We start from the raw sequence: 281,135 nt of genomic DNA, 5'->3' as shown, positions 1-281,135 counted from the left end.
TCTGTTGGGTAAGCATTTCATCCGACCAAGTGCTTCTCCATGGGGAGCGCCGGTATTACTGGTAAAGAAGAAGGATGGGAGTATGCGGTTATGTGTCGATTATCGGTAATTGAATAAGATCAGTGTGAAGAATAATTATCCGTTGCCTAGAATCGATGATCTAATGGATCAGTTACAGGGTGCCGGTGTGTTTTCTAAGATTGATCTGCGATCCGGTTATCATCAGATAAGGGTTAGAGATGAGAATATACCGAAGACTGCTTTCAAAATCCATTATGGTCATTATGAGTATACAGTGATGTCTTTCGGGTTAACCAATGTCCCGACAGTATTTTTGGATTATATGAACAGGATTTTCCGACCGTATATGGACAAGTTTGTTATTGTCTTCATTGATGACATTCTTGTTTACTCTAAGACTGAAGAGGAGCATGTTGATCACTTGCGAATTGTGCTACAAATTTTGAGAGACAGGAAGTTATATGCTAAGTTATCTAAATGCGAGTTCTGGAATAATAAGGTGAAGTTTCTCAGCCACGTGGTGAGTAAGCAGGGAATAGCTGTGGATCCTGCTAAGGTAAAAGCAGTGATGAATTGGGAGCAACCAACTTCAGTGACAGAGATCAGGAGTTTCCTAGGTTTGGCGGGGTATTATCGTAGATTCATTAAGGGATTTTCACAACTCGCCTTACCTTTAACTAAATTGACTAGGAAGGATACGTCTTTTCTCTAGACTCCGAAGTGTGAAGAAAGTTTCCAAGCATTGAAGCACAGGTTGACTACTGCACTTGTATTGGTAATACCTGAACCAAGTGAACCATTTGAAGTGTACTGTGATGCATCACTGAAGGGTTTAGGGTGCGTACTAATGCAACACCAAAATGTCGTAGCGTATGCCTCACGGCAGTTAAGGCCGCATGAAATGAACTATCCAACCCACGATTTAGAACTTGCTACTGTTGTGTTTGCTTTAAAGATTTGGAGGCATTATCTTTATGGCGTTAAGTTTCATGTTTTCTCAGACCATAAGAGTTTGAAGTATCTTTTTGAGCAGAAAGAGTTGAATATGCATCAGAGGAGGTGGATGGAGCTTCTGAAAGATTATGATTTTAAATTGAATTATCATCCAAGAAAAGCGAATATTGTGGCAGATGCCTTGAGTTGGAAGTCTTTATATGCAGCTTGGATGATGCTACGGGAAGAAGAGTTACTAAGGACATTTCAAGGTTTGAATTCGAGAGTTAGAGAAGAATCTGGAATTTTGTGTTTGAGTCAGTTGCAAATTTCAAGTGATTTTAAATCAGAACTTCTGCAGGCTCATCGAGACAGTGAAGCATTACGTAAGGTATTACCAGCAATTGAACAGGAAAAATAGTGGAGAGTGTCAAAAGGACAGGATGGTTTGTCGAGGTTCAAGAACCGGATTGTTGTGCCAGATATTGGAAACCTGCGACAAAGTATCTTGAAGGAAGCTCATAAGAGTGGATTCTCAATTCATCCAGAGAGTACCAAAATGTATCAGGATCTGAAAGCGATGTTCTGGTGGCCAGGTATCAAGAATGATGTGGCATTGTATGTATCTAAATGTTTAACGTGTCAGAAAGTTAAGATTGAGTATCAGAGACCATCAGGGACCTTTTAGCCTTTGGAGATTCCACAATGGAAATGGGAGAGTATTGCCATGGATTTTGTGATAGGTTTGCCTAAAACCCGATCTGGTTGTGACGCTATTTGGGTGGTTGTGGATCGACTGACAAAATCAACTCACTTTCTTCCTATCCGAATAAGTTGCACAATGGAGGAATTGGCTCGAATGTATATCAAAGAGATTTTCAGATTACATGGCGTGCCTTCTACCACTATATCTGACAGAGTTCCCCGTTTTACATCAAGGTTTTGGGGAGCTTTTCAGCATGCATTTGGGACTCAGTTAAGCTTGAGTACTACGTATCACCCTCAGACAGATGGTCAGTCAGAGAGAACTATTCAGACCTTGGAAGATATGCTAAGGGCTTGTGTATTGGACCAGCCGGCGAGCTGGGATCAATATATGCCATTAGTAGAGTTTGCTTATAACAATAGCTATCATGCGAGCATTGGTATGGCTCCATATGAGGCTTTGTATGGCAGAAAATGTCAGTCTCCACTATGTTGGCATAAAACTGGAGAAAGAAGTTTGTTAGGACCTGAAATGATAGCTGAAACCACTGAATAGATAAAGAAGATTCGTAGTCGAATGCTTATAGCCCAAAGCCATCAGAAGAGCTATGCAGACCAAAGGCGGAAGCTTTTGGAGTTTGAAGAAGGAGAACATGTCTTTCTGAAGGTAACACCAACCACTGGAGTGGGAAGAGCTATTAAGACTAAGAAACTGAATTCCTATTATATTGGACCGTTTGAGATCCTGAAGAGAATTGGGCCAGTGGCTTATAGAATTGCCTTACTGCCGTATCTTTCGAATTCGCACGATGTGTTTCATGTGTCATAGCTTCGGAAGTATACTCTTGACGCAAGTCATTTTCTAGAACCAGAACCAATCCAAATAAGGGAAGATCTAACACTTCCAGTAATTCCAGTGAGAATTGATGATAATAGTATTAAATGATTACACGGGAAGGAAGTATCATTGATAAAAGTAGCTTGGAGTCGAGCTGGTATCGAAGAACATACCTGGGAACTCGAATCAGATATGCGAAAGGACTACCCACTTCTCTTTTTAGGTAATTGAATTTGAATTTTGAGGGCAAAATTCTTTATTAGATGGGTAAGATGTAAAACCCGGTTAAATTAGTAGATAATTAGTCAATAAATTAGTTTTTAATAAGGAAGATTAGAAACGCGAATATTATATCAAATTAGGATAGTACTCATCGAAACGAGAATTTTGACACTAATTTCGAAGAAATCGGTCTAAGATTGGACCGAACAGACAAAACCGATTGAACCAGGCTGTCGGTCCAACCGGACCAACCCATTAAATGAAGCCAAACCCCTTTCTCTCCCTCATTCGGCTAAAGCAATGTGAAATGCTTCCAGGGAAGAGAGAAAGCTTCCAAAACCCTTACGGTAAACTCCGGATGCGGTAACTTCTCTATCCAAGCTCCAATCGTCGTACCATTTGCCGGCACGCATTCACCGCGTCGAGCTCTACGTTTCTACTAGAACAATTTTATAGGTAACTTTTTATTTCACCTCAACCTCTTCTTTCCCCCAATTTTCAAAATTTGAGAAGGAATGTTGAATTTCTTTGATTTTTGATGTTTTAGGATCCAATTAGCTTGAGGGAAATATTCACTCTTGCTTATGTGAAGCTTGGGTAAGGTGAGGATACGATAATTTTATTTTAATTTCATTAAATTTGAGCTTTGAGTATTAAATTGGATATGTATGTGTTATGAATGTTTATTAGGTTGTGAATAAATAATTGGAGCTTGAGATTGTGAATACTAGAACTTAGAGGAAGTGGGTTAGTTAAGGTTTTGAGGGATGTGTTCTTTTAGGAAAATTGTCTTGGAATAATACTTGGGAATCGGCTAAGGTATGGTTTAGCTTTCTTGCATTTAATATATAATGTTCTGTGAAAACTTAAGCTAGATGACCATAGGATAAGTTGGATTGCATGTGTATATTTAATACTTAGTATCCTGTTAATAAACATGGTTGGTTTGGTGCTTGTTGATTAACTAGTGATTTGGTGAATTATTGATTTGAGGTATAACTATTGTGGAGGTTGTTGTGATAATGAGGTATTTTGTGTTAAAAGCCTAGGATTTGTGAACTATGATTCTTAGTTGAATTTTGATTGTTGGATTTGAATATTGTATGAGTTTAATTGTTGATCTGAGGTAGATTTATTGTGGTGATTGTTATGATAATGAGGAAGGGTATGTTGAATTGAAAAAAATGCAGGTTTGGACCCGAAAAGGGTAGAAAAGTCTGAGTTTTAGAGGAGATGCTGCTGAAATTTTATAAAAATTAGAGATTTTGTTTATATGATTATTTAAAAAGATTTAGATTCAAAGGTTATATGGTTTGATTTTGAGTTATTAAGAAAATGAGCATGTTTTAAGTTTGATTCATTTAGAAAAGAATGAATTATGTTTTGAATTGGAACTATTGATGGAAGGAATGGAAGGTGTGATAATGAAGGATAAGGATTGAATATGATTGATGTATAATGATGAATGAGATGCGATTGAGAATGATGTGGATGTTGATGAATTATAATTGAATTATTTATATGGCTTATGAATTTGAATAATCTGAGATACGAGATTCCCTGGATAAAGTGTTGTGGCTTGCCACCACGTGTACCAGGTAGAAAACTCGATACTCTGTTGACCCTACGACGTAAGTGTGACCGGGCACTATATAAATTCTCGGGAATGTAACCCCCATTGAGCAATATTGATTATTTGAGAACAAACTATGCATAGACTCTTGGGGATGCACGTCGGGAGACAGTCTAAGTATTTTCAGACTTATCGGGTTGGCTGGATAACCAACAGATGAGCCTCATCTGTCATAGGACAGGCATGCATCATATGCATATTACTTGAATTACTTGCTTGTGCTTTAATTGGGTGTGCCTAAATGTACTTGCCATGTTAAATGTATATTTGTTACCTACAGTATTTGTAACCTTCTTGTGCTTGCCTTTATCTGTTTAAATGTTTGTGAAATACATGATGGAGTTGGAGGTATAGAGAAATGGCAGTATGAGACTTAAATGTAAGATTAAGCTATGTTAGGTTTAGGTACTCTTAGAAAACCACCTTTTATGGCTTCTGTTTAATACTTTAAGCTCTATAATCTGAGTGTCTGCATTCTAGGATTGCATCTGGCATTTCCAAGACCTTATATATTATGTGTGTGGCACTTTTACCATACTGAGAACCTCCGGTTCTCATTCTATACTGTGTTGTTGTTTTTCAGATGCAGGTCAAGAGGCATCTCGTTAGGCATCTGGACTCTTGAAACTGAGTGGTTACTAGGTTATTTTGTTATGCTATATATATATATATATATATATATATATATATATATATATATATATATATATATATATGTACTTGGCTTTCTCTCCGCATAACTTGTTATTTTGTATCTTTGACACTCTATTCCTACTTCTGTCATCTTATGTTTAGTAATTATGATTTTCTTAGCACGCAAGTTAACTCGTTCTTTGAGCGTTGCGCTTTTATTTTGCAATTTTTATTTTCTCTATTCTTCAAGGCTCCTAGCATATTATAATTCTTCTGCTATGATATGTACTCATGTTATTTTAGAGGTCGTAATACCACACCACCTTTGTTTTACAACTTTAGTGTAAAGTTTTGTGTGGTAGGGTGTTACATCATTTTGAAAATTACTATAAAATCTTTCATTATAATATCTTTTTAAATGTCTTTGATTTTTCGTATCTCAAATATAATATACTAAAATATTTATATAGTATTACTTCAATAATCATATTTTGATAAGGTAACCAATATTTTATTTTTAAGAATCTGATTATTTTGTCATCACACCCAAAAAGACAAATTAATTGGAGTTTTTTTGTTTTAAGTCATACAATGATTCGAATGTAAAACATGAGTACTAATCTCTAGAAAAATCAAATAATCACTAGATAATTCTTTCAAAAATGATAGTTTTCATATTAGAGACATTCGTATGAAATATTCCTTTATAACACCTCATCAAATATCTTCAAGTATTCAGCTATCAAATATCTTGCTAAAATATCTAAGAGTATTTTTCTAGTGACATAAGAAGCTTTAAGGTCCAAACAAAAACACTAATTACACATTATACCCCTATCAGCATCATTCATCAATAGATTTTGAAGCACTAATGACGGAAAGTCTAAAAACTCGAACAAAAGCTTGCTGCGAAAGCTTCTCTTGGCCAAGAGATTTGCGCTCTTGTTTACTTTTTTCTTTGTATTTTGGTAAGTCACCTCCCAAGATTTATTAATCATATCTCCAATCTCACAACAATATTATGACACATGATTCCTTTTTGGTTCTTCTTGATAGTTTCAATGGCTTCTTCCAAATCTGCTTTAACAATGAATTTTCTCATTCCCAACTCTCAAGCAACTCGAAGTCCATAGAGAATACCCCATAGCTCTACCTGCACTAATGATCATATACCTAAGTTAGTCATAAAACCCCCAACCCATTCTCCTTTATCTATTTTGATAAGACCACCACATGCTGTTTTATTGTTGTTATTATGTATTGCCCCATTAGTGTTAAGTTTCACCCAACCTTGTGGTAGAGACTTCCAGTGGTTGTTGTTGTTTTTAGTGTTAATTTTTTTTCTTGTGATATTTATTTATTTTATATTTTATGAAAGCTTTTTTTTATGCTTTTTGTATAATCCATTATAAAATGGTTTACATTGTGAGACTTGTCGAAATGAGAATTAAATTTTTTTTTGCTTCTCCATTTCCAGTTCCACCAACATATTGTCCTAAAAAGATCAATCTATTTCATGGAGGAGTCATTTGCTATCTCATTTAGTAAATTTAGATCTAACCATGCATTTAATTACATAGAAAAGAACATGAGAATCACACTAGGTTGTAGCAATTTATTCCAGTCCTGAGCAACTCTTGGTAGCTGATGAGCGGATAATTTATACGCTTTTTGGCATTGTTTTTAGGTAGTTTTTAGTAAGTTCAAGCTACTTTTAGGGATGTTTTCATTAGTTTTTATGTTAAATTCACATTTCTGGACTTTACTATGAGTTTGTATGTTTTTCTGTGATTTCAGGTTATTTCTGGCTGAAATTGAGGGATTTTAGCAAAACTCTGAAAAAGGCTGACAAAAGGACTGCTGATGCTGTTGGATTCTGACCTCCCTGCACTCGAAATGGATTTTCTGGAGCTATAGAACTCCAATTGGCGCGCTCTCAACGGCGTTGGAAAGTAGACATCCAGGGCTTTCCAGCAATATATAATAGTCCATACTTTATTCGGAAATTGATGACGTAACTTGGCGTTGAACGCCAAGTACATGCTGCTGTCTGGAGTTAAACGCCAGAAAAACGTCATGATCCGGAGTTGAACGCCCAAAACACGTCATAACTCGGAGTTCAACTCCAAGAGAAGCCTCAGCTCGTGGATTGATCAAGCTCAGCCCAAGCATACACCAAGTGGGCCCCGGAAGTGGATTTATGCATCAATTACTTACTCATGTAAACCCTAGTAGCTAGTCTAGTATATATAGGACCTCTTACTATTGTATTAGACATCTTTGGTCTCAGTTTTGTTTTATTCTTCATCCTAAGAGGCTATTGATCACGTTTTAGGGGGGCTGGCCATTCGGCCATGCCTGAACCTTTTACTTATGTATTTTCAACGGTGGAGTTTCTGCACACCATAGATTAAGGGTGTGGAGCTCTGCTGTACCTCAAGTATTAATGCAGTTCTATTTTCTTTTATTCAATTCTCTTTTATTCTTATTCCAAGATATTCATTCGCACCCAAGAACATGATGAATGTGATGATTAGATAACCCTCATTATCATTCTCACTTATGAACGCACGTGATTGACAACCACTTCCGTTCTACATGCAACAGAGCTTGAATGCGTATCTCTTAGATTCCCCAACAGAATCTTCGTGGTATAAGCTAGATAGATGGCGGCATTTATGAGGATCCGGAAAGTCTCACCTTGTCTGTGGTATTCCGAGTAGGATCCTGGGAATCCGGAAAGTCTCACCTTGTCTGTGGTATTCCGAGTAGGATTCCGGTAATGAATGACTGTGACGTGCTTCAAACTCGCAAGTGCTGGGCGTTAGTGACAAACGCAAAAGAATCAAGGGATTCTATTCCAGTAGGAGCGGGAACCAACCAGTGATTAGCCGTGCTGTGACAGAGTGCGTGAGCGTAGTTTTCACTGCGAGGATGGGATGTAGCCATCAACCATGGGTGATGCCTCCAGACGATTAGCCATGCGAGTGACAGCCGCAGAGGACCATTTTCCCGAGAGGATTGAAAGTAGCCACCGCTGATGGTGAACCCCTATACACAGCTTGCCATGGAAAAGAGTAAGAAGGATTGAGTTGAAGCAGTAGGAAAGTAGGCGTCCCTGAGCCACACAGTATCTCCATATGCTTATCTGAAATTCCCACCAATGAATCTGCATAAGTATTCTATCCCTTTTATTATTTCATTTATTTTCTTATTTCTATTTTCGAAATCATAAACAATTTTAATCTGCCTAACTGAGATTTACAAGGTGACCATAGCTTGCTTCATACCAACAATCTCTGTGGGATCGACCCTTACTCACGTAAGGTTTATTACTTGGACGACCCAGTACACTTGCTGGTTAGTTGAACGGAGTTGTGGATTCAACCAGTGCCATAATAAAAGACTTCATCTCAAAATAGTTAGAACATGGATCACAATTTCGTCCACCAAGTTTTTGGCGCCGTTGCCGGGGATTGTTCGAGTATGGACAACTGACGGTTCATCTTGTTGCTCAGATTAGGTAATTTTCTTTTCAAAAATATTTTTCAAAATTTTTCTTTTATTTTTCGTTTTTCTAAACTTTATTTTCGAAAAAATTAATAAAAATTCAAAATAAATTAGAAAATCATAAAAATCAAAAATATTTTGTGTTTCTTGTTTGAGTCTTGAGTCAATTTTTAAGTTTGGTGTCAATTGCATACTTTAAAAATCGTTTCTTGCATTTTTCGAAAAAAATCCATGCATTCATAGTGTTCTTCATGATCTTCAAGTTGTTCTTGATAAGTCCTCTTGTTTGATCTTGATGATTTCTTGTTTTGTGTCTTATGTTGTTTTTCATGTGCATCTTGGCATTCATATTTTCCATGCATTAAAGATTTCTAAGTTTGGTGTCTTGCATGTTTTCTTTGCATCAAAAATTTTTTCAAAATTATGTTCTTGATGTTCATCATGATCTTCAAAGTGTTCTTGGTGTTCATCTTGACATTCATAGCATTCTTGCATGCATTCATTGTTTTGATCTAAAAATTTCATGCATTGAGTATTTTTGTTGTTTTTCTCTCTCATAATTAAAAATTTAAAAATAAAAAAATATCTTTTCCTTATTTCCCTCCAAATTTTCGAAAATTTGAGTTGACTTAGTCAAAAAATTTTTAAAATTAGTTGTTTCTTACAAGTCAAGTCAAAATTTCAATTTTAAAAATCTTATCTTTTTAAAATCTTTTTCAAAAATCATATTTTTTTTTCATTTTTCTATATAATTTTCGAAAATTTCAAATTATTTTTAAAATCTTTTTCTTATCTTTACATCTAATTTTCGAAAATTCACTAATAATTAATGTGATTGGTTCAAAAATTTGAAGTTTGTTACTTTCTTGTTAAGAAAGGTTCAATCTTTAAAAGTTCTAGAATCTTATCTTGTAGTTTCTTGTTAGTGAAGTAAATAATTTTAAAATTTTTAAATTAAATATTTTTATCTTTTATTTTATCTTTTTCAAAAATTTTATATTTTTCAAAATTTGATTTCAAAATATCTTATCTAACTTCTTATTTTCTTATCTTTTTAAATTTTGATTTCAAATCTTTTTCAATCAACTAACTAACTTTTTGTTTGTTTCTTATCTTTTTCAAAACCACCTAACTACTTCTCTCTCTTCTATTTTCGAAAATATCTCTCTCTTTTTCAAAAATTCTTTTTAATTAACTAATTGTTTCAAATTTTAATTTCAATTACATTTATCTTTAATTTTCGAAAATCACTAACTCTTTTTCAAAATTATTTTCGAATTCTCCCTCCTCTTTTCTTCTTCTATTTAATTATTTTTTTACTAACACTTCTCTTCACCTCTCTTCATCCAAAAATCCGGACCCTCTTCTTCATTCTTCAACCCCTTTCTTTTTCTACTGACATAAAGGGATCTCTATACTGTGACATAGAGGATTCCTCTTTCTTTTCTTGTTTTCTCCTCTTTCATATGAGCAGGAACAAGGATAAAGGCACTCTTGTTGAAATTGATCCAGAACCTGAAAGGACTCTGAAGAGAAAATTAAGAGAAGCTAAATTACAACAATCCAGAAACAACCTTTCAGAAATTTTCGAACAAGAGAAGGAGATGGCAGCCGAAAATAATAATAATGCAAGGAGAATGCTTGGTGACTTCACAAAGCCAACGTCCAAGTTTGATGGAAGAAGCATCTCCATTCCTGCCATTGGAGCCAATAACTTTGAGCTGAAACCTCAGCTAGTTGCCTTGATGCAACAAAACTGCAAGTTTTATGGACTTCCATCTGAAGATCCTTATCAGTTTTTAACTGAGTTCTTGCAGATCTGTGAGACTGTAAAGACGAATGGGGTTGATCCTGAAGTCTACAGACTCATGCTTTTCCCTTTTGCTGTAAGAGACAGAGCTAGAGTATGGTTGGATTCACAACCTAAGGATAGCCTGGACTCATGGGATAAGCTGGTCACTGCCTTCTTGGACAAATTCTTTCCTCCTCAAAAGCTGAGCAAGCTAAGAGTGGATGTTCAAACATTCAAACAAAAAGATGGTGAATCCCTCTATGAAGCTTGGGAAAGATACAAGCAGCTGACCAAAAGATGTCCATCTGACATGTTTTCAGAATGGACCATATTAGATATATTCTATTATGGTCTCTCTGAATTTTCGAAAATGTCATTGGACCATTCTGCAGGTGGATCTATTCACCTGAAGAAAACGCCTGAAGAGGCTCAAGAACTCATTGACATGGTTGCAAATAACCAGTTCATGTACACTTCTGAGAGGAATTCTGTGAACAATGGGATACCTCAGAAGAAGGGAGTTCTTGAAATTGATGCTCTGAATGCCATATTGGCTCAGAACAAAGTGTTGACTCAACAGGTCAACATGATCTCTCAAAATCTGAATGGATTGCAACATGCATCCAACAGTACTAGAGAGGCAACTTCTGAAGAAGCTTATGATCCTGAGAACCCTGCCATGGCAGAGGTTAATTACATGGGTGAACCTTATGGAAACACCTATAACTCATCATGAAGAAATCATCCAAATTTCTCATGGAAGGATCAACAAAAGCCTCAACAAGGCTTTAACAATGGTGGACGTAATAGGCTAGGCAATAGCAAGCCATATCCATCATCTTCTCAGCAACAGACAGAGAATTCTGAACAAAACACTTCTAATTTAGCCAATGTAGTCTCTGATCTGTCAAAGGCCACTTTCAGTTTCATGAGTGAAACAAGATCCTCCATTAGAAATCTGGAAGCACAAGTGGGCCAGCTGAGTAAGAAAGTCATTGAAACTCCTCCCAGTATTCTCCCAAGCAATACAGAAGAGAATCCAAAAGGAGAGTGCAAAGCCATTGACATAGTCAATATGGCCGAATGCACAAGGGAGGAGAAGGACGAAAATCCTAGTGAGGAAGACCTCCTGGGACGTCCCTCAAGCAAGAAGGAGTTTCCTATTAAGGATCCAGAGAAATCTGAGGCTCATACAAAGACCATAGAGATTCCATTGAATCTCCTTCTGCCATTCATGAGCTCTGAAGACTATTCATCCTCTGAAGAGGATGGAGATGTAACTGGAGAGCAAGTTGCTCAATATTTAGGAGCTATCATGAAGCTGAATGCCAAGTTGTTTAGTAATGAGACTTGGAAAAGTGAACCTCCCTTGCTCATTAATAAACTGGATACTTGGATTCAGAAAATCCTACCTCAAAAGAAACAAGATCCTGGCAAGTTCTTAATACCTTGTACCATAGGCACCATGATCTTTGAAAAAGCTCTGTGTGATCTGGGGTCAGGGATAAATCTTATGCCACTCTCTGTAATGGAGAAGCTGGGGATCATTGAGGTACAACCTGCCTTATTCTCATTACAATTGGCAGACAAGTCATTGAGACAAGCTTATGGGTTAGTAGAGGACGTTCTAGTAAAGGTTGAAGGCCTTTACATCCCTGCTGATTTCATAATCTTAGACACTAGGAAGGAAGAGGATGATTGCATCATCCTTGGAAGACCTTTCTTAGCCACAGCAGAAGCTGTGATAGATGTCAACAGAGGCGAACTAGTCCTTCAATTGAATGGGGAATACTTTGTGTTTAAGGCACATAGCCATCCCTCTGTGACAAAAGAGAGTAAGCATGAAGAGCTTCTCTCAGTTCAGAGTCAAGAAGAGCCCCCACAGTCAAACTCTAAGTTTGGTGTTGGGAGGCCACAACCAAACTCTAAGTTTGGTGTTGAGATCCCATATCCAAACTCTAAGTTTGGTGTTGGGACCACACTAAAATTGACCTGATCACCTTGTGGCTCCATGAGAGCCACTGTCAAGCTATTGACATTAAAGAAGTGCTTGTTGGGAGGCAACCCAATTTTATTTATCTAATTTTATTTTATTTAGTTTTATTGTTATTTTGTGTTTTATTAGGTACATGATCATGAGGAGTCACGAAAAAAATCAAAAAAATTAAAAACAGAGTCAAAAACAGCAGAAAAAAATTTTCACCCTGGAGGACGCACAGGCTGGCGTTCAACGCCAGTAAGATGCATCTGGCTGGCGTTCAACGCCAGAACAGAGCACCATTCTGGCGCTGAACGCTAGAAACAAGCAACATCCTGGCGTTGAACGCCAGGAATGTGCCTAGAGGAGAAAAGCTGGCGCTGAACGCCAGTAACAAGCATGAAACTGGCGTTCAACGCCAGAAACATGCATTACATGGGTGTTGAACGCCCAGAACATGCATCAATTGGCGTTTGAACGCCAGAATGATGCATGAAGGCATTTTACATGCCTATATGGTGAAGGAATGGTATTTGTTTACACCTCAGGATCTGTGGACCCCACAGGATCACCCCACAGGATCTGTGGACCCCACAGGATCCCCACCTACCATATTCCCACCTTACCTTTTAATTCTAATCACACTCTCCTAATCCTAAATCTCATTCTCTCTACTCCCCATGTCACACTTTCCAACACCCATCACCAATCACCTCAATTCCTCTTCCCAATTACCCCATTCACCACTCACATCCATCCACTCTTCCCCATAAACCTCACCTACCTTTAAAAATTCAAACAAATTTCCCTCCCATTCCCACCCAAATGGCCGAACATACCTTCCCCCCTTTCCCTATAAATACCCTTCCATTCTACTTCATTTTCACACAACACTACACCTTCTTCTCCCACATAGCCGAACCTACCTCTCTCCCTCTCTACCATATTTTCTTCTTCTTCTTCTACTCTTCTTTTCTTTTTTTTGCTCGAGGACGAGCAATATTTAAGTTTGGTGTGGTAAAAAGCATAAGCTTTTTGTTTTTCCATTACCAATGGCACCTAAGGCCGGAGTTTCCTCAAGAAAAGGAAAAGGGAAGACAAAAGCTTCCACCTCCGAGTCATGGGAGATGGAAAGATTCATCTCCAAGAGCCATCAAGACCACTTCTATGATGTTGTGGCAAAGAAGAAGGTGATCCCTGAGGTCCCTTTCAAGCTCAAGAAAAATGAGTATCCGGAGATCCGACATGAAGTTCGAAGAAGAGGTTGGGAAGTCTTAACCAACCCCATGCAACAAGTCGGGATCTTAATGGTTCAAGAGTTCTATGCCAATGCATGGATCACTAGGAACCATGACCAAGGTATGAACCCGAGTCCAAAGAATTATCTCATGATGGTTAGGGGGAAATACTTGGATTTCAGTCCGGAAAATGTGAGGTTGGCGTTTCACTTGCCTATGATGCAAGGTGATGAACGCCCCTACACTAGGAGGGTCAACTTTAATCAAAGGTTGGACCAAGTCCTTATGGACATTTGTGTGGAAGGAGCTCAGTGGAGAATAGATTCCAAGGGCAAGCCAGTCCAACTAAGAAGACTGGACCTCAAGCCTATAGCTAGAGGATGGTTGGAGTTCATTCAACGCTCTATCATTCCTACTAGCAACCGATCTGAAGTTACTGTGAATCGGGCCATCATGATCCATAGCATCATGATTGGAGAGGAAGTAGAAGTTCATGAGGTCATCTCCAATGAAATCTACAAAATAGCCGACAAGCCCTCACCTATGGCACGGCTAGCTTTTCCTCACCTTATTTGCCATCTATGTTACTCAGCTGGAGTTATCATAGAAGGAGATGTCTCTATTGAAAAAGACAAGCCCATCACCAAGAAAAGGATGGAGCAAGCAAGAGAAGCTTCTCACGGCCCTCAAGAAGTGCATGAGGAAGCTCATCATCAACAAATTCCTGAGATGCCCCAAGGGATGCACTTTCCCCCAAACAACTATTGGGAGCAACTCAACACCTCCTTAGAAGATTTAAGCCACAATGTGGAACAATTAAGGGTGGAACATCATGAGCACTCCATCATTCTCCAAGAAATAAGAGAAGATCAAAGAGCAATGAGGGAGGAGCAACAAAGGCAAGGAAGGGACATAGAAGAGCTTAAGAACATCATTGGTCCTTCAAGAAGAAGACGCCACTAAAGGTGGATTCATTCCTTGTTCTTTATTTCTTTATGTTTTCGGTTTTTAATATTATGTTTATCTATGTTTTGTGTCTTTATTTCATTATCATTAGTATGTAACCATGCGTTAAAGCTATGAATAAATTCCATTAATCCTTCACCTCTCTTAAAAGAAAAATGTTTTAATTCAAAAGAACAAGAAGTACATGAATTTCGAATTTATCCTTGAATTTAATTTAATTATATTGATGTGGTGACAATACTTTTTGTTTTCTGAATGAATGCTTGAACATTGCATATGTCTTTTGATCTTGTTGTTTATGAATGTTAAAATTATTGGCTCTTGAAAGAATGATGAACAAAGAGAAATGTTATTGATGATCTGAAAAATCATGAAATTGATTCTTGAAGCAAGAAAAAGCAGTGAAAAAAAAAGAGGGCTAAAAAGAGTATATAGAAAAAGAAGGAGCAGTAGAAAAAGCCAATAACCCTTAAAACCAAAAGGCAAGGGTAAAAAGGATCCAAGGCTTTGAGCATCAATGGATAGGAGGGCCTAAGGAAATTAAATCCAGGCCTAAGCGGCTAAATCAAGCTGTCCCTAACCATGTGCTTGTGTCATGAAGGTCCAAGTGAAAAGCTTGAGACTAAGTGGTTAAAGTCGTGATCCAAGGCAAAAGAGTGTGCTTAAGAGCTCTGGACACCACTAACTGGGGACTCTAGCAAAGCTAAGTCATAATCTGAAAAGGTTCACCCAGTTATGTGTCTGTGGCATTTATGTATCCGGTGGTAATACTGGAAAACAAAGTGCTTAGGGCCACAGCCAAGACTCATAAGTAGCTGTGTTCAAGAATCAACATGCTTAACTAGGAAAGTCAATAACACTATCCGAAATTCTAAGTTCCTAGAGAAGCCAATCATTCAAAACTTCAAAGGAAAAAGTGAGATGCCAAAACTGTTCAGAAGCAAAAAGCTACAAGTCCCGCTCATCTAATTCTAATTAATATTCATTGATATTCTGGAATTTATAGTATATTCTCTTCTTTTTATCCTATTTGATTTTCAGTTGCTTGGGGACAAGCAACAATTTAAGTTTGGTGTTGTGATGAACGGATAATTTATACGCTTTTTGGCATTGTTTTTAGGTAGTTTTTAGTAAGTTCAAGCTACTTTTAGGGATGTTTTCATTAGTTTTTATGTTAAATTCACATTTCTGGACTTTACTATGAGTTTGTATGTTTTTCTGTGATTTCAGGTTATTTCTGGCTGAAATTGAGGGATTTGAGCAAAACTCTGAAAAAGGCTGACAAAAGGACTGCTGATGCTGTTGGATTCTGACCTCTCTGCACTCGAAATGGATTTTCTGGAGCTACAGAACTCCAATTGGCGCGCTCTCAACGGCGTTGGAAAGTAGACATCCAGGGATTTCCAGCAATATATAATAGTCCATACTTTATTCGGAAATTGACGACGTAACTTGGCGTTGAACGCCAAGTACATGCTGCTGTCTGGAGTTAAATGCCAGAAAAACGTCATGATCCGGAGTTGAACGCCCAAAACACGTCATAACTCGGAGTTCAACTCCAAGAGAAGCCTCAGCTCGTGGATTGATCAAGCTCAGCCCAAGCATACACCAAGTGGGCCCCGGAAGTGGATTTATGCATCAATTACTTACTCATGTAAACCCTAGTAGCTAGTCTAGTATATATAGGACCTCTTACTATTGTATTAGACATCTTTGGTCTCAGTTTTGTTTTATTCTTCATCCTAAGAGGCTATTGATCACGTTTTAGGGGGGCTGGCCATTCGGCCATGCCTGAACCTTTTACTTATGTATTTTCAACGGTGGAGTTTCTGCACACCATAGATTAAGGGTGTGGAGCTCTGCTGTACCTCAAGTATTAATGCAGTTCTATTTTTTTTTATTCAATTCTCTTTTATTCTTATTCCAAGATATTCATTCGCACCCAAGAACATGATGAATGTGATGATTAGATAACCCTCATTATCATTCTCACTTATGAACGCACGTGATTGACAACCACTTCCGTTCTACATGCAACAGAGCTTGAATGCGTATCTCTTAGATTCCCCAACAGAATCTTCGTGGTATAAGCTAGATAGATGGCGGCATTTATGAGGATCCGGAAAGTCTCACCTTGTCTGTGGTATTCCGAGTAGGATCCTGGGAATCCGGAAAGTCTCACCTTGTCTGTGGTATTCCGAGTAGGATTCCGGTAATGAATGACTGTGACGTGCTTCAAACTCGCAAGTGCTGGGCGTTAGTGACAAACGCAAAAAAATCAAGGGATTCTATTCCAGTAGGAGCGGGAACCAACCAGTGATTAGCCGTGCTGTGACAGAGTGCGTGAGCGTAGTTTTCACTGCGAGGATGGGATGTAGCCATCAACCATGGGTGATGCCTCCAGACGATTAGCCATGCGAGTGACAGCCGCAGAGGACCATTTTCCCGAGAGGATTGAAAGTAGCCACCGCTGATGGTGAACCCCTATACACAGCTTGCCATGGAAAAGAGTAAGAAGGATTGAGTTGAAGCAGTAGGAAAGTAGGCGTCCCTGAGCCACACAGTATCTCCATATGCTTATCTGAAATTCCCACCAATGAATCTGCATAAGTATTCTATCCCTTTTATTATTTCATTTATTTTCTTATTTCTATTTTCGAAATCATAAACAATTTTAATCTGCCTAACTGAGATTTACAAGGTGACCATAGCTTGCTTCATACCAACAATCTCTGTGGGATCGACCCTTACTCACGTAAGGTTTATTACTTGGACGACCCAGTACACTTGCTGGTTAGTTGAACGGAGTTGTGGATTCAACCAGTGCCATAATAAAAGACTTCATCTCAAAATAGTTAGAACATGGATCACAATTTCGTCCACCACTTACAAAATTCCAAGTCCATTGAGCTTCCCAAATGCATCATCGAGAAGCAGACCGAGCCCAAGGTCGACGAGGCAAGAAGAAGGTCAGCATCTTCTTCGGCACATAAACCGGTACTAGCTACCGCTGACGGATTCTCCAAAGTCATTGCCAAAGAGGCTAATGCTAGATATGATGAGCCAAAAACTTGATACGACCGAATATTAACAAGTATACCAAATCACTCCAAGAAATACCACGGTGAGTAGATATCATTTCCACGAGGATTAAATAATTGAACAAGCAACTTCTAATTGAATCTTCTAATTAGATTGATCGAACCTTTGTAAGACAAAGAATTTGAATCTTGGAAAAATAAAGAACAATAAAGAAGAGTGTTTGGTGTGAATGAGTGAATCCTTATGAATTTGAAGAAAGAAATAGTGAATAAGGACGTTAAAAGCTTCGGAGACATTTAATTTTCAAAAAAGGAAATTTGTCCTCATGTTTATTTACTTTGATTCATACAAGATACTTTCACGACAAATCATATATAATCAAATTCCAATTCCTTAGCAATTTAATTTCCCTTTAACTTATTAATCGCCAATTTCTTGGTCAACTAATTAAGAAAAGAGGCTAAGCACAATTCCGATTTAATATTGCACAACTTTCAAAATACTATTCCTAGCCAAGTTGAAAAACTATAAGAAAGAGTTTCAATCTAATCCCGATATTAAATTTTCTAAAGTAACAAGATCTAAGATAGAATTAGAATATTTTTCAATATTTTTAACCATTAAAGATGAAGAATAAGACTTAATCTTGAAAACGTATCAATGCATAAGTCAAAAATAAAAGAAACAATCACATTACCAATCCATGAAAATCAAGCAGAGCTCTTAATCCTAAATAGAGGAGAGTTAGTTACTCATGATAAACAAAAAAAACAAAGCCAATGAATGAGATGCTGGATGAATAATTATCCAGTGATGAGTTGATGATGATGTGTTTCTCTATGAACCATCGTTCACTTATTTATATCCTAAATCCTATCTAAAATTCAAATATAAAAACTAAATCTAATATTATCTTTGGAAGAATAAGATAAATAATTTAAATCTAAACTAAAACTAAATCTTATCTTTCTAGAAGAAACTAATCAATAACTAATAATTCAAATTTTGAGTCTTTGGACTGAACTAGAGCTTCCTGAGAGAGAATCATGGGCCTGGCACTGGGCTTGAAACTTTAGTGCTAGACTTGAATGAAATTTGGACCCTTGAGAGTGAAAATTCACTTGAAGGTGGGCGCCCAAGTATGTTGAACTTCACTGAAGTTGGGCGCCTATTCCTGACACTCGGCTTGAGCCTTTCAATCTTCATCGAAGGCGGTGGTAGGGCACTAGGCTTGGTGAACCTAGCTCTGGGCACCCATTTTTGTATTTTTTGGGCGTCCAGTGCCCTTTTTCTGGTAGTTTAATATTATGTCTTCCTTATCTGTTTATATTCTCCTAGTTATTTTAAAAGCTAAACCTAAAAATACAATAATTCTAAAACAATTCCAAATATCTAATTAGGTATGAAAACTTCATAAAAAAATATAAGAACTTTAGATTAATCCTAATAAAACTACTAAAAAGATATGAAAAAATCACTAAATATGGCAAGGCATCACAACACCAAACTTAAAACTTTGCTTGTCCTCAAGCAAAAAAGAATAAACAGGGGTGATCTTAATGTTAAGAATTGAAGAGTTTATTAATTAAATTTTGATTTAAAGTAAAAGTGAGGTTTATAATAATCTCTATGATCACATGTGGACTTTTCTTATCTTGATGAATCTTACATACTTAAGAATTATGAATATTCAAAAACTTTAATCCAGATTATATTATGAGAATCTTTTATCTTATGACCTTAGAAGCAATTTACTTTTCAAAAGGGCTTAACAATTTCTCTTAACTGGGGAAGATCCTTGAATTTTTTTTTCTTTAAGTGTTTTATCTCAAGATAGCTCTTAATATAGATTTTCAATCGATAATCCCAAACCAGTTGGCTCAAGTTATTGGGTGATAAAGCACCCTTCGAATTTAATCACCAAAACCTCTCCTAGACACAATTAACACCACAAACACATAACTAAGAAATATTTTCATTCATCTTGACATAGGTGCTCAGAGCCTCTTTGGACTCTAAATGCTTTATCTCAAGGCAACTCTTAATGTAGGTTTTGAATTGATAATCCCGAGCCAGTTGGCTCAAGTTATCGGATGATAAATCACCTCTCACATTTAATTACCCAAGTCTCTCCATGACATAAAAGCACCACGGATACATAACTGTGCTCTAGTCATTGGTGCTCAGAGTTGTATTGTGTTTCTATTTTTGATCTTCTCCTCTCTCTCTCTCTCTCTCTCTCTCTCTCTCTCTCTCTCTCTCTCTCTCTCTCTCTTTTTTGAAATAGGTACCACTGCTTTAAGGGTTGGACGTTGAATTCTCATGATATTTCTCTAGAATTTTGTTTTTGGAGATTCTATCTCCTTCTCTGCAAGATTCATTCATATATCTTGGGTCCATTAATGTAATCACATACTTATATGTGTCACCCACTTTTATTTTAATCTCCTTTTTTATTCATCAATTCCAAATATATAATGTTGCATGAAAACTTAGGCTAGTTGACCATAGGTTAAATTGAATTAAATGAAATTGCTAAGGTTTAGTAAGTCTTGTGTAAATTGTTGAGTTTGTGATAAGGGTGTGTTGAGTATTGATATTGATGAGGGTTGATGAGAATTGTAGATGATTGTGGTGGTTGATGATGATAGTAACTTATGATGATGAAATTGATGAATAATGTCTGTACATTAGATTGAAAATTTTTGAGTATATTGATGAGATTATAGGTATGGATGATGAAAAATTATTGAAAAATAGGTGAATTATGATTTTGGTTATAAACTTATGCTATAGGATTTAGAGTTTGGAAAGCTTAGGGGTTGTGGTATTTTTAGCAAAAACTTGATTTTTAACCAACTTTGGTGAGTCATAACTCGGCTTTTGTACCCTTAAATTTTGTCAAAAATAAAAATTAGGTCCGTGAAGTTTATACCATTCGAAGAACGGATGAAATCAATTAAAACAAAAAAGTTATGCGCGTTTGAAGTTTGGTGCAAAAATATGATTTTTCTGCAAATTAGCCATTTTGATGAAAAAGGCACGCGATACAGGAATTGGGCACTACCGAGACATCCCGCATATGTGGAGCAAGGCCTGCATACGCGGGACCCAATTTTAAAATCTTACGTATGCAAGAACGAGCACGGAATGTGAAAAAGCTTTGCTATTTTCCTGACTCGCGTATGCGAGATGGCTAACTTTCACATTCTCGTGTACGCAGACATAGTCTCACGTATGCGGAACCCCTGTTTGGACAAAATGTGATTTTTTCAAAGTTTAACCAATGCTCTAACTTTTCAAACCTAAGTAGCTATATGATTCGATACCTAGTGTTTAAGCCTAGGAAAAAGAGTGAACCTATAGGGGACGTTAAGTGGTAGTGGATGGAGTTATGGAGGATGGAGTTTTAATTGAGAAAATATGGACGTGCTGATTATGATATGGATGAGAACTAAAATGATATTGATTAATTGAGAATGATGAAGTATTGATGAAATATGATTAATGATTGAGATCATGTGGATTGTTTGGGGAAGTGCAAAAATGTTATGAATGTATGAATGACGAATGAAACACAATTGATGATGACAAAATGTTATGAATGCATGAATGACGAATGGAACACAATTGATGATGACAATGATAATAGATTAATGATGAATTGAAAGTTTATTTGGCTTGCATATTTGAGATAGTTGTTGACCCTCTGTATGTAAGACGTGACCGGGCACTTTAACTCCCCGAGTTCCCCCTTGGTCATGCATATATATATGAATTTGAGCTTGGGATAATTTTCCACGGATAAATTTGATCTTGGAATTTTGTCTCCCCCATGGATGAGCTTAGGATTTCTCCCATGGTTATTTTGAGTTTGGAGATGCGCGTACAGAGGTATTGTCCTTGGTTAGCTACCAGGACATATCGGGCTGGCTATGTAACTGATCGAAGATATCATCAACCATAGAACAGGCATGCATCATATGTATTTGAATGATTTTCTTGAGTGTCCATTATCTTAGCTTGCCTAATTTCTTAACTATGTTCATATGTTAATTGCCTATTTGCTGTATTTGCATTTTATTTGTGTTTTCCTTGCTTGAATTATATGTCTGTGCAACTGAGAGACCCCTCGTATGGCAGAGGCATGACGAGGGTGGTTCCAGTGATCTTTCGGAGGGTTGGAGGAGATAAAAGTGAAGTGTTGAGTTAGGATTAGATTCAAAACTTGAAAACCATAGACAATTTACCTAATTTGTGGTTTAGTTTATTCCTTAAGTTTAATTCTGAGTGTCAGAGTTCTAGGATTGCCTCTAGCTTTTCCAAAACCTTATATATTATGTACGTTGGCACCTTTACCATTCTGAGAACCTCCGGTTCTCATTCCATACACATGTTGTTGTTTTTAGATGCAGGTCGAGATGCACCTCGGTGAGCATCTGGAGGTTCATATAGTAAGGAAAGTGGAGATGTTATATTTTGTCATATATATATATATATATATATATATATATATATATATATATATATATATATATAGACTCTTCTCCACTTGTACTTTATGTTTAATCCTCCTAAAGGCGTTTTGAAGAACTAGGGGCTTATTTTTGTCTTTTGGGATACTTTGGGATATGATTATATGCATGTATGTTTGTAATTAGCCTCCGGCCGGCCTTGGCTTCATAGGTCGAGTCTGAAGCCTTGATATTCTGTATTCTTGGTATCCTACTCCTTATATTTATGGTTTATTGATGAGCGGATAATTTATACGCTTTTTGGCATTGTTTTCATATAGTTATTAGTATGATTTAGTTAGTTTTTAGTATATTTTTATTATTTTTTAAGCAAAATTCACATTTCTAGACTTTACTATGAGTTTTTGTATTTTTCTGTGATTTCAGGTATTTTCTGGCTGAAATTGAGGGACCTGAGCAAAAATCTGATTCAGAGGCTGAAGAAGGACTGCTGATGCTGTTGGATTCTGACCTCCCTGCACTAGAAATGGAATTTTTGGAGCTACAAGAGTCCAAAATGCACACTCTCAATTGCGTTGGAAATTAGACATTCAGGGCTTTCCAGCAATATATAATAGTTCATACTTTGCCCGAGTTTAGATGACACAAACTGGCATTCAACGCCAGCTTTCTGCCCTATTCTTGCATTAAACGCCAGAAACAAGCTGCAAGCTAGAGTCAAACGCCAGAAACAAGTTACAAACTGGCGTTTAACTCCAAGGAAGACCTCTATATGTGAAAGCTTTAATGCTCAGCCCAAGCACACACTAAGTGGGCCCGAAAGTAGATTTCTGCATCATTTACGTGTTTCTGTAACCCTAGTAACTAGTTTAGTATAAATAGAACTTTTTACTATTGTATTAGGGATCTTTGGACGAGCTTTTGGAACATCTTTGATCATCATTAGTCCTTAGACATTGGAGGCTGGCCTCACGGCCATGCCTACCTTATTTTCACTTATGTATTTTCAACGGTGGAGTTTCTACACACCATAGGTTAAGGTGTGGAGCTCTGCTGTTCCTCGAGTATTAATGCAAAGTACTTCTGTTTTCTATTCAATTCATACTTATTCTTATTCTAAGATATCTATTCGCACACAAGAACATGATGAATGTGATGATTATGTGACACTCATCACCATTCTCACTTATGAACGCGTGATTGACAACCACTTCCGTTCTACATGAAGACAAGCTTGAATGTATATCTCTTGGGTTTCTAATCAACGATTCACATCGACTCCCTTTGACAATGGGGCATCTGAATCTGAGATTAGAGTCTTCGTGGTATAAGCTAGAATCCATTGGCAGCATTCTTGATATCCAGAAAGTCTAAACCTTGTCTGTGGTATTTCGAGTTGGATCTGGGATGGGATGACTGTGACGCGCTTCAAACTCGCGACTGTAGGGCGTGGTGACAGACGCAAAAGGATAGTAAATCCTATTCCTACACGATCGACAACTAACAGCTGATTAGCCACACGGTATCTATGCATGGTATTTTTCATCCGAGATGAACAATCCGACAGTTGATTAGCCGTACAGAAATCGTAGAGGACAATTTTCACTGAGAGGACGGGAAGAAGCCATTAACAACGGTGACACCCAACATACAACTTGTCATGGAAAGGAGTATGAAGGAATGGATGAAGGCAATAGGAAAGTAGAGATTCAGAAGGAACAATGCATCTCCATACACTTATCTGAAATTTCCACCAATGAATTGCATAAGTATCTCTATCTTTATTTTATGTTTATTTATTTTTTAAATTATTAAAACTCCATAACCATTTGAATCCGCCTGACTGAGATTTATAAGATGACCATAGCTTGCTTCAAGCCGACAATCTCCGTGGGATCGACCCTTACTCACGTAAGGTTTATTACTTGGACGACCCAGTGCACTTGCTGGTTAGTTATGCGAAGTTGTGAAGAAGAGTTGAAATTACAATTGTGCGTACCAAGTTGTTGGCGCCATTGAGATCACAATTTCGTGCACCAAATTTTGGGCGCCGTTGCCGGGAATTGTTCGAGTTTGGACAACTGATAGTTCATCTTGTTGCTCAGATTAGGTAATTTTCTTCTTGTTTTAATCCTTATTTTATTTTCAAAATGTTTTCAAAAATCTTTCAAAATTTTTTTTCTCTTTTTCGTTTTTTCTAAAGATAATTTTCGAAAAATCCAAAAAATTTTATAAAATCAAAAATAATTTTGTATTTCTTGTTTGAGTCTAGTGTCAATTTTTAAGTTTGGTGTTAATTGCATGTTTTGAAAATTTGTGCATTTTTCGAGAATTTCATGCATTGCATTCTTCATGTTCTTCAAGTTGTTCTTGACAAGTCTTCTTGTTTGATCTTTACATTTTATTGTTTTTGTGTCTTTTGTTGTTTTTCATATGCATTTTTGCATTCATAGTGTCTAAACATGAAAAATCTCTAAGTTTGGTGTCTTGCATGTTTTTCTTTTCTTGAAAATTTTTCAAAAATAAGTTCTTGATGTTCATCATGATCTTCAAAATGTTCTTGGTGTTCATCTTGACATTCATAGTATTCTTGCATGCATCATTTGTTTTGATCCAAAATTTTCATGTGTTGAGTCATTTTGTACTTTTTCTCTTTCCTCATTTAATTCAAAAAAATAAAAATATCTTTTTATTATTTTTCTCATAAATTTTCAAAATTTTGGATTGACTTAGTCAAAAATTTTTAAAATTTTGTTGTTTCTTATAAGTCAAGTCAAAATTTCAAATTTAAAAATCCTATCTTTTCAAATCTTTTTCAAAAATCAAATATTTTTCATTTTTTCTTAATATTTTTGAAAATTTTAAAAATTGTTTTTCAAAATCTTTTTCTTATCTTTACCTCATATTTTCAAAAATCTTTACTAAAATTAATGTTTTGATTCAAAAATTTCAAGTTTGTGACTTGCCTATTAAGAAAGGTTCAATCTTTAAATTCTAGAATCATATCTTTTAGTTTCTTGTTAGTCAAGTCATTAACTTTAATTTTCAAAATCAAATCTTTCTAAATTTCTTTTTCAAATATTTTTCAAAATAAATTTCAATCATCTCTTTTCAATCATATCTTTTAAAACATATCTTTTTCAAATCATATCTTTTTCAATCAAATCTTTTTCAATCATATCTTTTTCAAAATTTTGATTTCAAAAATCTTTTCTAACTTCTTATCTTTTCAAAATTTATTTTCAAATCTTTTTCAAAATCACCTAACTAGTTTTCTCTCTCTAATTTTTGAAAACTCCTCACCCTTTTTTCAAAAATTCTTTTAATTAATTGTTTCAAATTTTAATTTTAATTTTATTTCTTCTCTTAATTTTCAATTTTTAACTAAATTTTAAAATAAAAACAAAAATATTTTCCTTTTCCTTTTAATTATTTTCGAAAACTCACCTCTCTCTCCTTCTATTTATTTTATTTATTTACTAACACTTCTTCTCCACTCATCAAAAATTCGAACCCTCTCTCTCTTTGAGTTCAAATTTTTCTCTTTCTTTCCTCATTCTTATTCTTCTTCTCTTATACTCACATAAAGGAATCTCTATACTGTGATATAGAGGATTCTATGCTTTCTTTGTTTTCTTCTCTCTCATATGAGCAAGAACAAGGAAAAAGACATTCTTGTTGAAGCTGATCCTGAACCTGAAAGGACCTTGAAGAGGAAGCTAAGAGCAGCTCAAGCATAGTACTCTAAAGAAGACCTAACTGAAGTTTTCGAACAGGAAAAGGATATGGCAGCCGAACCCAACAACAATAATGCAAGGAAGATGCTTGGTGACTTTACTGCACCAAATTCCAACTTCCATGGAAGAAGCATCTCAATCCCTGCCATTGGAGCAAACAACTTTGAGCTAAAGCCTCAATTAGTTTCTCTGATGCAACAGAATTACAAGTTTTATGGACTTCCATCAGAAGATCCTTTTCAGTTCTTAACTGAATTCTTGCAGATCTGTGATACTGTTAAGACCAATGGAGTTGATCTCGAGGTCTACAAGCTTATGCTTTTCCCTTTTGCTGTAAGAGACAGAGCTAGAATATGGTTGGACTCTCAACCTAGAGATAGCTTAAACTCTTAGGATAAGCTGGTCACGGCTTTCTTAGCCAAGTTCTTTCCTCCTCAAAAGCTGAGTAAGCTTAGAGTGGATGTTCAAACTTTCAGACAGTAAGAAAGTGAATCCCTCTATGAAGCTTGGAAAAGATACAAGCAATTGACCAAAAAGTGTCCTTCTGACATGCTTTCAGAATGGACCATCCTGGATATATTCTATGATGGTCTGTCTGAATTGTCTAAGATGTCATTGGACCATTCTGAAGGTGGATCCATTCACCTAAAGAAAATGCCTGCAGAAGCTCAGGAACTCATTGGAATGGTTGCAAATAACCAGTTCATGTACACTTCTGAAAGGAATCCTGTGAGTAATGGGACACCTCAGAGGAAGGGAGTTCTTGAAATTGATACTCTGAATGCCATTGGTGCACGAAATTGCAATAACACTTTTGCAACTCCGCACAACTAACCAGCAAGTGCACTGGGTCGTCCAAGTAATACCTTGTGTGAGCAAGGGTCGATCCCACGGAGATTGTCGGCTTGAAGCAAGCTATGGTTATCTTGTAAATCTTAGTCAGGAGATCAGAAATTATCAGGATTGATTGTGAAAAGCAAAAGAACATGAGATGGTTACTTGTTTTGCAGTAATGGAGAATAGGTTGGGGTTTTGGAGATGCTCCATCTTCTGAATCTCTGCTTTCCTACTGTCTTCTTCACCAAACACGCAAGTCTCCTTCCATGGCAAGCTCGTGTAGGGTTTCACCGTTGTCAATGGCTACCTCCCATCCTCGCAGTGAAAGCTAATGCACGCACTCTGTCACAGTACTGCCAATCACCGGTTTGGTTCCCTCCCCTACCGAAATAGAATCCCTCTTTTGCGTCTGTCACTAACGCCCAGTAGGTTACAGGTTTGAAGCACGTCACAGTCATTCAATCATTGAATCCTACTCAGAATACCACAGACAAGGTTTAGACCTTCCGGATTCTCTTGAATGCTGCCATCAGGTCCTGCCTATACCACGAAGATTCCGATTAAAGAACCCAAGAGATAACTACTCAATCTAAGATAGAACAGAGGTGGTTGTCAGGCACATATTCATGGTTGAGAATTATGATGATTGTCACGGATCATCACATTCATCCGGATTAAGAACAAGTGTTATCTTAGAATCGAAGCAAGCATGATTGAATAAGAAACAGTAGTAATTGCATTAATCCATCAAGACACAGTAGAGCTCCTCACCCCCAACCATGGGGTTTAGAGGCTCATACTGTGGAAAGAAACGTGTACAAAATGTTATGGGGTCATAAGGTACGGATACAATGTCAAAAGATCCTATAAGTAGTAAACTAGTGTCCTAAGGTTTACAGAAATGAGTAAATGACAGAAAAATCCACTTCCGGGCCCACTTGGTGTGTGCTTGGGCTGAGCAATGAAGGAATTTCGTGTAGAGACCTTTTCTGGAGTTAAACGCCAGCTTTCATGCCAGTTTGGGCGTTTAACTCCAAATTTTATTCCAGTTCCGGCGTTTAACGCTGGAATTTCTGTAGGTGACTTTGAGCGCCGGTTTGGGCCATCAAATCTTGGGCAAAGTATGGACTATTATATACTGCTGGAAAGCCCAGGATGTCTACTTTCCAATTCCGTTGAGAGCGCGCCAATTGGGCTTCTGTAGCTCCAGAAAATCCACTTCGAGTGCAGGGAGGTCAGAATCCAACAGCATCTGCAGTCCTTTTCAGTCTCTGGATCAGATTTTTGCTCAGGACCCTCAATTTCAGTCAGAAAATACCTGAAATCACAGAAAAACACACAAACTCATAGTAAAGTCCAGAAAAGTGAATTTTAATTAAAAACTAATAAAAATATACTAAAAACTAACTAAAAGATACCAAAAACATACTAAAAATAATGCCAAAAAGCGTACAAATTATCCGCTCATCACAACACCAAACTTAAATTGTTGCTTGTCCCCAAGCAACTGAAAATCAAAATAGGATAAAAAGAAGAGAATATACTATAGACTCCAAAATATCAAAGAAACATAGCTCCAATTAGATGAGCGGGACTAGTAGCTTTTTTTGCCTCCGAACAGTTTTGGCATCTCACTCTATCCTTTGAAGTTCAGAATGATTAGCATCTATAAGAACTCAGAACTCAGATAGTGTTATTGATTCTCCTAGTTAAGTATATTGATTCTTGAACATGGCCAGTGTATGAGTCTTGGCTGTGGCCCAAAGCACTCTGTCTTCCAGTATTACCACCGGATACATACATGCCACAGACACATAATTGGGTGAACCTTTTTAGATTGTGACTCAGCTTTGCTAAAGTCCCCAATTAGAGGTGTCCAGGGTTCTTAAGCACACTCTTTTGCCTTGGATCACAACTTTATTTCTTTCTTTTTTTCTTCTTCTTTCTTTCTCTTTTTTTTTCTTTTTTTTTCGAATTTTTTTTTTCACTGCTTTTCTTGCTTCAAGAATCAATTTGATGATTTTTCAGATCCTCAATAACAGTTCTCTTTCTCCTCATTCTTTCAAGAGCCAACAATTTTAACATTCTCAAAGCAACAAATTCAAAAGACATATGCACTGTTCAAGCATTCATTCAGAAAACAAAAAGTATTGTGACCACATCAAACTAATTCAACTAGTTTCAGAGATAAATTTCGAAACCCTGTACTTCTTGTTCTTTTGTGATTAAAGCATTTTTCTTTTAAGAGAGGTGATGGATTCATAGGACATTCATAACTTTAAGGCATAAATTTTATTAATTATGAACTAAGAACAAGACTCAACTATAGATATAAGATGAGACTAAAAATAAAAATAGAAAACAAAACAAGAAAAACGAAAAAAATAGGCTCCTAATGATAAAGGTTTTCACAGAGTTAGGACTCAACAACCTTGATTTTGAGAAGTGGATGCTCCCTCAGCTTGAGAGGAGAACTTTTGGCGTTTCATCTCTTGAATTTCACGCCCCTGCTTCTCTTGTTCCTTCCATTGTCTTCTTGGTGATTGGATGTTCAATGGGTATGAATTCATCTTCTTCTATCTTCACCCCAGCCTCTTTACAGAGCAAGGAGATCAAGCTTGGGTAAGCTAATTTGGTTACAGTGGAATTCCTATTTGCAATTGTGTAGATCTCACAGGCAATCATATGATGAACCTCCACTTCTTTTCCAAGTATAATGCAATGAATCATTACTGCTCTCTTGATGGTGACCTCAGAACGGTTGCTAGTGGGCAATATGGAACGCCCAATGAAGTCTAGCCAACCTCTTGCAATTGGTTTGAGGTCTCCCCTCTTGAGTTGGTTTGGGACACCCTTAGAATTGGTTATCCACTTAGTTCCAGGGAGGCATATGTCCTCTAGAACTTGATCCAACCCCTTATCTACTCTCACCATCCTCCTATTAAAGGAATCAGGATCATCTTGCAGTTGAGGCAACTTGAAGATTTCTCTTATTTTGTCCAGATGGAAGTATATAACTTTCCCTCTGACCATGGTTCTGTAGGTATGGTAAGCAGTTCCAGTCATTCTCTGCTTATCTGTTAGCCACAGATTTGAGTAGAATTTCTGAACCATGTTCCTTCCAACCTTTGTTTCAGGATTGGTTAGAACTTCCCATCCTCTGTTTCGAATTTGCTCTTGGATCCCCGGATATTCATCTTCTTTCAGATCAAATTTAACTTCCGGGATCACTGACCTCAGACCCATTATTTTATGATAATGGTCTTCATGTTCTTTGGTTAAGAACTTCTCTTCATTCCAAAGATTCTTTGGATTATTCTCTTTCTTGCCTCTTAAATTGGTTTGTTTTCCCTTAGGAGCCATGATGTTGATGAATTTTGGCTTAGTGATCACGGAAAAGCACACCAAACTTAGAGGTTTGCTTGTCCTCAAGCAAAATAAAAGAGAAAAGAGAGGGGGAGGAAGAGGAAATTCGAATGGTGTGGTGGAATGAGGGAGCCAAACGTGTATTTATAAGGTGGGGAGGGGAGTTTTCGAAAAACAAGAGAGGGGTTTGAAAAGATATGGAAAGAAATTGAGAAAAGGGTGAGTTTTTGAAGAAGATTTGAGATTAATTTGAAATAGATTTGAAGAATGGTTTTGATTTGTGAAGATTTGAAAGTGAATGATGGAAGGTTGAAGTGCATTTATGTAGAAGAGTATGGTTAAAAAGAGGAAAGTTTGAAAAAAAATTGAGTTGAAAACAAAAATGTGGTCCCCCCCACCTTTCTGGCGTTAAACGCCCAGAATGGCACCCATTCTGGCGTTTAACGCCCATTTGCTACCCTTTTTGGGCGTTTAATGCCCAGCCAGGTGCCCTGGCTGGCGTTAAACGCCAGAAATCCTTTATCACTGGGCGTTTTTCCAAAACGCCCAGGATGCTGCACACCTGGCGTTAAACGCCCAGAATGGTGCCCATTCTGGCGTTTAACGCCCAAAATGGTACCATTACTGGCGTTAAACGCCCAGAATGGTACCCATTCTGGCGTTTAACGCCCAAAATGCCCCTTACTGGCATTTTTTCGCCAGTAAGCTCATTTTCTCTGCTTTTTGAGCTGAATCCTTCTGTAACTCTGTGAATTCCTTCATTTTTGATGCTTGCCTTTGTAAGAACAATTCATACAACCTTCTAATGACTGGGTTGCCTCCCAGCAAGCGCTTCTTTACTGTCTTTAGCTGGACTTTCACTGAGAATCACTCAAGTCTCAGTTTTGAGCATTCCTGCTCAAAATTTCCTTCAAGATAGTGCTTGATTCTCTGTCCATTAACAATGAACTTCTTGTCAGAATCAATATCCTGAAGCTCAACATATCCATATGGTGATACTCCTGTAATCACATACGGACCCTCCACCGGGATTTGAGTTTTCCTGGAAACAATTTGAGCCTGGAGTTGAAGAGCAGAACTTTTGTCCTGGCTCAAAGACTCTGGTTGACAATCTCTTGTCATGCCACTTCTTTGCCTTTTCCTTATAAATTTTTGCATTTTCAAAGGCATTGAGTCTGAACTCCTCTAGCTCATTTAGCTGGAGCAGTCTTTTCTCACCAGCTAACTGTGCATCCATGTTTAGGAATCTGGTTGCCCAGTAGGCTTTGTGTTCCAGTTCCACAGGCAAATGACAGGCCTTCCCATACACCAATTGGTATGGAGAGGTTCCTATAGGAGTCTTGAATGCTGTTCTGTATGCCCACAGAGCATCATCCAAGCTCTTTGCCCAATCCTTTCTTCGGGTTATCACAGTCCGTTCTAGGATTCTTTTTAGCTCTCTGTTAGAGACTTCAGCTTGCCCATTTGTCTGTGGATGATACGGAGTTGCCACTTTATGGCTGATTCCATATCTAACCATAGCAGAGTATAGCTGTTTATTGTAGAAATGAGTGCCCCCATCATTGATTAGCACTCTGGGGACGCCAAACCTGCTGAAAATGTTTTTCTAGAGGAATTTCAGCACGGTCTTGGTATCATTAGTGGGTGTAGCAATTGCTTCTACCCACTTAGATACATAGTCCACTGCCACCAGAATGTAAGTGTTTGAGTATGATGGTGGGAATGGCCCCATGAAATCAATTCCCCATACATCAAACAATTCTATCTCTAATATCCCTTGTTGAGGCATGGCATATCCGTGAGGCAGATTACCAGCTCTTTGGCAACTGTCACAGTTACGCACAAACTCTCGGGAATCTTTGTAGAGAGTAGGCCAGTAGAAGCCGCACTGGAGGACTTTAGTGGCTGTTCGCTCACTTCCAAAATGTCCTCCATAATGTGATCCATGGCAGTGCCATAAGATCCTTCGTGCTTCTTCTCTGGGTACACATCTGCGGATCACTCCGTCAGCACATCTCTTAAAGAGATATGGTTCATCCCAAAGGTAATACTTGGCATCTGAAATTAATTTCTTTCTTTGCATATTACTGTACTCCTTGGGTATGAACCTTACAGCTTTATAATTTGCAATGTCTGCAAACCATGGAGCTTCCTGGATGGCAAAGAGTTGCTCATCTGGGAAAGTCTCAGAGATCTCAGTAGAAGGGAGGGACGCCCCAGCCACTGGTTCTATCCGGGACAGATGATCAGCCACTTGGTTCTCTGTCCCTTTTCTGTCTCTTATTTCTATATCAAACTCTTGCAGAAGCAACACCCATCTTATAAGCCTGGGTTTTGAATCCTGCTTTGTGAGTAAGTATTTAAGAGCAGCATGGTCAGTGTACACAATCACCTTTGATCCCACTAAGTAGGATCTAAACTTGTCAATGGCATAGACCACTGCAAGTAACTCTTTTTCTGTGGTTGTGTAGTTCTTCTGTGCATCATTTAGAACACGGCTAGCATAATAAATGACATGCAGAAGTTTGTTATGCCTCTGTCCCAACACTGCACCAATGGCATGATCACTGGCATCACACATTAATTCAAATGGTAATGCCCAATCTGGTGCAGAGATAACTGGTGCTGTGACCAGCTTAGCTTTCAGGGTCTCAAATGCCTGCAAACACTGTGTGTCAAACACAAATGGCGTGTCAGCAGCTAGCAGGTCACTTAGAGGTTTTGCAATTTTCGAAAAATCCTTGATAAACCTTCTATAGAATCCTGCATGCCCCAGAAAGCTTCTGATTGCCTTAACATTGGCAGGTGGTGGTAATTTTTCAATTACCTCTACCTTTGCCTTATCCACCTCTATTCCCCTGCTTGAAATTTTGTGCCCAAGGACAATTCCTTCAGTCACCATAAAGTGACATTTCTCCCAGTTTAAAACTAGGTTAGTCTCTTGGCATCTTTTCAGGACAAGTGATAGGTGGTTAAGACAGGAGCTGAATGAGTCTCCATATACTGAAAAGTCATCCATGAAGACTTCCAGAAATTTCTCTACCATATCTGAGAAGATAGAGAGCATGCACCTCTGAAAGGTTGCAGGTGCATTGCACAGACCAAAAGGCATCCTCCTGTAGGCAAACACGCCAGAAGGGCAGGTGAATGCTGTTTTCTCTTGGTCCTGAGGATCTACTGCAATTTGGTTATAGCCTGAATAGCCATCCAAGAAGCAGTAATAATCATGACCAGCTAATCTTTCTAGCATTTGGTCTATGAATGGTAAAGGAAAATGATCCTTTCTGGTGGCTGTATTGAGCCTTCTGTAGTCAATACACATGCGCCACCCTGTGACTGTCCTTGTAGGGACTAGTTCATTTTTTTCATTATGAACCACTGTCATGCCTCCCTTTTTAGGAACAACTTGGACAGGGCTCACCCAGGGGCTATCAGAAATAGGATAAATAATCCCAGCCTCTAGTAATTTAGTGACCTCTTTCTGCACCACCTCCTTCATGGCAGGATTTAGCCTCCTCTGTGGTTGGACCACTGGTTTGGCATTATCCTCCAACAGGATCTTGTGCATGCATCTAGCTGGACTAATGCCCTTGAGATCACTTATGGACCACCCAAGAGCTGTCTTGTGTGTCCTTAGCACTTTAATCAGTGCTTCCTCTTCCTGTGGATTTAAAGCAGAGCTTATAATCACTGGAAAAGTGTCACCCTCTCCCAGAAATGCATATTTCAGGGATGATGGTAGTGGTTTGAGTTCAGGCTTAGGAGGCTTATCCTCTTCCTGAGGAATTTTCGAAAATTCCCTTGCCTCCTCTGGCTCTTCCTGGTCAGTTTGAGCATCTTTGAAGATGTCCTCAAGTTCTGATTCTAGGCTTTCAGCCATATTGATCTCTTCTACCAGAGAGTCAATAATGTCAGCGCCCATGCAGTCCTCTAGTGTGTCTGGATGCTGCATTGCTTTTACAGCATTCAACTTGAACTCATCCTCATTGACTCTCAAGGTTACTTCCCCCTTTTGTACATCAATGAGAGTTCGTCCAGTTGCTAGGAATGGTCTTCCTAGAATGAGGGTTGCACTCTTGTGCTCCTCCATTTCCAGCACCACAAAGTCAGTTGGAAAGGCAAATGGCCCAACCTTGACAATCATGTCCTCTATTATGCCTGATGGGTGTTTAATGGAGCCATCAGCAAGTTGGAGGCATATCCTGGTTGGTTTGACTTCTCCAATCAACCCAAGCTTTCTGATAGTGGATGCAGGTATTAAATTGATGCTTGCTCCAAGATCACATAAAGCTGTCTTGGTGCAAGTGCCTTCCAATGTGCATGGTATCAGAAAGCTTCCAGGATCTTGAAGCTTTTCTGGTAAGCTTTTTAGAATGACTGCACTGCATTCTTCAGTGAGAAACACTTTTTCAGTTTCTCTCCAGTCCTTCTTATGACTTAAGATCTCTTTCATGAACTTAGCATAAGAAGGTATTTGCTCAAGTGCCTCTGCAAAAGGAATCTTTATTTCAAGAGTCCTTAAATAGTCTGCAAAGCGGGCAAATTGCTTATCCTGTTCCGCTTTGCGGAGTTTCTGAGGATAAGGCATCTTGGCTTGATATTCTTCAACCTTAGATGCTGCAGGTTTATTCCGTACAGAAGTGGTTGAAGAAGCCTTGTTAGAGGGATTACTGTCAGCACTCTCAGGTGTCTGATCTTCCCTTGGCGTTTGAACGCCAGGAATGGGTGGAAATGGGCGTTTAACGCCAACTTTTCCCCTTTTCTGGCGTTTGAACGCCAGAACTGGGCAAGGAATGGGCGTTTAACGCCAGCTTTCCTTCCCTTTCTGGCGTTTGAACGCCAATATTCCTCTCTGGGCTCTTACTGTCCTCAGAGGGATTTTGAACAGTGGTTTGGTTGTCCTCTGTCAATTGTTCCTTGTTTGGCTTTTTGCTCTTTTGAGCAGTGTTATTCAAGGTCTTCCCACTCCTTAATTGAACTGCTTGACACTCCTCTGTTATCTGTTTAGATATTTGCTGTTTTGCTTGATTCAACTGTAGTTCTATGCTTTTATTAGCAACTTTAGTTTCATGGAGCATCTCTTTAAATTCTGCTAACTGTTCTGTCATCAAGAGTAGTTGTTGATTAAGCTCCATTATCTGTTCTTGAGGATTAGAGTCAGTGACTACTGTCATGACTTCCTCTTCTGGAGAGAACTCATTGCTAGAGTACAGATATTGGTTTCTAGCAACAGTGTCTATAAGCTCTTGAGCTTCTTCAATTGTCTTCCTCATGTGTATAGATCCACCAGCTGAGTGGTCTAAAGACATCTGAGCTTTTTCTGTAAGCCCATAGTAGAAAATGTCTAACTGTACCCACTCTGAAAACATTTCAGAGGGACATTTTCTTAGCATACCTCTATACCTCTCCCAGGCATTATAAAGGGATTCATTATCCTCTTGTTTAAAGCCTTGGATGTCCAGCCTTAGCTGTGTCATCCTTTTTGGAGGGTAAAAATGATTCAGGAATTTGTCTGATAACTGTTTCCATGTCTTTATGCTTGCTGTAGGTTGGTTATTTAACCACCTTTTAGCTTGATCTTTTACAGCAAATGGAAACAGTAATAGTCTGTAGACATCCTGATCTACCTCTTTATCATGTACTGTGTCAGCAATTTGTAAGAACTGTGCCAGAAACTCAGTAGGTTCTTCCTGTGGAAGACCGGAATACTGGCAATTTTGCTGCACTATGATAATGAGTTGAGGATTTAGCTCAAAGCTGCTTGCTTTGATGGGAGGTATACAGATGCTACTCCCATATGCAGCTGTAATGGGGTTAGCATATGACCCCAGAGTCTTTTTGGACTGATTAATTCTACTTAAGTCCATGATGGACAAAAGGGAAATGATAATAATTGCAAAGAGATAAATTTTGTTTATTTTTTTTTTTGAAATAACCGAAAAAAAATAAAATAAAAAGAAATTTAAATAAAAAATTCGAAAATCAAAAGGGAAAATGAGATCAAAGCAATTTGAGAACTGAATCAATTAGTAAAAAAAGATTTTGAAAACAGCAATTAAGAAGATATGATTGAAAAATTTTTTTATGAAAAAGATTTGATTCTTAAAAAGAGGAAAGAGAAAAACACAAAAAGACACCAAACTTAAAATTTTAGAAAATCAAACACTAATTTTTTCGAAAATTTTAAAGGAAAAACACAAAGAGGACACCAAACTTAGAACTTTTATGAATCAAAACGGGACTAGGGACAAGAAAAATTCGAAAGTTAAAAGAAGAAAAACAAAAAGCATGCAATTGACACCAAACTTAGAATATGAAACTAGACTCAACTAAAAGACTCTAAACCAACAAAAATAAAACAGTCCTAATCTAAGCAATAAGATAAGCCGTCAGTTGTCCAAACTCGAACAATCCCCCGCAACGGCGCCAAAAACTTGGTGCACGAAATTGCAATAACACTTTTGCAACTCCGCACAACTAACCAGCAAGTGCACTGGGTCGTCCAAGTAATACCTTGTGTGAGCAAGGGTCGATCCCACGGAGATTGTCGGCTTGAAGCAAGCTATGGTTATCTTGTAAATCTTAGTCAGGAGATCAGAAATTATCAGGATTGATTGTAAAAAGCAAAAGAACATGAGATGGTTACTTGTTTTGCAGTAATGGAGAATAGGTTGGGGTTTTGGAGATGCTCCATCTTCTGAATCTCTGCTTTCCTACTGTCTTCTTCACCAAACACGCAAGTCTCCTTCCATGGCAAGCTCGTGTAGGGTTTCACCGTTGTCAATGGCTACCTCCCATCCTCGCAGTGAAAGCTAATGCACGCACTCTGTCACAGTACTGCCAATCACCGGTTTGGTTCCCTCCCCTACCGGAATAGAATCTCTCTTTTGCGTCTGTCACTAACGCCCAGTAGGTTACAGGTTTGAAGCACGTCACAGTCATTCAATCATTGAATCCTACTCAGAATACCACAGACAAGGTTTAGACCTTCCGGATTCTCTTGAATGCTGCCATCAGGTCCTGCCTATACCACGAAGATTCCGATTAAAGAACCCAAGAGATAACTACTCAATCTAAGATAGAACAGAGGTGGTTGTCAGGCACATATTCATGGTTGAGAATTATGATGATTGTCACGGATCATCACATTCATCCGGATTAAGAACAAGTGTTATCTTAGAATCGAAGCAAGCATGATTGAATAAGAAACAGTAGTAATTGCATTAATCCATCAAGACACAGCAGAGCTCCTCACCCCCAACCATGGGGTTTAGAGGCTCATACTGTGGAAAGAAACGTGTACAAAATGTTATGGGGTCATAAGGTACGGATACAATGTCAAAAGATCCTATAAGTAGTAAACTAGTGTCCTAAGGTTTACAGAAATGAGTAAATGACAGAAAAATCCACTTCCGGGCCCACTTGGTGTGTGCTTGGGCTGAGCAATGAAGGAATTTCGTGTAGAGACCTTTTCTGGAGTTAAACGCCAGCTTTCATGCCAGTTTGGGCGTTTAACTCCAAATTTTATTCCAGTTCCGGCGTTTAACGCTGGAATTTCTGTAGGTGACTTTGAGCGCCGGTTTGGGCCATCAAATCTTGGGCAAAGTATGGACTATTATATACTGCTGGAAAGCCCAGGATGTCTACTTTCCAATGCCGTTGAGAGCGCGCCAATTGGGCTTCTGTAGCTCCAGAAAATCCACTTCGAGTGCAGGGAGGTCAGAATCCAACAGCATCTGCAGTCCTTTTCAGTCTCTGGATCAGATTTTTGCTCAGGACCCTCAATTTCAGTCAGAAAATACCTGAAATCACAGAAAAACACACAAACTCATAGTAAAGTCCAGAAAAGTGAATTTTAATTAAAAACTAATAAAAATATACTAAAAACTAACTAAAAGATACCAAAAACATACTAAAAACAATGCCAAAAAGCGTACAAATTATCCGCTCATCAGCCATATTAGCTCAGAACAAAATGTTGACTCAACAAGTCAATATGATTTTTCAGAGTCTGAATGGTTTGCAAAATGCATCCAACAGTACTAAAGAAGCATCTTCTGAAGAAGAAGCTTATGATCCTAAGAACCCTGCAATGGCAGAGGTGAATTACATGGGTGAAGCCTATGGAAACACCTATAATCCCTCATGGAGAAATCATCCAAATCTCTCATGGAAGGATCATCCAAATCTCTCATGGAAGGATCAACAAAAGCCTCAACAAGGCTTTAATAATGGTGGAAGAAATAGGTTTAGCAATAGCAAGCCTTTTCCATCATCCTCTCAGCAACAGATAGAAAATTCTGAGCAGAGCCCCTCTAGCTTAGCAAACATAGTCTCTGATCTATCTAAGGCCACTCTAAGTTTCATGAATGAAACAAGGTCCTCCATTAGAAATTTGGAGGCACAAGTAGGCCAGCTGAGTAAAAGAGTCACTGAAACTCCTCCTAGTACTCTCCCAAGCAATACAGAAGAGAATCCAAAAAGAGAGTGCAAGGCCATAACCTTACTTGGTGTGGCCGAACCTAGAGAGGAGGAGGAGGACGTGAATCCTAGTGAGAAAGACCTCATGGGACGTCTTCTGGACAAAAAAGAGGTTCCCATTTGAGGAACCTAAGGAATCTGAGGCTCATCTAGAGACCATAGAGATTCCATTGAACCTACTTCTGCCATTCATGAGCTCTGATGACTATTCCTCCTCTGAAGAGGATAAAGATATTACTGAAGAGCAAATTACTAAGTACCTTGGAGCAATCATGAAGCTGAATGCCAAGTTATTTAGTAATGAGACTTGGGTGGATGAACCCCCTTGCTCACCAATGAACTGAATGACTTAGGTAGGCAAACATTACCTCAAAAGAAACAGGATCCTGGTAAATTCTTAATTCCCTGTATCATAGGCACCATGACCTTTGAGAAGGCTCTGTGTGACCTGGGGTCAGGCATAAACTTCATGCCACTCTCTGTAATGGAGAAATTAGAAATCTTTGAGGTGCAGACTGCCAAATTCTCATTAAAGATGGCAGACAAATCCATGAAAAAGGCTCATGGACAAGTAGAGGACGTGCTAGTAAAGGTCAAAGGCCTCTACATCCCTGCTGATTTCATAATCCTAGACACTGGGAATGATGAGAATGAATCCATCATCCTTGGAAGACCCTTCTTAGCCACAACAAAAGCTGTGATTGATGTGGACAGAGGAGAGTTGATCCTTTAATTGAATGAGGACTACCTTGTGTTTAAAACTCAAGGATCTCCCTCTGTAACCATGGAGAGGAAGCAAGAAAAGCTTTTCTCAATGTAGAGTCAAACAAAGCCCCCACAGTCAAACTCTAAGTTTAGTGTTGGGAGGCCACAACCAAACTCTAAGTTTGGTGTTGAACCCCCACATCCAAACTCTAAGTTTGGTGTTGGGAGGTCCCAACATGTTCTGAATATCTGTGAGGCTCCATGAGAGCTCACTGTCATGCTATTGACATTAAAGAAGCGCTTATTGGGAGGCAACCCAATTTTATTTATCTATGTTATTTTCTTTTTTTAGGTTGAATGATCATGTGGAGTCACAAAAACAATTGCAAAAATTCAAGAAAAATAAAAATAGCATTAAAAATAGCATACCCTAGAGGAGGAACTTACTAACGTTTAAACGCCAGTAAAGGTAGCAGAATGGGCATTTAACGCCCAGTCTGGCACCATTCTGGGTGTTAAATGCCAGAAACAAGCACCAGACTGGCATTAAACGCCAAAAAGAAGCAACAAACTGGCATTAAACGCCAGAAATAGGTTGCATCCTGGTGTTTAACGCCATGAAAGGAATAAAAGCTGGTGTTTAACGCCAGAAACAAGTAGCAGTCTGGCGTTAAAATGCCAGGATTGCACACTAAGGGCGTTTACACGCCTAATTGGAGTAGGGATGAGAAATCCTTGACCCCTCAGAATCTATGGACCCCACAGGATCCCCACCTACCCCCCTCTCTCTCCTACCATTCCACAACACTCTTCCTCAAATACCCCTCACCAATCAACTCATTCACTCTTCCCCATCACCTCTTCACCACTCACATCCATCCCTTCTTCCCCAAAAGCCCCACCTACCTCACTTTAAAAATTCAAAATCTTTTCCCTCCCAAACCCAACCCTAATGGCCGAAACCTAACCCCCTCACTCCTATATAAACCCCTTTTCACTCCTTCATTTTCACACATCACCACCAATATTCTACCCCTTGGCCGAACCACTATCTCCCTCCATCTCCTCCATTTTCTTCTTCTCCCCCTTCTTTCTTTCTTCTTTTGCTTGAGGACGAGCAAATATTTTAAGTTTGGTGTGGTAAAAGCATTACTTTTTATTTTTCCATAACCATTTATGGCACCTAAGGCCAGAGAAACCTCTAGAAAGAGGAAAGGAAAGACAAAAGCTTCCACCTCTGAGTCATGGGAGATGGAGAGATTCATCTCAAAGGTCCATCAAGACCACTTCTATGAAGTTGTGGCCAAGAAGAAAGTGATCCCTGAGGTCCCTTTCGTGCTCAAGAAAAATGAGTATCCGGAGATCCGATATGAGATCCGAAGAAGAAGTTGGGAAGCTATTACCAACCCCATTCAACAAGTCAGAATCTTAATGGTTCAAGAGTTCTATGCCAATTCATAGATCACTAGGAACCATGATCAAAGTATGAACCCAAACCCAAAGAATTGGCTTACAATAGTTTGGGGAAAATACTTAGATTTCAGTTCGAAAAATGTATGGTTGGCATTCCACTTGCCAATGATGCAAGAAAACGCACGCCCCTACACTAGAAGGGTCAACTTTGATCAAAGGTTGGACCAAGTCCTCATGGACATATGTGTAGAAGGAGCTCAATGGAAAAGAGACTCAAGAGGCAATCCGGTTCAATTGAGAAGACCGGACCTTAAGCCTATGGCTAGAGGATGGTTGGAGTTCATCCAACGCTCCATCATTCCTACTAGCAACCGATCTGAAGTGACTGTGGATCGGGCCATCATGATCCATAGTATCATGATTGGGGAGGACATGGAAATTCATGAGATCATACCTTTAGAACTCTACAAGGTGGCTGATAAGTCCTCCACTTTGGCAAGGTTAGCCTTTCCTCATCTTATTTGTCACCTATGCAATTTGGCTGGAATTGACATAGAAGAAGACACCCTCATTGAAGAGGACAAGCCCATCACTAAGAAAATGATGGAGCAAACAAGAGGGCCCACTCATGGACCTCAACAAGAGCATGAGGAAATTCCTCATGAAATCCCTGAGATGCCTCAAGGGATGCAATTTCCTCCACACAACTATTGGGAACAACTCAACACCTCCTTGGAAGGCTTGAGTTACAACATGGACCAACTAAGGGTGGAGCACCAAGAGCACTCTATCATTCTCCATGAAATTAGAGAAGATCAAAGAGCTATGAGGGAGGAGCAACAAAGGCAAGGAAGAGACATAGAGGAGCTCAAGAGCACCATTAGTTCTTCAAGACAAAGACGCCACCCTCACTAAGGTGGACTCATTCCTTAATCTCCTTGTCTATTTATTTTTCAGTTTTCAGTTTTGAGCTTTATGTTTGGCTATGTTTTGTGTCTTTATTACATGATCATTAGTGTCTAGTGTCTATGTCTTAAAGCTATGAATAATTCCATGAATCATTCACCTCTCTTAAATGAAAAATGTGCCTAATTACAAAAGAACAAGAAGTACTTAGATTTCAAATTTTATCTTGAAATTAGTTTAATTATTTTGATGTGGTGGCAATACTTTTTGTTTTCTGAATGAATGAGTGAACAGTGCATATTTTATATCTTGTTGTTTATGAATGTTAAATTTGTTGGCTCTTGAAAGAATGATGAACAAAGAGAAATGTTATTGATAATCTGAAAAATCATGAAATTGATTCTTGAAGCAAGAAAAAGCAGTGAATAAGAAAGCTTGCAAAAAAAAAAGGCGAAAATTAAAAGAAAGAAAAAGAAAAAGCAAGTAGAAAAAGCCAATAGCCCTTTAAACTAAAAGGCAAGGGTAAAAAGGATCCAAGGCTTTGAGCATCAGTGGATAGGAGGGCCCAAGGAAATAAAATCCAGGCCTAAGCGGCTAAATCAAGTTGTCCCTAACCATGTGCTTGTGGCATGAAGGTCCAAGTGAAAAGCTTGAGACTGAGTGGTTAAAGTCGTGATCCAAAGCAAAAAGAGTGTGCTTAAGAACTCTGGACACCTCTAACTGGAGACTTTAGCAAAGCTGAGTCACAATCTGAAAAGGTTCACCCAGTTATGTGTCTGTGGCATTTATGTATCCGGTGGTAATACTGAAAAACAAAGTGCTTAGGGCCACGGCCAAGACTCATAAAGTAGCTGTGTTCAAGAATCAACATACTGAACTAGGGGAATCAATAACACTATCTAAAATTCTGAGTTCCTATAGATGCCAATCATTCTGAATTTCAAAAGATAAAGTGAGATGCCAAAACTGTTTAGAAGCAAAAAGCTACTAGTCCCGCTTATCTAATTGGGACTAAGTTTCATTGATATTATGATATTCATTGTATATTCTCTTCTTTTTATCCTATTTTGTTTTCAGTTGCTTGGGGACAAGCAATAATTTAAGTTTGGTGTTGTGATGAGCGGATAATTTATACGCTTTTCGGCATTATTTTTATATAGTTTTTAGTATGATTTAGTTAGTTTTTAGTATATTTTTATTAGTTTTTAAGAAAAATTCACATTTCTAGACTTTATTATGAGTTTGTGTGTTTTTCTGTGATTTCAGGTATTTTCTGGCTGAAATTGAGGGACCTGAGCAAAAATCTAATTCAGAGGCTGAAGAAGGACTACTGATGCTGTTGGATTCTGACCTCCCTGCACTTGAAATAGAATTTTTGGATCTACAGAGGTCCAAATGGCGCGCTCTCAATTGCTTTGGAAAGTAGACATTCAGGGCTTTCCAGCAATATATGATAGTCTATACTTTGCCCGAGTTTAGACAACGCAATTTGGCGTTCAACGCCAGCTTTCCGCCCTATTCTGGCGTTAAACGCCGGAAACAAGCTGCAAGCTAGAGTCAAATGCCAAAAACAAGTTACAAACTGGTGATTAACTCCAAGAAAGACCTCTACACGTGAAAGCTTCAATGCTCAGTCCAAGCACATACCAAGTGGGACCGGAAGCGGATTTCTACATCATTTACTTGTTTCTGTAACCCTAGTAACTAGTTTAGTATAAATAGAACTTTTTACTATTGTATTAGGGATCTTTGGATGAGCTTTTGCAACATCTTTGATCATCGTTAGTCCTTAGACATTGGAGGCTGGCCTCACGGCCATGCCTACCTTATTTTCACTTATGTATTTTCAACGATGGAGTTTTTACACACCATAGGTTAAGGTGTGGAGCTCTGCTGTTCCTCGAGTATTAATGCAAAGTACTTCTATTTTCTATTCAATTCATGCTTATTATTATTCTAAGATATCCATTCGCACATAAGAACATGATGAATGTGATGATTATGTGACACTCATCACCATTCTCACTTATGAACGCGTGATTGACAACCACTTCCGTTCTACATGAAGACAAGCTTGAATGTATATCTCTTGAATTTCTAATCAATGATTCACATCGACTCCCCTCTAACAATGGAGCATCTGAATCTGAGATTAGAGTCTTCGTGGTATAAGCTAGAATCCATTGGCAGCATTCCTGAGATTTGGAAAGTCTAAACCTTGTCTGTGGTATTCCGAGTAGGATTTGGGATGGGATGACTGTGACGAGCTTCAAACTCACGACTGTAGGGTGTGGTGACAGGCGCAAAAGGATAGTAAATCCTATTCCTACACGATCGAGAACCAATAGCTGATTAGCCACACGGTATCTGTGCATGGTATTTTTCATCCGAGACAAGCAATCCGACAGTTGATTAGCCGTACAGAAATCGTAGAGGACCATTTTCACTGAGAGGCCGGGAAGTAGCCATTGACAACGGTGACACCTGGTGCACGAAATTGTGATCACTACAACTTTGCACAACTAACCAGCAAGTGCACTGGGTCGTCCAAGTAATACCTTACGTGAGTAAGGGTCGATCCCACGGAGATTGTTGGTATGAAGCAAGCTATGGTCATCTTGTAAATCTTAGTCAGGCAGACTCTAATGGGTATAGTGATATACGAATAAAACATAAAGATAAAGATAGAGGTACTTATGTAATTCATTGGTAGGAACTTCAGATAAGCGTATGAAGATGCCTTCCCTTCCGTCTCTCTGCTTTCCTACTGTCTTCATCCAATCCTTCTTACTCCTTTCCATGGCAAGCTTATGCAAGGGTTTCACCGTTGTCAGTGGCTACCTCCCATCCTCTCAGTGGAAATGTTCAACGCACCCTGTCACGGCACGGCTATCCATCTGTCGGTTCTCGATCAGGCCGGAATAGAATCCAGTGATTCTTTTGCGTCTGTCACTAACGCCCCGCCCTCAGGAGTTTGAAGCACGTCACAGTCATTCAATCATTGAATCCTACTCAGAATATCACAGACAAGGTTAGACCTTCCGGATTCTCTTGAATGCCGCCATCAGTTCTAGCCTATACCACGAAGACTCTGATCTCACGGAATGGCTGGCTCGTTTGTCAGGCGAGCACTCGGTTGTCAGGCGATCAACCATGCATCGTGTATCAGGAATCCAAGAGATATTCACCCAATCTAAGGTAGAACGGAGGTGGTTGTCAGTCACACGTTCATAGGAGAGAATGATAATGAGTGTCACGGATCACCACATTCATCAAGTTGAAGAACAAGTGATATCTTGGACAAAGAACAAGCGGAATTGAATAGAAGAACAATAGTAATTGCATTAATACTCGAGGTACAGCAGAGCTCCACACCTTAATCTATGGTGTGTAGAAACTCCACCGTTGAAAATACATAAGAACAAGGTCTAGGCATGGCCGTGAGGCCAGCCTCCCAATGATCTAAGAACTAGGTGTCCAAAGATTAAAATACAATAGTAAAAGGTCCTACTTATAGAGAACTAGTAGCCTAAGGTTTACAGAGATGAGTAAATGACATAAAAATCCACTTCCGGGCCCACTTGGTGTGTGCTTGGGCTGAGCAATGAAGCATTTTCGTGTAGAGACTCCTCTTGGAGTTAAACGCCAGCTTTAGTGCCAGTTTGGGCGTTTAACTCCCATTTTGGTGCCAGTTCCGGCGTTTAACGCTGGAATTCCTGAGGGTGACTTTGTACGCCGGTTTGGGCCATCAAATCTTGGGCAAAGTATGGACTATCATATATTGCTGGAAAGCCCAAGATGTCTACTTTCCAACGCCGTTGAGAGCGCGCCAATTGGGCTTCTGTATCTCCAGAAAATCCACTTCGAGTGCAGGGAGGTCAGAATCCAACAGCATCTGCAGTCCTTTTTAGTCTCTGAATCAGATTTTTGCTCAGGTCCCTCAATTTTAGCCAGAAAATACCTGAAATCACAGAAAAACACACAAACTCATAGTAAAGTCTAGAAAAGTGAATTTTAACTAAAAACTAATAAAAATATACTAAAAACTAACTAGATCATACTAAAAACATACTAAAAACAATGCCAAAAAGCGTACAAATTATCCGCTCATCACAACACCAAACTTAAATTGTTGCTTGTCCTCAAGCAACTGTAAATCAAATAAGATAAAAAGAAGAGAATATACAATGAATTCCAAAAAACATCTATGAAGATCAGTATTAATTAGATGAGCGGGGCTTTTAGCTTTTTGCCTCTGAATAGTTTTGGCATCTCACTCTATCCTTTGAAATTCAGAATGATTGGCTTCTTTAGGAACTTAGAATCCAGATAGTGTTATTGATTCTCCTAGTAAAGTATGATTATTCTTGAACATAGCTACTTATTGAGTCTTGGCCGTGGCCCAAAGCACTCTGTCTTCCAGTATTACCACCGGATACATACATGCCACAGACACATAATTGGGTGAACCTTTTCAGATTGTGACTCAGCTTTGCTAGAGTCCCCAATTAGAGGTGTCCAGGGTTCTTAAGCACACTCTTTTTGCCTTGGATCACAACTTTATTTCTTTCTTTCTTCTCTCTTTTTTTCGTTTTCTTTTTCTCTTTTTTTTTCGAAATTTTTCTCTTTTTTTTTTCATTGCTTTTTCTTGCTTCAAGAATCATTTTAATGATTTTTCAGATCCTCAGTAACATGTCTCCTTTTTCATCATTCTTTCAAGAGCCAACATTCATGAACCACAAATTCAAAAGACATATGCACTGTTTAAGCATACATTCAGAAAACAAAAATATTGCCACCACATCAAAATAATTAAACTGTTATAAAATTCAAAATTCATGCAATTCTTTTTCTTTTTCAATTAAGCACTTTTTTTTTTCATTCAAGAAAGGTGATGGATTCATAGGACATTCATAACTTTAAGGCATAGACACTAAGACACTAATGATCACAAGATACAAACATAGATAAACATAAGCGTAGAAATTCGAAAAACAGAAAATAAAGAACAAGGAGATTAAAGAACGGGTCCACCTTAGTGATGGCGGCTCTTTCTTCCTCTTGAAGATCCTATGGAGTGCTTGAGCTCCTCAATGTCTCTTCCTTGTCTTTGTTGCTCCTCTCTCATGATCCTTTGATCTTCTCTAATTTCATGGAGGATGATGGAGTGTTCTTGATACTCCACCCTTAGTTGTCCCATGTTGGAACTCAATTCTCCTAGGGAGGTGTTGATTTGCTCCCAATAGTTTTGTGGAGGAAAGTGCATCCCTTGATGTATCTCAGGGATTTCATGATGAGTGGGATCTCTTGTTTGCTCCATCCTTTTCTTAGTGATGGGCTTGAGGTCATGCCTTCTCATTTGAACCGGCTTTCCTCTTGAATCTCTCTTCCATTGAGCGCCCTCTTCACAAATGTCTGTGAGGACTTGGTCCAACCTTTGATCAAAGTTGACCCTTCTTCATGGCCACAACTTCATAGAAGTGGTCTTGATGCACCCTTGAGATGAATCTCTCCATCTCCCATGACTCGGAGGTGGAAGCTTTTGCCTTCCCTTTCCTCTTTCTAGAGGTTTCTCCGGCCTTGGATGCCATAAATGGTTATGGAAAAACGAAAAAGCAACGCTTTTACCACACCAAACTTAAAAGGTTTGCTCGTCCTCGAGCAAAAGAAGAAAGAAGAGAGTAGAAGAAGAAGAAATGAGGAAGAAGGGAATGGCTTTTGTGTTCCGCCAAAGAAGGAGAAGTGGTGTTTAGGTTGTGTGAAAATGAAGGGGTGAAGAAGGGTATATATAGGGGAGGGGGAAGGGTAAGGTTCGGTCAAGTGAGGGTGGGTTTGGGAGGGAAAGTGGTTTGAATTTGAATGGTGAGGTAGGTAGGGTTTTATGAAGGATGGATGTGAGTGGTGAAGAGGAAGATGAGATTTGATAGGTGAAGGGTTTTTGGGGAAGAGGTGTTGAGGTGATTGGTGAATGGGTGAAGAAGAGAGAGAGTGGTGGGGTTGGTGGGGATCCTGTGGGGTCCACAGATCCTGTGGTGTCAAGGAAAAGTCATCCCTGCACCAAATGGCATGCAAAATCACGTTTTGAGCCAATTCTGGTGTTAAACGCCGGGCTGGTGCCCATTTCTGGCGTTTAACACCAGGTTCTTGCCCTTTTCTGGCGTTTAACGCCAGTCTGGTGCCCCTTTCTGGCGTTAAACGCCCAGAATGGTGCCAGACTGGGCGTTAAACACCCACCTGCTAGCCTTACTGGCGTTTAAACGCCAGTAAGTTCTTCCTCCAGGGTGTGCTGTTTTTCTTCCTTTTTTCATTCTGTTTTTGCTTTTTCAATTGATTTTGTGACTTCTCATGATCATCAACCTACAAAAAAAAATAAAATAACAAAAGAAAATAGATAAAATATAACATTGGGTTGCCTCCCAACAAGCGCTTCTTTAATGTCAGTAGCTTGACAGATGGCTCTCATGGAGCCTCACAAATGATCAGAGCAATGTGGGAACCTCCCAACACCAAACTTAGAGTTTGAATGTGGGGGTTCAACACCAAACTTAGAGTTTGGTTGTGGCCTCCCAACACCAAACTTAGAGTTTGACTGTGGGGGCTTTGTTTGACTCTGATTTGAGAGAAGCTCTTCATGCTTCCTCTCCATGGTGACAGAGGGATATCCTTGAGCCTTAAACACAAACGATTCTTCATTCATTTGAATGATCAGTTCGCCTCTATCAACATCAATCACAGCCTTTGCTGTGGCTAGGAAGGGTCTGCCAAGGATGATGGTTTCATCCATGCACTTCCCAGTCTCTAGGACTATGAAATCAGCAGGGATGTAATGGTTTTCAATCTTCACCAAAACATCCTCTACAAGTCCATGAGCTTGTTTTCTTGAGTTGTCTACCATCTCTAATGAGATTCTTGTAGCTTGCACCTCAAAGATCCCTAGCTTCTCCATTACAGAGAGAGGCATGAGGTTTACACTTGACCCTAAGTCACACAGAGCCTTCTTGAAGGTCATGGTGCCTATGGTACAAGGTATTGAAAACTTTCCAGGATCTTGTCTCTTTTGAGGTAATTTCTGCCTAGACAAGTCATCCAGTTCTTTGGTGAGCAAAGGAGGTTCATTCTCCCAAGTCTCATTTCCAAATAACTTGTCATTTAGCTTCATGATTGCTCCAAGGTATTTAGCAACTTGCTCTTCAGTGACATACTCATCCTCTTCAGAGGAAGAATACTCATCAGAGCTTATGAAAGGCAGAAGTAAGTCCAATGGAATCTCTATGGTCTCATTTTGAGCCTCAGATTCCCATGGTTCCTCATTGGGGAACTCAGTGGAGGCCAGTGCACGCCCATTGAGGTCTTCCTCAGTGGCGTTCACTTCCTCTCCTTCCTCTCCAAATTCGGCCATGTTGATGGCCTTGCACTCTCCTTTTGGATTTTCTTCTGTATTGCTTGGAAGAGTACTAGGAGGGAGTTCAGTAATTTTCTTGCTCAGCTGTCCCACTTGTGCCTCCAAGTTCCTAATGGAGGACCTTGTTTCAGTCATGAAACTTTGAGTGGTTTTGATTAGATCAGAGACCATAGTTGCTAAGTCAGAGGGGTTCTGCTTAGAATTCTCTGTCTGTTGCTGAGAAGATGATGGAAAAGGCTTGCCATTGCTAAACCTGTTTCTTCCACCATTATTGTTGTTGAAACCTTGTTGAGGTCTCTGTTGATCCTTCCATGAGAAATTTGAATGATTTCTCCATGAAGAATTATAGGTGTTTCCATAGGGTTCTCCTAGGTAATTCACTTCTTCCATTGAAGGGTTCTCAGGATCATAAGCTTCTTCTTCAGATGAAGCATCCTTAGTACTGCTTGGTGCATTTTGCATTCCAGACAGACTTTGAGAAATCAAATTGACTTGTTGAGTCAATATCTTGTTCTGAGCCAGAATGGCATTCAGAGTATCAATCTCAAGAACTCCTTTCTTCTTATTTGTCCCATTGTTCACAGGATTCCTTTCAGAAGTGTACATGAATTGGTTATTTGCAACCATTTCAATTAGTTCATGAGCTTCTGTAGGCGTCTTCTTCAGATGAAGAGATCCTCCAGCAGAGCTATCCAAAGACATCTTGGATAGTTCAGAGAGACCATCATAGAAAATACCTATGATGCTCCATTCAGAAAGCATGTCAGAAGGACATTTTCTGATCAATTGCTTGTATCTTTTCCAAGCTTCATAGAGGGATTCTCCATCCTTCTGTCTGAAGGTTTGGACTTCCACTCTAAGCTTACTCAATTTTTGAGGTGGAAAGAACTTTGCCAAGAAGGCATTGACTAGCTTTTCCCATGAGTCCAGGCTTTCTTTAGGTTGTGAGTCCAACCATGTCCTAGCTCTGTCTCTTACAGCAAAAGGGAAGAGCATAAGTCTGTAGACCTCAGGGTCAACCCCATTAGTCTTGACAGTGTCACAGATTTGCAAGAACTCAGCCAAAAACTGATGAGGATCTTCCAATGGAAGTCCATGGAACTTGCAATTCTGTTGCATTAGAGAAACTAATTGAGGCTTAAGCTCAAAGTTGTTTGCTCCAATGGCAGGGATAGAGATGCTTCTCCCATAAAAGTCGGGAGTAGGTGCAGTAAAGTCACCCAGCACCTTCCTTGCATTGTTTGCATTATTGTTGTTTTCGGCTGCCATGTCTTCTTCTTTGAAGATTTCTGTTAGGTCCTCTGTAGAGAGTTGTGCCTTAGCTTCTTTTAGCTTTCGCTTCAAGGTCCTTTCAGGTTCAGGGTCAGCTTCAACAAGAATGCCTTTGTCTCTGCTCCTGCTCATATGAAAGAGAAGAGAACAAGAAAATATGGAATCCTCTATGTCACAGTATAGAGATTCCTTGAGGTGTCAGAGGAACAGAAAAATAGAAGAAAGAGGTAGAAGAATTCGAACTTAGTGAGATAGAGTTTGAATTGTGCATTGAGGAGGAGTGATACTCCATAAATAGAAGGATGTGAGAAGAGGGGAAGAGAATTTTCGAAAATTAATTAAGAAGTTTTTAAAATCATTTTGAAAAATTGATTGATAATTTTCGAAAACTCAAAGTGTAAAAAGAATCAAGTGAGTTTTGAAAAAAAAGATTTTGAAATTAGAAGTCAAAAAGATTTGATTGAAAACTTTTTTTGAAAAAGATGAGGTTAAGAAGATATGATTGGTTTTAAAAAAAATATGTGATTGAGAAGATATGATTTGAAAACAAATTTAAAAAGATTTGATTTTAAAAATTAATAACTTGCCTAACAAGAAAAGATATGATTCAAACATTAAACCTTTCTCAACAGAAAAGGCAACATACTTGAAATGTTGAATCAAATCATTAATTGATAGCAAGTATCTTTGAAAAAGGAAAGAAATTGATTTTGAAAACATTTGATTGAAAGGATATGATTTGAAAAAGATTTGATTTTGAAAAAACTTTGAAAACTTGAAAAAAAATTGATTTGAAAACAAAATCCTCCCCCTTGTGCCATCCTGGCGTTAAACGCCCAGAATGGTGCACATTCTGGCGTTTAACGCCCAATGCACTACCTTTTTGGGCGTTAAACGCCCAACCAGGCACCCTGGCTGGCGTTTAAACGCCAGTCTGTCCTTCTTCACTGGGCGTTTTGAACGCCCAGCTTTTTCTGTATAATTCCTCTGTTGCATGTTCTGAATCTTCAGTTCCCTGTACTATTGACTTGAAAATAGAACCAAGATCAAATAAACAATGCATGCAAGACACCAAACTTAAATTTAGACACTAGACTCAAACAAGAAACATAAAATATTTTTGGTTTTTATGATTTTGAAATTTTTTTGTGTTTTTTCGAAAATTATATGGAAATAGAAAATAAAAGTTTCAGAATTCTTAATTTGGATTCCAGGAATCATTGCAATGCTAGTCTAAGACTCCGGTCCGAGAATTAGACATGGCTTCACAGCCAGCCAAGCTTTCAAAGAAAGCTTCGGTCCAAAACACTAGACATGGCCAATGGCCAGCCAAGCCTTAGCAGATCATTGCTCCAATAGCAAGATTGATAGAGATCAACAAGCTCTTGTGATGATCAGTTGAAACCTCGGTCCAATAAGATTAGACATGGCTTCTCAGCCAGCCAGACTTCAACAGATCATCATGAAACACTAGAATTCATTCTTAAGAACTCTGAAGAAAAATACCTAATCTAAGCAACAAGATGAACCGTCAGTTGTCCATACACGAAACAATCCCCGGCAACGGCGCCAAAAACTTGGTGCACGAAATTGTGATCACTACAACTTCGCACAACTAACCAGCAAGTGCACTGGGTCGTCCAAGTAATACCTTACGTGAGTAAGGGTCGATCCCACGGAGATTGTTGGTATGAAGCAAGCTATGGTCATCTTGTAAATCTTAGTCAGGCAGACTCTAATGGGTATAGTGATATACGAATAAAACATAAAGATAAAGATAGAGGTACTTATGTAATTCATTGGTAGGAACTTCAGATAAGCGTATGAAGATGCCTTCCCTTCCGTCTCTCTGCTTTCCTACTGTCTTCATCCAATCCTTCTTACTCCTTTCCATGGCAAGCTTATGCAAGGGTTTCACCGTTGTCAGTGGCTACCTCCCATCCTCTCAGTGGAAATGTTCAACGCACCCTGTCACGGCACGGCTATCCATCTGTCGGTTCTCGATCAGGCCGGAATAGAATCCAGTGATTCTTTTGCGTCTGTCACTAACGCCCCGCCCTCAGGAGTTTGAAGCACGTCACAGTCATTCAATCATTGAATCCTACTCAGAATATCACAGACAAGGTTAGACCTTCCGGATTCTCTTGAATGCCGCCATCAGTTCTAGCCTATACCACGAAGACTCTGATCTCACGGAATGGCTGGCTCGTTTGTCAGGCGAGCACTCGGTTGTCAGGCGATCAACCATGCATCGTGTATCAGGAATCCAAGAGATATTCACCCAATCTAAGGTAGAACGGAGGTGGTTGTCAGTCACACGTTCATAGGAGAGAATGATAATGAGTGTCACGGATCACCACATTCATCAAGTTGAAGAACAAGTGATATCTTGGACAAAGAACAAGCGGAATTGAATAGAAGAACAATAGTAATTGCATTAATACTCGAGGTACAGCAGAGCTCCACACCTTAATCTATGGTGTGTAGAAACTCCACCGTTGAAAATACATAAGAACAAGGTCTAGGCATGGCCGTGAGGCCAGCCTCCCAATGATCTAAGAACTAGGTGTCCAAAGATTAAAATACAATAGTAAAAGGTCCTACTTATAGAGAACTAGTAGCCTAAGGTTTACAGAGATGAGTAAATGACATAAAAATCCACTTCCGGGCCCACTTGGTGTGTGCTTGGGCTGAGCAATGAAGCATTTTCGTGTAGAGACTCCTCTTGGAGTTAAACGCCAGCTTTAGTGCCAGTTTGGGCGTTTAACTCCCATTTTGGTGCCAGTTCCGGCGTTTAACGCTGGAATTTCTGAGGGTGACTTTGTACGCCGGTTTGGGCCATCAAATCTTGGGCAAAGTATGGACTATCATATATTGCTGGAAAGCCCAGGATGTCTACTTTCCAACGCCATTGAAAGCGCGCCAATTGGGCTTCTGTAGCTCCAGAAAATCCACTTCGAGTGCAGGGAGGTCAGAATCCAACAGCATCTGCAGTCCTTTTTAGTCTCTGAATCAGATTTTTGCTCAGGTCCCTCAATTTCAGCCAGAAAATACCTGAAATCACAGAAAAACACACAAACTCATAGTAAAGTCCAGAAAAGTGAATTTTAACTAAAAACTAATAAAAATATACTAAAAACTAACTAGATCATACTAAAAACATACTAAAAACAATGCCAAAAAACGTACAAATTATCCGCTCATCAACACCCAACATACAGCTTGCCATGGAAAGGAGTATGAAGGATTGGATGAAGGTAATAGGAAAGCAAAGATTCAGAAGGAACAACACATCTCCATACACTTATCTAAAATTCCCACCAATGAATTGCATAAGTATCTCTATCTTTATTTTATGTTTATTTATCTTTTAAATTATTAAAACTCCATAACCATTTGAATTTGCCTGACTAAGATTTATAAGATGACCATAGCTTGCTTCAAGCCAACAATCTACGTGGGATCGACCCTTACTCACGTAAGGTTTATTACTTGGACGACCCAGTGCACTTGCTGGTTAGTTGTGCGAGTTGTGAAGAAGAGTTGAAATTACAATTGTGCGTACCAAGTTGTTGGCGCCATTGAGATCACAATTTCGTGCACCATTTATCCTTTTTGTTTACCCGATTTTACATTTCCGAGTGTGTTGCGCTTTTCTTTTTACGGTTTTGCTTCAACTTTCCTTCAAGGCTCCTTGTTACGAATTCTTCAAGTATATATATATATATAATATATATATATATATATATATATATATATATATATATATATATATATATATGTCGTAATACCTCACCACTTCTGTTTTACAACTTAAGCGTAAAGCTCTGCATGGTAGGATGTTACAGGCTGCAGGCTGATTAGCGGGAAGGAGATGTTGGGGATGTCGTTGTTGCTATGTTGAAAGTTGCTGGGGTGGTGGTGATCACTCTTGTCGAAGCATGTTTGCCACTTGCAAAGGGTGGTTATAGCTCCAATCCTATGGGAGATTATCTTGCCCTTTAAGCTCAGAAAACAGGTGAGCCGACCTGTTTCCCTCTCTTAGTCTCTTCATATCCATTTGAAACAACAACGAGGTATTTTAGTCTTTAATTTCCGGATGTCTTTTAGGATTGGACCAATTTTCCAGAGATTCCCTTCTGATTTCAAGTCTTCCACTAAAAGTTGGCAATCCGATTATATGATAACGTTGCTGATTTCCAGGTTCTTGGCTAGAATCATTGCTTCCCTCAGTGCTATGGCTTCAGCTACTATACTTGAAACTGCTTTCATTTTTGTTGTAGATCTTCCTCTGAAATTGCCTCTGCTGTCCTTGATTATAGACGTTGTGGCCCCAGAGTTTGGTCCTGACATGAAAGACACATCCACATTAATTTTGAGCCAATCTTCTGGTGGAGCCCTGTACTTTATAGGTTTGATCCTAGTTGTTCTCTAAATTGGGTTGTGTGATGTTGGTGTTTCTTAAATTTTGTTGAATTCTAACTTTTGGTATGTTGCATTACTGATTGTTATGTATGGGTTTGGAGGAATCTATTTGAATATTGCTGCATTTCTAGATTTTCTAAACAATATGTTTAATTTTGCTCCAGCTTGCTTTCCTACCTTTTTTTTGGCATTTGAGAACAGAACCATACTGCTCTAGTCCATTTGCACAATAAAATACATGTTTTGTAATCTTTACCTCCTGTAAACAAATAGGATAAATATAGTCATGTACAATTCTTTTTTTTTTTTTTGCATAAATTAGCTCTTACCAAGATAATATTTTGAGATGCTTTTCAAAGTAAAATTTAAATCTTTTGAGGGACACGCATTCTCCAAATTCCTTTTCAGAGCTCCTTGAAATTTGCATTAGTGGACGAGCTAGCTTCCGATTCCTTGATTTCCTTTCCTTTTGTAATATAGTGTCCTATTTTGACCGAATATATTCTATCCTTCTTATATGGCCACAACAAGGAGTTTTTTCTTTCTATGATGCTAAGGAAAATTTGCATGATCAGGTTTCTTATAGGCATGGAGAAGTTAGCTTCTATTAATTCTTAGCTCTGTTCTTTATCTGTGGTGATAAAGTCTGAAACTTTATTAGGCAGTTAAAATTCTTTCTTTAATAGTTTGACATTTTTTGTATCCAATTGTCTTTTTAAATGTCTACTTGATTTTCTTTGCTTATGCTTTATTTGCCATTCCTTCTGAAAAAATTTCTTCCCTGTATTAAGTTGTTACAAATCCACGAGGCATGCGTCTTTTTTGGGGCTTCCTAGTAGTCATCATTTGAAAAGTAGATTGCTTTGAGAACTTTGATCCAAAGTGCTTTTGGGTTGTTGATAACTCCCTATGCTGACTAATGAAGTCTTTAAAACTCAGTCTCTTGTTTACTTTGTTCATGCTCAAATTTTTCTAACTCTTCCAATGTATTCTTTTGTCTTTTTCAAATGATCTCCACCAAAATTTTGCTATTCTCACACTCAGATCCTGCATATTGAAATTACAATTTTACCAAAATTTATTAAAAAAATATTTTATTAAATAAAAAATTAAATTATTTCTAACTCATTACTCTCACCAAATTAAAATAATATTTTGCATAAAAAAGTTTTTGATTAAAAGAAAATTATAAAATTTTAAATGGCACCCGTCACTCTTCTAAAATTATATTTTGACCAAAAGTCATATAACAAATAATTTTTATTAAAATTAAAATATTTCTAACCCTTTTTCCTGGCCTGATTGAATCATACCTAGCACCAAATAAATTTAAAAAATATATTTTTACTAAAGAAAATATTATAAATTTATAATGACAACTAACACTCTTCTTAAATTATATTTTGACCAAAATTTATTTAAAAATAGTTTTTATTAAAAAAATAATTAATTCTCTCATCAAATTAAATTAAAATTTTACTACAAAATCAATATACAAACTTTTTTATTAAAAGAAAATGTTATATTTCTTGAACAAATCCATCACTCTCCTAAAATTATATTTTTTATCTATAATTCAAATAAATAATAATTTTAATTAAACATAAATTAAAAAAATTTCTCACGCATACCTTTCACCCGATTAAAATTTTATTTTGTACCAAAATCAGTTAAAAGAATAATATTTTATTATAGAATAATGTTGTCTATAATGTTATAAATTCTTAAATGACTCCCATCGCTCTCTTGAAATTATAGTTTTACAAAAAATCATAAAAAAAATTTTATTAAATAATAATTAAATTATTTCTAATTCATTCCTCTCAGCAGACTAAAATAATATTTTACACAAAAAATTCTTTTTAGAAGAAGCTAATCAACAACTAATCATTCAAATTTTGAATCTTTTGGCCGAATTAGAGTTTCCTAGGAAAGGATAACGGGTCTAATGCTGGATTTGGGATATTGGCGCTAGACTTAGATGAAATTTAGACCCATGGGAGTGAAAGTTCACTTGATGTTGGGCGCCGGTTTTGGGCGCCCACTCCTAGCGCAGGACTTGAGCCTTTCAATCTTCATTGAAAGCAGTGGTTGGGCGCTGGTCTTGGTGAACCTGGCGTTGGGCGCCACCTTTGGGTGCTGGACTTTATTCTCTTGGGCGCTAGGTGTTTGTTTTAGTATTTCTTGAGCGTCCAGTGTCCGTTTTTTTGGTAATTTAATATTGTGTCTTTCTTGTTCGTTTATCTTCTTCTAGTTATTTTAAAAACTAAATCTAAAAATACGGTAATTCTAAAACAACTCCAAATATATAATTAACTATAAAAACTTCATAAAAACATAAAAATTTTAAATTAAATGTAAAAAATCTATTAAAAACGATATGAAAAAAATCACTAAAAATGCCAAGGTATCAAGATACGACAAAGCCACCTTCAAAGTCCTTGACCAATTCAATTGTATTTTCTTTTTGTGATTTCAATTGGTTATTACTTTGTTAAGCAAGTTTGATGCTTATGTTTTGATAAATGATGATTATGATAACCGATGACAATGAATACGAAGAGAAGTTCCAAAAGAAAACTAGGAAACTGTTTATTAGGGTTAGCAAAAGAGTAGTTTGAGATTTTTTTATTATTTTTTATAAATTGGATAGTTTGGTTAAGTGACATCCATTTTTTTATAGGTACAACTCTAATTTTCTTTTTTATGAGTAAATTTGTCGGTGTTCAGAATATTTATAAATAGAAATGATAGTTTATTTTTCATTTTATTTATTTGTTGTCATCACAATCCTAAAAAATAAATATTTTTTATTAGGGTATGGGCCAGACAAGCCCGACCTACATTGAAAATAGAAACCGACTGACCCAACAAAACACCCCGCTCGTACACACTCTCAACTTCAAAACAATCCTTGAAACTACCCCAAGCTTTGCGCCTGGTTAGTCTTCCTTCCTATTTTTCACTCTATGCTTCATGGTCTTCGATAGTAAGCTCAAAATTTTAGCATCTCTAACAAAAAGTTGACCGGTGATGCACTCCTTAGAATTGTCTGGGAAGGAGCTTGACATATTCATAAGTTGAGGTTTCAAGGAATTTCTGACCTAAGAGTTTCTGATTTAATCTAATTTCTTGGCTCTCCCCTCTCTAACTGATGAATTAGCTAAAGTAAAAGCAAGTTCACTCAAGTTAGCTAAAGATTGACCGTTGAGATAGTGTTGGCTATGTAAAATTCACAAAATTAATAAATAATTATTCAATAAATTATTATTTAAAAAATTAGAAGGTTAAATTTTATATTTTAAAGAAGTAGAAATAATTAAAATATAAATTTTAACACAAATTTTAAAGATTTTAGCCTAAAATTGGCTGTCGGGTCAAACAGGTTGAATTGGACCCACAATTGGGCCAAAGGCCCAACTCAAACCCCATTTAAATGAAGAGCTCAGCTCTTCCTTCCACAACCACAAGGGAATCATGTTGAAACTTTGGGAAGAAGGGGAAGAAGAACCAAAAACCCCTAAACCCTTGTCAAATTTCATATCCACATATATTTCAATTTGGAGTTTCAATTGACGAGCCGTTGGCGGCAATACGTTCGTCTCAAAACTCTCTACAAAATCCATTGAATAATTTAGTAAGAACCTTGTAATTTCTTACTCAGCCACTCTCTCCTTAATTTAAAAAATTTGAGATTTTGATGTTAGAGATATTATGTAATTTTGATGTTTAGGATCAAATTAGCCTTGAAAACTTGGTGGGTCTTATCCCAAACTTGCATTGGTAAGATGAGAAATCTCTAACTCTTATGAAATCATTAGTATAGCAAATTCTATGTTAATTTAGTGATATTTGTATGGTGTTAGATTGAATTATAAGTTTTTTGGAGATAAATTGATGGAAGTGAAAGCTTGAATTTGGACCTTGGAGGCTGGATTTTCTGTTTGCTGTATATTTGGAGCTTTGGACATTTATGGAACGGTATATTTTGTGATGTTCCGAACTTAGGGAGGAATCGGCCAACATATAATATTGGTTTTTCGTAGATAATATATAATGTTACATGAAAATTTAGGCTAGTTGACCATAGGTTAAGTTGAATTAAATGGAATTGCTAAGGTATAGTAAGTCTTGTGTAAATTGTTGAGTTTGTGATAAGGGTGTGTTGAGTATTGATATTGATAAGGGTTGATAAGAATTGTTAATGATTGTGGTGGGTTGATGATGATAGTAACTTATGATGATGAAATTGATGAATAATGTCTGTACATTAGATTAAAAATTGTTGAATATATTGATGAGATTATAGGTATGCATGATGAAAAATGATTGGAAAATAGGTGAATTATGATTGTGTGGTTATTTTGGTTATAAACTTATGCTATACGATTTAGAGTTTGGAAAACTTAGGGGTTGTAGTGCTTTTTGCAAAAACTTAATTTTTAACCAATTTTGGTGAGTCATAACTCGGCTTTCGAACCCTTAAATTTTGTTAAACTTGTTTCAAATAAAAATTAGGTCCGTGAAGTTTATACCGTTCAAAGAATGGATGAAAAAACATTTAAAACAAAAAAGTTATGTGCGTTTGAAGTTTAGTACAAAAATCTGATTTTTCTACAACTTAGCCATTTTGATGAAAAAAAGGGGACATGCGTACGCAAGAACCTGCACACGACGCAGGAATTGGGCACTGCCCAGACATCCCGCATACGCAGATCAAGGTTTGCATACGCGAGAACGAGCACGTGACATGAAGAAGCTTTGCTGTTTTCCTGACTCGCGTATGCGAGATGGCCAACTTTCGCATTCCCACGTACGCGGACATAGTGTCGCATACGCGGAATCTCTGTTTTGTAGAAATGTGATTTTTTCAAAGTTTAGTCAATCCTCTAACTTTCCAAACCTACGTAACTATCCTCTATGATCTAATACCTAGTGTTTAAGCCTAGGTAAAAGAGTGAACCTATAGAGAAAGTTAAGTGGTAGTGGATGAGATTATGGAGGATGGAGTTCTAATTGAGAAAATGTGGACGTGCTGATTATGATATGGATGAGGACTAAAATGATATTGATTAATTGAGAATGATGAAGTATTGATGAAATATGATTAATGATTGAGATAATGTGAATTATTTGCGGAAGTGCGAAAATGTTATGAATGTATAAATGATGAATGAGACACAATTGATGATGACAATGATAATAGATAAATGATGAATTAAAAGTTTATTTGGCTTGCATATTTGAGACAATTGTTGATCCTCTGTATGTAAGATGTGACTGGATACTTTAACTTCTCGGGTTCTCCCATGGGCATACATATATATATATATATATATATATATATATATATATGAATTTAAACTTGGGGTAATTTTTCATGGATAAATTTGAGCTTGAATTTTGTCTCCCCCATGGATGAGTTTAGGATTTTTTTCCATGGTTATTTTGAGTTTGGGGATGCGCGTATAGAAGGACTGTCCACGGTTAGCTACCAGGACATGTTGGGTTAGTTATGTAACCGACAGATAATATTATCAGCCATAGAACAAACATGCATCATATTCATTTGAATAATTTGCTTGAGTGTGCATTATCTTAGCTTGCCTATATTATTAACTATGTTCATCTGTTAATTGTTTATTTGCTGTATTTGCATTTTATTTGTATTTTCCTTACTTGAATTGTATGTCTGTGCAATTGAGAGAACCCTTGTATGGTGGAGACATGATAAAGGTAGTTCTACCAGTGTTTCAGAGGGTTGGAGGAGGTAATTGAAACTATATTTTCTCATGCAAAAATTAAATTTTCTTAAAGCACAAATTAAAAACGTACTAGCCCCATTAGCCTTACTCGATTAAAATAATATTTTGCACCAAAATTAATTTAAAAATTAATTTTTGATTAAATCAAAAGTTATAAATTTTTAAATGACTCACATCGCTCTTTTGGAATTATAATTTTACCAAAATTCATGAAACATAATATTTTATTAAATAAAAAAATTAAATTATTTTTAACCCATTTCTCTCACCAAATTAAAATAATATTTTGCATCACTCTTCTAAAATTATATTTTAACCAAAAATCATATAAAAAAATCATTTTCAACCAAAACAAAAATAAAAAATTTCTAACCATTTTGTCTCAGCTAGTTAAATAAATATTTTACATCGAAATTAATATAAAATATAATGTTGGATTAAAGAAAAAAATTATAATTTTCTTGAATAGAACCATACTCTTTTGAAATTATATTTTAAATGAAATTAATAAAAAAAAGTTTTTATAAAAGCAAAAATTAGAATATTTCTAACCCAATCATCTTATAGGATTAGAATAATATTTTACACCAAAATTAATTTAAAAATAATTTTTGATTAAATCTAAAGTTAAAAAATTTCAAATGACTCTTATCACTTTCTTGATACCAAAATTCATAAAACATTATATTTTATTAAATAAAAAATTAAATTATTTTTAACTCATTTTTTTCATTGGATTAAAATAATATTTTATATAAAAAGATTACAAAATTTGTTTTTGATTAAAACAAAAAATTATAAATTTCTAAATGACACCCGTCACTCTTCTAAAATTATATTTTGACCAAAATTCATATAAAAATAAATTTTATTAAAGTAAAAATTCAAATATTTTTAACTTTTTCGTTGGCTAATTGAAATCATATTGGGCACCAAATAAATTTAAAAAATGACTTTTTATTAAAAAATATTATAAATTTATAAATAACAACCAACACTCTTCTTAAATTTAACCGAAATTTGTCCAAAAAATAGTTTTTATCAAAGAAATAATTAAACATTTTCACCCATTCTCTCATCGGATTAAATTAAAGTTTTACTAAAATTTTAGTATACAAACCTTTTTGTTAAAAGAAATCGTTATAAATTTCTTAAACATATCCATCACTCTCTGAAATTATATTTTTTGCCATAATTCAAATAAATAATCATTTTAATTAAATAAAAATTAAAATTATTTGTCACGCATACCCTTCACCCGATTAAAATTTTATGTTGCACCAAAATCAATTAAAAAATAATATTTATTATTATAGAATAGAATTATAAATTTCTCAAAGATGGCGTCACACTCTTGAAATTATATTTTCTTAAACAAAAATCAAATTTTTTTAAAGCACAAATTAAAAAATTTCTATCCCCATTACCCTTACCCGATCAAAAGAATATTTTATACCAAAATTAATTTAAAAAATAATTTTTGGTTAAATCAAAGTTATAAATTTTTAAATGACTCCCATCACTCTCTTGAAATTATAGTTTTACTAAAATTTATAAAACATAAAATTTTATCAAATAAAAAATTAAACTATTTCTAACTCACTCTTCTTGTTACCTTATGGTATTAGAGCAGTTCGTTCTTATAGAGCCTGAGAGACGGACTGACTATGCTTCTGTGCATTCTCTGTATATGTGTCTATGTGCTATTAGGATATCTAACTGATATATGTGGCATAAACGTTCATGAGCATGCATTTGGAACTTAAAGCATTAGACTTACGATATTGAGATTGATTAACTTGATATCACTTGTTTGGTGTGTATAGGGATCAGATGTCGACTCGCGGATGTAGTCGCGAGCGAGGTAGAGGCAGAATAAGAAATGCTATTCCTGAAGCAACAGGGAATAATCCTAACCCTGTAGACTTTATGGCTGCCCTGGGAAATATGGCTGCGGCTATGCAGGCGACAACCAAAGCTCTGGGAAACCAAATGAACAATGGGAATCATGGGAATAACAATGAAGATGGCCCTATCTATGACGCTTTCCTCTTTCCTGAAGGTTCATCCTCCGACCTTTAGAGGGACCTCAAACCCCACCGATGCGGACAATTGGATACATGCTATGGACAGGGCACTGTAGGCGCAACAGGTTCCTGAAGAGCAGTGGGTTGAGTTTGGAACTTGTCAGCTGCAAGGTGAGGCTCAGCATTGGTGGCAGGGCACGCGGTGTACTCTGCAGCCTGATGGGGTTGTAATTTCTTGGGAATTATTTCGAATAGAGTTCTATAAGAAGTACTTTCCCATTTCAGTCAGAAACGCCAAAGAAATTGCATTGATGCAATTAAAACAAGGCCAGATGACTGTCACTGAGTATACTAGTAAGTTCAAAAAGCTGTGTCGATTCTCTCGTATTTGTCAAGGTGCCCCAGAGGATTTTACTGAGTGAAAGTGCATCAAGTATGAGGGAGGTCTTTGGAGTGATATTCTGAGCTCCGTTGCACCAATAGAGATCAGAGTGTTCTTTGAATTTGTAAACAAGAGTAGGGTGGCAGAAGAATATGTGAGGAAGGTGGCAGCAGAGAAAGGAAGCATGAGAATGCCTTTTCAGAGGAATCAGGGGAGAAACTTTGCATCGAGGGGCAGAAATTTCAAACGTGGAGGCTTTGTCCCTCAAAACAATCGGGGCAAGGCAACTTCAGGAGGCTGACTCACAATACTAATAAGGGGAGAAGATTTGGGAAACAGCCACAACAAGACTTGAACTGTTAGAGGTGCGGGAAGCATCATCCAAGAGTTCCATGCAGATTGGGTATGGGAGTGTGCTATTTCTGCGGACAACCCGGGCACCTAGCTTGGAGCTGCCCAGAAAAGAAGAAGTATGAGACTGGTAGAGTGCAAAAGCTAGGAGAATATATACTACTTTTACTGCAGGTGATGAGGGGTCAGAGACACTAATTAGAGGTAACTGTGAGATAGCCGGTAAAGTTTTAAGTGCATTGTTTGATTCTAGAGCAACCCATTCATTCATTGCATCTGAAAAGGCTGATGGGTTAGGATTGAAAACAGTGGTCTTGGGTTATGATTTAAAGGTGTATAATGCTACGCATGAAGCTATGGTGACTAGGTTAGGATGTCAACAAGTTTTGTTTTGAGTACAACAACGTCAATTTGTGCATGATTTGATTTGTCTGCTGATAATTGGTCTTGATCTCATTCTGGGGTTGGACTGGTTATCTAAGAACCATGTTCTACTTGACTGTTATGAGAAATCAGTGTGCTTCATGCCGGAAGACACGGAGGGCCGGTTGTGGCGAATAGCTATTACTTGAACTCTATGATGGTGAATTGTTCTGGGGCTGAATGTTAGGGTATTATGTTATTAACTGCAGGGGTTTCGGGTGATGACCAAAGCTTGGAGCAGATTCTGGTTGTTTGTGAGTTCCCAGAGGTGTTTCTGGACGATATTGACAAATTTTCACCTAACCGGGAGGTTGAATTAGCTATTGAGTTGGTGCCTGGAGCCGGTCCAATCTCGAGTACTCCTTATACGGTCCAATCTCGAGTACTCCTTATAGGATGTCACCTCTAGAAATGGCCGAGCTGAAGGCTCAGCTAGAAGATTTGTTAGGTAAACACTTTATTCGGCCGAGTGTTTCTCTGTGGGGAGTGCCAATGCTACTAGTAAAGAAGAAAGACGGAAGTATGCACCTGTGTGTTGATTATCGGCAGCTGAATAAGATTACTGTAAAGAATAAATATCTGTTGCCAAGAATTGATGACCTAATGGACTAGTGACAAGGATTCGTTGTGTTTTGTAAGATTGATTTGCAATCCGGATACCACCAGATAAGGGTTAGGAATGAAGATATTCCCAAAACTGCCTTTAGGACGTGTTATGGTCATCATGAGTACACAGTAATGTCTTTCGGATTGACTAATACTCCAGCAATATTCATGGATTACATGAATAGAATTTTCCATCGGTATATGGATAAGTTTGTTGTCGTATTCATCGATGACATTCTTATTTACTCTAAGGCAGAAGATGAGCATGCGGATCATTTACAGACTATGCTACAGATCTTAAAAAATAGGAAGTTCTATGCTAAGCTATCTAATTGTGAGTTCTGGAAAACTGAAGTGAACTTTTCTTGGCCACGTGGTGAATAAGCAGGGAATAGCAGTAGATCTTGCTAAGGTTGAAGCAGTGATGAATTGGGAGTGACCAACTTCAGTGATGGAGATCAGGAGTTTCCTAGGTTTGGCGGGTTATTATCGGAGATTTATTAAGGGATTTTCACAGCTCGCCTTACCTTTAACCAAGCTGACTAGGAAGGATGTACCTTTTGTTTGGACTCCTAAGTACGAGGAGAGTTTTCTTGCATTGAAGCAAAGATTGACTACTGCACCCGTGTTAGTGTTTCTTGAGCCGAGTGAACCATTCGAAGTGTACTGCGATGCATCACTAAAGAATTTAGGGTGCGTGCTGATACAGCACCGTAAGGTCGTGGCATATGCCTCACGGCAGTTAAGACCGCATGAAATGAATTATCCAACTCATGATTTGGAGCTTACTGCTGTTGTTTTTGCTCTGAAGATATGTAGACACTATCTCTATGGTGTTAAGTTTCAAGTTTTCTCAGATCACAAGAGCTTAGAGTACCTCTTTGAGCAGAAAGAGTTAAATATGCGCAAAGGAGGTGGATGGAGCTTCTGAAAGACTATGACTTCGAGTTGAGCTACCATCTTGGAAAGGCAAATATTGTGGCAGATGCCTTGAGTCGGAAGTCTCTATGTGCTTCTTGGATGATGTTATGAGAGAAAGAATAAATAAAAGCATTCCAAGGGTTAAAACTGGGAATCAGAGAAGAGTTTGGGACTCTATGCTAAAGTCAACTACAGATTTCAAGTGATTTCAAAGTTGAACTCTTAAAGGCTCATCAGAATGACAAAGAATTGTATAAGGTTTTACCGGCGATTGAGCAAGACAAATGTCAGAAGATAAGGATGGTTTATGGAGGTTCAAGGACCAGATTATTGTGTCAGATGTCGGAGGTATGCGACAAAGCATCTTGAAGGAAGCTCATCAGAGCGGATTCTCAATCCATCCGGGAAGACGATGTTTTGGTGGCCGGAATAAAAAATGGTGTAGCGTTTCACGTTTCCAAGTGTTTAACTTGCCAGAAAGTTAAAATTGACCACCAGAGACCATCTAGAACACTTCAGCCTTTGGAGATTCCACAATGAAAGTGGGAGAGTATTGTAATGAACTTCCTGTTGGGCTTAGCTAGAACTCGGACTGGTTATGATGCTATTTGGGTGATTGTGGATTGGCTGACCAAGTCGGCTCACTTCCTTCCCATTCGGATAAGTTGCACAATGGAGGACAGATGGCCAATCAGAGAGAACCATCCAAACTTTTGAGGATATATTGAGAGCTTGTGTTTTAAACCAGCCGGCGAGCTGGGATTGATATATGCCCCTAGTGGAGTTTGCTTATAACAATAGCTACCATGCGAGCATCGGAATGGCTCCGTATGAGGCTCTATATGGTAGGAAATGTCAATCTCCGCTATGCTGGTATGAAGCGGGAGAAAGAGGCTTGCTAGGGCCTGAAATGATAGCTGAAACTACTGAGCAGATAAAGAAGATCCGAAGCCGAATGCTTGTAGCTTAGAGCTGTTAGAAGAGCTATGCTGATCAAAGGCGGAAGCCTTTGGAGTTTGAGGAAGGAGAGCATGTCTTTCTGAAAGTTACTCCAACCACCGGAGTGGAAAAAGCCATTAAGACTAAGAAACTGAATCCCCGTTACATTGGACCGTTTGAGATCCTGAAGAGAACTGGACCAATGACTTATAGGATCGCCTTACCACCGCATCTTTCAAACCTACACGACGTGTTTCACGTGTCACATCTTCGTAAATACACTCATGATGCAAGTCACATTCTGGAACCAGAATCGTTTCAAGTGAGGAAAGATTTGACACTACCAGTAACTCCAGTTAGAATTGATGACACCAGTATCAAGAGGTTACGCGGAAAGGAGGTCTCTTTAGTGAAAGTAGCTTGGAGTCGGGCTGGTATTGAAGAGCATGCTTGGGAGCTTGAGTCAGATATGTGGAAGGACTACCCACACCTCTTTTCAGGTATCTGATTCTGAAATTTGAGGACAAATTCTTAATTAGGTGGGTAGGATATAAACCCCGCTAAAATTAGTAAATAATTAGTCAATAAATTGAATTTTAACAAGGAAAATTAGAATGAAAATATTATATTAAAATAGGATAGAGCTCTTTAAAATGAGAATTTTGACACTAATTTTGAAAAATTTAGCCCGAGATTGGACCGAACGGACCAAACCGGTTGAACCGGGCCCATAGGCCCAATAGGACCCATCACTTAAATGGGCAGAAGCTCATCTCCTTCCCCATTCAGCAAAGAAGCATGCTGAACAGCCAAGGGGAGAGGAGAGCTTCCAAACCCTCACCATAATGTTAATCCACCAAAACTTCTTCATCCGAGCTCCGATTGCCGCACCGTTTGTGGCCACGCGTCCACAGCATCGAGCTCGACGATTCTATTAGATCAAATTCATAGGTAAGCTTCAATCTCACCCCAGCCTCTCCATTCCTCAATTTTTTATATTAAAGAAAACCCATGTTGAGATTTTATTTAAATTGGTACTCTAGGTTCAATTTAGCTTGTGGAGTTTGACGAATTTGGTTCGTTTAGTCCATGGGCACGGTGAGAGTCCTAAACCCTAGCTATTTCTTGTTTGGATTATGTTGGATATTGAATTCTTGGGTATATGGATGTATATATATGTGTAAGATGTATGAATGCATGATATGGAGATCCTTGGAATCATTGGAAGCTTGATTTGAGAGCTTGGTGGAGTTAGAGTTGAATTTTGGTGATTGAAGCCTTGCCCTTTTTGCATAAGTGGGTTGCCTTGGTTAGTACATGGAAATCAGCCAAGGTATGGTTTAGCTTTTGTGTATATAATATATAATGTCTGTGAAAACTTAGGCTAGAGAACCATAGGATAAGCTGGAATGATTATGTGTATTGGATGTTTTGTAATATTGATATGGTCTGAGCATGTGTGGTGTTCACTTGGTTTTGTTGGTATTGGAATGATGAATGATGATGTGATGATGTTTGAAGAACTTGTGATCATGGCAATATGTATATATAGGTTGATATGTTGATGTTTGTTGATAAACTTGTGAAGTTTAGGTTGAAGTGAGATGTTATTGAATTGAGAAACGGTAGGATTGTAGAGATTATTGTGATATTGTCAAAAGTGTGTTATATTGATGATTATAGGTATGATAAATTAGGTTGGAAAGAGTTTTAAAGAGAAAATGAGGTTTTGAGGTTTTTGCAAAATTTGGTTTTTGGCCAAACTTCGGCGACCCATAACTTGGCTTCCGGACCTCCAAATGATTTCTGGTGCACGAATTTGTGATTCGCACAACTAACCAGCAAGTGCACTGGGTCGTCCAAGTAATACCTTACGTGAGTAAGGGTCGATCCCACGGAGATTATTGGTTTGAATCAAGCTATGTTTATCTTATTATTCTTAGTCAGGATATTAATTAAAATTATCAGTTGGAATTATTAGATTGGAAAAATAAAATAGAATAAAAGCGCTACTTGTTGTGCAGTAATGAGAAATATGTTGGAGTTTTGGAGATGCTTTGTCCTCTGAACTTCAACTCTTCTTTGAAATCCTTTTCCACGCGCAAAGTCCCTTCCATGGCAAGCTCTATGTAGGGTGTCACTGTTGTCAGTGGCTACTTCCCATCCTCTCAGTGAAAACGTTCCTATGCTCTGTCACAGCACGGCTAATCATCTGTCGGTTCTCAATCAGGTTGGAATAGAATCCATTGATTCTTTTGCGTTTGTCACTAACGCCCAGCCTTCAGGAGTTTGAAGCTCGTCACAGTCATTCAATCCCAGAATCCTACTCAGAATACCACAGACAAGGTTTAGACTTTCCGGATTCTCATGAATGCCGCCATCAATCTGGCTTATACCACGAAGATTCTGAGTAATGAATCTAAGAGATACTCATTCAATCTGATGTAGAACGGAGGTGGTTGTCAGGCACACGTTCATGGATTGAGGAAGGTGATGAGTGTCACGGATCATCACCTTCTCCATAATTAAGCGCGAATGAACATCTTAGATAAGAACAAGCGTGTTTGAATGGAAAACAAAGTAATTGTATTAATTCATCGAGACGCTGCAGAGCTCCTCACCCCCAACAATGGAGTTTAGAGACTCATGCCGTCAAAAAGTATGTAATTCAGATCTGAAAATGTCATGAGATACAAAATAAGTCTCTAAAAGTTGTTTAAATAGTAAACTAGTAACCTAGGTTTACAGAAAATGAGTAAACTAAGATAATTGGTGCAGAAATCCACTTTTGGGGCCCACTTGGTGTGTGCTGGGGCTGAAACTAAAGCTATCCACGAACTGAGGCTTTTCTTGGAGTTGAACTCCAAGTTATGACGTGTTTTGGGCGTTCAACTCCGGATCATGACGTGTTTCTGGCGTTTAACTCCAGACAACAGCATGTACTTGGCGTTCAACGCCAAGTTACGTCGTCTATCTTCGCGTAAAGTATGGACTATTATATATTGTTGGAAAGCCCTGGATGTCTACTTTCCAAAGCAGTTGAGAGCGTGCCAATTGAACTCCTGTAGCTCCAGAAAATCTATTTCAAGTGCAGGGAGGTCAGAATCCAACAGCATCAGCAGCCCTTTTTCAGCCTAACTCAGATTTTTGCTCAGCTCCCTCAATTTCAGCCAGAAAATACCTGAAATCACAGAAAAACACACAAACTCATAGTAAAGTCCAGAAATATGATTTTTGCCTAAAAACTAATAATATTCTACTAAAAACCAATTAAAACATGCTAAAATCTACATGAAATTACCCCCAAAAAGCGTATAAAATATCCGCTCATCACAACACCAAACTTAAACTGTTGCTTGTCCTCAAGCAACTAGATAGATAAAATAGGATGAAAAGAAATTAAGAAACAATAATATCTCAGAGTTTCAAGTGAAGCTCAGATTCTAATTAGATGAGCGGGACTAGTAGCTTTTTGCTTCTGAACAGTTTTGGCATCTCACTTTATCCTTTGAAATTCAGAATGGTTGGCATCCATAGGAACTCAGAATTCAGATAGCATTATTTATTCTCCTAGTTTAGTATGTTGATTCTCGAACACAGCTACTTTATGAGTCTTGGCCGTGGCCCTAAGCACTTTGTTTTCCAGTATTACCACCGGATACATAAATGCCACAGACACATAATTGGGTGAATCTTTTCAGATTGTGACTCAGCTTTGCTAGAGTCTCTAATTAGAGGTGTCCAGAGTTCTTAAGCACACTCTTTTGCTTTGGATCACGACTTTAACCACTCAGTCTCAAGCTTTTCACTTGGACCTGTGGTGGACGAAATTGTGATTCAATATTCTTAATATATTATTCTATCTTTTGAGCTTTGGCATGTACCCTTAGGGCACTGTTTATTTTCTTCACAATTCCGTTCAACTAACCAGCAAGTGTACTGGGTCGTCCAAGTAATACCTTACGTGAGTAAGGGTCGAATCCACAGAGATTATTGGTTTGAAGCAATCAATATTTATTTTATTAATCTTAGTCAGGATGTCAATAGGATTATTTGGATTAAAAGTGAAATTACTAGATTTGATTACAAAAATAAAAGAGGGAACAATGTTACTTTGTTTTGCAGTACTGGGGAATATGTTGGAGTTTTGGAGATGCTTTGTCCTCTGACTTCAACTCTTCCTTGAAATCCTCTTCTCACACGCAGGTTCCTTCCATGGCAAGCTCTATGTAGGGAGTCACCGTTGTCAATGGCTACCTCCCATCCTCGCAGTGAAAACTATGCTCACGCACTCTGTCACAGTACGGCTAATCACCAGTTGGTTCCCGCTCCTACTGGAATAGAATCCCTCTTTTGCGTCTGTCACTAACGCCCAGCAGGTTAAAGTTTGAAGCACGTCACAGTCATTCAATCCCGGAATCCTACTCGGAATACCACAGACAAGGTTTAGACTTTCCGGATTCTCATGAATGCCGCCATCCATCCAGCTTATACCACGAAGATTCTGATTAGGGAAGCTAAGAGACATTCATTCAATCTGATGTAGAATGGAGGTGGTTGTCAGGCACACGTTCATGGGTTGAGGAAGGTGATGAGTGTCACGGATCATCACCTTCTCCACAGTTAGGCGCGAATAAACATCTTAGATAAGAACAAGCGTGTTTGAATGGAAAACAAAGGAATTGTATTAAATCATCGAGACGCTACAGAGCTCCTCACCCCCCAACAATGGAGTTTAGAGACTCATGCCGTCACAAAGTATGTAATTCAGATCTGAAAATGTCATGAGGTGCAAGATATGTCTGTAAAAGTTGTTTAAATAGTAAACTAGTAACCTAGGTTTACAGAAAGTGAATAAACTAAGATAATTGGTGTAGAAATCCACTTCTGGGGCCCACTTGGTGTGTGCTGGGGCTGAGACTAATGCTTTCCACGTGTGGAGGCCTTTCTTGGCGTCAAACTCCAGGTTTTGACGTGTTTTGGGCGTTCAACTCCGGATCATGACGTTTTTCTGGCGTTTAACTCCAGACAGCAGCATGTACTTGGCGTTCAACGCCAAGTTACGTCATCTATCCTTGCGCAAAGTATGAACTATTATATATTGCTGAAAAGCCCTGGATGTCTACTTTCCAACGCCGTTGAGAGCGCGCCAATTGGACTCCTGTAGCTCCAGAAAATCCATTTCGAGTGCAGGGAGGTCAGGATCCAACAGCATCAGCAGTCCTTTTTCAGCCTAAGTCAGATTTTTGCTCAGCTCCCTCAATTTCAGCCAGAAAATACCTGAAATCACAGAAAAACACACAAACTCATAGTAAAGTCCAGAAATATGATTTTTGCCTAAAAACTAATATTATTTTACTAAAAACTAACTGAAACATGCTAAAATCTACATGAAATTACCCCCAAAAAGTGTACAAAATATCCGCTCATCACAACACCAAACTTAAACTGTTGCTTGTCCTCAAGCAACTAGATAAATAAAATAGGATTTAGCAGAAATTAAGAAGTAATAATATTTTAGAGTTTTAAATGAAGCTCATATTCTTATTAGATGAGCGGGGCTTGTAGCTTTTTGTTTCTGAACAGTTTTGGCATCCCCCTGTATCTTTAAATTTTTAGGATAATTGGCATCCTTAGGAACTCAGAATTCAGATAGTATTATTGACTCTCCTAGTGTAGTATGTTGATTCTTGAACACAGTTGTTTTATGAGTCTTGGCTGTGGCCCTAAGCACTTTGTTTTCCAGTATTACCACCGGATACATAAATGCCACAAACACATAACTGGGTGAACCTTTTCAGATTGTGACTTAGCTTTGCTAAAGTCCCCAGTTAGAGGTGTCCAGAGCTCTTAAGCACACTCTTTTGCTTTGGATCACGACTTTAACCACTCAGTCTCAAGCTTGTAACTTGGACCTACATGCCACAAGCATATGGTTAGGGACAGCTTGGTTTAGCCGCTTAGGCCTGGATTTTATTTCCTTGGGCCCTCCTATCCATTTGATGCTCAAAGCCTTGGATCCTTTTTACTCTTGGCTAGTGCCCATGGCTTGTGAATATTGTGTTTTTTTTTTTTTTTTGAACTGCTTTTTCTTGCTTCAAGAATCAATTCATGATTTTTCAGATCATCAATGATATTTTTCGTGTTCCTCATCCCTTCAGGAGCCAATATTCATCAAATTCAAAGTACATATTATGCACTGTTCAAGCATTCATTCAGAGAACAAAAAGTATTGCCACCACATATAATTAATTATAAATTTTATTATTAAGAACTCGAAAAATATAGATTACTTCTTTATTCTAAAAATCTACTACTTTATTCATGCCTGATGATGATGAGAAAAATAAACTATAGCTTAATTGGAAATAAAATCAAAATAGACATACTAATTACTACTAAATATCTCCTAAGGTGAAATTAAAAAAAAACGCTATCACTAAGTTAAAGCAGGAAAAATTGGAACTCAGCAACCTGTTATTTTGAGGAGTAGATGCTCCTCTAATTATTCTGGGTGTGGTTCAAGGATTAATTTTTGGCGCTTCAGCTCCCTTAGATCACGCCCTTGCTCCTCCTGTTCCTTGAGCAGTTTGCAAATCATGCTACCTTGATTATTCTGTTCTTCCTTTATTTGATCCATAGCTTCTTGCAATCTGGAAATAGAAGCCTCAAGATGTTCCCAATATTCGAATTGGGGCAGTTCTGGGAGGGCCTCTTGTGCTCTCCTCTTGGTTGAATCATCTTGTTGCTGTTGTCTGACCATTGATATTCCAGTAATGGGCTTTTCAATTAGGATATATTCAGTTATTCCCATCTTTACTCCAGCATCTTTGCAAAGCATAGACATTAGGCTTGGATAAGCCAATTTGGCGTCCTTAGAATTCTTGTTTGCAATTTTATATAGCTCACATGAGATCAGCTGATGGACTTCCACTTCTTTTCCCAGCATGATGCAGTGAATCATGACAGCTCTTTTGATGGTAACTTCAGAACGGTTGCTAGTGGGCAATATGGAACGACTAATAAAATCCAGCCAGCCTCTAGCTACTGGTTTTAGATCTTCTCTTTTGAGTTGAACTGGGGTGCCAGTTGTACTGGTAGTCCACTTGGCTCCAGGAACGCATATATCTTCCAAGATCCTGTCCAATCCTTTATTGACCCTCATCATTCTCCTATTAAAGGAGTCTGGATCATCCTTCAGTTGAGGAATCTTGAATATCTCCCTGATCTTATCAGCATTGGTATGAATGATCTTTCCTCTGACTACGGTCTTATGGTCAAAGAGAGCCGCTCCAATGATTCTTTGCCTTTCTGTCTGCCATAGATTAGCATAGAATTCCTGAACCATGTTCCTTCCCACTTTCGTTTCAGGATTGGCCAGAATTTCCCAATTCCTGTTTCGAATCTGCTCTTGGATCTCCGGATATTCATCTTCTTTCAGATCAAATCTGACTTCCGGGATCACTGATCTGTGACTCATTATCTTGTAGTAATGGTCTGAATGTTCTTTAGTTAAGAACTTCCCTTGATTCCAGAGGGGCTTTGGATTGCTCTTTTCCTTGCCCTTTTGGGTGGTTTGCTTTCCTCTAGGGGCCATGATCAAGAGACACAATAGTTTTTGTGATCACGGGTAAAACACACCAAACTTAGAGCTTTGCTTGTCCTCAAGCAAAAGAGAAGAAAGAAGAGGGATAAGAGGAGAGCAATGTGGAATGGTGATGATGAGGAGGGCGCCGAATACAATATATAGGGAGGGGGTGGGTGATTTTCGAAAAATAAGAAAGAGATAGATAAAAGATATGATTTTAAAAGATATGATAAGAAAAAGATATAATTTAAAATAAAAGATATGAATATAATTTAAAGATAAAATTTTAAATTTACTTTTGAAAAAGATTTTAAAAGAAATAATTAAGTTTTGAAAACAAATTTGAAAAGATGATGGATTGGATTTGAAAGCCATTTGTTTTTTTGGGTTAAGATGTATCTAAAACATTTGCAAAATTGGATTTTAGAAATTAGGATAAAAACTTTTGGAATTGAAAGTGATAATTTAAAATATGTATATGCAAGAAATCATGAATTAAAACATAAAAATTTTGAAAAATTATAAAAAAATGAAAATGTACCTCCTCCCATCATCCTGGCGTTGAACGCCCATGTGGTGCATGTTTTGGGCGTTCAACGCCCACATGGTGCTTCTCCTGGGCGTTCAACGTCCAATTGGAGCTTCTTTCTGGCGTTGAACGCCAGGAAGTCCTTCTTCACTGGGCGTTTTTCTAAACGCCCAGGATGCTAGCAGACTGGCGTTAAACGCCCAGAAGGTGCATCTTTCTGGCGTTTAACGCCCAGAAGATGCTCCTTTCTGGCGTTTAACGCCCAGATGGCTACCCTTACTGGCGTTAAACGCCCAGTGGGAGCTTCTTTTGGGCGTTTAACGCCCAAAGTATTTCTCACTGGCTTTTTTATGCCAGTGAGCTTCCAAATTTCCCTGTAACTTTGTGACTTCAACTATTTGATATTTCACCTTTGAAGATACTTGATATATACCTGAAACAAAATAAATTTAATTAATGAATACGAATAAAATTAAATTTTGTGATTGGCTGGGTTGCCTCCCAGCAAGCGCTTCTTTAATGTCATTAGCTGGACTATCACTGATTCTTCAATTAAGTCTCAGTCTTGAGCATTCTTGCTCAAAATTGCCTTCAAGATAATGTTTGACTCTTTGTCCATTAACAATGAATTTTTTATTAGAGTCATTATCCTGAAGCTCTATGTATCCATATGGTGATACGTTTGTAATGACATATGGACCTCTCCACCGGGATTTTAATTTCCCAGGGAATAATTTGAGCCTTGAATTAAATAACAGAACTTTCTGTCCTGGCTCAAAGACTCTGGATGACAATTTCTTATCATGCCATCTTTTTGCTTTCTCTTTGTAAATTTTTGCATTTTCGAAAGCATTGAGTCTAAATTCCTCTAGCTCATTTAACTGGAGCAATCGTCTTTCTCCAGCTAACTTGGCATCAAGATTCAGGAATCTGGTTGCCCAGTAGGCCTTGTGTTCCAGTTCCACTGGCAAGTGACACGCCTTTCCATACACAAGCTGGTACAGAGAGGTCCCTATAGGGGTCTTAAATGCTGTTCTGTATGCCCACAGAGCATCATCCAAGCTTCTTGCCCAATCCTTTCTACGGTTAATTACAGTCCGTTCCAGGATTCTTTTGAGTTCTCTATTTGAGACTTCAGCTTGCCCATTAGTTTGTGGATGATATGGAGTAGCTACCCTGTGGTTGACTCCATAACGTACCAGAGCAGCATAAAGTTGTTTATTACAGAAATGAGTGCCCCCATCACTGATTAACACTCTAGGGATACCAAATCTGCTGAAGATATGTTTCTGGAGGAATTTCAACACTGTTTTAGTGTCATTAGTGGGTGTTGCAATAGCCTCCACCCATTTGGATATATAATCCACTGCCACCAGAATATAAGTGTTTGAGTATGATGGTGGGAAAGGTCCCATGAAGTCAATGCCCCATACATCAAACAACTCAATTTCCAAGATTCCTTATTGAGGCATAGCATAACTGTGGGGCAGGTTGCCTGATCTCTGGCAACTATCACAGTTAAGCACAAATGCTCGGGAATCTTTATAGAGAGTAGGCCAGTAGAAGCCACTCTGGAGGACTCTTGTGGCTGTTCGTTCACTTCCAAAATGTCCTCCATACTGTGATCCATGGCAATGCCAAAGGATCTTCTGCGCTTCTTCTTTAGGCACACATCTACGGATTACTCCGTCTGCACATCTCTTAAAGAGATATGGTTCATCCCAAAGATAGTATTTTGCATCTGTGATTAATTTCTTTGATTGCACCTTACTGTACTCTTTGGGTATGAATCTCACTGCCTTGTAGTTTGCAATGTCTGCAAACCATGGCACTTCCTGGACGGCTAGTAATTGCTCATCCGAAAAGGTTTCAGAAATTTCAGTGAGAGGGAGGGACGCCCCTCCCACTGGTTCTATTCGGGACAGGTGATCTGCTACTTGATTTTCTATCCCTTTTTCTGTCTCTTATTTCTATATCAAACTCTTGCAGAAGCAGCACCCACCTAATAAGTCTGGGTTTTGAATCCTGCTTTGTGAGTAGATATTTAAGAGCAGCATGATCAGTGTACACAATCACTTTTGATCCTACTAGGTAGGATCTGAATTTGTCAATAGCGTAAACTACTACATGTAGCTCTTTTTCTGTGGTTGTGTAATTCTTCTGTGCATCATTTAATACGCGGCTGGCATAGTAAATGACATGCAGAAGCTTGTCATGCCTTTGTCCCAACACTGCACCAATGGCATGGTCACTGGCATCACACATTAACTCGAATGGTAATGTCCAGTCTGGTGCAGAGATGATTGGTGCTGTAACCAATTTAGCTTTCAGAGTTTCAAATGCTTGCAGACACTCCTTGTCAAAGATAAATGGCGTGTCTGCAGCTAGCAGGTTGCTCAGAGGTTTGGCAATTTTTGAAAAATCCTTTATAAACCTCCTATAGAACCCTGCATGTCCCAGAAAGCTTCTGATTGCCTTAACATTAGCAGGTGGTGGTAATTTTTCAATTACTTCTACCTTAGCTTGGTCCACCTCTATCCCCTTGTTCGAAATTTTGTGCCCAAGGACAATTCCTTCAGTCACCATAAAGTGACATTTTTCCCAGTTTAAAACCAGGTTAGTCTCTTGGCATCTTTTTAGAACAAGTGCTAAATGGTTAAGGCAGGAGCTGAATGAGTCTCCAAATACTGAGAAGTCATCCATGAAGACTTCCAGAAATTTTTCCACCATATCAGAGAAAATTGAGAGCATGCACCTCTGAAAGGTTGCAGGTGCATTGCACAGGCCAAATGGCATCCTTCTGTATCCAAATACTCCAGATGGGCATGTGAACGCCGTTTTCTCCTGATCCTGGGGATCTACTGCAATTTGATTATAACCTGAATATCCATCCAGGAAGCAGTAGTATTCATGACCTGCTAGTCTTTCTAGCATCTGGTCTATGAATGGTAAAGGAAAATGATCCTTTCTGGTGGCTGTATTGAGTCTTCTGTAATCAATGCACATACGCCACCCTGTAACTGTCCTTGTAGGAACCAGTTCATTTTTTTCATTATGAACCACTGTCATGCCACCCTTCTTAGGGACAACTTGGACAGGGCTCACCCAGGGGCTGTCAGAAATAGGATAAATAATCCCAGCCTCTAGTAATTTAGTGACCTCTTTCTGTACCACTTCTTTCATAGCTGGATTCAGCCGCCTTTGTGGTTGAACCACTGGTTTGGCGTCATCTTCCAACAAGATTTTGTGCATGCACCTGGCTGGGCTAATGCCCTTAAGATCACTAATGGACCACCCAAGAGCTGTCTTGTGCGTCCTTAGCACTTGAATTAGTGCTTCCTCTTCCTGTGGCTCTAAGGTAGAGCTTATAATTACAGGAAAGGTTTCACCTTCTCCCAGAAATGCATATTTCAGGGATGGTGGTAATGGTTTGAGCTCGGGTTTTGGAGGTTTCTCCTCTTCCTGAGGGATTTTCAGAGGTTCTATTATCTTCTCCGACTCCTCCAAATCAAGCTGAACATCTTTAAAGATGTCCTCTAGCTCTGATTCGAGACTCTCAGCCATATTGACCTCTCTTACCAGAGAATCAATCATGTCAACACTCATGCAGTCATTTGGGGTGTCTGGATGTTGCATGGCTTTGACCACATTCAACTTAAATTCCTCCTCATTGACTCTCAAGGTTACTTCCCCTTTTTGGACATCAATGAGGGTTCGGCCAGTTGCTAGGAAAGGTCTTCCTAGAATGAGAGTTGCACTCTTGTGCTCCTCCATTTCCAGCACCACAAAGTCAGTAGGAAAGGCAAATGGCCCAACCTTGACAATCATGTCTTCAATCACGCCTGATGGGTATTTAATGGAGCCATCAGCAAGTTGAAGACATATCCTGGTTGGTTTAATTTCTTCAGTTAAACCAAGCTTTCTGATAGTAGATGCAGGTATTAGGTTAATACTTGCCCCAAGATCGCATAAAGCTTGCTTGGTACAATTACCCTCTAATGTGCATGGTATCATAAAGCTCCCAGGATCTTTAAGCTTCTCAGGTAAGCTTTTCAGAATGACTGCACTGCATTCTTCAGTGAGGTAGACTTTTTCAGTTTCCCTCCAATCCTTCTTATGACTTAAGATTTCTTTCATGAACTTAGCATAAGAGGGTATTTGCTCAAGTGCTTCTGCAAACGGAATCTTTATTTCAAGAGTCCTGAGATAGTCTGCAAAGCGAGCAAATTGCTTATCCTGTTCCGCTTGGCGGAGTTTTTGAGGATAAGGCATTTTGGCTTTGTATTCCTCAACCTTAGTTGCTGCAGGTTTATTACCTACAGAAGTGGGTTGGGAAGCCTTGTTATCAGCACTTGTATGTGACTGATTCCCTACTGGCATCTGAATGCCAGAGGTAGGAGCTGGAGTGGCGTTAGACGCCACTTCCTTGCTTGTTACTGGCGTTTGAACGCCAGAACCATGCTCCTTTTGGGCGTTCAACGCCAGATTCAAGCTTGTTTCTGGCGTTGAACGCCAAGAATCAGCATGGTCTGAGCGTTCAGCACCAGCTTTATCCCTTTCTGGGCTCTGCTTGTCCTCAGAGGGATTTTGATTAGCTATTCGTTCATGTCCTTGCTTCTTGCTGCCTTGAAGTGAGGTATTTAATGTTTTCCCACTTCTTAATTGAACTGCTTGGCATTCTTCTGCTATTTGTTTTGACAGTTGTTTTTCTGTTTGCTTTAATTGCACTTCCATGTTCCTGTTAGCCATTCTTGTTTTCTGTAATATCTCCTTGAATTCGGCTAGCTGCTGAGTTAGAAAGTCTAATTGCTGATTAAATTCATTAGCCTGATCCACCGGACTGAGTTCTGCAGTTACTGTTTTAGCTTCTCCTTTCATGGAAGATTCACTGCTTAGATACAGATGCTGATTTCTGGCAACTGTATCAATAAGCTCTTGAGCTTCTTCAATTGTTTTTCTCATGTGTATAGATCCACCAGCTGAGTGGTCTAGAGAAATCTGAGCTTTTTCTGTAAGCCCATAGTAGAAGATGTCTAATTGCACCCATTCTGAAAATATTTCAGAGGGGCATTTTCTTAGCATCTCTCTGTATCTCTCCCAAGCATCATAAAGGGATTCATTATCTCCTTGTTTGAAGCCTTGGATGTTTAGCCTTAGCTGTGTCATCCGTTTGGGAGGGAAATAGTGATTCAGGAATTTTTCTGACAGCTGTTTCCATGTTTTTATGCTGTTCTTAGGCTGGTTATTTAACCACCTTTTAGCTTGATCTTTTACAGCAAATGGAAACAGTAGTAATCTGTAGACATCCTGATCCACTTCCTTATCATGTACTGTATCAGCAATTTGCAGAAATTGTGCCAGAAACTCTGTAGGTTCTTCATGTGGAAGACCAGAATACTGGCAGTTTTGCTGCACCATGATAATGAGCTGAGGATTCAGCTCAAAGCTACTAACTCCAATGGAGGGTATACAGATACTACTCCCATATGAAGCAGTAGTGGGGTTGGCATATGACCCCAGAGTCCTCTTGGACTGTTCATTCCCACTTGCTTCCATATTGAATACAAGTTGAGAATTTATAGTTATGGAATAAATAAAAGTGGAATATATAAAAATATTTTTTGAAAATATTTTGTGAAAATATTTTTTTTTTAAGTAAAATAAAAACGAAATAAATAAAAGAAAGTGGAAATATTTTTGAAATTGAAAATTGAATTTTTATGTGAGATTTTTCGAAAAAAAATAGTTCAAAATTAGTTAGAAAAGATATTTTTATTATTTTTTTTTTGAATTTTGAATTTTATGATGAAAGAGAAAAACACACAAAAGACACAAGATTTAAGATTTTTAGATCTAATGCTCCTTATTTTCGAAAATTTTTGGAGGGAAAACACCAAGGAACACCAAACTTAAAAATTTTAAGATCAAGACACAAGAAAAACTCAAGAACACTTTGAAGATTCACAAGAACACCAAGAACAAAAGAAAGAACACCAAACTTAAAATTTTTAGAAAATCAAAGTAAATTTTCGAAAATTATAAAAAGATTAACAATAAAACACCAAACTTAGAGTTTGGCACAAGATTAAATCAAGAAAAATTATTTTTGAAAAAGATTCTCAAAGTATTGGTGCTCCCTTATCAAGAATATGACCCTTCTATTCTAGCCAAATGGCCAAAAAAGGTAACAAATTGTTATGAATGGGTATATTCCTCTTAGAAGACTAATACTTTGGATTAGTATAAGAAAAACAAGAAAAGCCACAAAACAAGAAAAATTAAAGATCAAACAAGAAAAATAGACAAGAACAACTTGAAGATTAAGGAAAAACAAAGAACAATAACACGAAAATTTCAAAGAAAAATATAAAATATGCAAGTGACACCAAACTTAGAACAAGACACTAGACTCACGAAAAACTAACAGTTAATAAGGAAAAAGTAATATTTTCGAAAAATATTTTTGAAAAGGGAATAAAAGACTCAAATTTAATGACTCTGTAACATCAATACTATATTCCTAATCTAAGAAATAAGATAAGCCTTCAATTGTCCAAACTCAATAATCCCCGGCAACGGCGCCAAAAACTTGGTGGACGAAATTGTGATTCAATATTCTTAATATATTATTCTATCTTTTGAGCTTTGGCATGTACCCTTAGGGCACTATTTATTTTCTTCACAATTCCGTTCAACTAACCAGCAAGTGTACTGGGTCGTCCAAGTAATACCTTACGTGAGTAAGGGTCGAATCCACAGAGATTATTGGTTTGAAGCAATCAATATTTATTTTATTAATCTTAGTCAGGATGTCAATAGGATTATTTGGATTAAAAGTGAAATTACTAGATTTGATTATAAAAATAAAAGAGGGAACAATGTTACTTTGTTTTGCAGTACTGGGGAATATGTTGGAGTTTTGGAGATGCTTTGTCCTCTGACTTCAACTCTTCCTTGAAATCCTCTTCTCACACGCAGGTTCCTTCCATGGCAAGCTCTATGTAGGGAGTCACCGTTGTCAATGGCTACCTCCCATCCTCGCAGTGAAAACTATGCTCACGCACTCTGTCACAGTACGGCTAATCACCGGTTGGTTCCCGCTCCTACTGGAATAGAATCCCTCTTTTGCGTCTGTCACTAACGCCCAGCAGGTTAAAGTTTGAAGCACGTCACAGTCATTCAATCCCGGAATCCTACTCGGAATACCACAGACAAGGTTTAGACTTTCCGGATTCTCATGAATGCCGCCATCCATCCAGCTTATACCACGAAGATTCTGATTAGGGAAGCTAAGAGACATTCATTCAATCTGATGTAGAACGGAGGTGGTTGTCGGGCACACGTTCATGGGTTGAGGAAGGTGATGAGTGTCACGGATCATCACCTTCTCCACAGTTAGGCGCGAATAAACATCTTAGATAAGAACAAGCATGTTTGAATGGAAAACAAAGGAATTGTATTAAATCATCGAGACGCTACAGAGCTCCTCACCCCCAACAATGGAGTTTAGAGACTCATGCCATCACAAAGTATGTAATTCAGATCTGAAAATGTCATGAGGTGCAAGATATGTCTGTAAAAGTTGTTTAAATAGTAAACTAGTAACCTAGGTTTACAGAAAGTGAATAAACTAAGATAATTGGTGTAGAAATCCACTTCTGGGGCCCACTTGGTGTGTGCTGGGGCTGAGACTAATGCTTTCCACGTGTGGAGGCCTTTCTTGGCGTCAAACTCCAGGTTTTGACGTGTTTTGGGCGTTCAACTCCGGATCATGACGTTTTTCTGTCGTTTAACTCCAGACAGCAGCATGTACTTGGCGTTCAACGCCAAGTTACGTCATCTATCCTTGCGCAAAGTATGGACTATTATATATTGCTGGAAAGCCCTGGATGTCTACTTTCCAACGCCGTTAAGAGCGCGCCAATTGGACTCCTGTAGCTCCAGAAAATCCATTTCGAGTGCAGGGAGGTCAGGATCCAACAACATCAGCAGTCCTTTTTCAGCCTAAGTCAGATTTTTGCTCAGCTCCCTCAATTTCAGCCAGAAAATACCTGAAATCACAGAAAAACACACAAACTCATAGTAAAGTCCAGAAATATGATTTTTGTCTAAAAACTAATATTATTTTACTAAAAACTAACTGAAATATGCTAAAATCTACATGAAATTACCCCCAAAAAGTGTACAAAATATCCGCTCATCAACCTGCATGCCATAAGCACATGGTTAGGGACAGCTTGATTTAGCCGCTTAGGCCTGGATTTATTTCCTTGGGCCCTCCTATCCATTAATGCTCAAAGCCTTGGATCCTTTTTACCCTTGCCTTTTGGTTTTAAGGGCTATTGGCTTTTTCTGCTTGCTTTTTCTTTCTCTCTTTTTGGCATTTTTTCGCAAGAAAATTTTTTTTTTCACTGCTTTTTCTTGCTTCAAGAATCAATTTCATGATTTTTCAGATCATCAATAACATTTCTCTTGTTCATCATTCTTTCAGGAGCCAACAATTTTAACATTCATAAAATTCAATATCAAAAATATGCACTGTTCAAGCATTCATTCAGAAGACAAAAAGTATTGCCACCACATATAAATAATTAGAATTTTCCTTATTAAGAACTCGGAAAAATTAAATTGCCTCTTTATTCTACAAATCTACTATTTTATTCATGTTTGATGATGATGAGACAAATAAGTTATAACTTAATTGGAAATAAAGCCAAAATAGATATGCTAATTACTACTACTCCTATATAACTTCTAAGGTAAAATCCTATAATAATACTATCACAGAGTTAAAGCTAGAATTAGAACTTAACAACCTGTATTTTGGGAAGTGGATGTTCCTCTAGTCTGTGGGGTGCCTTCAAGAATTAATTTCCGACGCTTCAGCTCCCTTAAGTTCACATCCTTGCTCTTCCTGTTCCCTTAGGTGCCATGATCTTGATGAGTTTTAGCTCAGTGATCATGGCAAATCACACCAAACTTAGAGATTTGCTTGTCCTCAAGCAAAAGAAAGGATAAGAGAGGAATAGAGGGAGAGGCAATTTCGAAATTCAAAAGATATGATGAGTTGAAAAAGATTTAAAAAAAAAAGATATAAGATAAAAGATATGGTTTATAAAAGATAAATATGATAAGAAAAAGATATAATTTAAAAAGATATGAATGATATTTAAAAATAAATCTGAATTTTTAATTTGAAAAAGATTTTAGAAGATAATTAAGTGTTGAAGAACTTTTTAAAAAAAGAGTTGGATTGGATTGGAAAACAATTTGTTTTTATGGATTAAGATGCATGTAATATTTTTGAAAAAGGGATTTTAGAAATTAGGGTTAGAAATTAGAATTAAAATTTTTGAAATTGAAGGATGATATTTGGAAACATGTTTATGCAAGAAATCATGAATTGAAACATAAAAATTAGAAAATTTGTGAAGAAAAACGAATTTTACCTCCTCCCCACCATCCTGGCGTTAAACGCCCAAACGCTGCATGTTTTGGGCGTTTAAGGCCCAATTGCTGCTTCTCCTGGGTGTTCAACGCCCAGCTGTTGCTTCTTTCTGGCGTTGAACGCCCAGATGGCTACCCTTACTGGCGTTGAACGCCCAGTGGGTGCTTTTTTTGGGCGTTCAACGCCCAAAATGTTTCTTACTGGCTTTTTCACGCCAGTGAGCTTCCAAATTCCCTTGTAACTCTGTGAATCCAATCAATTGCTATTTTACCTTGAAGATACTTTGACATATACCTATAAAAATCAATTAATTAATCAAAACGAATAAAATTAAATTTTGTGATTGACTGGGTTGCCTCCCAGCAAGCGCTTCTTTATTGTCCTTAGCTGGACAGTGAGCTCTCATGGAGTCTCACAGATAATCAGAGCAAGGTTGGGACCTCCCAACATCAAACTTAGAGTTTGAATGTGGGGGTTCAACACCAAACTTAGAGTTTGGTTGTGGCCTCCCAACACCAAACTTAGAGTTGGACTGTGGGGGCTTTGATTGACTCTGCAGTGAGAGAAGCTTTTCATGCTTCCTCTCCATGGTTACAAAAGGAGAACCTTGTGTCTTATAGTTTGCAATGTCTGCAGACCACAGAGCTTCCTGAACAGCAAACAATTGCTCATCCGAAAAGGTTTCAGAGATCTCAGTAGGAGGGAGGGATGCTCCTGCTACTGGTTCTATCCGGGACAGGTGATCAGCTACTTGATTCTCTGTTCCTTTTCTGTCTCTTATTTCTATATCAAACTCTTGCAGAAGCAACACCCATCTTATGAGCCTGGGCTTTGAATCCTGCTTTGTGAGTAGATATTTAAGAGCAGCATGGTCAGTATACACAATCACTTTTGATCCTACTAAGTAGGATCTAAACTTGTCAATGGCATAAACCACTGCAAGTAATTCTTTTTCTGTGGTTGTGTAATTTTTCTGGGCATCATTTAAAACACTGCTAGCATAATAAATGACATGCAGAAGCTTGTTATGCCTCTATCCCAATACTGCACCAATGGTATGGTCACTGGCATCACACATTAGTTCAAAGGGTAATGTCCAGTCTGGTGCAGAAATAACTGGTGCTGTGACCAGCTTAGCTTTCAGGGTCTCAAACGCCTGCAGACACTTTGTGTCAAACACAAATGGCGTGTCAGCAGCTAGCAGATTGCTCAGAGGTTTTGCAATTTTTGAAAAATCCTTTATAAACCTCCTATAGAATCCTGCATGCCCTAGAAAGCTTCTGATTGCCTTAACATTGGCAGGTGGTGGTAATTTTTCAATTACTTCAACTTTAGCTTGATCCACCTCTATTCCCTTGTTTGAAATTTTATGCCCAAGGACAATCCCTTCAGTCACCATAAAGTGACATTTTTCCCAGTTTAAAACTAGGTTGGTCTCTTGGCATCTTTTCAGAACAAGTGCTAAATGGTTAAGGCAGGAGCTGAATGAGTCTCCAAATACTGAAAAGTCATCCATGAAGACTTCCAGAAACTTCTCCACCATATCAGAGAAGATGGAGAGCATGCACCTTTGAAAGGTTGCAGGTGCATTGCACAAGCCAAATGGCATCCTTCTGTATGCAAATACTCCAGATGGACATGTGAATGCCGTTTTCTCTTGATCCTGGGGATCTACTGCAATTTGATTATAACCTGAATATCCATCCAGGAAGCAGTAGTATTCATGACCTGCTAGTCTTTCTAGCATCTGGTCTATGAATGGTAAAGGAAAATGATCCTTTCGGGTGGCTGTATTGAGCCTTCTATAATCAATACACATACGCCACCCTGTAACTGTTCTTGTAGGAACCAGTTCATTTTTTTCATTATGAACCACTGTCATGCCACCTTTCTTAGGGACGACTTGGACAGGGCTTACCCAGGGGCTATCAGAAATAGGATAAATAATCCCAGCCTCTAGTAACTTAGTGACCTCTTTCTGCACAACTTCCTTCATGGCTGGATTCAGCCGCCTTTGTGGTTGAACCACTGGCTTGGCGTCACCCTCCAGTAAGATCTTGTGCATGCATCTGGCTGGGCTAATGCCCTTGAGATCACTGATGGACCACCCAAGAGCTGTCTTGTGTGTCCTTAGCACTTGAATTAATGCTTTCTCTTCCTGTGGCCCTAAAGCAGAGCTTATGATTACAGGAAAAGTGTCACCTTCTCCCAGAAATGCATATTTCAGGGATGGTGGTAGTGGTTTGAGCTCGGGTTTAGGAGGTTTCTCCTCTTCCTGAGGAGTTTTCAGAGGTTCTTTTATTTCCTCTGGTTCCTCCAGATCAGGCTAAACATCTTTAAAATTTTCATCTAGCTCTGATTCGAGACTCTCAGTCATATAGACCTTTTCCACCAGGGAGTCAATAATATCAACACCCAGGCAGTCGTCTAATGTGTCTGGATGTTGCATAGCTTTGACAACATTCAAATTAAACTCATCCTCATTGACTCTCAGGGTTATCTCCCCTTTTTGGACGTCAATGAGGGTTCGTCCAGTTGCTAGGAAAGGTCTTCCTAGAATGAGAGTTGCACTCTTGTGCTCCTCCATTTCCAGCACCACAAAGTCAGTAGGAAAGGCAAATGGCCCAACCTTGACAATCATGTCTTCAATCACGCCTGATGGGTATTTAATGGAGCCATCAGCAAGTTGAAGACATATCCGGGTTGGTTTGATTTCTTCAGTCAAACCAAGCTTTCTGATAGTAGATGCAGGTATTAGGTTGATACTTGTCCCAAGGTCACACAGAGCTTGCTTGGTGCAATTACCCTCTAATGTGCATGGTATCATAAAGCTTCTGGGATCCTTAAGCTTCTCAGGTAAGCTTTTCAGAATGACTGCACTGCATTCTTCAGTGAGGTAAACTTTTTCAGTTTCCCTCCAATCCTTCTTATGACTTAAGATCTCTTTCATGAACTTAGCATAAGAGGGTATTTGCTCAAGTGCTTCTGCAAACGGAATCTTTATTTCAAGAGTCTTGAGATAGTCTGCAAAGCGGGCAAATTGCTTATCCTGTTCCGCTTGGCGGAGTTTTTGAGGATAAGGCATTTTGGCTTTGTATTCCTCAACCTTAGTTGCTGCAGATTTATTGCCTGTAGAAGTTGTAACACCCTAACTACCAAAGCTCACGCTTCCGGCTGTGCAACTCTGATAGCTCGGACATTACGACGACACTTATACTATTTAATATTAAAATATGAGCCTGTTTAAAACTTTAAACCGCAAATACCGTTCCCAAAAATACTTTCGTTCGATAACGTACATCCAAGGAAACCATACAACTTACAAAAACTCATAAAGAGTACATCCATATATATACATACATATACAAATAATCTTACAGACATTAACCAATACAATTCCTATCCCTCTTACAGAATATATCAAGATAAAGGCGAGGGTACAATAATTAATAATCTAAAGCAATACAGAACATCACAACAATAACTAAATAAATTCTTCGTAACTTCTGCGCCCATATCCTGAAAGGGAAAAATTGTAAGGGGTGAGAACATCATCCTCGAAAGGGTTCTCAGTAGAGGGTTTTTAGGAATTACTGTAATAGGATACATGAAGATAACCGCACCAGTGATTCATAACCGTCTTATGCCTCTTTTCAGAAACAACGGTTTATAATAAAAGAAAAGTCGGAAATCTTTTCTGAAAGAGGAACCGTTCAATTCTCAAAACATCAAAGCATTTCAAAAAGGTTTATCTATACTGAACCAAAATAACCTTTCATATCTTATTCCAAACCAGAACCACAAAACCGAAATCAACCATCGGTCCATCTCATTCAACCACGGCCCTAGGCCCAAACAATCCAACCACAACCAATCCACCACAATCCAACATAGTTCCAGAAGCAAACACAAGTAGGAAGATGCAAACACAAACAAACAGTTATTGCAAATAGAACAATTAGCAGTTAATCACATAGGCAAACCAAGTACAATATGCATACCCAAACAATGTCACATAGATGCATATGATGCATGCCTGTCCCTAGTGGCTGATGATATCATCTGTCGGTTATAGAGCCAACCCGACAAGTCCTGGCAGCTAACCATTGGACTGTCCCTCTGTCGCGCATCCCCAACTTGAGTTATACTCATCATAAACTTGATCATAAACATGATCCATATCCATCACCCTCACTGGTGAATATTTCGGGGGCGAGCTCATCCGGGACTTTCACAGTGCCCGGCCACACTTACAACATAGGGTCAACAGAGTATCAAGTCTCAACCTGGAGCACATGGTGGCTAGCCACTGCTACTACCCAGGAAAACCCGTATCTCAGATAGTAGAAGTGCAACATTCACATTTATCAATGATTCAGCATAAACATGCATTCAATCTCATCCATGGATCACCATCCATCTCAGCCATCCGGCTCACGGTTCATTCCAGAACCAGCCAATATTCATATCATACACAGCCATTCCGGCTCACGGTTCAATCCAGAACCAATCAATATGTATAAACATACACAGCCATTCCGGCTCTCAACAAAACAGCACTTCCACATTCAAAATCATCAAATTCATGAAATCGGCATTTAAGCCATAAATCATTTTCTCAATTCACTTCACTTTGAAATCAAGTTTCGACTCTTTTTAGCCTTGGCTTTTAGAAATCTCATTTCTCAAATCATCTCAGGCTCATAAGCCAAATTTACTCAAAGTGAGTTCCCTTTTTAAAATAGAGCCACTCTCGGCATTCTCTTTCCAAACTTCCAAACCATGGCAAGTTAAGGATTATTTCAAAGCATTCAAAATCACCCATCCAACAATGGGATTTTATATCAAAAGTTTCTCGGCAGAGTCCCAAGTTTTAGGAAAGGTCAATCTATATCAATTCTTTAAGATTCATTGAAACTCTTAAAATCATAGTTTCTCAGCTCAAGTAAATAAAACTGAATTTATTATGAAACTGATCCATACAAAATCACAAGTTCCAATCCGGTCCAAAAATCAACTCATTTGAAACGGAACCGGTTCATTTGAATCAAACCGCTTTCAGATTTCTTTTTGGAACCCATTTTTCTAACTCTTCCAAAATGTCTCAAACTTGATTACTCAATCAAAAGTCTAAATTCCTTTAAAATCACTAAAAGCTCCTTTTTATATTGAAATCAATATTAGAGCATCATTCTTTCCTTCAGTGATTCAAACTGTACAAATAGTTCATTTCTAAATGAGCTGAACTCAACGCATAAAGTTCATTAAATAAATTAAGCTTGAAAACATAAATATTCTCTTAATAAATCAAATAATACAATTTCTCAAATCCAACCCTTTTTAAATAACTTTACAAACAAGAGTAGAATTTTGTAGAAATTTCGGCAGCACCTCCCCTAAAACTTGGACTTTTGCCACCCGGTTCGGGTCCCAACTAAACCGTTTCTCATTCCTTTTTAACAGCTCAAACTAGAAATCAGTTTAAAGCAAGCTAAATCCAACAATCGCCTCAGTGGCGTATCTCAAGGATACCATTTCAAAATCAACTCAATATCAATCAATATAACTCATTTCCAAAGCTTTAAAGAAACGGTTCAATAACAAATCATTTGTCCAAAACCAAATCAATTAAAATAAACCAAGTTGAATTCAAAAGTGCATTCGACTTTTCATATCATCAAAATAATTAACTCAATTCAAATCAATCCTCAACGGATTAAACTCAGATATCAAAGTTTCAAAAGAATCAACTCCAAAAGCATTTCATTTTACAAATCCACACAACAACCCATTCATCAAAACCAAATTATGGTTACATTCATCCAGGACAATCAACAACACATAAGGATTATACAATCACCAAATACATTATCTCACATCAGTATCCATATGTAATAATCCCAATAATAAACTATAGTTTTCGGAAAGCGCCCCTACCTCAAAACGCAATATCATAATCCAAAAGCGTCACCGGAACTCTCAATCAACCTGAATTTACCGGCAGCTTACATCATAGCTTTGTTTACTCTCGCAGCAGCAAGGACAACCCTTACGCGCAACATGTGGCTCCGATAACTTAATCCTAGAAAACATTGTTATTGAGAAAATCTTAAAACACATCACGGGATATGAACTGGCAAGGTCTCGAGGCAGAGGTACTTACGGCAACTAAAGAATACTAACTGAACCAAAGGACAGAAGCTTCAGCAGTGGTTCCGACAACCACAGAACCGCCGTTGGCAGCCGGAATTGTCGTGACTCAGCCTGCTCCGTTAGCAGTTCCCAGCACTTATTCTCAGCATCGGTGGCGACTCAACAGCACAGGGCAAGCTAACAGAGATTCCAGCAACACCCGCGCCATCACCGGCGGTCGGAAATGCAGAGCCGCAGGTCCTCCGGCAGCGACAACATATCATATGACAGCCCCTTTCTTAAACACAACAGTTTCAGTGGCAGCTTCAAACTAAAATTGAATTGGTGGAACTAAGAAGAACCAGAAATAGGGCAAGCTTACCCAAGCAATGGCGATCCTAATGGCGGCTTCCAACGGCAGTGGCGGCGGCAGCTCAGAACCGGCGGTAATAGCAGCGGCGCCCTTCCCCTGCGCGCGCACGTGCGTTCCCCTTTTCTCTCATCGGCCCCCTGCATCGCACCCCTCACATTCGCAGTTTTGGGTCCGGCGCGGCTCAACGGCGATTGACGGCGTCTCCCAGGCCTCCAGCAACGACGGCGAGGTGCAGCGGCTAGCCAGCGTCTCCTTCCTCTCCCCTGCGCGCTCCCTTCACTCACGAGCTCCTTCTCGCCTTCGTGGTACTCTTCAGGTGACAGAACGGGGAGATGGGTGGCAGAATCGCGACTGGGCGGAGACGAACGGCACGGCTTCACGGCGGCAGCTCGTGGGCAGACCGAACGACGGTGGCGCGGCGGCGAGGCGTGGGTTGATCTCCCTGGTTCGCGAGCGCTCTCTCTCTCTCTTCGCCCAGAACTCCCTTTCCCCTCAGCTCGCAATGGCGGCGACGGTGGCTTCTCCCCTCTTCCCTAATTCTGCCTCTCCTTCTCTTTGTTTCGTTTGTTTCTTCCTCTATTTTCCTTTTTTTTTGCCTCTGCGTGTGGGTGTCCAGGGTAGAGGGGCAGCAGCTGCTGCTGCTGAGTGTGAGTGTAGGAAACCGGGTCGGTTAGCGGGTCACTGGGTTAGGGTTTCATTTTAAAAAAATTAGGGTTATGGACATTTTAGTAATTTCATTTAAAAATAGGGATAATATAGTAATTAGAAATAAATTCCAATCCAAAAATAATAATGTATAAAATACTATTTGTTCATCAACTTTACAATTATTTTCAATAAAATGCCCAAATCAAATAATAAGAAATAATATACTTAATTTCTTCATTTTTCAAAATAGTAGTAATAATATTTAAAATATTACTCATTTAATCAAAATCATGTAAAATCCATATTATTTCATAACTATCAACCTTATACTTTAAATATAGAAAATAATCCAATAATTATAAAATTGGATAATAATTACAACTTATCTCAAATCCAATAAATCAAAACTTGCCTTAATTATCTTTAACAAAATAATCTATGAAATTAAGGCTATAAATAACTGTAGGATTTGAGACTTGATCATAATAAGACTTTTCAAAGATTCTGGGTCTTACAGAAGTGGGTTGGGAAGCCTTTTTAGAAGGGTTGTTATCAGCACTTGTATGTGACTGATCCCCCACTGGCATTTGAATGCCAGGGGTGGAAGCTGGAGTGGCGTTAGACGCCAACTCCTTATCTGTTACTGGCGTCTGAACGCCAGAACTGTGCTCCCTTTGGGCGTTCAACGCCGGATTCATGCTTGTTTCTGGCGTTGAACGCCAGGAATGAGCATGGTCTGGGCGTTCAGCGCCAGCATTATTCCTCTCTGGGCTCTGACTGTCCTCAGAGGGATTTTGAGTAGCCATTTGTTCATTTCTTGGCTTCCTGCTGCTTTGAAGTGAGGTATTTAATGTTTTCTCACTTCTTAATTGAACTGCTTGGCATTCTTCTGCTATTTGTTTTGACAGTTGCTTTTCTGTTTGCTTTAACTGTACTTCCATATTCCTGTTTGCCATTCTTGTTTCCTGTAGTATTTTCTTGAATTCGGCTAGTTGCTGGGTTAGAAAGTCTAATTACTGATTGAATTCATTAGCCTGATCTACAGGACTGAGTTCAGCAGTTACTGTTTTAGCTTCTTCTTTCATGGAAGATTCACTGCTGAGGTACAGATGCTGATTTCTGGCAACTGTATCAATAAGCTCTTGAGCTTCTTTAATTGTTTTTCTCATATGTATAGATCCACCAGCTGAGTGGTCTAGAGAAATCTGAGCTTTTTCTGTAAGCCCATAGTAGAAGATGTCTAATTGCACCCATTCTGAAAATATTTCAGAGGGGCATTTTCTTAGCATCTCTCTGTATCTCTCCCAGGCATCATAAAGGGATTCATTATCTCCTTGTTTGAAGTCTTGGATGCTTAGCCTTAGCTATGTCATCCGTTTTGGAGGGAAATAGTGACTCAGGAATTTTTCTGACAGCTGCTTCCATGTTTTTATGCTGTTCTTAGGTTGGTTATTTAACCATCTCTTAGCTTGATCTTTTACAGCAAATGGAAACAGTAATAATCTGTAGACATCCTGATCCACTTTCTTATCATGTACTGTGTCAGCAATTTACAAAAATTGTGCCAGAAACTCTGTAGGTTCTTCATGTGGAAGACCAGAATACTGGCAGTTTTGCTGCACCATGATAATGAGCTGAGGATTCAACTCAAAGCTACTAACTCCAATGGAGGGTATACAGATACTACTCCCATATGAAGCAGTAGTGGGGTTAGCATATGACCCCAGAGTCCTCCTGGACTGTTCATTCCCCCTTAGTTCCATGATGGAATAAAAGAGATGGTATATATGTTGATATTATTTATTTTATAAAAATTAATTTTTTTTATAAAATAAAATAAAAAACGAAATAAATAAAAGAAATTAGAAATATTTTGAAATTGAAATCTGAATTTTATATATAAAAAAAATTCGAAAATGTAGTTTTAAAATTAGTTAGAAAAAATATTTTTTTGAATTTTGAATTTTATGATGAAAGAGAAAAACACATAAAAGACACAAGACTTAAAATTTTTAGATCTAATGCTCCTTATTTTCGAAAATTTTGGAGGGAAAACACCAAGGAGCACCAAACTTAAAAATTTTAAGATCAAGACACAAGAAAAACTCAAGAGCACCTTGAAGATTCACAAGAACACCAAGAACAAAAGAAAGAACACCAAACTTAAAATTTTTAGAAAACCAATACAAATTTTCGAGAATTAAAGAAAGATCAACAAGAAAACACCAAACTTAGAGTTTGGCACAAGATTCAATCAAAGAAAAATTGTTTTTGAAAAAGATTCCAAAGAAGATACCCAATTATCAAGAACAACTACCAATGCTCCAGCCAATTGGGCAGTAACTTCAATGTTGGTTTTAAAAATGTATTATATTTATAGATAAAAATATAAATTTTTGAAAATTAATGTTTTGAAAAAGCACAAGAAAAACAAGAAAAGACACAAAACAAGAACAACTTGAAGATCAATGAAGAACAAAGAACACAAGTCTGAAAATTTAAAGAAAATTGTGAAATATGCAATTAACACCAATCTTAGAATAAGACACTAAACTCACGAAAATTAGCAATTAATAAAGAAAAATAATATATTTTGAAAAGAAATTTTTGAAAAGAAACTATCCTATCAAGATTTAATGACTCTATAACAATAAAAATAAATTATTCATAATCTAAGAAATAAAATAAGCCTTCAATTGTTCAAACTTAACAATCCCCGGCAACGGCGCCAAAAACTTGGTGCACGAATTTGTGATTCGCACAACTAACCAGCAAGTGCACTGGGTCGTCCAAGTAATACCTTACGTGAGTAAGGGTCGATCCCACGGAGATTATTGGTTTGAATCAAGCTATGTTTATCTTATTATTCTTAGTCAGGATATTAATTAAAATTATCAGTTGAAATTATTAGATTGGAAAAATAAAATAGAATAAAAGCGCTACTTGTTGTGCAGTAATGAGAAATATGTTGGAGTTTTGGAGATGTTTTGTCCTCTGAACTTCAACTCTTCTTTGAAATCCTTTTCCACACGCAAAGTCCCTTCCATGGAAAGCTCTATGTAGGGTGTCACCGTTGTCAATGGCTACTTCCCATCCTCTCAGTGAAAACGTTCCTATGCTCTGTCACAGCACGGCTAATCATCTGTCGGTTCTCAATCAGGTTGGAATAGAATCCATTGATTCTTTTGCGTTTGTCACTAACGCCCAGCCTTCAGGAGTTTGAAGCTCGTCACAGTCATTCAATCCCAGAATCCTACTCAGAATACCACAGACAAGGTTTAGACTTTCCGGATTCTCATGAATGCCGCCATCAATCCGGCTTATACCACGAAGATTCTGAGTAATGAATCTAAGAGATACTCATTCAATCTGATGTAGAACGGAGGTGGTTGTCAGGCACACGTTCATGGATTGAGGAAGGTGATGAGTGTCACGGATCATCACCTTCTCCATAATTAAGCGCGAATGAACATCTTAGATAAGAACAAGCGTGTTTGAATGGAAAACAAAGTAATTGTATTAATTCATCGAGACGCTACAGAGCTCCTCACCCCCAACAATGGAGTTTAGAGACTCATGCCGTCAAAAAGTATGTAATTCAGATCTGAAAATGTCATGAGATACAAAATAAGTCTCTAAAAGTTGTTTAAATAGTAAACTAGTAACCTAGGTTTACAGAAAATGAGTAAACTAAGATAATTGGTGCAGAAATCCACTTTTGGGGCCCACTTGGTGTGTGCTGGGGCTGAGACTAAAGCTATCCACGAACTGAGGCTTTTCTTGGAGTTGAACTCCAAGTTATGACGTGTTTTGGGCGTTCAACTCCGGATCATGACGTGTTTCTGGCGTTTAACTCCAGACAGCAGCATGTACTTGGCGTTCAACGCCAAGTTACGTCATCTATCTTCACGCAAAGTATGGACTATTATATATTGCTGGAAAGCCCTGGATGTCTACTTTCCAACGCAGTTGAGAGCGTACCAATTAGACTCCTGTAGCTCCAGAAAATCCATTTCGAGTGCAGGGAGGTCAGAATCCAACAACATCAGCAGTCCTTTTTCAGCCTAACTCAGATTTTTGCTCAGCTCCCTCAATTTCAGCCAGAAAATACCTGAAATTACAGAAAAACACACAAACTCATAGTAAAGTCCAGAAATATGATTTTTGCCTAAAAACTAATAATATTCTACTAAAAACCAATTAAAACATGCTAAAATCTACATGAAATTACCCCCAAAAAGCGTATAAAATATCCGCTCATCAATTTCAAACTTGTTTCATATGAAGATCGTGTCCGTGAAGTTTACGCCGTTCGAAAAACGGAAGAAAAATGATTTAAAACGGCATAAATTTTACTAAGTCTGAAATCATTTTTCTTCCGTTCTTCGAACGGCGTAAATTTCACGAACCCAATTTTCATACAAAATAAGTTTGAAATCATTTGGTGGTTCGAAAGCCAAGTTATGGGTCGTCGAAGTTCGGCCAAAAACCAAATTTCACAAAAACCTCAAAACCTCATTTTCTCTTTAAAACTCTTTCCAACCCAACTTATCATACCTATAATCATCAATATAACATACTTTTGACAATATCACAATAATCTCTACAATCCTACCATTTCTCAATTCAATAACATCTCACTTCAACCTAAACTTCACAAGTTTATCAACAAACATCAACATACCAACCTATATATACATATTGCCATGATCACAAGTTCTTCAAACATCATCATATCATCATTCATCATTCCAATACCAACAAAACCAAGTGAACACCACACATGCTCAAACCATATCATTATTACTAAACATCCAATACACATAATCATTCCAGCTTATCCTATGGTTCTTTAGCCTAAGTTTTCACACGACATTATATATTATATACGCAAAACCTAAATCATACCTTGGCCGATTTTCACATACTAACCAAGGCAACCCACTTAGGCAAAAAGGGCAAGACTTCAATCACCAAGATTCAACTCTAACTCCAACAAGCTCTCAAATCAAGCTTCCAATGATTCCAAGGATCTCCATATCATGCATTCATACACCTAACACATATATATACATACATATACCCAACAATTCAATATCCAACATAATCCAAATAAGAAATAGCTAGGGTTTAGGACTCTCACCATGCCCACAGACTAAACGAACCAAATCCGTCAAGCCCCACAAGCTAAATTGAACTTAGAGTACCAATTTAAACAAAATCTCAACATGGGTTCTCTTTAATATAAAAAATTGAGGAATGGAGAGGCTGGGGTGAGATTGAAACTTACCTATGAAATTAATCCAATAGAATCGTAGAGCTCGACATGGTGGATGCGTGACCGCAAACGGTGCAGCGATCGGAGTTTGGATGAAGAAGTCATGGTGGATTAATGTTGTGGTGAGGGTTTGGAAGCTCTCCTCTCCCTTGGCTATTCAGCGTGCTTCTTTGCTAAATGGGAGAAGGAGATGAGCTTCTGCCCATTTAAGTGATAGGTCCGGTTGGGTCCATAGGCTTGACCTGTTCGGTCTAATCTCAGGCCAAATTCTTCGAAATTAGTGTCAAAATTCTCGTTTTAAAGAGCTCTATCCTATTTTCATATAAGATTTTCATTTCTAATTTTCCTTGTTAAAATTCAATTTATTGACTAATTATTTACTAATTTTAGCAGGGTTTACATATAACATTATTCAATAATAAAATATTTTTTTATATGATTTTGGTGCAAAATGAAATTTTAATCGAGTGAAAAATATGCATGAGAATTTTTTTAATTTTTATTTAATTAAAATTATTATTTATTTGAATTAAAATAAAAAATATAATTTTAAGAAAGTGATGAATATGTTCAAAAAATTTATAATTTTTTTTTTAGTAAAACAGTTTGTATATTGATTTTGGAGTAAATTTTAATTTAATAGAATGAGAGAATGGATTAAATTTTTTTTTCTTTAATAAAAACTATTCTTTAGGTAAATTTTGGTCAAAATATAAATTTTAAAAGAGTGTTAGTTGTCATTTAAAAATTTATAATATTTTCTTTAATAAAAATTATTTTTTATGTTTATTTTGTGCAAAATATGAGTTCAATAAGAGAATGAAAAAAGTTAGAAATCTTTTAATTTTTACTTTAATAAAAATTATTTTTTATATGATTTTTGGTCAAAATATAATTTTAGAAAAGTGATGAATTTTATTTAAAAAATTTATAATTTTATGTTTTAATCAAGAATTACTTTTTTAAAATTATGATACAAAATATCACTTTAATCGGGATAAACCATTATCTTGTAACGTACATAGTTATAAGAACTGGATCAATTCGGTCAGTCAGACTGAAAAATTAGTAAATCAGTCATGGGATCGGCCCGGATAGTTCAAACGACCGGATAAGGCATGGAACCGGTGAAAATTGGTTTGACCCGGCATATTTTAGTAAAAACCGGTGAACCTGCCGGTTTTAGAAATCCGAACCGGTTCAGAATTAAAAAAAAAAAAAAACCCTAGGCCTATCAGTAACTGCCCCACCCTCCCAGCTCTCACTCGCTCCCACACACAGAAAGCACAGCGCCCCCCCCCCCTCCCTTTCTCTTTCCCCCAGCTCTCTCACTCTCACCTCGGTTCACCGCCACCGCCACAGCACGCTCGCTTCTGTGCCGCGCCTCTCGCCGGATCCACTGCTTCGTGTGCTCGCGAGTCGCGTCTCCTCCGGATCTACCGCATCCTGTGCTCTCGCCGGATCCGTCGCACGCTCGCGTCTCCTCCGCTCGTCTTCCCTCGCGTGCTCCTCGGCAGCGGTCTTGCTCCCTCTACCTCTTATTCTGCTCATCCGCCATCACTGCACCCAACGCCGGGTGTGGTCCACTGCTCGCGTCTTGCCTCGCTTCCTGCAGCTGTGCTTCCTGGTGAATGCTCGCGTCTCGCCGTGCCGCTCCTCTGTCCCTCCCTCGCCTCTCTTCCGCGGGTGTTGCTGCCTGCACTGCACTGCTTGATTCTGCCGCTGCAACAACAGTCAACATGTAATCTCTTTTTTTTTTCCAGTTATTCTAATATTCTATATTAAGTTTTTAATAGTTGATTCATTGATGTTATTTCAGTTAATTTTAGTGTTGTTTGATTTATGAATCTGATTAGATATGACAGAGGTTGAACTTGAAACGTTGAAATGGTTGAAATGTTGTTGTTGTTAATTTTATTGTTGAATTGGTTTATATATTGGGTTTGCTGACTATGAATATGCAGTGATTTGTTGAGTGTTGAATTGGTTTATGAATTATTTTGATGATTATGAATGATTTCTTTGATTGTTGAATTGGTTTATGAATTGGTTTTGTTGACTGAATATGCAGTGATTTTCTGAGTGTTGAATTGGTTTATGAATTATTTTGATGATTATGAATGATTTCGTTGATTGTTGAATTGGTTTATGAATTGGTTTTGCTGACTATGAATATGCAGTGATTTGTTGAGTGTTGAATTGGTTTATGAATTATTTTGCTGATTATGAATGATTTCATTGATTGTTGAATTGGTTTATGAATTGGTTTTGCTGACTATGAATATGCAGTGATTTGTTGAGTGTTGAATTGGTTTATGAATTAGTTTTGCTGACTATGAATATGCATTGGTTTGCTGAGTGTTAAATTGGTTTATGAATTATGTTGCTGATTATGAATGATTTCGTTGATTGTTGAGTTTATGAATTGGTTTTGTTGACTATGAATATGCAGTGATTTTGCTGATTATGAATGATTTCGTTGATTGTTGAATTGGTTTTGTTGATTATGAATACGAAGCGATTTTGTTGAGTATTGATTGTTGCTGATGGAATGATGTTGAATTTTTTTAGATGCTCCGACTTTGAAATTATTCATTTGGATATAGTTTATGGATTGTTATTCTTATTCTATCAAATTAAGATATTATTGTAGTAGTAATGATTAGTTTTAGGTGGAAACTCAGGTTCAGTCAACTTCATGTGAAGTTGATAACTGAGAGCCGTTAGATGATTTGACTGATTTGACTAAATTTTCATCTAACGGTTCTCGGCTATCAACTTCACGTGAAGTCGACTGCACCTGAGTTTTCACCTTAGTTTTATGTCTATTTTCGTATTAGTTATTTTTAGAATTTGAGACTCGATTGTTGTTAAAATCTTTATGAAGACATTCATACCGAATTTTAAGTTTTTTACTATTTTATATTTTTATTTAAATAAGACCGAGTCAACCGGTTGAACCCGTGACCCACCAGTTGAACCAATGACACAATGACCCAGTAGCTGACCGGTTCGATCACCGGTTTGGTTTTGACAACTATGCGTGGGATTATTTTATTTGCTTCAATTTTGGTAACCCACCCCAATTTTCTTATTTGCTTGTCGTATTCTCTCTTTTTCTCCTCCCTTTCAAGGTCTATGCCACCTCATCGATAAATAAAACCATTCAATAGATCAGATCCATTCTTGAGTTATGATTTACTCAATTATTACTTGTATGATTCACATCTTACTATGTTTTTGTTACAGTTGGTGTAAGAAAAAGTGAAGAATAGTGAATTCTAACGTGTGAAGATGGTAAGGGATCTTCAATTCTGATTCTTGAATGAATTTTTTTCGTTATTATTTTAATTTTAATTTTAATTTTATCTACTGAGTGCAAATGCTTTTTTGGTTTTTGACATCCATTTTACGCATTTGTTTTCAGTCTGCGCTATTCAATTTCCATTCGTTCCTTACTGTGATACTACTTGGAATATGTGCCTGCACTTACTTCAAGATGCAGTTTCCAGCAGTCCTTGAACAAAGAACTGGGTATGTATTTGCATCTATATACATACATACATACATACATACATACATACATAGATACGTTTCTATATATATTACTGTTCGTTCATACATTTTACCTTTCATTGTTGCTTTTTGTTGATCCAGGATTTAGTAAAAAGTGATAGTGATAGGTAATAGATATAGAATAGATTGCACTACTGTAGTGTTTATGGAGATGTTGAACACTTGAACTGTTGATTATCCATTATGGCTTCATCTAAGTACCTATGCTTTCATTATGAATGTTGCTTTTTGGTGTGTTGTTGTGAGGATATAGTATTCACTTTAGGATTAGGATATTAATCTATGTTTCTTGGAGCAATTCAATTTGCCCACATGTTAGATGATTAACTTTTACTTATTACTAAAATGGCATATGTGATACTCTCTTGTTTTTCAGATGGAGGAGAATAGAGGAATAGGGAAGCTTTAGTTCTGCCATGAAAATTTCTATCCCATTTTTAGCCTTCAACCAAAAACACCCTTTTTCTAAACCTTTATCAGGTTACCTTGTTTGGGAGCTTATCTAAACATCTAAACATGGAAAACAATTGGGGATAATAGTTCCTTGTCCTCAATGTACTCCCTAGTCTTCCTAATGTTATTTTTATCGAAAATTTTAGAGTTCTCTTAATCATCATAGTTATTAATCTTGAATACTAAAACAGAGCAGCTGAACCTTAATATGCTTCAATAGGATACAGGAGAGTGAGATTGTTATCACATTGAAGAGTAAGGCACAAGATGCAAACATTTATAAATAACACACAATCATCATCAATCTGATGCAAATTTAACAAGTCACTACAACAGAAGTCCTGTAGCATAAGTGAGTAAACAAATTACAGAACCAAAGCATAGTTATGTTTAGGTCTCTAGGACTTAAAGTAACTTATGTTTTAAAACCCTAAACATGCTCATTGGTTGGAATAATTGTCTTCAATATACTACACGTAACTTTCCATGTTAATTTCACCACTAATAGACTTGTTGATCTCTTCCTTCACTTACATTTCTACATCATTGGCTTATTCCTCCTTTACATATTATATAGGTTCTGTCCCTATGATCTAGAAAGACTTGAACTAGTTTTCTTCTTCACTTTGCTTGCTGCCTCACGTTTTTTATAGGTGAACCAGTCCCAATCACATCAACCCTAAGTCAAAGTATCATTATTAAAAATCAACACATCTCTAGCACATTCTCCATTTCCATGGGATTGGATCCTCTCATGTTAAATTTTCGAATGATCTTATTGCTTTTTCATCGTTATTTCTTTCAGAAAAAAACACCCAATTTGGTCCTCAAGGAATTCTAAATCGGACGCTTTGGTCCCCAATATTTATTCACTATAAGTTCTCAAGAATTACTCCCGCCAGACAAATTGGCCCTTTCGTCATTTTGAAGAGGGACTAGGGACCTATTTGTCCAACACATTGAAAATTTGATGGAAAATGACCAAGGGACCAATCTATCCGACAAGAGTAATTCTCAAGGACTTTTGGTGAACAAAAATTTGTTGGGGACCAAAGTGTCCGATCTGAAAATTTGACAGCCAATTTAGGTATTTACTCTTTCTTTTATGTCATTCTTGTCTGGGTCCCATTTTTAAAATCAATGGTGAGTAATCTCACATGATAATGACTTGTGAACATCTAACATTTGGATGATCTGTTCCCTTATCTTGATTCTTGACTCATTTATCCTACCAAATACTCTTTGCTTTGTTAAATGTTATTTTGATATACTTAACTAAATCCAAGTCGTACAAATTTGGTTGCTAAATCTTTTTAGAGGGCGATTTTGATCTAAAAAACCTTTGAAGAAACAGAAGCAGAATCGGAAGGGGAAAAAAAAGAAGAAATACAATCCATAGGAAACAGGGGTCTTGGATTTTTAGTCTGCATAGTGCAGTTGTGGCTGCTATATGGTGTGACTTTTGGTTGTGATTGAAACATGTGTTGATACACCTTTAGCATCATAGCTTCCCCATGGATGGTGTGCGCATGACTGCACCATTATTTTCTGTTATTGAATAGAGTCCATAATTTTGCCGATAGTAAACATTGAATCAAGGGAAAGCATTTCACTGTATATGCTTCTATTATCTGCGGTTACCCTTTCTCTTTCTACAAATGTTTGATAATATTCAGTTATTCACATGTGAATTTACATGTTTCGTCAATCACAATTCTTTTTGGGACCTTCATCTAGTTATATTATGTTTTGATTCTTTGAATCATTGGATATATCTTTTGAATTTTGCAAATGTGTTTGCTTTCTTCATAGCATATGTTTAGATCTTGCTGAACAAGTGACACTAATGACAAGTTCTTTTGCAACAGATTTCGTGGGTTCTTTTGGAAGGCAGCAAGAATAGGTAACAATCTCCTATTTGATTTACTACTGTGTGAAGTTTCATTTTAATTTTTCATATGCGCTTTCAAATATCTAGTTGTTTTCTTTGTTTATGCTATGGAAATGACTGGAGCAGAAAGAAGGGTAGGGAAGAAGAAGCCATATCTGCATTTGGGTTACCATGGATTTGTATTTTATGTTTCCCTTTGGTTCTGTAAAAAAAAATTTCTTTTGTTTTTCTTTGCTCCATGTGATTGATGCTCTAAAGATTTCTCCATTTGTCAATTTATCCTGTACTGCCAATTTTTTAATCAATCAGTTTGTTAACCCTAGTCCAATCCTGACTTATCAAACCATAGTTAGTTGTACTTGCACCTTCTTACCTTTAAACAAGAAGGATATGGACTCTTAGTGAGTGTTTATGACTTACCTTTCTTGGTTGAAAATCTAGGGATATAATAATTCATTATGATTTTATGATGGATGCAAATAGAGAAGGTTTGGATTTTAGTTGTAATCTCATTTTATTTCTGTGCCAATATTCATCTTTTACAACCTCAACCACTTCTATAGATATTTATGTATCTTTTCTATAAATCCTAGCTATTTTGGAGCATTCCTCCTTCGAAATGCATTTTAATGTCCTGTGATCACAAGGCTAAATTATGGTGGAATCCTTGAGTCCTAGCTTTACCATTGTGGGGATGTATATATTTTTATGTTAGATATTTATTTTGCCCAGAAAGCTCTAAAATGAAATGCTACAAAGTAAGTGAGCATAAAAAATATATTTGATTGGATGATAATCAGTGATTTTATCTTCTTGAGTTGTTGCTGAAACAGGGGAGCGTTTAAGCCCGTGGGTATCTGTAGGTTGCTTTATGATGGGTGTTTCAATAATCTTCTTCTGAGCTACATTGTACCTGTAGTCAGCGGTAAGTTTTCTCTTTTAAACATACAAATATTGGTAGTCATGAAATTGATATTATTGCTTAATGTGTAATTTTATTCCCCATAAAATAGTTTTTAAGAGTTCCCTAAACCACATAGTGACTTGTAAAGCTGTGTTGTTTTCTGTATAATAATGTTCAGAATTGGACCGCTGTAATCTTTTTGCAACTCTGATTGGCGTATTCCCTAACAAATGTTAATTGTTCAATGTTTAACCTGTTAAAGAACTTGAATCTTAATCTGATGGATGTTGACTTGGTGATTGTTGATATTTTACCGTTGTCTTTCTCTATATATAGCTTCTCTATGTATTGTAGACTTTTGCTTGCTGTTTTAGGGAAATTATAGATTTATGTTAAAATTACATGTTTTGACTTTTCCTTCCTCCATGCCTTCACACCCTCCTGTCATATAAATGTTATTGATCATGTTAGCATTTATGTGACTGTGTGTGTGTGTGTGGATCATGGGGTTGATGAGGAGAGAAGCAGACACAATAGACATAATTTAGTTTATTAATCGAATGTAGCATAATATTGTGTATCGGTTCTTTTATTAAGTTGAATATTTCTAATAATATTTCATGAATTTGCAGGGTCATCCATTCTATGCTCTAGTGCTGTTCTATATGCTGAATGATTTGCAGGACCTGGAATTAGTTTGTACTTGCATATTTTTACGTGAGAGCCCTATGAACTTGTTCCTTGTTTCAAGCTCATTTATTAATTTACCCGATTCATTTATTAATATGTGTCTATTTTCTCCAGAGGCATACATTTATCATTGTGGAATGTGCATTTTATTTTTCTCCTAAACCTCCTTGAACTTCCCCCACTGGTATTCTATAAATTTCGATATGTGGAAAACTAAGCCAACAATGTTTCATTTACTCTTTCCTTCTGATGATATCAGTGGTTTTAGTAATTTGGTTCATTTTGCGGGATGATCATTTATGCTTTGCTTAGTTGGAAAGAAGAAAGAAAATTGAGAGGAAAAAAGTAGAGGAAGGTAGGGAAAGGCAAGTGAGTTTTTATTCTTCCAAGATATGTGGGATGAAAGGAAAATTTTGGACATTTTTAATAAATAAATAAAAGATAAATATTTTTAAAAATAAAATATAATAATTTTATTATTTAAAATTTAATTTTTTTCCGTGCCCCCCGCCGCCCCGCGCGCGGGGGGGGGGGGGGGGGGGGGGGGGGCAGTCTCCTCCTGATATGGGCACACATAGGATAGGTCTCACCTAATTATGAGTTTATCTATATATATTATTTTTTGTAGTAAATTTTTATAGTTATAAAAATAAATTTTAACAGTTTAATTTAATTTAACTTAATTATTTTTTAAAATTAATTAACTAAATCAATAATTAATTGTTTAATATTATTCAAGACATACTAAATCATAATTTAGAATTAAGTATTATTTAATTTAAACTTATAAATATAATTTTAAATATTAAATGTAAAAATTTAAAATTAAATTATTTGATTTAGATATATTTAATTAGAAAAAGTTAGAATTTTAAATTTATATTTAATTTAAACATAGCTTATCAATGAGAAGTAAATTTTCATTTTCTTTAAAAAAGATTTTTGAAGGTAAATATTATGATTTGAAAAGAGTAGAACTAATTAAACAAATAACTAAACAATTTTTTTAAATGATAACAAAAATATTAGAAAAATTTTTGTTGAAAAAATTTTAAAAATATTGAAGATAGAAAGAAATTGAGGGAATAAAAATAAAACTATGTATTTAATATTTATAGAGTGAAAATATATTACCCTTATTGCTCCTAATATTCACTATTTAATTTTTTCCAAATGTTTTATGAAATATGGCAAATATATATTGGTATATATATATATTTTGTTTCTCTTCAGAGGAGCTTTACTTCCTCAAACTGTGAGCAAGGACAGACATCATTTTTTCTCTAACCAAAAAGAGTTTTTCAAAGGTCTTCATAGAACAAAGACTCTAAAAAGAGTGCATTGGAATTGCTCTAAATAATTTTAGCAAGGAGCATATAGACTTATTTTTTTAATAAAATATAATTCTACATTGGGAATTTGGGATGATTCATTTTTGAAAATAAAACTAATCCAACGTTGAACCTTTTGCACAAAACCTAATAACTTGTAGCCTTCAAAAAGTACTACTCTCATGTAATATGCATCACTCCTCCATCACTATTTAATTAAAAGAGAAAATCAACAAGAATATAGGGGGGAGGACCTTGCAGAGATTGGCCAAGACATGAAGAATTCAGAAAAGCAAATTAGTTCTCAATGAATGCCACACACATGTATCTGAACAATCTGATCTGACATTCTTGGTGTTCAAGTAAAGAAACATAGTTAATTAATTATACATAGTACCTTTTCACTTTTTCAGTTTATCCCTCCTAACTTGACTTCATTTTTACTCATTTACCAGTAGCATAGGCTAAAATTAAAGGCTTTATATAAACCACAAGAATTTTCAACTTTAGAATATGTTCTCTCATTTTACGTGCAACTATATTCCAAACTCTAATTTCGAAGCAGCAAAAGAAATTAATAAGTGAGTTTCCCTCACACATCTATGTGTGTTCATCAATACTACTACATTATATTATTGTTGCTTATTACAAAATATTATGATATGATATACTAGGCTTCATTATTGTTACGGTAGGTAACCGGAGATTAATAATACGGACGGCGTTTGGCGGCCCAAGTGTGTGATGGAAGTGATTTTCGGGTGTGTCCGCAACTCGGGAAACTCCTTCCGACTTGTGCTCGCGTGGGAATGGGGGGTGGTACCTGCAAGGACACTCCGATGCTTAAGTTAGCAAGGGTGCAAGCAGGTCTTAGAGAGTATTGGACTTAGGAATACCTGAGGTGTGTCAGTGTACTTATAGTGGTGAGCCAATAACCACCGTTGGAGTAGTGCCGTATCTTTAGGATAATAACCGTCCCATTATCTTAGGGAGGTTAAGATATGGCTTTATGAAGTGGTTAGAGAGATTTCAGGGGCGGTTACCCATTTGAATGAGTATTTATCTGCCAGCTAATCTCACAACCGACTTCTTCGTACCAAGTCGGGGTTGACACCGACCTCTTGAATGGAGGTGGGTGCTTTGCTAGGCTTAATCTATTGGATCAGGCCTTTCGATTGGACCTGGGCCCTTAACATTGGGCCAGGGTATGAACAGTGCCCCTACTTGAGCCCAAATTTTCTTTAAAGTTTGGGTTCAAGTATTCAACTCGGGTTCGTAGTCGACTTGTTTGAAAGAATACGGATGGTAAGAACCGACGTGATTTTCGCGACTTTTGGTTTCTGACAGTTACGTCAATTCAAGCGTCGTGTCCGTTGAGGGATCATTTAGGGATTGAGGACTTTGGTAACGGTGCAGTCGCATTAATGACTGCCTCGTTTTTACCATTATGCCCCTTAGCCTATTTATAAATACTTTCCCTCTCTTTCCATTTTCCGTTTCTGCAATCTTTCAAACTTCTCCTTATCCTGTTTGTGTTGCATTCTTGTGTTTGAAGACTTCAGTTCTCTCCAACCTTTATTTTCGGCTAAAGGTTAGTTCTGCTTTTCCCATGTCATTTTTGTTTGCATGTTTTGTTTGGCGAGTAGATAGGTTGACCCGTAGATTCTAGTTTCGAATCTTTCTTCTTTAGTGGCCTTGTTTTTTGATTTTCTTTTTTCCTTTTTCCCTTTTGTAGGTTTTCTGCCACTTTTCTTTACATAAAAAATGGCTTCTGTAGACATTCTTTCTCAGTGGGTTGACGATACGGTCCTTGGGGAGGAACCGTTGGTCGACGCTGAGTTCGTCACCCACCTTCGTACTCACCATAGGCTCTGTACTTCGGACGAGGACGAGCCCAAATATGAATTGATAATCCCGGGTCCTGAAGACCGGGTCTGCTTTGGGAGAGTTGATGAGGCGACCCCTCACTTTTTCTTTATGTATGAATGCATGATCACCCGTTTGGGTGTTTTTCTTCCTTTCTCGGATTTTGAGATATCCGTTCTGCACCACTGTAAGGTTGCCCCTACTCAACTCCATCCCAATTCCTGGGGTTTCTTGAAGATCTATCAGTTTATAAGCCACGCTCTGGACTTCCCGACTTCCTTGAGAATCTTCTTTTATCTTTTCCATATGACTAAGCCCTTTAGTGGGCTAAATAATAAGCAACAATGGGTATCCTTCCGAGCCATTCAAGGTCGGAGGATTTTCACCCTTTTTGATGAATCCTTCCACGACTTCAAAAACTTCTTCTTCAAGGTTCAAGCTGTAGAGGGTCACCACCCCTTTTTTCTGGACGAGCATTCCTCCCCCCGCTTTCCCCTTTATTGGCTGCCGGCCACCCCTTGTGAAAAAATTGGTCTAGATGACCTAGACGAGGTGGAGGCGGCCATTGTAGGGTTTTTCCGAGAAGCATGGGGGAAGGCCCCCTACTTGGATACGAGAAAAATCCTCCAGGGGACGTCGGTATTTGTTCAATCTTGCATAGGTAGCGCATGCATTTCCTATTTCCGAGTTGTATTTCACCGACTTGTATTTTACCAACTTGTATTTTACCGACTTGTAACTTGGTTGTTTCTTTTGTAGATATGGCAAAGAAAAATGCTCAAGAGTCCTACCAGAGGGTGCAGGAAGCCAAGGCAAAGTCTCGGGCCAGGTCCGGGGGTTCCAAGGCGGTCGTCTCTCCTCCTCCTCCTCCTCCTCCTAGAAATGTGGGTACTCCCTCTCAGCCTATTGTTATTTCCTCCTCCTCAAATTTGGCTCGACCACTCCCTTCTGCCCAACCGTTCTCCGAGCCAGAGAGTAAGAAGCGCAAGACTTCAGAGTCTGGCCCTTCTTGGGAAGGTGGTGTTAGGGCGGAGGCTCTTGCCTTCGTCCGAAAGAACATCTATCCACTTATCAATATGGATGATGTTTCTGTTCGGAAACACCTTGCCACTCTGGCCGAAGAAAGTTTTAGGGCGGCGGGAGTTTGTGGCAAACTTTTGGACATGTTTGAGAAGACTCCTCTTAGCTCTCTGGGGACTTCCCCAAAGGTCGAGGAGCTGGAGGAGAGGCTTCTTATGTTTGAAAAACATCAGAAGGAGTTAAAGGAGGAGAGGGATAAGTTAAGGAAGGAGAGAGACGACCTCCGGAAGAAGGAGAGCGAGCTGCGAGCCCAATGTACTATGGAGGTAAATTTAAGGAAGGCAGCCCAGGAGAGTTACCAAAGCCTATTTAAAGATATGGTGGAGGTGAAGAAGGATTTGCTGAACTCTCGGACTGCTTATGCTGACTTGGAGGACTCTATCGCCGATGGCGCCGAGGAGTCTTGGAGAATTTTCCTAGAGCAGGTCAGGGTTATAGCCCCCGACTTGGATCTTTCTCCATTACATCCTGACAAAGTGGTGATTGATGGCGCCATTGTTGATCCTCCTGTTCCCGAGGTCCTTTCAGAGTCAGACCTAAAGACTCGGGGGCAGAGGATTATAGAGTCTCCTCCTCATTCCAAAGATGCTCCGAGTTCTTCCACTCCTGCTCCGACTTCCTCTTTAGCTCCTCCTTCCAGCCCTGGTGATGTTCCTCATGGTGGTGGTGATTCCAAAAAATGACTTCTTTAATTTTATGGTTATATGGGGGCCCGGCCTGTGGGTCCCCCTTTTTTAAACTTCTATTTATTTGCTGGTGGTGTTTGAACAATTTGCTTCTTGGCCTTTTGAGGCCGTAAACAAAGTATTCTGTTTGTTGCCCTTTTTTGGGATAAGGGTTTAAACAAAATAAATTCCCTTTTTTGGATAAGGGTTTTCTAATCAAAGTGGGTGCCCCTTTTTGAATAAGGGTTTAAGTTACTTTGCGCGTATGCATGCTTTTCTGTTTTGGATATGTTTGATCTTTTCGGAAAAAAACATTTTGTTAGCTTGCATTGTTTTCTCGAGCCTTTTCGTGCAAAGGCTCGTATGCAACCTTTAAACTTCTTCTAGGTTTCTCAATCTCTTTTGTTTATCCTTTATACTCAACTTTGCTTTGGTGAGTTTTATGACTTAGGTTATTTTTGCGATGCGTTTTTCTTCTACTCGGTGTTATGTTCCGATCTGTGGATCGAAGCTTTCCGAGTTTCTCTACTCGGGATCACTTTCCGACTTATGAGTCGGGTTAGTTCACGAGTTTTTACGATCGACTTGTATAACCTCTTTACACCGACTTGTACCTCGTCGTTTTATCCTGACGACCATCTAGGTCGATTCATGGGATTTTCACGCTTTGTCGAGCTTAAGTCGGCGCGTTTCGTAGAAAGACTTATATAAAAATAGAGAAGGATATTTAAGAGAAATATATTAATGAAAAAGATCTTTATTAATCGGGAAGGTACCTTTTTGCTACTAAGGGTCTTGACAGTATATTTCCCTTAGCCTCTACTATGATGCCTCGTTAAAAACCCCTCTCCAGAAAAAACCCTTTTTTGGGAAAAAATCATGAAGCTGGGAAAAGAGTACATCAGGGAGTAGAGTTCGCTTCTAGCTGTAGTACCTTTTCATATTACAAGCATGCCACGACCTTGGTAACTCAGTGCCATCCAGGTCGGTTACTTTATAATAACCTTTCCCTAACACTTCTTTGATTTTGTATGGCCCTTTCCAATTGGCGGCGAGCTTTCCTTCCCCCGACTTGTTGACTCCAATGTCGTTTCTGATTAGGACCAAGTCGTCTTCAGCAAATGTTCTTCGAATGACTTTTTTGTTGTATCTGGTAGCCATTCTTTGCTTTAATGCTGCTTCTCTTATCTGGGCGTTCTCTCGGACTTCGGGGAGCAAGTCGAGCTCCTCTTTGTGCCCCTGTACATTTCCGACCTCATCATGGAGAATTACTCTTGGGCTTTGCTCACTGATTTCTATGGGAATCATGGCTTCTACGCCGTACACTAGTCGAAAAGGTGTTTCTCCTGTGGCGGATTGGGGAGTTGTCCTATAAGCCCACAGTACTTGAGGGAGCTCTTCGGCCCAAGCTCCCTTTGCTTCCTGTAATCTTTTCTTCAAACCTGCCAGTATGACCTTGTTAGCTGCCTCGGCTTGCCCATTGGCTTGTGGGTGTTCTACCGAGGTGAATTGATGCTTGATTTTCATGCTGGCTACCAGGTTTTTGAAGGTGGCGTCGGTGAATTGGGTTCCATTATCTGTGGTGATGGAATAAGGTATCCCATACCTTGTGATGATGTTTTTGTAGAGGAACCTGCGACTTCTTTGAGCAGTGATAGTGGCTAATGGTTCTGCTTCTATCTACTTTGTGAAGTAATCTATTCCCACGATTAAGTATTTAACTTGCCCTGGTGCTTGGGGAAAAGGACCTAACAGGTCCATCCCCCATTTTGCAAAGGGCCAGGGGGAAGTTATACTAATGAGCTCTTCTGGTGGAGCTACGTGGAAATTTGCATGCATCTGACATGGCTGGCATTTTTTCACAAAGTCGGTAGCATCTTTCTGCAAGGTCGGCCAATAGAATCCTTCTCGGATTACTTTTCTGGCTAGCGACCTTGCTCCGAGATGGTTTCCGCAAATCCCATTGTGTACTTCTTCCAACACCTCGGTGGTTCTTGAGGTCGGTACGCACTTCAGCAATGGTGTTGATATCCCTCTTCTGTAAAGGACATTTCTCACCAAAGTATAATGTTGTGCTTCCCTTCAGATCTTTTTAGCCTCTTTCTCCTCTTTGGGGAGGATGTCGAATTTTAGGTATTCGACTAAGGGATTCATCCATCCGAGGTTTAGGCCGACTACCTCAAGAACCTCTCGTTCATCTTCTGCTTTTGATACCGAGGGCTCTTGTAGGGTCTCTTGAATCAGGCTTCTGTTGTTCCCTCCGGGTTTGGTACTTGCTAACTTGGACAGGGCGTCAGCTCTGCAATTTAGATCCCGAGTTATGTGTTTGATCTCGGTTTCCGCAAAGTGCCCAAGGTGTTCCAAGGTTTTTTCCAAGTATTTCTTCATATTGGGGTCCTTTGCCTGATATTCCCCACTTATTTGGGAAGTCACCACTTGTGAGTCGCTATAGATTGTCACCTTTGTGGCGCCAACTTCTTCTGCTAGCTTTAATCCTGCAATCAAGGCTTCATATTCTGCCTGATTGTTTGAAGCTGGAAATTCAAATTTTAAGGAGACCTCTAACTGGGTTCCTTTTCCATCTACCAATATTATGCCTGCGCCGCTCCCTGTTTTGTTGGAGGACCCGTCTACATAGAGTTCCCATGTAGTTGGTTTTTCCTCTTGTTCACCTGCGTATTCTGCGATGAAGTCGGCGAGGCACTGGGCTTTAATTGCAGTCCGAGTTTCGTATCTCAAATCGAACTCGGAGAGCTCTATCGCCCATTGAACCATTCTCCCTGCAACATCCGTCTTTTGAAGGATTTGCTTCATGGGCTGGTTCGTTCGGACTCTTATTGTGTGAGCCTGGAAGTAAGGTCTTAGCCTTCTTGAGGCTATTACTAAGGAGTAAGCAAACTTCTCTAGTTTGTGGTACCTTAGTTCAGGACCTTGTAGAACCTTGCTGGTAAAATAGACCGGGTGTTGCCCGACCTCGTCTTCTCTGATCAGGGCTGATGAGACAGCCCTGTTTGCGACGGATAAGTATAGGACGAGGTCTTTTCCCGGTGCTGGTCGGGTTAAGATGGGAGGTTGGCTCAAGAATTTTTTGAACTCTTGGAACGCCTCCTCACATTCCGGAGTCCATTCAAACTGGCATCCCTTCCTTAATAGGGAGAATAATGGAAGGGATTTTAGTGCTGATCCTGCCAAAAACCTGGAGAGGGCTGCAAGTCGGCCGTTGAGCTGTTGAACCTCTCTCAAACAAGTCGGACTTTTCATTTCTAGGATGGCTCTGCACTTGTCGGGATTGGCCTCAATCCCTCTTTGTGTTAGCATGAACCCTAGAAATTTTCCTGCTTCTACTGCGAAGGCGCATTTTGCGGGATTTAGTCTCATCCCATGCAACCTTATAGTGTTGAAGACTTGTGAGAGGTCGGTTAAGAGGTCGACTTCTTGCTTGGTTTTTACTAACATGTCGTCGACGTACACCTCCATTAAGCTCCCTAGATGGGGGGAAAACACTTTGTTCATCAGCCTTTGGTACGTGGCTCCTGCATTCTTTAATCCGAATGGCATGACCACGTAACAATAGTTGGCTTTTGGTGTGATGAACGATATTTTCTCTTGGTCGGGTTCATGCATCGGGATTTGGTTATATCCCGAGTAGGCGTCCATGAATGATAAGTATTGGTACCCTGAGCTGGAGTCTACCAGGGTGTCAATACTCGGTAGAGGATAAGGGTCCTTAGGACAGGCCTTATTCAAGTCGGTGTAGTCGACGCACATTCTCCATTTACCATTTTGCTTTTTGACTAGCACCACATTTGCTAGCCATGTTGGGTATTTGACCTCTCTGATAAAGCCGGCTTCCAGGAGCGCCTGTACTTGCTCTTCTACTATGGAGGCCCTCTCTGGGCTGAGTTTGCGCCTTCTTTGCTGTACAGGTCGGGATCCTGGATAAACCGAGAGCCTATGGGACATGAGCTCGGAATCAATCCCGGGCATGTCGGAGGCCTTCCAGGCGAAGAGGTCGGAATTGGCTCTTAGGAGTTCACCCAACCTTTGTTTCAGGGTTTCCCCTAGGTTGGCTCCTATGTAGGTATTCTTTCCTTCCTCCTCCCCGATTTGTATCTCCTCGGTTTTTCCCCCGGTTGAGGTCGTAGCTCTTCTCTGGTTCTTGTGCCGCCTAGCTCTATGGTGTGGACTTCTTTGCCCTTCCCTCTCAGATTCAGACTTTCATTATAGCACTTCCTTGCCAATTTTTGATCTCCCCTCACCGTGGCTATTCCTCCTGGAGTTGGGAATTTCATGCAGAGGTGAGGAGTTGATACCACTGCTCCAAGACGATTAAGGGTAGTCCTGCCAATTAGGGCATTGTAGGCTGACCCTTCATCGATGACTATGAAGTCTATGCTTAGAGTTCTCGATTTTTCCCCTTTTCCAAAAGTTGTGTGAAGGGGTAAAAATCCTAGTGGCTTTATTGGCGTATCCCCTAACCCATATAGGGTGTCGGGGTAGGCTCTCAGCTCTTTCTCGTCTAACCCTAGTTTGTCGAAGGCGGGCTTGAATAGGATGTCCGCCGAGCTCCCTTGGTCTACTAGGGTTCTGTGGAGGTTGGCGTTGGCTAGGATCATGGTTATCACCACGGGATCGTCGTGCCCGGGGATTATCCCTTGCCCATCCTCTTTTGTGAATGATATTGTGGGGAGGTCGGGTGTCTCATCCCCGACCTGATAGACTCTTTTGAGATGTCTTTTGCGAGAAGATTTGGTGACTCCACCTCCCGCAAATCCTCCTGAGATCATGTGGATGTGCCTCTCAGGGGTCTGTGGTGGCGGATCTCTTCTGTCCATGTCATCTCGCTTTCTCTTTCCATGGGTGTCCGACCTCTCCATGAGATATCTATCAAGCCGACCTTCTCTAGCCAGCTTTTCTATCACATTTTTGAGGTCGTAACAGTCGTTGGTGGAGTGACCATATATCTTATGGTACTCGCAATATTCGCTGCGACTTCCCCCTTTTTTATTTTTAATAGGTCTTGGGGGTGGCAGCCTTTCAGTGTTGCAGATCTCTCTGTATACATCCACTATAGAAGTCTTTAGAGGAGTATAAGAGTGATACTTTCTGGGCCTTTCGAGACCGGGTTCTTCCTTCTTCCTGACTTCTCTTTCCCTCTCTCTAGAGGAGGAAGCAGGTCCAGGTCGTGAACTCGGGTCTCTTAACTTTGCATTCTCTTTCATGTTGATGTACTTTTCAGCCCTTTCTTGTACATCACTCAGAGAAACGGGGTGTCTTTTGGATATGGACTGTGAGAAGGGGCCTTCTCTAAGTCCATTGACTAACCCCATTATTACTGCCTCTGTGGGCAGGTCTTGGATTTCTAAACATGCCTTATTGAACCTTTCCATATAGGCTCGTAAAGACTCTCCGACCTCCTGTTTCACTCCCAGGAGGCTCGGTGCATGTTTTACTTTATCCTTCTGAATTGAGAACCTCATCAAGAATTTCCTTGAGAGGTCTTCAAAACTAGTAATGGATCTCGGGGGGAGGCTATCGAACCACTTCATCGCTGCTTTCGATAAAGTGGTCGGGAAGGCCTTGCATCTCGTAGCGTCGGAGGCATCAGCCAGATACATCCGACTTTTGAAGTTGCTAAGATGATACTTTGGATCCGTAGTTCCATCATAGAGGTCCATATCAGGGCTTTTAAAGTTCCCTGGAACTTTCGCCCTCATTATGTCCTCACTGAAGGGATCTTCTCCTCCCGGGAGTCGATCTTCTCCTTCATCGCGGGAGTTTTTGAGGGAGGATTCTAGCTGTAAGAGTTTTCTTTCTAACTCTTTTCGTCGTTCCATCTCCTCTTTAAGGTACCTTTCGGTTTCCTTTTGTCTCTCCCGCTCTTGTTCCAATTGTTCCAGGCGACTATGAACCAAACTCATTAGTTCGGTTACATGAGACGGTCCGCCTTTTTCTGATTCACGTCCATCTGAGGAATTTACCTTCGGATTCTTTACTCCGGAGGTACCCTCTCGGTGTTGATCATTGTCTTCATTGCCATGGCCTACGTCTAGATTCTCTTGCTCAGAATCTGTTTCCGCATGGCCTTCTTCGTGGGATCTATCCGCCATCGTTGAATGATCTCTCGGGTCCCCGGCAACGGCGCCAATGTTACGGTAGGTAACCGGAGATTAATAATACGGACGGCGTTTGGCGGCCCAAGTGTGTGATGGAAGTGATTTTCGGGTGTGTCCGCAACTCGGGAAACTCCTTCCGACTTGTGCTCGCGTGGGAATGGGGGGTGGTACCTGCAAGGACACTCCGATGCTTAAGTTAGCAAGGGTGCAAGCAGGTCTTAGAGAGTATTGGACTTAGGAATACCTGAGGTGTGTCAGTGTACTTATAGTGGTGAGCCAATAACCACCGTTGGAGTAGTGCCGTATCTTTAGGATAATAACCTTCCCATTATCTTAGGGAGGTTAAGATATGGCTTTATGAAGTGGTTAGAGAGATTTCAGGGGCGGTTACCCATTTGAATGAGTATTTATCTGCCAGCTAATCTCACAACCGACTTCTTCGTACCAAGTCGGGGTTGACACCGACCTCTTGAATGGAGGTGGGTGCTTTGCTAGGCTTAATCTATTGGATCAGGCCTTTCGATTGGACCTGGGCCCTTAACATTGGGTCAGGGTATGAACAATTATTATATTAATTACCTTAGCTAAATATTTGTTGTTTTATTAATTTGTCAAAATATCATTTTAGTTGGCTAATCATTCGGTAATTCTTGTTAGATGGAATTATTGCTTTAATTTATTCCCGTTAAGAGATGATTTTTGGGTAATTATGTATATTTTCGAATATATTTACATAACCATATGTCATGGTGTTAATCTCTTACTTATTAAACTTGTGTATGTGTTCTGTTTTAAAGTGTATCCAAGACTGAAAGTGAGAACCGAAGATCAAGACGATGATGATGATTTTTCAGAAAGTGATAGTGAAAGTAGGGTGTTCCTGAAGTTCATCGACTCCCTACATTTTGAAGGTAATTTTGTTTTATTTAAACACAATGTCTTTCTTTTTTCACTCCTCCAACAATTTGTTTTCTAAGCATTGACTTCAAAGTTCAAATATGAAATTGATTGTGCATGTTTAGGAGAAGATAACGAATAATGAGTTTTGTTCAAAATTTCTAAACGAAGATAACCTCTAATTAAAGTATGAAATTTTTACTATTTTGACTAACCTTATATTTATTATTACTACAATCATTTAATTTATAGAAAGGTAAGAATTGTTGTGTGCTAATAAAATAGGAAAATTTATTTGCAAATCACTACATCAGCTTTGGGCACCAAGTTTAGACACTCATATTGTATTTTTTATTTTATTATTAAAAAAAAAACTTAACGTTGAGAACTTCAGCTAAAAAGGATTAAAAGCTAAAATTAGTTAGATACTTCTCCTAAACCAGCTAACATTTTCAACTTGGTTAGAATGTGAAAGTTTCACTTGTTTGTTGTTTCTAAACATTTTCTACCTAACTAAATGCAAATAATAAATGGACTATACTTCTTTTGTTGTTTTTTTTTCCTTGTAAAAAGTTAGCTTAGATATCAAAATTTTATATGAAACATTATATCGATTTAGATTTAATTACTCTGTTAGTCCCTATAATTTTACCAAATTTTCAATTAGGTCTCTATATTTTTTTTAATTGGATTCTTATGTTGTTTCTAATTTTATAATTAGATTCTTTCTGCTGTAAAAAAATATTAGAGTCAATTGAATATTTCTTTACAAATTGAAATTTTAAAGCATCTATAACTAAGAACCTAACTAAATCTTTGACCATATATTTTTTGAGAAAAATATTATGTTAATTTTAATATTTTTGACATGAAAATGACCTAATTATAAAATTAAAAATAATATAGGAACTTAATTGAAAAAAAAATATAAGGACTTAATTACAAATTTGGTAAAACTATAAGAACCCGAATAATTATTGGGTTGGATCTAATAATTCCATAGTTTAAAAAATCGGACTAAATCAATCGGTTCGATCCAATTAACCAAAAAAAAAAACTACAAAACTAATTCGGTTCAGATAAAAACTTCTTTGTGAAGTAAACAAAAATTTCAAAAACTGATAAATCGGCCGAACCGATCCATTTTTTAGCAGTTAATTTTAATAAAACACAAAAAAAAAACGTATGTTTTGTACATATATGTACTATTTTATTATATGTAATTTGATTTTAATTAAATTTTTAAACTATTAAACCTCTAATTTAACCGATTCAATAACTGATTCTATTCTTAGAATCTTGAATAAATCATATTATGATTTACAGGAATAGTGAAGAATAGCAAACAAGTTGGTGAGAGGCCAAAACAAATTGCAAGATCTAATTCTGCTGTCTTACGTCCACGTGCAGTTCTATCTAGTCCCGGTAAATTCTCGTTAATTAGCGACAAAATTATGGCTCATATAATGTGAAGATCGACTAGAGACTTAAATAAACTTTTGCATTATTATTATTATTATTATTATTATTATTATTATTATTATTATTATTATTATTATTATTTTAACCTTAACTGAAACTAAGATTTGACCAACCAATATTCTAATAAATGACATAATTAGAAACGTTATTGTCGCTTCAGAAAATGATGAATTAATTGGAAGCATAAATGACTTGGTCAACAAGGAATCTCGAGCTCATAGACAAAGGGATGCAAGAGTGAAGGTGGGAAATCATGAAGCTAAAGTCTCGTCTAACCAAGTTAATAAGATTGGAATTGCAAATAAAGTTAATAAAGAGGGAGATGAGGCATTGAAATGCAAAGATCCTCCCAGAGCAAAGTGCACTCTTAGCAACTTTTGATCTTAATGGCTATAATAATACTTGAAGGGAGAGACATCATTAACCTTGTCGGTTGGAATTTTTTAATCCATTCTAAGTTCATTTGAGTCTCAGTTTACGAGTAAAATTTACAATAACGTTTTTCTGATCTTCGAAAATGGGTGTCATATTAAAATTAGTTTGTGGTGGCTATCATTTCTTCTTATTTATTTATTTAAAGGTAAAGTAGTAAATTGGTCTCTAGATTTGGGCGTAATTCTGTTTTGGTCTTTAAGGTTTAAAGTGTTCTATTTGAATCTAAAAAAGTTTCATTTAGCATCAATTTAGTCCCACAGTGAGGTCAAAATTAAATAATTAACAAAATGTCCTACATAACAACAGTACAAGAACAAAATCGATAATTTGGAGAACAAGTACAAGCTCCAAAGGCATAAAATCAACCATTGATACATCAATATATTTATTTATTATTATTTTTATAATATAAATAAAATATTTTCTATAAAACTAAAGAAAATGATAAATAAATATATTGATGCATCAATGGTTGATTTTGTGCCTCTGGAGTTTATACTTGTTCTCCAAATTATCGATTTTGTTCTTGAACTGTTGTTATATAGGACATTTTGTTAATTATTTAATTTTGACCTCACTGTGGGACTAAATTGATGTTAAATGAAATTTTTTGGATTCAAATAAAACACTTTAAACCTTAAGGACCAAAACAGAATTACGCCTAAACCTAGGAGACTAATTTAATATTTTACCCTTTATTCAAATATGCTCCATAAATTAAAAAACAATGCCACCGATATGAAATACAGATATAATAATATCTACTACTCCTTCATCTTCTTGAGTGTTTTGAGCTTTTAGTTTGATTATTTTATATATTGTGGTTTATTGTAACTGTGAATTCAGTTGGATTATATTATTTGTAAAATTTGATTGTTAATATAAATCGGATATTGTGAGGTCATTTCTATATGAGAAAAGTGCTACATTCATGTATTATTTATATGGTTGTTAATTAAGTAATTTTCTCCACACGCGCGTCCCCCACCTCTTACTCGTTTGTCATATATGTGCTACATATAACGTGCTGTAACCTAAAATTTTGCTCAACGTAAACTTCCTCCTCCTCCTCCTCCTCCTCCTCCTCCTCCTCCTCCTCCTCCTCCTCCTCCTCCTCCTCCTCTACTCGCGTTCTTCTTTATTGATCTGCATTTCCTTCGTCGTTCTCCTCTTGTCGTGTTCATCTTTTCGTTTTCTTATTTCGATCTGGTTACGTTGCATTTATCTTCTTCCTATTTTTCTGCGTTTTATTCTTTGATTTGCACTTCTCAATCGAAACAATAAATGACTCAACTTCAAATTAGGAAAGCAATTTTGATTACTCTTCTGAAACGAATCAAACTGACAAAGTTTGGATTATTCAATTTTGAATCGAATTGAATGGAATGCAATCGCTAATTTGGATTGAATTAAATGGACGGAGGTATACTAAATTGAATTGATAATATGCAAATTGTAGGCAGAATTATTTGAATTTGATTTTATATAATAGATTATGTTTCATTCACTCAGTACTATACAATTGTTTCACCATGAGTACTGTGTTCGGTTCATTTTACAGAAAGCTGTTTGAATTTGATTTTATATAATGGATTATGTTTCGTTCACTCAGTACTATACAATTGTATTGTGTTCGGTTCACCATGAGTACTGTATTCGGTTCATTTTGTACTATTCAAAACTCTTCTTCCTCATCTTTTACTGCTTCTTCACCAGAGAGAGAAGGAGGAAAAGACAAAAAAATACAGCAGCAACAACAACAAAGAATGACGATAGGATTTCAGGATTTAGGGTTTATGGATTCAGGGTTCAGTGTATAGGGGTTCAATGTGTTTCAAACTTTCGGTTCGTCCCATGTATTAATTTCGGTTCACCATGTTCATGGTTTAGGGTTTAGGATTTAGGGGTCTAGGGTTTAGGATTCAGGGTTCAGGGTTTTAGGGGTTTAGGGTTTACGGTAGGGTTCAGGGTTTAGGATTTAGGGTTTAGCATTCAGGGTTCGTTCACTCAATACTATACAATTGTATTGTGTTCGGTTCACCATCAGTACTATGTTCGGTTCACCATGAGTATTGTGTTTGGTTCACCATGAGTACTGTGTTCGGTTCATTTTGCACTATTTAAAACTCTTCTTCCTCACCTTCTACTACTTCTTCACCAGAGAGAGAAAGAGGAAAAGACAAAAAATACAACAGCAACAACAACAAAAGAATGATGATAAGGAGAAAACACGTGAAGAAGAAGGAATGCGAAAAAAGAGGAGAATAAGGAGAAGGAGGAACGCGAAGAAGAAGGCAGAGAAAAAGAAGACGCTCCTTGCGTAAATGAGCATGAAAAGAAGAAGAAGAAGAAGAAGAAGCGTAGGAAAAAAACGTTGGATAAGAACGATTTTGTATTTGATTATATAATTACATAAATGTATAGCATCTCTGTTTCTATATTATGGTAGGAAATCTTTTATATATATTTAGAATTTGTAATTTCGATGTGAATTGCAAATATTTCATCTAAATATAATACACATAATTAGTTAGTTTTATGATCACTCACTTATATAATGGTATTATTATATTTTTTATTCTCCAATTTACTAATAACACTTAAACATAAAGGAGAAAATTTTTAATACTTCAAAATATATTTACTAGTTAGTGAACTAAACATTTTACCAACGCAAGTTGGTTATTTAATATCTACTTAATCAAGTGGATTAACCAAAATTCTAATTACATATAGGGCCTTCAGTTCCAACTTCCACAGCCTCAATGGGCTCAACTGTGCCAGTGTTATTCCCTTCAATGTCACACATTAAATACGTTATTTTTTATGTACTATCTTTTTTATATGTGCAGAATTTTTTTTTATATAGAATAAACTATTACTGAAAATACTAACATATCTATCCATAGAAAAAAAAATTATCCTTTGTATCTATGAAATAAAAATTTTTGCTAACAAAACTATCCAAATCTAAAAAAATTATTTAAAATTTCCAAATTACCCCACTACCACCACTTACTCCACACCACCACTTTTTCAATCCCAAACCCACCACCGAAATTCTTTCTTACCGCTACCCTAAATCCTAATTACCACCATCACTCAATTCAAAGGCACCACCACCTCATTTTCTTCATCACTACCATCACCATCACCACTACTATACCTCTATTATCATCTTTTTCACATAAAGCAACAACAACAACAACAACAACAACAACAACAACAATAAAAAAAAAAAAACAAATTGTCTGAGACCACCGCACCAATACCGACGGACACCAAACTGTCCCCCTTCTCCCAATTTTCACTCTTCTTCCTCTCTCTGCCCTTTCTTAGCTCCTCTGCGTAACCACCGCCGCGGCACTCAACAGTCGCTGGCGCCATCAAGTCCCACCCAACTTCCACTCGCCGCCGTCGCGTCCTTTCCTCCTGTCTTTCCTCCTCCACCCTTTCCCTCTCTCTTTCTTCTTCTTCCCCTCGCCTCACCTCCGCGAGCCCAGGACCACCGTCGCCTTCTGTTTTCGCCGCCTTTTACAACCCTAGAGCCGCTGCCGCTGCCCCAACCCGTTTTAGCTAGTCCTCCATCTCTCGCTGACACAGAGCTCCAACCCCTGTCCAGTCCGCAGTTCCACCCGCTCTTCCCCAGTCTACAAATCCAGAGACCACTGAACCTACATCACGCAACCATTCGAAGAAGTAGAAGAGAGAGAAGCAAAATATAGAAGAAAAGAGAGAGAGAGAGAGAGAGAGAGAGAGAGAGAGGAAGGAGTTGGCAGAGTTGACGAACTCTGGCGGCGGCGACGAACTCAGAAAATAGAAGGAGAGAGAGAGAGGATGGGGTTAGTGGTGGTGGTGGTGGTGGGAAAAAGATGATGCAGATGATGATAAGGGTAATTTAGGGATTTTTATGTGATTTTTTAGTGTTTGGATAATTTTGTTATATAGAACTCATGTTTTATGGGTACAAATGGTAATTTCCTTTTTTATGGGTAGATATGTCAGCGTTTTCAACTTTCGTGGGTAGAAATGGTAGTTTACTCTTTTTTATATCTAGGACTACATACGGATAGGATCGGATACAACTTATAATTCTATCTAATCTACACTGTACTTATCGGATCAAATCGGATATGATATCCCATTTTTTCAAGTTGGACCCGATTCGATCCGATCCGCATACTTGCGGATCGGATCGGATATCAGGTATATCCGCATAATTGAAAAAAATTATTTTAAAGACCTTTTTACTCTAGAAAATTTGTTTCTTCACTTTTTTAACCCTATTTACTCCTAAATATTATCAATAAAGTTCTCTTGAATAACAAAAGAAAAATAATAACACAAAATCTAAGTTTAATTATTCTAAGTTAAAGTATAATATAAAAAATTAAAAATAAGATATTATAAAATTCATAAAACAACATACTAAAATTCATATCACATTAGGGTTTACTTTTTTAATCGAGAGAGTTGACCGAATTTAAAGAATTAGACCTAATCCATGTATAACTGAGGCCCATTATATTACTTTTGTTCATAATTTAGCAATTACGATTAAAGAACCTTTTTAACAAGTGAATTACTTGGACTGTGGTTTGTCAAACTAAAGTTAGAATGAAAGTGAGATAGTATTGATTTAAAGTAGAAATAAATTTATGTTAATATGATTTATGTTTGACAATTTTATACTAAAATTGATTTTGATAAAATAAATATTGTTTGGATAATATTAGTTAAAATCAATTTTAAATAGATAATTACTTAAAAGGATATGACATTAAATTATAATATTATTTTTTATATATGTTTAATTTTTTATACTTTTTTTTATATTTTTTATATAGTATATTTTTAATACTGCTAATACTCTTTTTTAGTACGCAGTAATTTTTTACTAATTATTATTTATGGTTAATTTTTTTGTTTAATTTATTTTATTTAATGGGATCAATAAATTCTATTATAAAAAGATAATAATAAATATAATACACAAAAATCACAATTATAAAAATATATAATGTCAAGTAAAAAATTAATAAAAATATAAATAATAAATAATAAAAATAATAAAATTTTATAAATAATACAATAACATGTATAAAGGATAAAGTTGGTAAAATAAAAACAAATATTGAATATTAATCGCTAAAAGCCCGTTAATGTTAGAAATTATTATTTCTTGTAAACATAGTTTTGTGAACAAAATCATTTCTGCACTTATAGAAAAGAAGATTAGCCAAACAAAATATTAAAGCTTTCAAGAAGCTGTAATGTGATTTTTCCCTTTCAACGTGTTTGTCAATAATAAATAAAGTGTCAAAAAAAAATCCCGCATTGTGTATACAGCAACCCATTGGCCAGCGGTAAACCCTTAAATGGAGCTCAGTACCGCGGCGATTTAGTCCTTGACCTGTCGGGTTGGGGGATACCGTGGGAAACAAAAAAAAAAATAAATAAAATGTCAAAATTTGAAAAATAAATATCATTAATTAAGAGTCATTAAATTTTTTTGCGGTCAATTTGTTTTTACACTAATTTTAGTGCAAAATAATAAACAAAAATGTTACACGCATATTAAAAATCAATTACTATAAATTAGTTATTATATATTTAGGCTATGGATTCCTTGCTCCTACATTTCTGTAGGTTTATCATTAACCATCATAAAAATAATTATAAAATGTATCCCGTTTTTTTTTTTTGGAAAATTGACTAATTAGATTTTGACCCCTCAAATTATTAGTTTTTAACTTTTCTTCCTTTCTCTTTCATTTTCAGATTCAAAGACATTTAGAGAAAAGAGGTCTGCTAAGGTTTCCTCTCTTTATCAATTTCTGCTAGAATTTTCAATCTCTGTCTCTCTCTCTCTTCCTCTTCCCCTACCGGAAATCTCAATATCTTCCTCTTCCCCTTGTTGCCGCAACCTGCGCCCGCCGCCGCGCAAGACGCCGCCGCCGTCGCCGCGCAAGACGAAAAATTGAGAGAGATTACAGTTCTTGGAGAGCATCAACGAGACTGATTAAATCTCCTTCCGAAATAGAGTTCTGAGTTTTCTCCCTAAACCTCTCTACCAGGTTTCTTTCCTTTAGATTCATTCATTTTCTTCTTTGTCATCTTTCTTATGCAAAGTTTCATTAGATTGAACTTGTTCGAATTGGATTAGTCATTAGATTGAAGATCATGCCAAATCCCTTTAAGCTAGCCAAGAAAAGTTTCTTAATTGAATATCTTATTCTTGTTTAAATGAACTATGATTTAAATTGTTTCAATGGAACCAAATTTAGGTGCTCAACTGCTCACAGAAACTATATGCATATATAATCAATGAGAAAAATGCTATTTCAGATAGAATTTTTAGTTATTAGCAGAGCTAATCTTAACAAATTATTTTGTTATTTGTAAATTACCAGTCTATATTAGGAGTTTTAATTTATATTTTTATTAAATATCAAGAAAAAAATGATCTTTATAGTGATTTTTAATTCAAACAAGTACAAATATCAAATTTCCAATTGACTTGTATATAAGAAAAAATCTTTATTCAAATATATGGGTTTAACATTGTCTTTTGATATGAATTAGCAATCTGGTATATCAAAGAAAAAATATGGCCAACAGATTATTATTTTTACCAAAACAAACGAAGGAATCAAGATCTGGAATATCTCTTGGAATCATAAAATCAACGAGGCATTCTATTATTTGCTTGTTCTTAGTACTGTAATGATGCCTTGATCTCATTATCCAATTATATTTATTTGATTATTGTCTTAGTGATAAGTTGGAATTTCTGATGAGAAACAAACAATTTGCAAACCCAGCAGCTTAGTCAGATCATGGCTTCTCCTTCTCAAACTCACCTCAATGTTGCAATGCGGGTCCTTCTCAAACATCTAAAGGTCGATTGTCATTTTGTTTGACAAAAAGTTCAAGCGGGTGTGATGAAATTACTTTCAGTTCCTTCTTCTCGACAATTGACCGACATCCTTATCAAATCTTCCTCCACTCAATCGTTTGATGCTAATAAATCTTCCTAGAGAGGTCTGCTAGGGAGCACAAAATTGGGGCAATTGGTAAATTTTAAATTGCTTTTGTTACTATATTACCCTATTTGGTTGCATGTCATTGTTTTCATGTGTGTTTTATGTAGATATTAGATGTGCTTCTCTTGTAGGTTTAACTCTAATGTTATGTTTTGTGAAGCTGTTTTAGTTTCAATATTTGGAGATTGATTTCCCCATCATCAGGTAGCTTTTTCTTGCCTTGTAATGATTCAACTCTTAACCTGTAGAGAGCTTTTTTAAATTATCCTCGTTTTAGCTTTTTATTGTTATATTTCAATCTCTCTTGTCCATCCTCTCATTTCTGGATTCTTTTTCTTCTAATGTTTCATGTATTCAGTCTTCATTAGAGCTTGATCATTATTTGTATCCCGGATAAAGGTGATGAATCAGGGCCAATCATACTTTATCTGGATTTTTATATGCGGTAAGTTTATTTGTACTTTCCCTCCATTTTTCCAAATAGGTTATTAGTATTAATTTTTTTTCTTTGTTATTTTGAAGTGAAATATGTAGTTTGTGTTTTCTTTCTCTTGTTAACCTATATTCATAGGATGTGATTTGGTGGGGATAACTCCGCCTATGTTACACTTGCGGTACATAGCCGGTCTCAAGCCCGGATAAAGGAGGAGGGTTGTGTTAGGTCTTCGGCAACCAACATAAAAATATAGCCGAACCCCCATGACATGAACCAAAGACATTATTGCGTTAAAGCTAGGTCGTTGCCCGGAAGCAACGCGTCGTATGGCTCGAGTACGGTGTCAAAGCAAGAGCCGCTGCATCGGTGCCCGGATGTAGTGTTAAATGAGCAACGGTTCTCGCGTTTTCGTGAACGGACGAGGGTAAATAAGCTAGTTCACAAAGTAAAAGGTAAAGGTCGAAGCGACAGAAGGTTGAGATTTGGGACATGGAACATAGGCACTCTAACAGGAAAGTCCATGGAGGTGGTGGACACCATGACAAGGAGGAAGATTAACATTATGTGCCTACAAGAAACGAAATAGGTTGGTGCAAAGGCTAGGGAGTTGGATACTTCTGGTTTTAAACTTTGGTATACAGGAAAGGTGAAGAATAGGAATGGGGTTGGAATAATTGTGGATAAGCAGTGGAAGAGGGACGTAGTGGATGTCAAGAGGGTGGGAGATCGGATCATCTCTATCAAACTTGTGGTGGAGGGAGGTGCTTTCCATGTGATTAGCGCCTATGCACCGCAAGTGGGTTCGGACGAACAACACAAGATAAGGTTTTGGGAGGAACTAGAGAGTTTGGTTCAAGGCATACCTTTGGGAGATAAGATTTTCTTAGGAGGAGATTTAAATGGCCATGTTGGGAGAGAAGTGACTGGATATGGGAGTATTCACGGAGGCCATGGTTTCGGGGTGATCAATGCCGAGGGTAAAACTATTTTGGACTTTTCTTCAACCTTTGATCTTCTCATTGCAAATACATGTTTTAAAAAGAGAGACGAACATCTTATAACCTATAAGAGTGGCATGACAAGCTCTCAAATCGACTTCTTCTTGTTGAGGAGAGTCGACCGGAAATTTTGCATTAACTGTAAAATCATTCCGGGAGAGAGTTTGACAACACAACATAGGGTGCTCGTCATGGATTTTCGCGTTGAGCAAAAGTTGAGGAAAAGATATTATACGAAGAACCTAAGGACGAGGTGGTGGCGGATGAAAGGTGAGGAACAGAAAAACTTCCTAAGACGGGTAGGAGAAGAAGCAAATTGGGAGGGGAACGGAAGCGCGGAAGAGATGTGGAGGGAGATGGCAGAAGTTATTAGAAGAACAGCAAAAGAAAGTTTTGGTGAATCTAAAGGAATAGGACCAAGAGACAAGGAGTCCTGGTGGTGGAATGCAAGTATACAAGAAAAGATAAAGATAAAAAGGGAATGCTTTAAAGAGTGGTCTTTATGCCGCAATGCAGATAATTGGGAAAAATATAAGGCGGCTAAGAAAGAGACAAAAGTGGCTGTAAGTGAAGCAAAAACAAGAGCATATGAGGGTCTCTACCAGTCTTTGGGCACAAAAGAAGGAGAAAAAGGTATATATAGAATCGCAAAGAGTCGGGAAAGAAGAACGAGAGATTTGGATCAGGTTAAGTGCATAAAGGATAAGGATGGAGAGGTGTTGGCTCAAGAGGAGAAGATTAATGAAAGGTGGAAGAGTTACTTCTACGAGTTATTTAATGAGGGACAGAAGACTCTTCCGAGCCTTGGTCGATTATGCACAAGGGAAGAAGATCAAAATTTTGTCTACTACCGAAGGATTCGAGACTTCGAGGTAAAAGAGGCTTTAACGCAGATGAAAAATGGCAGGACAGTAGGACCTGATAATATCCCGATTGAGGTTTGGAAAGGTCTTGGAGAAAAAGGCATCAACTGGTTAACCAAGCTTTTTAATGAGATTTTAAGGTCAAAGAAGATGCCTGATGAGTGGAGAAAGAGCACATTGGTACCTATCTACAAGAATAAAGGGGATATACAAAGTTGCGGAAATTATAGAGGGATTAAGCTTATGAGTCATACTATGAAGTTATGGGAAAGGGTGATGGAAAGGAGGTTGAGAAAAGAGACACAAGTAACAGAGAATTAATTTGGATTTATGCCAGGAAGATCTACCACTGAAGCGATATACCTATTAAGAAGGATGATAGAGAGGTATCGTAGTAGTAAAAGGGACCTACATATGGTGTTTATTGATTTGGAAAAAGCGTATGATAGGGTACCAAGGGAGGTCTTATGGAAGGTTTTAGAAAAGAGGAGAGTAAGGATCGCATATATTCGGGCAATTAAGGACATGTATGATGGGGCCACAACTAGTGTGAAGACTCAAGGTGGTGTGACGGAAGAATTCCCTATTGGTATAGGATTACACCAGGGATCATCCTTAAGCCCATACCTTTTCACATTAGTCCTGGAAGTACTCACAGAGCACATCTAAGAGCCTGTGCCATGGTGCATGCTTTTTGCCGATGATATTGTCCTTATGGGAGAGTCAAGGGAAGACCTAAATAAGAAGTTGGAATTATGGAGAGAAGCTTTAGAAGTGTATGGTCTGCGCATAAGCCGTAGCAAGACGGCATATATGGAATGTAAGTTCAGTTCGGGAAGGGAAAACCCCAATATAGAGGTGAAGGTTGGAGAAAACATCCTAGAAAAGGTTAAAAGTTTTAAGTATCTTGGGTGCATCATACAGGATAATGGAGAGATTGAACAGGATGTAAATCATAGGATCCAAGCAGGTTGGTCAAAATGGCGGAGTGCATCTGGTTTTATATGCGACAAAAAAGTGCCTTTAAAACTTAAAGGTAAATTCTATCGCGCTATAAGACCAGCTATGCTGTATGGTACGGAGTGTTGGGCGGCTAAAGGGGAGCACAAACATAAGCTGAGTGTGGCAGAGATGAAGATGTTGAGATGGATGAGTGGTCACACGCGATTGGATAAAATAAGGAATGAAGATATAAGGGAGAGAGTTGGAGTAGCACCCATTGTGGAAAAGATGGTGGAATCGCGTCTCAGGTGGTTTGAACATGTGAGAAGAAGACCGATAGAACATCCAGTCAGGAGGGTGGATGAGATGGAAGATGGACAAAGGGCGAAAGGCAGAGGAAGACCTAAGAAGACTATCCATGAGGTGGTCAAACGAGATCTACATGTAAACGGTCTCTCTGTAGACATGATACATGACAGAGCACAATGGCGTCATTTGATTCATGTAGCCAACCCCACTTAGTGGGACAAGGCTTTGTTGTTGTTGTTGTTGTATGTGATTTGGTGGGGATGTATATGGATAGAGCAAAATCGTTGCATATTTGATAGGATAAATTATAGTTCTTTTTACTACTGAAACTATTTAATCTTTAAGTTCAGTTGTCTGTCTGTGTGTGTAGCCAAATATAATACCCAGAAATTTGATATTGCTCCACCAGTTTTTCCTACTAGAGTTGTCTGCCTGTCATTACTATTGCTTTGATTCCTAAACCAATGTGCTGTTTTTTGACCTTTTGTGTGTGTGTGTGTGTGTGTGTGTGGCTATGCTTAGCCAAATATAACACCAAAAAATTTGATATTGCTCCACTAGTTTTTCCTACTGGAGTTTTCTACTTGTCATTACTATGGCTTTGATTCGTAAACCAATGTGCTGTCTTTGACCTTTTGGATGACTCTAGCTGAAAACTTGAACCACACTGCAGTATGATGTTAGCTTTTAATATCTCTACTTATGACATTTTCACTTTGCTAGATATTTGAAGCAGCAAGCATCTTTGGCAAATAGATCGTTATCCAAGTATAATTTTTTTAATACATATTTCTACAAGAAGCTTCAGGATTCTGTTTCGGTTAAGATAATATATTATCTTTATGCACATGCATAGCTGTATATTTAATTCAATCTTTGGAAAGAGCTCAAGAAGGGCAAACGAAGCATAGAAGTGCACATCATATGTGCACCATATGATATATTCAACACCTTCCAAGTACAGAAACCTTTCAACATCATCTCTGTCATATTGCTGGTCTATCATTGCCAGAGTAACACTAGCATCACTTTCTTGGGAGAGATCACCACGATGTTTTTAATCCACGCCATCTACCATGCAATCAACGTCACTGGCACTATCTGTTGTATACTCAACATCATAGGTGCTATCTGTTGTACGCCCAGCATCTGCACCTTGTCTACGACTCACTTTGGCTTCAGTCACTTTGACTTCTGTATTTTCCAATTCTTTTACCTGATCCCAGCTTTTTTCCTCATATTTGAAGATGGCAAATACGAGTCTGGAAGACAGATCAAAGAGTCTTCATTTATTAGACTAATCTGACAATAGCAAGATCCACCAAAAAGCTAGATTTTATGCAGGTTACTCGATCACAAAACAATATACTTAAATGAATACATACCAATCTAAATTGTTCCTCCAGCAACAATTAAACAATGTGAACTTGTACCTGTAAATGAAAATTTAGTTATATTATCTAAACCAACAGAAGCTTCAAAAGTAAGAGTTGATCAAATGGAGAACAATCTGATAGATATGGGGAGAGGATGATCTAGAAAAGATTGAGAGAAACCTTTCTTAGTTAAAATAAATAACAAAAATTTACAAACAGAAGAGCTAGTCATGAACTAGCAAAGAAAAAAAAAAAGAAAAGTTCTGTTTTATGTTTTTTGCACATACTGCAGAGGCTCTAAGCTAATATATACCTGGTAATTATCCATAACAAACAAATACACAAGTTGATGCTTAAAAATTAAAATGTCTTCATGCTTAAACAGAGAATTACCATTCTGGTAGTGACTCATCCTGAAGAATAGGATTTTGCCATTTCTCAATGTCTTCTTCCCACCGTTTGTATTCTGTTTGGAATTTAAAACATAACAAGGTTTGTAAATATTACTGACAGAATCTAAAACCACTTAGAAACATTACTTTAGAAGCATTCATATCTTTTATCCCTTTTACGGTGTGTGTAGATCATAACATATAATACTAATGCAGATAAACCATAGTAAGGAAGAATATCAACTTCAATCCAATCAGACAACATACGAGTTAATGCATCATGGGCCAAGTCCTTTGCAGCTCTCTCAGAAGTCCCATAAAATTTTGTGTATCTCCTGCAGAGTAAAAGAATTGAAATTATTCAAACAAAAGCGCACCACAAAAAAAAAAGGTCGGCATACTACGTTTACTGAAAGTAATTTCATCACACCCACTTGAACTTTTTGTCAAACAAAATGACAATCGACCTTTGGATGTTTGAGAAGGACCCACATTGCAACATTGTGGTGAGTTTGAGAAGGAGAAGCCATGATCTGACTAAGCTGCTGGGTTTGCAAATTGTTTGTTTCTCATCGGAAATTCCAACTTATCACTAAGACAATAATCAAATAAATATAATTGGATAATGAGATCAAGACATCATTACAGTACTAAGAACAAGCAAATAACAGAATGCCTCGTTGATTTTATGATTCCAAGAGATATTCCAGATCTTGATTCCTTCGTTTGTTTTGGTAAAAATAATAATCTGTTGGCCATATTTTTTCTTGGATATACCAGATTGCTAATTCATATCAAAAGACAATGTTAAACCCATATATTTGAATAAAGATTTTTTCTTATATACAAGTCAATGAAAAACTTAATATTTGTACTTGTTTGAATTAAAAATCACTATAAAGATCATTTTTTTTCTTGATATTTAATAAAAAGATAAATTAAAACTCCTAATTATAGACTGATAATTTACAAATAACAAAATAATTTGTTAAGATTAGCTCTGCTAATAACTAAAAATTCTATCTGAAATAGCATTTTCCTCATTGATTATATATGCATAGTTCATAGTTCATTTAAACAAGAATAAGATATTCAATTAAGAAACTTTGCTTGGCTAGCTTAAAAGGGTTTGGCATGATCTTCAATCTAATGACTAATCCAATTCGAACAAGTTCAATCTAATGAAACTTTGCATAAGAAAGATGACAAAGAAGGAAATGAATGAATCTAAAGGAAAGAAACCTGGTAGAGAGGTTTAGGGAGAACACTTAGAACTCTATTTCGGAAGGAGATTTAATCAGTCTCGTTGATGCTCTCCAAGAACTGTAATCTTTCTCAGTTTTTCGTCTTGCGCGGCGGCGGGCGCAGGTTGCGGCAGCAAGGGGAAGAGGAAGATATTGAGATTTCCGGTAGGGGAAGAGGAAGAGAGAGAGACAGAGATTGAAAATTCTAGCAGAAATTGATAAAGAGAGGAAACCCTAGCAGACGTTTTTTCTCTAAATATCTTTGAATCTGAAAATGAAAGAGAAAAAAAGAAAAGTTAAAAACTAATAATTTGAGGGGTCAAAATCTAATTAGTCAATTTTCCAAAAAAAAAAAACAGGGTACATTTTATAATTATTTTTATGATGGTTAATGATAAACCTACAAAAATGTAGGAGTAAGGAATCCATGGCCATTTATTTATATTTAAATAGATGTATTATTTAATTTATTTTTAATATATATTTTATATTTAAATATATATTTTATATAAATTCCTGATTTAGTAACTTATCTTCCGTATATACATATCATGATTAAATAATAAAACATCAAAGAATCATTCACCTTAAATTAGGAGTTATTTTTAACAAGAATCCTAGTTTTTAAAGGTTTTTTTTTTTTAAATTTTTGTTAGGTAATGTAGTTTTTAGTTTTTAACTTTTTCTTTTTTAGCCGGGTAGATTTTAACTTTTTTTGGTTGGCTCACTTGGGTTTCAACTTGTAAGGGTAAGGGATGGATAATATATTTAAAGAACAAATATCCTCTTATGTGTTCCTGGTGTTCCTGGTGGAGTTAGACTCTAAAATAAATGAAATAATTAATTACATATACTAAAATAATTTTTGAGATCTTAATGCATTAATTATATTTTTTAGATTGATAAAAGTATACCGTATTAATCTTTTATTTCTTTTACGTCAAGTATTCAGAGAGATTAATTTAGTATAATTTTTCCAATTTTGAGATTGTTTTTTTTTTGGGACAGTTTCAAATTGGTTTAGTTCCGTAGTTTTTGTTGTGATAAGAATGAGCAACGTGGATGCCCATTCTCATGCAAGACTCATATTTTCAAAGAGAGAATGAATATTAAATATGTGTTGAAAATCAAGACCCCATGCATGTATAAATAGGGGGGTATGGTACGAGGCTTTACACACAACAAGAAATACAAATACTCTCTCTTTTCTTTCTTACACAGAAGCAAGTAATAAGAAATCTATTCCCTCTTTATGCTACAATCAAATACTATTCTCCTTATATTTCTACTACAATTCTTTCTCCTATTTTATTTTATAAGTATTTTAAATTCTATTTTCTATTACTCTTTACATATAATATTAATAGCAATATTAACCATCTTTATTATATTGAGATAGTATCAAATGCAAATCTCTCTCTCTTTATTTTTAATACTTTTTCTTATCTTTGTATATATATACACAATACAACATATAATATTATTATATATATATAATAATTATTGAGCTAATTATATTAATAATAAAGTCTTCTATTTATACATCTCTATTTTATATCTTTTATTTATTTTACAACACGTTATCAGCACGAGACTCTGATCAAATCTTTAGGAAGACTCAGGTAATATTTTCATTATGTCGAAACTCTCTCATCTTGAATTCAATGCTCTTGATATATCTGGAAACAATTATTTATCATGGATATTGGATGCTGAAATCCATCTTGATTCAATGGATCTTGGAGATACCATTAAGGTTGACAATAATGCATCCCAGAAGGATAAAGCTAAAGCCATGATTTTTCTCCGTCGTCATCTTGACGAAGGATTGAAAAATGAATATCTCACATTAAAAGATCCTGCAGATCTTTGGAAAGACCTTGAAGAAATGTACAATCATCAGAAAACGGTGATACTTCCTCAAGCCCGGTATGAATGGACGCATTTGCATTTACAAGATTTTAAATCTATAAATGAATATAATTCTGCAATGTTTCGAATCACCTCACGAATGAAATTGTGTGGGGAAAAAATAACTGATCATGATATGTTGGAGAAAACTTTCTCAACCTTCCATGCCTCGAATGTGCTCCTGCAGCAGCAGTATTGAGAGAAAGGGTTTAAAAAATATTCTGAGTTAATTTCTTGCCTTCTTGTTGCCGAACGCAACAATGAGTTGTTATTAAAAAATCATGAAGCGCGCCCAGCTGGCGCCGCCCCATTTCCTGAAGTAAATGCGGCAAATCATTACCCCAGAAGAGGTAAATGGCAAGCTTTTAATAACAAGAAAAATTATGGAAGGAAAAAGAATTATGTTCAAAAGAGAGGATCTCACCAGAAGTGGGACAAAGAAAGGAATATCGGGCAGAATAAATCAACGGAGGAGAAGTGTTTCTGCTGTGGTGGAAAGGGCCATTGGTCACGTACCTGTCGTACCCCAAGGCACCTAGTCGATCTTTACCAGGCATCTTTGAAAAAGAACGACAAAGGAAAGGAAACAAATTTTGTTTCAAATGATGCTGAGAACTCCACCACTCATTATGATGTATCTGATTTCTTTGAGGACCCTGAAGGAAATATTGGTCATTTGATCAATGATGGAATAGTTTAATATGTGGGATTGTGAAGTATATATGTAAATAAATAATGTAAAGAACTTATTGTTAAGTTTTATTTTCTATGTATTTAAGTTTCAAATGTGATGTACATAAATAATGAAATATTAATATGAATTTTGAAATTATTAAATGTGTCAAATTTTAAAATAAAATTTTAGTATATGACATTATTTTATGTACAGTGTTTCTTAGAAAAATAATTCTGATCAAGTATTCAATTTAACTGTGCATATTACTCATTTTATTATTTGTTTTTGAAGAATGGCAAGGATATGTAATGAAGATGTATGCCTTGCGGATAGTGCAAGTTCGCACACTATTCTCAAAAGTGATATATATTTTACCCATCTTGTGCCAAAAGAGGAATATGTTAATACTATTATTGGATCAGGCAATGTGATAGAAGGCTCCGGAAGAGCTGTAATTTTGTTTCCTGGAGGAACAAAATTTATAATAAATAATGCACTATTATCTACCAAGTCTCTGAGAAACTTGTTGAGTTTCAAAGATATTCGCCGAAATGGATATCATGTTGAGACGATGAATGAGGGAAATCATGAGTATTTATGTATCACAACTCATGATTCAAATAAGAAAGTTATATTAGAAAAATTACCCTCTCTTTCATCTGGGTTGTATTATACCAAGATTAGTGCAATTGAATCACATGCCACTGTAAACCAGAAGTTTACTAGCCCAAATGAATTCATAACTTGGCACGACCGTTTGGGTCATACGGGAACAACCATGATGAGGAGAATTATTGAAAACTCTCATGGACATTCACTAAAGAACCAGAAGATTCTTAAAACTAGTGAATTTTGTTGTGCTGCATGTTCTCAGGGAAAGCTAATTTTAAAGCCATCACCAGTAAAGATTGGATTTGAGTCCCCTGAATTCCTAGAAAGGATTCAAGGTGATATATGTGGACCTATTCATCCACCATGTGGATCTTTTAGATATTTTATGGTCCTCATAGACGCTTCTTCGAGATGGTCACATGTGTGCTTATTATCTTCTCGCAACCTGGCGTTTGCGAGATTACTGGCTCAAATTATTCGATTAAAAGCACAATTTCCAGAAAATCCAATTAAAGCAATTCGTCTTGATAATGCTGGTGAATTTACTTCCCAAGCTTTTGATGCTTATTGTATGGCTAATGGAATAAGTGTTGAACATCCAGTAGCTTATGTTCACACACAAAATGGGTTAGCAGAATCACTTATTAAGCGCCTCCAATTAATCGCTAGACCCTTGCTTATGAGAACAAATCTCCCAACCTCGGTTTGGGGGCATGCTATTTTACATGCCGCAGCACTTATTCGTTTGAGGCCAACAAGTTATCATCAATTCTCTCCTATGCAATTAGCTTTTGGCCAGCAGCCAAATGTTTCCCATTTAAGAATATTTGGGTGTGCAATATATGTTCCCATTGCACCACCTAATCGCACCAAAATGGGACCCCAAAGAAAATTGGGGATATATGTTGGATATGATTCTCCCTCTATAGTGAGGTATCTTAAGATACAAACTGGTGATGTGTTTAAAGCCCGGTTTGCGGATTGTCATTTTGATGAATCAAAATTTCCAACATTAGGGGGAGAGAATAAGCTTCCTGAAAAGGAACTTAATTGGAATGCATCATCGTTGATGCATTTAGATCCTCGATCAGGGCAATGTGAACTAGAAGTTCAAAAGATTATACATTTGCAAAGAATAGCAAATGAATTGCCTGATGCATTTTCCGATACAAAGAGGATAACCAAATCTTATATACCAGCGGAAAATGCCTCAATTCGAATTGACGTCCCAGTAGGACAAGTAGCCACTGAAGCAAATTCACGCCAGAAGCGTGGCAGGGCAGAAAATGCCCCAATTCGAATTGATGTCCCAGTAGGACAAATAGCCACGGAAGCAAATACACGCCAGAAGCGTGGCAGGCCTGTCGGTTCCAAAGATAAAAATCCTCGAAAGAGAAAAGAGGTAAATACGATTCCTGTTGAAAAAGACATAGTAAAGACACCGGCAGTTGTCCAAAATTCTGATATAACGCCAGAAGACGTTCAGGTACCTGAAAATTGTGAAAATGACGAGATCTCGATAAATTATGTCTTTACAGGAGAGAAATGGGACCGAAATAAGACAATTGTCAATGAAATATTTGCATATAATGTGGCAGTAGATATCATGCATGAAAGTAAGGATCTTGAGCCAAGATCAATCGAAGAATGTCGACAAAGAAATGATTGGCCAAAATGGGAAGCAGCCATGAAGGCTGAATTAGACTCACTTGCAAAACGTGAAGTCTTTGGACCTATAGTCCGTACACCTGAAGATGTAAAACCTGTTGGATATAAGTGGGTATTTGTGAGAAAACGAAATGAGAAAAATGAAGTCGTGCGCTACAAAGCCCGACTTGTGGCACAAGGTTTTTCACAAAGGCCCGGTATAGATTATGAAGAAACGTATTCCCCTGTAGTGGATGCGATAACTTTGCGTTATTTGGTCAGCTTATCTGCATATCATAAACTGCATATGCATTTAATGGATGTGGTAACAGCCTATTTATACGGCTCATTAGATCGGGATATCTATATGAAAGTCCCTGAAGGATTAAAGATATCTAAACCATCCAATGAATATTCGCAAGGGTTATACTCAGTCAAATTGCAAAGATCTTTATATGGTCTAAAGCAATCTGGACGAATGTGGTATAATCGTCTTACTGAGTATCTGGCCAAAAACGGATTCAAGAATGATGATATCTGCCCATGTGTTTTCATAAAGAAATCTGCATCAGGATTCGTTATAATTGCTGTGTACGTTGATGATTTAAATATCATTGGGACTCCTGAAGAGATTCCAACAATTATAAAAACTCTAAAAGAAGAGTTTGAGATGAAAGATCTTGGAAAGACTAAATTTTGTCTCGGCCTGCAGATCGAGCATATAAAAGACGGGATCTTTATTCATCAAACAACATACACAGAAAAGATCTTGAAGAGATTTTATATGGATAAGTCACATCCATTAAGTACCCCAATGATCGTAAGATCTTTGGATGTGAAAAAGGATCAATTCCGCCCTAAAGAAGAAAATGAAGATATCCTTGGTCCTGAAGTACCATATCTTAGTGCCATTGGAGCACTAATGTATCTTGCTAATAATACGCGACCTGACATATCATTCGCGGTGAATTTACTAGCAAGATATAGTTCCTCTCCAACCAAAAGACATTGGAGTGGAATCAAACAAATTTTTCGATATCTTCATGGAACGGTTGATATGGGATTGTTTTACCCCTATGGATCCAAGTCACAACTAGTTGGCTATGCAGATGCTGGCTACTTGTCTGATCCACATAAAGGGAGATCTCAAACAGGATATCTGTTTACATATGGTGGTACAGCTATATCTTGGAGGTCCACAAAACAGACAATTGCTGCAACATCCTCTAATCATGCTGAAATACTGGCGATTCATGAAGCTAGTCGCGAGTGTTTTTGGCTAAGGAGTCTGATTCAATATATTATGTCATCATGTGGACTGATTGATCATAAGATAGCTCCAACTGTCCTGTTTGAAGATAATACAGCATGCATTGCTCAACTTAAGGGTGGATACATCAAAGGTGATAGAACAAAGCATATTTCTCCCAAATTCTTCTTCACTCATGACCTTCAAAATCAAGGGACAATTGATGTCCAACAGATCCGTTCAAGTGACAATCTGGCAGATTTATTTACAAAGTCACTCCCAAAATCCTCCTTTGAAAGATTGGTACATGAGATTGGGATGCGCCGATTTCGAGACGTTAAATGATGTCGGCAAGAGGGGGAGACTGTACTCTTTTTTCCTTGGTCAGATTTTTTTCCCATTGGGTTTTTCTTGACAAGGTTTTTAATGAGGCAGTCCCCATCACAAAGGATATTGTACTCTTTTCCCTTCACTAAGGTTTTTTCCCACAGGATTTTCCTTTGGTAAGGTTTTAATGAGACAATAATCCTAAATGGGCATCCAAGGGGGAGTGTTGTGATAAGAATGAGCAACGTGGATGCCCATTCCCATGCAAGACTCATATTTTCAAAGAGAGAATGAATATTAAATATGTGTTGAAAATCAAGACCCCATGCATGTATAAATAGGGGGGTATGGTACGAGGCTTTACACACAACAAGAAATACAAATACTCTCTCTTTTCTTTCTTACACAGAAGCAAGTAATAAGAAATCTATTCCCTCTTTATGCTACAATCAAATACTATTCTCCTTATATTTCTACTACAATTCTTTCTCCTATTTTATTTTATAAGTATTTTAAATTCTATTTTCTATTACTCTTTACATATAATATTAATAGCAATATTAACCATCTTTATTATATTGAGATAGTATCAAATGCAAATCTCTCTCTCTTTATTTTTAATACTTTTTCTTATCTTTGTATATATATACACAATACAATATATAATATTATTATATATATATATAATAATTATTGAGCTAATTATATTAATAATAAAGTCTTCTATTTATACATCTCTATTTTATATCTTTTATTTATTTTACAACAGTTTTTATCATTTTTTTGGCATGGTCGTTTTTAAGTTCTAAGGAAGCAACGGAGCTTATACCTGCTTGGGTTTGGCGTACTCTTACTTCCATCAAAGAAAAAATCTTAAAACCAACTTGAGTTGATTAAATGGTTAATTTACTCGTCTACTTAAATAAATGTTTGAAATTCGAATTTTGTTTTGTACATGAAATAATTTATTGGCCAACAACAAACCTCTTAAATGAAACTAAGATCTGCGACAAAAAAAAAAACCTTAACGATTTTTGACAATTATTTTGAAATAATAATATTCTTAAAAAAATTATTTTTTTTCAGTTTCTAATTTTTATTTTTATAAGATTACTAGTGCTAAATCCGTGCAATACACCGAGTTTACATTTTAATTTGACATGATAAATTGAAAATAATATTTTATAATCATAAATTTCTCAAGTTTAGTATAATACTATCCTCGTCATTATATAATAAACGTATTTTATATGTTGTTTTATCTTTATTCAAACTAAAATACAAATAGAACAGTTTGAAGTTTATAATATTTTTGAGTCATAATGAAAGAAATCGGAGAAAAATAAGAACATATATAACTGTAATAGTAGCATGTCAATTTTACACTAAATTTTATATTATAAGGCTAATAAAAATTTATCGACAACCTAGTATTTTACTAACCTCATTAGGAAAGCAATTGACATATAATGTTGTGTTTCATGTTATACATTTTATTTCAAGTCTAAAAGTGTAGTTAATAAATTAATTATATCTACGACAAATATTTATACAAAAGTGTAAATCATAATATGTTACTAAAATAAAAATACTATTTTTTATCTAAATATTATTAAAAACTTCGTTAAACATGACATTTATTGTTGATGAGTTTGGATTGTTGTCTTCGTCTAGAATTAGAATGTTTAGACCATTGCGACTCTTAACTCTTGACAAAGCAATGTAAAATTGCTTATTAGTGAACACTGATTTTGGCAAGTATGTGATAATAATTTACAACATAGTAAAATACCTTAATTTTTTAATATTTTTCTCTTTATATATATAGTATCCTATCAGCCAATAATGTCTAAGTTACATTTTAAATACAATTTAATTTGTTAACACTGTTAGATATCAATAGCATCACGAACAATTTTCTCAATTGATGACCAGACCTCATTAATAACTGCAATGAATTTTCTATCGTCACACAGTAGTCCATATAATAGAAAGCATCTTGAAAGCTGGTATATGTAATCCCATTAACTGTCCTAATAGATTCATATATAATCCCATTAACACTATTAGATATATCCGTCATCGACTTCTCTTAGCAAATTTATGAATCGAGACACAAGAGTCCTCTTAACTGAGGCATGTATTTTTTAAAAATTTTTTAAAAATTTTAATTTATGTGCAAATAATTTAAAATAACTTAAAATTAAAGAATAATAAGCTAAACAAAATAACTTAATTAAATAGTTTAAATTTAAAAAGTAACAACTTTTTTTAAATTCAATTTTTTATTATTTTATTTTAAAAGGACATTTTGCTTCCATTTTTAAATTTAAGCTCTTATTATTTTGTTTTCGAACTTATTTTTTTCTACTACTTGCTTTTTATTGTTTTTTTATTACTTTTAAAATTATTGATTTTATTATTAAACAACCGTCCTAATTTTAAAATAATTTATAAATAACTTTGTTTAAATTAGTTTAATAATATAAAGATTTAAATATCTAACTAGCTAATAAATTTGAAAACCAAATTCTTATTGGTATCTAACAACCCAACTAAATAATTTATATATTAATTTTTTTAAATTAGTTCAATAATAATAAGATTTAAATATCCAACTACCTTATTAATACATTCAAAAACTAAATCCTTATTATTATCTAACAATCTAACCAAACAATCTATTAATTTATAAATAAAATTACAAAAATTTCTAATAAAAATATTTAAGCAAATAATCTCGAAACTCAACCTATGAGTGCGAGTGCTACGTCAGTAAAAATTTTTTCTATTTGTATTCGGTCTAAAAAAAAAATTGTTTCAAATTTAAAAAGTAACGACTTAAACAAATAATAAATTATAATTTATAAATAACATTTTAAAATTTTTTAGTGATAACAACTAAATAAATTATTAATTCAACAATATTAAAAATTAAATATCTAATAACCTAAAAATGAGAATATCGTTCTTCCTTCGAATTAATTGTCAAGGCCCATTGGGATTCACTCACAAATAAAGGAAAGTTTCTCTCACTTTTTCTACACCCTTCACTCTCGCGTGTCCTTCTTTCTTTCTCCGTCTCTCTGCTTCCCTTCACTTCTTCGGCAACAATGTCATCGTCGCAATCCAGAAGAGGCGGAGTGTCCCTCCCTGAGAGGCCAGGAGGCCGCGACGACTCCCTCATCGTGAAGATCTCCCGCTCCCCCATCGTTGCCCGCGGAAAACAGGCCGCTGGAGACGCCGCCTTCGTGGCCAAGAAGCTCCTCCGCAGCACCGGAAAAGCCGCATGGATCGCCGGCACAACGTTCCTCATCCTCGTCGTCCCTCTCATCATCGAAATGGATCGCGAACAGCAGTTCAACGAGATCGAGCTCCAGCAGGCCAGCATCCTTGGTACTCCCGCCTCCATTGGTCCTCCTAAGTGAAGAATCAGGAACTGCTCTCTCATTCCTTCGGTTCGGTTTTTCTGTTATTGGATTTTTCGACGTTTGGAGAGCATCACTGTTGGTTGATTGAATGAGCGAGTGGTAGCTAGGGTTTTAGGGTTTTGTTGCTTTTAGATTCAATAATTCGTACCTTTTTAGTAGAGAACTCTTTTTGTTACTTACACTGATAAGTCATCATGTTTTTATTATTGTTGCTGGATGCTGAATTTAATTTGCTGTTAAGGTTTGAGCTGTGATGGATTTTTATAGTGAAGTCCCTTAGGGCATTCATCAAGGTTTTTTTTTTTTTTTTTTTAATTGAAATGATAAAATGTTTAAACTAGGAGTTGATTGCATAGAATCTTTTTATCACTTTCATCTAGGTTATTTATTTATTTAATTTAATTTAATGGTTTTTTTTAGGACTTTGATTGGCATATTCCAAATGAATTGCAGCATTTGATCAATATTATGTTAAGTGTAGATACTAGATACAAATAGTTTCCAAATCAAATTGGACTGCTTAAGTGGTTAACTCATTTATCTGCATTAACAAGCATTAACAAGTGATACGGTGGGAAACTCTTAAATAAAATTTGGATCCATAATAGAGTAGTCTTTGGTTTGGAGAGATACGGTGGGAAACCCGCAATCTGGATGTAGATATAACAGATTTCTTATGATAATGGTAGTACTAGATGTTTAATTTACCCGTGTAGGTCGAGCTATGATTATCGTAATGCTTATTCTTGAAAATGAAAGCGAATTTGGGGGATTGTCGGGGTCTCGTGTTATTGTTGGAATTTCTATGGTTGAGAGATGAGTCTGTAAGTTGATGTTGCTAATCATAGTCTTAAACTGCCATTGCGATTTTGCTGCATTAAGTGGTGCAGGGGAAATCATGTGTTGCTGATGCAGCTTGCAGTGTTATGTTGGGAACAAACACAATCAAGATGGGACTTCAGAGTTGAGGTTAGGGCGGTTTAGTGGTGAAAGAGACTCAACGAAACTCATCCAAACATTAATTTGAATGAGTACAATTGTACAAACCACCATGTTGATGATGGGCATCCGTTATTCACAACATGAGAAACAAAAGTTTAATCAACTTTGGACATCCAACTCAAAACACATCAACCATGAAGCAGCAATAACTTTAAACCTTTAATGTCTGAACTATATAGCCTTTTATATTTTAAGCTAAAATGTTAGAAACTAACTCTATATTGACATGTAAGATATATAGAAAATAATGTATGTATTCATTCTGTCTCATATACTAAGTTGACACATGTCACTCCATTATTTGGCAAGTTGTAGAACCTAAATGCCCATATATCTGACACTCCTTCAAGTGGTGTAAGAGGTTAAAATAAGTAGAAATTGTCAAATTCACTTCCAAGTTCCATCTCTTTTTTTATCCATCACTGACTTGACACACAAGAAAACAACGCAGCAGAAAATAATAGCTGCAAATATCCCCAGAGCAATGGCTGCTGTTTTTTGAGTGCCTTCTTGGGCTGCTGACTCTGATTCAATCAAACACAGAAACACAAGCTTTATTGTTGTTGGAGATATAACATACAATCATAAACAATAGTGAAGTGCAAATGTGAAATGAAAGAGCCTATTTTCCCCTTCGCACACCTCGTTTCTCAAATACCCAAATGGAAAATGGTCCAATACTCCGATAGTATTTTATTTTTTATTTCACAGCATAATTGTTATTGCTATCAAATTTATGTTAGTTTATTGTTATTTGCTATATAGCCACGAACAAAAACAGAACACTGGCAGATAGATCGTTCCTTAATGACTAGTGAGGGGAAAATGGATCAAAATACGTTAAAGAAATGAAGATCTTTTCTTTATTGCCTAACATCGCAGAAACACAAACACACAACACTCAAAAGCAGCCATATAGAGTCCTACAATAATTAACAAACACACCAAAAAAAGGGGGGGGGGGGGGGGGGGGGAAAGACGGGATATTTTTTCTTTTCTCTAGAGTTATGATACTTGCATACCCAAAATTGTGATATTTATGGAATCTAATCTAATACTGCAAAATAAAAGTTGGAGTGTTAGAGTAGAAAATGTTTAATAGTAATAAAGTATGTGCTAATATACAATATACAAGAAATTATTGTTTAAAGATAAGTTTTTCAAGTAAATCATCAAGCCCCTTAAAAATTATAGTTTGATAATTTAGTCCCCAAAAGAAAAAAAAAAGTGAAATACATGTTCTTCAAGTATGAAAAACAAAATTTGAGAAAATATCTTAGATTGGTAGTTTGCTTACCTGCAGTTGAAGATGGCATGGTGGAAGAAACTCCCTCAGGGTAAAAGCTATAACTGAGGAAGCACTTATGGAGATAAATCTGTGCTTGAAATGAGTCACCACACTCAGCTTTGGCTTGTTCCTCAGCACTTTTAACACAATCACCACAATCATCAATGGCCAAATCACCCTCACACTGCCCCATTACATTCAAAGATTGGTAACTCCCTTTGTAGAACAATTTCCCACCATTACTACTCTTCACTCCATTCTCCACCATGCCAAAAGCTGACTCCCTTTTTTCCTCAAACCCATCACCACCATCTCCATTTGCTTGTTTTGAACCACACACCTTGTAAAGTAACTGAGTCTCAGGAACCTGCTTGTACCCCACAACCTCGTACCTCAGATAACAATCACTTAGTTGGATTCTCGCAGCCACCACCTGTGAACTCTTAACACATATCAGATTTATACAAGAATGCATTGATGTAAAACATAAGAAAATTTGTAAAACAATTTAACATAAAAGAAAAAGCACTTGCTTTAACGAAGATGCTAAAAACATCTTATGAAGATCTTTGTTTAAAAGTATAATTTATTTATTTAGTCACACTTTTATATGATATAAAATTAAATTTTACACTCCACCATGCAATGATCAAAATGAAACATCTTTACATGAAAAGAACTATGGAGTCTTTATTGGAATATCCACAAAAAAATATATATAGATAAAATATAGGAAATCCACTCTTAGTTAATTAATATTAGTGAATTTTAAAATTTAAATATATCATTTAAGATTTAAAGATAATGATTTATAATTTAGAATTTAGAATTTAACATAAACAAAACAATTTTAAAAAATGGACTGAAATCGGTTGAAAAAAGTTTGTTTCTTAACATTACTCAAATATTTAACTAGGAGAGGAATACTTATATCAACATTTTACACAAAATAGTATAAAAAAGAATAAATATAAGCATTTATATCATAGGCAACAACCTTGCCACAAAGATTGTCCAAAATGTAAGGAACTTTGCTGACACAGTTGTAGCAAGCAGTGTTTGATAAATCTCCTCTGCATTGGTACAAACCCATGATCATATTATTCTGGCCAGTGCCAGAATTTGTTGTGAAGAAAGGTTTTTGTGAAGATTGTGAAACAAGAGAAACCAATAAGGATTTGAGGTTCTGTGAGTAAACCCCAGATGGGTCATGTAGTTTCTCATCTGAACAAACTTTGTAAACCAAGCTTGTGTTATCTGCAGCATCTGACACAGGAAGAAGGAGGAGAAGAATAACAGTAGTGAAGAGAAGAAGAAAAGGGTGAGAATAGTGCCTTTTGATAATGATCATTTTGTTGGGGTTTCAGAATGTGAAGATTTTATTCAATTTTAACGTTCTTATGCTCTATTTATTTGTTCACTCACAACAAGGAAGATTTTGGAATATAGTTTTCTGGCTTACTTGGTTTGGTAGTTTTGGCTTTTGTTGAGGGGTGTTTTTGTAACTTTTGCTTCTGTTTTCAATGTACCATGGTTGCTTTATATGCTACAATTTTCACCAGTTGAGTATGGTGTTTGGATCATGCTAATGCTGTGAGTTGTGACTTCTTTTTATTGCTGTTTTTTTTTTTTTATTATTCTTTCTATGTCTTATTCTATTTTTTATTTTTCTTCCATTATTAGAAATTCAATTAGGAAAATGTTTGGAACCAAACTTAGGGAGCGAAAATCTTTTATTTTTAACTTTATTTAATGAGATGAGTAAAATTTAATTATTATTCTTTCACTCGCCTATTTTTTTATTGCAATATTTATTGTATATAAAAATATTAATTACATATATTAAATAATATATTATAAGCATGTACGTTTATTAATTTATATTCTTATTAAATGAATACACATGATTTATATTTATGATATTTAATTTATATTATAATAACAAAAAGCACATTTTTTATTTATTATGTAATATTTATATATTCATACACATAATTTTCATAATTATTAATATATTTTTATAATTAATATTATTTAATTTTAAACTATACTTTTTTATATATTTTAAATTATTTTACATATGCACTAATAAATTATGATTCAAAATGTTTTAAGTTTTTTTTGAAGACATTATACATTTAAATCACGGTCTTTGATAATTTAAAAATTTGTTTTATGTTTTTCAAAGTGAAATGATTTGTTCTGATTCACATATATTTTCAGATTTTACTATAATTAGATTTGAAAAAAATGTCAAATATCTAAATTAATTTATTCAATTGATAAATTTATTTATAATATCTATAAGTTTATACATATAACATCTATAATTAGATAATGTGTATATAACATCCAAAATTTCATATTAGTAACATCCATAATTTTATACTTATAACATTTATAATTTCATACGTATAATATTTATAATTAATAAATTTTTATAATTAATATTACTAAATTTTAAACTGTATATCTTGTTATATATATATTTCAAATTATCTCATATATACACTAAATGGTCATAATTTTAATATTTTTTATTTACTATTCATATATATGTTTATTTATTGATTTTAATATGACAAGTTATTAATTACTTTTAAAATTTTATTTCTTAATTTTTTTATTTTTTATTTTTTATTTTATAATAGTCTATATGTAAAATATAAGCTGTATAATAGAATCTGTTAAATTCTCTAATTTAACATTCATATTTTAATATATATAATATACATAATCAATAAATTGGTACTAATTTATTATTATTTATTTTTTTATTTTGCAAGTCATGAACCAATAATTTTAAATGTTTTTAATTTTTAATTAATATAAATCGATCAAATTTAAAATTTTTTATTTTTTATAAAATGTATTGAGGTAATTTGAGATTTTTTAAAATTAAAAATATAAGAATTTGAAATTTTTATTTGGAAAAAAAATTATAGAATTATAAATGCATGTAGTAATAATGAAGGAGAAACTTTTAAAATTTGATTGACATTAAATTTGAAACTAATTTTTAGTATAGTTAAATAAGGAAAGATAATTAATTATAGCATACATGCTATACTTACAAGCCTTTTTGGCTTATAAGTCATACAAGTTAGGACAAACTCAACAAAAAAGAGCCTCACTCATACCAGCGTGCAAACACGCGCGCTACTCAACGGTTTTCATAGCGTGCTCACTCACCGTTATGAAAGACGCTTCTTCTTCTTCCTCGATCAAAACCACAATCGTCAATATTCAAACCACGTTCGAAAACTCTAAAGAAACTGTCAAAATCGTCGCCAACACTCAAGGAAATCAACAAGAAAACTTCAAAATCTCCATCAAAAAATACCAAAAGATTATTCAAGGTACTGTTTCACTAATCTTCGAGGTTTTTCACTTTTCTGTTTCTCATTTCGAACGTGAAACACTATATCATCGTTTTCTGTTTAATACGTAGATTCATTATGTGTTCTTGGTTGAAAATAAATGTTACTGTTCTCGTTAAACTATTTAAATCGGTGATAACTTGTTTACGTACTCTTTCGTGAATAGTTTAATGTATATTTTAATGTGTTTTTTGCATATTTAGAACTGAATTTGTATAAATAGAAACTTTCAACTGTACTTCAAGTAAATTCGACTGTAACTGGTATTGTTGTTGTTGAATATTATGTATGTGGCTGGTGTGTATATCATGCGTATTCGAGTGTAACTGGTGATATTTTGGGTGTATATCATGCGTATTCAAGTGTAACTGGTGATGTTTTGGGTATATATCATGCAAATTCAAGTGGAACTGGTGTTGTTGTCTTATACCTTGTGTTAACTGGTGATGTTTTGAGTGTATATCATGCGTATTCGAGTGAAACTGGTGATGTTTTGGGTATATATCATGCAAATTCGAGTGTAACTGGTGCTGTTGTCCTATACCTTGTGTAACAAGAAATAGAGTATTGTTCTTGTATTTTTGGTGTCATTTTATGCATGTTTGATTGACTTGAATATCATTTTGAACTCATATAATATCATGTAATCCAAAAAATAATAGAGGTGTATGTAGCTGATATTTGGGTGTATATCATGCATATTCGAGTATAACTGGTGCTGTTTTGGGTGTATATCATACAAATTCGAGTGTAATTGGTGATGTTTTTATCTATTAACAATATTTTTTATTCCTTACAGTAAAAATGGCAAACAAGAACCCAGTTAGAAAAAAAATACAATGTAAGCATATATATCTTAGACCAACTCAATTTTTCCTTGTATATCATGCTTATTTAAACGATTCTCGTTTGGTTTGTTTACAGCAAACCAAGAATTTGAAATGCTCCACAATACTATTGAATGAAAAGTTCCAAAACATGAGCGAAGGAAAGAAGGCCATCGTCCTAAAATTGAAATTTGATGGTTTGACGCACATCCCTCCGATGAATGTGCCACATAAACTTTTGAAGAAGTTAGCATATCACTTTAATTTGTTAAAAAACATATTGGACACCCAACACGGTACATTGACCATTAAACCCAAATAAAATAGGATATATCTTTGGTCTGATGCATCAGGTAACTGATTACACAAAACCTTTATACTTACATTCTTTGTAATCTATTCTTTGTAATATATTCTTCTGATCTCATGTAATCAAAAAATAAATTGATGAGGTGTATATAGCTAGTATTTGGGTGTATTTTATTCTGCAATTCTCTCGTGATGTAATTTCTCACGTCTTTTTCGATAAAATTTAACTTGCAATGACCCTCGGCTATTGCGATAAATGATTGGTATGTTTTGCTTGGTCTGATTTCGGCTTCCTCGTTATTCTCTATTGTACGACACATGGACATGCTTAGTTTCCTGTGCCGTTTAAGCATCTCTGCTTGATTTGGATAGTAAAGATGTGAATGATGCAACACGACCTTCGAAATGATCCAAACACCAATGTCCTTTCATATGTCATATGTGTATATAAATTCTTGCAAGACAATTTAAACCAGTTGAGGGATTTGTCTTCTTGGTCGGAGGTATTTTTGATTTCCATTTCCCCTCTCTATTACATGTAATTAATTGGTTCTTAATTTAATTACCCTTTTTATTTGTGCTCTGAACTCGTGTAGAAAAACCTACAGCTTTTGAATAATCTTTGTAAAATTTTTCAGCATCTTCAAGCATATTAAAAGTCATCCCAACCTTTGGAACAAATTGCTCATCAACATCGCACAAAAACTGTAAAATACACCCAAAAAAGTCCATAATACACCATATTAAAAGCTAGGATAAACTATAGAATGCAACAACAACTATTCAATAAGCATCAAAGAGAAACTAAAATAATTCAACTGTAAAATCTTAAACTATGAACAAACTACATTGTTTAGATTCAAACCACACCTCCCTACTTGATTTGAGTCAAAACAATAATACAATTCACCCTCGTTCAATTGAAAATTCAGAACCTCTTAATACACTGAAAATCTCCTTTATTACACCCAAATATGTCTGATTTATCCCAAAAAAATCTGATATAAAATGGACAACAATTTTGATTTGAACAATTACATTACATTTAATTCAAACAATCAACAATGAACAACAATTTTCACAAGCAGAGTTCACAACATTATTCACCTAAATAATCATAAACTACTAACGAAAACATTAATTGGAATTCAACCATACCTCAGGCACTTCATTCGATTCAAAACAATAATCTACTTCGTTTGGGTTTAGCTGACAATCTAAACTTGAATCATTCATTACCTTCAGAAGGATTTCAGAGCTTGATTTCAAAAACTAACGTAGAGAACAAAGTAAATCGAAAAAAATGAAGAAAGAGAACGCAAGGAGAAACGCACGAAAACAATGAAAGAGAACGCACGAAAACAACGAAAAGGAACGCACAAAAACGAATGAAGAAAAACGCAGATAAAATAAAAAAAAGAAACGAAATTCTTTTGAAAAAAGAAATTATATATTCGCGCATTGATTGAAATTTGTTAAATTAAGAGACGCGTGGAATAGGCATATTTAAGTTGCGCGCGTGAGGGTGGTTTAGAGAAAAAGGACTTGTATGAACTTGTATAATAAAATAGTTTATATGTAGAGAATAATTATAATTATAAAAAAAATTAATTGTGTTAATTAAATTAAAAAAGTGATTTACATTCTCTTATAAATACAAATATTATTAATATTATAATTTTATTTAATTGTCTATAATATTTTAGCTAGGTAGTAGGTACCATTACTCTTCGATTATTATACTCAAGCGAAGTCTTACTAAAGGAGTAAAAATTCTCCTGTCATTCTTTTTTATTAATTTTTAGTATCAAATTTGATACATTTAGTTTGAGATCAAGTACTTACTTCTTTCACTAATTTCACTTGTTATTAAAATCATGTTTTAATATGAAGCTTGGGTTTAAACTATATTTGGTTTCATTATTGTTGTTAATCAGAATGGATAGCCTAACAAAGACTGTTATTGTTACAATTATTAGCATAACTTAATTATAAGACCTAAAGGGAATTGTAAAATTAAAAAATAATAATAATAAATAAAAGGTAAAGACTATTCATTATATGGTTAAATAATGATGATACCTTTTAAAAGTTATGCAACAACAAAAATAGTTATCTAATGAAATTATTATTATCACTAATAATAGAAAGGTGGATTCTATAGTGTTTATACAATGTTTAATTTCTGTTTAATTTATTTTTTATAATAATTTTTAAATTTTAAAAATTATTTATTTTTATATTTTTTAAATTAAATATTAATTTTTAATATTTTATAACAATTTAGATGAATTTTTTGTTTTTGATATTGGAAAAACAATGATATGTTTTTTAAATGTGGACTGTTGAGGTGTTATTTTTAAATGTAAAATCGTTTAATTAGAGAAATAAAAATCGGATCCTTCGATTTGTTAAAAATACAAAAATTGAACAGTCAGATTTGTAGAAGTACAAAAATTGGACAATCCAATTTATGATAAGTACAAAAATCGAACAGTACAATTTGTGTTAAAAAAATTAAAAAAATTTAAAATAAAAAAATCAAACCTTTTAATTTATGTACCTTTTATAATTTTAAAAAAATTAAAAATTATAATATTATAATATATCACTATTTTTATTTTCATATAAAAAAAAAACAATTTAAACACTATTTTTAAGCACCGTAATAATCCCCTACTAGGAAAAGGTAAACAGTAACAGTCGCATGCCATATGATTTGATGATGATGATGCAATAGTACAGTGGAAATTTGACCAGAAAAAAGGCCTCAAGAGTAACTTTTGAATATGCATTTGACTGAAACATATTCAAGATATTAATATTGCATGTCACATAGGTGGAGTTTAACTCAGACAAGGGATCATGATCCCTCTAAATATTTTATAAAAAAATTAATAATATTTTTTAAAAAATAAAAAATAATTTAATTAGTTTAAATATTTTATTATAACTTAAAGTATTTAATAAATTTAATAAATAATATTCTCTTTATTTTTAAATTCAAATATAAAAAATTAAATATTTTTTATTTATTTAATTTAATATTATTTTATATTTTATTATTTATTTAATTTAATTTTTTATATGATAAAAAATAATAGAATATTTAATAAGTATTAATATTATTGTATTTATATAAATTGATAAAAAATTCAATAAATATCATAAATTTTAATATTTATCCTAACTTTTTCTTTACATATTTTATAGGATATATATTCAATTTTTTATATAAAATAATAATGAAAAATCAAAGAATTAATGCATTTTTTAAGAGAAAAGCTAATATTTAAGAAGAAGAATATATAACTTTTACAATATCAACACATGTAGATAGTTCTTCTACTTTAATGAATCACGAAGAAAGTGAGATACAACCTTCAAAAGTTCAAAAAATTACATCTGATGAGTTTGACCTTAATTTTTTGAAACATGACCCTGAAAAACGGCTTTAAATTTGACAATATTATCTAAACTAAAGAGATGAAATTAGACGAACTTATCTTAAATGGAATCCATATTAAAAATATTTTGATAATTATTTTCTATCTGACCCCTCTGAAATTTTGTTTCAAGTTCCCGCACTGATGTCACATGCATACTCACATGAAAAGTATGTAGCCATGACAACAGTTATAAACACAAGCGAATTAGGGCAACATTATTAGAGGGAAACATTCTACTTTTATGTCTTCAAGAGTTGTGGCTCGTGTGAAGGAAGCAAGGTACATTGGTCCTACTCCTAAAGCTTTTTCCTTTTTGGCCTTGGTGAGATTCAGTGAGGGAACTAATTATTTTTAATGATACTAATAATTAATCAATAAAATAGTAAATAAAGCGGGAAATAATTTAAGTTGTTGTTACCTGTTACTATAAAGAGATAAATATAAACCAATTATTAATTGAAATGACATTCTACTCTTAAATGACATTCTCTTTTATTCTGTTTATAATGATTCTTGAAAAATATTTTAGTTGAATAGACTAATGTATATGTTATTTTAATTTTTTAGAAAATAGAAGTATACCATTTAGATGTCTCACTCTCATAACCAGTATTCTTATTAACTCATTTGCAAAATCCATAAACAAATAAATAGTTTAATTATTTATTTAGTCTCTATAATTTTATTAAATTTATAATTAAATTTTTATATTTTTATAATTATATTTTTATACTACTTTTAATTTTATAATTAAATTCTTGTCAATATAAAAAATATTAGAATTAACAGAATATTTTTTTAAAAATTAAAAGTACCCACCATTAAAAATCTAATTAAATTTTTAACCACATATTTTTTAAGAAATATTCTATTAATTTTAACGCTTTTGACATAATAAATAACCTAATTATAAAATTAAAAACAGTGTAAGAACTTAATTAAAAAAATATAAAAATCTAATTACATATTTAATAAAACTATATGAATTAACAAAATAATTAAACCTAAATAAATCACAACCCACCTAACTACATTAATGCTTCAAGTTTCAACTGCGACAAAAATGTTTTGTTTCATCTCTGCTAGTTAAAGGAGGGGATTTCATTTCAGAGAAGGATCACTATTGCTATCAAATGGGTTGTTGTGGAACCCGCAGAACTACGAAGTCAATTGAGACGGCTTTGATTTATGTTGACTTAGCTTTCACTCGGACAAACACCAAGACTTGTTAACTTAATGTATACGTTCTTTCCATTAAAAACATCATGATTTCTATTTATATACGAGTGTAATTTTAACACACTGACACTATAAAATTATTTTAGATTGATAATATATTAAATTAAATTATAAATTTAATTTTAATACATTGATATTGTAAAACAATTTATACTATAATTTAATTATATCTAATCTTTATGTAATAAAAATAAAATGTGATATGATGTAATTGAACATACATATAAAAATATTTAATATTGTCTCAAAATTAAATTCTTAAATTATTTGTATATATATATATATATATATATATATATATATATATATAACTCAATGTTGTTCAAAACATTTATCCAAAAATGGGTTTGCTTCGAGACATGTGTTGTTTCTATAAGTCAAATATCTCAAGAGAAACGAACCCTTCTAATCCAACCCTCACCTCAACAAAACAACTCTTTTCAAATCAAAGACTTGTCTCAACAAAACAACCATCATCCGTAATAAAAGAACTTTGCCACCACTTTTCACTTGCTGAGTTACAATCATCAACAAATAACTTCAACCATTCTTCCATAATCGGAGAAGGCGGATTTGGCGTTGTTTACAAAGGTCATTTGAAACAAAGCTCCGCCGCAGTCGCCATCAAGCGATGCAAAAAGGAATCATTCTTCGGTTTCTCAGAGTTTAAGAACGAGGTTGTCTTGCTCTCACAGATACACCACCCTAATCTCATGCCATTAGTTGGATTTTGTGTCGAAAGAAACGAGTTAGTTCTTGTTTATGAATACATGTCTAATGGTTCCCTTTCTGATCATATTCATCTTAATAAAATTATAAGGGATCCACTCCCATGGAAACTTAGGCTTAAGATTTGCATTGGAGTAGCGCGTGGACTACACTATCTTCACACAGGACTCAAGTATGCAATCATACACCGTCACATTAAATCGCGCAACATTGTTTTAGATCATAACTGGGAACCGAAAATTTCGGGGTTGTTCTTGTCCAAAAGAGGTCCATATAGCATGTCAAAATCATTGATTAGAGTTAATTCGAGAGTAATGTCAACATGTGGATATAGTGATCCAGAATATGCAGCAACCGGTGATTTAACTGAAAAATCGGATGTGTATTTATTTGGTATAGTTCTATTAGAAGTTTTTAGTGCTATGTCACCAATGGATCTTATTAAGGAACATTTGAAACGTAAGTATTTGTTGAAGTCATATGCTGAGGAAATTGTTGATCCGTTTCTGAAGTCAAAGATTGATCCAAGTTGTTGGAATTTGTTTGTTGACATTGCTCATCGATGTTTGGTTGTTGATGGAAGAGAGAGGTCAGATATGGGTGAAGTGGAAGTGGAGCTTGAACATGCATTGCAATTGCAAGAGGAAGCTGACTCCAAATATGAGCCGAATGCCAATTCCTAAATTCAATTTCTTAAAGGATATGATTTAGTAATTTCTAAGTCTACCTTAATAATTGTTATTTATGCGTGTGTGTGTGTGTGTTTTTGAGATATATGATCAATTCTTGAGTCTTGGTATTGAAAATTTTCATTAGATTATTTCAATTTCAAATCCTTCCATTACTTTGTCAACCATACCTTCCTTTGGTATATTGGAAATGGATTGGGCATAGATGAATTTTTTCTAAATCTAGGTTTTGTTTGTACAACTTGATAAATAATTTGGTCTCCTAAAAAGGTCTAAAGAGTCAATATTTTTATTAAAATTTAACCCATTTTTAATTAATAAAAAAAATAAATAATTTTATACGACTAAAAATATTAATGATAACTAATTAATTATTACAAATCACAAAATTTATTTGTTGTCTAGCATTCTTCTCTCGTAAAAATGTGCTAAACTATGATGCATAGACAGGGTATTTTATTGATTTAAATATTTAAAAAAGATTAATTCCAAAAGGTGTGCATGACAATGCATAATTGCATACTGAATACTTGGACTGAAATGCGCACGTCCAAGTCGCAAATGGCACCTGCCAAAGGAAATGGTACTAATGTGGGCCATACTGTGAACTAACCAACTCACGCCTCGTTGTAGCCAAATTGGGCCTCCAATTCGCGACTCACACACGAAATAGTGGCAGGTCTATCTTCCAAACTCATCTCACGTATGTAGGGTGACAACAGGAAGGATAAAGTATTGGATTCTATTCTAACTTTATTAGTACCATCAAATTTTTAATTCTATTCCACCTGTAAAAAAATATTAATTTATATTTTTTATATATTAATAAAATAAAAAATAAAAAATTAAATTAAAATTAAAATTAAAAAATAAAATTTTAGATAAATTTAATATAAAATTACAAATAACACAATTATTAAATTTTTAATAAATAAAAATAATACAAATAAAATAAATATTTTATTATTTTTTTCTAATTCTAAATCCTTATCATATTATTTTTTAAATAATAAATATACTAAATTAATAATTTAAATAAAGTCAATTATAATATATAGATATAAACTTGTATAAAGTTAAAAAAAATATTTGTTTATGTCTATCTTGCGAATGAAAGTTGGCTCTCGACTTGGCTTTAAAGTATGAAGAAAGTCTATTTATTAATATTTGAAGCTTGTTCACGGTTCACCTACAAATACATATTAAAATTTGGCTTTTATACATGTCTCTCAAAACATCCGTTAATTCAAATAACTCAATAAACTTTTTTTCAATATTTTACAATAATTTTAGTCTCACAGTTAAATATACATTTTACACTTTTTTCTATAAGTATATTAATAAATTCAAAATCTATACTGTTAAAATTAAAAAATTATGATACAACAACAACAACAATAACAACAACAACAAAGACTTGTCCCACTAGGTGAAGTCGGCTTCATGAATCAAACGACGTCATTGTCCTCTGCCATGTATAATGTCTACAGAGAGACCGTTTACATGTAGATCTCGTTTAACCACCTCATGGATGATCTTCTTAGGTCTTTCTCTGCCTTTCACCCCATGTCCATCTTCCATCTCATCCACCCTCCTAACTGGGTATTCTATCGGTCTTCTTCTCACATGTCTAAACCATCTGAAACGCGATTCAACCATCTTTTCCACAATAGGTGCTACTCCAACTCTCTCCCTTATGTCTTCGTTCCTTATTTTATCCAATCACGTATGACCACTCATCCATCTCAACATCTTCATCTCTGCCACACTCAGCTTATGTTCGTGCTCCCCTTTGATTGCACAACACTCCCATATATTCCGTCTTGCTACGACTTATGCGCAGACCATACACTTCTAGGCCTTCTCTCCATAAGTCCAACTTCTTATTTAGGTTTTTCCTTGACTCTCCCATAAGGACGATATCATCGGCAAAAATCATGCACCATGGTACAGGCTCTTGGAAGTACTCTGTGAGTACTTCTAAGACTAATGTGAAAAGGTATGGACTTAAGGATGATCCCTAGTGTAATCTTATACCAATAGAAAATTCCTCTGTCACACCACCTTGAGTCTTCACACTAGTTGTGGCACCATCATACATGTCTTTAATTGTACGAATATATGTGATTCTTATCCTCCTCTTTACTAAAACCTTCCATAAGACCTCCCTTGACACCCTATCATACGCTTTTTCCAAATCAATAAACACCATATATAGATCCCTTTTATTACTACGATACATCTCCATCATCCTTCTTAATAGGTATATCGCTTCAGTGGTAGATCTGCCTAGCATAAATTCAAATTGGTTCTCTGTTACTTGTGTCTCTTTTCTCAACCTCAATTCTATCACCCTTTCCCATAACTTCATGGTATGACTAATGAGCTTGATCCCTCTATAGTTTTCGCAACTTTGTATATCCCCCTTATTCTTGTAGATAGGTACCAAGGTGCTCTTTCTCCACTCATCAGGCATCTTCTTTGACCTTAAAATCTCATTAAAAAATTTAGTTAACCAGTTGATGCCTTTTTCTCCAAGGCCCTTCCAAACCTCAATCGGGATATTATCAGGTCCTACTGTCCTGCCATTTTTTTTTTTCTGTTTTAGAGCTTCTTTTACCTCGAAGTCTCGAATCCTTTGATAGTAGTCAAAGTTTTGATCTTCTTCCCTTGTGCATAACCGACCAAGGCTCGGAAGAGTCTTCTGTCCCTCATTAAATAACTCGTAGAAGTAGCTCTTCCACCTTTCATTAATCTTCTCCTCTTGAGCCAACACATCTCCATCCTTATCCTTTATGCACTTGACCTGATCCAAATCTCTCGTTCTTCTTTCACGACTCTTTACGATTCTATATATACCTTTTTCTCCTTCTTTCGTGCCCAAAGACTGGTAGAGACCCTCATATGCTCTTGTTCTTGCTTCACTTACAGCCACTTTTGTCTCTTTCTTAGCCGCCTTATATTTTTCCCAGTTATCGCGTTGCGGCATAAAGACCACTCTTTAAAGCACTCCCTTTTTATCTTTATCTTTTCTTGTACACTCGCATTTCACCACCAGGACTCCTTGTCTTTTGGTCCTATTCCTTTAGATTCACCAAGGATTTCTTTTGTTGTTCTTCTAATAACTTCTGTCATCTCCTTCCACATCTCTTCCACGCTTCCATTCCCATCCCACTTTGCCTCTTCTCATACCCGTCTTAGGAAGCTTCTTTGTTCCTCACCTTTCATCCGCCACCACCTCGTCCTTAGGTTCTTCGTATGATGTCTTTTTCTCAACTTTTTCTCAACGCAAAAATTCATGACGAGCACCCCTCTCTTTTCCTTTCAACTACTTTATCCTCTCTTTTACCCCTTTCTGACTATATAATCAATAAGTACGAAGATGGCGCGCCCAGCTGGTAATGACGGAGACATCAACAGGCTGAATGAGACTTCGCATTATGCCGGGGCAGCCGACTTTGCGGTTACTTCTGTTGTGTTGAATTTTATGTAATCTCATATAGATATATGTATGTATGTAGCCATAGTTATGGTAGTCGTCAAGAACTAGAATATAGTTTATATAGTTAGGAATAGGTTACTAGTAGAAATTTGGAACTATCTTTTATTTCTCTTGTGTTAGGTTGTTATTACATAATTATTAGTTTGAAAATCTATTTTATTTCTTTTAGTTTCAACAAATTTATAATTAAATTTTTTAGATTTTTTTAAAATTTAGTTATTATAGTACTTTTAATTTTTAGATTTTTTATATCAAATATATTAAAACTAACAGGATATTTTTTTCTCAAAAATATGTAACTAAATATCTCATTATGTTCTTAATTATAAATATCTACAATTTATAAAAAAAGTATTTATTTAACTTTAATATTTTTTATACGGAAAAGATCCAATTAAAAAACTAAAAATAGTGTAGGAATTTAATAAAAAAAATAAAAACCTATTTAAAAATTTAGTGATATTGTAAACACCGTTAAACTTAAAAGAACCAATAAAAGATTTTAAATTACTTATTGATAATTGTGAACATATATTTTTTCTTCAGATGCCTCGCCTTCTACTGCCCCGATAAGTGAGTCATACCATTCCTCCACCCGATGCCATCGTCCCATATCTAAGGGAGGCTGGATTCGGCGACACGTTACCTCTTAGGAATTTCACATTCGACAATGCCTAGATTACGACATTCGTTGAGCGATGGTATCCGAAGACTCACATGTTTCATCTCCCGTGGGGTGAGGTCACTATCACCCTATAGGACGTGGCGTACCACCTAGGGCTATGTGCCCACGGGGACCCTGTTTGGGGGTGCTTCCGTGACTTAGGTAAGTGGTACCAGACAGAGACATGGCAGTTGGTGGAGCGGATGCTGGATGCTTTTATTAAAAAATTACTACCTTATCTTAATCCCTAAAATTTCCAAATAACCCTAATCCGAATTTTAATACACACACAAAACCCTAATTTTCCTATCCTAACCCTCCTAATACTGCCAGCCGCCACCCCCTTCCCCAAACACCCACTTTGTAGCTTCAGAAAACAAAGAAAGAAAGAAAGCCAAGAGAATATAAGATAGGGAGGAGAGGGGTGTGAGGGAGCTGCCGCCAGCTGGTCACCGCCGAACCCGTAACCTGCGTCGCTGCCAGCTGCGCCGTCGCGGAAGGGAGATACGCTGGAGATGGGGTTCGCAGAGGGGTCGTCACCGTTCATCCTCACCGCATCACCATGGTCCTTGAGTTTGCGAAGAGAGAGAGGGAGAGAAACTGACGAAAGGGTAATGCACGCGGGAGAGGAAGAAACTGCCTCGCTGCCACCGTCACGTCATCGCTGCCAACTTCATCGGACCTTTGCCGCGAGACCCGTCCTTGCTGCCGCCGTTAGAATCACGAACGGAGGAGGGAGAGGATGCGCGAATGGGAGCATCGCAGAGTTTTCGTCACCGTCGTCGCGTCTAGGTGGCTGTTGCGCCGCCGTTCATCACTACCCAGTCACCGTCAAAACTTTGTGTCACCTTTCTGACCGCCAGAAACCGTCGGTAGAACCACAGTCTTCTCGGGTCGGGTTTTGAGTCTTACATGCTAAGTTCAATGGCTGTTGTATGTGGCATCAAGGTGTTGCATCGTCACCAAAGCTGCTGTTGCTCCGTTTTTTAATTATTCGTGAGCCCAGTAAGTCGTTCCTTATTCTGAACTCTTTCAGTTGCTGTTCTGTTATAGATTATTGAGTTTTACGTGACGATAATATCTCAGGGTGGAGTTACTGTTGTTGGCTTGTGGTTTTGTGGCTGTTGCCGCTGCGAAATCTAGTTGGAGTTGACGCCGTTGTTTTCGGGCTGAGAGAAAAGAGTTCGGTTGACGCGTTTGGATTTTGGTTTTGACTTATCGAGGTAGGGGTGTTTTTCTAAAACGCTTATTTTATATTTTGAAAGTGTTATAAATGGATATGGATGTGATAAATATAATTTTTTGTGACTATGTAAGTCTTACATATTGTCTGGCAGTTTTGGGATGAATATGTCTATTGTTTGATTGGATTATTGTTTGGTTTTGTTAAATTAATTCTTTAAAGTTTTGAAAATGAGTTTGGTTCGTTAAAAATGATTTGATTGTGAATTGATTTCCTTGAGATACAAAAATGATATGAATTTTTGGAATTAGCTTGATTTTAAACTGATTTGGTTTTGAACCCGTTGGAAAGGATTGTGGAATGGTTTGGTTGGGACTCGAAAAGGGTGGCAAAGTCCAAGTTTTAGGGGAGATGCTGCCGAAATTCCTATAAAATCTGAGATTTTATTGAAATATTATTTGGAAAATTATGAGTTTAAAACTTTTACTATTTTACTTGAATTATTCAAAAAAGTGATGAACCATGTTTTGAAATGAATTATTGAAATGAAAATTATAATTTAGTCTTGTTTTTTGAGAAAAATATTATATCTCTTTTGGGAGCAAGTTAGTTCGAAGAAACTTATGTCTTAAGGCTATTTTAAATAAGAAAGGGGTTTATATTTTTGAATTTGACTTGAGGATTTCAATTGGAGGAGTATTAGTGGATTTAAAGGAAATTGGACTTTGATTGAGTAACTCTGTTTGTGATGTTTTGGAAGATGTCAGAGAATTAGTTTTAAAAGTGAACTTGAATGTGGTTTTGATTTGAATGGGCTGGTTTTGTTCTAAGTCATTCGGCTTTGAAAATTGTTTAGGACTTCTGATTTCTGTGATTTGATTTTGATTCAAATTAGGAAAACAATGATTTTTAAGGATTTTTAATGAATTTAAGAAACTAAAATTTGGTAGATTCTCCCACAAAATCTTGAGACATTGTGGTGGTAATTAATTAATAATTCCTAATTTATGGTGGTTAAACAGATGGTTTAAGAATGAAATGATTTTGAGGTTAGTTTGGAAAAATTATATGGTGTGGGTAAGAATGCTATAAAGAGAAAGGACTTTTGGTTTCAAGGTAAAGTGATTTGAGGAGAAAGTGATATATGGCATAAACGAATGTGTGTTTGAGATACCTGCGTAGTAACAAGGATGGTGGTTCGTCCTACATGCTCCAGGTCAAGTTTGAGATACCAGGGTAGTAGTAAGGATGGTGGTTCATCCCGCTTGCTCCAGGTCAGTGATTGTCACGCCTGGGTAGTAGCAAGGGTTGTGGTTCATCCCACTTGCTTCAGGTTGAGCTTTTAAATGCCTGCCTGGGTAGTAGCCATTGTAGTGGTTATTCAATTAGCTCTGGGTTAAGCAGGTAGTAGTAAGAGGGTTGTAGCTCAAACCCATTTGCTCTGTATGGGTGTTTCAGTCCATGGTTAGCTACCAGGATGTGTCTGGTTGGCTATATAATCAACGAATGATATCATCATCCATAGGGCAGGCATTCATGCATCTATGTGACATTGTTTGGGTGTGCATATTGTAATTGGTTTGCCTATGTGATTATTTATGTTTAATTGCTAATTGCTCTACTTGATGTAACTGCTTGATTGTGTTTGAACCTTCTTACTTGTGTTTGCGACTGAAACTCTGTTGGATTTTGGTGGATTGGTTGTTGTTTGGATTGTTTGGGTCTAGGACCGTGGTTGATCATGAGGTGGGCTGAATGCCATGTTTGGTTTGTGTTTCTGGTTAGAAAAGTATGAAAAACTAAACTGGTTCAGTATAGACTTAATGAACCTATGCTTGAAACAGGTTGGTCATTCATGCTGGTAGGAAAAACCCTTTGAAAGGCTTTTGAATTTTGAAGAAATAAACAGTTTCTTCTTTCAGAAAAGAATTCAGAATTTTAATGGTAAATCTTTAGGTTTTAAAAGGATGCATGAGACGATTACTAATCACTATGCTTTAAAAAGAGTTTTTATCTTTACATATCCTATTATAGTAATTCTCAAAAACCCTCTATTGAGAACCCTTTCGAGGACGATGTTCTTACTCCCCTACAAGTCTTTCCTCTTTTCAGGTTATGGACGACGAGGTTTGGAAGAGATTAGTTATTTCCTTTTTTTTTAAATGATGTTTTATGTTGTATTAGTTACTTTTCCCTCGCCCTCATCTTTACGAGTTCTTATAAGAGAGATATGAATCTGATATGGAATGTTTGTAAATTAATGTTAATGATTGTAATTTGATTAGGAATCTGATATGGAATGTTTGTCAATTAATGTTAAGGATTGTAAATTAATGTTTTAATGTTTGTTAAGGAATCTGATATGGATTATATATATATATATATATATATATATATATATATATATATATATATATATATATATATATATATGTGTGTGTGTGTGTATTCTCTGTAAGGATTGTAATTTGTATTGTAAATATGGATGTATGATTTTGAAAAATTTGGTTTAAGTTTTAAGCAGGCTCATATCTTAGTATTAAATATTTTAAGAGTTGTCGTAATACCTGAGCTATCAGAATGGCACAGCCGAAAGCGTGACATTTTAATAGTTAGGATGTTACATTATGGTATTAGAGCAGTCCTTCATGTAGAGCCTGAGGAATGGACCGACTATGCTTCAATTGCTTACTCTGAGCGTCTGTCATGTAGTAGCTCTTGTTTGAATAACAAGAATTAAAGCTTTATGCACATGACGGTCTATCGATTAATGCCATTAGTCTTGCATTGCATAATTCCTAGCATTAAGTTCGGCCGGCTTAAAACTAGGGGATTATATATATGGATAACGCGAATCGTGTGTTTCGGGAACGTTAGGAGTTAATTCTCGAGGTTACTCGATTAGGTGTCTTGAACTCTGAGAATGTCAAGTGAGTTGTTCATTCTTGGTCTGCTTTAAAGTTAATGTTTGCGATTCCTTTCTTGGGAAGTAATTGAGTATCTTCTGATTATGTTCTTTTGTTTACATGCATTCTTACTTAATCTTAACTGCATATGTGTTTTTAAAATTCCTTGCAGTATCTGTCTTGTCTAAACTCTTCTCTCCTTAACACTCATACTCTTTGGTGTAATTTTGAATTTGTTTAATACATAAAAAAATATTTGGAAATATTTGAGCAATCATTATTAGTTGAGTTATCATCCTTCATAAGTTTTGTATTTCATCGGATCAACTAAAAGCTTGAACGATATTTCATGCATTTTAAATGCTGCTTGTTTTCCTTTGAAATTGAATTCCTTTCTTGAAGACGAGTTGATTTCCTTTTAGCACATTCTGAATATCCTTATTAGGGTGAGATTTTAAGAATACACTCGCAGTTCTGTTTCAAACCTTTTGAAAGAAGTTTTGGGTTCCTTTTTATTTTAGAAATTTCAAATCAATTTTTTCTCTTACTTAATTGTATCCATAGCCAATCTTTAAACTTGATAAAGTGGTTTTGAATTTAGCATGCACTTTTTTAAAGAAAATTCTAAAAAACTTTCTTATTTAACAAAAGCCTGTCTGGCTGCAACGCACTACTTTCTTCCTTTATTGACTATGAGAATTTACCTCGCATTTTCTTTCTTGAGTTTGAATTTCTCGCAACTTTACTTTACTTTTTCTACACGTTCTGTTTGAATATGTACTTTGAGAGTTTATGTAATTTAAAACTTTGCCCCGGACTTTCCTCTTCTAACCAGATTTGACTTCCTTCCAACTTTGCCGCGATTTCACTGCATAACTTTATTTGATTTAGTACCTAAATGTCTTTCGAGATTTTGAGAAATTGTTTTGGTCTTAACCCAATTAATTTCCATTTTTCAAACATCACTGATGCGGCAGAAATTGGTGAATTAAAAATTATTAAAATGTGTACATTGCAAGTATAGTTCTTAACTCACCAGAAATCCACTTATCAATTTAGAAAGGTGTCACAAAAATTTAAATTTTAAAATACTGGGAGTATGAATCCCAGGTCGTCTCCCAACGAGTTGCAGAAAAGTATGCTATTTTATTAATCAGAGGTTTTCAAAAAGGTTTGAGTTGAGTAAACAGGAAATAAAATTGGAGAATTTGAATAATGTAAATAAAAGCCTTGATTGGGAGTTGATTAGTTGGAAGTTCCGCTATTGTTGGATTTCTCTCTAGATTAATTGATAATCAAAGGTTATCCTGTTTAGTTATCTCTTACTAGGTAAGGGAAAGTCAAACAAGTTGGGATGCTATGCCCGTTCACAAGTTGCAACCCACTTAATTAAAAGGGGTTGATGTTAGTGACTAGAGGGCAAACCAACAATAACCCAATTACAATTTTTCTTTTAAGCCTTCCAACTTAATTGGTTCCTTTCAATCAACTCCCCATCAAGTTGGGGAACTACTCACTCATTGAGAATGTAAAATTTATAACATATGAAAAGGAATTAAAGAGAGACATTGTAAATAAAATCAAAATAAACAAATAAAAATAGAAGTAATCCTTGTATTAAATAAATCATAATAATGTTCCAATGGTAAAATTAACAAAGCAAAGAACATGGAAGAGTAAAGCCAAGTAAAGAGAACAAACTAGAATGACGAAATCTTGATGAGGTAATAACTTTTCTCAATATCCCAATGCAAAAAGTGAGAGAAAAATAAATCCTAAAATTATCAATGTGTAGAGAGAAAAACCTAGAGGAGGAGTAAAAACTAGATCTAAAACTAAAACTGTGTAGAATGAATGTTGTCTCTGGTTTCTGCATGTTCTCTGGTTCTAGTATGCTGTTCTGGGCCGAGAACTGGGTCAAAATAGGGCCCAAAAGCGCCCCCAGTAGAATTTGCAGATTCTGCAGATCGCGCACGTCACGCGAACGCGTGAGCCATGCGGACGCGTCATTCGCGTTTTTCTCTGCCACGCGTTCGCGTCGTCCACGCCTCCGCGTCATTTGTGCTTTTCCATTCTACGCGGTCGCGTGAGCCATGCGGCCGCGTCACTGCGATTTCTCCTCTTTCGCGCGAATGCGTGCGCCATGCGACCGCTGATGAGCGGATAATTTGTACGCTTTTTGGCATTGTTTTTAGTATGTTTTTTAGTATATTTAGTTGAGTTTTTAGTATATTTTTATTAGTTTTTAGTTAAAATTTACTTTTCTGGACTTTACTATGAGTTTGTGTGTTTTTCTGTGATTTTAGGGATTTTCTGGCTGAAATTGAGGGACCTGAGCAAAAATCTGATTCAGAGACTGAAAAGGACTGCAGATGCTGTTGGATTCTGACCTCCCTGCACTCGAAGTGGATTTTCTGGAGCTACAGAAGCCCAATTGGCGCGCTCTTAACGGCGTTGGAAAGTAGACATCCTGGGCTTTCCAGCAATATATGATAGTCCATACTTTGCTCAAGATTTGATGGCCCAAACCGGCGTTCAAAGTCACCTTCAGAATTCTCAGCGTTAAACGCTGGAACTGGTACCAAAATGGGAGTTAAACGCCCAAACTGGCACAAAAGCTGGCGTTTAACTCCAAGAAGAGTCTCTACACGAAAATGCTTCAATGCTCAGCCCAAGCACACACCAAGTGGGCCCGGAAGTGGATTTTTATGTCATTTACTCATCTTTGTAATTCTTAAGCTACTAGTTTCCTATAAATAGGACCTTTGACTATTGTATTCTCATCTTTTGATCACTTTAGATCTCTAGATCATCTTTGGACATCTAGTTCTTAGATCATTTGGGGGGCTGGCCTCACGGCCATGCCTAGACCTTGTTCTTATGTATTTTCAACGGTGGAGTTTCTACACACCATAGATTAAGGTGTGGAGCTCTGCTGTACCTCGAGTATTAATGCAATTACTATTGTTCTTCTATTTAATTCCGCTTGTTCTTGTTCCAAGATATCACTTGTTCTTCAACTTGATGAATGTGATGATCCGTGACACTCATCATCATTCTCACCTATGAACGTGTGCCTGACAACCACCTCCGTTCTACCTTAGATTGGGTGAATATCTCTTGGATTCCTGATACACGACGCATGGTTGATCGCCTGACAACCGAGCGCTCGCTTGACAACCAAGCCAGCCATTCCGTGATATCAGAGTCTTCGTGGTATAGGCTAGAACTGATGGCGGCATTCAAGAGAATCCGGAAGGTCTAACCTTGTCTGTGGTATTCTGAGTAGGATTCAATGATTGAATGACTGTGACGTGCTTCAAACTCCTGAGGGCGGGGCGTTAGTGACAGACGCAAAAGAATCACTGGATTCTATTCTGGCCTGATTGAGAACCGACAGATGGATAGCCGTGCCGTGACAGGGTGCGTTGAACATTTCCACTGAGAGGATGGGAGGTAGCCACTGACAACGGTGAAACCCTTGCATAAGCTTGCCATGGAAAGGAGTAAGAAGGATTGGATGAAGACAGTAGGAAAGTAGAGAGACGGAAGGGACAGAGCATCTCCATTCGCTTATCTGAAATTCTCACCAATGGAATACATAAGTATCTCTATCTTTATCTTTATGTTTTATTCATCATCTATACCCATTTGAGTCTGCCTGACTAAGATTTACAAGGTGACCATAGCTTGCTTCATACCAACAATCTCCGTGGGATCGACCCTTACTCGCGTAAGGTTTATTACTTGGACGACCCAGTGCACTTGCTGGTTAGTTGTGCGAAGTTGTAGTGATCACAATTTCGTGCACCAAGTTTTTGGCGCCGTTGCCGGGGATTGTTCGAGTATGGACAACTGACGGTTCATCTTGTTGCTTAGATTAGGTATTTTTCAGAGTTCTTAAGAATGAATTCTAGTGTTTCAAGGTGATGTTCTTATCATCACCAAAGCTGATTGATTATCATCAATTTAGCTCTTGAATGCAATGTCCTGCTGAAGCTTGGCTATTCATGTCTAATCCCTTTAGACTGAAGCTTTAAACTAACATTGCATGATTCCTGGAATTCTCATTAAGAATTTTGATACCTTTATTTTCTTTTTCACTTAATTTTCGAAAAATCCAAAAAAAATTACAAAATAAAAAAAAAAACCAAAAATATTTTATGTTTCTTGTTTAAGTCTAATGTCTCATTTTAAGTTTGGTGTCTTGCATGCATTGTTTATTTGATCTTGGTTCTATTTTCAAGTCAATAGTACAGGGAACTGAATATTCAGTACATGCAGCAGAGAAATTATACAGAAAAAGCTGGGCGTTCAAAATGCCCAGTGAAGAAGGACAGACTGGCGTTTAAACGCCAGCCAGGGTGCCTGGTTGGGCGTTTAACGCCCAAAAAGGTAGTGCATTGGGCGTTAAACGCCAGAATGTGCACCATTCTGGGCGTTTAACGCCAGGATGGCACAAGAGGGAAGATTTTGTTTTTAATGCAAATTTTTTTCAAGTTTTCAAAGTTTTTCAAAATCAAATCTTTTTCAAATCATATCTTTTCAATCAAATCTTTTTCAAAATCAATTTCTTTCCTTTTTCAAAGATACTTGCTAACAATTAATGATTTGATTGAACAATTCAAGTATATTGCCTTTTCTGTTGAGAAAGGTTTAATGTTTGAATCATATCTTTTCTTGTTAGCCAAGTCATTAATTTTTAAAATCATATCTTTTTAAAAACCATAACTTTTCAAATCACATCTTTTTCAAAATAGTTTTCAATCATATCTTTTTAAATTCTAATTTCAAAATCTTTTTCAAAAATTACTTGATTTCTTTCCCACTCTTGGTTTTCGAAAATCAATTAAAGTTTTTCAAAATATTTTCAAAATCTTTCACTTAATTTTCGAAAATTTCTTCCTCTCTTCTCACATCCTTCTATTTATGGAGTACCACTCCTCCTCAATGCACAATTCGAACTCTATCTGATTAAGTTCGAATTCTTCTACCTCTTCCTTCTAATTTTCTCCTTCTCTGACACCTCAAGGAATCTCTATACTGTGACATAGAGGATTCCATATTTTCTTGTTCTCTTCTCTTTCATATGAGCAGGAACAAAGACAAAGGCATTATTGTTGAAGCTGACCCTGAACCTGAAAGGACATTGAAGCGAAAGCTAAGAGAAGCTAAAGCACAACTCTCTGTAGAGGACCTAACAGAAATCTTCAAAGAAGAAGACATGGCAGCCGAAAACAACAACAATGCAAACAATGCAAGGAAGGTGCTGGGTGACTTTACTGCACCTACTCCCGACTTCTATGGGAGAAACATCTCTATCCCTGCCATTGGAGCAAACAACTTTGAGCTTAAGCCTCAATTAGTTTCTCTAATGCAACAGAATTGCAAGTTCCATGGACTTCCATTGGAAGATCCTCATCAGTTCTTAGCTGAATTCTTGCAAATCTGTGACACTGTCAAGACTAATGGGGTTGACCCTGAGGTCTACAGACTTATGCTATTCCCTTTTACTGTAAGAGACAGAGCTAGAATATGGTTGGACTTACAACCTAAAGACAGCCTGAACTCTTGGGAAAAGCTAGTCAATGCCTTCTTGGCAAAGTTCTTTCCACCTCAAAAATTGAGTAAGCTTAGAGTGGAAGTCCAAACCTTCAGACAGAAGGAAGGTGAATCCCTCTATGAAGCTTGGGAAAGATACAAACAATTGATCAGAAAATGTCCTTCTGACATGCTTTCTGAATGGAGCATCATAGGTATTTTCTATGATGGTCTGTCTGAACTATCCAAGATGTCTTTGGATAGCTCTGCTGGAGGATCTCTTCATCTGAAGAAGACGCCTGCAGAAGCTCAAGAACTAATTGAAATGGTTGCAAATAACCAATTCATATACACTTCTGAAAGGAATCCTGTGAACAATGGGACTAATCAGAAGAAAGGAGTTCTTGAGATTGATACTCTGAATGCCATTCTGACTCAGAACAAAATATTGACTCAGCAAGTCAATTTGATTTCTCAAAGTCTGTCTGGAATGCAAAATGCACCAAGCAGTACTAAGGATGCTTCATCTGAAGAAGAAGCTTATGATCCTGAGAACCCTTCAATGGAAGAGGTGAATTACATGGGAGAACCCTATGGAAACACCTATAATTCTTCATGGAGAAATCATCCAAATTTCTCATGGAAGGATCAACAGAGACCTCAACAGGGTTTCAACAACAATAATGGTGGAAGAAACAGGTTTAGCAATGGCAAGCCTTTTCCATCATCTTCTCAGCAATAGATAGAGAATTCTAAGCAGAGCCACTCTGACTTAGCAACCATGGTCTCTGATCTAATCAAAACCACTCAAAGTTTCATGACTGAAACAAGGTCCTCCATTAGGAATTTGGAGGCACAAGTGGGACAACTGAGCAAGAAAATTACTGAACTCCCTCCTAGTACTCTTCCAAGCAATACAGAAGAAAATCCAAAAGGAGAGTGCAAGGCCATCAACATGGCCGAATTTGGAGAGGAAGGAGAGGCAGTGAACGCCACTGAGAAAGACCTCAATAGGCGTCCACTTGCCTCCAATGAGTTCCCTAATGAGGAACCATGGGAATCTGAGGATCACACTGAGACCATAGAGATTCCATTTGATTTACTTCTGCCATTCATGAGCTCTGATGAGTATTCTTCCTCTGAAGAGGATGAGTATGTCACTGAAGAGCAAGTTGCTAAATACCTTGGAGCAATCATGAAGCTAAATGACAAGTTATTTGGTAATGAGACTTGGGAGAACGAACCTCCTTTGCTCACCAAAGAACTGGATGACTTGTCTAGGCAGAAATTACCTCAAAAGAGACAAGATCCTGGGAAGTTTTCACTACCTTGTACCATAGGCACCATGACCTTCAAGAAGGCTCTGTGTGACTTAGGGTCAAGTGTAAACCTCATGCCTCTCTCTGTAATGGAGAAGCTAGGGATCTTTGAGGTACAAGCTGCAAGAATCTCACTAGAGATGGCAGACAATTCAAGAAAACAAGCTTATGGACTTGTAGAGGATGTTTTGGTGAAGATTGAAGACCATTACATCCCTGCTGATTTTATAGTCCTAGAGACTGGGAAGTGCATGGATGAATCCATCATCCTTGGCAGACCCTTCCTAGCCACAGCAAAGGCTGTGATTGATGTTGATAGAGGTGAACTGATCATCCAAGTGAATGAAGAATCCTTTGTGTTTAAGGCTCAAGGATATCCCTCTGTCACCATGGAGAAGAAGCATGAAGAGCTTCTCTCAAAACAGAGCCAAACAGAGCCCCCACAGTCAAACTCTAAGTTTGGTGTTGGGAGGCCACAACCAAACTCTAAGTTTGGTGTTGAACCCCCACATTCAAACTCTAAGTTTGGTGTTGGGAGGTTCCAACATTGCTCTGAGCATTTGTGAGGCTCCATGAGAGCCCTCTGTCAAGCTACTGTTCTTCTATTCAATTCTGCTTGTTCTTGTTCCAAGATATCACTTGTTCTTCAACTTGATGAATGTGATGATCCGTGACACTCATCATCATTCTCACCTATGAACGTGTGCCTGACAACCACCTCCGTTCTACCTTAGATTGGGTGAATATCTCTTGGATTCCTGATACACGACGCATGGTTGATCGCCTGACAACCGAGCGCTCGCCTGACAACCAAGCCAGCCATTCCGTGAGATCAGAGTCTTCGTGGTATAGGCTAGAACTGATGGCGGCATTCAAGAGAATCCGGAAGGTCTAACCTTGTCTGTGGTATTCTGAGTAGGATTCAATGATTGAATGACTGTGACGTGCTTCAAACTCCTGAGGGCGGGGCGTTAGTGACAGACGCAAAAGAATCACTGGATTCTATTCCGGCCTGATTGAGAACCGACAGATGGATAGCCGTGCCGTGACAGGGTGCGTTGAACATTTCCACTGAGAGGATGGGAGGTAGCCACTGACAACGGTGAAACCCTTGCATAAGCTTACCATGGAAAGGAGTAAGAGGGATTGGATGAAGACAGTAGGAAAGTAGAGAGATGGAAGGGACAGAGCATCTCCATTCGCTTATCTGAAATTCTCACCAATGGAATACATAAGTATCTCTATCTTTTACTTTATGTTTTATTCATCATCTATACCCATTTGAGTCTGCCTGACTAAGATTTACAAGGTGACCATAGCTTGCTTCATACCAACAATCTCCGTGGGATCGACCCTTACTCGCGTAAGGTTTATTACATGGACGACCCAGTGCACTTGCTGGTTAGTTGTGCGAAGTTGTAGTGATCACAATTTCGTGCACCAACCGCGTTACTTCTCGCTGGTTATCTCCTCAATTTCTTGTGTTCCTTCCATTTTTGCTAGCTTCCTTTCCAATCTCCTACTCATCCATGCCCTATAAAGCCTGAAACACTTAGGTAGTGTTTGTTTTCAGAGACTGAGACAGAGACTGAAAGACTGAGACTTAGTATTGTGTTTGTTAGTTCAGAGACTGGTACTAAAATTTCTGTCTCTGTCTCTAAAATTTCAGTATTTCAGTACCTCCAAAAAGTAGGGACACAGGGGACTGAAATTTTTAAAGATGGAGACTGAAACTTTAATAACATTTTATACCTAAAATACTTTTATTTCAATTAATTAATTCCAATTTTATCCTTTGTGCAAATTAAATTAGAGTTTCATTCTTGTTTCAACTCCTGTCTCCCATTTTGCACCAAACAGAATACTGAGATTTATTTCAATCTTGTCTCTTAGTCTCTGTCTTTCAGTCTCAATCTTTCTGTCTCTGTCTCTCCACCAAACGCTACCTTAACACACAGATCACAACATCGAATGGGATAAAGGAGAACTAAAATGCATAATAAGAAAAGTCTCTAGGAAGCAGTTTTCAACCATGTAATAATTTCAGGAAGGAAATATAATTGCATGCTAAATTAATGAATAAGTGGGTAAGGATCATGATAAAACCACATAATTAAACACAATATAAACCATAAAATAGTGGTTTACCAACCTCCCCACACTTAGACATTAGCATGTCCTCATGCTTAATTGAAGGAGATAAGATAAATAAGTATGAACATGTAGAAACTCGTGCAATACAATGCAACCTATATATATGAATGCAACTATATGATTCTTGCCCACTTGATCAAAAGTAAATAAGCTCTTCAAAACAATTACAAATCAAATTCCACTAATTCTATCATTATACAGTAAGACAGATAAAAGTGCAAGAAGATAGCTCATGAAAGCAGGGAACATGGAAATTCAAGCATTGAACCCTCACTGATGATGTATGTATGCTCTAATCTCTCTAGTGTGTAGGGTAATCACTCTATCCTTCTCTAATCATGCTCTCTAACTTTTGTTTTCTCCTACCTATAAACAACAGTTAATATGCCAATGCAGACATCATGAGGTATTTTCAAGGTTGTAATGGGGCCAAGGTAAGGGTAGGGATACATATATGGTTAAGTAAGCTTATAAATTGAATCTTTAATTAACCCAGCTTTAACCCAACCTATATATTTTATATAACTTTAGAATTCATACCTAGCTACCCAGAATTCCCTTTTACATTCCATACTCATGTATCAATTTTATCATATGTGCATTGATCTTTGAATTTTTAATTTAACATTGGGGTAATTTTGCCCCCTTATTTATTTATTGATTTTTTTATAGACATAAAAATAAACATGGCTTATCAATGCACATAGATTTTTAATTCTTATAGTTTTACATGAGTAGGTATCCAAATTCTCATTGTATTATCATGACACATTGATGAGCGGATAATTTGTACGCTTTTTGGCATTATTTTTAGTATGTTTTTAGTATCTTTTAGTTAGTTTTTAGTATATTTTTATTAGTTTTTAGTTAAAATTCACTTTTCTGGACTTTACTATGAGTTTGTGTGTTTTTCTGTAATTTCAGGTATTTTCTGACTGAAATTGAAGGTTCTGAGCAAAAATCTGATTCAGAGACTGAAAAGGACTGCAGATGCTGTTGGATTCTGACCTCCCTGCACTCAAAGTGGATTTTCTGGAGCTACAAAAGCCCAATTGGGGCGCTCTCAACGGCATTGGAAAGTAGACATCCTGGGCTTTCCAGCAATATATGATAGTCCATACTTTGCCCAAGATTTGATGGCCCAAACCTGCGTAGCAATTCGGCCTCAGAAATTCTAGTGTTTAACGCTGGAACTGGCATAAAACTTGGAGTTAAACGCCCAAACTGGCATGAAAGCTGGCGTTTAACTCCAGAAAAGGTCTCTACACGAAAATGCTTCATTGCTCAGCCCAAGCACACACCAAGTGGGCCCGGAGTGGATTTTTCTGTCATTTACTCATTTCTGTACACTCTAGGATTACTAGTTTACTATTAATAGGATCTTTTGACATTGTATCAAGTACCTCATGACATTTTTACACGTTTCTTTGTGTACATTCCACGGCATGAGTCTCTAAACCCCATGGTTGGAGGTGAGGAGCTCTGCTGTGTCTTGATGGATTAATGCAATTACTACTGTTTCTTATTCAATCATGCTTGCTTCCATTCTAAGATATCACTTGTTCTTAACCCGGATGAATGTGATGATCCGTGACACTCATCATATTCTCAACTATGAACGTGTGCCTGACAACCACCTCCGTTCTACCTTAGATTGAGTAGATATCTCTTGGATTCCTTAACCAGAATCTTCGTGGTATAAGCTAGAACTGATGGCGGCATTCAAGAGAATCCGGAAGGTCTAAACCTTGTCTGTGGTATTCTGAGTAGGATTCAATGATTGGATGACTGTGATGTGCTTCAAACTCCTGAAGGCGGGGCGTTAGTGACAGACGCAAAAGAATCACTGGATTCTATTCCGGCCTGATTGAGAACCGACAGATGGATAGCCGTACCGTGACAGGGTGCGTTGAACATTTCCAATGAGAGGATGGGAGGTAGCCATTGACAACGGTGAAACCCTACATACAGCTTGCCATGGAAGGAGCCTTGCGTGTTTGATGAAGAAGACAGTAGGAAAGCAGAGATTCAGAAGATGGAGCATCTCCAAAACCTCAACCTATTCTCCATTACTGCTGAATAAGTACTGATTTCATGTTCTTTTGCTTTTTACAATCAATCCTGATAATTTCTGATATCCTGACTAAGATTTACAAGATAACCATAGCTTGCTTCAAGCCGACAATCTCCGTGGGATCGACCCTTGCTCACGCAAGGTATTACTTGGATGACCCAGTGCACTTGCTGGTTAGTTGTTCGGGATTGCAAAAGTGTGATTGCAATTTCGTGCACCAAGTTTTTGGCGCCGTTGCCGGGGATTGTTCGAGTTTGGACAACTGACGGCTTATCTTGTTGCTTAGATTAGAACTGTTTTATTTTTGTTGGTTTAGAGTCTTTTAGTTGAGTCTAGTTTCATATTTTAAGTTTGGTGTCAATTGCATGCTTTTGCTTTTCTTTTAATTTTCGATTTTGCATGTTCTTAGTCCCTTTTTGATTCATAAAAATTCTAAGTTTGGTGTCCTCTTTGTGTTTTCCTTTAAAATTTTCGAAAATTAGTGTTTGATTTTCTAAAAATTTTAAGTTTGGTGTCTTTTTGTTGTTTTTCTCTTTCCTATTTTCAAAAATCAAATCTTTTTCATAAAAATTTTTAATCATATCTTTTTAATTGCTGTTTTCAAAATCTTTTTTATTAACTAATTGATTCAGTTCTCAATTTGCTTTGATCTTATTTTCTTTTTGATTTTCGAATTTTTATTTTAATCTTCTTTTGTTTTATTTTAATTTTTTTCGTTAATTTAAAAAAAAAAACAAAATTTATCTATTTGCAATCATTATCATTTCCCTTTTGTCCATTATGGACCTAAGAGGGATTGATCAGTCCAAAAGGACTCTGGGGTCATATGCTAACCCCATTACAGCTGCATATGGGAGTAGCATCTGTACACCTCCCATCAAAGCAAGTAGCTTTGAGCTAAATCCTCAACTCATTATCATAGTGCAGCAAAATTGCCAGTATTTCGGTCTTCCACAGGAAGAACCTACTGAGTTTCTGGCACAGTTCTTACAAATTGCTGACACAGTACATGATAAAGAGGTAGATCAGGATGTCTACAGACTATTACTGTTCCCATTTGCTGTAAAGGATCAAGCTAAAAGGTGGTTGAATAACCAGCCTACAGCAAGCATAAAGACATGGAAACAATTGTCAGACAAATTCCTGAATCATTTTTACCCTCCAAAGAGGATGACACAGCTAAGGCTGGACATCCAAGGCTTTAAACAAGAGGATAATGAATCCCTTTATAATGCCTGGGAGAGGTATAGAGGTATGCTTAGAAAATGCCCCTCTGAAATGTTTTCAGAGTGGGTACAGTTAGACATCTTCTACTATGGGCTCACAGAAAAAGCTCAGATGTCTTTAGACCACTCAGCTGGTGGATCTATACACATGAGGAAGACAATTGAAGAAGCTCAAGAGCTTATAGACACTGTTGCTAGAAACCAATACTTATACTCTAGCAATGAGTTCGTTCCAAAAGAGGAGGTCATGGCATTAGTCACTGATCCTAATCCTCAAGAACAGATGAATGAGCTTAATCAACAATTGCTCCTGATGACTGAACAGTTAGCAGAATTTAAAGAAATGCTCCATGATACTAAGGTTGCTAACAAGAGCATAGAACTGCAGTTGAAACAAGCAAAACAACAAATATCTAAACAGATAACAGAGGAATGTCAAGCAGTTCAACTGAGGAGTGGGAAGACACTGAATACTACTGCTCAAGGGAGCAAAAAGCCAAACAAAGAACAATTGACAGAGAACAACTAAACCACTGTTCAAAATCCCTCTGAGGACAGTAAGAGCCCAGAGAGGAATGCTATTGGCGTTCAAACGCCAGAAAGGGAAGGAAAGCTGGCGTTAAACGCCCATTCCTTGCCCAGTTCTGGCGTTCAAACGCCAGAAAAGGAGGAAAAGTTGGCGTTAAACGCCCATTTTCCACCCAATCCTGGCGTTCAAACGCCAAGGGAGGATCAGACACCTGAGAGTGCTGATAATAATCCCTCTAACAAGGCTTCTTCAACCACTTCTGTAAGGAATAAACCTGCAGCATCAAGGGTTGAAGAATATCAAGCCAAGATGCCTTATCCTCAGAAACTCCGCAAGGCGGAACAGGATAAGCAATTTGCCCGCTTTGCAGACTATCTAAGGACTCTTGAAATAAAGATTCTGTTTGCAGAGGCACTTGAGCAAATACCTTCTTATGCTAAATTCATGAAAGAGATCTTAAGTCATAAGAAGGATTGGAGAGAAACTGAAAAAGTGTTTCTCACTGAAGAATGCAGTGCAGTCATTCTGAAAAGCTTACCAGAAAAGTTTCAAGATCCTGGAAGCTTTATGATACCATGCACATTAGAAGGTGCTTGCACCAAGACAGCTCTATGTGATCTTGGAGCAAGCATCAATCTAATACCTGCATCCACTATCAGAAAGCTTGGGTTGGCTGGAGAAGTCAAACCAACCAGGATATGCCTCCAACTTGCTGATGGCTCCATTAAACACCCATCAGGCATAATAGAGGACATGATTGTCAAGGTTGGGCCCTTTGCCTTTCCAACTGACTTTGTGGTGCTGGAAATGGAGGAGCACAAGAGTGCAACTCTCATTCTAGGAAGACCTTTCCTAGCAACTGGACGAACTCTCATTGATGTACAAAGAGGGGAAGTAACCCTGAGAGTCAATGAGGAAGAGTTCAAGTTGAATGCTGTAAAAGCTATGCAGCATCCAGACACACCAGATGACTGCATGGGAGCTGACATTATTGACTCTCTGGTAGAAGAGATCAATATGGCTGAAAGCCTAAAATCAGAGCTTGAGAACATCTTCAAAGATGCTCAACCTGATCAAGAAGAACTAGAGGAAGCAAAGGAATTTTCGAAAATTCCTCAGGAGGAGGATAAACCTCCCAAACCTGAACTCAAACCTCTACCACCATCCCTGAAGTACGCATTTCTGGGAGGGGGTGACACTTTTCCAGTGATTATAAGCTCTGCTTTGAATCCACAGGAAGAGGAAGCACTGATTCAAGTGCTAAGGACACACAAGACAGCTCTTGGGTGGTCCATAAGTGATCTTAAGGGCATTAGCCCAGCTAGATGCATGCACAAGATCCTGTTGGAGGATAATGCCAAACCAGTGGTCCAACCACAGAGGAGGCTAAATCCAGCCATGAAGGAGGTGGTGCAGAAAGAGGTCACTAAATTACTAGAGGCTGGGATTATTTATCCTATTTCTGATAGCCCCTTGATGAGCCCTGTCCAAGTTGTCCCCAAAAAGGGAGGCGTGACAGTGGTTCATAATGAAAAAAATGAACTGGTTCCTACAAGAACAGTCACAGGGTGGCGCATTTGTATTGACTACAGAAGGCTCAATACAGCCACCAGAAAGGATCATTTTCCTTTACCATTCATAGACCAAATGCTAGAAAGACTAGCTGGCCATGATTACTATTGCTTTTTGGATGGCTATTCAGGCTACAACCAAATTGCAGTAGATCCTCAGGACCAAGAGAAAACAGCATTTACTTGCCCTTCTGGCGTGTTTGCCTACAGAAGGATGCCTTTTGGTCTGTGCAATGCACCTGCAACCTTTCAGAGGTGCATGCTCTCTATCTTCTCAGATATGGTAGAGAAATTTCTGGAAGTCTTCATGGACGACTTCTCAGTGTATGGAGACTCATTCAGCTCCTGTCTTAATCACCTAACACTTGTCTTGAAAAGGTGCCAAGAGACTAACCTGGTTTTAAACTGGGAGAAATGTCACTTTATGGTGACTGAAGGAATTGTCTTTGGGCACAAAATTTCAAGCAAGGGAATAGAGGTGGACAAGGCAAAGGTAGAGGTAATTGAAAAATTACCACCACCTGCCAATGTTAAGGCAATCAGAAGCTTTCTGGGGCATGCAGGATTCTACAGAAGGTTTATAAAGGATTTTTCAAAAATTGCAAAACCTTTAAGTAACCTGCTAGCTGCTGACACACCATTTGTGTTTGACACACAGTGTCTGCAGGCATTTGAGACCCTGAAAGCTAAGCTGGTCACAGCACCAGTCATCTCTGCACCAGATTGGACATTGCCATTTGAATTAATGTGTGATGCCAGTGATCATGCCATTGGTGCAGTGTTGGGACAGAGGCATAACAAACTTCTGCATGTCATTTATTATGCTAGTCGTGTTCTAAATGATGCACAGAAGAATTACACAACCACAGAAAAAGAATTACTTGCAGTGGTTTATGCCATTGACAAGTTTAGATCTTATATAGTGGGATCTAAAGTGATTGTGTACACTGACCATGCTGCTCTTAAATACTTACTCACAAAGCAGGATTCAAAACCCAGGCTTATCAGATGGGTGTTGCTTCTGCAAGAGTTTGATATAGAAATAAGAGACAGAAAAGGGACAGAAAACCAAGTAGCTGATCATCTGTCCCGAATAGAAGCAGTAGCTGGGGCGTCCCTCCCTTCTACTGAGATCTCTGAGACTTTTCCAGATGAGCAACTCTTTGCCATTCAGGAAGCTCCATGGTTTGCAGATATTGCAAACTATAAAGCTGTGAGGTTCATACCCAAGGAGTACAGCAGAGTGCAAAGAAAGAAATTAATTTCAGATGCCAAGTACTACCTCTGGGATGAACCATATCTCTTTAAGAGATGTGCTGACGAAGTGATCCGCAGATGTGTACCCAGAGAAGAAGCACGAAGGATCCTATGGCACTGCCATGGATCACAGTATGGAGGACATTTTGGAAGTGAGCGAACAGCCACTAAAGTTCTCCAGTGCAGCTTCTACTGGCCTACTCTCTATAAAGATTCCCGAGAGTTTGTGCGTAACTGTGACAGTTGCCAAAGAGCTGGTAACCTGCCTCACGGATATGCCATGCCTCAACATGGGATATTAGAGATAGAATTGTTTGATGTATGGGGAATTGACTTCATGGGGCCATTCCCACCATCATACTCAAACACTTATGGTGCGCGAAATTGTGAACTATACTTTTTCACAACTCTCATTATCCCTGGTAATGGCTCCAAAAACTTGGTGCGCTCAATACCATGGCATTACACAACTTCGCACAACTAACCAGCAAGTGCACTGGGTCGTCCAAGTAATAAACCTTACGTGAGTAAGGGTCGATCCCACGGAGATTGTTAGTATTGAAGCAAGCTATGGTCATCTTGTAAATCTTAGTCAGGCAAACTCAGATATATATGGTGATGAACGAAAATAACATAAAAGATAAAGATAGTGATACTTATGTAATTCATTGGTAGGAACTTCAGATAAGCGCATGAAGATGCCTTCCCTTCCGTCTCTCTGCTTTCCTACTGTCTTCATCCAACCCTTCTTACTCCTTTCCATGGCAAGCTCGTATAGGGTCTCACTGTTGTCAGCAGCTACCTCCCATCCTCGCAGTGAAAGCTAATGCACACACTCTGTCACAGTGCTGCCAATCACCGGTGTGGTTCCCTCCCCTACCGGAATAGAATAACTCTTTTGCGTCTGTCACTAACACCCAGTAGGTTACAGGTTTGAAGCACGTCACAGTCATTCAATCATTGAATCCTACTCAGAATACCACAGACAAGGTTAGACCTTCCGGATTCTCTTGAATGCTGCCATCAGTTCTTGCCTATACCACGAAGACTCTGATCTCACGGAATGGTTGGCTCGTTTGTCAGGCGAGCACTCGGTTGTCAGGCGATCAACCATGCATCGTGCAATCAGGAATCCAAGAGATATTCACCAAGCCTCAAATGCTTGTAGAACAAGAGTGGTTGTCAGTCACTTTGTTCATGAGTGAGAATGGTGATGGGCGTCAATCATCACCTTCATCATGTTGAAGAACAAGTGATATCTTGGAGAAAGAACAAGCGGAATTTGAATGAAAGAACAATAGTAATTGCATTAATACTCGAGGTACAGCAGAGCTCCACACCTTAATCTATGGTGTGTAGAAACTCCACCGTTGAAAATACATAAGCATAAGGTCTAGGCATGGCCGAATGGCCAGCCTCCCAATGATCTAAGAACTAAAATGTCCAAAGATGATCTAGAGATCTAAAAGTGATCAAAAGATTTCTATACAATAGTAAAAGGTCCTACTTATAAGAAACTAGTAGCCTAGGGTGTACAGAAATGAGTAAATGACATAAAAATCCTCTTCCGGGCCCACTTGGTGGTGCTTGGGCTGAGCAATGAAGCAATTTCGTGTAGAGACTCTTCTTGGAGTTAAACGCCAGCTTTGGTGCCAGTTTGGGCGTTTAACTCCCATTTGGGTGCCAGTTCCAGCGTTTAACGCTGGGATTCCTTGAGGTGACTTTGAACGCCGGTTTGGGCCATCAAATCTTGGGCAAAGTATGGACTATTATATATTTCTGGAAAGCCCAGGATGTCTACTTTCCAACGCCGTTGAGAGCGCGCCAATTGGGCTTCTGTAGCTCCAGAAAATCCGCTTCAAATGCAGGGAGGTCAGAATCCAACAGCATCTGCAGTCCTTTTTGGTCTCAGGATCAGAGTTTTGCTCAGGTCCCTCAATTTCAGCCAGAAAATACCTGAAATCACAGAAAAACACACAAACTCATAGTAAAGTCCAGAAAAGTGAATTTTAATTAAAAACTAATAAAAATATACTAAAAACTAACTATATCATATCAAAAACATACTAAAAACAATGCCAAAAAGTATACAAATTATCCGCTCATCACAACACCAAACTTAAATTGTTGCTTGTCCTCAAGCAACTGAAAATCAAATAAGATAAAAAAGAGGAGAATATGCAATGAATTCCAAAAACATCTGTGAAGATCAGTATTAATCAGATGAGCGGGGCTTTTAACTTTTTGCCTCCGAACAGTTTTGGCATCTCACTCTATCCTTTGAAATCCAGAATGGTTGGCTTCTTTAGGAACTTAGAATCCAGATAGTGTTAATGATTCTCTTAGTAAAGTATGATGATTCTTGAACATAGCTATTTATTGAGTCTTGGCTGTGGCCCAAAGCACTCTGTCTTCCAGTATTACTACCGGATACATACATGCCACAGACACATAATTGGGTGAACCTTTTCAGATTGTGACTCAGCTTTGCTAAAGTCCCCAATTAGAGGTGTCCAGGGTTCTTAAGCACACTCTTATTGCCTTGGATCACAACTCTTATTCCTTTCTCTTTTTCTTTCTTTTTTTTTTTCGTTTTTTTTTTCGGTTTTTTTTTGAAATGCTTTTTCTTGCTTCAAGAATCATTTTATTGATTTTTCAGATCCTCAGTAACATGTCTCCTTTTTCATCATTCTTTCAAGAGCCAACATTCATGAACCACAAATTCAAAAGACATATGCACTGTTCAAGCATACATTCAAAGAACAAAAGTGTTGCCACCACATCAAAATAATTAAACTATTATAAAATTCAGAATTCATGCAATTCTTTCCTTTTCAATTAAGCACGTTTTTATTCAAGAAAGGTGATGGATTCATAGGACATTCATAACTTTAAGGCATAGACACTAAGACACTAATGATCACAAAACACAAACATCGATAAACATAAAGCATAAAAATCGAAAAACAGAAGAATAAAGAACAAGGAAATCAAGGAACGGGTCCACCTTAGTGATGGCGGCTCTTTCTTGCTCTTGAAGATCCTATGGAGTGCTTGAGCTCCTCAATGTCTCTTCCTTGTCTTTGTTGCTCCTCCCTCATGATTCTTTGATCTTCTCTAATTTCATGAAGGATGATGGAGTGTTCTTGATGCTCCACCCTCACTTGTCCCATGTTGGAACTTAGTTCTCCTAGGGAGGTGTTTAGTTGCTCCCAATAGTTTTGTGGAGGAAAATTCATCCCTTGAGGAATCTCAGGGATCTCATGATGAGTGAGATCTCTTGTGTACTCCATCCTTTTCTTGGTGATGGGCTTGTCCTCATCAATGGGGGTATCTCCCTCTATGTCAACTCCAACTGAATAACAGAGGTGACAAATGAGATGAGGAAAGGCTAACCTTGCCAAGGTGGAGGTCTTGTCCGCCACCTTATAGAGTTCTTGGGCTATAACCTCATGAACCTCTATTTCTTCTCCAATCATGATACTATGGATCATGATGGCCCGGTCTATGGTAACTTCGGACCGGTTGCTAGTGGGGATGATTGAGCGTTGTATGAACTCTAACCATCCTCTAGCCACGGGCTTGAGGTCATGCCTTCTCAATTGGACCGGCTTTCCTCTTGAATCTTGCTTCCATTGTGCGCCCTCTTCACATATGACTGTGAGGACTTGGTCCAACCTTTGATCAAAGTTGACCCTTCTAGTGTAAGGATGCTCATCTCCTTGCATCATAGGCAAGTTGAACGCCACCCTCACACTCTCCGGACTAAAATCCAAGTATTTCCCCCGAACCATAGTGAGATAGTTCTTTGGATTCGGGTTCATACTTTGGTCATGGTTCTTTGTGATCCATGCATTGGCATAGAACTCTTGAACCATCAAGATTCCGACTTGTTGAATGGGGTTGGTGAGTACTTCCCAACCTCTTCTTCGGATCTCATGGCGGATCTCCGGATATTCACCCTTTTTGAGTGAAAAGGGGACCTCGGGGATCACCTTCTTCAAGGCCATAACTTCATAGAAGTGGTCTTGATGCACCCTTGAGAGGAATCTATCCATTTCCCATGACTCGGAGGTGGAAGCTTTTGCCTTCCCTTTCCTCTTTTTAGAGGTTTCTCCGGCCTTGGATGCCATAATGGTTATGAAAAAGCAACGCTTTTACCACACCAAACTTAAAATGTTTGCTCGTCCTCGAGCAAAAGAAGAAAGAAGAGAGTAGAAGAAGAAGAAATGAAGAAGAGGGAGATGGTGGTGTATTCGGCCAAGAAGGGGGAAGAAAGGGTGTTTAGGTTGTGTGAAAATGAAGAGTTGAAGAAGGGTATTTATAGGAGAGAGGGGGGTAAAGGTTCGGCCATTATGGGTGGGTTTGGGAGGGAAAGTGGTTTGAATTTGAAGGGTGAGGTTGGTGGGGTTTTATGAAGGATGGATGTGAGTGGTGAAGAGAAAGATGGGATTTGATAGGTGAGGGGTTTTTGGGGAAGAGGTGTTGAGGTGATTGGTGAATGGGGGAAGAAGAGAGAGAGTGATGGTAGGGTCCTGTGGGGTCCACAGATCCTGTAGTGTCAAGGAAAAGTCATCCCTGCACCAAATGTTGCTCAAAATCACGTTTTGAGCCATTTCTGGCATTAAACGCCGGGCTGGTGCCTATTCCTGGCGTTTAACGCCAGGTTCTTGCCCTTTACTGGCGTTTAACGCCAGTCTGGTGCCCCTTTCTGGCGTTAAACGCCCAGAATGGTGCCAGACTGGGCGTTAAACGCCCAACAGCTAGCATTACTGGCGTTTTAACGCCAGTTTCTTCTCCTCCAGGGTGTGCTGTTTTTCTTCCTGTTTTTCATTCTGTTTTTGCTTTTTTCATTGTTTTTGTGACTTCTTATGATCATCAACCTACAAAAAAGATAAAATAACAAAAGAAAATAATTAATTATAAAACATTGGGTTGCCTCCCAACAAGCGCTTCTTTAATGTCATTAGCTTGACAGAGGACTCTCATGGAGCCTCAGAAGTACTCAGAACCGTGTTGGAACCTCCCAACACCAAACTTAGAGTTTGAATGTGGGGTTTCAACACCAAACTTAGAGTTTGGTTGTAGCCTCCCAACACCAAACTTAGAGTTTGACTGTGGGGGCTCTGTTTGGCTCTGTTTTGAGAGGAGCTCTTCATGCTTCCTCTCCATGATGACAGAGGGATATCCTTGGGCCTTAAACACCAAGGATTTTCATTCACTTGAATGATTAACTCTCCTCTGTCAACATCAATCACAGCCTTTGCTGTGGCTAGGAAGGGTCTGCCAAGGATGATGGATTCATCCATGCACTTCCCAGTCTCTAGGACTATGAAATCAGTAGGAATGTACTGGTCTTCAACTTTAACCAGAACACCCTCTACAAGTCCATGGGCTTGTTTTCTTGAGTTGTCTGCCATCTCTAATGAGATTCTTGCAGCTTGCACCTCTAAGATTCCTAATTTCTCCATTACAGAGAGGGGCATGAGGTTCACACTTGACCCTAAGTCACACAAGGCCTTCTTGAAGGTCATGGTGCCTATGGTACAAGGTATAGAAAACTTCCCAGGATCCTGCCTCTTTTGAGGCAGTTTCTGCCTAGACAAGTCATCCAGTTCTTTGGTGAGCAAGGGAGGTTCATCCTCCCAAGTCTCATTTCCAAATAGCTTGTCATTTAGTTTCATGATTGCTCCAAGGTATTTAGCAACTTGCTCTTCAGTAACATACTCATCCTCTTCAGAGGAAGAATACTCATCAGAGCTCATGAATGGCAGAAGTAAGTCCAATGGAATCTCTATGGTCTCATTTTGAGCCTCAGATTCCCAAGGTTCCTCATTGAGGAACTCAGAGGAGAGTGGTGCACGCCCACTGGGGTCTTTCTCAGTGGCGTCTTCTTCCTCTCTTTCCTCTCCATATTCGGCCATGTTGATGGCCTTGCACTCTCCTTTTGGATTTTCTTCTGTATTACTTGGGAGAGTATTAGGAGGGAGTTCAGTAACTTTCTTGCTCAGCTGACCCACTTGTCCTTCCAAATTTCTGATGGAGGACCTTGTTTCATTCATGAAACTTTGAGTGGTCTTTATTAGATCAGAGACCATTGTTGCTAAGTCAGAAGTATTCTGCTTAGAACTCTCTGTCTGTTGCTGAGAAGATGATGGAAAAGGCTTGCCATTGCTAAACCTGTTTCTTCCACCATTATTGTTATTGAAACCTTGTTGAGGTCTCTCTTGATTCTTCCATGAGAGATTTGGGTGATTTCTCCATGAAGAATTGTAGGTATTTCCATAGGGTTCTCCTAGGTAATTCACCTCTTCCATGGAAGGGTTCTCAGGATCATAAGCTTCTTCCTCAGATGAAGCATCCTTAGTACTGTTTGGTGCATTTTGCATTCCAGACAGACTTTGAGAAATCAAATTGACTTGTTGAGTCAATATCTTATTCTGAGCCAATATGGCATTCAGAGTGTCAATCTCAAGAACTCCTCTCTTCTGACTAGTCCCATTGTTCACAGGATTCCTTTCAGAAGTGTACATGAATTGGTTATTTGCAACCATTTCAATCAATTCTTGAGCTTCTGCAGGCGTCTTCTTCAGATGAAGAGATCCTCCAGCAGAGCTATCCAAGGACATCTTAGATAGTTCAGAGAGACCATCATAGAAAATACCTATGATGCTCCATTCAGAAAGCATGTCTGAAGGACATCTTCTGATTAATTGTTTGTATCTTTCCCAAGCTTCATAGAGAGATTCTCCATCCTTCTGTCTGAAGGTTTGGACTTCCACTCTAAGCTTACTCCATCTTTGTGGTGGAAAGAACTTTGCCAAGAAGGCATTGACTAGCTTTTCCCAAGAGTCCAGGCTTTCTTTAGGTTGAGAATCCAACCATATTCTAGCTCTGTCTCTTACAGCAAAAGGGAATAGCATCAGTCTATAGACCTCAGGGTTAACCCCATTAGTCTTGACTGTGTCACAGATTTGCAAGAATTCAGCTAAAGACTGATGAGGATCTTCCATTGGAAGTCCATGGAACTTGCAATTCTGTTGCATTAGAGAAACTAATTGAGGCTTAAGCTCAAAGTTGTTTGCTCCAATGGCAGGGATAGAGATGCTTCTCCCATAGAAGTCAGGAGTAGGTGCAGTAAAGTCACCCAGCACCTTCCTTGCATTGTTGGCATTGTTGTTGTTTTCGGCTGCCATGGGTTCTTCTTCTTTGAAGAATTCGGTCAGGTCCTCTAAAGAGAGTTGTGCTTTGGCTTCTCTTAGCTTTCTCTTCAAGGTCCTTTCGGGTTCAGGATCAGCTTCAACAAGAATGCCTTTGTCTCTGCTCCTGCTCATATGAAAGAGAAGAGAAAAAGAAAATCTGGAATCCTCTATGTCACAGTATAGAGATTCCTTGAAATGTCAGAGGAAAAGAGAAATAGAAAGAAGAAGGGGAAGAAGAATTCGAACTTTAATTAGATAAGGTTCGAATTGTGCATTTAGAAGGAGTGGTACTCCATAAATAGAAGGATGTGAGAAGGAGGGAAGAGGATTTTCGAAAATTCAATTAAAATATTTTGAAAACATTTTGAAAATTTGATTGATAATTTTCGAAAATTGAAAGTGGAAGAGAAATCAAGTGATTTTTGAAAAAGATTTTGAAATTAGAAACTAAAAAGATTTGATTGAAAACTAATTTGAATAAGATATGATAAAAAAAATATGATTGAAAGGTTATTGTCTTAAAAAGATGTGATTGAGAAGATATGATTTGAAAACCATTTTAAAAGATATGTTTTGAAAATTATTTTAAAAGATTTGATTTGGAAAATTAGTGACTTGCCTAACAAGAAAAGATATGATTCAAACATAAAACCTTCCTTAACAGAAAAGGCAAAAAAATGTTCAATCAAATCATTAATTGTTAGTAAGTATCTTTGAAAGGAAAGAAATTAATTTTGAAAACATTTGAGTGAAAGGATTTGATTTGAAAAAGATTTGATTTTGAAAAACTTGAAAAAAATTGATTTGAAAACAAAATCTTCCCCCTAGCACCATCCTGGCGTTAAACGCCCAGAATGGTATACATTCTGGCGTTTAACGCCCAAAATGCTACCTTTTTGGGCGTTAAACGCCCAACCAGGTGCCCTGGCTGGCGTTTAAACGCCAGTCTGCCTTCTTCACTGGGCATTTTTGAATGCTCAGCTTTTTCTGTATAATTCCTCTGCAGTGTGTTCTGAATCTTCAATCCCTTGTATCATTGACTTGAAAAGACACAAATTAAAAATATTTTTGGATTTTTAATAATTAAAACGCAACAAGAATCAAATAACAATGCATGCAAGACACCAAACTTAGCAGTTTGTATACTACTGACACTAATGAACTGAAAATGCATATGAGACACACAAAATACTCAAGCCAAAAGAATTCAAAGATCAGAGTAAGAAATCATCAAGAATTACTTGAAGATCCTTAAGACACATGAATGAATGCATGCAATTGACACCAAACTTAAGATGAGACACTAGACTTAAGCAAGAAACATAACAAATCTTTTTTGTTTTTATGATTTTGTAAAATTTTTTTTTTGTGTTTTTCGAAAATTAAGTGGAGAAAGATATCAAAATTCTTAATGAGAATTCCAGGAATCAGTGCAATGCTAGTCTAAGACTCCGGTCCAGGAATTAGACATGGCTTCACAGCCAGCCAAGCTTCCAAAGAAAGCTTCGGTCCAAAACACTAGACATGACCAAAGGTCAGCCAAGCCTTAGCAAATCACTGCTCCAAAAGCAAGATTGATACGAAATCAACAAGCTCTTGTGGTGATAAGTTGAAACCTCGGTCCAATCAGATTAGACATGGCTTCTCAGCCAGCCAGATTTCAACAAATCATCATGAAACTCTAGAATTCATCTTCAAGAATTTCGAAAAAAAATACCTAATCTAAGCAACAAGATGAACCGTCAGTTGTCCAGCCTGAACAATCCCGGGCAATAACACCAAAAATTTGATGTTGTTGCCGGATCTTGGCACTGATGTTACCAAAGGCTTGCTCAAAACTAGAACAATCCCCGGCAACGGCGCCAAAAACTTGGTGCGCGAAATTGTGAACTATACTTTTTCACAACTCTCATAATCCCTGGTAATGGCTCCAAAAACTTGGTGCGCTCAATACCATGGCATTACACAACTTCGCACAACTAACCAGCAAGTGCACTGGGTCGTCCAAGTAATAAACCTTACGTGAGTAAGGGTCGATCCCACGGAGATTGTTAGTATTGAAGCAAGCTATGGTAATCTTGTAAATCTTAGTCAGGCAAACTCAGATATATATGGTGATGAACGAAAATAACATAAAAGATAAAGATAGTGATACTTATGTAATTCATTGGTAGGAACTTCAGATAAGCGCATGAAGATTCCTTCCCTTCCGTCTCTCTGCTTTCCTACTGTCTTCATCCAACCCTTCTTACTCCTTTCCATGGCAAGCTCGTATAGGGTCTCACTGTTGTCAGCAGCTACCTCCCATCCTCGCAGTGAAAGCTAATGCACACACTCTGTCACAGTGCTGCCAATCACGGTGTGGTTCCCTCCCCTACCGGAATAGAATAACTCTTTTGCGTCTGTCACTAATGCCCAGTAGGTTACAGGTTTGAAGCACGTCACAGTCATTCAATCATTGAATCCTACTCAGAATACCACAGACAAGGTTAGACCTTCCGGATTCTCTTGAATGCTGCCATCAGTTCTTGCCTATACCACGAAGACTCTGATCTCACGGAATGGTTGGCTCGTTTGTCAGGCGAGCACTCGGTTGTCAGGCGATCAACCATGCATCGTGCAATCAGGAATCCAAGAGATATTCACCAAGCCTCAAATGCTTGTAGAACAAGAGTGGTTGTCAGTCACTTTGTTCATGAGTGAGAATGGTGATGGGCGTCAATCATCACCTTCATCATGTTGAAGAACAAGTGATATCTTGGATAAAGAACAAGCGGAATTTGAATGAAAGAACAATAGTAATTGCATTAATACTCGAGGTACAGCAGAGCTCCACACCTTAATCTATGGTGTGTAGAAACTCCACCGTTGAAAATACATAAGCATAAGGTCTAGGCATGGCCGAATGGCCAGCCTCCCAATGATCTAAGAACTAAAATGTCCAAAGATGATCTAGAGATCTAAAAGTGATCAAAAGATTTCTATACAATAGTAAAAGGTCCTACTTATAAGAAACTAGTAGCCTAGGGTGTACAGAAATGAGTAAATGACATAAAATCCTCTTCCGGGCCCACTTGGTGTGTGCTTGGGCTGAGCAATGAAGCAATTTCGTGTAGAGACTCTTCTTGGAGTTAAATGCCAGCTTTGGTGCCAGTTTGGGCGTTTAACTCCCATTTGGGTGCCAGTTCCAGCGTTTAACGCTGGGATTCCTTGAGGTGACTTTGAACGCCGGTTTGGGCCATCAAATCTTGGGCAAAGTATGGACTATTATATATTGCTGGAAAGCCCAGGATGTCTACTTTCCAAAGCCGTTGAGAGCGCGCCAATTGGGCTTCTGTAGCTCCAGAAAATCCGCTTCGAATGCAGGGAGGTCAGAATCCAACAGCATCTGCAGTCCTTTTTGGTCTCAGGATCAGATTTTTGCTCAGGTCCCTCAATTTCAGCCAGAAAATACCTGAAATCACAGAAAAACACACAAACTCATAGTAAAGTCCAGAAAAGTGAATTTTAATTAAAAACTAATAAAAATATACTAAAAACTAACTATATCATATAAAAAACATACTAAAAACAATGCCAAAAAGTATACAAATTATCCGCTCATCAACTTACATTCTGGTGGCGGTGGACTATGTATCTAAGTGGGTAGAAGCAATTGCTACACCCACTAATGATACCAAGACCGTGCTAAAATTCCTCCAGAAACACATCTTCAGCAGATTTGGTGTTCCCAGGGTACTAATCAGTGATGGGGGCTCTCATTTCTGCAACAAACAGCTATACTCTGCTATGGTTAGATATGGAATTAGCCATAAAGTGGCAACTGCGTATCATCCACAGACAAATGGGCAAGCTGAAGTCTCTAACAGAGAGCTAAAAAGAATCCTAGAACGGACTGTGATAGCCCGAAGAAAGGATTGGGCAAAGAGCTTGGATGATGCTCTGTGGGCATACAGAACAGCATTCAAGACTCCTATAGGAACCTCTCCATACCAACTGGTGTATGGGAAGGCCTGTCATTTGCCTGTGGAACTGGAACATAAAGCCTACTGGGCAACCAGATTCCTAAACATGGATGCTCAGTTAGCTGGTGAAAAAAGATTACTCCAGTTAAATGAGCTAGAGGAGTTCAGACTCAATGCCTTTGAAAATGCAAAAATTTATAAGGAAAAGGCAAAGAAGTGGCATGACAAGAAGTTGTCAACCAGGGTCTTTGAGCCAGGACAAAAAGTTCTGCTCTTCAACTCCAGACTCAAATTGTTTCCAGGAAAACTCAAATCCCGATGGAGGGGTCCGTATGTGATCACAGGAGTGTCACCATATGGATATGTTGAGCTTCAGGATATTGATTCTGACAAAAAGTTCATTGTTAATGGACAGAGAATCAAGCATTATCTTGAAAGCAATTTTGAGCAGGAATGTTCAAAACTGAGACTTGAGTGAATTCTCAGTAAAGGTCCAGCTAAAGACAGTAAAGAAGCGCTTGCTGGGAGGCAACCCAGTCATTAGGAGGTTATATGATTTGTTCTTACAGAGGCAAGTATCAAAAATGAAGGAATTCACAGAGTTACAGAAGGATTCACCTCAAAAAGCAGAGAAAATGAGCTTACTGGCGAAAAAACACCAGTAAGGGGCATTTTGGGCGTTAAACGCCAGAATGGGTACCATTCTGGGCGTTTAACGCCAGGAATGGTGCCATTTTGGGCGTTAAACGCCAGAATGGGCACCATTCTGGGTGTTTAACGCCAGGTGTGCAGCATCATGGGCGTTTTGAAAAATGCCCAGTGATAAAGGTTTTCTGGCGTTTAACGCCAGCCAGGGCACCTGGCTGGGCGTTAAACGCCCAAAAGGGGCAACAAATGGGCGTTAAACGCCAGAATGGGTGCCATTCTGGGCGTTTAACGCCAGAAAGGTGGGGGGACCATAATTTTGTTTTCAAACCAAATTTTTCCAAACTTCCCTTTTCTTACACATACTTTTCTACAAAATCACACTTCAACCTTTCATCATTCACTTTCAAATCTTCACAAATCAAAACCATTCTTCAAATCTATTTCAAATTAATCCCAAATCTTCTTCAAAAACTCACCCTTTTCTCAAATCCTTTCCATATCTTCTCAAATTTTCTTTCAAATTCTTATTTTTTTCAAAATCTCTTTTTCCCCCCCTTATTAGAACACGTTTGGACCCCTCATTGCCCACACCATTCGAATTTGCTCTTCTCTCTCTTCTTTCCTTTCTTTTGCTTGAGGACAAGCAAACCTCTAAGTTTGGTGTGCTTTTCCGTGATCACTAAAGCCAAGATTCATCAATATCATGGCTCCTAAGGGAAAACAAACCAATTTAAGAGGCAAGAAAGAGAATAATCCAAAGAATCTTTGGAATCAAGAGAAGTTCTTAACCAAAGAACATGAAGACCATTATCACAAAATAATGGGTCTGAGGTCAGTGATCCCGGAAGTAAAATTTGATCTGAAAGAAGATGAATATCCGGGGATCCAAGAGCAAATTCGAAACAGAGGATGGGAAGTTCTAACCAATCCTGAGACAAAGGTTGGAAGGAACATGGTTCAGGAATTCTACTCAAATCTGTGGCTGACAGATAAGCAGAGAATGACTGGAACCGCTTACCATACCTACAGAACCATGGTCAGAGGGAAAGTTATGTACTTCCATCTGGACAAAATAAGAGAAATCTTCAAGTTACCTCAACTGCAAGATGATCCTGACTCCTTTAATAGGAGAATGGTGAGAGCAGACAAAGGGTTGGATCAAGTTCTAGAGGACATATGCCTCCCTGGAACTAAGTGGATAACCAATTCAAAGGGTGTCCCAAACCAACTCAAGAGGGGAGACCTCAAACCAATTGCAAGAGGTTGGCTAGACTTTATTGGGCGTTCCATATTGCCCACTAGCAACCGTTCTGAGGTCACCATCAAGAGAGCAGTGATGATTCATTGCATTATGCTTGGAAAAGAAGTGGAGGTTCATCATGTGATCGCCTGTGAGATCTACACAATTGCAAATAAGAATTCCACTGTAACCAAACTGGCCTACCCAAGCTTGATCTCCTTTCTCTGTAAAGAGGCTGGGGTGAAGATGGGAGCAGATGAGTTCATACCCATTGAACATCCAATCACCAAGAAGTCAATGGAAGGAGCAAGAGAAGCAGGGGCGTGAACTCCAAGAGATGAAACGCCAAAAGCTCTCCTCTCAAGCTGAGGGAGCATCCACCTCTCAAAATCAAGGTTGTTGAGTCCTAACTCTGTGAAAACCTCTATCATTAGGAGCCTATGTTTTGCGTTTTTTCTTTGTTTTGTTTTTTATTTTTAGTTTCATTCTATATCTATATTTGAGTCTTGTTCTTAATTCATAATTAAAAGAATTTAAAGTTTATGCCTTAAAGCTATGAATGTCCTATGAATCCATCACCTCTCTTGAATGAAAAAATGCTTTAATCACAAAAGAACAAGAAGTACAGGATTTCGAATTCATCTTTAAAACTAGCTTAATTAGTTTGATGTGGTGACAATACTTTTTGTTTTCTGAATGTATGCTTGAACAGTGCATGTATCTTTTGAATTTGTTGTTCATGAATGTTAAAATTGTTGGCTCTTGAAAGAATGATGAAAAAGGAGACATGTTACTGAGGATCTGAAAAATCATAAAAATGATTCTTGAAGCAAGAAAAAGCAGTGAATACAAAAAAAAAATTTCGAAAAAAAAGAGAGAAGAAAAGAAAAAGAAGAAAAATAAAGAAATAAAGTTGTGATCCAAGGCAATAAGAGTGTGCTTAAGAACCCTGGACACCTCTAATTGGGGACTTTAGCAAAGCTGAGTCATAATCTGAAAAGGTTCACCCAATTATGTGTCTGTGGCATGTATGTATCCGGTGGTAATACTGGAAGACAGAGTGCTTTGGGCCACGGCCAAGACTCATAAAGTAGCTGTGTTCAAGAATCATCATACTTAACTGAGAGAATCAATAACACTATCTGGATTCTGAGTTCCTAAAGAAGCCAATCATTCTGAATTTCAAAGGATAGAGTGAGATGCCAAAACTGTTCGGAGGCAAAAAGCTACTAGTCCCGCTCATCTAATTTGGAGCTAAGTTTCATTGATAATTTGGAGTCTATAGTATATTCTCTTCTTTTTATTCTATTTTGATTTTCAGTTGCTTGGGGACAAGCAACAATTTAAGTTTGGTGTTGTGATGAGCGGATAATTTGTACGCTTTTTGGCATTATTTTTAGTATGTTTTTAGTATCTTTTAGTTAGTTTTTAGTATATTTTTATTAGTTTTTAGTTAAAATTCACTTTTCTGGACTTTACTATGAGTTTGTGTGTTTTTCTGTGATTTCAGGTATTTTCTGACTGAAATTGAAGGTTCTGAGCAAAAATCTGATTCAGAGACTGAAAAGGGCTGCAGATGCTGTTGGATTCTGACCTCCCTGCCCTCAAAGTGGATTTTCTGGAGCTACAGAAGCCCAATTGGCGCGCTCTCAACGGCATTGGAAAGTAGACATCCTGGGCTTTCCAGCAATATATGATAGTCCATACTTTGCCCAAGATTTGATGGCCCAAACCTGCGTAGCAATTCGACCTCAGAAATTCCAGCGTTTAACGCTGGAACTGGCATAAAACTTGGAGTTAAACGCCCAAACTGGCATGAAAGCTGGCGTTTAACTCCAGAAAAGGTCTCTACACGAAAATGCTTCATTGCTCAGCCCAAGCACACACCAAGTGGGCCCGGAAGTGGATTTTTCTGTCATTTACTCATTTCTGTACACTCTAGGATTACTAGTTTACTATTAATAGGATCTTTTGACATTGTATCAAGTACCTCATGACATTTTTACACGTTTCTTTGTGTACATTCCACGGCATGAGTCTCTAAACCCCATGGTTGGGGGTGAGGAGCTCTGCTGTGTCTTGATGGATTAATGCAATTACTACTGTTTCTTATTCAATCATGCTTGCTTCCATTCTAAGATATCACTTGTTCTTAACCCGGATGAATGTGATGATCCGTGACACTCATCATATTCTCAACTATGAACGTGTGCCTGACAACCATCTCCGTTCTACCTTAGATTGAGTAGATATCTCTTGGATTCCTTAACCAGAATCTTCGTGGTATAAGCTAGAACTGATGGCGGCATTCAAGAGAATCCGGAAGGTCTAAACCTTGTCTGTGGTATTCTGAGTAGGATTCAATGATTGGATGATTGTGACGTGCTTCAAACTCCTGAAGGCGGGGCGTTAGTGACAGACGCAAAAGAATCACTGGATTCTATTCCGGCCTGATTGAGAACCGACAGATGGATAGCCGTACCGTGACAGGGTGCGTTGAACATTTCCAATGAGAGGATGGGAGGTAGCCATTGACAACGGTGAAACCCTACATACAGCTTGCCATGGAAGGAGCCTTGCGTGTTTGATGAAGAAGACAGTAGGAAAGCAGAGATTCAGAAGATGGAGCATCTCCAAAACCTCAACCTATTCTCCATTACTGCTGAATAAGTACTGATTTCATGTTCTTTTGCTTTTTACAATCAATCCTGATAATTTCTGATATCCTGACTAAGATTTACAAGATAACCATAGCTTGCTTCAAGCCGACAATCTCCGTGGGATCGACCCTTGCTCACGCAAGGTATTACTTGGACTACCCAGTGCACTTGCTGGTTAGTTGTGCGGGATTGCAAAAGTGTGATTGCAATTTCGTGCACCACACATTTTCTTAATAACTTTTGTTCCCACAAATTCCCATACTTAACTAGCATACACAATTCTATCTTAAGCTAACCAAAGATTCAATTTGGGATATACAATGATTTTTCTGCTTAAGGCTAGTAATATGGTAAAATATAGAACAAATGGGATTTAAAAGCTCAAAGTGGTTAACAAAGGTAATTAAAAAGGGTAGGCTTAATTTGGATAAGTGAGTTTAAACAAATAATGGCCTTAATCACATGCAAGCATATAAACATAATAAATATTGGACATATAGGATGAAACAAAATATAGATTACAATTATAGAGAAGTAAACACACAAGAATAAAATAATTATGGTTAAATAATGTAACCATACATAAAGGCTCAAATTTTCACAGGTTGTGTGTTCTTTAGCTTAAAAATCATGTTCCAAATACAGCGTCAAGCAAATTTATCATAAAAGTTTTGATTAAAATTAGTGAAATTTTGTTCCAAAGATATCTTTTTAGAAGAAACTTATTGTCTTTTCAATCAAGTAGAACATGCATGCAACTAACCTATTCTAAAAAAAAAAAGAAAATCTAACTAAAATATCCTAATTTATTGGTGCTAGGGAAGAGAAATTACCTCCGAAAGTCAGGTACTGACCGACCTCCCCACACTTAAAGCTTTGCACCGTCCTCGGTGCCATCTGTCAGGAACAATGGTGGGCTGGTGGCAGTGTCTCCACAGTCGGGGCCGTCATGGCTCCCTGTGCTGGTGAAGGAAGTGGAGTCCGGGGTGTCTGAGTCGCTGCAGTCTCCTCTAAGCAGCTCTCTGAGGTGTTTGAATCGGTGTTGATTGCACAGCTCTCGGAGCTTTGCTTTTTTTTCATGTTGGTCCAACCGCTTCAGTATTTGATGCAACAGTTGACTAGTAGATGGAGGAGGAGCTGCAGCATCCTCTGTGGACTGACTGGTAGTGGCAAGTTGTGGTCTGAGATATCTCTCGTTAGGGACATACTGATCATCCCGTGGAAGAATGGCTTTGGTGTCTCCAGCTCTGTAGGATACTCCGACTGCTGAGATGAGATCAGAGACCAATGCGGGAAAAGGTAAGTTGCCCGCGATCTGCACATGTTCCATAGCATTCCAGATATGTCGTGGTAAATTGAGAGGCTGGTCTGTGAGGATGCACCATAGTAGAACGGCCATGTCTGCGGTGAAGGAGGACTTATGAGTACTCGAGAAGACGTAATGGGACATAATCTGTGCCCATACGTGAGCCTCTAAGGTATGTGCAGAAGCCGAGATTCCCTTAGGACAGGAACGATGGTATCCGAAGATCCATTTGCTGGCAGGGCGAGCAATAACTCTGAGAACAGCGTCCCAGTCAAAAGTGTATGCCTGGTGCTTGGTTGCGGCTTTCTGAAAAGCGTCCAATCCTTCTGGAGCAGGTGGGAGATCTAAGGCTTGTTGTATGGCTTCTTCTGTAATGGGGACTTGCTTCTGGCGTAAATAGATGGACTGCAGAGTCGGCAGGTAGAAGTTGGAGTAGAACTCAACAACCCAAGAAAGATTAACCTGTCGTGGCTGTCTCTGTAAAAATCCTCAATGTCTCTGTGCAATTTGTGGCTCAACAAATTCAACGATACAAGGCGGAAGGATAAGAAGATGTTCATTGTTGTAATTTCGAGCTGCCAGAATAGGAAACATCTGCTCACAGTAGCAATTTGGGAATCGTGTAGTGTCCTTGGCTGGGAAGGCTCGTTCCTTTTCATCAACCTTGATAATCCTTTTAATTCTCTTTGTTGAGGGCTTGACTGAAGTTGAAGAAGGTTCTGCCACTAATGTTCTCTTCGTTCCTTTCCTTGCTGTGGGCTTAAGGGTAGCTTTCTCTTTGCCTTTCTTGGTGGCCATTCTGAAAAAGGGAAGAGAAAGTAAGTTAGATCCAAAGAATCAAAGCAAGGAAGGAGATGGAGTGAGTAATAAACAGTGCACGGTGAAGATGAATGAAATAAACACATGGTCATGACAACATATGAAAAGATCATTAAAGGAAATAGGATAGGTGCATAAAAAGGTAAGTAGATGCAAGATGATTATTGGCATGCCGGCAAGGGCATGAGTAGCATAGATCAAGCATCACTTTGTAACAAACTAACATGTTTGTATTGGCAATTAAATTGAATTAATAAAATAGTAAAGAAATTTGGTGAAAAACATGCATTGAGTAGTAGAATAGGATAATGTAGAAAAGTGCATGATGCCATATGTGCTTCTTCACAAACACATAGCATGCATGGTAAATAAGTCATAGAAAGTATTAAAGTAAATATGCAAGCAATCCTTTTATGAAAATAAGATATAATTGCCAAACAATTTGCAACAATACACAAGCAAATAATGAGGAATGATGACTCAAATAAATTTTCTAGCACCATGTAAAAAGGAAAGAAGAAGAAGGAAAATATGGATAATGAAAAGAAAAAGAAAAAAATAACATAGAAAATAAGAAGAATGATAGAAAATGAAGAAGGGAAGAAGAAAATAAAACCTTGTTAATGGAGGTGAGAGAAAGAGAGAGTGAAAGGTGAGATAGAAGGGAGAAAGGAGAAGGCAGAAATAAGGAGGGAAAAGAAAAATTAGGATTTGGAGGAGAGAAAGATAAGATATTTTGGCAGTTGTGGTGGAGTTGTGCGGCGCAATCGACGCGGCCGCGCGAGGCACGCGTTCGCGTGATTGCGCTTTACGTTGGCCACGCGATCGCGTGACCCGTGTGATGCTTCTGGCGCGAGTACAACGTCGCACCCGCACAACTCTCTGTTCAAATTGATATATTTGCCAAATTTGGGGCGACGCGATCACGTGGGGCATGCGATCGCGTGAGTGGGCTTCAGAAGGGATGACGCGGACACGTCAGCGACGCGGTCGTGTGATAGGGATGGTGCATCTAGCACCAATCCCGCACCACTCTCGCACAATATTTCGTTGTGCACCCCTTTTACGTCGGAAATCAGGGCACGCGGTCGCGTGGGGCACGCGGTCCCGTGGGGCACGTGGTCGCGTGGGAGGCTAGGAATCCCATGTGACGCGGACGCTCAGCGACGCGATCGCGTGGGACAATTTGTGCCATTGGCACGCCTCCAGCCACGCACCAGTGAAACTCTCTGTTCATTTTTTTATTTTCTCACCTCGTCTAGCGACGCGGACGCGTCGCTGATGTGGTCGCGTCGCGTGGCTTTTTTTTTATAAAAAATATGCGAATGCAGATGCATGAAGGTACTGATAAAGATAAGAGTTATTGACTAGGAAAAACTAAAGATAGAAAGAAAGGAACGATCATACCATGGTGGGTTGTCTCCCACATAGCACTTTTCTCTAACGTCCGTAAGTTGGACGCTCCACTAGCTCAAACTTCTGCTATGTGGGGATCTTCCAAGAGGAAGATCTCAAGCTCTTTGTTTTTCTGCATCTTCTCTCCATGGTACAACTTCAGACATTGTCCATTAACTTATAAGTTCGGAGCTTGAAGGGTGGCTTAGGTGATAAACTCCGTATGGTTCGGCATTCTCTACTCTGTATGGACCTTTCTATCTTGATCTCAACTTGCCTGGCATGAGCCTTAGTCGAGATTTGTAAAGGAGGACTAAATCCCCAGGTTGGAACTCTTTTCTCTTGATGTGCTGATCATGTACAGCCTTCATCTTCTCCTTGTATATTCTTGAGTTCTCATAAGCTTCTAGGCAAAGGCTCTCCAGTTCTTGCAGTTGTAACTTCCTTTCAGCTCCAGCTTGCTCAATTCTCATGTTGCACTCCTTGACTGCCCAAAAGGCTCTGTGCTCTACTTCAACTGGGAGATGACAAGCTTTTCCATAAACTAAGCGGAAAGGACTCATCCCAATGGGTGTTTTGTATGCTGTCCTGTATGCCCATAGTGCATCTTGTAGCCTGGTGCTCCAGTCCTTTCTATGAGGTTTGACTATCTTTTGCAAGATACGCTTTATCTCTCTGTTTGACACCTCGGCTTGCCCATTGGTTTGAGGATGGTATGCTGTTGCAACCTTATGAATTATCCCATGTTTCTTCATTAACCCTGTTAGTCTCCTGTTACAAAAATAGGTGCCCTGATCGCTCACGATTGCTCGTGGTGATCCAAAGCGGCAAATAATATGGTTTCTCACAAAGGAAACAACAGTGTTAGCATCATCAGTGCGGGTAGGAATTACTTTCACCCATTTGGAAACATAATATACAGCTAAGAATATATAAAAATGACCATTAGAATTTGGGAACGGACCCATGAAGTCAATGCCCCAGACATCAAAAATTTCACAGAAAAGCATAATTTGTTGAGGCATCTCATCCCTCCTGGATATATTACCAAATTTTTGGCATGGAAGACAAGATTTACAAAACTCAGCAGCGTCTCTAAAAAGAGTAGGCCACTAGAATCCACAGTCTAAGATCTTCCTGGATGTTCTTTGAGGGCCAAAATGTCCTCCACTCCCAGATGAGTGACAGGCCTCTAAAATGGACTGAAATTCTGATTGAGGCACACAACGTCTAATTACCTGATCAGCGCCACATCTCCACAAGTATGGGTCATCCCATATATAATATTTAGACTCGCTTTTCAGCTTGTCCCTTTGATGCTTAGAAAAGTGTGGAGGGAATGTGCGGCTAACTAGATAATTAGCTACAGGTGCGTACCAAGGGACTACTTCAGATACTGCTTGCAGGTTATCCAATGGGAAATTATCATCTATAGGAGTAGAATCATCCTTAATGTGCTCAAGGCAACTCAAGTGGTCTGCCACTAGATTCTGGTTACCACTCCTATCCTTTATTTCTAAATCAAATTCTTGTAAAAGCAGTATCCAACGTATGAGCCTTGGTTTGGACTCCTTTTTAGCTAATAGATACTTTAAAGCTGCATGGTCCGAATACACTACTACTCTAGTACCAAGTAAATAAGCTCGGAATTTATCCAGAGCAAAAATAATAGCAAGAAGCTCTTTCTCAGTAGTAGTATAATTGGACTGGGCAGCGTCTAAAGTCTTAGACGCATAAGCAATAACAAAAGGATCCTTACCTTCACGCTGAGCCAGCGCTGCTCCTACTGCATGGTTGGAAGCATCGCACATGATTTCAAACGGCTGGCTCCAGTCTGGTCCTCTCACAATTGGAGCTTAAGTCAGGTTGGTCTTCAGCTTATCAAACGCTTGCTTACAATCCTCACTGAACTCGAACTCAGTATCCTTCTGCAGTAATCTGGATAAGGGAAGTGCTACCTTACTGAAGTCCTTAATAAATCTCCTGTAAAAACCTGCATGGCCAAGGAACGAACGGACTTCCCTCACAGAGGAGGGGTAAGGTAAACTAGAAATAACATTCACCTTTGCTGGGTCTACAGAAATACCAGTATTAGATACAACATGTCCTAGTACAATCCTTTGTTTAACCATAAAATGACATTTTTCAAAATTTAATACAAAGTTTGTATTGACACATCTATCCAATAATCTAGATAATCCATCTAAGCAAAGGCTAAAAGAATCACCATAAACGCTAAAATCATCCATAAAAACCTCCATACAGTCCTTAATAAGATCAGAGAAAAGACTCATCATGCACCTCTGGAAAGTAGCTGGTGCATTGCACAAGCCAAAGGGCATTCTCTTGTAAACATAAGTCCCAAAAGGACATGTAAAAGTAGTCTTTTCCTTATCCTCAGGAGCTATATGAATCTGGAAATAACCTGTGTAACCATCTAAAAAACAATAATGTGATTTACCTGACAGGCGATCCAGCATTTGATCAATGAATGGGAGTGGGTAGTGATCCTTACGGGTGGCTTGGTTGAGACGCCTGTAATCAATGCAGACTCTCCAAGTGTTTTGTACTCTGGTTGCTATGAGCTCTCCATGCTCATTCTTCACTGTAGTGACTCCAGACTTCTTAGGAACCACTTGTACTGGGCTAACCCATTCACTGTCTAAAATGGGATAAATGATACCTGCTTCCAATAGTCTGGTCACTTCCTTTTTGACAACTTCCAAAATAGTGGGATTTAGTCTTCTTTGGGGTTGGCGGATAAGTCTTGCTCCTTCCTCTAAAAATATTCTGTGCTCACATACTTGAGGGTTGATGCCTACTATGTCTGCCAAATTCCACCCAATTGCTTTCTTGTGCTTTTTCAGCACATTAAGTAACTGCTCTTCCTGTTCAGGAGTGAGGTCTTGTGCAATGATAACTGGAAACTTCTGCCCATCTTCTAGATAAGCGTATTTGAGATGTGGAGGGAGAGGTTTCAACTCTATCTTCTGGTCATGGGTAGGCTCTGGATTGTCTGGAGTTTGTGAAAATGCCGAAGTATCCTTATTGTCAGTTAATAGAGTCCCCACACTTGGACTTTGTTCTGTGTATTTTTCTTCCAGCTCTTTCTGGTGAATTTCAGCTATAATTTCATCTATGATATCACACTGGAAGATAGAATGATCTTCTGGAGGGTTGTTTGGGACTCCATTCAAATTGAAGATTACTATTCGGCCATCTATTTCAAAAGAATATGTTCCTGAAAAAGCATTTAATTTGAATCTTGATGTCTTCAGGAATGGTCTGCCAAGTAGGATTGATGATGGCTTATCTGAGTCATTATTGGGCATCTCCAAGATATAGAAATCAGTGGGAAATGTGAGCCCTTTAATGTTCACCAAAACATCTTCAGCAACTCCAGCTACTGTAATAATGCTTTTATCTGCCAACACAAAATGAGCTGCCGACCTTTTTAAGGGAGGGAGCCTTAAAACATCATATACAGATAAGGGCATTATACTAACACATGCTCCCAAATCACACATGCAATCATAAATTACTGCACCTCCAATAGTACAACTAACTATACAAGGACCTGGGTCACTATATTTTTCAGGTAAATTTCCCATTAAAGCAGATATAGAGCTTCCTAAAGGAATAGTTTCTAATTCATTAATTTTGTCTTCATGTATGCACAAATATTTTAGAAACTTTGCATATTTAGGTACCTGTTGAATGACATCAAAAAGGGGAACAGTTACCTTAACCTTTTTGAAGATTTTTACCATTTTGGGGTCAGGTTCCAACTGCTTCCTGGGCTTCCTTGCAAGTTGTGGAAATGGAATGGGAGTGGTGTTTTCTGCAATGTCTGTGCCTTTTGGTGCTTCCTCCTGTGGTTGAGCTTCTTCTTTCTCAGCTATGTCCTGTATGTCCTCTTCCTCTTCAACATCTTCTACTTCTACTACCTCTTCAGCTGAGGCGTGTTTTGGTGGGCTTGGCTCCTCCTGATTTCTCTCCTGCAGTGTGGTTCCAGACCTTAGGGTGATGGCATTAATACCACCCTTTGGGTTGGGTAATAGTTGAGAGGGGAGTCCACCAGAGCTTGAGGACTGGTTGTTGGAGTTGTTCATTGATCCAATCTGTGGGACAAGAGTTTGTAAAGTAAAAGTCAAAACATTCATAGTTGCTTTCATACTATTCTCCATAGCCAGATGTCTCTGATCAATGGCTTGTAGTAATTCATCATTAGGAGATGAAGAGAGGCCAGTGCTCTGAGAGGTTTGCTGAGAGGCTTGAGGTTGTCTTAAATGAGGCGCTCTATAGGATTGAGTCTGATTCTACTGCCTGAAATTGTTATTATTATTCCACCTCTGATTTCCATTGTTATCTCTGCCTCCTCTGTTAGAATTGTCCCTCCAACCCAGGTTAGAATTGTCTCTCCAGCCTTGGTTAGAGTTATCCTGCCATCCTTGGTTATAGTTGCCACCTTGATTGTACCCTTGATTGGGGCAGTCATGAAAGTTGTGAGTGGCTGCTACAGTATTGTCTTCTGGTTGGAGCTGCGGACACTCATCGGTGTAGTGACTGTAATCTGCACAGATGCCGCACACTCTTTGTGGAACTAACTGCTGGCTGTGCTGTGGTGGAGAAGGCTGAACTTGCTGAAGTTGTTGATTCAGTTGCATCTGCTTCAGCAAGTTAGTCATTTCACATAGACTCTGGGCTATAGTAGTAGTCTCTGTATTAGTGGATACCTCCGCAACAGCTCTTAACCGACTTTGTCTCTGCCTATGATTCCTAGTAGAGTCAGCTAAGTCTCTGATCAATTGCCATGCTTCGTCCGTAGTCTTGTACTTTTTCATAGAACCATTGCAAGCACCTTCCAGTGTGGTCCTATCTTGAGATCTCAAACCCTGTGTAAAGTAACCGAGCAAAACTATCTTGTCAATCATATGATGGGAACATGCATCTCGAAGTGTATTGAAGTGTTCCAAGTATTCATAGAGGGTCTCAGATTCATCCTGAACGATCATAGACATGTCCTTCCTTAGCTTATCAGCAACTTCAGCTGGAAAGAATTTATCCAGAAATTCTCTCCTAAGTGTATTCCAGTTGGAAACAGTTTCTCAGGCCTGAGTGTAGTACCATTCTCTTGCCTTTCCCTCCAGAGAAAACGGGAAGGCTTTCAATAGAATACAGATTTCATCAGCGCCATCACGCTTAATAGTAGAACAAGCGGTCTGGAAGTCCCTAAGATGCTTGATAGGCTCTTGAGTAGGTAAGCCATGAAATTTGGGCATCAAGTTGAGTAGTGAAGACTTTATTTCAAAATCTACAGCTACTACTGGATGGTGTGCCTGGAATGGTTGGAGCGTAAAATCAGGGGCTCCTTCCTCCTGGATGGTGACTCTTCTGGGCGCTGGCATGTCACCTGCACGTAAATGAACTGGATCAGTAGAAAGGGGGTTTATTTCTTCCTTAAATGACGGTTCAGGTTTGTCCTCAGAGAGGAGTCGCCTACGCCTAGCTCGCTGGTGCACGAAATTGCAATCACACTTTTGCAATCCCGCACAACTAACCAGCAAGTGCACTGGGTCGTCCAAGTAATACCTTACGTGAGTAAGGGTCGATCCCACGGAGATTGTCGGCTTGAAGCAAGCTATGGTTATCTTGTAACTCTTAGTCAGGATATCAAAAATTATCAGGATTGATTGTGAAAAGCAAAAGAACATGAAATAAGTACTTGTTTTGCAGTAATGGAGAATAGGTTGAGGTTTTGGAGATGCTCTGTCTTTTGAACCTCTGCTTTCCTACTGTCTTCTTCTTCAAACACGCAAGGCTCCTTCCATGGAAAGCTGTATGTAGGGTTTCACCGTTGTCAATGGCTACCTCCCATCCTCTCAGTGGAAATGTTCAACGCACCCTGTCACGGCACGACTATCCAGCTGTCGGTTCTCGATCATGTCGGAATAGAATCCAGTGATTCTTTTGCGTCTGTCACTAACGCCCCACAATCGCGAGTTTGAAGCTCATCACAGTCATTCAATCATTGAATCCTACTCAGAATACCACAGACAAGGTTTAGACCTTCCGGATTCTCTTGAATGCCGCCATCAATTCTAGCTTATACCACGAAGATTCCGATTAAAGAATCCAAGAGATATCTACTCAATCTAAGGTAGAACGGAGGTGGTTGTCAGGCACACGTTCATAGTTGAGAATGATGATGAATGTCACGGATCATCACATTCATCAGGTTTAGGAACAAGTGATATCTTAGAATAGAAGCAAGCATGATTGAATGAAAAACAGTAGTAATTGCATTAATCCATCAAGACACAGCAGAGCTCCTCACCCCCAACCATGGGGTTCAGAGACTCATGCCGTAGAAGATACAATGAGAAATGTGTAAAGTGTCATCAGGTCCAGATACAATGTCAAAAGATCCTATTAATAGTGAACTAGTAATCTAGGGTTTACAGAATTGAGTAAATGACAGAAAAATCCACTTCCGGGCCCCACTTGGTGTGTGCTTGGGCTGAGCATTGAAGCATTTTTGTGTAGAGACTCTTTCTGGAGTTAAACGCCAGCTTTTATGCCAGTTTGGGCGTTTAACTCCAATTTTTATGCCAGTTCCAGCGTTAAACGCTGGGAATTCTGAAGCTGAATTGCAACGCCGGTTTGGGCCATCAAATCTCGGGCAAAGTATAGACTATTATACATTGCTGGAAAGCCCAGGATGTCTACTTTCCAACGCCGTTGAGAGCGCGCCAATTAGGCTTCTGTAGCTCCAGAAAATTCACTTCGAGTGCAGGGAGGTCAGAATCCAACAGCATCTGCAGTCCTTTTCAGCCTCTGAATCAGATTTTTGCTCAGGACCCTCAATTTCAGCCAGAAAATACCTGAAATTACAGAAAAACACACAAACTCATAGTAAAGTCCAGAAAAGTGAATTTTAACTAAAAATTAATAAAAATATAATAAAAACTAACTAAAATATACTAAAAACATACTAAAAACAATGCCAAAAAGCGTATAAATTATCCGCTCATCACAACACCAAACTTAAATTGTTGCTTGTCCCCAAGCAAATGAAAATCAAAATAGAATAAAAAGAAGAGAATATACTATAGACTCCAAAATATCAAAGAAACTTAGCTCCAATTAGATGAGCGGGACTAGTAGCTTTTTGCTTCCGAACAGTTTTGGCATCTCGCTTTATCCTTTGAAGTTTAGAATGATTGGCATCTATAAGAACTCAGACTCAGATAGTGTTATTGATTCTCCTAGTTAAGTATGATGATTCTTGAACATAGCTACTTTATGAGTCTTGGCTGTGGCCCAAAGCACTCTGTCTTCCAGTATTACCACCGGATACATACATGCCACAGACACATAATTGGGTGAACCTTTTTAGATTGTGACTCAGCTTTGCTAGAGTCCCCAATTAGAGGTGTCCAGGGTTCTTAAGCACACTCTTTTTGCCTTGGATCACAACTTTATTTTTTTTTCTTTTTTTCTTCTATTTTTTTTCGTTTTTTTTATTTACTGCTTTTTCTTGCTTCAAGAATCACTTTGATGATTTTTCAGATCCTCAATAACAGTTCTCCTTTTCCATCATTCTTTCAAGAGCCAACAATTTTAACATTCTTAAAACAACAAATTCAAAAGACATATGCACTGTTCAAGCATTCATTCGGAAAACAAAAAGTATTGTCACCACATCAAACTAATTCAACTAGTTTCAGAGATGAATTCGAAATCCTGTACTTCTTGTTCTTTTGTGATTAAAGCATTTTTCATTTAAGAGAGGTGATGGATTCATAGGATATTTATAGCTTTAAGACATGAACTTTAAATTTTATTAATCATGAACTAAGAACAAGACTCAAAAATAGATATAAGATAAGACAAATAATAATAGAGAACAAAATATTTAAATAGGCTTCTAATGATAGAGGTTATCACAGAGTTAGGACTCAACAACCTTGATTTTGAGAAGTGGATGCTCCCTCCACTTGAGGGGAGAGCTTTTGGCGTTTCATCTCTTGAAGTTCACGCCCCTGCTTCTCTTGTTCCTTCAGCAATTTGCAGAGCATGCAGTTCTGATTCTGCTGTTCTTCCTTAAGTTGCTCCATAGTTTCTTGCAACTTGGTGATAGATGCTTCTAGGCTGGCCCAATAGTCAATTTCAGGAAATTCAGGGAGGAACTCCTGTGCCCTCTTTTTGATAGAATTGTCTTGCATTTGTCCTTCCATTGACTTCTTGGTGATTGGATGTTCAATGGGTATGAATTCATCTACTCCCATCTTCACCCCAGCCTCTTTACAGAGCAAGGAGATCAAGCTTGGGTAAGCCAGTTTGGCTTCAGTGGAATTCTTATTTGCAATTGTGTAGATCTCACAAGCAATCAGATGATGAACCTCCACTTCTTTTCCAAGCATAATGCAATGAATCATCACTGCTCTCTTGATGGTGACCTCAGAACGGTTGCTAGTGGGCAATATGGAACGCCCAATAAAGTCTAGCCAACCTCTTGCAATTGGTTTGAGGTCTCCCCTCTTGAGTTGGTTTGGGACACCTTTTGAATTGGTTATCCATTTAGTTCCAGGGAGGCATATGTCCTCTAGAACTTGATCCAACCCTTTATCTGCTCTCACCATCCTCCTATTAAAGGATTCAGGATCATCTTGCAGTTGAGGCAATTTGAAGACCTCTCTTATTTTGTCCAGATGGAAGTAAATAATTCTCCCTCTGACCATGGTTTTGTAGGTATGAAAAGCAGTTCCAGTCATTCTCTGCTTATCTGTCAGCCACAGATTTGAGTAGAATTCCTGAACCATGTTCCTTCCAACCTTTGTCTCAGGGTTGGTTAGAACTTCCCATCCTCTGTTTCGAATTTGCTCTTGGATCTCCGGATATTCATCTTCTTTCAGATTGAATTGGACTTCCGGGATTACTGACCTCAGACCCATTATTTTGTGGTAATGGTCTGCATGTTCTTTGGTTAAGAACTTCTCTTGACTCCAAACATCCTTTGGATTATTCTCTTTCTTGCCTCTTGAATTGGTTTGTTTTCCTCTAGGAGCCATGATCTTGATAAATCTTGGCCTAGTGATCACGGAAAGCACACCAAACTTAGAGGTTTGCTTGTCCTCAAGCAAAAGAAGGCAAAGAGGGGAGAGAAGAGGAGAGCAAATTCGAATGGTGTGGGGAAAGAGGGTGGCCGAACGTGTTTAAATAGGAGAGGAGGAGAAATTTTCAAAAATTTGAAGGAGATTTGAGAAGATTTGGAAAAAATTTGAGGAGATAATTGAGTTTTTTGAAAGAGTCTAGGAAGGGATTTGAAATAGATTTGAAGAAGATTCTAACTTTTGAAATTGGAAGGTGAATGATGAAAGTTTGTAATGTGTTTATGTAAAAAGATATGGATTAAAACAAGAAAGTTTGAAAAAATTTGAAGTGGGAACAAAATCTCCTCCCCTGCCTTTCTGGCGTTAAACGCCCAGAATGGTATCCATTCTGGCGTTTAACGCCCATTTGGTGGCCTATTTGGGCGTTTAACGCCCAGCCAGGTATCCTAGCTGGCGTTAATCGCCAGAAATCCCTTTATCACTGGGCGTTTTGCTAAACGCCCAGGATGCTGCACACCTGGCGTTAAACGCCCAGAATGGTGCCCATTCTGGCGTTTAACGCCCAAAATGGCACAATTACTGGCGTTAAACTCCCAGAATGGTGCCTATTCTGGCGTTTAACGCCCAAAGTACCCCTTACTGGCATTTTTTCGCCAGTAAGCTCTTTTTCTCTGCTTTTCGCACTGAATCCTTCTGTAACTCTGTGAATTCCTTCAAATTTGATAATTGCCCTTTAAGAAAATGTATTAAATCTTGATTAGACAGAACAAATACCCTTCTAATCACTGGGTTGCCTCCCAGCAAGCGCTTCTTTATTGTCTTTAGCTGGACCTTCACTGAAAATCACTCAAGTCTCAGTTTTGAGCATTCTTGCTCAAAATTGCTTTCAAGATAATGCTTGATCCTCTGTCCATTGACAATAAACTTCTTGTCAGAATCATTATCCTGAAGCTCAACATATCCATATGGTGATACTCCTGTAATCACATACGGACCCCTCCAGCGGGACTTAAGCTTTCCTGGGAACAATCTGAGCCTAGAGTTGAAGAGCAGGACCTTTTGTCCTGGCTCAAAGACTCTGGATGACAATTTCTTGTCATGCCACTTCTTTGCCTTTTCCTTATAAATTTTTGCATGTTCAAAGGCATTGAGTCTGAATTCCTCTAGCTCATTTAGCTGGAGCAATCTTTTTTCACCAGCTAACTTAGCATCCATGTTTAGGAATCTGGTTGCCCAGTAGGCTTTATGTTCCAGTTCCACGGGCAGATGACAGGCCTTCCCATACACCAGTTGGTATGGAGAGGTTCCTATAGGAGTCTTGTATGCTGTTCTGTATGCCCACATAGCATCATCCAAGCTCTTTGCCCAATCCTTTCTACGGGCAATAACAGTTCGTTCCAGGATTCTTTTGAGCTCTCTGTTAGAGACTTCAGCTTGCCCATTTGTCTGTGGGTGATACGGAGTTGCTACTTTGTGGCTAATTCCATATCTAACCATAGTAGAGTACAGTTGTTTATTACAGAAATGGGTGCCTCCATCACTGATCAGTACTCTGGGAACACCAAACCTGCTGAAGATGTGTTTCTGGAGGAATTTCAGCACGGTTTTGGTATCATTATTGGGTGTGGCAATTGCTTCCACCCATTTAGATACATAGTCTACTGCCACTAGAATATAAGTGTTTGAGTATGATGGTGGGAAGGGACCCATGAAGTCAATTCCCCATACATCATACAATTCAATCTCTAAGATCCCTTGCTGAGGCATGGCATAACCATGAGGCAAGTTACCAGCTCTTTGGCAACTGTCACAGTTACGCACAAACTCTCGGGCATCTCTATAGAGAGTAGGCCAGTAGAATCCGCATTGGAGGACCTTGGTTGCTGTTCGCTCACCTCCAAAATGTCCTCCATATTGTGATCCATGGCAATGCCATAGGATTCTTTGTGCTACCTCTCTGGGTACACATCTGCGGATTATCCCGTCTGCACATCTCTTAATGAGGTATGGCTCATCCCACAGGTAGTACTTGGCATCTGAAATCAATTTCTTTCTTTGCACTCTGTTGTACTCCTGGGGTATGAACCTCACAGCTTTGTAATTTGCAATATCTGCAAACCATGGAGCTTCCTGAATTGCAAAAAGTTGCTCATCTGGAAAGGTCTCAGAGATCTCAGTAGGAGGGAGGGACGCCCCAACTACTGGTTCTATTCGGGACAGATGATCAGCTACTTGATTCTCTGTCCCTTTTTTGTCTCTTATTTCTATATCAAACTCTTGCAGAAGCAACACCCATCTTATGAGCCTGGGTTTTGAATCCTACTTTGTGAGTAAGTATTTAAGAGCAGCATGGTCAGTGTACACAATCACCTTTGATCCTACCAAATAGGATCTAAACTTGTCAATGGCATAGACCACTGCAAGTAACTCTTTTTCTGTGGTTGTGTAATTCTTCTGTGCGTCATTTAGAACACGGCTGGCATAATAAATGACGTGCAGAAGCTTGTTATGCCTCTGTCCCAACACTGCACCAATGGCATGGTGGTGCACGAAATTGCAATCACACTTTTGCAATCCCGCACAACTAACCAGCAAGTGCACTGGGTCGTCCAAGTAATAAACCTTACGCGAGTAAGGGTCGATCCCACGGAGATTGTTGGTATGAAGCAAGCTATGGTCACCTTGTAAATCTTAGTCAGGCAGACTCAAATGGGTATAGATGATGAATGAAACATAAAGATAAAGATAAAGATAGAGATACTTATGTATATCATTGGTGAGAGCTTCAGATAAGTGTATGAAGATGCTTTCCCTTCCGTCTCTCTGCTTTCCTACTGTCTCCATCCAATCCTTCTTACTCCTTTCCATGGCAAGCTTATGCAAGGGTTTCACCGTTGTCAGTGGCTACCTCCCATCCTCTCATTGGAAATGTTCAACGCACCCTGTCACGGCACGGCTATCCATCTGTCGGTTCTCAATCAGGCTGGAATAGAATCCAGTGATTCTTTTGCGTCTGTCACTAACGCCCCACCCTCAGGAGTTTGAAGCACGTCGCAGTCATTCAATCATTGAATCCTACTCAGAATACCACAGACAAGGTTAGACCTTTCGGATCCTCTTGAATGCCGCCATCAGTTCTTGCCTATACCACGAAGACTCTGATCTCACGGAATGGCTGGCTCGTTTGTCAGGCGAGCGCTCGGTTGTCAGGCGATCAACCATGCATCGTGTATCAGGAATCCAAGAGATAAACACTAGAGTCTTGTTTGCTTGCAGAACGGCAGTGGTTGTCAGTCACGCGTTCATGAGTGAGAATGATGATGAGTGTCACGGATCATCACATTCATCAAGTTGAAGAACAAGTGATATCTTGGAACAAGAACAAGCGGAATTGAATAGAAGAACAATAGTAATTGCATTAATACTCGAGGTACAGCAGAGCTCCACACCTTAATCTATGGTGTGTAGAAACTCCACCGTTGAAAATACATAAGAACAAGGTCTAGGCATGGCCGTGAGGCCAGCCCCCAAATGATCTAAGAACTAGATGTCCCAAGATCAGAAGATGAAAATACAATAGTAAAAGGTCCTACTTATAGGGAACTAGTAGCCTAAGGATTACAAAGATGAGTAAATGACATAAAAATCCACTTTTGGGCCCACTTGGTGTGTGCTTGGGCTGAGCAATGAAGCATTTTTCGTGTAGAGACTCTTCTTGGAGTTAAACGCCAGCTTTTATGCCAGTTTGGGCGTTTAACTCCCATTTTGGTGCCAGTTCCGGCGTTTAACGCTGGGAATTCTGAAGGTGACTTTGAACGCCGGTTTGGGCCATCAAATCTTGGGTAAAGTATGGACTATCATATATTGCTGGAAAGCCCAGGATGTCTACTTTCCAACACCGTTGAGAGCGCGCCAATTGGGCTTCTGTAGCTCCAGAAAATCCACTTCAAGTGCAGGGAGGTCAGAATCCAACAGCATCTGCAGTCCTTTTCAGTCTCTGAATCAGATTTTTGCTCAGGTCCCTCAATTTCAGCCAGAAAATACCTGAGATCACAGAAAAACACACAAACTCATAGTAAAGTCCAGAAAAGTGAATTTTAACTAAAAACTAATAAAAAGTATACTAAAAACTAACTAAAACTACCAAAAACATACTAAAAACAATGCCAAAAAGCGTACAAATTATCCGCTCATCACAACACCAAACTTAAATTGTTGCTTGTCCCCAAGCAACTGAAAATCAAATAAGATAAAAAGAAGAGAATATGCAATGAATTCCAAAAACATCTATGAAGATCAGTATCAATTAGATGAGCGGGGCTTTTAGCTTTTTGCCTCTGAATAGTTTTGGCATCTCACTCTATCCTTTGAAATTCAGAATGATTGGCTTCTTTAGGAACTCAGAATCCAGATAGTGTCATTGATTCTCCTAGTTAAGTATGATGATTCTTGAACACAGCTACTTATTGAGTCTTGGCCGTGGCCCAAAGCACTCTGTCTTCCAGTATTACCACCGGATACATACATGCCACAGACACATAATTGGGTGAACCTTTTCAGATTGTGACTCAGCTTTGCTAGAGTCCCCAATTAGAGGTGTCCAGGGTTCTTAAGCACACTCTTTTTGCCTTGGATCACAACTTTATTTCTTTCTTTTCCTTTCTTTTTCTTTTTTTCCCCTTTTTCGTTTTTTTTTCGTTTCTTTTCTTTTCTTCTTTTTTTTTGTATTCACTGCTTTTTCTTGCTTCAAGAATCATTTTTATGATTTTTCAGATCCTCAGTAACATGTCTCCTTTTTCATCATTCTTTTAAGAGCCAACCAATCATGAACCACAAATTCAAAAGACATATGCACTGTTTAAGCATACATTCAGAAAACAAAAGTATTGCCACCACATCAAAATAATTAATCTGTTATAAAATTTAAAATTCATGCAATTCTTCTCTTATTTCAATTAAGAACATTTTTCATTTAAGAGAGGTGATGGATTCATAGGACATTCATAGCTTTAAGGCATAGACACTAAGACACTAATGATCATAAGACACAAACATAGATAACATAAGCACTAAAATTCGAAAAACAAGAAAGTAAAGAACAAGGAGATTAAAGAACGGGTCCACCTTAGTGATGGCGGCTTGTTCTTCCTTTTGAAGGTCTTATGGAGTGCTTGAGCTCCTCAATGTCTCTTCCTTGTCTTTGTTGCTCCTCTCTCATGATTCTTTGATCTTCTCTAATTTCATGGAGGATGATGGAGTGTTCTTGATGCTCCACCCTTAGTTGTCCCATGTTGGAACTCAATCTTCCTAGGGAGGTGTTAATTTGCTCCCAATAGTCTTGTGGAGGAAAGTGCATCCCTTGAGGCATCTCAGGGATCTCATGATGAGAGGGGTCTCTTGTTTGCTCCATCCTCTTTTTAGTAATGGGCTTGTCCTCATCAATGGGGATGTCTCCCTCTATGTCAACTCCTACTGAATAACAGTGGTGACAAATGAGGTGAGGAAAGGCTAACCTTGCTAAGGTAGAGGACTTGTCCGCCACCTTATAAAGTTCTTGGGCTATAACCTCATGAACTTCCACTTCTTCTCCAATCATGATGCTATGGATCATGATGGCTCGGTCTAGAGTAACTTCGGACCGGTTGCTAGTGGGGATGATTGAGCGTTGGATAAATTCCAACCATCCTCTAGCTACAGGCTTGAGGTCATGCCTTCTTAATTGAACCGGCTTCCCTCTTGAATCTCTCTTCCATTGGGCGCCCTCTTCACAAATGTCAGTGAGGACTTGGTCCAACCTTTGATTAAAGTTGACCCTTCTAGTGTAAGGATGTTCATCTCCTTGCATCATAGGCAAGTTGAATGCCAACCTTACATTTTCCGGACTAAAATCCAAGTATTTCCCCCGAACCATAGTAAGCCAATTCCTTGGATCCGGGTTCACACTTTGATCATGGTTCTTGGTGATCCATGCATTGGCATAGAACTCTTGAACCATTAAGATTCCGACTTGTTGAATGGGGTTGGTAAGAACTTCCCAACCTCTTCTTCGGATCTCATGTCGGATCTCCGGATATTCACTCTTTTTGAGTGAAAAAGGGACCTCGGGGATCACCTTCTTCAAGGCCACAACTTCATAGAAGTGGTCTTGATGCACCCTTGAGATGAATCTCTCCATCTCCCATGACTCGGAGGTGGAAGCTTTTGCCTTCCCTTTCCTCTTTCTAGAGGTTTCTCCGGCCTTGGATGCCATAAATGGTTATGAAAAAACAAAAAGCAATGCTTTTACCACACCAAACTTAAAAGGTTTGCTCGTCCTCGAGCAAAAGAAGAAAGAAGAGAGTAGAAGAAGAAGAAATGAGGAAGAAGGGAATGGCTTTTGTGTTCGGCCAAAGAGGGGGAGAAGTGGTATGTAGATTGTGTGAAAATGAAGGGGTGGAGAAGGGTTTATATAGGAGAGGGGGGCTTATGGTTCGGTCATGTATGGGTGGGTTTTGGGAGGGAAAGTGGTTTGAATTTGAAGGGTGAGGTAGGTGGGGTTTTATGAAGGATGGATGTGAGTGGTGAAGAGAAAGATGGAATTTGATAGGTGAAGGGTTTTTGGGGAAGAGGTCATGAGGTGATTGGTGAATGGGTGAAGAAGAGAGAGAGTGGTGGGGTTGGTGGGGATCCTGTGGGGTCCACAGATCCTGAGGTGTCAAGGAAAAGTCATCCCTGCACCAAATGGCATGAAAAAACGCGTTTTGAGCCAATTCTGGCGTTAAACGCCGGGCTGGTACCCATTTCTGGCGTTTAACGCCAGGTTCTTGCCCTTTTCTGGCGTTTAACGCCAGTCTGGTGCCCCTTTCTGGCGTTAAACGCCCAGAATGGTGCCAGACTGGGCGTTAAACGCCCACCTGCTAGCCTTACTGGCGTTTAAACGCCAGTAGGGTCTTCCTCCAGGGTGTGCTATTTTTCTTCCTGTTTTTCATTCTGTTTTTGCTTTTTCAATTAATTTTGTGACTTCTTATGATCATCAACCTACAAAAAAAACATAAAATAACAAAGGGAAATAGATAAAATATAACATTGGGTTGCCTCCCAACAAGCGCTTCTTTAATGTCAGTAGCTTGAAAGAGGGCTCTCATGGAGCCTCACAGATACTCAGAGCAATGTTGGAAACTCCCAACACCAAACTTAGAGTTTGAATGTGGGGGTTCAACACCAAACTTAGAGTTTGGTTGTGGCCTCCCAACACCAAACTTAGACTTTGACTGTGGGGGCTCTGTTTGACTCTGATTTGAGAGAAGCTCTTCATGCTTCTTCTCCATGGTGACAGAGGGATATCCTTGAGCCTTAAACACAAAGGATTCTTCATTCACTTGAATGATCAGTTCACCTCCATCAACATCAATCACAGCCTTTGCTGTGGCTAGGAAGGGTCTGCCAAGGATGATAGATTCATCCATGCATTTCCCAGTCTCTAGGACTATGAAATCAGTAGGGATGTAATGGTTTTCAATTTTCACCAGAACATCTTCTACAAGTCCATGAGCTTGTTTTCTTGAGTTGTCTGCCATCTCTAGTGAGATTCTTGCAGCTTGTACCTCAGAGATCTCTAGCTTCTCCATTACAGAGAGAGGCATAAGGTTTACAATTGACCCTAAGTCACACAGAGCCTTCTTGAAGGTCATGGTGCCTATGGTACATGGTATTGAAAACTTCCCAGGGTCTTGTCTCTTTTGAGGTAATTTCTGCCTAGACAAGTCATCCAGTTCTTTGGTGAGCAAAGGAGGTTCATCCTCCCAAGTCTCATTTCCAAATAACCTGTCATTTAGCTTCATGATTGCTCCAAGGTATTTAGCAACTTGCTCTTCAGTGACATACTCATCCTCTTCAGAGGAAGAATACTCATCAAAGCTCATGAATGGCAGAAGTAAATCCAATGGAATCTCTATGGTCTCATTTTGAGCCTCAGATTCCCATGGTTCCTCATTAGGGAACTCAGTGGAGGTCAGTGCACGCCCACTGAGGTCTTCCTCAGTGGCGTTCACTTCCTCTCCTTCTTCTCCATATTCGGCCATGTGGATGGCCTTGCACTCTCCTTTTGGATTTTCTTCTGTATTGCTTGGGAGAGTACTAGGAGGGAGTTCAGTAATTCTCTTGCTCAGCTGTCCCACTTGTGCCTCCAAGTTCCTAATGGAGGACCTTGTTTCAGTCATGAAACTTTGAGTGGTTTTGATTAGATCAGAGACCATGGTTGCTAAGTCAGAGGGGTTCTGCTTAGAACTCTCTGTCTGTTGCTGAGAAGATGATGGAAAAGGCTTGCCATTGCTAAACCTGTTTCTTCCACCATTACTGTTGTTGAAACCTTGTTGAGGTCTCTGTTGATCCTTCCATGAGAAATTTGGATGATTTCTCCATGAAGAATTATAGGTGTTTCCATAGGGTTCTCCTAGGTAATTCACCTCTTCCATTGAAGGGTTCTCAGGATCATAAGCTTCTTCTTCAGATGAAGCATCCTTAGAACTGCTTGGTGCATTTTGCATTCCAGACAGACTTTGAGAAATCAAATTGACTTGTTGAGTCAATATTTTGTTCTGAGCCAATATGGCATTCAGAGTATCAATCTCAAGAACTCCTTTCTTCTGATTTGTCCCATTGTTCACAGGATTCCTTTCAGAAGTGTACATGAATTGGTTATTTGCAACCATTTCAATGAGCTCTTGAGCTTCTGCAGGCGTCTTCTTCAAATGAAGAGATCCTCCAGCAGAGCTATCCAAAGACATCTTGGATAGTTCAGAGAGACCATCATAGAAAATACCTATGATGCTCCATTCAGAAAGCATGTCTGAGGGACACTTTCTGATTAATTGTTTGTATCTTTCCCAAGCTTCATAGAGGGATTCTCCATCCTTCTGTCTGAAGGTTTGGACTTCCACTCTAAGCTTACTCAATTTTTGAGGTGAAAAGAACTTTGCCAAGAAGGCATTGACTAGCTTTTCCCAAGAGTCCAGGCTTTCTTTAGGTTGAGAGTCCAACCATGTCCTAGCTCTGTCTCTTACAGCAAAAGGGAATAGCATTAGTCTGTAGACCTCAGGGTCAACCCCATTAGTCTTGACAGTGTCACAGATTTGCAAGAACTCAGCTAAGAACTGATGAGGATCTTCCAATGGAAGTCCATGGAACTTGCAATTCTGTTGCATTAGAGAAACTAATTGAGGCTTAAGCTCAAAGTTGTTTGCTCCAATGGCAGGGATAGAGATGCTTCTCCCATAGAAGTCGGGAGTAGGTGCAGTAAAGTCACCAAGCACCTTCCTTGCATTGTTGGCATTGTTGTTATTTTCGGCTGCCATGGGTTCTTCTTCTTTGAAGAATTCGGTTAGGTCCTCTACATAGAGTTGTGCCTTAGCTTCTCTTAGCTTTCGCTTCAAGGTCCTTTCAGGTTCAGGGTCAGCTTCAACAAAAATGCCTTTGTCTTTGTTCCTGCTCATATGAAAGAGAAGAAAACAAGAAAATATGGAATCCTCTATGTCACAGTATAGAGATTCCTTGAGGTGTCAGAAGAACAGAAAATTAGAAGGAAGAGGTAGAAGAATTCGAACTTTAATCAGATAGAGTTCGAATTGTGCATTGAGGAGGAGTGGTACTCCATAAATAGAAGGATGTGAGAAGAAGGGAAGTAATTTTCGAAAATTAAGTAAAAGATTTTAAAAATATTTTGAAAAATACTAGTTAATTTTCGAAAACCAAGAGTGGGAAAGAGATCAAGTGATTTTTGAAAAAGATTTTGAAATTAGAAATCAAAAAGATATGATTGAAAACTAGTTTGAAAAAGATGTGGTTAAGAAGATATGATTGGTTTTTTTTTTAAAAAAATATGTGATTGAAAAGATATGATTTGAAAACAATTTTAAAAAGAGTTGATTTTAAAAATTAATGACTTGCCTAACAAGAAAAGATATGATTCAAACATTAAACCTTTCTCAACAGAAAAGGCAACATACTTGAATCAAATCATTAATTGTTAGCAAGTATCTTTGAAAAAGGAAAGAAATTGATTTTGAAAACATTTGATTGAAAAGATATGATTTGAAAAAGATTTGATTTTGAAAAACTATGAAAACTTGAAAAAAAATTTGATTTGAAAACAAAATCCTCCCCCTTGTGCTATCCTGGCGTTAAACGCCCAGAATGGTGCACATTCTGGCGTTTAACGCCCAATGCACTACCTTTTTGGGCGTTAAACGCCCAACCAGGCACCCTGGCTGGCGTTTAAACGCCAGTCTGTCCTTCTTCACTGGGCGTTTTGAACGCCCAGCTTTTTCTGTGTAATTCCTCTGCTGCATGTTCTGAATCTTCAGTTCCCTGTACTATTGACTTGAAAATAGAACCAAGATCAAATAAACAATGCATGCAAGACACCAAACTTAAAATTAGACACTAGACTCAAACAAGAAACATAAAATATTTTTTTGTTTTTATGATTTTGAAATTTTTTTTGATTTTTCGAAAATTATATGGAAATAGAAAATAAAGGTTTCAGAATTCTCAATTTGAATTCCAGGAATCATTGCAATGCTAGTCTAAGACTCCGGTCCAGGAATTAGACATGGCTTCACAGCCAGCCAAGCTTTCAAAGAAAGCTTCGGTCCAAAACACTAGACATGGCCAATGGCCAGCCAAGCCTTAGCAAATCATTGCTCCAATAGCAAGATTGATAGAAATCAACAAGCTCTTGTGATGATCAGTTGAAACCTCGGTCCAATAAGATTAGACATGGCTTCTCAGCCAGCCAGATTTCAACAGATCATCATGAAACTCTAGAATTCATTTTTAAGAACTCTGAAAAAAAAATTACCTAATCTAAGCAACAAGATGAACCGTCAGTTGTCCATACACGAAACAATCCCCGGCAACGGCGCCAAGAACTTGGTGCACGAAATTGCAATCACACTTTTGCAATCCCGCACAACTAACCAGCAAGTGCACTAGGTCGTCCAAGTAATAAACCTTACGCGAGTAAGGGTCGATCCCACGGAGATTGTTGGTATGAAGCAAGCTATGGTCACCTTGTAAATCTTAGTCAGGCAGACTCAAATGGGTATAGATGATGAATGAAACATAAAGATAAAGATAAAGATAGAGATACTTATGTATATCATTGGTGAGAGCTTCAGATAAGTGTATGAAGATGCTTTCCCTTCCGTCTCTCTGCTTTCCTACTGTCTCCATCCAATCCTTCTTACTCCTTTCCATGGCAAGCTTATGCAAGGGTTTCACCGTTGTCAGTGGCTACCTCCCATCCTCTCATTGGAAATGTTCAACGCACCCTGTCACGGCACGGCTATCCATCTGTCGGTTCTCAATCAGGCCGGAATAGAATCCAGTGATTCTTTTGCGTCTGTCACTAACGCCCCGCCCTCAGGAGTTTGAAGCACGTCACAGTCATTCAATCATTGAATCCTACTCAAAATACCACAGACAAGGTTAGACCTTCCGGATCCTCTTGAATGCCGCCATCAGTTCTTGCCTATACCACGAAGACTCTGATCTCACGGAATGGCTGGCTCGTTTGTCAGGCGAGCGCTCGGTTGTCAGGCGATCAACCATGCATCGTGTATCAGGAATCCAAGAGATAAACACTAGAGCCTTGTTTGCTTGTAGAACGGCAGTGGTTGTTAGTCACGCGTTCATGAGTGAGAATGATGATGAGTGTCACGGATCATCACATTCATCAAGTTGAAGAACAAGTGATATCTTGGAACAAGAACAAGCGGAATTGAATAGAAGAACAATAGTAATTGCATTAATACTCGAGGTACAGCAGAGCTCCACACCTTAATCTATGGTGTGTAGAAACTCCACCGTTGAAAATACATAAGAACAAGGTCTAGGCATGGCCGTGAGGCCAGCCCCCAAATGATCTAAGAACTAGATGTCCCAAGATCAGAAGATGAAAATACAATAGTAAAAGGTCCTACTTATAGGGAACTAGTAGCCTAAGGATTACAAAGATGAGTAAATGACATAAAAATCCACTTTCGGGCCCACTTGGTGTGTGCTTGGGCTGAGCAATGAAGCATTTTTTGTGTAGAGACTCTTCTTGGAGTTAAACGCCAGCTTTTATGCCAGTTTGGGCGTTTAACTCCCATTTTGGTGCCAGTTCCGGCGTTTAACGCTGGGAATTCTGAAGGTGACTTTGAACGCCGGTTTGGGCCATCAAATCTTGGGCAAAGTATGAACTATCATATATTGCTGGAAAGCCCAGGATGTCTACTTTCCAACGCCATTGAGAGCGCGCCAATTGGGCATCTGTAGCTCCAGAAAATCCACTTCGAGTGCAGGGAGGTCAGAATCCAACAGCATCTGCAGTCCTTTTCAGTCTCTGAATCAGATTTTTGCTCAGGTCCCTCAATTTTAGCCAGAAAATACCTGAGATCACAGAAAAAAACACAAAATCATAGTAAAGTCTAGAAAAGTGAATTTTAACTAAAAACTAATAAAAAGTATACTAAAAACTAACTAAAACTACTAAAAACATACTAAAAACAATGCCAAAAAGCGTACAAATTATCCGCTCATCACATGGTTACTGGCATCACACATTAATTCGAATGGTAATGTCCAGTCTGGTGCAGAGATGACTGGTGCTGTGACCAGCTTGGCTTTCAGGGTCTCAAATGCCTGCAAACACTGTGTGTCAAACACAAATGGTGTGTCAGCAGCTAGCAGGTTACTCAGAGGTTTTGCAATTTTCAAAAAATCCTTTATAAACCTTCTATAGAATCCTGCATGCCCTAGAAAGCTTCTGATTGCCTTAACATTGGCAGGTGGTGGTAATTTTTCAATTACCTCTACCTTTGTCTTATCCACCTCTATTCCCCTGCTTGAAATTTTGTGCCCAAGGACAATTCCTTCAGTCACCATAAAGTGACATTTCTCCCAGTTTAAAACCAGGTTAGTCTCTTGGCACCTTTTCAGGACAAGTGCTAGGTGGTTAAGACAGGAGCTGAATGAGTCTCCATATACTGAGAAGTCATCCATGAAGACTTCCAGGAATTTCTCTACCATATCATAGAAGATGGATAGCATGCATCTTTGAAAGGTTGCAGGTGCATTGCACAGACCAAAAGGCATCCTCCTGTAGGCAAACACGCCGGAAGGGCAGGTGAATGCTGTTTTCTCTTGGTCCTGAGGATCTACTGCAATTTGGTTGTAGCCTGAATAGCCATCCAAAAAGCAGTAATAATCATGACCAGCTAGTCTTTCTAGCATTTGGTCTATGAATGGTAAAGGGAAATGATCCTTTCTGGTGGCCGTATTGAGCCTTCTGTAGTCAATACACATGCGCCACCCTGTGACTGTTCTTGTAGGAACCAGTTCATTTTTTTCATTATGAACTACTGTCATGCCTCCCTTCTTGGGGACAACTTGGACAGGGCTCACCCAGGGGCTATCAGAAATAGGATAAATAATCCCAGCCTCTAGTAATTTAGTGACCTCTTTTTGCACCACCTCCTTCATGGCTGGATTTAGCCGCCTTTGTGGTTGGACCACTGGTTTGGCATTATCCTCCAATAGGATTTTGTGCATGCATCTTGCTGGGCTAATGCCCTTAAGATCACTTATGGACCACCCAAGAGCTGTCTTGTGCGTCCTTAGCACTTGAATCAGTGCTTCCTCTTCCTGTGGATTTAAAGCAGAGCTTATAATCACTGGAAAAGTGTCACCCTCTCCCAGAAATGAATACTTCAGGGATGGTGGTAGTGGTTTGAGTTCAAGTTTGGGAGGCTTATCCTCCTCTTGAGGAATTTTCAAAAATTCTTTTGTTTCCTCTGGCTCTTCCTGATCAGGCTGAGCATCCTTGAAGATGTCCTCAAGCTCTGATTCTAGACTTTCAGTCATATTGACCTCTTCCACTAAGGAGTCAATAATGTCAGCACTCATGCAGTCATTTGATGTGTCTGGATGCTGCATAGCTTTTACAGCATTCAACTTGAACTCATCCTCATTGACTCTCAGGGTTACTTCCCCTTTTTGTACATCAATGAGAGTTCGTCCAGTTGCTAGGAAAGGTCTTCCTAGAATGAGAGTTGCACTCTTGTGCTCTTCCATTTTCAGCACTACAAAGTCAGTTGGAAAGGCAAATGGCCCAACCTTGACAATCATGTCCTCAATTATGCCTGATGGATATTTAATGGAGCCATCAGCAAGTTGGAGGCATATCCGGGTTGGTTTGACTTCTTCAGTCAACCCAAGCTTCCTGATAGTGGATGCAGGTATTAGATTGATGCTTGCTCCAAGGTCACATAGGGCTATCTTGGTGCAAGTATCTTCTAATGTGCATGGTATTATAAAGCTTCCTGGATCTTGAAGCTTTTCTGGTAAGCTTTTCAGAATGACTGCACTGCATTCTTCAATGAGAAATACTTTTTCAGTTTCTCTCCAATCCTTCTTATGGCTTAAGATTTCCTTCATGAATTTAGCATAAGAAGGTATTTGCTCAAGTGCCTCTGCAAACGGAATCTTTATTTCAAGAGTCCTTAGATAGTTTGCAAAGCGGGCAAATTGCTTATCCTGTTCCGCTTGGCGGAGTTTCTGAGGATAAGGCATCTTGGCTTTATATTCTTCAACCTTGGTTGCTGCAGGTTTATTCCTCACAGAAGTGGTTGGAGAAGCCTTTTTAGAGGGGTTACTATCAGCACTTGCAAGTGTCTGGTTCCCCTCTGGCGTTTGAACGCCAGGATTGGGTGGAAAATGGGCGTTTAACGCCAACTTTTCCCCCTTTTCTGGCGTTTGAACGCCAGAACTGGGCAGGGAATGGGCGTTTAACGCCAGCTTTCCCCCCTTTTCTGGCGTTTGAACGCCAATAGTATTCCTCTCTGGGCTCTTACTGTCCTCAGAGGGATTTTGGATAGTGGTTTGGCCATCCTCTGTCAATTGTTCCTTTATTGACTTTTTGCTACCTTGAGCAGTGTTATTCAATGTCTTCCCACTCCTCAGTTGAACTGCTTGGCATTCTTCTGTTATTTGTTTAGATAGCTGCTATTTTGCTTGATTCAACTGTGATTCTATGTTCTTGTTAGCATTTTTAGTCTCTTGGAGCATCTCTTTAAATTTTGCTAACTGTTTTGTCATCAGGTGTAATTGTTGATTAAGCTCAATCATCTGTTCTTGAGGATTAGGATCAGTGGCTAATGCCATAACTTCCTTTTGTGTAGAGGACTCATTGCTAGAGTACAAATGTTGATTTCTAGCAATAGTATCTATAAGCTCTTGAGCCTCCTCAATCGTCTTCCTCATATGTATAGATCCACCAGCTGAGTATTCTAGAGACATCTGAGCTTTTTCTGTAAGCCCATAGTAGAAGATGTCTAACTGTACCCACTCTGAAAACATTTCAGAGGGGCATTTTCTTAGCATACCTCTATACCTCTCCCAGGCATTATAAAGGGATTCATTATCCTCTTGTTTAAAGCCTTGGATGTCCAGCCTTAGCTGTGTCATCCTTTTTGGAGGGTAAAATTGATTCAGGAATTTGTCTGATAACTGTTTCCATGTCTTTATGCTTGCTGTAGGTTGGTTATTTAACCACCTCTTAGCTTGATCTTTTACAGCAAATGGAAACAGTAATAATCTGTAGACATCCTGATCCACCTCTTTATCATGTACTGTGTCAGCAAGTTGTAAGAATTGTGCCAGAAACTCAGTAGGTTCTTCCTGTGGAAGACCGGAATACTGGCAATTTTGCTGCACCATGATAATGAGTTGAGGGTTTAGCTCAAAGCTGCTTGCTTTGATGGGAGGTATACAGATGCTACTCCCATATGCAGCTGTAATGGGGTTAGCATATGACCCCAGAGTCCTTTTGGACTGTTCATTCCCACTTATGTCCATGATGGAGAAAAGGGAATTGATGTGAATAGTAATCAAGATATATATGTATATATAATTTTTTGAAAAGAGGAAAGATAAAAACAACAAAGGGACACCAAACTAAAAATTTTTCAGAAAATCAAACATGAATTTTCGAAAACCTAAAGAAAAACACAAAGAGGACACCAAACTTAGAATTTTTAAAAGATCAAAAAGGGACTAAGGACATGCAAATTCGAAAATTAAAAGAAAAACAAAAGCATGCAATTGACACCAAACTTAAAATATGAAACTACACTAAAATAAAAGACTCTAAACCAACAAAATTAAAACAGTCCTAATCTAAGCAACAAGATAGACCGTCAGTTGTCCAAACTCGAACAATCCCCGGCAACGGCGCCAAAAACTTGGTGCACGAAATTGCAATCACACTTTTGCAATCCCGCACAACTAACCAGCAAGTGCACTGGGTCGTCCAAGTAATACCTTACGTGAGTAAGGGTCGATCCCACGAAGATTGTCGGCTTGAAGCAAGCTATGGTTATCTTGTAACTCTTAGTCAGGATATCAAAAATTATCAGGATTGATTGTGAAAAGCAAAAGAACATGAAATAAGTACTTGTTTTGCAGTAATGGAGAATAGGTTGAGGTTTTGGAGATGCTCTGTCTTTTGAACCTCTGCTTTCCTACTGTCTTCTTCTTCAAACACGCAAGGCTCCTTCCATGGCAAGCTGTATGTAGGGTTTCACTGTTGTCAATGGCTACCTCCCATCCTCTCAGTGGAAATGTTCAACGCACCCTGTCACGGCACGGCTATCTAGCTGTCGGTTCTCGATCATGTCGGAATAGAATCCAGTGATTCTTTTGCGTCTGTCACTAACGCCCCACAATCGCGAGTTTGAGGCTCGTCACAGTCATTCAATCATTGAATCCTACTCAGAATACCACAGACAAGGTTTAGACCTTTCGGATTCTCTTGAATGCCGCCATCAATTCTAGCTTATACCACGAAGATTCCGATTAAAGAATCCAAGAGATATCTACTCAATCTAAGGTAGAACGGAGGTGGTTGTCAGGCACACGTTCATAGTTGAGAATGATGATGAATGTCATGGATAATCACATTCATCAGGTTTAGGAACAAGTGATATCTTAGAATAGAAGCAAGCATGATTGAATGAAAAACAGTAGTAATTGCATTAATCCATCAAGACACAGCAGAGCTCCTCACCCCCAACCATGGGGTTCAGAGACTCATGCCGTAGAAGATACAATGAGAAATGTGTAAAGTGTCATCAGGTCCAGATACAATGTCAAAAGATCCTATTAATAGTGAACTAGTAACCTAGGGTTTACAGAATTGAGTAAATGGCAGAAAAATCCACTTCCGGGCCCACTTGGTGTGTGCTTGGGCTGAGCATTGAAGCATTTTCGTGTAGAGACTCTTTCTGGAGTTAAACGCCAGCTTTTATGCCAGTTTGGGCGTTTAACTCCAATTTTTATGCCAGTTCCAGCGTTAAACACTGGGAATTCTGAAGCTGAATTCCAACGCCGGTTTGGGCCATCAAATCTCGGGCAAAGTATGGACTATTATAAATTGCTGGAAAGCCCAGGATGTCTACTTTCTAATGCCGTTGAGAGCGTGCCAATTAGGCTTCTGTAGCTCCAGAAAATCCACTTCGAGTGCAGGGAGGTCAGAATCCAACAGCATCTGCAGTCCTTTTCAGCCTCTGAATCAGATTTTTGCTCAGGACCCTCAATTTCAGCCAGAAAATACCTGAAATTACAGAAAAACACACAAACTCATAGTAAAGTCCAGAAAAGTAAATTTTAACTAAAAATTAATAAAAATATAATAAAAACTAACTAAAATATACTAAAAACATACTAAAAATAATGCCAAAAAGCGTATAAATTATCCGCTCATCACTCGCCTTATATGTGAAAGAGTTCTTTCAATTTCAGGGTCAAATGCTAGCAAGCTTGGATCAGGAAGCGAACGCATCATTTAACGAAAGAAACGTACAGTTCATAGTGATAGAATAAAAAGAAAAAAATTGCAATAAAAAATAAATACCAATCAATAAATTAACACACTGTTGCAACTCCCCGGCAACGGCGCCAAAAATTGATGCGGCAGAAATTGGTGAATTAAAAATTATTAAAATGTGTACGTTGCAAGTATAGTTCTTAACTCACCACAAATCCACTTATCAATTTAGAAAGGTGTCACAGAAATTTAAATTATAAAATACTGGGAGTATAAATCCCAGGTCGTCTCCCAACGAGTTGCAGAAAAGTATGCTATTTTATTAATCAGAGGTTTTCAAAAAGGTTTGAGTTGAGTAAACAGGAAATAAAATTGGAGAATTTGAATAATGTAAATAAAAGCCTTGATTGGGAGTTGATTAGTTGGAAGTTCCGCTATTGTTGGATTTCTCTCTAGATTAATTGATAATCAAAGGTTATCCTGTTTAGTTATCTCTTACTAGGTAAGGAAAAGTCAAACAAGTTGGGATGCTATGCCCGTTCACAAGTTGCAACCCACTTAATTAAAAGGGGTTGATGTTAGTGACTAGAGGGCAAACCAACAATAACCCAATTACAATTTTTCTTTCAAGCCTTCCAACTCAATTGGTTCCTTTCAATCAACTCCCTATCAAGTTGGGAAACTTCTCACTCATTGAGAATGTAAAATTCATAACATATGAAAAGGAATTAAAGAGAGACATTGTAAATAAAATCAAAATAAACAAATAAAAATAGAAGTAATCCTTGTATTAGATAAATCCTAATAATGTTCCAATGGTAAAATTAACAAAGTAAAGGACATGGAAGAGTAAAGCCAAGTAAAGAGAACGAACTAGAATGACGAAGTCTTGATGAGGTAATAACTTTTCTTAATATCCCAATGCAAAAAGTGAGAGAAAAATAAAATCCTAAAATTATCAATGTGTAGAGAGAAAAACCTAGAGGAGGAGTAAAAACTAGATCTAAAACTAAAACTGTGTAGAATGAATGTTGTCTCTGGTTTCTGCACGTTCTCTGGTTCTAGTCTGCTGTTCTGGGCCGAAAACTGGGTCAAAATAGGGCCCAAAATCGCCCCTAGCAGAATCTGCAGATTCTGCAGATCGCGCACGTCACGCGAACGCGTGAGCCATGCGTTCGCGTCGTCCACGCCTCCGCGTCATTTGTGCTTTTCCATTCCACGCGGTCGCGTGAGCCATGCGGCTGTGTCACTGCGATTTCTCCTTTTTCGCGCGAACGTGTAAGCCATGTGGCCGCGTCACTTCTCGCTGGTTATCTCCTCAATTTCTTGTGTTCCTTCTATTTTTGCTAGCTTCTTTTCCAATCTCCAACTCACCCATGCCCTATAAAGCCTGAAACACTTAACACACAGATCACGGCATCGAATGGGATAAAGGAGAACTAAAATGCATAATAAAAAAGTCTCTAGGAAGCAGTTTTCAACCATGTAATAATTTCAGGAAAGAAATATAAATGCATGCTAAATTAATGAATAAGTGGGTAAGGATCATGATAAAACCACATATTTAAACACAATATAAACCATAAAATAGTGGTTTATCAATCACCTATTCTGTATTTAACTTGGAAACTATTTTGACTAAATGCAACTTAATTTTCTTTCAACCATATTGCAGTCTTGATACCTGATTTTGTCGTTCTTTTACAAAATATTTGTTGCATACATTTCTTTTAGAACATGAGATAATTTTTCTTGAGTTTTCATTCCTTATATTCAATGTATTAGAAGATATTTTTAAACCATACTTTTAAAACCTTGTGAGCGTAATTATTGGCTTTGGATTTTCTTTTCTATAAACCTCATACCCTTTCACTCAGTTTGAATTTGTTTAAAACCGCTGTATTGTTTTGTAACTCTCAAGGTTGTCAATCGAATTTCCTTCCAACACCCTTCAATGTTATTACCTCCTCATCCGCTTGTAATTTTAATAATTCTCTCAAACTCTTGTGGATGTTGTCCTTGTCACTTGTCCTTTTTTCTCTGGTCTTGTATTCTTTTGAATAAACTTGAGGATTACTTTAGAGTCACGTATGACCTTTAGGCATAGCAAGAGAAACGTTAGTTTCTTTAGAATGCTGTTTGTGAACGTGGAAAGGTGAAGCAGTAAGTGTACAATGTTACGAGAAGTTGTGGAAGTTCGGTTCTCGCGAAGGAGTTTGCTGATGTTAGACTTGTGGCGGGTTATGGGGTTGTATAGTAATTAATGGAATTGGGAAGTTGCAGTTCTGAAGTTGGCACGAGACCAGTGTGCAAACATTATACCCGTCGTTTTAATACCAGCCTGCCTTGTAACCTTTGGCCACTTTAACTATCGCCTTACTTTTGCGAATGCCTATCTTGAAAAGCTTTCACCCTAATGTGTTTGTCTGAGATTTTACAAAGTCTTGAACCCATATAACCTTTTTGCAACGCACCTATCCTGTATCTTCTGCCTTGTACCACATATTTTCTTCCTTATATGTATATTCAAGTTACAAGGCCTATTTTTGGAAAATTAAATATATGACAAGACCCCTGCTTTTTAAAGTATACAAAAGTAAAGTATTCGAAACTATTTTAGTATTTTGTGTATTAAGTTAATTTTTTAGGACGAAATTTTGAATAAGTGGGGTAGGATGTAAGACCCTGAATTCTGAAAAGTTATTAATAAATTATTTATGATCTATTATATTTATTTATGATTATATTTTTAGAGATTTTTATATATAAGTTGAATAAATTCTTATTTATTATTTAGAGTTCTTATAATTGAAAAAATAGTGAATACTTTATATACCTTAATTTTAAATATTTAGATTTTTTAACCTTATTTTATAAATAAAAGGAAACTAATCTAATTATCATCAATTTCCATTGAATTAGTATTTATTCGAAAATATATTTCAAGTTGATAATAAAATGGTATTTCAAAGATTATTATATATTAATTTGAATTTAGATTATTACTCTATACTTTTATTTTTATTAAAAAATTACTACCTTATCTTAATCCCTAAAATCCCCAAATAACCTTAATCCCAATTTTAACACACACACAAAACCCTAATTTTCCTACCCTAACCCTCCTAACACTACCAGCTGCCACTCCCTTCCCCAAACACCCACTTTGTAGCTTCAGAAAACAAAAAAAAAAAAAGAAAGAAAGAAAGCCAAGAGAAAATAAGATAGGGGGGAGAGGGGTGTGAGGGAGCCACCGCCAGTTGGTCACCGCCGAACCCGTCACCTGCATCGCTGCCAGCTACACCTCGGGGAAGAGAGATGCACCGGAGATGGGGTTCGCGGAGGGGTCATCACCATTCATCCTCACTGCGTAGCCATGGTCCTTGAGTTCGCGAAAAGAGAGAGAGAGAGAGAGACTGACGAAAGAGGGTGATGCGTGCGAGAGAGGAAGGAACTGCCTTGCCGCCAAACCCATCCTTGCCGCCGCCGTTGGAATCGCAAACGGAGGAGGTAGAGGATGCGCGAATGGGAGCGTCACAGAGTTGCCGTCGCCGTCGTCGCGTCTAGGTGGCTGTTGCGCCACCGTTCATCACTACCCAGTCACCATCAAAACTTTGTGTCACCTTTCTGACCGCCAGAAACCGCCGGTGGAACCACAGTTTTCTCGGGTCGAGTTCTGAGTCTTACGTGCTAAGTTCAATGGCTGTTGCATGTGGCATCAAGGTGCTGTGTCGTCACCGAAGCTGCTGTTGCTCCGCTTTCTCAATTATTCGTAAGCCCAGTAAGTCGTTCCTTGTTCCGAACTCTTTCAGTTGCTGTTCTGTTATAGATTATTGAGTTTTACGCGACAATAATATCTCAGGGTGGAGTTACTATTGTTGGCTGGTGACTTTGTGGTTGTTGCCGCTGCGAAATCTAGTTGGAGTTGACGCAGTTATTTTTCGGGCTGAGAGAAAAGAGTTTGGTTGACGCGTTTGGGTTATGGTTTTGACTTATCAAGGTAGGGGTGTTTTTCTAAAAAGCTTATTTTATATTTTGGAATTGTTATAAATGGATATGGATGTGATAAATATAATTTTTGGTGATTATGTAAGTCTTACGTATTGTCTGGCTATTTTGGGATGAATATGACTATTGTTTGATTGGATTATTGTTTGATTTTGTTAAATTAATTCTTTAAAGTTTTGAAAATGAGTTTCGTTCGTTAAAAATGATTTGATTGTGAATTGATTTCCTTGAGATACAAAAATGATATGAATTTTTGGAATCAGCTTGATTTTAAACTGATTTGGTTTTGAACCCATTGGAAAGGGTTATGGAATGGTTTGGTTAGGACTCAGAAAGGGTGGCAAAGTCCAAGTTTTAGGAGAAATGCTGCCGAAATTCCTATAAAATCCGAGATTTTATTGAAATATTATTTGAAAAATTATGAGTTTAAGACTTTTACTATTTTATTTGAATTATTCAAGAAAGTGATGGACCATGTTTTGAAATGAATTATTGAATTGAAAATTATAATTTAGTCTTATTTTCTTGAGAAAAATATTATATCTCTTTTCGGAGCAAGCCATTTCGAAGAAACTTATGTCTTAAGGCTTTTTTAAATGAGAAAAGGGTCTATGTTTTTGAATTTGACTTAAGGATTTCAATTGGAGGAGTATTAGTAGATTTAAAGGAAATTGGACTTTGATTGAGTAACTCTGTTTGTGACGTTTTGGAAGAAGTCAGAGAATTGGTTTTAAAAGTGAACTTGAAGGTTGTTTTGATTTGAATGGGCTGGTTTTGTTCTAAGTGTTTCAGCTTTGAAAATTGTTTAGGACTTCTGATTTCTATGATTTGATTTGGATTCAAATTAGGAAAATAATGATTTTTAAGGATCTTTAATGAATTTAAGAAATTAAACTTTAGTAGATTCTCCCGCAAAATCTTGAGACATTGTGGTGGTAATTAATTAATAATTCCTAATTTAAAGTGGTTAAACAGATGGTTTAAGAATGAAATGATTTTGAGGTTGGTTGGGAAAAATTAGATGGTGTAGGAAAGAATGCTATAAAGAGAAAGGACTTTTAGTTTCAAGGTAAAGTGATTTGAGGAGAAAGTGATATATGGCATAAACGAATGTATGTTTGAGGTACCTGGGTATTAACAAGGATGGTGGTTCGTGACGCTTGCTCTAGGTCAATATTTGAGAAACCTGGGTAGTAGCAAGGATGGTGGTTCATCTCGCTTGTTCCAGGTCAGTGATTGTGATGCCTGGGTAGTAGCAAGGGTTGTGGTTCATCCCACTTGCTCTAGGTTAAGCTTTTAAACACCCGTTTGGGTAGTAGCCGCAGTAGTGGTTATTCTACTGGCTCTGGGTTAAGCGGGTAGTAGTAAGGGGGTTGTAGCTCAAACCCACTTGCTCTGCATGGATGTTTCAGTCCATGGTTAGCTACCAAGACGTGTCGGGTTGGCTATATAACCGACAGATGATATCATCAGTCATAGGGCAAGCATTTAGTATATGCGTCTATGTGATATTGTTTGGGTGTGCATATTATAATTGGTATGCCTATGTGATTATTTATGTTTAATTGCTAATTGCTCTACTTGATGTAACTGCTTGATTGTATTTGAACCTTCTTACTTGTGTTTGCGATTGAAACTTTGTTGGATTATGGTGGATTGGTTGTTGTTAGGATTGTTTGGGCCTAGGGCTGTGGTTGATCATAAGGTGGGTGAAGGCCATGTTTGGTTTGTGTTTCTGGTTAGAAAAGTATGAAAAATTGAATTGGTTCAGTATAGACTTAATGAACCTATGCTTGAAACAGGTTGGGCATTCATACTGTTAGGAAAAACCCTTTAAAAGGCTTTTGAATTTTGAAGAAATAAACAATTTCCTCTTTTAGAAAGAATTCAGATTTTTAATGGTAAATCTTTGGGTTTTAAAAGGATGCATGAGACGGTTACTAATCACTATGCTTTTAAAAGAGTTTTATCTTCACGTATCCTATTATAGTAATTCTCAAAAACCCTCTACTGAGAACCATTTCGAGAACGATGTTCTCACTCTCCTACAGGTCTTTCCTCTTTTCAGGTTATGGACGACGAGGTTCGGAAGAGCTTAGTTATTTCCTTTTTATTTTAAATGATGTTTTATATTGTATTAGTTACTTTTCCCTCGCCCTCTGATGAGCGGATAATTTGTATACTTTTTGGCATTGTTTTTAGTATGTTTTTTATATGATATAGTTAGTTTTTAGTATATTTTTATTAGTTTTTAATTAAAATTCACTTTTCTGGACTTTACTATGAGTTTGTGTGTTTTTCTGTGATTTCAGGTATTTTCTGGCTGAAATTGAGGGACCTGAGCAAAAATCTGATCCTGAGACCAAAAAGGACTGCAGATGCTGTTGGATTCTGACCTCCCTGCATTCGAAGCGGATTTTCTGGAGCTACAGAAGCCCAATTGGCGCGCTCTCAATGGCGTTGGAAAGTAGACATCCTGGGCTTTCCAGCAATATATAATAATCCATACTTTGCCCAAGATTTGATGGCCCAAACCGGCGTTCAAAGTCACCTCAAGGAATCCCAGCGTTAAACGCTGGAACTGGCACCCAAATGGGAGTTAAACGCCCAAACTGGCACCAAAGCTAGCGTTTAACTCCAAGAAGAGTCTCTACACGAAATTGCTTCATTGCTCAGCCCAAGCACACACCAAGTGGGCCCGGAAGAGGATTTTTATGTCATTTACTCATTTCTGTACACCCTAGGCTACTAGTTTCTTATAAGTAGGACCTTTTACTATTGTATAAAAATCTTTTTGATCACTTTTAGATCTCTAGATCATCTTTGAACATTTTAGTTCTTAGATCATTGGGAGGCTGGCCATTCGGCCATGCCTAGTCCTTATGCTTATGTATTTTCAACGGTGGAGTTTCTACACACTATAGATTAAGGTGTGGAGCTCTGCTGTACCTCGAGTATTAATGCAATTACTATTGTTCTTTCATTCAAATTCCGCTTGTTCTTTATCCAAGATATCACTTGTTCTTCAACATGATGAAGGTGATGATTGACGCCCATCACCATTCTCACTCATGAACAAAGTGACTGACAACCACTCTTGTTCTACAAGCATTTGAGGCTTGGTGAATATCTCTTGGATTCCTGATTGCACGATGCATGGTTGATCGCCTGACAACCGAGTGCTCGCCTGACAAACGAGCCAACCATTCCGTGAGATCAGAGTCTTCGTGGTATAGGCAAGAACTGATGGCAGCATTCAAGAGAATCCGGAAGGTCTAACCTTGTCTGTGGTATTCTGAGTAGGATTCAATGATTGAATGACTGTGACGTGCTTCAAACCTGTAACCTACTGGGCGTTAGTGACAGACGCAAAAGAGTTATTCTATTCCGGTAGGGGAGGGAACCACACCGGTAATTGGCAGCACTGTGACAGAGTGTGTGCATTAGCTTTCACTGCGAGGATGGGAGGTAGCTGCTGACAACAGTGAGACCCTATACGAGCTTGCCATGGAAAGGAGTAAGAAGGGTTGGATGAAGACAGTAGGAAAGCAGAGAGACGGAAGGGAAGGCATCTTCATGCGCTTATCTGAAGTTCCTACCAATGAATTACATAAGTATCACTATCTTTATCTTTTATGTTATTTTCGTTCATCACCATATATATCTGAGTTTGCCTGACTAAGATTTACAAGATGACCATAGCTTGCTTCAATACTAACAATCTCCGTGGGATCGACCCTTACTCACGTAAGGTTTATTACTTGGACGACCCAGTGCACTTGCTGGTTAGTTGTGCGAAGTTGTGTAATGCCATGGTATTGAGCGCACCAAGTTTTTGGAGCCATTACCAGGGATTATGAGAGTTGTGAAAAAGCATAGTTCACAATTTCGCGCACCAAGTTTTTGGCGCCGTTGCCGGGGATTGTTCTAGTTTTGAGCAAGCCTTTGGTAACATCAGTGCCAAGATCCGGCAACAACATCAAATTTTTGGTGTTATTGCCCGGGATTGTTCAGGCTGGACAACTGACGGTTCATCTTGTTGCTTAGATTAGGTATTTTTTTTCGAAATTCTTGAAGATGAATTCTAGAGTTTCATGATGATTTGTTGAAATCTGGCTGGCTGAGAAGCCATGTCTAATCTGATTGGACCGAGGTTTCAACTTATCACCACAAGAGCTTGTTGATTTCGTATCAATCTTGCTTTTGGAGCAGTGATTTGCTAAGGCTTGGCTGACCTTTGGTCATGTCTAGTGTTTTGGACCGAAGCTTTCTTTGGAAGCTTGGCTGGCTGTGAAGCCATGTCTAATTCCTGGACCGGAGTCTTAGACTAGCATTGCACTGATTCCTGGAATTCTCATTAAGAATTTTGATACCTTCTTTTTCCACTTAATTTTCGAAAAACACAAAAAAATTAAAAAATAAAAAAAAATCATAAAATTCAAAAATATTTCTTGTTTGAGTCTAGTGTCTCATCCTAAGTTTGGTGTCAACTGCATGCATCCATATGTCTTAGTGATCTTCAAGATGTTCTTGATGATTCACTCGCTCTGATCTTTGAATTCTATTGACTTGAGTATTTTGTGTGTCTCATATGCATTTTCAGTTCATTAGTGTCAGTAGTATACAAACTGCTAAGTTTGGTGTCTTGCATGCATGGTTATTTGATTCTTGTTGCATTTTAATTATTAAAAATCCAAAAATATTTTTAATTTGTGTCTTTTCAAGTCAATGATACAAGGGATTGAAGATTCAGAACACGCTGCAGAGGAATTATACAGAAAAAGCTGAGCATTCAAAAATGCCCAGTGAAGAAGGCAGACTGGCGTTTAAACGCCAGCCAGGGTACCTGGTTGGGCGTTTAACGCCCAAAAAGGGTGCATTTTGGGCGTTAAACGCCAGAATGGATACCATTCTGGGCGTTTAACGCCAGGATGGTGCTAGGGGGAAGATTTTGTTTTCAAATCAATTTTTTTCAAGTTTTTCAAAATCAAATCTTTTTCAAATCAAATCTTTTCACTCAAATGTTTTCAAAATTAATTTCTTTCCTTTCAAAGATACTTACTAACAATTAATGATTTGATTGAACATTTTTTTGCCTTTTCTGTTAAGGAAGGTTTTATGTTTGAATCATATCTTTTCTTGTTAGGCAAGTCATTAATTTTCCAAATCAAATCTTTTAAAATAATTTTCAAAACATATCTTTTAAAATGGTTTTCAAATCATATCTTCTCAATCACATCTTTTTAAGACAATAACCTTTCAACCATATTTTTTTTATCATATCTTTTTCAAATTAGTTTTCAATCAAATCTTTTTAGTTTCTAATTTCAAAATCTTTTTCAAAAATCACTTGATTTCTCTTCCACTTTCAATTTTCGAAAATTATCAATCAAATTTTCAAAATGTTTTCAAAATCTTTTAATTGAATTTTCGAAAATCCTCTTCCCTCCTTCTCACATCCTTCTATTTATGGAGTACCACTCCTTCTAAATGCACAATTCGAACCTTATCTAATTAAAGTTCGAATTCTTCTTCCCCTTCTTCTTTCTATTTCTCTTTTCCTCTGACATTTCAAGGAATCTCTATACTGTGACATAGAGGATTCCACATTTTCTTTTTCTCTTCTCTTTCATATGAGCAGGAGCAGAGACAAAGGCATTCTTATTGAAGCTGATCCTGAACCCGAAAGGACCTTGAAGAGAAAGCTAAGAGAAGCCAAAGCACAACTCTCTTTAGAGGACCTGACCGAATTCTTCAAAGAAGAAGAACCCATGGCAGCCGAAAACAACAACAATGCCAACAATGCAAGGAAGGTGCTGGGTGACTTTACTGCACCTACTCCCGACTTCTATGGGAGAAGCATCTCTATCCCTGCCATTGGAGCAAACAACTTTGAGCTTAAGCCTCAATTAGTTTCTCTAATGCAACAGAATTGCAAGTTCCATGGACTTCCAATGGAAGATCCTCATCAGTTTTTAGCTGAATTCTTGCAAATCTGTGACACAATCAAGACTAATGGGGTTAACCCTGAGGTCTATAGACTGATGCTATTCCCTTTTGCTGTAAGAGACAGAGCTAGAATATGGTTGGATTCTCAACCTATAAAAAGCCTGGACTCTTGGGAAAAGCTAGTCAATGCCTTCTTGGCAAAGTTCTTTCCACCACAAAGATGGAGTAAGCTTAGAGTGGAAGTCCAAACCTTCAGACAGAAGGATGGAGAATCCCTCTATGAAGCTTGGGAAAGATACAAACAATTAATCAGAAGATGTCCTTCAGACATGCTTTCTGAATGGAGCATCATAGGTATTTTCTATGATGGTCTCTCTGAACTATCTAAGATGTCCTTGGATAGCTCTGCTGGAGGATCTCTTCATCTGAAGAAGACGCCTGCAGAAGCTCAAGAATTGATTGAAATGGTTGCAAATAACCAATTCATGTACACTTCTGAAAGGAATCCTGTGAACAATGGGACTAGTCAGAAGAGAGGAGTTCTTGAGATTGACACTCTGAATGCCATATTGGCTCAGAACAAGATATTGACTCAACAAGTCAATTTGATTTCTCAAAGTCTGTCTGGAATGCAAAATGCACCAAACAGTACTAAGGAAGCTTCATCTGAGGAAGAAGCCTATGATCCTGAGAACCCTTCAATGGAAGAGGTGAATTACCTAGGAGAACCCTATGGAAACACCTACAATTCTTCATGGAGAAATCACCCCAATTTCTCATGGAAGAATCAAGAGAGACCTCAACAAGGTTTCAATAATAATGGTGGAAGAAACCGGCTTGGCAATAACAAGCCTTTTCCATCATCTTCTCAGCAACAGACAGAGAGTTCTAAGCAGAATACTTCTGACTTAGCAACAATGGTCTCTGATCTAATAAAGACCACTCAAAGTTTCATGAATGAAACAAGGTCCTCCATCAGAAATTTGGAAGGACAAGTGGGTCAGCTGAGCAAGAAAGTCACTGAACTCCCTCCTAGCACTCTCCCAAGCAATACAGAAGAAAATCCAAAAGGAGAGTGCAAAGCCATAGACATGGCCGAATATGGAGAGGAAAGAGAGGAGGAGGACGCCACTGAGGAAGACCTCAGTGGGCGTGTACCAATCTCCTCTGAGTTCCTCAATGAGTTCCAATGGGAATCTGAGGCTCAAAATGAGACCATAGAGATTCCATTGGACTTACTTCTGCCATTCATGAGCTCTGATGAGTATTCTTCCTCTGAAGAGGATGAGTATGTCACTGAAGAGCAAGTTGCTAAATACCTTGGAGCAATCATGAAACTGAATGACAAGTTATTTGGAAATGAGACTTGGGAGGATGAACCTCCCTTGCTCACCAAAGAACTGGATGACTTGTCTAGGCAGAAACTGCCTCAAAAGAGGCAGGATCCTGAGAAGTTTTCTATACCTTGTACCATAGGCACCATGACCTTCAAGAAGGCCTTGTGTGACTTAGGGTCAAGTGTGAACCTCATGCCCCTCTCTGTAATGGAGAAATTAGGAATCTTAGAGGTGCAAGCTGCAAGAATCTCATTAGAGATGGCAGACAACTCAAGAAAACAAGCCCATGGACTTGTAGAGGATGTTCTGGTTAAAGTTGAAGACCAGTACATTCCTACTGATTTCATAGTCCTAGAGACTGGGAAGTGCGTGGATGAATCCATCATCCTTGGCAGACCCTTCCTAGCCACAGCAAAGGCTGTGATTGATGTTGACAGAAGAGAGTTAATCATTCAAGTGAATGAAAAATCCTTGGTGTTTAAGGCCCAAGGACATCCCTCTATCATCATGGAGAGGAAGCATGAAGAGCTTCTCTCAAAACAGAGCCAAGCAGAGCCCCCACAGCCAAACTCTAAGTTTGGTGTTGGGAGGCTACAACCAAACTCTAAGTTTGGTGTTGAAACCCCACATTCAAACTCTAAGTTTGGTGTTGGGAGGTTTCAACACGGTTCTGAGCATTTCTGAGGCTCCATGAGAGCCCTCTGTCAAGCTAATGACATTAAAGAAGCGCTTGTTGGGAGGCAACCCAATGTTTTATAATTAATTATTTTCTTTTGTTATTTTATCTTTTTTGTAGGTTGATGATCATAAGAAGTCACAAAAACAATGAAAAAAGCAAAAACAGAATGAAAAACAGGAAGAAAAATAGCACACCCTGGAGGAGAAGAAACTGGCGTTCAAACGCCAGTAATGCTAGCTGTTGGGCGTTTAACGCCCAGTCTGGCACCATTCTGGGCGTTTAACGCCAGAAAGGGGCACCAGACTGGCGTTAAACGCCAGTAAAGGGCAAGAACCTGGCGTTAAACGCCAGGAATGGGCACCAGCCCGGCGTTTAACGCCAGAAATGGCTCAAAACGTGGATTTTGATGCCACTTGGTGCAGGGATGACTTTTCCTTGACACCACAGGATCTGTGGACCCCACAGGACCCTACCATCACTCTCTCTCTTCTTCCCCCATTCACCAATCACCTCAACACCTCTTCCCCAAAAAACCCCTCACCTATCAAATCCCATCTTTCTCTTCACCACTCACATCCATCCTTCATAAAACCCCACCAACCTCACCCTTCAAATTCAAACCACTTTCCCTCCCAAACCCACCCATAATGGCCGAACCTTTACCCCCCTCTCTCCTATAAATACCCTTCTTCAACTCTTCATTTTCACACAACCTAAACACCCTTTCTTCCCCCTTCTTGGCCGAATACACCACCATCTCCCTCTTCTTCATTTCTTCTTCTTCTACTTTCTTCTTTCTTCTTTTGCTCGAGGACGAGCAAACATTTTAAGTTTGGTGTGGTAAAAGCGTTGCTTTTTCGTTTTTCCATAACCATTTATGGCATCCAAGGCCGGAGAAACCTCTAAAAAGAGGAAAGGGAAGGCAAAAGCTTCCACCTCCGAGTCATGGGAGATGGATAGATTCCTCTCAAGGGTGCATCAAGACCACTTCTATGAAGTTGTGGCCTTGAAGAAGGTGATCTCCGAGGTCCCCTTTTCACTCAAAAAGGGTGAATATCCGGAGATCCGCCATGAGATCCGAAGAAGAGGTTGGGAAGTTCTTACCAATCCCATTCAACAAGTCGGAATCTTGATGGTTCAAGAGTTCTATGCCAATGCATGGATCACAAAGAACCATGACCAAAGTGTGAACCCGAATCCAAAGAACTATCTCACTATGGTTCGGGGGAAATACTTGGATTTTAGTCCGGAGAGTGTGAGGGTGGCGTTCAACTTGCCTATGATGCAAGGAGATGAGCATCCTTACACTAGAAGGGTCAACTTTGATCAAAGGTTGGACCAAGTCCTCACAGTCATATGTGAAGAGGGCGCACAATGGAAGCAAGATTCAAGGGGAAAGCCGGTCCAATTGAGAAGGCATGACCTCAAGCCCGTGGCTAGAGGATGGTTAGAGTTCATACAACGCTCAATCATCCCCACTAGCAACCGGTCCGAAGTTACCATAGACCGGGCCATCATGATCCATAGTATCATGATTGGAGAAGAAATAGAGGTTCATGAGGTTATAGCCCAAGAACTCTATAAGGTGGCGGACAAGACCTCCACCTTGGCAAGGTTAGCCTTTCCTCATCTCATTTGTCACCTCTGTTATTCAGTTGGAGTTGACATAGAGGGAGACATTCCCATTGATGAGGACAAGCCCATCACCAAGAAAAGGATGGAGTACACAAGAGATCTCACTCATCATGAGATCCCTGAGATTCCTCAAGGGATGAATTTTCCTCCACAAAACTATTGGGAGCAACTAAACACCTCCCTAGGAGAACTAAGTTCCAACATGGGACAACTGAGGGTGGAGCATCAAGAACACTCCATCATCCTTCATGAAATTAGAGAAGATCAAAGGATCATGAGGGAGGAGCAACAAAGACAAGGAAGAGACATTGAGGAGCTCAAGCACTCCATAGGATCTTCAAGAGCAAGAAAGAGCCGCCATCACTAAGGTGGACCCGTTCTTTGATTTCCTTGTTATTGTTCTTCTGTTTTTCGATTTTTATGCTTATGGTTATCCATGTTTGTGTCTTGTGATCATTAGTGTCTTAGTGTCTATGCCTTAAAGTTATGAATGTCCTATGAATCCATCACCTTTCTTCAATAAAAACGTGCCTAATTGATAAAAGAAAGAATTGCATGAATTTTGAATTTTATAATAGTTTAATTATTTTGATGTGGTGGCAATATTTTTGTTCTCTGAATGTATGCTTAAACAGTGCATATGTCTTTTGAATTTGTGGTTCATGAATGTTGGCTCTTGAAAGAATGATGAAAAAGGAGACATGTTACTGAGGATCTGAAAAATCAATAAAATGAATCTTGAAGCAAGAAAAAGCATTTCAAAAAAAAAAAAAAACGAAAAAAAAAGAAAGGAATAAGAGTTGTGATCCAAGGCAATAAGAGTGTGCTTAAGAACCCTGGACACCTCTAATTGGGGACTTTAGCAAAGCTGAGTCACAATCTGAAAAGGTTCACCCAATTATGTGTGTGTGGCATGTATGTATCCGGTGGTAATACTGGAAGACAGAGTGCTTTGGGCCACAGCCAAGACTCAATAAATAGCTATGTTCAAGAATCATCATACTTTACTAAGAGAATCATTGACACTATCTGGATTCTGAGTTCCTAAAGAAGCCAACCATTCTGGATTTCAAAGGATAGAGTGAGATGCCAAAACTGTTCGGAGGCAAAAAGTTAAAAGCCCCGCTCATCTGATTAATACTGATCTTCACAGATGTTTTTGGAATTCATTGCATATTCTCTTCTTTTTATCTTATTTGATTTTCAGTTGCTTGAGGACAAGCAACAATTTAAGTTTGGTGTTGTGATGAGCGGATAATTTGTATACTTTTTGGCATTGTTTTTAGTATGTTTTTGATATGATATAGTTAGTTTTTAGTATATTTTTATTAGTTTTTAATTAAAATTCACTTTTCTGGACTTTACTATGAGTTTGTGTGTTTTTCTGTGATTTCAGGTATTTTCTGGCTGAAATTGAGGGACCTGAGCAAAAATCTGATCCTGAGACCAAAAAGGACTGCAGATGCTGTTGGATTCTGACCTCCCTGCATTCGAAGCGGATTTTCTGGAGCTACAGAAGCCCAATTGGCGCGCTCTCAACGGCGTTGGAAAGTAGACATCCTGGGCTTTCCAGCAATATATAATAATCCATACTTTGCCCAAGATTTGATGGCCCAAACCGGCGTTCAAAGTCACCTCAAGGAATCCCAGCGTTAAACGCTGGAACTGGCACCCAAATGGGAGTTAAACGCCCAAACTGGCACCAAAGCTGGCGTTTAACTCCAAGAAGAGTCTCTACACGAAATTGCTTCATTGCTCAGCCCAAGCACACACCAAGTGGGCCCGGAAGAGGATTTTTATGTCATTTACTCATTTCTGTACACCCTAGGCTACTAGTTTCTTATAAGTAGGACCTTTTACTATTGTATAAAAATCTTTTTGATCACTTTTAGATCTCTAGATCATCTTTGAACATTTTAGTTCTTAGATCATTGGGAGGCTGGCCATTCGGCCATGCCTAGACTTTATGCTTATGTATTTTCAACGGTGGAGTTTCTACACACCATAGATTAAGGTGTGGAGCTCTGCTGTACCTCGAGTATTAATGCAATTACTATTGTTCTTTCATTCAAATTCCGCTTGTTCTTTATCCAAGATATCACTTGTTCTTCAACATGATGAAGGTGATGATTGACGCCCATCACCATTCTCACTCATGAACAAAGTGACTGACAACCACTCTTGTTCTACAAGCATTTGAGGCTTGGTGAATATCTCTTGGATTCCTGATTGCACGATGCATGGTTGATCACCTGACAACCGAGTGCTCGCCTGACAAACGAGCCAACCATTCCGTGAGATCAGAGTCTTCGTGGTATAGGCAAGAACTGATGGCAGCATTCAAGAGAATCCGGAAGGTCTAACCTTGTCTGTGGTATTCTGAGTAGGATTCAATGATTGAATGACTGTGACGTGCTTCAAACCTGTAACCTACTGGGCGTTAGTGACAGACGCAAAAGAGTTATTCTATTCCGGTAGGGGAGGGAACCACACCGGTGATTGGCAGCACTGTGACAGAGTGTGTGCATTAGCTTTCACTGCGAGGATGGGAGGTAGCTGCTGACAACAGTGAGACCCTATACGAGCTTGCCATGGAAAGGAGTAAGAAGGGTTGGATGAAGACAGTAGGAAAGCAGAGAGACGGAAGGGAAGGCATCTTCATGCGCTTATCTGAAGTTCCTACCAATGAATTACATAAGTATCACTATCTTTATCTTTTATGTTATTTTCGTTCATCACCATATATATCTGAGTTTGCCTGACTAAGATTTACAAGATGACCATAGCTTGCTTCAATACTAACAATCTCCGTGGGATCGACCCTTACTCACGTAAGGTTTATTACTTGGACGACCCAGTGCACTTGCTGGTTAGTTGTGCGAAGTTGTGTAATGCCATGGTATTGAGCGCACCAAGTTTTTGGAGCCATTACCAGGGATTATGAGAGTTGTGAAAAAGCATAGTTCACAATTTCGCGCACCACCCTCATCTTTATGAGTTCTTATAAGAGGAATAGGAAGCTAATATGGAATGTTTATAAATTAATGTTATATATATATATATATATATATATATATATATATATATATAATATATAAATATATATATATATAATATAATATAATATAAATGTATTCTCTGTAAGGATTGTAATTTATATTGTAAATATGGACGTATGATTTTGAAAAATTTGGTTTAAGTTTTAAGCAGGTTCATATCTTAGTATTAAATATTTTAAGAGTTGTCGTAATACCCGAGCTATTAGAATGGCACAGCCGGAAGCGTGACATTTTGATAGTTAGGGTGTTACATGTATCTCGTTTATATTGTAAACGAGATATGTATAAAATTATCTCATTCACAGTATAAACAAAATAAGAGAGGGGGATAAATTTCGGTAATGAATTTTAAAATTATTTAATTCAGTAATTATTACATTTATTTTATTTATTAAAATAAAAAATTCGTATTAGAATACATCAAAATATAATTTTTATATCTATAAATCTAAATGTATATGGAAAAATGAAAAAAAAAGAATAAAGTTTACGCTATCACTTATTACAAAAATATTTGTTGGAATATAATTGAAAATGATCAACATAATTTTTTTAGAATGTTCTTTAAAGATAACCAAAATGATTAAATTTTATTGTTATATTTGACTAAAATAACTAAAGAAGAACTGTAACACCCTACCACACTAAGCTTTATGCTTAAGTCGTAAAGCAGAGGTGGTGTGGTATTATGACCTCTAAAATAAAATGAGTACATATAATAGCAGAAGAATTATAATATGCTAGGAGCCTTGAAGAATAGAGGAAATAAAAATAGCAAAATAAAAGCGCAACACTCAAGGAATGAGTTAACTTGCGTGCTAAGAAAACCATAACTATTAAACATAAGATAACAGAAGTAGGAATAGAGTGTCAAAGATACAAAATAACAAGCTCCTAACTCAGCCTGCGAAGTCAAGATTGGCCGGAGAATATTTACACAAAGATACATACATATCCAAAATCCAAAAGTACATATACACAATCCTGCCTCTCCATAAACCTCTAAGAGGGTAAAAAAGAACAAGTTATGCGGAGTGAAAGCTAAGTACATATATATATACATCATAGCATAACAAAATAACCCAGTAACCACTCCGCTTCAAGAGTCCAGACGCCTAACGAGATACCTCTCGACCTGCATCTAAAAAACAACAACATAGTATGGAATGAGAATTGGAGGTTCTCAGTATGGTAAAGGTGCCACACACATAATATATAAGGCCCTGGGAATGCCAGAGGCAATCTTAGAACGTCGACTCACAGATTATAGAGCTTAAAGTATTAAACAAAAGCCATAAACGGTGGTTTTCTAAGAGTACCTAAACCTAACTTAGCTTAATCTTACATCTAAGTCTCATATTGCCATTTCCTCCATACCTCCAACTCCATCATGCATTTCACATACATTTAAACAGATAAAGGCAAGCACAAGAAGGTTACAAATACTGCATGTAACAAATATACATTTAACATGGCAAGTACATTTAGGCACACCCAAATAAAGCACAAGCAGGTAATTCAAGTAATATGCATATGATGCATGCCTGTCCTATGGCTGATGAGGCTCATCTATCGGTTATCCAACCAACCCGACAAGTCTGAATTGTACTTAGACTGTCCCCCGACGTACATCCCCAAGAGTCTATGCATAGTTTTCTCAAATAATCAATATTGCTCAATGGGGGTAACATTCCCGGGAATTTATAGAGTGCCCGGTCACACTTATGTTGTAGGGTCAACAGAGTATCGAGTTTTCAACCTGGTACACGTGGTGGCAAGCCACGACACTTAATTCAGGAAATCTCGTATCTCAGATTGTTCAAATTCATAAGCCATATAAATAATTCAATTATAATTCATCAATATCCACATCATTCTCAATTGCATCTCATTCATCATCATACATCAATCATATTCAATCCTTATCCTTCATTATCACAGCTCTCATTCCGTCCATCTATAGTTCCATTTCAAAACATAATTCATCCCTTTCTAAATGAATCAAATTTAAAACATACTCATTTTCTTAATAACTCAAAAACAAACCATATAACCTTTGAATCTAATTTTGTTTTAAATAATTATATAAACAAAATCTCTAATTTTTTATAAAATTTCAGCAGCATCTCCTCTAAAACTCGGACTTTGCCACCCTTTTCGGGTTCAAACCTGCATTCTTTTCAATTCAACATACCCTTCCTCATCATCATAACAATCACCACAATAAATCTACCTCATATCAACAATTAAACTCGTACAATATTCAAATCCAACAACCAAAATTCAACTAAGAATCATAGTTCACAAATCTTAGGCTTTTAACACAAAATACCTCATTATCACAACAACCTCCACAATAGTTATACCTCAAATCAATAATTCACCAAATCACCAATTAATCCACAAGCACCAACCAAATATACTTGACAACAAATTACTAAACATTAACATATACCTGCATTCTAACTTATCCTATGGTTATCTAACCTAAGTTTTCACAGAACATTATATATTAAATGAAAGAAACATAAACCATACCTTGGCCGATTTCCACATAACGACCAAAGCTATTTATTCAAAACCAAGGCAGCCTCTCAAAACTCAACTAATCAGCTTCCTCCAAGTTCCAGTATTCACAATTTCAAGCTCCAATTATTTATTCACAACCTAATACACATTTATAACACATATATACCCAATTTAATACTCAAAGCTCAAATCCAATGAAATTAAAATAGAATTATCATATCCTCACCTTATCCAAACTTCACATAAGCAAGAGTGAACGTTTTTCTCAAGCTAATTGGATCCTAAAACATCAAAAATCAAAGAAATTCAACATTCTTTCTCAAAACTCGAAAATTGGGAGAAATGAAGGCTGTAAGGTCCCACATTGGTTGGGGAGGGGAACGAAGCATGCCTTATAAGAGTATGGATACCTCTCCCTAGCATGACGCGTTTTGACGAGTGAGTGTGGGGGGCTTCGGCTATAATCCCTATCGTCAAAGACAAAACTGTGAGGCCTTGTGTGCCAAAGCGGACAATATCGTGCTAGCGGGTGGTCTGGGCTATTACAGATGGTATCAGAGCCGGTGTCCGGATCGATGTGCCAGCGAGGGTGCTGGGCTCCCTTAAGGGGTTGGATTTGTAAGGTCCCACATCGGTTGGGGAGAGGAATGAAGCATACCTTATAAGAGTGTGGATACCTCTCCCTAGCATGACGCATTTTGACGAGTGAATGTGGGGGCTTCGGCTATCATCCTATCGTCAAAGACAAAATCGTGAGGCCTTGTGTGCCAAAGCGGACAATATCATGCTAGCGGGTGGTCTGGGCTGTTACAAAGGCTGAGTGTGAAATAACGAGTTACCTATGAAATTGTTCCGGTAGAAACGTAGAGCTCGATGCAGTGAACGCGTGGCCGCAAACGGTGGGCGATTGGAGCTCGGACGGAGAAGTTATGGGAGTTAGAAATTTACCGTAAAGTTACAGGGTGTTTCGTTTCTCTCGTCCCTGGAGAAGCTTTCAACTTCGTGCTGCAGAAAATGAAGGAGAAGGCACTGTTGGGTTCACTTAAAAGGGCTGGTCCGGTTGGACCGATAGTCCGGTTCGGGTCCGGTTCAACTAGTTCAGCCCGTTCGGTCCAATCTTAGACCGTTTTCTTCGAAATTGGTGTCAAAATTCTCGTTTCAACGAGCTCTATCCTAATTTAATGTAATATTCACATTTCTAATCCTCCTTATTAAAAACTAATTTATTGACTAATTATTTACTAATTTAACCGGGGTTTACAAGAACAAATAAAATTCATATATTTTATTTATTATTTGTTATTTATATTATTAGCTTAGCCGCTTTAATTAGATTTGCTCTAAAAATATATTTACATTTTTTTTTGTTACTATATATATATAAAAGTTTGATTGTGATTATCTAACATTCTCTCAAATCCGAAGTTATTTAATTTATGTTAATGTTTAGACTTTAAATCATAAATTTTTAAAATTAAATTTTAAATTATAAACTTAAACATTAAATTTGGTTAATATTAGATAATTAAAAATTAGTTTTATATACTTTTTCAATTAAAAATATATGTCTAAAATTCTTACATTTGATATATTTTAAAACTAAATCTCAAAACTAACTAAGAGAGTTTTATTAAGGAGAATCTTAATGAGCAGGGGCGGAGCTAGAAAAAATATTAGAGGGGGGCTAAAATTATTTACACAATAAAATAATATTAAAATAAATTTTGGGGGAGGGCTAAACTAAAATTTACATATAATTTACATGTAAAAAATTAAAATTAGGGGGGGCCGTTGCCCCCCTTTCCCAGTATGTAGCTCCGCCCCTGTTAATGAGTATATAAGAAGAAAAAGAAATTGGATAATAATTTCTTTTATATTTTTTTAAAAGTGAGTACAAAAATCTCAACATCTTAAAGTTGAGTAGAAATCAATTCAACAAGAAATAAAAGAAAAAATAGAAAATAACTATGGCTTGATTTGGTAAAAAGTTTTTGAAGAGGTGCTCAAAAGTATAATACCTGTGTTTGGTAAATTAAAAAGTTTATGTATTTATGCAAATTAAGGGTGCTTTTAAAAGTAGTTAAAGAGAAAACTTTTTAAAGATGGCTTGTACTTTTTATAATTAAAATGTTTAATATAATCTCATATGTTAATTAATATTCAAATTTGTTTCTTATCACTATAAGAAAAATACCGAATATCGTCGAATTTACCGTTGAAAAAAATGAATAAAATCCGATAGTAATTTAAATATTATCAAAATCGTCGGAAATAATTAGATGATATAAATCTTATCAGTAAATATTTATCGTCAAATTCTTTTCGTCTGACAGTAATTATTGTCAGATTGAGTGGTAGAATATAATAATTACGTAATTGTAGACATGATAGTTCTTTAATAGCTTACATTTTATACTTTTGGTTTCAATTTAAAACACACAACACTCGAACTAATTTATAGCATTATTAATATTTATTGTTTGGTACATATTATTTGTAAACATACACATGCATGAAATCTAGTTCAATATATTGGCTGTAATGTTGATAAAGAATAAGAAATTATAAAGGTATTAAATTTGAAGAAGATGCTATAGATTAATAATTTGGAAGTAGCTAATAACTCTTTCTAAAATTAGAGTGCAACAAATTTCTTATAAATTATAATATATATATATATATATATATATATATATATATATATATATTTCTAAGAGCAAATCTAATTAAAACAACTAAATTAATAAATCACAAATAATAAATAAAACCTTATAATTTTATTAAGGGTTAAGTACTTTTTTTCGTTTCTAAGGTTTGGGGTGAAAATTAAATTTGTCTCCGACCTTTTTTTATTATTAAAATCATCCTTAACGTTACAAAACATTATAAATCGTCTTTTCCTACTTCAATTTTATTTTTTTACCAAATTATCCTTAACAATTAATAAAAATAATATTAAAAAAACAAAAACAAAAACACCCCACCTCTACTCCACACCCCAGTACCCCACCCTCATCCCTGATCTCTCTTCCTGAATTCCCTCACCATCCCCTTCACTGACGCCTCCTCCCCCGCCGATGGCTCGATACCATCTTCCCCAACGAGGTCTACAACCTCGCCGCCCAGACCTACGTCGTTATCTCCTTCAAGATCCCCGACTACACCGCCGACGTCGTCACCATCAAGGCCCTCTACCTTCTGGAGGTCGTGCGTTCCCACATCTCCGCCACCGGGTGCTCGCACATTCAGTATTACCAGGCGGGATCCTTGGAGATGTTCGGGTCCACACCACCCCCTTGGGATAAGACCACACTGTTTCACCCGAGATCCCCTTACGCTGCATCCAAGTGTGTGACACACTGGTACACTGTCTATTACCGCGAGGCCTACAGGATCTTCACCTGTAATGGCATCCTCTTCAACCACGTGCAGAGAAAGCTCTTCTTGTCAGCGTTGAGCTCCATCACCCACAGCTGCGACAGCGCCAGCAGCAGTAGGTTCCGCACCGTCACTTTTTTCCTCCTCTTTTCGTTCTTTATTTTTTATTTTTTAATTTTTGAAGAACATAAAACATTTTTGTTGTTACTGATTTTGGATCTGAAGTTGTAGCTGATGACTGTTGAATTGTTGTTAAATCTAAAATTTCTATTGATTTATTTTGCGGTTGTTGTTGTTGAATTGGCTGAAAATGCTAAATTTGTTATTGCTAAATTTGGCTGTTGTTGTTGCTGAATTTGGTTTTTGCTTAAAGAAAGAAGAAAAATTGGGGTTTGGAGAGGGGGAGTTCGAACATAGTAGGAGGAACGGAATGAGGAGGGAACAGGAAAGAGAGATCGGGGATGAGGGTGGGATACTGGGGTGTGGGGGATATTTTTGTTTTGTTTTGTTAATATTATTTTTATTATTTTTATTAATTGTTAAGGGTATTTTGGTAAAAAATAAATAAAATTAAAGAATAAAATGACGATTTTATAACACTTTGTAATGTTGAGGATGATTTTAATAACAAAAAAAGATCGAAGACGAATTTAATTTTCACCCCAAATCTTAGGGATGAAAAAAGTACTTAACAATAGAGTCTAATAATTTTAGTTGTTCTTAAAGAACCTTAAAAAAATCGTGTTGGTCATCTTCAACAAAAATGTTTGTAATGGATGGTAATGTATGACATGTTTTTTTTTTGGAAAACAAATATAAGGTGATGTTACATAATTACACCAAGTTACGTAAGAAAAAAATTAGTTGAACTGGATTATAAAAATAATTTATTCACTTAGTATTTTTTTTATTTTTTTTATCATATTCGTTTAGATTAATAAATATAAATATAAAATTTATAGTTTAATGTATTTCAATCCTTTCTATAATATAAATTATAATTTAAAATAATTTTTACCAAATCAGTATTTACAATAATAAAGATTATGTTATATCGTAATTTTATTTATTCTAACATTATAAGTTTTGAATTTACTAATATACCTGTAAAAAAAAGTGTCAAATGTATATTTAAATGTGAGATTAAAATTATTATAAAATACCAAGAAAAAATGATTGGATTATTTGGATTAACAAAATAAAATAAACAATGCTACCAATTTTTTCGAGACACTTATTTGTATAAAATGTAATGCATTTATAGGTACACAAGCTTTTAAATAAACTAGCGTGAAGACCCGTGCACTTGCACGGGATTACAGTTTTGTGAACATATTGAAAAAGGAAAAATATGAGGAGCCAATATATGTATTGTACAATGCATATATACAATAGGATTAAATTAAAACTAAAATTAAATTATGGCCAATTAATTAATTTTGAATTGTTTCTAATTTGAAATTTGAAACAAATTAGAATTACCGTCAGTTATAGAATCAAAACAACGACCTCCCTCTCTCAATACGGCGTGACCTCCATTCTCTCTATTTTTCCGAGAATCTCGCCGGTACAGCGCCGCCACGATCACCGCCTACCGTCCAAGTCTGTTCCGACCCGTCTCATCGTCCGCACAGTCCACCACCCAACACGACGTTCCTCTCGTTTGGTCGATCTTCGCGGCAACGCAGCAACCCGGACGTCCAGTGAGGATAGTGCATAGCCGGTGTGTGCTTTCTTCCCGATGTCGACGTCTCAAGATGAAGGTGTTTTAAATGTGCTTCCTCCTTCACACATATCACCCAGCCGAAGTTCCTTAATGGAGTGCGATATGGTTGAACCACTGGGTTGTGTTCCATCTGCCGTCAGTAATGAGAATTCATCAAATCCACATGAAAACATAGCCGACCATTTCGTTGTCGACAGTGAGCAATCGAATATGGTGAGCAACTTATGTTCAAAACATTGATAATGGATGGTTATTTTTCAACTGATTTAGATTTTAAATCTCAATGCAAATGACGTGTTTATTTTTATGTTTACTGCTTACCCAGATGTGATGGAGAATTTGTGATTTAACCAAATTTGTGATTGTTTTATATTAAATGGTATGCTTATATGTATGGAGAATTTGTATAAATTAATTAATCATGGCATGCTTATATGATTGTTTTATAATGGTATGATATGCTTATATGCTTTCTGCATATTATATGGTATGCTTATATACTTCCTGCATATTATATGCTTATTTTTCATGCTTATATGCTTATATGTATGGAGAATTTGCATCAATTAATTAATGGTATGCTTTTATGATTGTTTTATAATGAATGGTATGCTTATATGCTTCCTGTATGTGTAGATAAGAATTTATGTATATAATTATACATGATGGTCATCAAATGAATGAAAAAACAACTCTAGGGTTATGCAGGCGCTGAAATCGAGGACTAAATTATGTGTATGGTAATTGTATCTACTGCATGTTCAGCTATGCGATGTACAGTGACATTGTGAAAGAGAATCCATAGTAGTTACAATACTTATATAATAGGTAAAATGAAATAATTAATTCAATTACCCATCATTGTCATTTTTATGCATTTGTTTTTAAGCTAAAATGGGTAGGATGATTAACTTGATTTCTAGTTTTTGTTGTCTTTTTGGTGCTGTTTATTGAGGTTTTATTTATATGATATTTAATAAGGATTTTTTTCTCTAGGTTTCTATGTTTATTTTGGAATTGTAGGCCATATAACTATCAGATGTTACTGAAGTTAGAAGTGAAGAGATGGATCTTGGTTATGAGGTTTTGGACTCTGGTTTAATTTTGTGTAGTCATGATCTGCATGTTTGATTTGATCATTAATGGTAATGATTTTTTTTGTAATTAATCTGAAATGTAGTTACCGGATCATGGTTGCCTTCAAAAAGACGAAATACCAAGAGTTGGAATGCGGTTTGCGCAGTTGTAGATGGCTTATGAATTCTATGTTACTTACGCAAAGAAAGTAGGATTTGCAACTAAGATAAGGACAACATGTGACAAGAACACAAAGAAACCCGTTAACCAAGCTATCCACTGTAATCGCGACGGGTTCTGCGGGTCTCATGTCAAAGCACCAACGCGGAAGAACACGATTTCAGCTGCTGGGTGCAAGGCAAGGATATATGTGAAATTTGATAAGGACATGCAAGAGTGGGTTTTGATCAAGGTTGAGTTGAGGCACTCGCACCCATGTTCAGCGGTGCACTACCATGAGTATGGGAGCTGACTATGCATGCGAAGTGCATGATCAAAGATAATGATGAGGCTGGGATTTGACCAAACAAGACATTCCTAGCTTTGGCAAATGAGGCTGGGGGCCTGTCTAACATTGGATTCTCAGAAAAAGATTTAAGAAACTATATTATAGCAAGGCTCTGAACTAGCAACGTGAATGCGGATGTTAGAGAGATGATGAACTACTTCAAGATAATGAAGGACATCATTCTAAACTTCTTCTACGCGGTGGGATGAGGAGTGTAAATTTAGGAGTGCAGTATGGGTGGATGCAAGGTGTAGGGAATCGTATGAATATTATGGAGACGTCGTGTCAGTTGATAGCACCTACAGTACAAACATGTATGAAGTAGTTATGTTGGTATTTTTTTTCTTTATTTTTTTTATTTTGTTTGGTCGTAATTGAGATCTCTTATTTCTGATGGGTTTTCGTGTAGGCATGGATTACCATATGTGTCGTTCATCGGTGTCAACCACCATGGTAAGTCGACCCTCCTTGGTTGTGCTCTGCTGGGGAATGAGTAAATCCCAAGTTATGAGTGGGTTTTCAGCCAATGGGTGAAGTGCATGGGAACTGCTTAACAGCGAATCATCACCGATTAATGCAGATCCATTTTTCGTGCGATCAGAAATGCGTTACCCGATACACGCCACCGGTGGTGCATCTGGCACATTACAAAGAAGTTAACGTACAAGCTTGGAGGTTATCGACGGTACAGAGAGTTGTATGATGACCTCAATGACATTTTGTGGAACTCTCAGACTGATGAGTCATTTGAGGATAACTGGTATGAATTTATAGATGAGTACAACTTACATAACAACACATGGCTGTCAAGTCTGTTAGTGTACAATTACTTTATGCGCTTTAATTGACAATTATTTGGTATCTGGCTTTATCTTATTTGTAGTAATAAGTTCAGTGTACAGTTTCTTTGCTAAAATTGGTTTTTTTTTCTGTAGACCTCTATGATGACCGACACATGTGGGTCTCCATATACTTCAAGGGTGAATTTTGGGCTGGCATGAGGAGTACGCAAAGGAGTGAGAACATGCACGCATTCTACGGTGGATTCTTACACAGTAGGACTAGCTTGATCCAATTTGTTCACGAATATGACAATGTGCTTGGAATCAAGGAGCAGAGAGAATTAGAGGATGATGCAGCATACTCGAGGGGGGTTATCCCTTGTGCAACGAGCTCGCCTATGGAGAGACAATTTCAGAAGGAGTACACTACCAGCATGTGTAGGGATGTTCAAACTGAGTTTGTGAAGAAGGCTGACTGGAGAGTCTCTGTAGTTGCTGAAGAGGGGCCATCGGTATGCATGAAGTTTGAAGACACATGAATCTCTGGTTTTAAGTTTATGCATTTTCACAAAATTTTTCCATTTAGAACCAATTTTGTATTCTCATTCTCTGCCTCTACTTTTCAACACATTCATTCCAAAGCTTGTAGTAATCTTTGAGTCCTCAACAACAAATTTCCAATTTTCTGATCTTCCAGTATCAAGTAGTAACTTAGCAAAGTGATACGAGATATACTGTGTAAAAGAAAAATTAATTCCATAAAAAATAAAAGTAACCAATGAATATGAAACTATCATTATACAAACTTACAACTCGATTAACCTTGACATCATGCTTAGTCAACGTCTTGCAATGATGTAGAACAACATATCTGTTTGTTTCAATGATAATTTATAGAAAAAAATATCATCAAACTAAAAATGATAACAATCAAAGATATAAGATAATGTTATACAAAATATTCTGAAATGGAAAATAATGCTTCTACTTAATACATTTTTCTTGTAACAAACTTAACTACCAATTAGTTTATATGGAGAGTGACAAAATCAAGAACACATGTAACACTAGTATAACATTAAATAAAAAAAATGAACATAACCTCTTTTTTGTTGTTGATCTATTCTGGACAGCACTTTCTTTTGAATTATTCTTGACAATTCTTTGCACACCAGGACTACAAGTGCAATTAATAAAAAAAAAGGAAAAACTCAAAAATAATTGAAAAAAGACAAACAACAGAAGAAACAAATAGCAACATGATATTATATAATGAATTATAGATATATTTAAAAGTAAATATGTTAATAAAAATTAACAATCATAAACAAAAAAAGAACACAAAATGGATGTTCACTTTCATTCATTTGTAAGTATGTCATGCCTGAGTGAATGAAGAACAACACATTCACAAAAATTCACAAAAGTAAAAGAGGGTCCATGGTGGACGAAATTGTGATTCTTGATTAGTGACTCCTTGGCATGTGCCAAAAAGTTAAACTAACTCAACTAACTGATTACTTCCTTTTCACAATTCCGTTCAACTAACCAGCAAGTGTACTGGGTCGTCCAAGTAATACCTTACGTGAGTAAGGGTCGAATCCACAGAGATTATTGGTTTGAAGCAATCAATATTTATTTTATTAATCTTAGTCAGGATGTCAATAGGATTATTTGGATTAAAAGTGAAATTACTGGATTTGATAAAAGAGGGAACAATGTTACTTTGATTTGCAGCACTGGGGAATATGTTGGAGTTTTGGAGATGCTTTGTCCTCTGACTTCAACTCTTCCTTGAAATCCTCTTCTCACACGCAGGTTCCTTCCATGGCAAGCTCTTTGTAGGGTGTCACCGTTGTCAGTGGCTACTTCCCATCCTCGCAGTGAAAACTATGCTCACGCACTCTGTCACAGTACGGCTAATCACCGGTTGGTTCCCGCTCCTACTGGAATAGAATCACTCTTTTGCGTCTGTCACTAACGCCCAGCAGGTTAAAGTTTGAAGCACGTCACAGTCATTCAATCCCGGAATCCTACTCGGAATACCACAGACAAGGTTTAGACTTTCCGGATTCTCATGAATGCTGCCATCAATCCGGCTTATACCACGAAGATTCTGTTGGGGAATCTAAGAGATATTCATTCAATCTGATGTAGAACGGAGGTGGTTGTCAGGCACACGTTCATGGGTTGAGGAAGGTGATGAGTGTCACGGATCATCACCTTCTCCACAGTTAAGCGCGAATAAACATCTTAGATAAGAACAAGCGTGTTTGAATGGAAAACAAAGGAATTGTATTAAATCATCGAGACGCTGCAGAGCTCCTCACCCCCAAAAATGGAGTTTAGAGACTCATGCCGTCACAAAGTATGTAATTCAGATCTGAAAATGTCATGAGGTACCAGATAAGTCTGTAAAAGTTGTTTAAATAGTAAACTAGTAACCTAGGTTTACAGAAAATGGATAAACTAAGATAATTGGTGCAGAAATCCACTTCTGGGGCCCACTTGGTGTGTGCTGGGGCTGAGACTAATGCTTTCCACGTGTGGAGGCCTTTCTTGGCGTCAAACCCCAGGTTTTGACGTGTTTTGAGCGTTCAACTCCGGATCATGACGTTTTTCTGGCGTTTAACTCCAGACAGCAACGTGTACTTGGCGTTCAACGCCAAGTTACGTCGTCAATCTTCGTGCAAAGTATGGACTATTATATATTGCTGAAAAGCCCTGGATGTCTACTTTCCAACGCCGTTGAGAGCGCGCCAATTGGACTCCTGTAGCTCCAGAAAATCCATTTCGAGTACAGGGAGGTCAGGATCCAACAGCATCAGCAGTCCTTTTTCAGCCTAAGTCAGATTTTTGCTCAGCTCCCTCAATTTCAGCCAGAAAATACCTGAAATCACAGAAAAACACACAAACTCATAGTAAAGTCCAGAAATATGATTTTTGCCTAAAAACTAATATTATTTTACTAAAAACTAACTGAAACATGCTAAAATCTACATGAAATTACCCCCAAAAAGCGTATAAAATATCCGCTCATCACAACACCAAACTTAAACTGTTGCTTGTCCTCAAGCAACTAGATAAATAAAATAGGTTTTAACAGAAATAAAGAAGTAACAATAATTTAGAGTTTTAAATGAAGCTTAGATTCTTATTAGATGAGCGGGGCTTATAGCTTTTTGTTTCTGAACAGTTTTGGCATCTCCCTGTATCTTTTAAATTTCAGAATGATTGGCATCCTTAGGAACTCAGAATTCAGATAGTATCATTGACTCTCCTAGTGTAGTATGTTGATTCTTGAACATAGTTATTTTATGAGTCTTGGCTGTGGCCCTAAGCACTTTGTTTTCCAGTATTACCACCGGATACATAAAATGCCATAGACACATAACTGGGTGAACCTTTTCAGATTGTGACTCAGCTTTGCTAGAGTCCCCAATTAGTGGTGTCCAGAGCTCTTAAGCACACTCTTTTGCTTTGGATCACGACTTTAACCACTCAGTCTCAAGCTTGTAACTTGGACCTGCATGCCACAAGCATATGGTTAGGGACAGCTTGGTTTAGCCGCTTAGGCCTGGATTTTATTTCCTTGGGCCCTCCTATCCATTGATGCTCAAAGCCTTGGATCCCTTTTTTATTCTTAGCTAGTACTCATGGCTTGTTTTTTTTTTTTTTTTTTTTGACTGCTTTTTCTTGCTTCAAGAATCAATTTCATGATTTTTCAGATCATCAATAATATTTTTCGTGTTCCTCATCCTTTCAGGAGCCAATATTCATCAAATTCAAAGTACAATTTATGCACTGTTCAAGCATTCATTCAGAGAACAAAAAGTATTGCCACCACATATAATTAATTATAGTCTTTATTACTAAGAACTCATAAATATAGATTACTTCTTTATTCTAAAAAAATTCTACTACTTTATTCATGCCTGATGATGATGAGAAAAATAAACTATAGCTTAATTGGAAATAAAATCAAAATAGACATACTAATTACTACTAAATATCTCCTAAGGTGAATTTCAAAAAAAAAAATTATCCTATCACTATGTTAAAAGCAGGAAAAGAAAAGAAAAATTGGAACTCAGCAACCTGTTGTTTTGAGGAGTAGGTGTTCCTCTAAAATATGTGGTGCTTTTTCATGGATTAATCTTTTGGCGCTTTAGCTCCCTTAAGTTCACATCCTTGCTCTTCCTGTTCTCTTAGGTGCCATGATCTTAATGAGTTTTAGCTCAGTGATCATGGCAAATCACACCAAACTTAGAGGTTTGCTTGTCCTCAAGCAAAAGAAAGGAAAGGAGAGGAGTAGAAGGAGAGGTATTTTCATAAAAAATAAGATGAGTTGAAAAAGATATTAAAAATATTTGAAAAAGAATTGGATTGGAAAAAGATTTGTGTTTATAAATTAAGATACATTTGATATTTTTGAAAAAGGGATTTTAGAAATTAGGGTTCTTAGAAAACCAATTTGATTTTGAAGGATGATATTTTGAAACATGTTTATGCAAGAAATCATGAATTGAAACTTAAAAATTTAGAAAAATTGTAAAGAAAAACGAATTTTACCTCCTCCCCACCATCCTGGCGTTAAACGCCCAGGATGCTAGCAAACTGGCGTTAAACGCCCAGAAGGTGCATCTTTCTGGCGTTTAACGCCCAGAAGATGCTCCTTTCTGGCGTTTAACGCCCAGATGGCTACCCTTACTGGCGTTAAACGCCCAGTGGGAGCTTCTTTTGGGCGTTTAACGCCCAAAGTATTTCTTACTGGCTTTTTCATGCCAGTGAGCTTCCAAATTTCCCTGTAACTCTGTGACTTCAACCAATTGCTATTTCACCTTTGAAGATACTTGGACTCAAACCTGTAAAGAAATAATTAATTAATTAATACGAATAAAATTAAATTTTGTGATTGGCTGGGTTGCCTCCCAGCAAGCGCTTCTTTAATGTCATTAGCTGGACTGAGTTTTAATCAAGTCTCAGTTTTGAGCATTCTTGCTCAAAATTGCCTTCAAGATAATGTTTGACTCTTTGTCCATTAATAATGAACTTTTTGTTAGAGTCATTATCCTGAAGCTCTATGTATCCATATGGTGATACGTTTGTAATGACATATGGACCTCTCCACCGGGATTTTAATTCCCCAGGGAATAATTTGAGCCTAGAATTGAATAGCAGAACTTTTTGCCCCGGCTCAAAGACTCTGGATGACAATTTCTTATCATGCCATCTTTTCGCTTTCTCTTTGTAAATCTTTGCATTTTCGAAAGCATTGAGTCTAAATTCCTCTAGCTCTGATTCGAGACTCTCAGCCATATTGACCTCTCTTACCAGAGAGTCAATTATATCAACACTCATGCAGTTATTTGGGGTGTCTGGATGTTGCATGGCTTTAACAACATTCAGCTTGAACTCTTCCTCATTGACTCTCAAGGTTACTTCCCCTTTTTGGACATCAATGAGGGTTCGGCTAGTTGCTAGGAAAGGTCTTCCTAGAATGAGAGTTGCACTCTTGTGCTCCTCCATTTCCAGCACCACAAAGTCAGTAGGAAAGGCAAATGGCCCAACCTTGACTATCATGTCCTCAATCACGCCTGATGGGTATTTAATGGAGCCATCAGCAAGTTGAAGACATATCCTGGTTGGTTTGATTTCTTCAGTTAAACCAAGCTTTCTGATAGTAGATGCAGGCATTAGGTTGATACTTGCTCCAAGATCACATAAAGCTTGCTTGGTGCAAGTGCCCTCTAATGTGCATGGTATCATAAAGCTCCCAGGATCTTTAAGCTTCTCAGGTAAGCTTTTCAGAATGACTGCACTGCATTCTTCAGTGAGGTAAACTTTTTCAGTTTCCCTCCAATCCTTCTTATGACTTAAGATCTCTTTCATGAACTTAGCATAAGAGGGTATTTGCTCAAAAATTAACAATCATAAACAAAAAAAAAGAACACAAAATGGATGTTCACTTTCATTCATTTGTAAGTATGTCATGCCTGAGTGAATGAAGAACAACACATTCACAAAAATTCACAAAAGTAAAAGAGGGTCCATGGTGGACGAAATTGTGATTCTTGATTAGTGACTCCTTGGCATGTGCCAAAAAGTTAAACTAACTCAACTAACTGATTACTTCCTTTTCACAATTCCGTTCAACTAACCAGCAAGTGTACTGGGTCGTCCAAGTAATACCTTACGTGAGTAAGGGTCGAATCCACAGAGATTATTGGTTTGAAGCAATCAATATTTATTTTATTAATCTTAGTCAGGATGTCAATAGGATTATTTGGATTAAAAGTGAAATTACTGGATTTGATAAAAGAGGGAACAATGTTACTTTGATTTGCAGCACTGGGGAATATGTTGGAGTTTTGGAGATGCTTTGTCCTCTGACTTCAACTCTTCCTTGAAATCCTCTTCTCACACGCAGGTTCCTTCCATGGCAAGCTCTTTGTAGGGTGTCACCGTTGTCAGTGGCTACTTCCCATCCTCGCAGTGAAAACTATGCTCACGCACTCTGTCACAGTACGGCTAATCACCGGTTGGTTCCCGCTCCTACTGGAATAGAATCACTCTTTTGCGTCTGTCACTAACGCCCAGCAGGTTAAAGTTTGAAGCACGTCACAGTCATTCAATCCCGGAATCCTACTCGGAATACCACAGACAAGGTTTAGACTTTCCGGATTCTCATGAATGCTGCCATCAATCCGGCTTATACCACGAAGATTCTGTTGGGGAATCTAAGAGATATTCATTCAATCTGATGTAGAACGGAGGTGGTTATCAGGCACACGTTCATGGGTTGAGGAAGGTGATGAGTGTCACGGATCATCACCTTCTCCACAGTTAAGCGCGAATAAACATCTTAGATAAGAACAAGCGTGTTTGAATGGAAAACAAAGGAATTGTATTAAATCATCGAGACGCTGCAGAGCTCCTCACCCCCAACAATGGAGTTTAGAGACTCATGCCGTCACAAAGTATGTAATTCAGATCTGAAAATGTCATGAGGTACCAGATAAGTCTGTAAAAGTTGTTTAAATAGTAAACTAGTAACCTAGGTTTACAGAAAATGGATAAACTAAGATAATTGGTGCAGAAATCCACTTCTGGGGCCCACTTGGTGTGTGCTGGGGCTGAGACTAATGCTTTCCACGTGTGGAGGCCTTTCTTGGCGTCAAACCCCAGGTTTTGACATGTTTTGGGCGTTCAACTCCGGATCATGACGTTTTTCTGGCGTTTAACTCCAGACAGCAGCGTGTACTTGGCGTTCAACGCCAAGTTACGTCGTCAATCTTCGCGCAAAGTATGGACTATTATATATTGCTGAAAAGCCCTGGATGTCTACTTTCCAACGCCGTTGAGAGCGCGCCAATTGGACTCCTGTAGCTCCAGAAAATCCATTTCGAGTACAGGGAGGTCAGGATCCAACAGCATCAGCAGTCCTTTTTCAGCCTAAGTCAGATTTTTGCTCAGCTCCCTCAATTTCAGCCAGAAAATACCTGAAATCACAGAAAAACACACAAACTCATAGTAAAGTCCAGAAATATGATTTTTGCCTAAAAACTAATATTATTTTACTAAAAACTAACTGAAACATGCTAAAATCTACATGAAATTACCCCCAAAAAGCGTATAAAATATCCGCTCATCAGTCCACAGTTACGTCCTACTAATTTCACATAAATAAATTCCAAAGACAATATCTAGTATATAAGACAAACAAGCATATCCAAAGCTACACTCAAGCATGAGTATGCTACTTTTTTCTACTCTTGACCTTTTCCACAGTTGGTAATCTTTCAGCCAGTCGTGTCAACATCCTCGTGCTAGGTGCTGTGAATGGTGATTTCACTTCCTTTCGCTTGTACTATGATTGATTGCGGCGTACCGGGTCAGCTTTGTCCTCCAATAATGTAAGCACTTGATCTACTAATGTATTATGCAGCCCACAAACAATGTCTAACATCAAACGGCTCATTTTCTTCATCATCGGAGTTGGGGATAATTAAAGGTGTTTCCTTGCTTTGCGGGATAGTCTCTGATTGACTTGATGTTTTGTTGCCTTGGGAGGATCGACTTCTACGAATGGACAACTTTCTTCTCGTACCAAGCTTACATTTCTGTGGTGTGCACCATGCACAAGAACATAAACACAATCAAACCAATAGACTGGGAAAACAAAAAAACATAAAACAATTTATCTTGCGGGAGGTGAATAACATGTTTGACTTCACCAGTTGAGGCTATAATCCCTAACTCGAGATTGGCATAAACGGTTTTTCAAACCACTGGCAAGCAGACTAAGATGAATATCTAGCATAACAATTCGAGAAGTAAATACGAAGAGAGAGTACCTTTTCCTCATTTTTATACGGTTGCAAAATTTTGGTCCTGCTCCTGGTAGATGTTCCATTGATCCGAGTCCATATGGGGCCATTTTTTTTTCTGCCGCTGGCCTTGCCAACATGCTTGAATGACCAAAGAGATAACAACTACATTAACATCAAACCAGGTTGCCAATCCCACACCGAAGAAAGAAATAACAATATATTAACCATATTAAAAGCATTGATACCCTATCTTAATCCAATGAAAGTGTGTATATACCTTGGGTGGTGTGGTGGTTCTTCGCGCACACTTACTGTTTTATTTTGGGGAAACTGATTGTGAATGCATGCACCTTGCTTGGTTGTTATCTTGTTTGCTTCTTGCTGCTTCCTTGGATTTTTTTTTACCTTTTTTGGAATTGTACACGATGCAGTCCTGTGTGTTCAACGTGGAACAAAGTAGAAACCAAAGTTCAACTTAAATAACTGATACAGTTGTACCTCGGAGATAACTTGCCTGGCCGTGTTATCTAGTTCCGCAACGGTCCATTTAGCAACCCACGGTTCCGGTACCTGACATGCATCTAACGGGCCATGCTTTAACCGCTGAAAGTATAGAACCTAGAAACAATTAACCCAAATGTTAGGAATTTAAAACATAATAGGTACATGTAGGACAAAATTATTTGAACTAATTGCGCTACCAGCAGGACGAACATGCATCCGCTGCATGTTTCAAGTTTCTCATTTTGGAATTTCCGGATTGCATCTTGCAACCACTTCAATATCCTCTATGGCTAGTGGAAACATGATGGGTTTAAGACATCCAGAATCGGAGGAATGTGTCACGGGGAGATAGTCTGTTGGCTAGTTGGGCATAGAAACATTGGTGCACGAAATTGCAATCACACTTTTGCAACCCCGCACAACTAACCAGCAAGTGTACTGGGTCGTCCAAGTAATACCTTACGTGAGTAAGGGTCGATCCCACGGAGATTGTCGGCTTGAAGCAAGCTATAGTTATCTTATAAATCTTAGTCATGATATCAATAATTATCAGGGTTGATTGTGAAAAGTAAAAGAACATGAAATAAGTACTTGTTTTGCAGTAATGGGGAACAGGTTGAGGTTTTGGAGATACTCCATCTTCTGAATCTCTGCCTTCCTACTGTCTTCTTCTTCAAGCACGCAAGACTCCTTCCATGGCAAGCTGTATGCAAGGGTTTCACCGTTGTCAGTGGCTACCTCCCATCCTCTCAGTGGAAATGTTCAACGCACCCTGTCACAGTACGGCTATCCATCTATCGGTTCTCAATCAGGCCGGAATAGAATCCAATGATTCTTTTGCGTCTGTCACTAACGCCCCGCCCTCAGGAGTTTGAAGCTCGTCACAGTCATTCAATCATTGAATCCTACTCAGAATACCACAGACAAGGTTTAGACCTTCCGGATTCTCTTGAATGTCGCCATCAGTTCTAGCTTATACCACGAAGATTCTGATTAAGGAATCCAAGAGATATCTACTCAATCTAAAGTAGAACGGAGGTGGTTGTCAGGCATGCGTTCATAGTTGAGAATATGATGAGTGTCACGGGTCATCACATTCATCCGGGTTAAGAACAAGTGATATCTTAGAACGGAAGCAAGCATGATTGAATAAGAAACAGTAGTAACTGCATTAATCCATCAAGACACAGCAGAGCTCCTCACCCCCAACCATGGGGTTTAGAGACTCATGCCGTGGAAGGTACACAAAGAAACGTGTAAAGTGTCATGAGGTACAGATACAATGTCAAAAGATCCTATTAATAGTGAACTAGTAACCTAGGGTTTACAGAATTGAGTAAATGACAGAAAAATCTACTTCCGGGCCCTACTTGGTGTGTGCTTGGGCTGAGCATTGAAGCATTTTCGTGTAGAGACTCTTTCTGGAGTTAAACGCCAGCTTTTATGCCAGTTTGGGCGTTTAACTCCAATTTCTATGCCAGTTCCAGCGTTAAACGCTGGGAATTCTGAAGCTGATTTGCAATGCCGGTTTGGGCCATCAAATCTCGGGCAAAGTATGGACTATTATATATTGCTGGAAAGCCCAGGATGTCTACTTTCCAACGCCGTTGAGAGCGCGCCATCTGGGCTTCTGTAGCTCCAGAAAATCCACTTCGAGTGCAGAGAGGTCAGAATCCAACAGCATCTGCAGTCCTTTTTAGTCTCTGAATCAGATTTTTGCTCAAGACCCTCAATTTCAGCCAGAAAATACCTGAAATCACGGAAAAACACACAAACTCATAGTAAAGTCCAGAAAAGTGAATTTTAACTAAAAACTAATAAAAATATACTAAAAACTAACTAAATCATACTAAAAACATACTAAAAACAATGCCAAAAAGCGTATAAATTATCCGCTCATCATAACACCAAACTTAAATTGTTGCTTGTCCCCAAGCAACTAAAAATCAAAGTAGGATAAAAAGAAGAGAATATACTATAGACTCCAAAATATCAAGGAAACTCAGCTCCAATTAGATGAGCGGGACTAGTACCTTTTTGCTTCCGAACAGTTTTGGCATCTCACTTTATCCTTTGAAGTTCAGAATGATTGGCATCTTTAGGAACTCAGAACTCAGATAGTGTTATTGATTCTCCTAGTTAAGTATAATGATTCTTGAACATAGCTAGTGTATGTGTCTTGGCTGTGGCCCAAAGCACTCTGTTTTCCAGTATTACCACCGGATACATACATGCCACAGACATTTACTTGGGTGAACCTTTTTAGATTATGACCCAGCTTTGCTAGAGTCCCCAATTAGATGTGTCCAGGGTTCTTAAGCACACTCTTTTTGCCTTGGATCACAACTTTATTTCTTTCTTTCTCTCTTTTTTTTTTGAATCACTACTTTTTCTTGCTTCAAGAATCAATTTGATGATTTTTCAGATCCTCAATAACAGTTCTCTTTTTCCTTATTCTTTCAAGAGCCAACAATTTTAACATTCTCAAAACAACAAATTCAAAAGACATATGCACTGTTCAAGCATTCATTCGGAAAACAAAAAGTATTGTCACCACATCAAACTAATTCAACTAGTTTCAAAGATAAATTCGAAATCCTGTATTTCTTGTTCTTTTGTGATTAAAGCATTTTTCATTTAAGAGAGGTGATGGATTCATAGGACATTCATAGCTTTAAGACATGAATTTTTAAATTTTATTAATTATGAATTAAGAACAAGACTCAAAAATAGATATAAGATGAGAATAGAAAACAAAAATTTAAATAGGCTCCTAATGATAGAGGTTTTCACAGAGTTAGGACTCAACAACCTTGATTTTGAGAAGTGGATGCTCCCTCAAATTGAGGGGAGAATTTTTGGCGTTTCAGTTCTTGAAGTTCACGCCCCTGCTTCTCTTGTTCCTTCAGCAATTTGCAGAGCATGCAGTTCTGATTCTGCTGTTCTTTCTTAAGTTGCTCCATAGTCTCTTGCAACTTGGTGATAGATGCTTCTAGGCTGGCCCAGTAGCCAATTTCAGGAAATTCAGGGAGGAACTCCTGCGCCCTCCTTTTGATAGAGTTGTCTTGCATTTGTCCTTCCATTGACTTCTTGGTGATTGGATGTTCAATGGGTATGAATTCATCTACTCCCATCTTTACCCCAGCCTCTTTACAGAGCAAGGAGATCAAGCTTGGGTAAGCCAGTTTGGCTTCAGTGGAATTCTTTTTTGCAATTGTGTAGATCTCACAAGTAATCAGATGATGAACCTCCACTTCTTTTCCAAGCATAATGCAATGAATCATCACTGCTCTCTTGATAGTGACCTCAGAACGGTTGCTAGTGGGCAATATGGAACGCCCGATAAAGTCTAGCCAACCTCTTGCAATTGGTTTGAGGTCTCCCCTCTTGAGTTGGTTTGGGACACCCTTTGAATTGGTTATCCACTTAGTTCCAGGGAGGCATATGTCCTCTAGAACTTGATCCAACCCTTTATCTGCTCTCACTATTCTCCTATTAAAGGATTCAGGATCATCTTGCAGTTGAGGCAATTTGAAGATTTCTCTTATTTTGTCCAGATGGAAGTAGATAACTTTCCCTCTGACCATGGTTCTATAAGTATAGAAAGCAGTTCCAGTCATTCTCTGCTTATCTGTCAGCCACAGATTTGAGTAGAATTCCTGAACCATATTTCTTCCAACCTTTATCTCAGGATTGGTTAGAACTTCCCATCCTCTGTTTCGAATTTGCTCTTGGATCCCCGGATATTCATCTTTTTTCAGATCAAATTTAACTTCCGGGATCACTGACCTCAGACCCATTATTTTGTGATAATGGTCTTCATGTTCTTTGGTTAAGAACTTCTCTTGATTCCAAAGATTCTTTGGATTATTCTCTTTCTTTCCTCTTACATTGGTTTGTTTTCCCTTAGGAGCCATGATCTTGATGAATCTTGGCTTAGTGATCACGGAAAAGCACACCAAACTTAGAGGTTTGCTTGTCCTCAAGCAAGAGAAAGGAAAGAAGAGAGAGAGAAGAGAAGAGCAAATTCGAATGGTGTGGGGGAATAAGGAGGCCGAACGTGTTTTTATAAGGGGGGAAGGAGCTTTCGAAAAAATTGGAAGGAGATTTGAGAAGATATGGAGAGAATTTGAGAGAAGGGTGAGTTTTTGAACAAGATTTGGGATTGATTTGAGAGATATTTGAAGAATGATTTTGATTTTTGAAGATTTGAATGTGAATGATGAAAGGTTGAAGTGTGTATGTGTAGAAAAGTATGGGTTAAAAAAGGAAAGTTTGAAAAAAATTTGATCGGAAAGCAAAATCTTGGTCCCCCACCTTTCTGGTGTTAAACGCCCAGAATGACATCCATTCTGGCGTTTAACGCCCATTTGCTAGCCATTGTGGGCGTTTAACGCCCAGCCAGGTGCCCTGGCTGGCGTTAAACGCCAGAATCCCCTTTGTCACTGGGCGTTTTTGCTAAACGCCCAGGATGCTGCACACCTGGCGTTAAACGCCCAGAATGGTGCCCATTCTGGCGTTTAACGCCCAAAATGGCACCTTTACTGGCGTTAAACGCCCAGAATGGTGCCCATTCTGGCGTTTAACGCCCAAAGTACCCCTTACTGGCGTTTTTTCGCCAGTAAGCTCTTTTTCTCTACTTTTTGCACCGAATCCTTCTGTAACTCTGTGAATTCCTTCATTTTTGATATTTGCCCTTTGTAGAAACAAAACATATAACCTGCTAATGACTGGGTTGCCTCCCAGCAAGCGCTTCTTTACTGTCTTTAGCTGGACCTTCACTGAGAATCACTCAAGTCTCAGTTTTGAGCATTCTTGCTCAAAATTGTTTTCAAGATAATGCTTGATCCTCTGTCCATTAACAATGAACTTTTTGTCAGACTCAGCATCCTGGAGCTCAACATATCCATATGGTGATACTCCTGTAATCACATACGGACCCCTCCAACGAGATTTAAGCTTTCCTGGGAACAATCTGAGCCTAGAGTTGAATAGCAGAACTTTTTGTCCTGGCTCAAAGACTCTGGATGAAAACTTCTTGTCATGCCACTTCTTTGCCTTTTCCTTATAAATTTTTGCATTTTCAAAGGCATTGAGTCTGAACTCCTCTAGCTCATTTAGTTGGAGCAATCTTCTTTCACCAGCTAATTGAGCATCCATGTTTAGGAACCTGGTTGCCCAGTAGGCTTTATGTTCCAGTTCCACGGGCAGATGACATGCATTCCCATACACCAGTTGGTATGGAGAGGTTCCTATAGGAGTCTTGAATGCTGTTCTGTATGCCCACAGAGCATCATCCAAACTCTTTGCCCAATCCTTTCTTCGGGCTATCACAGTCCGTTCTAGGATTCTTTTTAGCTCTCTTTTAGAGACTTCAGCTTGCCCATTTGTCTGTGGATGATACGGAGTTGCCACTTTGTGGCTAATTCCATATCTGACCATAGCAGAGTATAGCTGTTTATTGCAGAAGTGAGTGCCCCCGTCACTGATTAGTACTCTGGGGACACCAAACCTGCTGAAGATGTGTTTCTAGAGGAATTTCAGCACGGTCTTGGTATCATTAGTGGGTGTAGTAATTGCTTCCACCCACTTAGACACATAGTCCACTGCCACCAGAATGTAAGTGTTTGAGTATGATGGTGGGAATGGACCCATGAAGTCAATCCCCCATACGTCAAAAAATTCAATCTCTAATATCCCTTGTTGAGGCATGGCATATCCGTGAGGCAAGTTACCAGCTCTTTGGCAACTGTCACAGTTACGCACAAACTCTCAGGCATCTCTATAGAGAGTAGGCCAGTAGAAGCCACATTGGAGGACTTTAGTGGCTGTTCGCTCACTTCCAAAATGTCCTCCATACTGTGATCCATGGCAGTGCCATAGGATCCTTTGTGCTTCTTCTCTGGGTACACATCTGCGGATCATTCCGTCTGCACATCTCTTAAAGAGATACGGCTCATCCCATAGGTAGTACTTGGCATATGAAATTAGTTTCTTTTTTTGCACTCTGCTGTACTCCTGGGGTATGAACCTCACAGCTTTATAATTTGCAATGTCTGTAAACCATGGAGCTTCCTGAATGGCAAAGAGTTGCTCATCTGGAAAAGTCTCAGAGATCTCAGTAGAAGGGAGGGATGCCCCAGCTACTGGTTCTATTCGGGACAGATGATCAGCTACTTGGTTCTCTGTCCCTTTTCTGTCTCTTATTTCTATATCAAACTCTTGCAGAAGCAACACCCATCTTATAAGCCTGGGTTTTGAATCCTGCTTTGTGAGTAAGTATTTAAGAGCAGCATGGTCAGTGTACATAATCACTTTGGATCCCACTAGATAGGATCTAAACTTGTCAATGGCATAGACCACTGCAAGTAACTCTTTTTCTGTGGTTGTGTAATTCTTCTGTGCATCATTTAGAACACGACTGGCATAATAAATGACGTGCAGAAGCTTGTTATGCCTCTGTCCCAACACTGCACCAATGGCATGGTCACTGGCATCACACATTAGTTCAAATGGCAATGTCCAGTCTGGTGCAGAGATGACTAGTGCTGTGACCAGCTTGGCTTTCAGGGTCTCAAATGCCTGCAGACACTGTGTGTCAAACACAAATGGTGTGTCAGCAGCTAGCAGGTTGCTCAAAGGTTTTTGAAAAATCCTTTATAAACCTTCTATAGAATCCTGCATGCCCCAGAAAGCTTCTGATTGCCTTAACATTGGCAGGTGGTGGTAATTTTTCAATTACCTCTACCTTTGCCTTATCCACCTCTATTCCCCTGCTTGAAATTTTGTGCCCAAGGACAATTCCTTCAGTCACCATAAAGTGACAATTCTCCCAGTTTAAAACCAGGTTAGTCTCTTGGCACCTTTTCAGGACAAGTGCTAGGTGGTTAAGACAGGAGCTAAATGAGTCTCCATATACTGAGAAGTCATCCATGAAGACTTCCAGGAATTTCTCCACCATATCAGAGAAGATGGATAACATGCATCTCTGAAAGGTTGCAGGAGCATTACACAGACCAAAAGGCATCCTCCTGTAGGCAAACACGCCAGAAGGGCAAGTAAATGCTGTTTTCTCTTGGTTCTGAGGATCTACTGCAATTTGGTTGTAACCTGAATAGCCATCCAAAAAGCAGTAATAATCATGACCAGCTAGTCTTTCTAGCATTTGGTCTATGAATGGTAAAGGAAAATGATCCTTTCTGGTGGCTGTATTGAGCCTTCTGTAGTCAATACACATACGCCACCCTGTGACTGTTCTTGTAGGAACCAGTTCATTTTTTTTATTATGAACCACTGTCATGCCTCCCTTTTTGGGGACAACTTGGACAGGGCTCACCCAGGGGCTATCAGAAATAGGATAAATAATCCCAGCCTCTAGTAATTTAGTGACTTCTTTCTGCACCACCTCTTTCATGGCTGGATTTAGCCTTCTCTGTGGTTGGACCACTAGTTTGGTATTATCCTCCAACAGGATCTTGTGCATGCATCTAGCTGGGGTAATGCCCTTAAGATCACTTATGGACCACCCAAGAGCTGTCTTGTGTGTCCTTAGCACTTGAATCAGTGCTTCCTCTTCCTGTGGATTTAAAGCAGAGCTTATAATCACTGGAAAAGTGTCACCCTCTCCCAGAAATGCATACTTCAGGGATGGTGGTAGTGGTTTGAGTTCAGGTTTGGGAGGCTTATCCTCCTCCTGAAGAATTTTCGAAAATTCCTTTGTTTCCTCTGGTTTTTCTTGATCAGGTTGAGCATCCTTGAAGATGTCCTCAAGCTCTGATTCTAGGCTTTCAGTCATATTAATCTCTTCCACCAAAGAGTCAATAATGTCAGCGCCCATGCAGTCATTTGGTGTGTCTGGATGCTGCATAGCTTTTACAGCATTCAACTTGAACTCATCCTCATTGACTCTCAGGGTTACTTCCCCTTTTTGTACATCAATGAGAGTTCGTCCAGTTGCCAGGAAAGGTCTTCCTAGAATGAGAGTTGCACTCTTGTGCTCCTCCATTTCCAGCACCACAAAGTCAGTTGGAAAGGCAAATGGCCCAACCTTGACAATCATGTCCTCAATTATTCCTGATGGATATTTAATGGAGCCATCAGCAAGTTGGAGGCATATTCGGGTTGGTTTGACTTCTTCAGTCAACCCAAGCTTTCTGATAGTGGATGCAGGTATTAGATTGATGCTTGCTCCAAGGTCACACAGGGCTGCCTTGGTGCAAGCACCTTCTAATGTGCATGGTATCATAAAGCTCCCTGGATCTTGAAGCTTTTCTGGTAAGCTTTTCAGAATGACTGCACTGCATTCTTCAGTGAGAAATACTTTTTCAGTTTCTCTCCAATCCTTCTTATGACTTAAGTTCTCTTTCATGAACTTAGCATAAGAAGGTATTTGCTCAAGTGCCTCTGCAAACGGAATCTTTATTTCAAGAGTCCTTAGATAGTCTGCAAAGCGGGCAAATTGCTTATCCTGTTTCGCTTGGCGGAGTTTCTGAGGATAAGGCATCTTGGCTTTATATTCTTCAACCTTAGTTGCTGCAGGTTTATTCCTCACAGAAGTGGTTGAAGAAGCCTTTTTAGAGGGATTACTGTCAGCACTCTCAGGTGTCTGATCCTCCCTTGACATCTGAACGCCAGGAATGGGTGAAGATTGGGCGTTTAACACCAACTTCTCTCCCTTTTCTGGTGTTTGAACGCCAGAACTGGGTAGGGAATGGGCGTTTAACGCCAGCTTTCCTCCCCTTTCTGGCGTTTGAACGCCAACAGTACTCCTCTCTGGGCTCTTACTGTCCTCAGAGGGATTTTGGACAGTGGTTTGGTTATCCTCTGTCAATTGTTCCTTATTTGGCTTTTTGCTACTTTGAGCAGTGTTATTCAATGTCTTCCCACTCCTCAGTTGAACTGCTTGACATTCTTCTGTTATCTGTTTAGATATCTGCTGTTTTGCTTGATTCAACTGCAGTTCTATGTTCTTGTTAGCAATTTTAGTTTCATGGAGCATCTCTTTAAATTCTGCTAACTGTTTTGTCATCAGGTGTAATTGTTGATTAAGCTCAATTATCTGTTCTTGAGGATTAGGATCAGTGGCTACTGCCATGACTTCCTCTTTTGGCAAGAACTCATTGCTAGAATACAAATATTGATTTCTAGAAACAGTGTCTATAAGCTCTTGAGCCTCTTCAATTGTCTTCCTCATGTGTATAGATCCACCAGCTGAGTGGTCTAAAGACATCTGAGCTTTTTCTGTAAGCCCATAGTAGAAGATGTCTAACTGCACCCACTCTGAAAACATTTCAGAGGGGCATTTTCTTAGCATACCTCTATACCTCTCCCAGGCATTATAAAGGGATTCAGTATCTTCTTGTTTAAAGCCTTGGATGTCCAGCCTTAGCTGTGTCATCCTCCTTGAAGGGTAGAAGTGATTCAGGAATTTGTCTGATAACTGTTTCCATGTCTTTATGCTTGCTATAGGTTGGTTATTCAACCACCTCTTAGCTTGATCTTTTACAGCAAATGGAAACAGTAATAGTCTATAGACATCCTGATCCACCTCTTTATCACATACTGTGTCAGCAATTTGTAAGAACTGTGCCAAAAACTCAGTAGGTTCTTCCTGTGGAAGACCGGAATACTGGCAATTTTGCTGCACTATGATAATGAGTTGAGGATTTAGCTCAAAGCTGCTTGCTTTGATGGGAGGTGTACAGATGCTACTCCCATATGCAGCTGTAATGGGGTTAGAATATGACCCCAGAGTCCTTCTGGACTGCTCAATTCCACTTAGGTCCATGATGGATAAAGGGAAGATGATATGAATTCACAAGCAAAGTATATTTTTTTTAGTGACCGAAAAATAAAATAAAATAATTGGAAAATAAAACAAAAATTCGAAAATTAAAAGAAAATAAGATCAAGGCAAATTAAAAACTGGATCAATTAGTTAATTAAAAAGATTTTGAAATCAGCAAATTAAAAAAAAAGATATGATTGAAAATTATTTCGAAAGGAGGAAAGAGAAAAATAACAAAATGACACCAAACTTAAAATTTTTAGAAAATCAAACACCAAATTTCGAAAACTTTTAAGGGAGAAACACAAACAGGACACCAAACTTAGAATTTTTAAGGATAAAAAAGGGACTAAGGACATGCAAATTCGAAAATTAGGAGAAAAAATAAAAGCATGCAATTGACACCAAACTTAAAATATGAAACTAGACTCAACTAAAAGACTCTAAACCAACAAAAATAAAACAGTTCTAATCTAAGCAACAAGATAAGCCGTCAGTTGTCCAAACTCGAACAATCCCCGGCAACGGCGCCAAAAACTTGGTGCACGAAATTACAATCACACTTTTGCAACCCCGCACAACTAACCAGCAAGTGCACTGGGTCGTCCAAGTAATACCTTACGTGAGTAAGGGTCGATCCCACGGAGATTGTCGGCTTGAAGCAAGCTATGGTTATCTTGTAAATCTTAGTCAGGATATCAATAATTATCAGGGTTGATTGTGAAAAGTAAAAGAACATGAAATAAGTATTTGTTTTGCAGTAATGGGGAACAGGTTGAGGTTTTGGAGATACTCCATCTTCTGAATCTCTGTTTTCCTACTGTCTTCTTCTTCAAGCACGCAAGACTCCTTCCATGGCAAGCTGTATGCAAGGGTTTCACCGTTGTCAGTGGCTACCTCCCATCCTCTCAGTGGAAATGTTCAACGCACCCTGTCACGGCACGGCTATCCATCTGTCGGTTCTCAATCAGGCCGGAATAGAATCCAATGATTCTTTTGCGTCTGTCACTAACGCCCCGCCCTCAGGAGTTTGAAGCTCGTCACAGTCATTCAATCATTGAATCCTACTCAGAATACCACAGACAAGGTTTAGACCTTCCGGATTCTCTTGAATGCCGCCATCAGTTCTAGCTTATACCACGAAGATTCTGATTAAGGAATCCAAGAGATATCTACTCAATCTAAAGTAGAACGGAGGTGGTTGTCAGGCACGCGTTCATAGTTGAGAATATGATGAGTGTCACGGGTCATCACATTCATCCGGGTTAAGAACAAGTGATATCTTAGAACGGAAGCAAGCATGATTGAATAAGAAACAGTAGTAATTGCATTAATCCATCAAGACACAGCAGAGCTCCTCACCCCCAACCATGGGGTTTAGAGACTCATGCCGTGGAAGGTACACAAAGAAACGTGTAAAGTGTCATGAGGTACAGATACAATGTCAAAAGATCCTATTAATAGTGAACTAGTAACCTAGGGTTTACAAAATTGAGTAAATGACAGAAAAATCCACTTCCGGGCCCCACTTGGTGTGTGCTTGGGCTGAGCATTGAAGCATTTTCGTGTAGAGACTCTTTCTGGAGTTAAACGCCAGCTTTTATGCCAGTTTGGGCGTTTAACTCCAATTTCTATGCCAGTTCCAGCGTTAAACGCTGGGAATTCTGAAGCTGATTTGCAATGCCAATTTGGGCCATCAAATCTCGAGCAAAGTATGAACTATTATACATTGCTGGAAAGCCCAGGATGTCTACTTTCCAACGCCGTTAAGAGCGCGCCAATTGGACTTCTGTAGCTCCAGAAAATCCACTTCGAGTGCAGGGAGGTCAGAATCCAACAGCATCTGCAGTCCTTTTCAGTCTCTGAATCAGATTTTTGCTCAGGACCCTCAATTTCAGCCAGAAAATACCTGAAATCACAGAAAAACACACAAACTCATAGTAAAGTCCAGAAAAGTGGATTTTAACTAAAAACTAATAAAAATATACTAAAAACTAACTAAATCATACTAAAAACATACTAAAAACAATGCCAAAAAGCGTATAAATTATCCGCTCATCAAACATCTTCAACACCACCAAGATAAAGTGTCATCTAAAAGACATACGTTGTTCCTTGGTATCCATCGGATAGCCATAGACAAAGTCACGAAGTTGTGTTGTTGTTTTTTCTAGAATTGCCTCTTAAGTGCCACATGAGAAGCATTTTCCTTCTTCAGTTCCGGAATGTCATCCCCTATATTGACGAAACATGGTACAATATTAAAACAATTCTCGCACAGGGACCCCGGATAAAAAAAATAGAAAAACTCTCAAATGTTAAATGTCAGTTATTGATCTTTAGAAGGTATGCCTAGAACCTTGCCGATTAGCTCGACGGTAACGCGGATATCGCCGGCATATACTCTTAGAGTATTTGAATCCACATGATAGGCCCTTGTAAGTTGCAGCATGATGCTCTGCTTCACATGCCATAATGGTACCCGCCACAGGAAACCAAAGCCAATAGCTTCAATCTCAGCCAACTTTTCTTCCTCGTTATGTTCTTCCAAATGGGAAAATAAGTTGCTGACATAACAAGGTGAGAATCGCGTCTCGACTAGTTTCTGTTGAGCAAAAATAAAAAAAGTAAAAATTAGAACTAACAACATAGATGTTTGTTTCATGCCGTAAATATTCTCATACCTTTTTACCCATCTAATTCTTCGTATCACCTGCTGAAGTCTGGATGGTTGGCATGCCCCTAACACCTGCTCACGCAATGGGTCCTCTACAATCCAAGGCAAGATTTTTTTCATTTTTTAACCCAGAAACGAAAATAATAACATGACAAAGTAACATTTAAACAATTCAACTGCTACTTTTGACCCAATCCATATTCCCGAAAAAAAAAGTTAGAAACGATGAAGAAACCCCTCTAGTGCGCACATTAAACACTGATCACCAGTTCACAGTTGCACGTTTGAATATGTTGCTAGACATACAAGGTACACTATATCAACCATTGTAGAATTATGGCAACAAGGACTCAAACAACAGTCACACCAAATGGCTTAACAAAAAATTGATATACTAACGGGAGGAGCACAGCCATCAACAAAAATATCTTCATAGAGCACTCCTGCATACCAAAAAAAGGTAGTCATATACACCAACCAGCAACTATAACAAAAAAAAATTCCAAACAATAGTCCAATATTCATTCTTACGGTGAAAAATGAAAGGTTTTGCATCCCAAGTAAAGCATCAAAAATAGAAAGGATGTCTTCAACATGAATTTAAGCGGTCTCATAGACCGACTCAGACATTTATAAGCACAACAATCAACAAGGTTTATTAAATTCACACACCTCAACAACATGGTATCCCTAAATAGCAGCGTCTCCAACAAGAAACAACCACCCTATTAGATATTAAATTAATCATCCGTTTCAGTTAAAGAACGTCGAAGAACAGGTTGAAACCACAGCAAAATGCTGAAACCAATTAACAATTTTAACCGACAATAACTAGACAACAACCAGTTGAAACCATCATGTTTAAGAACTTTTAAGAGCACTAATATATGCCAATAAAATGTACTAAAATAGAACAACCAGCAATGATATCCAAAAATACAACCGAACAATAATCCAACATGCTTGTTTGCACTGGAAAAGAAAGAGTTTCACATCCTAGAAAAATACCCCTAGAGAGAAAGGATTCCCTCATCATGAACTTAATGGTCCCAGAGACCGGCTCAGCCAATTATAAACACAACAATCAAAAAGGTAAATTTGTTTCACACAATACAATAACATGGCAGCCCCATAAAGAAATGTTTACAGCAAAAAAAAAACATCCTAATTGGTATTAAATTAGCCATCCATTTCAATAAGAATCAGGACTTATTATTTTAGTTCAGAACCTGGTTTGAGCATCATACATGCATTTGTTTACTTAACAAAAAAGAAACAAAAAAAGCCCATCAAATTTCAAGGCAACCAGGTTAAATTGAATTATCACCAAAGGATAACAGGAAACATGTTTAAAATTTACTGACTTATACAATAGGTGGTGCAATTTGATGAGCATATATGCATTTACAGTACCTTGGGAACTTTTTTATATGACTTATATACTGCTATTCATTGCTGATCAAGAATAAAAAAATATGGAAACAAGTCCAAAAAAATGAAAACAAATAATTTTAGTCAACGAAGCAAAACATCTATCATGAAGACCAACCATCCGATATCCTACTAAAGTAACCATCCAATAAGGGTCAACCAAACATCAACAATGGTCAGCTAGTTTACGTCACATTGCATTCAAAGGTCCACACGGCGAGGGAAAAAAACATTCTCCTATTTAAACTAGATTACCGAACTTTTGCGACCGTTCTGCGCTAACATTAAATCAATAGCAACAATCTCAACCAATATCTTATTCAACATGTTCCAAGATACTAAACTTGCACCTATTGATTTTTTACCATCTAGAATCAAACATCTCAGCAACATAAACTGTCTCCACTACAAGAAGCAACAACAATGATTGATCATGAAACGCAAAAATGAACCTGCTTACCGTGGATGGTCGACGAAGTTCGGATTCTGTTGTTCGTGTCGGTCCCGGTGAACATTCCACGTCAGGCTGCTATGCAGGGCTCTGATGATCAGATGCGAACGAAGCGACGGGGTTGCTTCTAGTGACAGGGTGTGCACGTGGAGAATGGGCACTGTAGCTTGGGTCGGTGGTGACGGCCGTGCCAGGTAGCGCGATAACACCAGTCAGATGTTCAAAGCCGACGGTGCGAATCCAATGCTGCCACCGATGGTGTGTGTTCGCGAGGAGGGATGGGCGACATAGTTCTCGTCAGAGCTGATACCCGTTGCTAGACAGGGGGCAGGGCGGTAAAGGGTTCGTGAGCAGCGACAGTGGCATGTTTTGGGGTTAGGGTAACCGACGGTCAATAAAGGTGAATTGGGGGTAATTTGAATTAGGGATTGGAATTAGGGTAAATGAGGGTTTATTGTCATTTTTAATTTAATTTGGGACAAATAAACAGCTCATTGTACATATTGTATAAATATCTCATTGTCCCCTTAGCAGGACTCATTGAAAAATGAAACTATTCAATATATCCAAGATATCTTGGACAAAGAATCATATTTGATATCAATATTATAGTTTAAAAAAACCCATAATAATTTGATTGTCAGTACAAGAGAAGAAAAAACATAGTCAAATACTTCACATTTGTTTATAGCAACTATTCATACCATGTAAGACCCAGAACTTTTGAAAAATGTTATTTTGATCAAGTCTCAAATCATATTGTTATTTATAGCCTTAATTTCAGAAATTATCTTAAGGCAAATTTTGATTTGTTGAATTTGAGATGAGTTATGATTATTATCCAATTTTATAATTATTGGATTATTTTCTATATTTGAATTATAAAGTTGATAGTTATGAAATAATAAGGATTTTATATGATTTGGATTAGATAAGTAATATTTTAAATATTAATACTGCTATTTTGGAAAATGAAGAAATTAAGTATATTATTTCTAATTATTTGATTTGGAGATTTTATTGAAAGTAATTTGTAAAATCCATGAACAAGTAGTATTTTTATACATACAATTATCGGATTAAAATTTATTTCTAAATTACTATATTGTCCCTACCCCTAAACCTAATTTTTTGCCTAAACCCTAACCTTTCCCCCACTCTCCTTAGCCGCACCCTACCCCTCCTCCTTACTCTCAACAGTAGCGTGCAAACCACCCAGAAGCAGCAGCAACACTGCAATGAAGAAGGAAAAGCGAAGCAGAATGGGATTAGAAGAAGGAGGCCGCGTTGCTGCTTCTATCCAATCCGCGCTGCCATTGTCGTCCCATCCACGGCCCCATGAGCTGCGCCTTGCCACCGGACAGCCTTAGATCTGCCACACGCGTTATCACCGTAGAGAGAGGGAGCAACGCGATTGAAGAGAGGAGGAAGGAGATTCGTGCGTCGTTGGAGCCGCTTCGTCACCGTCGTGAGTCGTGACCAGCGGGGAGCGAGAGACCAAGAAGAGGGGTTGAGTTCCGCGCGACTGCCGTTCAAAGGACTGAGCTTCGTCGCTGTTGAGGGAGCCATTGCCGCCGAATCCTAATCGTCACTGCTGTCAGAAGAATGAACTGGGAAGGAGAAGAACGAGGCCGTTCTCGCACCGTCCTGCTCCGCCGCCGCAGTTGCCGTCGAGCATCGTCGCTGCTGTCTGAGTAGCCATCATTCCCTCCGTTCTGCCGTTTTGGTCTATCGTCGCCACTGCTAGAGATCAACCCGATCTGGTCTGAAGGGAAAGGAAGAGGTTCAGGCCGCCGCTGCTACTTGCGTTGTGAGCTGCTGCACCAGCCACCACCACAGGTGTCACTACCGGAGAAAGGAGCTGCATCTCTGTGTTTCTAACCACCGGGAGTGGTTGTGTGGCTTTCGGGATCACCGCCGGAGCTCTGGGCTGAGTTTCTGCCACTTGAGACTCTGCTGCCGTCGCGGGAAAAGTTTGCCGGTAAGGGTTTTAATTGTGGTTTCTGTCCTTTTTGAATTCTGAGAATATTGTAGTCACTGCGTGTTGGTTCCAGTTGTTGGAAAGCCTCGCTTTAGTATTTCGTTGTGTTGGTTAATGAATATGAATTTTGGTAATGTGGGGGTAAAAGTCCTGATTGTTATATGTTGCGAGTAGAGTTGTTATGGTTGCTGAGGAACTGGTTTGGAGCTGAGGTTGCGGCTGCCGCAATTACGGGCTAAGAGGAGACTAGTTGTGATGAGTCTTAGAGTTTTCGGGTTTCGACGTTTGAGGTAGGGGCGCTTTCCGAAAACTATAGTTTATTATTGGAATTATTACATATGGATACTGATGTGAGATATGGTATATTTAGTGATTGTATCTGCCTTATGTATTATATGATTGACTCGAATGATTATGGATGTTTGTTTGGCTGAATTGTGGTACGGCCTTGTGAAATGTAATGTTTTGAAGTTGATTCTTTAAAGGTTTGAAATATGAGTTTAATCCGTTGAGGATTGGTTTGAATTGAGTCAATTATTTTGATGATGTGAAAGATAGAATACTCTTGAAATTCAGCCTGGGTCGCTTTAATTGATTTGGTTTTGATAAATGATTTGTTGCTGAACCGATTCTTTAAAGCTTTAGAAATGAGTTAAATCGGTTGATATTGAGTTAATTTTTGAAATGGTTTCCTTGAGATATGCCACTGAGGCGACTGTTGGATTTAGCTTGCTTTTGAATTGATTTCTGGTTTTGAGCTGTTGAAAAGGAATGAGAAACGGTTTAGTTGGGACCCGAACCGGGTGGCAAAAGTCCAAGTTTTAGGGGAGGTGATGCCGAAATTTCTACAAAATCCTAATCTTGTTTGAAAAGTTATTTTAAAAAGGGTTGGATTTGAGAAATTGTATTATTTGATTTATTAAGAGAATAATTATGTTTTCAAGCTTAATTTATTTAATGAACTTTATGCGTTGAGTTTGGCTCATTTAGAAATGAACTATTTTTACCGTTTGAATCACTGAAGGAAAGAATGATGCTCTAATATTGATTTCAATATAAAGAGGGGCTTTTAGTGATTTTAAAGGAATCTAGACTTTGATTGAGTAATCAAGTTTGAGGCAATTTGGAAGAGTTAGAAAGATGGGTTCCAAAAAAATACCTGAAAGTGGTCTGATTCAAATGAACCGGTTCCGTTTCAAATGAGTTGATTTTTGGACCAGGTTGGAACTTGTGATTTTGTATGGTCGGTTTCATAATAAATTCAATTTTATTTACTTGAACCGAGAATCTATGATTTTAAGAGTTTCAATGAATTTTAAGGAATTGATATAGGTTGACCTTCCCTAAAGACTTGGGACTCTGCCGGGAAACTTTTGTTATAAAATCCCATTGTTGGATGGGTGATTTTGAATACTTTGAAATAAATCCTTAACTTGCCATGATTTTGGAAGTTTTGGAAAGAGAATCCCGAGAGTGGCTTTGTTTTAAAAAGGGAACTCACTTTGAGTAAATTTGGCTTATGAGCCTGAGATGATTGGAGAAATGAGATCTTTAAAGCCAAGGCTAAAAACAGTTGAAATTTGATTTCAAAGTGAAATGGCTTGAGAAAAGTGATTTATGGCTTAAATGCCGGTTTTATGAATTTGATGATGTTGAATGGTGGAAGTGCTTTTTTGTTATGGGCCGGAATGGCTGTGTATGATTATGAATATTCGCTGGTTCTGGATTGAACCGTGAGCCGGAATGGCTATGTATAATATTGATTTATGGCTGATTGCCGAATGAGTTATGGGCCGTATGGCTAACTATGAATTATGAATTTAAGCCGGATGGTTGAGATGGATGTTGATCCATGGCTGGGACTGAATGAATATATGCTTGAGATACCTGGGTAGTAGCAAGGGTTGTGATTCCTCCTACTTGCTCCAGGTCAGAGACTGTGACGCCTGGGTAGTAGTGCTAGTAGTGGTGATTCCACTCGCTCCAGGTTGAGCTTTTAAACACCCGCTTGGGTAGTAGCCGCAGTAGTGGTTATTCCACTGGCTTTGGGTTGAGCGGGTAGTAGCAATGGGGTTGTAGCTCAAACCTACTTGCTTTTACGATGGGTGTTTCTGTCCATGGTTAGCTACCAGGACGTGTCGAGTTGGCTATATAACCGACGGATGATATCATCAGCCACTAGGGATAGGCATGCATCATATGCATCTATGTGACATTGTCTGGGTGTGCATATTATACTTGGTTTACCTATGTGATTAATTGCTAATTGTTCTACTTGCAATAACTGTTTGTTGTGCTTGCATCTTCCTATTTGTGTTTGCTACTGAGACTCTGTTGGACTGTGGTGATTGGTTGATGGTTGGATTGTTTGGGCCTAGGGCCGTGGTTGAATTGAGATTGACCGATGGTTGGTTTCGGTTTTGTGGTTATGGTTTGGAAATATATGAAAGGCTATTTTGTTTCAGCATAGATAAACCGTTTTGAAAGGCTTTTGAGTTTTTGAGAATTGAATGGTTCCTCCTTCGGGAAAAGATTTCAGATTTCTCTTTTATTGTAAACCGTTATTTTTGAAAAGAGGCATAAGACGGTTATTAATCACTGGTACGGTTTATCTTCATGTATCCTATTACAGTAATTCCCAAAAACCCTCTACTGAGAACCCTTTCGAGGATGATGTTCTCACCCCCTACATTTTTCCCCTTTCAGGATATGGGCGTAGAAGTTATGAAGAGCTTATTTAATTGTTGTGATGCTCTGTATTATTTTAGTTATGGTTTATTGTAGTCTCGCCTTTATCTTGAGATATTTTGTAAGAGGGATAGGAATTGTATTGGTTAATGTTTGAAATATTATATATATATATATATATATATATATATATATATATATATATATATATATATATGTATGTATATATATACGGATGTACTCTTTATGAGTTTCTGTAAGTTGTATGGTATGTATGGATGTACGTTGTATAGCAAAAGTATTTTTGGGAGCGGTATTGCGGTTTAAAGTTTTAAACAGGCTCATATTTTAGTATTAAATAGTATAAGTGTCGTCGTAATGTCCTAGCTATCATAGTTGCGCAGCCGAAAGCGTGAGCTTTGGTAGTTAGGTTGTTACATACCATATAACAGAAGATTACATAGATTAAGTAACAAATACACACACTGCACATATTTTAAATTTTAGCGCATAAAAACCCTAGATTTCAAAATGTAATAAATATTCAAAAGTAACACCAAAAAGTTTCAAACTAGCTAAATAACTACTTTCTAGTTACAGAAACTCGAATCAACTGATCCTCTTTCGAAACTATCCCAATGACACATGAATCTCTGGTTTTAAGTTTATGCATTTTCACAAAATCTTTTCATTTAGGACCAATTTTGTATTCTCATTCTCTGCCTCTACTTTTCAACACATCATTCCAAAGCTTATAGTAATCTTTAAGGCCTCAACAACAAACTTCTAATTTTCTGATCTTCCAGTATCAAGTAGTAACTTAGCAAGTGATATGGGATATACTATGTAAAAGAAAAATTAATTCCATAAAAAATAAAAGTAACCAATGAATATGAAACTATCATTATACAAACTTACAACTCGATCAGTCTTGACATCATGCTTAGTCAACGTCTTGCAATGATGTAGAACAACATATCTGTTTGTTTCAATGATAATTTATAGAAAAAAAATGTCATCAAACTAAAAATGATAACAATCAAAGATGTAAGATAATGTTATACAAAATATTCTGAAATGGAAAATAATTCTTCTACTGAATACATTTTGCTTGTAACAAACTTAACTACCAATTAGTTTATATGGAGAGTGACAAAATCAAGAACACATGTAACACTAATATAACATTAAATAAAAAAAATGAGCATACCCTCTTTTTTTGTTGTTGATCTATTCTGGACAGCACTTCCTTTTGAATTGTTCTTGATAATTCTTTGCACACCAGGACTACGAGTGCAATTAATGAAAAAAAGGAAAAAACTAAAAAATAATTGAAAAAAGACAAACAACAGAAGAAACAAATAGCAACATGATATCATACAATGAATTATAGACATATTTAAAAATAAATATGTTAATAAATACAATAATTGAAATATAACATGTGCAAAATTAACAATAATAAACAAAATAAAAAAACTGTAAATCATAACCGTTTCATATTTCCATGTATCCCATTATCTTCTATACCAGAAGCAATATCCTCAAATGCATCAAAGTAGTTTAACCCTAATTTATCTTGAATACTTTTAACAAAGATATCCCAATAATATCTTTAACATAATGACATTCATCAAAATGCACATAGATTGGATCATTTCGCTTATACACATGAGCCATAAAAAATATTCCTCTTATGACATACATTAAGTAAATCCACACCATGCTTTTGAAGTTATTGAAAGCAAATAATTTTTCTACCTCATCTGAAGGTATCCAGATTTTTCTTTCTCGGGTTTTCATTTTAAGCTTGATACAATTGTCACGGAGATCAATTAGCACAATTTTATCTTTCACATTGGCACCATATTTAGCAATTATTATATTTGGAAGTAACACATCACCCTAAACATACTCAGTATGTTTATAACACATATAACAAAAAATCATTAATAGAAGATACGAATAATACAATGTCTACCTTTTGTGATCACTTCTACATGTAACCACACTCATGATGGGAAAACAGTGTTTAAAAAACTTCTTTGATTTCTCTGCAAACAGACACAAAAAAAAGAAATAACTGTAACTTTTTATAACTGTAACTTTTTAATAATAAAAAATGTGATAATAATAGTAACAACATAAATGACTTATTTCAAAAATCAGCATTCCACCTTGTCACAAAGCATGTTTGGACTCCGCATATTCACACTCAGAAAATCAACTTATGAACTCAATCTTTTCAAAACCCAAAACTTCACTTAATCAAATTAATGAAAGGAAAGTTACCAAAAGAGAAAAGACATGCAAAAGAAGAAAAAGTGAATAAAAGATTGTGTGTTGGAAGTGCAATGATTAGGGCAAACTCTCACCTTGTTGTTTGATTTTCTGACGATTTAGATGCATGCTCGAGTCCGTTGATAACAGCACGAAGTTTGTAGTCTCAATCTATCAACAGGCCAAGGAAAAGGGTTGTATGCGACGAAGCTGCCCAGGATGTTGCTATCAGACAAGTCAGGGGTGCCGATATGAACTGTAGTTGACGACACCTTTGTATGTGCTAGGAGGTTTTGGGGTTTGACTGTGAAAAAGTTGGGTGTTAGGGTTTCTTGATTGAGTGAGGTGAGACGTCAAAGAGAGATGACGAACGGCCACTAGATTCACTTTTGTTTCCTTTTTCTATGATCCATCTTTTCATTCACGAGATAAAAGATTGACACATGTCAAAAAAAAGTATGGCTAAAATAGAATCTCTGTAAATCTGTACAAATCTACATCTGTACTGTATAAGGAC

At 37.9% G+C, this 281,135-nt stretch overlaps 4 protein-coding genes, 1 long non-coding RNA gene, 4 other non-coding genes and 2 pseudogenes across 9 annotated transcripts; 7 read left to right on the top strand and 4 right to left on the bottom strand.

Moving 5' to 3' along the window:
* Positions 1 to 49,589: 49,589 nt before the first annotated feature.
* On the top strand, positions 49,590 to 49,697 carry LOC130965072 (small nucleolar RNA R71). The gene has a single exon (XR_009081128.1). It is a non-coding gene; the product is annotated as a small nucleolar RNA R71 (small nucleolar RNA).
* Positions 49,698 to 97,245: 47,548 nt separating this feature from the next.
* LOC130960278 (uncharacterized) lies at positions 97,246 to 103,690 on the top strand. Its single transcript, XM_057885647.1, has 6 exons — positions 97,246 to 97,681; positions 99,190 to 99,237; positions 99,368 to 99,474; positions 101,838 to 101,872; positions 102,694 to 102,785; positions 103,397 to 103,690. The coding sequence occupies exons 2-5, from the start codon at positions 99,235 to 99,237 to the stop codon at positions 102,759 to 102,761; spliced, it is 213 nt and encodes a 70-aa protein (XP_057741630.1). The 5' UTR covers positions 97,246 to 97,681; positions 99,190 to 99,234; the 3' UTR covers positions 102,762 to 102,785; positions 103,397 to 103,690.
* Positions 103,691 to 123,338: 19,648 nt separating this feature from the next.
* LOC130962263 (uncharacterized) lies at positions 123,339 to 124,811 on the top strand. Its single transcript, XR_009079773.1, has 3 exons — positions 123,339 to 123,403; positions 124,104 to 124,576; positions 124,731 to 124,811. It is a non-coding gene; the product is annotated as an uncharacterized LOC130962263 (long non-coding RNA).
* A 256-nt stretch (positions 124,812 to 125,067) lies between these two features.
* LOC130962262 (uncharacterized) lies at positions 125,068 to 128,067 on the top strand (annotated as a pseudogene).
* A 12,283-nt stretch (positions 128,068 to 140,350) lies between these two features.
* On the top strand, positions 140,351 to 142,057 carry LOC130960504 (mitochondrial import receptor subunit TOM9-2). The gene has a single exon (XM_057885917.1). It carries the CDS (start codon positions 140,468 to 140,470, stop codon positions 140,780 to 140,782), a length of 315 nt encoding a protein of 104 aa, XP_057741900.1. The 5' UTR covers positions 140,351 to 140,467; the 3' UTR covers positions 140,783 to 142,057.
* On the bottom strand, positions 141,948 to 144,436 carry LOC130960503 (plasmodesmata-located protein 3-like). Its single transcript, XM_057885916.1, has 3 exons — positions 144,073 to 144,436; positions 143,085 to 143,508; positions 141,948 to 142,311 (listed from the first exon to the last, which is right to left on the bottom strand). The coding sequence occupies exons 1-3, from the start codon at positions 144,424 to 144,426 to the stop codon at positions 142,175 to 142,177; spliced, it is 915 nt and encodes a 304-aa protein (XP_057741899.1). The 5' UTR covers positions 144,427 to 144,436; the 3' UTR covers positions 141,948 to 142,174.
* Positions 144,437 to 152,620: 8,184 nt separating this feature from the next.
* Positions 152,621 to 153,691, top strand: LOC130962687 (receptor-like protein kinase FERONIA). Its single transcript, XM_057888864.1, has one exon. It carries the CDS (start codon positions 152,621 to 152,623, stop codon positions 153,689 to 153,691), a length of 1,071 nt encoding a protein of 356 aa, XP_057744847.1.
* A 1,780-nt stretch (positions 153,692 to 155,471) lies between these two features.
* LOC130962686 (uncharacterized) lies at positions 155,472 to 200,469 on the bottom strand (annotated as a pseudogene).
* LOC130964989 (small nucleolar RNA R71) lies at positions 167,582 to 167,689 on the bottom strand. Its single transcript, XR_009081050.1, has one exon. It is a non-coding gene; the product is annotated as a small nucleolar RNA R71 (small nucleolar RNA).
* Positions 200,470 to 214,793: 14,324 nt separating the features above from the next.
* On the top strand, positions 214,794 to 214,901 carry LOC130964612 (small nucleolar RNA R71). Its single transcript, XR_009080700.1, has one exon. It is a non-coding gene; the product is annotated as a small nucleolar RNA R71 (small nucleolar RNA).
* Positions 214,902 to 234,003: 19,102 nt separating this feature from the next.
* LOC130964259 (small nucleolar RNA R71) lies at positions 234,004 to 234,111 on the bottom strand. The gene has a single exon (XR_009080360.1). It is a non-coding gene; the product is annotated as a small nucleolar RNA R71 (small nucleolar RNA).
* Between the last annotated feature and the right edge of the window lie 47,024 nt (positions 234,112 to 281,135).

This window comes from Arachis stenosperma, chromosome 2 (assembly GCF_014773155.1).
Source record: "Arachis stenosperma cultivar V10309 chromosome 2, arast.V10309.gnm1.PFL2, whole genome shotgun sequence".
In the NCBI taxonomy this organism is placed as follows: Eukaryota; Viridiplantae; Streptophyta; class Magnoliopsida; order Fabales; family Fabaceae; genus Arachis; species Arachis stenosperma.
The sequence above is the reverse complement of the archived record's forward strand: the minus strand, read 5'-3'. Positions and strand labels throughout refer to the sequence as shown.

Coding starts and splice junctions, on each gene's coding strand:
- LOC130960278 (XM_057885647.1), top strand. Junction 99,475..101,837: donor GTCCTTGAACAAAGAACTGG/GTATGTATTTGC, acceptor CTTTTGCAACAG/ATTTCGTGGGTTCTTTTGGA. Junction 101,873..102,693: donor TTGGAAGGCAGCAAGAATAG/GTAACAATCTCC, acceptor TTGCTGAAACAG/GGGAGCGTTTAAGCCCGTGG.
- LOC130960504 (XM_057885917.1), top strand. CDS start 140,468: ATGTCATCGTCGCAATCCAGAAGAGGCGGAGTGTCCCTCCCTGAGAGG.
- LOC130960503 (XM_057885916.1), bottom strand. CDS start 144,426: ATGATCATTATCAAAAGGCACTATTCTCACCCTTTTCTTCTTCTCTTC. Junction 143,509..144,072: donor TGGACAATCTTTGTGGCAAG/GTTGTTGCCTAT, acceptor AAGAGTTCACAG/GTGGTGGCTGCGAGAATCCA. Junction 142,312..143,084: donor CATGCCATCTTCAACTGCAG/GTAAGCAAACTA, acceptor TGATTGAATCAG/AGTCAGCAGCCCAAGAAGGC.
- LOC130962687 (XM_057888864.1), top strand. CDS start 152,621: ATGGGTTTGCTTCGAGACATGTGTTGTTTCTATAAGTCAAATATCTCA.